Source organism: Diaporthe citri (genome assembly GCF_014595645.1).
Source record: "Diaporthe citri strain NFHF-8-4 chromosome Unknown scaffold_2, whole genome shotgun sequence".
NCBI lineage: Eukaryota > Fungi > Ascomycota > Sordariomycetes > Diaporthales > Diaporthaceae > Diaporthe > Diaporthe citri.
In genome coordinates, this window is record NW_025064847.1 from 280,625 (window position 1) to 502,099 (window position 221,475).

Here is a 221,475-nt window from a genome sequence, read left to right on the forward strand (position 1 = left end):
TAAAGCCTTAATTATTAATAATAAATATAGGGAATTTATAATAGCGCTATTATAAAGTAATAAAGCATTATATATAATCCTTTATAATTATAAAATGCATTACTTTTAAGAAAACTTATTTTAAAAGGCAATTTATAATAACTATTAAGTAATGCAAGCTGCCTTTATAAGCTAGTAAGTTTATTATAAAGTTAATAAATATTTAAAACTAATAGTAATTTAAAGGAGAAATAAAGCAAAATAGGCCTTATTATAGCTATTAATTAAGTTAAGTTTAATAATATATATTGCAATTTTAAATAAAATGCTAAATTACTTATAATATATTATTTTAATAAAAGTTATATAAAAGGACTTAAAAAGTTTCTTTTTATTTTAAATGCTTTATTATAAAAAAGTTATAAGCTTATTATAGCATTAATATAATAAGCAATTCTTAATTTAAAAGTTATAACTAGCCCTAAAACTAAAGCATGCTATATGCATTAAAAATATAATTAGTAATTTAAATTACTATCTTAGCCTTTTTAGGAAACCATTATTAGCTAAATGTAATTACCTTATAATAAATTTTATATTACAAATCTTATTAAACTCCCTTATTTTAAAGTATAATTAATATTAATTTATTAAATAATTATAGCTTTATAAGTATAATAATATAAGCATTAAAGGTTATTATTAAAATTAATTAAAGCATTTTAATTATATAATTCTTTTTTAAGATTATTTTATTTTATTTTTATTATAATAATGCATTAAGACGCTATGCTTATATCCTTAGGTAATATTAAAGATTATAATAAAAAAGGGATAAAGTTTTAGCTTATTAAGCTTATTTTTTTAAAAAGAGTTAAGGGTTAATAAAATACTTAAAGCCCTTATAATTTATAAATATTATAAATAAGTAAAATATATTTTAAAGCATAAATAATTATACTTTTAAGGCCTTAATTATTATTAATAGCTTTTTATTATAAATAATATTATTTTATTATGCTAAAAAAAGCTTTATAAAATAATAAGTAATTAAGTAAAGAGCCCTTTTTTTTTAAATTAATAAATATATATTAAAAGCTATTTTTAAGCAATTTACCTTTATAATTACGCTTAAGTTTAAATCTTATTTAGCTAAAATTAATATTTTTATAAATATTATCTTAAGATAGTAAAAAACCTTATCCTTTTTACTTCTTTATTAAAAAAAAGTTTCTTTAATAATAAAATAAAAGAAAGAATTAATAATTTTAAAAAAGTTCTTAATAAAGTTATAATAAAAATTTATAAACTTTATAAAGCTTTAAATACTATAAATTATTTATAATGCCTTTTATTCTTAAATTACCTTAACCTTTTTTAAGTTTATTTAAATACTTACTTTAATTATAATAATAAAGCTTAAATACTTTACCTTCTTTATTATAAACTTATATTTATTTTAATTTAAATTTAATTTAATATTTTATAAGCAATATAAAACCTTTTATACCTTCCTTATATAATTTCTTTTTAAATTTAAAAAAAATATTAATATATTATTTAAATATATTATTATATAATTTTTTAAGATATTAATTAAGATTAAGTTAATATATTATTAAAATATAATAAATGCATTAAATAAATTAAAAGAGTAAATTAGCTATTTAAATAATTTAAATTAAGTTTAAAATATTATTAAATGCTCTTATTTTTTTATTATTTATATTTAATAAAAGGCTATGTAAATATTTAACTTTATAAATCATTAAGCATTAAAAAGAAAATATAATATCTCCTTAATAAAAAGGAAGGGGTAATAATTTTATTAAATTATCTTATTAAGAATATAATAATTTATATAAAATCATTACCCTTTATTTATCTTATATATTAAAAGGATTAAGGCTATTATAAGTAAAAAACTAACCCTTACTTAACTTTTATTATAAAGTTTTATAATTTACTTTTATAGCTTAAATAGCTAATCCCAAGATATATTATATAATAAGCCTTATAATAATGTTAATGCAAATTTATCCTTTATTAATAATAAATAAATATAATAATTAAATTAATCTTAATGCAATAAAAAGATAAAAGCTTAATCCTTATTAAAAAGGTTAATAAAGTTTTATATTTCTTTTAATAAGGGCTTAGCCTTGCATTACTTTATATTATTATTATTTCTTTTTTAAAAAGCTATAACTTAAAGGATTTATATAATGTTACTTAAGCTTATTCCTATTAAGGTAATATTTACTATTTTATTATAAAATAAGCAATTTATTTACACCCTTATAATTACTTTAAAGATTAACTAAGCTAAATTATTTATATCTTATTAACCCTTCTTCTTTATAATCATCCCTTAAGCTATATTAATTACTATATAACTATAAGCTAAATCTAATAAAATATTATAATAATATAATTAAAGCAAGCTTAATAAAAAGAAATAAGCTATATTTAAAACTATATAAGCTAAAATAAAAGCTTACTATATATTAATATTTAAAAAAAGCCATATTATATATATAATATATTAACTTTATAATAAGTTAATAATTATTTTTAAATCTTTTAAGATAAATAAAGTTATTAGCTTTAATTTTACCTTTTATATTTATTATTTATTTATAATAATATAATAATTATACTTATTATTTACTTAAGTAATAATAATATATTTATAATTTATAATAATAAAAACTAAAAAAGAAAGCTTACTTAATTTATTTTATATTTATTAATATTATTTTTATATAAATTAAGCTTATAAAAAAAGTCTATGCTTTTAAGCAAAACTTTATTTAAAAGCTAATCTTTTCTTTTAAAGCTAATAAAATCCTTTTTATAAAGTATAGCTAATTTTATAACCTAAACTTAAATTAATATAGCCATAAAAAAAAGTTTATAATTTATTATAAAATATCCTTATTAACTATAATATAAGCATGCTTTATGCTTTTATTAAGCCTCCCTTTTAAACTTAAAAATTTAAAGCACCTTAGCTTAGCTATTAGCTAATTAAAAGAAAGAAGCGCCTTAATGCCCTTATAATGCCTTATTTTTAATGCCTTAGCCCCTTATTATATTTACTATAATTATATTTATTATTATTATATCTTAATTTATTACTTATTGCCCTTAAGCTAAGAACTTTAAAAGGCATAAGGTTAAGCCTATATATTATTAATGCTTAAGATTTTATATTTTTAACTTATAAGTAATTTAATAATATATATTTATTACCTTATTATAATTTATATATAAAATTAATGCTTTAATAACCTTATTATAAAGCTATAAAAAAAGCTAATTATAAAAATAATTTAACTTTACTTTACTTAATTACTTAAAACCCTTAACTTATATTATTAATTATTTAAATTAAATATAAAACTAAGCAAAGCCATTATAATTTTGCATTTAAAATATTTTAAGCTTAATTAAAGTAATTATTTATTAATATAAGTTTTTATAATAATGCTTTAAATATTTAAAGAACTTATTTATATTAAAGCTATTTTAAGGTTTATCTTGCTTATAAAATATTATAATATATAATTATACCTTAGTAAATAGCTAGCTTTATAAAAAGATTTAATACTTTTAAAAACCCTTAATAAAGTTTATATTAATTTATAACTTATATTATATTATAATTTTTTAAGCTAAAAAGCTATCTTAGCTATTATTAAATAAAGGCTTAATTAAAAGCAGCTTATATTAAATTAAGGATAAGTTAAAAAAATTTATATATATTTTAAGCTTTATAAGTTAATAAAATATTATTATAAGAAGAAATATAATGGTATTATTATTAATATTAATAAATATTATTATAAATAGTTAAAAGGGCTAAGGTGCTTTTTAAGCATTTTTATAGCTTAATATTAAAGTAAATTAGAAAATTCTTAGCTATATATCTTATAAAAAAATTAATATCTTAAGTATAAGGTTGTTTATCTTTATAATATAAGTATTCTTCTTAATATAATTTAAAGATTATAATTTAATATTATAAGTTGGCCTTAAGTATTTATTAAAAGATACTTAAAAAGAGTTATAAATTGCAATATTTAAGAAATAAGTTAGGCCTTAAAAGGGCCTAACTTTAAATCTATCTTTTAAATATATGCCTCATTATATAAAAAGGTTAGGTGCAATGTAGGCCCAATATAGGCATGCATTACGGCTTGGGCAATAACTTAAGCCCATTACATAATTATAATAAATTTTAAATACTTTATTTTTTTTAAAAAAAAAATAAAAAATATAATTTATATTTTATTATTATTAAAATTATTTTAATTAAATTTTATTAAAGGCTATTAAATAAAATTTATAACTTTTAATTTAATTATCTTAAAATTACTTTATTATTTATTAAAAAAAAAGCTTTAATATTTTATTAAAATACTTTAAATTTATTTTTAAATTTAATTAAATTAAGCTTTAATTTTATAAATTTTTTAATAAATTTATTTATATTTTATAAATTTTAATTATATTTTTTAATAATATTAATATAATTAAATTTAAATAAAAATTATTAAGCTTATAAATTTTTATTTTAAAGTTAATTTAAAAAATTAAAATTATTTTAATTTTTTTAAAGAAAATTTAATCTTTTTATATTAAATATATTTTAATTAAAATTATTATATATAAATAAATATTTATTTTATTTAAAATATTTAAACTTTTAATTAATAACTTTTAATAAAGCATATTTAAAGTTTAATTAAAAAATATTCCTTATTAACTTATAAATAATTATTTTTTTATTAATTACTTTTTTAAATATAATAAAAGCATTTTATAAAAAAGTTAAATTATAAGAAAAAGAATATTATTTATATTATTAAATTTTTAATTATATTTTATAATATTTCCTTTTTATATTTTTAAATTATTATAAAGATTATTATAAATAATATTTTTAATAATTATTATTAAGTTTATATAATAAATTTAATTATGTAATTTATAAAAAATAAAAAGCTTTTTTTTTAATATTTTTAAATATATTATTTAATAATAATACTTTTAATTACTTTTATTAAATTTAAACTAATATAATATTATTTAAGTAATTTTAAAATTTAATTATTTAAATAAAAAAATTAATAAATAATAATTTTAAAGTTATTTAAAATCTTAATAATATTTAATTTTATTAAATTTAAAGATATTTAAATTATAAATTATAAATAAAATTATTTATAATAAAATTATTATATTAATAAAAAATAAATTTTTTAAAATATTAATTTAAATTTTTAATTTATTATTAATAATAAATTATAAGATTTAAATAAAATAAAGTTAATACTTTAGCTAATAATAAATAAAATTAAGTTTTTCTTTTTTCTTAATAAGTTTTTTAAAATTCTTTTTTTAGCTTTAAATAAAGAAAATAAATAATTTTTAAAATAAAAATAAGTTTAAAAAAGCTTTAAACTTAAAAATATAATATATATATTATAATAATTCTTATTAAAATAATAATAAAAAAAAAAAAACTTAAAATTAATAATATTTTTAATTAAAATAATTATTTTTAAAAGGTTTATTTATAATATTATTATAAAATATTTAAATTAAAATTTAAAAAATAAAAATATTAATAAATATAATAAATAAAATAAATTTAATAAAAAAATATTTTATTAAAAAATAAGTTTTATAAAATTATAATAAAAAAAGTTTTTAAATTTATATTTAATGCCTTGCTTATTAATATTATATTAAATCCTTAATAATTTAAATTTAAATTTATAAATAAATAAAATAAATACTTTAATTTTATATTATAATCTTTTTTATTTTAAATTTAAAATTATAATAATAATAATAAATATTAATTAAGAATTTAAAGTAACTTTAATTAATATTAAGTAATATTTATAAAGTTTAAATTTATTATTTTAATTTTAAATTTATATTATTATTATATTTAAATATAATTCTTAATAAAAAACTTAAAATAAATTTAAAATTAAATAATATATAAATATAAAATTAAGGTAATATTTTATTTAAATATTAAAAGTATAAAAGGTATTTTAAGATTAAAAAATAATTTTAAAATACTTATAATATTATTATAAATTTAATTATATTTAATTCTTTTTTATAATAAATTAAAAATAAATATAAGCTTTAATTAAAGCTTTAAATTAAAATATAAAATAATTTAATAATATTTAATATAAAAATAAGAAAAAAAATAAAATTAATAAATAATTACCTTATAATTAACTTTTTATTTTTCTTATTATTAATTAAAAATATATTAAATTAAAATTAAGCTTAAGCTAAATTATTAATATAAATAAGCTATTTAAATAAATAAGGAATAAGTTTTATTAAACCCTTTTAAAAATAACTTAAGGAAAACCTTTAATATAATAAAGAGGAAAGATAAAAATAAAAAGAAGCTAAAAAAAAAAAGGTAAGTATTTTAAAAATTCTTAAAAATAAAAAAAGCTTAATTAAAGTATTAAATATATAAGAAAAGAAAAAAATTAATTTCTTAAAAAAATATTTAAAATAAGTATAAAAGCTAACTTTTTATAGCTAATTAAAATTTAATGCAATATTATTTCTTATATATTTCCCTACCCCCATTAATAATAATAATTAAATTAACTTTTTTATTTAAGCATTTATTAATTATATTATTAAGTTTAAGTTCTTTCTTATATTTATAATAGCTTATAATAAAACCTTTATAAAGAATAATATTAAAATAATATTTAAAAAAGCTAAAACTTTATCTTAAAATTTAAATTTTATTATTTTTAAACTTAATATATACTTATAAACTTTTATATAAATCCTTCTTATTTCTCCTTAATATTAAAAGTTTTAAATATTATTTAATACTTAATAAATTATTAAGTAATTAAGCTTTATTAAAGATAAAATCTTTACTTATTAAGATAGCTTCTTTATATTAATTATAAAGGTTATTAATTAAATAATAAAAAGTATATAAGTAATAATGCATAAATTTATTATTTTAAAGGATTAAGTTTATATTTTTAAGGATATTAATATAATATTTATTAAATATTAAAAGGCTAAAAAAACCTTAATATAATTTAAAAAAATATTTATTATTAAGGAATTTTAAGCTTTTACTTAAAAGAAATAAAAAGAAAAGCAGCTAGTTAATAAAATAAATAGTAATACTAAAAAGGCAATTTATAATAAACTAATTAAATAATAATATAATAATTGCAGTAAGATTAAGCATAATATAAAAATTTATAAAAAAGATAAAAAAGGGTTAAGTTAATTAAATTTTAATTATATTATAATAAATTTAGCTTAATTAATATTAAATAATATAAATATATTTATTTTAATAATTTATAATAAATTGCGTTTTTAATAATATAATTAGCATTATTAAATATAAAATGCAAGTTTCTTATTAAAAGTTACTTATCTTAAACTTATATTAATTACTTTAAATTAATTAAATTAATTAAAAATAAAAAATTAAAAGTAATTAATATTAATTAATGCTAACTTTTTATTTATTTATTAGCTTTAAGGTAATATTAATATTAATTAAAGTTAAATAAAGTTATGAAAATTTGCTATTTATTAATATTTGCTACTTATTAATAAATTATATTATTTTATTAATTATTTATAAGTAAAATTTAACATTTTATTAATTCTTTCTTAATTATTTTATATAATTATAATTATATTTAAAGTTATATTTTATATTTTAAATTTTATATTTCATATTTTATATTTTATATTTTATATTTTATATTTTATATTTTATATTTTATATTTTATATTTTATATTTTATATTTTATATTTTATATTTTATATTTTATATTTTATATTTTATATTTTATATTTTATATTTTATATTTTATATTTTATATTTTATATTTTATTATAAGCTTGCCTTAAGCTATTTGCTATAAGGTGCTTAAATAAGGTTTATATTTAAAGTATAAAGGAAAAGGTTTACTTCCTATTTATATTTGCGTTAAAGCTTATTTTTATAACGCCAAAGCTCATTAATTAATTATAATAAGCAAAGCCTAAATCATAATATATCCTCTTTTTTTAAGTTTTTATAGTAAGCCTTAAAGAATAATTATATAATAAAAAATAAAGAATATTATAATTTAATTATAAATTAAACATTACTCTTTATTTAGCTATTTAATTATACCTTAATGCTTTTTAATTATATTAAAAGCCTAGCTTATTATTTATAATTAATACACCCTAGCCCTTATACTTTAATATATTAATTAAAGTAAGCTAATAATTAAATTAATAGCATTTTTATAATTCTTTAATATAAGCTTTTTATATAAGCTTTCTTACTTAAAACTTTAAAACCATAAATATATTATATAATTTATAATTAATTAATACTTAATTATAAGTAATTTGCTTTATTAATAAGAATTTCTTAAATTTTAAGCATTTTTATAGCATTAAATTAACTAATATATAGCTAACCCGCTTTAAGCCTAAGTTAATATTAAGCCAGCAATACTTTTAAGCCTTACCTTATAGAAAAAATTTTACGCTCCCTTAAATAAACTCCTCCCCCTTATTAACCATAATTAATAAAAGCTATACCCTTATTTCTTTATAATAATTAAAATAATTATACTTATAATAGCTAAGTTAGCTATATATAAAATACTTAACTTTGCTTATTAAAATTATTATAATATTAATATTTATTACTTTGCTATTTTAAGGTTAAGTATTATCCTCCCTTATTATAACGTTAAAAACGCCCTTATATTACCATAAGGCAAAGTAAAAAGCTTTAAATATATCTAGCTATTCCTTATAATTAAGCTAAGCTTTTATTATAAAAGTTAAGCTATTAGCTATTAATAATATTTTATATTTATTTAGCTAACTTTAAGCTTTTATTATATAAGCTAATTAATTAAATTAAGTAAGAAATTTTATTATCCCCTTTTTATAATATTATCATAATATAATTAAGCTAAGCTTAATATATCTTTGCTTAAAAGAGTTCCTAAATATAAGGCAAACCTTTTTTAAAAAGCTTTTTAGCTATTCCTTAAATATCTTTATAAAATTAATATAAAGTAAAAATTAATTATAAAAAATTGCTAGTTAATTAAATATATAAAAAATTAAGCCCCTTTAATATTAATTACTTCTTTATTTATTATAAACTTAGCCTTTATCTTTACTAGCTAAGTTGCTAAGTATTTTTAAGATAAGAGTTTCTTAAAATAAAAAAGGGCTTAACGGGCTGCCATTATTCTTTTTAAGTTTTATTATATTAAGTTTTATATAATTATATTATAAATTTATAATATAAGAGGACTTTAAATATATATTATGGGCTTGCCTTGAGTTATTTACCATAAGGTGCCTAAATAAGGTTTATATTTAAAGTGCAAAGGAAAAGATTCGCTTTCCATTTATATTTACGTTAAAGCCTATTCTTATAAGGCCAAAGCCCACTAACTAATTACAATGGGTAAAGCCTAAACCGTAACATATTTTATATTTTATATTTATATTTATATTTATATTTATATTTATACTTATATATATACTTATATTTAATTCTTTACGTTTTTTTTATTTCTTTAATTTTTTATATATTATATTATATATTATATATAATTATATATTTATAAACTTTTTATATATATATTTATATATAATATTATATATAGCTATATATAATATATTTTATTAAAAAAGGTTATAAAAAGCTTTAATAAAGAAAACTTATAATTAATTATAATAAATAAAAAGCCTTAAATTAAAAAAACAAGGTTAAATTAAACTTAAATAAAAAGTTTGCTTTAATTAAGAATATATATAAGTTATAAATTATATTTAATATAATTAAGGTTGTTAATAATAAAATAAATAATGTGAAATTATTTATTAATAAAGGTGATTATATTATAGTAATTATGTAGAAAAAGAAAACAAGGTTTAAAATTAATGGTCCTCCTTTGGGCTTTATTCTGGGGGGTGGCGGGAACTGGGGGGTGGCGGAAAGTAGACCCCCCAACTTAGTTTAAGCTTGTTTTGGGTTGAACTGTCGTGTGACTCCTCGCGCACCCTGCTCCCTGGCTTTACTTCACGGAAATAAAACCCACTGCTTATCTCATAAACAAGCAGCACCTTCTCCTTTCGTCCTTCGGTGGGTTCCGAGACTGACATCTGGCCAGTATTCATGCGTGCGGAATAATCGGGCCCACCGGCATGCAAACTAATACGAACCTCCGACCGTCGGCACACGCTGTCAGGCTGTGGCAAAGATGAACACGCCAATCTTTTCGTAACAGAAACGGCTATTCTACGGTCGTGTAGGCTAGTTTAGCTTTAGTGAGCATTCAGGAGCCTTCGCAAGGCGACATACACTCTGTCGAGGACTTACTTCGATGGACACTGTGAAAGACCCGAATCTAAGAACAATAGTACTTTCTCGTTCTTCCATCTCACTTTCTAAACATCTAGAGTTCAAGCGAGTAATATACTGAAGCACAATCCTTAGATGCTGCTAAGTAAAGATCAAGTTAAAGGTTCAAACGGTTTTCCAGGCTCTGTTCTTGTAATACCTGTGGGACGCGGTCCGCGATACCGCTTTTGTGATTAGCAATGACAGCCGCGCCGCATGAGCGGCCTCGTAGGTCCTGAGAAATACGTAATTAGCAAGCCTCGCGGTACGTAGCTAAACCAAACAGGAATTCCTGAGCGCCGCTGAAGCGGCTCAGAAATAGGGCTTGAAGAATTTACCTGAGCAAACAATATTATGATACCTATCTAGAGGCTTCAGGCTTGTATAAGGCCCGGAGGGAGTTCGCGGGAGTAAGCGAGCGGAGGCCCTCTTGTAGGGCAGGGCAGGGCAGGGCAGGGCAGGGTATTGTCGGCTGGCGCCGGTCAAGTGCCAAGACCTGAAGATTTGATAATTGGGACAGGACCGCCCTCGGCGAGGTTAAGTTCGCGTTATCAACAAGAGCTTGGATTCTTCAAGCCACTAGTAGAAACATCGAGAGGTGATAGCTCGATCTCACAGGCGTGCGTCTGTAGAAGCTCGGTCGGTTCCCGCAGTTGTCCCTAGAGTGAGATTGGTGGTTTGACCTCATCAGCGCCTCGAGTGCGTCACTTGAACCTACCCGTATAGATGATGATGCGGTAAAGTCCGAGTCTTATTGCTGACAATAGCTACTTGCCGACAGCGGGACGTAACCTATACGCTTATACGCCTGTCCGCTCATCCGCAACCTCACGCCTCACTTGACAGCCACGACCAGAATTTTGGATAATCACAGTTTTATTGAACTCGAGTCAAAGCTGATGGAGTCATGGCATGGGTCTTTGTGAGATTATAAACGCGCCGTCCTGCTCTTCATCTTGGCCATCGTGGTCTCGAGACACTCCAGAGCAGTATCCAAGTTACGACGGGCATTATATCACACACTTTCACAAGGCAAACGAAGAAAGACCACCATGAAATATTCGTCTATCATTCTCGCCGTGGCAGAGCTCATGACCCTAGCACGAGCCGCGGCAGCCACATCTGCCAGGTCCGCAGCTGCCAAGCAATGCGTCCAGCTCCAGGTGCCTGTCCCGGTCATCGCCAATAACTCTCGTCAGTCATGACCATTTTCTTGTGTCTCACCTCTTGGCTATTAATGTCGCGCAAAACTAGACTACGAGATGCCGCGCGTCGACAGTAGCATCGACGCCATCGGCTGGGAGCTCAACGTCACGGCGTGGTCCGCGCCCAGCTTCCTGGACCGCAACACCGGGCCAGTGTCTGTGGACCAGACCTTCAACATCAGCGCGCAGCTCTGTGTGCCCTCGGCGGAGGGAGGGCCTAAGGCGGGTTTCCTGCAGATAGCGACGCAGGGTCTGGGGTGGGACAAGAGGTATGTCTGTCCGTGAATTTGGGGAATGAATCCCACAGAGACAGAAAAGGAGAGAGCCGGTAATGTTCCCTTCCAGAAGATGTCAACTGTCTAACTCTTTCATGTGCTTTCGGTCAAAAAGATACTGGGACGTTGACGTCAACCCACGAGAGAACTCTTACCTCGACGCTGCAATCACCCAAGGCTATTCCCTCCTAACCTACGACCGCCTAGGAGCAGGCCAGTCCGACGTCCCAGACGACGCCTACGACGTTGTGCAGATCCCGACAGAAGTCGAGATCCTCACCGTGCTGACCCAGCTGGCGCGCAGCGGCCAGCTACTCAGCTCATCCACCATCGTCGCCACCAACGCCGCCACCAACACCACCGCCGACAGTTTCACCGCGGCGAACCCACCGTCCAAGATCATCCACATAGGCCACTCCCTGGGCTCCTCCATAACCAGCGGCCTCCTCGCCCGCCACGGCGACCTCTCCGACGGCTCCGTGCTGACTGGGTACTACCTCAACTCCCATCTGGGCCTCGTCAACGTGTCCTTCTTTGACCACGGCTTCGCGGCCGAGAGCGCGCCCGCGAGGTTCTCGCACTATCCTTCGGGATACCTCTTGTCCACTGGGCCGGAGAATATGCAAAAGTTGTTCCTAAGGGCGGGCGCATTCGCGCCTGAGATGCTGGATTATGTGGACGAGGTTAAGCAGCCTGAGGCAGTGGGGACGTATGCTTCCGAGAGCGTTGTTTTCGGGCCTGCTATGGACTTTAAGGGGCCGCTTCAGGTACGTACGATTAGTAGTTACTTCTCTCGCCCCTTTCCCCATCCTCCACTCTGGGAGTTTTTCGTCGGTGGTTCATGACGTTGCTGATTGTGGTGGTGATGGTCTCCTGCAAAGCGCTGACAAACTAACCCCTCGCAACAGTTCATCACCGGCGAGTACGACTTCCCGACCTGCGGCGGCGACTGCAACGGCGTCGGGAGCCCAGAGCTCATCGAGGTACTCTTCCCGGGCGCGGTCAACCCGTCCTTTTACCTTCAGCCCAATACTGGCCACGCGCTCACGCTGCACTACAACGCGTCTGCCGGCTTCCATGTCATCTTTGACTACTTGACTGCGAATGGGCTATGAGATCACGCGGATGCCATTCCTGGCTTGGTGAGTGTTCGTAGCCCAAATTGGATCTGACAGAGCTTATTTAACATCTGGCCTAACTTAGACGGACCTGTTTTTAATTCTCTTTGTTTTTCTTTCTCTTTGGCTATGATTGACGGTTACACTGCCCATGTGTGGAGAGGTCCGTAGTTGAGTAACGCTTGATTAGTCACAATTACGGAAAACACATTTGGAATGCGTATTCTACCCATCCACGCACCCCAGTGCTGTTGGTTCTGACATGGCATCCTGTCTGGGTTGGCTGGGTCACCCAAACGGGTCCCCTGGGTGGCATATACGTGGGTTTATAAAATGTGTCTACTTCGCTGTGGTCATTGTGCTATAGTTATTTTGCTTTGGTCGTTTCGGCGTGGTTTTGCCGTGGTGAGTCATTTCGATGTAGCTGCTTGAATATAGTGGAGAACTCTGTTATCAAAGACTAAAGTTATAGGGAAGCAAGGGTATTGAGTCAATTAATAAGCTATTACTTTTATAATATAAGGAGCTAATACCCGTTGAAATTTCTCTCTGCCTTGTAGTATCTAGTAGCCTAGCTGCTATAAGGTGCCTCGTTCCAGGCCTGAATGACAGGTAGGATATGAAAGAAGCTGTGCAAAGGTACTTTGGGCCCATTCATGCGGCCATTTCCGGCTGCAAGTTCCTTCAGAGGCTTACCCATCGAAAAACGCACCCAAAACTCGCTCACGGGTCTTAGATGTGTAAGTGAAGTGCAGCCAGCACTGAAGGATGGCTGAGGGACCTTGGTTATTGAGGGTGCCGTCAGCCAGCACTTGAGCCGCTCGTCGTTACACAGCCACAACTTATGTACGTCACATGGTTTGATTTTTGAAATCCATTATTCCTTATCGATGTCTTCAAAGCACTTGATATCAATCCATATTGGCATTTTCATGTATGTATCCATCATGCAGAGTCAGGAGAAGTAACCTGAACAAAGAGAATAGTAAAAGCTTCGGCGCTTCATGGAACTTGATCATTACAACATTAGACCCGTATATGACTATTTCGAAAGCCCAGAGTAGGCAATGGGGAACATCCGCACGCCAGTACCTTTTCTTCTCACACCATTCTCACTGGTAGCGTGTTCGAACGGGAAGAGTTGTCGTCCACGTGCCTGAACGGGATGCCGACAATTCTTCTTGCATCCTTGCCATAGTTCTTGTAGAACCGCATCTGTACGGCATTGGGAATAGTCTCCTCCATTTTTCGCGGCTTCCAGATCCGCTCGCGGTCTTGGTTGCTAAAGTAATCCCTGATGCCAGACATGACCAGCCTGAGGCGGGCGTGCTCCATCACGACGGTCCAGGCCGGGTAGATCCCCAGAGGCACGAGGGCCACGCGGTCGCCGGGCCTCAGAGACCCGAGGTACGCCCTGTCTGAAGCATTATCGGCAGAGAAGGTGGCAGAGTCGTCCGCGTATCCCCATTTGCCCCGGTGGAAGAGGCGGCGGTCAAGCCACGGCACCACGCGCCCGCCGCCGCCCTCGAACTTTTCCGCCTTGAGCCACGCCCACTCGCCGAGGCCCGACCGCGCCTCGACGACCAGCCCCTCGACCGGCCGGCTGCTGCTGCTCGGTGTGACGGGCGGGCTCTGAAGGTACAGGATTCCCGGGGTGCGTTCTTCGAACCTGTACTCGTCGCGCCGCTCCACCTCGACGACCTCGAAGATGCCGCAGTCCCGGAGGATGCGGGCCACGATCGGCAGGGGGAAGCCTGGTCGGCCCTGCCGCCTCGTATATGACCTTATGCAAGCTGCGTAGAACAGCCACTCAGGCCTCTGTGCCTCGATCTTGACATCGTGGGCGGCGTCGTCGCGGAGGACGCTGAACTGGTGGCGGACGTCGTCTGAGACTTTGTCAAGACTCGCGCCTCTGCTGAGGAGGGTCTTGGCCACTTCGAGGTGGCGGAGTTGTAGAGCTATGGCCAGCGGTGTTTTGCCCTCGTTGTTGACCCTATCCCATTCATTATGACATTGTGACAGCCGCGAGACAGTTGCCTCACATCCGTGATACGCAGAAAGGTGGATGGGAAGGTTTCCAGCCCGGTCCGCGAGGTCGGGATCCGATGAGAGCTCGAGAAGCGCGCTGACGCCGTGGTCTTCCGCATGGATGCTCCTCACCGTCGTGAGCCATTCGTTGTGGTGACCTTTCTTCTGCCTGAAGACCTCGAGTCCTCTCTGCGCTGCACAATGCAAGGGAGTCCATCCATTGAATCCGACATGGTTGGTCAGGTGCCGAGCATAAAATTCGGACGGGCAAAGCAGACGGATCGAGCGCGAGTCGTTGTTGAGACCCGCGAGCTGCATCGCGCTGATCCCTCGCTCGAGGCGGCCCGGCACGCCGGCCAGCATGGCTACCAAGAAATCCGACTTTTCTCGCAGCTCGGGATTCTTAATCTCGGCTACGTGGTCTTGCAGCGATGGGTTTCTTGCGGCCAGATTTTCCAGGAGCCTCTTGTCCTGGACGAAGGCTGCCAGGATCTGTGACTGGCCCGCAAAGACGGCGTAGTTGATGATGCCGCCGAGCGAGTCTTGGTGGAAAGTGAAGGCGTTTGGAATCTTCAGCACGCGTTCAGCGAGCTCCCTTGCCCCAGGTGAGTCAGGAGGAGAACTGAGGAGCGTGATCTCGAAGCCGTCTGAGATCCGGCAGCCGTGGTCTAGGAGCATAATAGCCGTGGGGTATGTGCCAGGGCGTGACTCCATATGCTCGCGCAGCCGGACGGCTTCAAGCAGAGGGGAGGGGTGGTGCGCCGCCTGATCAGTTGGGTTCCGAAACGAAGGGAACTTGTCGATGTAATCCTTGCTGAGCAGCAGTGCCATCGAGTCGGTGGCGTCACCATAGGCCGCCCAGAACACTGCACTAGGCCTCGTCACGCGCCCGTAATGTAGCGTCTCGCCCTCCGCTGCCAACGACTCGACTGCGCCGGGGAAGTTGAAGAAGGACGCGAGCAGCGTCGCGCTGAAGCACGGCGGAACGGGGTTTGCGAGGATTTGCTGCCAGCGGAGAAAACGGCCGCCGTCCGAGAACCCGAGATGGCCCCTGATGTCTGGATACTTGTCGTCGAGAAGCCTCCGGAGCGGGCTATGAGCGGCTGAATCTGCGTCCCGCAACGCCTCAAACACAGCCGAGTATGCCTCGTTTGCTCCTCTGCGGTTCGTGAAGCGGAGGTAGCAGAACATCTGGAGCCACCTCAGCAGGTTCTGGTGCTCGTCAAGGCGGAAGAAGCAGTCCAATGCACTTTCAAGTTCTTCTGGGAACAGCTGTGCCTCGGCGACTTGGGATAGGTGATGGACCAGGCCGATGCACGAGTATTCCATTGCATCGTATCCCCGGAGAACCTCCTCAAACCGTTCTTCGGTTTCGCGCGAAACTGGAGTTGCATCCAAGAACTGGCGATCAGAGTCATTCCAGAACGAAAGGCAAGCCAGGAGCATGTCTAGGTCGATCTCAGCCAGCTGGTCGGGAATCAGTTGGAACCCATCTGCGCACCGGTAGCGGGTGCTGGCGGTGAGAAACTCGGTCGCGGTGTGGTGCGTCATTGTGATTATGTCGGTCTCGAAGTCAACGTAGACAAGGTCGCTGAGATGCCTGTCCAGCAAGTCGCGCAGGTCACTCGAGGGATCTTCGGCCTCGCTGGCCAGAGCCGCCGAGATCTCCTTCACCCGCAGTGGGCGATAGTTGCGGAGGATCCACTGTAGAATGCGAGACACTTGGCGCTTCTCCTCGTCGTCCTCGATCCTGCCTATATTCTCGAGTGCCCGCTGGTAGATCTCCTTCAGTCCGCGCGGCACGCGATCGAGCGTTGCCCGTGCGAAGCCCATATCGCTTTTCGCCTTGCGAGTGCTGAGGTCTTTGACGACCAGTTCTGTCCACTTGAACATGCCCTCGGAGCGTTTGATGATTTCGCCCTCGAGATCGTCTCGGAAATCGTCTTGCCACTTGCACATCTTATCTTCCGTGACTTCGTCCAAGGAGCTCAGGACGTACGCAGATATGTCCGGCGAGATGTCATCCTTTGTGAGGAACTTCGGGACCGGGAGCTCTGCCATCACGTCCCCGATTCCTCAAACCATGGATGTGGCCGTGACACAAGGAGGATCTTGCAGGTGGACGGGAGGCCCGTGATGGCTGATAAGAGCTCCTCAAGCTGATACTGGGTGGTTTCGTTGCTGGGGCACTGATCCAGCGCATCGATAATGATCGCCGTCGGCTTGCTCTGCTCCCTCAGTGTCTCTTTGAGCACGGAGAGGTAGGAAACGATGTCAGCGGGACGGAAGGCTCCTGCATTGCGGATTGTCGAAGGTTTGATCTCAAAGTGTGGCTCATTGGTGATGGGATCGACAGCGAACAGCTGGTCAAGGATTGTCCGCAGCAACGCAGGTACAATCGAGGTGTCCGTCTCGTTGCTCGTGGTGTCGACGGAGAAATAGGCAACGCCGGTTGTGACTGTGCGCCCGAGATGGTTGGCGAGAAATGCCGCCAGGGACGATTTACCGAAGCCAGGACCTGCTGTCAACCAAAGCACCGAGCGGGTCTTCACTTCGTTTGAGGACTCGCCATCCAGCCAAGAACGAAAGGACTTGTTCTGAAAGATCCAACTGCCTGTGCCGGGGGTTCTCTTCTTGAGCAGCGTCTTCATCTTCTCGTTCATGTCGACAGGTGCAACCCAGTCCTTGAACCGGAGACAATCCTGACGGAAATACCTCTGCTCCTGTTTCGACATTTCTGCCAGTATTCTCTCGATCCCTTCCTGTAGTGTGGCATTATCGTCATCCCTCTTCTGCTCAGATGCCAGTTGTATCTCTTTATTCGCCGTGGCGCACAGTTCTTGAAAGCCATTGATGTGAGACTCGACCTCGGCAACGTGTCCTGTTACAAAATCCTTCAAATGCGAACCCAGGCCCTTCGACCTATGGCGCTTTGTGGAGTAGAGCAGCCCGTACACATCTTCGAAGAAGGCCCAGTATGCCTTGAAAACCTTATACAAGACGTTGTTGAGGCGTTTCGAGGGTTTTGCCTTGAATCTGTTTTCGTGGGCAAGCAACCTACCCAACTCATCGTGGATGTATGCGAAAGACGAGCTGATCTTCTCGAAGGCCGACATGTAGCCACCCGCAAGCTGAGGACCAAAAGGCAAATCAGCACTGGGCGGGATCTCTGGTTGTCATTATTCTCACCTTGATGACTATTCTGAAGCTGCCAATGACGATCGAGGCAATGCCATGCGGGTCAAGAGAAGCGAGGGTGCCCGCAAACCCGGCAAACCCGTCGAGAACATTCAGGAGCGGTTTCACTTTCTGCAGGGCCTTCCAACTCGTACTTTCGCGAGAATGCTGAGACTCAACCTGAGTGAGCTCGCGGGCCGCAACGTCGAGGGTGGCATCCTGGAGGAGGTTGCGGTGGTCCTTGAATCTGGACTCGGGGTCGTTGCGCAGGTCAGATATGACGCGAGACCACTGTGGTGATATTTCCGACATCTTTGGGAGCTGAATTCTGGATTACGTCTGTTCTCGAGCAGGACTTTGGGGCTTCTTCAGGGCGTCTACTTAGGAAGCCGCCTCTCAAGGTGCTGATCATGGAGAACGCAGCTATGTGCGAATTGAGAAGCTCATCGAGAGCCTCAGCCCCTTCCCTCTCCGGGGCAGCCTGCATTTATCAAGTGCGGTACTGTGATGGCATGGATCCATAAGCACTCGGCCCGATGGGATTTTGGACTTCCCCATCACTGGCACCGACTGCCGTAGTGTCATAGGGTGGGGATGTGGCATTTTGATCTAAAGTACGTAGGATCAAGGGTGCCAGATAGCCGGGCGGACTTTTTAAAAAGAAAAGCAATCTCTCAGATATTCACCGTCAGCACTTGGCTGCAATCCGGCCCCCATACTCATATTGAACTTGCGCGTCGTTGCGGACCTCGGGGCACGATGAGGTCATGGCCATTAGCCCGTGGCTGGCTTCACCAATGAAAGGATCGGCATAAGCCGTTGTGTCAGGGATGTATTTCAGCTCGACCGATCCTGCGGACCTAGATGCCCAGTTGCAAGCGTATCACATGTGTCCGGTGGGTGATTTTGACGAGGCTCCGATACACTGCCCACTGCAGGTGGTGTCGGGATCGCGATGCACAGCGGTAATACAATCCTACCATAACACTTACCACGGTCGAAATTCGGACAATTTGTGAAGACCATCTTGCACATTAACATGAGGGCTAATCTGGATGCATGTAAGATTGATAGACCTAATACTGGCAGCCTCGCAGATAGGGTACGAGTCTTCATGCAAAACAGAGGCCATGGAAAATGAGGGCAGCAATATAAGATGGGAGGATGTCTCTCCTTACGTACACAAGTAAATACACTACTGGTACTCCAAGGTAAATAGTAGTCAAGGCTCCCCCCTAAGGGTAAGACATAGGCAGAGTTTCAGACCTTCACTTGAGGCAAGAGTTCCCACCGGGGAAGAGTTGGCGGATCTTGGTGTACAAACCACGTAATTAAGTCTAGCCACAAATAATAATAAAGAAAACATTGCCTACCAGTTGAGACAGTGCAAAGGAGTCTACCCATTTCATCGATAATCGGGAGGCCGTACCTGCATTAGATCCAATTGACGAGATGGAAGACGAGCTGCTGTTGCAGCTTCTAGAGACCAGGAGCGGCGTCCAAGACTCGGACTGCCTGGGCTCCAGCCTGCGGGCGAAGGGGAGAACTGGAGGATGGCCGAGGGACGGCCGAGTTGGAGAAGCAACTAACATCTACGGCGTGGGGGGGGGGCACTTGGTTGTGCATATCGCCCCAAGGTTTGGGTGGCGCAGAATTTTCTCCGACCACCTTTCAAGTGGGCGATTGGTTATAGATCGAGGATGGGCTGGACACGATTAATTGACCGAACGCTTGCAGAGTAGGATTTTGTCTACTTCAGCCCTCAACGTCGCCGTTTCCGGCCACCGGTCAGGAAAATCGCTCGATGCGCTGTGCACTACCCACTGTGTTCTAAATTGCATCTGGCGGCACTGGATGCCTCTGATCCAGGAAAACAAGACCTTTTGATATCTATGGTTGATGCTTCCCCAAAGGACCTTTGTAATAACATAGTCTTAAATCACTTAGCCATTGCCTCAGAATCACTCCCACACAGTCTCACCTCAAAGGCCCAACGCCCTTAAACGACGGAGAAGGAATAAAAAGCTCAACAAAGGCAGAGAGAGTGCTGGAGACTGACTTTCTGCCGACTCAATGTGCAAGTATCATTGAGACGCAGGCTACCCGGAAAGAAAGTTTTGACATGCCAGTCAGCTGGTGTTGTTCCTCGCACAACATGCCGTGTGCATGACAACTCACCAGCACTCCCTCCCCTCTTTTGTATTGGTGCCTCGCACCGCATATCCACGTCCCGTTGCATTTTCCATTCAGCTACAGAATCGGGTGCCCGCGCATGAGGATGCACAAGTGATCAATCAACTTCCTGGCCGTTCCCGCCCCTGCTTTCCAGGCGATACAACAGACGAACACGAGGGCGCAGTTCTCCGTAAAGCGTACCGAATGCACCTGGGTACATAGACCCGTAGGACGGAAGAGATTGTGGTTAAAATGAACATCAATTTTGTTCTCCCTCCATAACATTGAGGTAGAGATGGTTACAATATGATTATATCTTCTTGTTATTGTTTTAAACTCCCAAACTTCAATCTCGAGATGCGTAGAACAGGGCATAGGTGGTCTTCATGTCGACAAAAGCCGTCGAAAGCCATGTTTAAATTAGCGCGAAGTTCAGAAGCGGCTAGCGTATCTTCCTTGTGAATAAGGCTGAGAAGATGTCGTTTCTCCAGGCAGCTTGCTACAGGGAGCTACTTACCTGAGTGAGCAGATCTAGCCCCCACCAGAGTGACTACATGGTATCTGTACGCCATGTAATAAGCCTAAAGTTTGCGGGGTGACATGGAGGATGCAGTCGCCCTGTTTTACCTGGATTTTCCATGCGGTGAAACAACCAGCCATTCATTGAGTGGAATTGGTCCACTGATCACGGCGGGAAAGGGGTCGGTGCTGGCATGTGCCCAGGCGTGGATAAAAGCAGGCCACATTGTGTCAAGCTTTTTTTTTTCCGGTACTCTTGAGTTTCTTTTACTGTCCGTTTCCGATTTCATTCCAGGTTCTGCGAAAGTAAATTGTAATTCAGCATGACATGGACATCAATTCTCGGCTTGATATTCGTTGCGTCCCTGGCTAAGGCCACCGGCCTGGATCCAATCAACAATTACTGCAAGTAAGTTAGATTGTGTTCGAAGCCGAATCTGCCCTTTTTGTTCACTCAGGGCGATGTTCCCTGTCTTGATCCGAGCTGAAGTTGCAGTGTAGCCGTTGGTACCATCAGAGTCAAGTCAAGGATGGAGTTCTTTTCATTGACGGAGGAATCGAAACCTTCTCCAACCGATCATCCAACCCTACCGTGAGCAGATTGAATCCGAGCCCACCCTCTGATGCACACCTCGATGGATCTAGTATGCACAACGCAGTCACCAACATCAAACTACTTTATAACAGGGACCTGTCAACGACAACTTGAATTACACTGATACAGTAATTGCTGGCCCGAGCAAGTCACATGAGTCTCAGTCAGGGTGAACATTCACTGACGGTACTCAAGATCAATATGTCATCGCGGTGAACCTAAGCACCTCATGGGATTGGAAGACCAACATCACCGAGACTGCAATCAGCAAGACTGTAGCGCTGGGGACCTCGAACAATGTACCCATTGTGCAATCTGGTGCTCTTTTCCACGGAATGCCGAATGACAAACAAATATATTTGTTTGGGGGCGTCACACCTGACATCAATACCTCTTTCCCGCGGTTTCAAATGCCCACGACATCCCAATACATCCTGTAAGTGCCCAGTTGCCGGCAGCTTCTCGCGGACGTGTTGAAATACTGATTTCGAAGTTTGTAGCTGGGGCTTCGATACTGACACATACGGATGGACTCAATATGATGTCTTGATGAATGTGTCCAACAGACCGAGCTGGGGAGCATACGCCGAAATACCGGAGCATGGTCTAGGCTTCTATCTCAACGGTGCAATTGACAGTATGTCCAGTTGGCAAGACTACTCCGGTGATACTGCACCACGGACCTTGCAAGGAATGGTGGTTCTTGATTTACTGCACCACAAGGCAAGTCTGTCACCCAATTCAACCACCTAAACGCCGTTAACATCTGAAGTTTTAGGCCAAAAACATATCAACTGACATCTTCAACGACGGCGATCCGATCTTGCGAGGTGGTATGGCTTCGATAGCCCGGTTTGGCGGTATGGGCACCTTGATCTCCTTTGGTGGAGCGACAGGGCTTGATCAGAATTCGAGACTCAGTAAGTAGAGACTGATGCACTTATCTCCGACTTTTTGCTCTCTTGTGGCTGATACATTGCAATACCAGTCAGCATGAGACAAGTCCATGTCTTTGATGTCGAGTCCGCCTTCAACTCCACTTCCACGAACTCAGACAATGGGTGGTACACTCAAACAATCATCGGGGCGGCCCCGGATCCTCGCGTCGATTTCTGCGTTACCATGGTCTCGGCCCCTGACGAGTCCAGCTTCAACATTCACATGTATGGAGGTAAATGAGGTTCCCTCATTAGCACTCATGGCTCAAGAAGCGTATCAGACACTGAACAGGGACAGGATGGAATCCAACAACAAATGAATACTACGACGAAATCTGGGTTCTGAGTATCCCATCATTCAAATGGGTTAAGGTGAGTCAACCCCCACCGACGACAATTGAGAGCAAGAGATGAGCCTGGCCTCATACCCAGTAAATGCAGGTTTTCAAGGGCACCGCAAATCGATATGGGCATACGTGCCACATTGTCGGCAACCGCCAAATGATTACAGTGGGGGGTATCGCAAGCTCAAAAGTCACAGCAACGTGCGACTGGGAATCCATGGGGGTGGCGGTCCTCGACCTGACCACGATGAGCTGGGGAAGTGTCTTCGATAGCAATGCAGCCCCCTACCAGGTTAACACGATAATATCAGATGTGATTGGGGGAGGGCCGACTGGCAACGCGACGACGCTGCTCCCCGATGGGGGGTGGACGAGCACCGGCCTCGCGAGATTATTCACTGGGACGACAAACCAAACAGAACCGTACGCTCCCCCAGGAAGCTCGACTGCGACGACTGGGTCAGACAGCACACGCGCAACCAGGACAGGAGCTATTGTCGGGGGTGTTATCGGGGGCGTTGTTCTTTTGGCCTTGGTCGGTCTGCTCGCCTGGAGAGTCAAAAAGAAGCGATTCAGCCGGCTGGACAGTGCAAAGGAGGCCAACGGCCAAGCGAGAGTCGACAAGCCTGAACTGCAGTCGACCCCTGCAATCTCAAGTGCGATGCCAGCTGCGTTGACCCGTGAAGCCTCGGGGATGACGTCCGAGATTGCTGGAACGCCTGTGGGCGAGCTGAGTGGGCGCGGGCTGGTTGAGCTGGAAGGCCACTGGGGGACGCGCTGAAGTTGGAGAACCATCGAAAGTACCCACGGAGTCGAGAAAACAGGGGGGACGCTCGGGCTGGAAATTGCCGTAGAACGAGGTGGTATCACGGGTTCTGGGCAAAGTTAGCGAAGTTGTACAGTATTCCAAAAGTGACCAATGACGCGTTGTTAAGCATGCGCGTTGATGGTGTGGTTCGTAATGCAATTGAGTTGGTGGGGGGCGAAGGTGCAGAATTGATTCCGTGGCTTGTGAATTGTCCATATAATTTAATGCTACCCCTCCGCAATTCTAACTTGGCTTGCCTTGTGTTCCGCTCAATCCACTTGCACTACACGACTTTCGTACCTACGACGTGACAAATTCGATATGACGTCCGAACTCATCAATAACGTTATTATGCAGGGCCGGCTGCTGGCATCGCACAGCTGGGAATACGGCGCACTCTCTGAGGCATTGCTCGAGTGGTACAACCCCGAGTTCTCTGTCTTCGGCAAGGCTGCATTCCCCGACGGGGGAATCCCGGTTCTGCAGGTCGGCGACATTCAGTCGCTATCATACGCCAAGCCGAACATTCGGACAAACTCTACGACCCTCATCGACGGCGACGGTAAGCGACTGGTGCATGTGCATATTCGGCACCAGGCAATGGAAATTGACAACCCCAATAGGTGCCGCAGGTGATCCGGCCTCTCTCGGGGTGTCGGCAATCCTCATCGGGCAGACGGAGCCCGAGTACTTGTCGGCGGCGGAGCGTCAAGCAACTCATCTGCTCGATAATGTTCCACGATGGGACAACGGCGCCATCAGCCACCGTGAGTCCAACGTGGAGCTCTGGGCTGACTTTATCTACATGGTTCCACCGACGCTAGCGTACTGGGCTGTTCAGACCAACAATGTTACCCTGCTCGATGTAGCCATTCAGCAGTGCAACTTATATCATGATGTCCTGGGCGTTGCGGCCAACGAGAGCGGAGATAATGCTCCATGGAACGCAGCAGGGCTCTGGCACCACATCATCGGACCCCCGGATGGGAACAACGACAAGGGCATATGGAGCACGGGAAATGCCTGGGCGGCCGCAGGCATGAGCCGTGTCCTGGCAACGGCTAAGAATTCGAAACTTGAGGCTAACGACTTGCTGCTCGAGAGGCTGGTAGATAGTATCAAGGGTATTCTAGACGGCGCCATCGCCCTGGACAGTGCTGAGCCGGATCAGCCGCTTCTTCGCAACTACCTCAACGACACCACCTGGTTTGCTGAACTGGCGGGGACGACGCTGCTCGCGGCCACAGCTTACCGGGTCGTCCAGCTCGAGCCAGCGAGGTTCGGGTTGAAGTATACAGCTTGGGCAGACGAAAAGAGAGAGGCAGTCACAACCATGATTGGAAGTGACGGGCTGCTGGCTCCTGTGGTGAACCCACTGAACTGGAACGACAGGACACCGGCGACTAAGTCACCCGAAGCACAGAGCTTTGCGATACTCATGTTCTCAGCTTACCGCGATTTTCAGAGCTCTTGACGTGGTAGGAATTGGGACGAAATATCGCTGGCCGGTTCCCTGATAGATACGAATACTACGGCGTCACTGGTTTGCATCAATCGACCTGATCCGCTCAAGCTACATAATGGAAGAATCACGGATACGTGCAAAGAGTATGTATCCGGAGATATTCGCTGGTGTGGTTGAGGAGTCTGCCGGCGATCTCCAAAGCCCAGCGGACTTCGGGTCGAGAAGGGGGGAAATGCCGCCTCGTGGGGAAGTAGTGAGAACTTGTCCCAACGATTCGTTTTGTGCAAGTCCATCAATGGACATACGGGACAAATTTAACCCGTCATGGAAGCCTCGGTCCAGGTGATTGCCCATCCCATTTGCTTTGTCCAGAAGGTTGAACTCTTTGCGGCCCGGCATCCGCTGAGGCATCGATCAAGTTCCATAGTCATGATCCTGCATGGTTATTTTCTAGACTCCTCTGGATAGATACACAGCAACTTGAGTGAATTTTTGAATACACGAATGATCCTTCCTCTCACGAAGATTGATGCGCTGGCTGAGGTTGCTGCTTGCGCGGCCAGGTTGAGTAATAGAATGCTCGCTGGGGCTCGACGTTCCGCCCTCCAACATGGTGCTATGTCTTGGCATCCATTCTGAGGGGGTCAATGAGGGCGATGATTGAGAGGATTTGGTCGGTCTCGCGGTCCGGCGCACCTCTCACAGCGTGGTGTATGCAATCCTTCGTTCCTTCGCTCCTCCAAGACTAGGCTGGTTGCGCACACTCGGTCGATCAGCACGTAAAATCCGCTGTAGCAGACTCGGCGGCTTTACTAGTTGGGTTGAGCGGTCCGATAACCGATATACTTGATCCGTGTCCGATTGTTCTGTGAACGATATAAAGTCAGTTGTCAACTGCCATGTTCGACAAATAGAAGGGTCCATCAGGGGCGGTAAGCAATTTGTGGATTCCTCACTCAGGCTCTTTCTAAGAACAAAGCAAAGCCTCAGTTATTTCCAACTCAACTTGATAAAATCAGAGATTCAGTCCGAATCGCCGTCGTCAACATGGAGTTCACCAGGATCGCCATCGCCCTCGCCCTGCAGACCGCAGCTGTCTTGGCAGCCCCTCCCGTGTCCCCAGAGGACGCTGCAGTTAATGCCGCGGTTCCCCAAGGAGTAAGCCTTCCCATCTGAAACATGTAATCGAGGACATCTCGCTGATGCACGGTGGTGTAGTGCTACGTCTGCTGCCTGGGACCACCCGCCGGTTGCGTGACTTGCTGCAACTAGGCTATACTTCGTTCAAGGACACTGCAAAAATCGCATTGAGAGTTTGCAGTTTAAGGATGAAAATTCAGAGGCGACCCGAATCAGATGGCCTGAGTGATGGTTCTAGTGTGGACGCAATGCTCAAAACACCGGTGCCACATCGGGAGGCTTTTGAACTACTTGCTTGTGTACCTACCCAAGTAGTTTGATATTGGGAAACATCAAGACGTGCCTCAGAATTGTCTCCACTTCGGAACAAAAGTGGTTCAATTGCCTCAAGTACCGAGCAGAATATGTCATGTGCAGCATACACAGTGCTTTAACGGAGGCAGATATGCGTTCGGAGACGAGAGAGCTCCGTCTACGTAGTGAAGACCAAACCAACGTGGTCCAGGGCTAATAAACTTCCCTTGCACTCGATATAGTACAAGAGCCATCAGTCAGATTGCAGAGAAGGTGGCAACGCGATTTGAGAATTTGGCTACAGACTCGATGATGTTCTCTTTTAGCGTTTACCCGCGTTCCGAGCATGGCGGGTATTGGTCTTTGCCTCAATATGGAGTTCCAGCTGAACACCCTTCTAGGATACCGGTGTGGGCCACGCCGTGCCGCTTCAAGCCCTCTTCTTCAGAGTACATATAAGCCCCTTCTGCCTCGGGAACCAGCTGCCGGTCACCTCCCACTCCCTCCGCGGATCAACCAGCTGGATCTCATAACGGCCCACCAACGTCGCCACGATCTTGTACACCTCCATGTTCGCCAGGTTCCTCCCTATGCAAACCCTAGAACCTCCCCCGAAAGTCAGGTCGCAGGCGTTGAACAGCCTGAGCCGCTTCTGGAAGTCCTCGTCCGACTCGGCCGGGCGCCGCAGCCACCTCTCCGGCCGGAACTCGTCCGCGTCCTCGCCCCAGACGGACTTGTTGCGGCCGGCGACGTATGGGTTGATACCGACTGCCGTGTTGGGCGGGACGAATGACCCGTCGGGGAGAGTAAGCCCGGAGGAGGGGACGTAGCGCTCCAGGAGCATGCACACGCCGGGGTGCATCCTCATTGCCTCGCGGGCAACTGCCTCGAGATCTTGGTTGTTTCACCCTGGGTCAGTATGTTTCACTTAGTCATGAGCGTGGCGCTGGACATGATCGTCAATTTGACCTACAGGGTAGTGCACGAGCGGCATTGTACGGAGCAATCTTGCCGAGATCGGCGGCGACTATCTCTGCCTCCAGCTTCTTGTACACCTCCGGGTGGCCCAGGGCGTAGTAGAATATCGCGCGGATAGTAATAGCCGTGGTGTCGGCTCCAGCGAGCAAGTTCACCAGTAGGTATCCCATGATGACGCCGTCATCGACCATGTCCGGGTGGGTGTTCTTGGCATTGAGGAAGTGCTGCAGGAAGTCTGGGACCCTTGGGTTGAAATTGAGATCCGTGCCAGAGGACCGGGCGATGAGATGTTCAACTGAAGCAAGCAAGGATTAGTGATACTCTCGCTATCTCGCTTGTTTCCGGCGCGGTGTCGAGGGTATCAATGTACCTGCAATCCGCGTGATGTTACCCAGGTTTGGCGGGCCGATGCGCATCACTGGATTCTTGTCCATGAGGAAGTCCAGGAATGGCATCTGCCCGACTGCTGCAAAGTAGTCCAATGCCTTGTCCGCGATCTCGATCGTCTTGTCATGGTCCCGGCCAGTGTCCATGTAGCCGAAACGCTCGCTGAAGGAAGCAGCGCCGTTCATGTCCCATGAGTCTGTGGTTACGCAGAATTGGTCAGTGAAGTTCTCTTGCTTGATTACGGTAAGTCTAAGCTACTCACAGAATCCAATCCACTGGCCCAAGTCGCACTCCGGGTTTTGCTTGCCATTCATGAACCTGGTTTCAAGATGATCACAGAAGTCGCCGATGACGGTATCCATCAAAGGTTCCAGAGTTAAGACACTTCCTTGTGAATAATACTTGACTATCGCTCTCTTCATGCGGGCGTGTTCTTCCTGGTCCGTGGTACTGAAGAGATGGTAGGTAATTTTACCCTGTGGCGTATTCTCCCGTCAGCACTGCCAAGATTTTATCGGCAACATAGAGCCTGAAGCTTCAGAGTCTCGATCACTGTCGCCGCGAGTTTGCGACGACAGCGAATTCGACATACATTGATCACTGTGCTGTTGTTGTGGTAGAACTCTGTCTGCTCACCCGATTCCGGCATCAGCATGGGGTCTACACACGCTTGCTAATGACAATCTCGTACCTTGCGCCACTTGCCGTCAGTGCTGTAGAGCACTTTGGCCAACTCGGGAATGTCAAGGTCCAATGTGTTAGGGCCAATGCGTAGGATAGGGCCGTACATCTCATGAAGCTTTTTGATCTGGATGTGATAATCTCCTCTTCGGACGAGAAGAAGACGCCACAAATTCGTGTACCCTGTCCAAGTCAGTTCGAGATGACAATGTCACCCTTGAACTCGTTTAGGTGCATTGAAGTGGTCAGATACAGAGTAAAGCACTAGACTTACGAGCCAGCCATGGTCCAGGATATTGACGTATAGAGGATCCCAAGTCGGACAGTAAACACCACGTCAGGAAAACGAATATTGGCAAGGCGACCAGAAAGAATCCCAGCGCTGGCAACGGCTTCCGTATTAGCAAGCCCGTGCCTATTTCAAGGTAACCCGTCTTTGCGTCCATTTTGAGGGGGTGACACTTAATTCAACGCTGTGTGATGTCGCTATTGAATTCCATGAACGCCAACCTGGGTGCTCAGGTGGTCTATCCCAAGCAAAGAATTGAATTCGGGGGAATGGCAATATTACGGAAGGGAGTGTAATGGCTGCCTTCCCAGTGGTAGGCTGCACGGAGTAACTATGGGACGATACCACGCTGGATCCACCCGCACGATGGGCCTCATAGGGCAAATCGCCTGGGCTACTGGGGTCAGACTGCACAGAAAAATGGCAACACTAGACATCGTATGATCGTACACTACATAGGGCTCCTGACGATCTTCTTGTGCTATCCCTTACACTGCTGTTTGTTCGGATGAAATTGGACTACTAACATAGAGGCTCTGATCAGAAAACCATTGGAATGCACCATTTTTTTTCACCCTGTTCATGGATAAGTGCATTGTTTTGGCGCTTATTGACGGCCAAATCCCCTACTCCTTAATATCAAGATGGCGAGGATCAATCCGTATGTGATGGTTAATTGTCGGGTGTAGGGACTGGTTCCCCGGAAGGCATCTAAACTCGCTGGGACTCCAGGGACCCCGACGGCGATGCAACCCTAAGGCATCAAAATACGGCCACTGGGCCCACTTACGGATCCGGGTAACCCACAGGCGTCGCTTTACATTCCAAACGGGGCGACCGGTCTGGAAACCATGGAGAATATGGTATGCAGGCGTTGAGACGCGAGGACGCAGGTTGAGATTTTCCCGGGATGCTACTAGTCTATAGGCCTTCCACAGCACGCATTTGTCCATGTTTAAGATCCACCAGAGCCCACACGTGCCTCAAACTTACATAAAGGCTGACTACATAGTGGTCGCTACCAGCTCGACTGGGGTCCGAGAAAAATACCATCGCTTGAGGCGGTCGAAGCACGTAGATGTCCCCTGAGTGCCGCTGAACATTAGGGGTCCGTCATCGATTTTGCATAGAAAGGTCGGGTCGGCATATGAACGCATGAATGTAACTATAAACCAGCAACTAGATATATCAGTGATACTGGCGAGCTTGTTTGTCCTTTTATGTCGGCAACATCAAACTACTGTAAGACCCCCCACATCGGCAAATATCAGGCCTTCGGTTGGCTGCTTGGGCGGAGATTTGGAAACGCGAACGACTTCCCAGCGTCCCCCTTCCAAATTAAGCCTGTCATTGGGAGTGGCTCCCCTTGCATTAAGACATGAGTAAGTAATGCATTCAGCGGCAACAGTTTTACGATAGACTGCATAATCGAGTGTCCTCAGGAGTGGGCATCTTCTGTGACCGTGACTGCGACCGCAGTACTTTCCTCGTTGTGCACAACAACGTAACGTGTACGGATGACACATGGGAATACCTGCCTTAATCCCCCGATCTGGGTAGATCCCCCCCCCCCCCCCTGATTGACCGGTGCGTTGATCGACGAGTGCTTGACTGGAGAAATTTGCCTCTGACTGAGGCGGCCCCCAGAACTTCTTTCCACACCACGTAGCTTCAATAGACTCGCGCCATCGCCAGCGACAGAGACGGGGGATTGACTTGTCGACGATGGCGATGGGTGGGCAAGGCCCTATGGCCGTCCTGGTCATGTGGATCATGGTGGTCCCAACGTTGGTGTGCGTGGTTCTGCGGTCTTACACTCGAGTAGTCGTGATCCAATCCCACGGCGCCGACGACCACGTCTACAATCTCGCTTTTGTGAGTCCCCGACAAGAATTTTCCCAAATCCCTCGTTTTTGCTGTCCCTTGCTGACTATAGAGTGGTGTCGGCGCAGATCTGCCTGCTCTGCTACACCATTTTCATCACCATCGCCGCCGATTATGGCTTTGGCCAGAGCGCCTCAACGTTGGAGCCAAGCGACCTCTCTAACGCGATCCTTTTCGAGGCCATCGGGCAGACATTCGCGGTCGTAGGAATGGCTGTTGCAAAATGGTCACTGGGCCTGTTCCTGTTGCGCATCATCCACCTGAGGATGCACAAGGTTCTGATCTGGGTCGTCATGGCCGCGCTTATGGGGGCCAGCATCTCTACCTGCTTTGTCTTCTGGCTGCAGTGCACGCCGCCGAAATATCTTTGGGACCGCAGCATTCCAGGAGGATACTGCCAGGTTGATTCAACACCGGTGTCTATGTTGTTGTGCAGTAAGTCGGCGGGTAAGGGACGGCCGCTAGAAAATCCTGGTGCTAAATCGGTTTAGTCCTTTGTGTCCTGGCGGATTTCTTCTTCGCCATTTCTCCGTGGTTCTTTATTTGGAACCTCCAGATGGGTCGCCGGGAAAAGATGGTGACTCTAATTAGTCTGAGTCTTGGAGTCATGTAAGGTTTCCCTTCTGGAAAGTCTTCGAAACGAGCTTTTCCACAGCGGCTGACGATCTGGTAACAGAGCTGGAGCATTTGGCATCAAAAGAACGATTGACGTGCCTCAACTGTCAAGCCCTAATTACACAAGTTCGTCGAAACCAACTATCGGAAGGACTGGAGATTATTCACCCGCTGACAATCTTTACATTCTCCAGAAGACACAGTCGGCCTCATAATCTGGTCAGCCGCCGAAATCGCCGTCACGATGATCTGCATAGCCGTGCCCGTCTGCCGGCCGCTGTACAACCGCTTCCTCGACAAGTTCACATCCCGAGGCACGGGCAGCTACGAGAGGCAGGACAATTCCGGCCAGACCCCCGGGTTCGCACTCCACACCTTCGGCGGGAGCACCTTGTTGCCGCGGGGCGGGGCCGGGCAGCGGATCGCGGGCAAGAGGCGGACGTCTCCGGGCGGGGACAGCAGCGAGCAGCCCAGCCTTGGGGAGCAGAAGATGGGGAGTACCTCGACGTATGCCATCGCCATTGGGACCAGGCAGGACGAGAATCACAGCGACGAGGAGATTCTGGGCGTTGAGGAGAGGGATTCCGAGCGGCTGGGTCAGCCCGGGGCGAATGCGATCCGTGTCACGGAGGAGGTCAAGGTGACCAGAAGCTAGTTCCCTGATGGGAAATGATACGGAATTCATGGATTGATTGGGAGGCCATCATCCTTGTGCATTCGACCAGGTGTGTGGGAAGAGAGCTTCATATATCCGTGCCACTATATTTTGGAAATCACCTCGTCGACCCCACCTCGAGGCCAGGAGAAGCGATTGCGGCAGCAACAACGTCGGAATGATTGCAGGTCTCCGACCCCGATACGCCGTCTTTCTGCCAAGGGCCTGATGAGCAGTGGCCGATAATTCGGACCAACTTCAGCCTTTCTTGGCCCTATCGGCCTCTGTCCCACGGCCACCCATGCCCACCCCGGAGATGAAGGCAGCCCTCATGCTGGCGCCCAGATACACAAAGGGAATATTGCCCCAGTCGATAGCATTCCACCGGGCAAAGTTCCACGGCAGGTAGACGTCCAGCCCCAGCTGCCTGACGGTCCAGAGGTGGCCCAGGTCGGCGACCAGGAGCCCGAACAGCACCGTCTTCCAGACGTGCGGGTCCGAGGTGGAGCGGAGGACAAGGGCCTCGTTGAGGGTGAAGAGCAGGTACAGGTTCGCCAGCTGGGACAGGACCATGGAGGTGCCGGTCGGGATCTGGCCCGGGGCCGGGGCGGAGGCGGCGTGGGTTAGGAGGAGGTAGTCATCCTGGCGGAAGTGGGCGAAGAAGGCGCCCACGAGGGCCGAGACGGGCTCTATATAGAGGAAGAACAGGCGGTACGCCATCGGGAACCGGCTGAGGCCTGCTCGTTGATGCTGCTGTTGAGGGGCCATGGCGGCCGACTTGGACAAGAGGCACTGTTGGTTGTACGAACCTTCCCTCGGCGTGATCTAGCCCTCTTCGAATAAGGTGGTGCCCGCGAGAAGATCTCCGGGTATATCTGATTCGATGTTGGAAAACAGGACTGCAGCACTGCGATGAGGTGAGGTTGAGGCTCTCCACAATGACGGCACCAACTCCTTCTGGAAACGGCCAAACGGCCCCGAGTTCAGGCCCCCTGCTTCAGGGCAGGGGTATCCTGGAGGCGATCCACCCCCTCACGCTGGACCCTGAAGACCAACTGTCCAAACATCAACAACAACTTGAAATTTGCTCACGGCTACAAGTACGGACGCAACAATTTTCACGTGCAGTGCAGACACAAGTATGACCAAGTAGCCCTGAGGAGATGTCCTTGCGCGGTATCGATCCCTTGGGTTTGATTCTTGGCCGGCATGAATCGGCCTCGGGAGTCGGACCCATGCCAAGTCAAGCGTGTGTGAGATGTCTTGGGGGTGGATTTACAGCAAATGGCACACATCACACAACGTTCAGCCCTTCAGCCAAGATCTCCAAGACATCAACAGTGCCAGCAGAATGGATGAGCTACGATGCTGCTGCTTTAATAGCAAGGGCTATTGAGGCTCTGCTAATGGAAACAAAACGTTCCTCGACTCGAGATGATCTCTGTGGCCCCCTGGAAACCTCAAACACCAAGACGCCCCCTAAACATGGTCGTGGCCAGGGGGAACCGCACTAGCCTCCCGTCTGATCGACGTCCCAAAACACCGGCCCAGAGACGACATTGGCGTTTGAGCCTGGCTCCAACGACACCTTGACATTTGCTCTGTGCTTAACCTAACATCATCATCATCCTGTTGTGCTTCGTCTCGAATTTTCTGAAAGCCACTTTGAACAAATCCAAACCGAGAGGCTAGAATAACCCGCCGGTACGCGGAACACACGTACTTCCTCAAGGCACTGTTCGAAGAGTACAGCTAGTGTGCGGGAACGGGCTGTGGTGTGAGAAAAGGTCGCCATATCCATCCGAGCTCCGGCAGACGGAAACCTCTGGCTCTACTACTCGGACAGAACCCGACGTTGTATCGTCGGTACGAATCATACGGGAGCGTAGTGCGCTGCACATCATTCCTGCCGGCATCGTCCCATCACACCCGAGCCCGGCATGCCTAAACGTCCGCGTCCGCTCATCGAGTACTGGCCGGGGTACGGGAGGCTCCCATTCTACTACTCTGTGAGTACATGCCGTCTCATGCCCGCGGACACCTTGAGAGGGTCGGTACTGACTGTATGGCTTGAAGCGTCCTGATCTCAGGCCACCACGCCTGAACATCCTCACTGTTGACCCCGAGCGGGCCACGCCGGGCTATATTTTCGTCTCGCCGTCTTTCGACAGCCCATATCGACCGGACTCTGGCCCTTATATCTTTGATACTGATGGTGTAAGCTTGATCTTCCTGGCTCCGATTTGTTTCCCGTCCAGATTCTCTTCATCCGCTGCACACGTTTATTTATACACTGACACTCTTCTCAGAATTTGGTATGGTCGGGCATCACCGCCTCTGGAGGTGCAGGTAGCACAGATGTGCATGGCCTGTACGTCTGCCAGTACCGTAATGCACCACATCTATGCTTCTGGCGAGGCCAACAGCGAGGAACCCATGGCGGCGGCATGGGCGTCATCATGGACACATCCTACAACATCGTGCGCACCGTCGCCGCCTCTAATGAAGCCCCCGTCGACTTCCACGAGTTCCTGTTGACATCCGACAACACAGCGCTGATCACAACATACCCACCGAGGTTTCTCGATGCGCTGTGGGTCCTGGACTCGTGCTTTGAAGACATTCCCCTCTATTCTGACGACGGCCGCGTCCCCTTTCAGTGGTGTGCGTCCGACCACTTGGACATCAACGAGAACCCCAGCCGCAAGGAGTTCATTGCAGCTCACAAGGGCCAGACACCCGACCGCGCATGGGACCCCGTGCACCTGAACAGCGTGGACAAGACCCCTGCAGGTGACTACTTGATCTCGGTGCGCCACCTGGACTCCATCATGCTTGTCTCGCACCTTGACGGGAGCATCATCTGGCGGCTCGGGGGAGCAAAGTCGTCATTCAAGATGGAAGGCTTTAACCTCACCCGGCAGCACGATGCCAGGTTCCTCTCATACATAAACAGTTCAGGCATGATCATCTCGCTGTTCAACAACAACAATGACGGCGCAGCCCTCAAGGGCAACCCGTCGAGAGCGCTGGTGGTGGAGCTCGACACACAAGGCATGTCAGCCAAGCAAATATCCGAATACGGTCGGGTCCCCGAAGGAGCAGCTGGATTCAACGGGACAGAGTTGGACAATAGGCGATACATCGACTCCAACGGCATGGGAAATGTCCAGCTCCTCCCCAACGGCCACATCCTGACTCACTTTGGCCGCCATGGTGCCATTGCCCAGTACCCACCCGAAGGCGACAGCGAGCCCGTCTTTTTCGCGAACTTGCTGCCGGCACAACAGACACCCTCGCCGCCGTCGGAGGCCCTGTCATGGAGCGCAAACAACTACCGTGCCTTCCTCTACCCGCATACCAACAACACCAACACGACCGACACAGGCACAAACATCAACTCAACGACCGCCGCCGCCCTCCCAACCCAATGGGAGGGCAAGCCCACCTCCCGCCCCGACCTCTGGGCCTACTCCCGCACCCCAGCCACCCTGATGACCATGTACGTCTCGTGGAACGGCGACACCCGCGCGGCGACCTACCGCTTCCACGTCTCCATCCTCGAGTCGGCCGCCGCGCAGTCCGGGTCGCTCGAGCCCCCGCCCGACGAGGACTTCCAGTGGGCCGGCGACTGGCCGCGGACTGGGTTCGAGACCAACATGACCGTCGGCGGGGCGCGGCCCTGGTCCTTTGCCGAGGCGCTCGACGCCGAGGGCAGGTCGCTCGCCAACAGCTCCAAGGTGCGCACGTACGTCCCCGCCAAGGAGGACTGGAAGACTTGTGGGAGGTGGCACTGCTTCCCTGAGATCACTGGGGATGCGGACGTCCTTCCGCTGTTGGAGGGCCTTGGCGATTCGGATGGTCCTGTTGGTGAGAGTGGGAGTGGCCAGACGCCCGGTGTGGTGGGTGTGGGCCAGGTCGGGGTCGGGGTGCTTGGGCTTGTGGAGCACGTTTTTGCTCTGCTTGGGCTGGGGTTCTGTGCCTGGTTGGTTTGGAACCGCATTGCTTGTGGTGGGAGGGGGTGGCGCCCTTCCGCAAGGGGGTATAGACGTGTTGGGAAGGACGAGAGCGAGGTGGTTGTTTAGAAGGTTCTAATTGTTGTGGCGTCTGTGGGATATCGGAGCCTCGGGCCCAATCAGGCATTCAGCGGCTCTCTATACATATCTGATGGGATTTTATCAGCGTCATGATTGTCGCTATCCCAAATATGAACGTTGGATGTGTGCTGTCCTACCTTCTATGCCACTTTTATTGTCCGCGCTGTCTTCCGCATACACAACTATACCTCGATAGCCTGTTCACTGGTCTTATACTAGGCTAGAAGTACCGCTTCTAGGTGTTAGTTTTCAGTCGCATGTCTCATTCATCGGCGGCAGCAGATATTAGTGAGTCCCTTTCATCATGGTTGACCCGACGTTGTAGTTCTCGGCGCTTCCACAAATATTGTTTCATATTGCCTTTCCCCTTGATTTCAAACTCGTTTGCCTCTTGTGCGATCTGTTGGGCGATTTTACCGACATTTGCCCAGGATGCTAGTCGCTGTTGGCTCGATGGCTGTGACCATGTTTTCCTAAGCGCGCAAATCAACTCGTTCGCATAAGTCAGGCAAACACCTCTGGGCAATCCGGCCGTAATATTACAACGGAACACCTAGTTAGAACGAATTGATACACACAGCAGCCCCGCTCGAGTTCCAAGCTTCGAGGTTGACACACGATCACTCGAGTGGCAATTTGCAATTCTCGCCTTGCTGAGTTGTAACGACGTACCTAGGTACTCATAGTATGGATGTGTCGGCATAGTATCAGATATCACTTGTTGAGCTGCTGTGCCGCAATGCGACGGAGGCGAAGTGAGATGCCATGTTCCAATCAGACCCCACCGTTTCGACCTCATGGAATTGGCAACCTTGCTTGCCAACCCACTACTCATGCACGAGACATTGCATCTTATGCCTGTCTCCCGGAAGAAATTGCCGCACCCTCTCTAGAACAACTACTGCGGTAATCCTTTCGGGAGGAAAGGACAAAAGTTCAAAGTCTTGATTGATGCACTGTGCAGGACACGGCGCTCCACTCATGCCCACTTGAAGGCAGGTGCTATCCAGCTTTTGTGGTGCATGTACACTGTGGACCCTACCCCTGGCGTTTAGCGCCGAGTTACCAGACCCAGAGGCAACCGCGCGGCTAGAGCGAGACTCGGCCCTGATCGCACCATTCCCATGCGAGGCTCCTGTGCCTGCGCGGCGTGGATCAGGCAGTTGTGGTCATGTTTTGGTGCCGCCTTGTTGGTATACAATCTCTCCACAAGAATGTCGTCGGTCACATATATCTACCGTAGAGAGGAGCTCAGGACCGGTGTCATTTTGAAATCGTTTCGACCGCAGCACCCTTTCGCTTTCCAGAGTGGCTTTACCTTCCTATACTTTATCTTTATACGCAAAAGATTTCCAGATGGATCGCAACGTTCAAAATGGAGTTCCTTCGGCCAGAAGTGATGCACTCATCGTCAAACGCAATATCCGCAACCAGGACATAATAGCCAGCACTCACGTCGAGATCAATTCTCAAAGTCTCTCTCGTGTCCTCCAGGATGTCTTTCCGGATTCCCAGTCCCTAGGACTCGATAAGGAGAAGCCCGAGGTCACATGCGAGATTCTTTGGCATGCGAGTCCGGCTCTCCGTCAACGACTAGACCAAGAACGTGCCAAGAAAGGCCAAACACGGGACGACGTGATCATCAGCGATATCGAAGGGGCGCTGGCCTTGGTGCAGAAGGAGTACGCGACAACGACGTCCCAATTGACAGCACTTTCGGAAAAGGGGCTGATCAGCTACGACCTGCTATGGTGTCTCTTCCCGCCACGCGTCGAGGTCTACACGGATGTGAACGCCCTACATGAGCCACAGATCCTACGATGCAAGTCGTTTGGCTACCATGAGGACCAACAAACAGGCGAGAAGTGGTTCGCGATTCAGTCTGAATGCCTCAACCACGACAGCCAGGGCTTCGGCTGGTCCGAGCAACTCCTCAAAATCTCATCCTTCAAGGGCACTGCGCACATTACGTCCCTGCTCGCGCATCCCCTAGCGTACCACCCAAAAGAGAAGGACCTACGTGGCAGACTACACGCCCGGGGGAAGACCTTCGTTGGCCTGCTGGCGCAGCCAACGTGTCGACAGCACGGGGCCATGGCGCTCATCTCACGCCGCGCGGGTAGCGAGTGGGATCAAGAGACTTTACACATCTCTGGGCGGGTCATGGTCGACCCCAGTCGCTTTCCCAAATTGGATTCTTCGTCAGACCCGCTTCGCAAGCCGTCCTGTCCGCGCTCCAAGGCCTTTTCACCGGCAGAGACGCCGGACAAGGACCTCATGTTCTGCCACTACCGCATCATCGGCTTCAGCTTCGACCAAAAGAAATGGAGTGCGCTGGCCGTCAGCCAGCTGCGCGATCCGGAGTGGAACGACAAGGCCCTCGACAGGGTCATGATGCCGCCCGGAAAGCGCGAGCTGCTGCGCAGCCTCGTGTCTGCGCACCGGGCGGAGGACGAAAGGCACGGCGGTCCCGATGATGTCTCCAAGGACAAGGGCCGCGGCCTGGCCGGGCTGCTGAGCGGCCCCCCTGGCGTCGGCAAGACGCTGACGGCCGAGGCTGTTGCTGAGATATCGCGCCGCCCGCTGTACGCTGTCAGCGCGGGCGAGCTGGGGGCTGAGGGCTCAGACGTTGAGAGGCGGCTCGGCAAAGTCTTCGCCGCCGCGAGCTCGTGGAAGTGCGTGCTGCTAGTCGAAGATTGCGACGTGTTTCTCCGGCGGCGGGACCACGTCAGCCTAATCAATAGTGCGCTTGTGAGCATTTTCTTGAGACGCTTAGAGTAAGTTCTTTCTTAGGCTTGGCGCCATCCTACGTCTCTCTGGGCTGGACTGATAATTCTGCAGGTCCTTTCAGGGGCTCGCTATCCTTACGACGAATCGAATAGAGGATATCGACAAGGCCTTGCTGACCCGTCTTCATTTCAAGATCCACTACGGAGACCTAGGAAGTAAGCAGCGTCTGGCACTCTGGAAGTCTTTCCTGGGCCTTGTGAAAAGTCTGGACGAGGGGAAGCTCCAGAAAATCGCTACAGATCATGAGGTGAACGGACACGAGGTAGGCCATATAATTCCACAGATGCTACATAAGACGCGTGAAGCAGCTAACAACCATCTCGCAAAGATCAAAAATGCCGTTTCCTGTGCTAAGCTCATTGCTCAAAGCCGAGGCTGTACATTCACGGCTGATCTGCTTGAAGAGATTTTGGATGAGCTATCGCCACGATCCAATAACATCAAGAACATGCAGGACCTCCCCGCCACCTTCCAGGAGGTCAGCTGCAATAAGAAGGATGGCTCAGACAACCGGAATGAGGCCTTGACGCGCCGCATCCTGGACAATGACAAGAGTTTCGGTGCGAACCAGGCCCTCCGCCTCGCCACCCCGGACCAGGTCGCCAAGGCCAATCAGGCGCTCGATTCGCTGGCGGGTAAGGTCACACTTGTCTACTCGGGGAGCGGTGATCTCAACATTCAGTTTGGTAATGGCGACATGTTCCATGTAAATAGCGGCGGCACCGTGAATAAGGCCGAACACATGGCTGTTGGACACAAGCCGACTTCTACTAGATAGACCATAGTATTTATAAGCTTTGAGGGTTTTCACGCAGATAGCGATGGATATGTTCTTTATGCCTAGGATAAATATCTCGGCGATAATAACCAGACTCAATTTGCCCTAGCTGTTGTAGTCGACATCCTGCTGCCCGGCGCCGATAGAGATGCCTCGCGTGCAATGCCTCCCGTGGCAACATGACGATCTTGGCTACTTGTCTGTGGTGGAATGTGAGTGAAGACTGCAGCTGCCAATGAGGGGAACGGTGCTGAAGAGTCTACCTCATCATCTGAATGGCGGGTGGTTATGTTTTGAGACGGGCCAGAGCACTCCCTTATGCCGCTGGAGTTCTCTAAGCGCTGATAGTCTGGGTCATCGGTACTGTTACCCTCCTCATGGCCAGCGGTCTGGTTCTCTAAGCAATCTTCCGCCCGTTCAGATCCATCATTCTCACCGCCCAACTCTTTTCCTACCATTATTTCGTCGTGTTGGTTTTTGTCTTCTTCATTTGCATGAGAGCTACCTACCAGGGGGAGGGGGGGTTTTCGTTTGGGTGCTGCAAGCAAGTTAATGGAATAGTGACATGATAGTGACATGCTATCAAGGTTCTAATAGTATGTTTTTTTGTGTGCCTTGCATTATTTACACGTCACTAATATGTACTCATTCCTAACATACTTTTAGTCTTGATATAATGTGATATGACGCGACATGATATTAGCATTTAACATAGCCCCCTTTAAAAAAAAATCCCTTTTTTTTCGTCCCTAACCCAACTATTTATTTGCTCTTTACTAGCTTAACTATTTATTATAAAAGGATCTTTGGAATTATAAAAATATTTAAAAATAAAAATAAATTTAAAGTTATTAAGGTTTAAATTAATAATTTAAATATATATTAATATAAAATTAATCTTAATATAATATTATATAATATTTATTTTTTAATATATTTTATTTTTTAATATATTTTATTTTTAATAGCATTTTAATAGCTTTTTATTAACATTTCGTTATAATATTTAAATTTTAATTAAACATAAAATTATAATTATATTACATAACCCATTTAAAAACCCCCCTTCCCCAAGCCAAAGTACGCCCACCCAGCTTTTATAATACGCCCACCCAGCTTTTAGCGTTGGCCCACCTAGTATGAGGAAATTAGCTGCATGTATTAATAAAATATAGGTATACTTTGGATTTTACCCCTCCGCCTTTTTACCCCTTTACCCCTTTACTTCTTTACCCCTTTACCCTTTTACCCCTTTATCCTTTTACCCCTTTGCCTTTTTATACCTTTTATGCCCTTTTATACCCTTTATATCCCTTAAGGCCCTTTTTATTACTTAAGGCTCTTTATGCCTTTAAGGCCTTCTTTATTTTTAAAAGCTCTTTATCTTTTAAGGGCCTTTTTTACCCTTAAGGGCCCTTTTTATCCTTAAGGGCCTTCTTTACCTTAGCCAGGGTAGCTTTTTAAGGATATGGGGTAGCTTTTTGCTTATTAAGAAAGTACTTAGTTTTATTAGTGCATATAGCCAATTTCCTTATACTGGGTGGGCCAACGCTGGAAGCTAGGTGGGCGTACTGTAGAAGCTAGGTGGGCGTACTCTGCCTCCCCTTCCCCCTGGTAGGTAGCTTTGTGCTTTAGATCGTACTTTGGATCATACTTAGCGCGGACTGCCTGGACATCGTAATGGGTCAAGAAAGGTCTTGCAGGGGCTTTAGTAACCACCGCAGAGCCCTTTCGAGTTGTCTTGGTCTGCTTCCTAATCCTCATGTCAACTGCTTCTATCAGGGCTTGGGAAACGCAGGCTGCCGCCAGGAACTTGTCAGGAGCTGGATTTGGTTGGGCTTTGTATCGGTATAATTCAAAATTATCGACAAGAACACTCAGGGAGTTTAGAGTTTGTATCGACCATCCAGGCGGCTCCAGGTCCTGCCTGGGGGCAAGGAGGAATGATGACGTCGACGATGATGATGACTTGTCCAAGTGAGTCAGCGAAAATCTTCCCGCTTTTGATCCTCAGCATGACTTAGTATCAATAAAACACATAGGCCCATCCTCCTTCAGAGATTGGTGATCTACGTGTGGCCGACGTCATCAGATGCTTGTTACCCGTGTTACAGGGAGGTCACCCATCAAGGGGTCTTTTTGGGGGTGACTCAATTATTGCTTGCGGCCTGGAATTCCTCTGCCTCAAAATGATTGATAGACGTAAAGGTTTGAGTTCCCGGGGTTCACTATGACGGCAGTGAGGCACTGCAGCTGCCGGAGGCCGACCACCCAACATTCCAGCAGATATGGCCCGGCCATCGCGAGCAAATTGACGTCAGACAGCCTCCCTCGCAAGCTGTCGCTGTCTGTCTCAAACGAAGTGATGCCCCCCCCTGTCGTTTTGATCACGCTCCCCCCTCTGCACAGAAAAAAACAGCCCTCCGCGCGCGCGCCCACGCAGCGTATGCACCCCTTCCTTAATTTTTAATTATCTTAATTTCTTTAATTATTTCTTTTATAATTACTTTTATAAGCTATTTTAATACTTAATAATAAAATAAATACTTATAAAAGAGGTAACGTTTGAGACAGACAGCGATTGAGTTGAACCAGGTGCAGCAAGATACTGAATGATGTAAAATTGGCTTTGGTACCCGCAGATAGCTCACCAACATCATATTTCTCCTGACAACAACACCTTTGTCGGACTTCACGCAGTTCATTACACGTTTCACCCTGTCAAACAAAACGCTGACACCCAAGCAATATGAATCTCTCAATTCTTCCTTTACTTTCAATCTTCTTGGCAGCAGCACCTCCTGTCAATGCTGGCCCCTTAGGCTACGGCATATGCCAAGCTGGATGCGCAGGCGTTGTGACGGCCTGCTACGCCGCTGCTGGAGCAGCCTGGGGGGCCACAGCGGGTGCTGCAGCAGGCCCAGCTGTTGTTGCATGCAACTTGGCGTTCGGGAAGTGTCAAGCTGCCTGTGCTGTGGTGGCTTTGGCTCCAACTCCGTAGGGCAAGTACTCATACTGCATTTTTGTGAGCCTCACTGAGAATAATATCTCCAAGCAGTATTCCACGTTTATGGAAAGGCCTTCCATGCGTTGCTAGAAACTTTTGAGATAGGAGGTGTTATCCGGGCGGCGGGTGGTTAGGAGCGGGAATTTGATAATGACAGTTGAGAAGAATGACTTTGTTCTCACAATATCAAAGGCGCCAATTGTGCATGAAATCGTCTATATGCATTATCTTGTACATTGAAGAGGTCAGAAAGAATTCTGCTATCAGGGACTGATATCTTGGTCACCCGCGTTTTCCACCCTGAACGCACGTTCTAATTCCATGTGACGAGGGCGGAAGTAAATATCAGCTGCAGGAGGCCGACTGAGACCTTTCGCGGATACCTGCGCCACCCGGGCGGATTCCGCGGCCGGGCGCAACTGAAGCGGACCCAGCTCGGGGGCTGGACGCGGCTCAGGTACTCTGAGATGGAGAGAGGTAGCCAGTCGATCAACAGAGCGCCGATGAGGATGGAAACGTGGCGTGGTCAGCTGCTGTCAAAGTATGAGAAGCTTGACAGGACGAATGACTGTGATATGGACTACTGAGCCTTTTAAAGAGTGGTCTACTAAGTCCCACTGTTGACGTGACCAACGTCTGGAGGTCTGAGTCTTCGGAGTGTGCCCCGAAGCGTGTCCGTGAGGTGCTGGGTGCTGTTCTCGCCGCGTGGGAGGGCAGGCCCCGGTACCTCAAGTTACCTTGCAATTCTGCGCAGCCGGTGGTACCTACACCTGTCTGCTCACTAGGGAAAAACTGGGAAAGCCACGGCCCGAGAAAAGAATGAATGACTGTGATATTGTGCCATTTATTCGGTAGAGGTCGTGGCATGGTGGTTCACCGTCCTCGGTGAAGAATTTGCAATTGAAAAACAGAATAGCGCAACTTTTTAGCTGTGTCTGGACAATGGTTGGGTAAAGGCACGGAGAAAGAAATTCATTTATGCCTGTTGCTATTGACAAGAGATATGGCTGAAAGCTAACGCCTTGAAGGGTGTCGTCCTGGCAGCCATGTGGATCCCTAAGGCACCCAATTTAGGCAGTACTTAAGCCTTCTGCAGACCCCCCCGAGGTAGCAGCAATTTAAGCAACCTACGCACTACATAAGGATATATAAAAAATCGATTTTTTGTGCTAAACTGATATATCCTTGCCCTTCGAGATAGCTATAAAGCGAGTTGCCCATTAGATCGTCGGCGCAAAACATCCCTAGCTGAAAAGCAAGTCGCCTACTAGATCGTCGGCGCAAACGGCAACCTTAAGGAACTTTTTACTAAGTTAATCTTTAAGATAAAGGATATCGCTAAAGCTATTATCAACCTATAAGCAGAGCTTATTATTATTAATAAGAAGCATAATTTAGAAATTGCCCGCCTTTAAGAAAGCTTTTCTTAAATAAACACTTACGAACTTACTTAACACTCTTAATATACCTGTGATAAGTGCAATAAATGGGTTAAGTTAAGAAATAAGCTCTTTAAGCATATCTTCTTAGATATTTATGGTAAGAAGGGTGATTAACTAAGGATAGTTAATGTGGGAAAGAGGCATATATGGATCCTTGAGGCACTCAATTTAGGCAGTACTTAAGCCTTCTGCAGAACCCCCCCCCCCCCAGATAGCAGCAATTCAAGCAACCTACGCACCACATAAGGATACACAGCCAGATGGGCAGTATTATCCTTTTACCGTGTGACCCGTTTTCTCCCCCCTACTTATACGCCCAGTTGTTTGGCATACTCAGCTGTTTGTGCGTGGTTCACGCTTTTGCTTTAGAGTGAATTTTGGCTGTCCTAATACCAGCCTCGAGCCTCTAACATATAATGACTGAATTGTGAGGGCCATTGCGGACTTCCCAGACCGAAGAAACCAAAGGTCCAACAACACCGGACTTCATCGGTGGTTGCAAATGGTGTCGTCGGAGGTTGCGTCACCATATTGAAATCGCACAACTTGAGAGTGTCTTCTTTGCACCACTTAGCTTTGTACGGAGCAGTCAAAGGAGCGCCGCAGGATCAGGCTCTTCACAAGTCTTGTTCCACGAAACAAGGCATCAGCGCAAACACAAAATGGCGGCGCATCACGACCCTAATAAACCAAATAGGGGCTATTTCAAGCAATCAAGAGTGTCAACGCCCCTTACACCCCTCCCGCCTGGGTACAATTGGAACAAACAGATAGAGAAATACTGCTCAAAGGACTTGCTATTCAGACTCTACGGCGCGCCGCTACCGAGAGGTGTAGATGACTTTCCCACGAAACGTTCCGAATTGAATAAACTTCGACAACCCGCATCCTACTCCCACAAATTCGGCGGCGTGTTTTGCCATCGCGGGTTCTATGATCAGGCCATGAAGGTCCCCGAGAATTCGGTCCTCGCTGTCGACTACGGATTCCAAGAGTACGGCTTGCGTCTCCATGAGCTCGACATCAAATTGCACACCAACGCGGACAAGTCGCTGAGCCCACGCAAGGCGTTCTTATCCCACGATGCCACCGGGGCCCGCACAACAGCCCAGGCCGGGAGGTGGAGTCAGAATGACGGCCGTGATACCATAGGAACCATGCTCGTTACGAAGGGCATCAATCTCGAGAAGAATGACTACGCGAGCACCTTCCAGGCGACGCGGACAAACGTGCCCGGTCTCGAGAGCTTGCTGTTCGACTATGACAGGTCAACCTGGGTCGGGAAAGATGGGTCTGCGACGACCCCTCAGCTAAGGCCAGAAGTCTACGAGGGCAGCACCTTTCAACTCGACGTGAGCCAGCCGGGCGACGCCTTCGCCAGGATGCTTGCGTGGCTTCGTTATAACGACTTCAATGACCTGCAAGTCATCATCAAAGGATACAACCGCTCCTATTCCGACGATCCGGCCCTTGTGAAGGCGGTCAACAGCTCGTTCTCCTTCCGAACCGGTGCGCTGATTGACACATTCCGAGCTCACAACGGAGCGGTATTGTCGGCCGCGTGCAGCCTATCGCATATGAAAATAGCGACAGGCTCGCGAGACAAAACGGTGCGCATATGGAATCTTCATACAAGCACGCTGGAAGGAACGCTGGTGGGCCATACTAGTGGCGCGGTCAACTCGGTCGCATTCTCGTACGACAATCCGTGGGTGGTATCGGGCTCTGAGGATAACACGGCCCGGGTCTGGAACTTTCGTACGGGAAAGTTGTTACAAGTGCTCAAAAGCCATAAGGGGGCAGTGACCTCGGTTGTGTTCTCGGATAGGAATTCGATGGTGGCATCCGCGTCGGATGATGGAAAGGTTATCCTCTGGAGTGTCGCAGTGGGTAAGCCGCAATATGTGCTGAAAGGCCACAAGACGCCAGTAGTTTCTGTCGCCTTCACGACCCCACGAAGGCGATGCCCGGTTGGTGTCGGCATCCTATGATGGCACGATCCGGTTCTGGGAGCCGAAAACGGGAACGTTGCTACAGACACTCAGCGGCCACACAGATCGAATCACCTCAATGGCACTCGGCGGCGATCGCATGGCAACGGGCTCCTTCGATCGGACGGCACGGATCTGGAGTATGAAGACGGGGAAGCTGCTGCACACGCTCGGCTGCCATGATGCTCCCGTCCACCTCGGTTGGTTTTGACGGAGAAGACATGCACGTAGTGTCGACGTCGGACGAAACGATCCGTATATGGCAGGCCGAAACGGGCAAGCTGCAGCGAACCGTCCAGGGCCACACGGCTGCCGTCACGTCTACCACATTCGGGGAGGTTGGGGGCAAAAGGGCCATCATAACGACGTCGAGCGACGGAGAGGTGCGTATCCGGGCGCATCGGAACCTGATGGACGAGCTCAGAGGGGGTCGTGCACCCAAAAAGAACACACATATGAGTGTTATTATGGTGTTCTACCGCAACCAATATTGGATATTGCGCTGAGGCGAAAGGGACTGGCCTTGAAAACAACCAACCCGAAACAGCGGCTCCAGGTGCTGGACTACGGATGCCTTGAAAACGCCGCCATGGATCAAATCAAGTCGTTTATTGACAACCCCATCCCGGAGTTTGGCCAGATCATACCCGAGATTGTCCACTGCGGCCTGGGTCTGCACTATGATACGCGTCGGGGAACAGCAGTAAACCCCAAGGACGGGTCTCCTATATCGGATCCGGAACTACTCTTAGCGAGCCGTCTCGACCGCGCCATGATCGAGGTCAGCCTGGAGCTGAAGAAGCTCTATCCACGAATGATCTTCTCGTCCTGCACCCGACTTTCCGACGTCTACTACGGGCACTCTGATGCCGAATACACGGCAGATCTTCTGACCGGTAGTTTGAAGCCGAAGCCGACCGGCCAGCAAGGCATTCCAGCACGGCTACGCGCTATACACGGGGGGATGCACCCGCAGTCAGATCTCGTCGTGGCGGATGACCCCATGGCAGAGATTGCGGCGCGGACGTGGATCGACGAGTACGCACGGCTGGATCGAACTCAGCTGATGAATATGACGTACGATGCCTGGATTGCCCAGAATCCCAAAGTCAAGGAGGTTGTTGACGGGCTGAACGTTAAGTTTTGGCCGAACACAGTAGGGGGGACGCCGGGCGGTGCTCAGAAGCAACAAGGTTTTGTGCCGGCTGCTAAGTCTCAGAAGCCAAGCAGTGCTCAGAAGCTAGGCGGCGCTCAGAAGCAAGAGGGTATTGTGCCGGCTGCTGAGTCTCAGGGGTACAGGAAGCCACGTATTGTTACGGAAGACGAGGTAAACAGGGGTCTGCAACGTGCGCTGAAGGAGACGGAGGGAAAGCGAAAGTGGTGGAAGAAATCTTAGGTGTTGGCGAAGTTAGTGGCCGTTGAGGTTTCTTGAATGTTGCCCTGCTTGTCGACGGTATTAGCAATGGTAGACTTGTTAAGATCACTTACATCTTCTTAATTACTGTATTATTAGACTTGTGCAAAATTCCTACATACAATTTAATCATTGCGTTAATGACTTCAGGGCGTTCTTCAAGGTAGTTCACAATCCGGCCCAAGTAGCAATGCTGTTATTACCTCGGTCCTGCTTAGCCTGGATGGTGAACATGATGCAGTTAAAGTTAAGGCTGGTGGCGAGTGATGCAGCTCGTGGAAGGGAAGCCGATGAGAAGCAGGGAAGTGATTCCGGGCACAAGTTGAAGATTCAACCAAGAAAATTTGCTGACCTAAAGCGGGTGATTTCAGAACACTAGAAAAATGACCAACTCAAACGTATTCAGGGGGAGGGTGTCTCTGCTCCACTATCGTACCGATACTATCATCATGCAAGTCCAGACCAAAAGTAACTTCTCTCACACTATCTCATTTCTTCATTACAAGTACCACAAAGCATTAGAATAATATCTATCACTATTATCCATGTTACGACGTACCATTATTACTACCAGGCTCGTATTTGACCAATCTTGGAATGCTTGTTAGTAGCATTTGGGTAGGTTCTCAGAGTCAGGCTCCACATCATGATCGCTGTGTCTGTATTGAGAAGTTCTGTGTCACTGCGGATTAACAAGCCAGCCGGTGCTGGTACGAATTGGCAGACAGGCCGGTGGGGCCGTCCGCTATAGCGCACATTTCCTGATGCTACATCGGTGAATCAGAAGTCAAAATTGATATGTCGTCCTGGTCGTCGCACACGCAGAAGGTGATCCGGCCGATGATGAGGCCCACCTCGTTCCTTGGCCGCTTGTGTGCATTGTAGAATTAATGACTCTACCTAGACTTGACCACATACGCTCGACGTCTAAAAGATTAGATTGCTGAGAATTAAATAAGAATAACGATTTTGTCGTGTCTCCCGTCGTATTGTTCCAACATTTTCTACGCGCTTTTCTATGGCTTGTCTGGCTATAGCATGGTGTGCCAAACAGAGCAGAGCAGAGCCGACCTTGTTATGGTGTGCCCAGTACAGTGGATGGAACTCTCAACACCCGGCAAATTTCCAAATGATGTATCAGTTTCCTGGCGTCTCGCTTCTACACTTGACCAGCATTAATTTTATTAGCTCGGCATTGCTGTGGGCTGGGATTCACGCGTTTATAGGCCTTATAAAAGGAACCTTATATTTATATTGTCTCTGCAGCTATTTTTAAGGTCCTTATTACCTCATCAATAATCAATCAGCCTTCCGTTAGCATTTAAGCACTTTTGGTACCAATCAAGGAAGCTAGCATAGATATTCTTAAATACCTTTTTAAGATAAGCTTTCTAAGTAGCTATTATAGCATTTTATAATGCTTCTCCCTTAAGGGATTATAAATTATATATTATATTTAATTAATTCTTTATTTATACCTAAATATTTTTAATAAAGTTAAGATTAAAGTTATATAATGGCTATTTAATTAATATAATAAGCAATGCTTATAGCTATTTTTATATAATTATTATTTAATATATTAAGGCATTATCTTATATAAAATACTTATACCCTTATAAGGGATTTATAATACCCTTAATTATAAGGATAATTTTAATAATATACTTCTTAGCATTAATTTTTATTTCTTGGTTTTAAATATAATAAAGCATTTTCTCCTTATTTATAAATGCTTCTTAAAATATTTATTTATTATTTTTTTATTAATAAGCTAAAGCATATATATTAAGATCTTTAGCTTAATAAATTATAAGAAATTAAGTGCTATAGGGTAAATTGCGCCTAAGGGTTTTATTAAAGAAAATAATAAGCTTATAATATAGCTATTAAGCTTAATTATAACAATCCTTAAGAAATATATATAAAACCTATTAATAAAAAGCCTTATATTTATTATAAATAGCTTAATTATGCTATAAAAATACTTACTTAGCAATTCTTTAATAGCCTATTTTCTTTATAATAATTTTTATAACCTTATCGCTATAGCAATTTAAATTAAATATAAGGAAGTAAAGGTTTGCCTAGGGAATCTTTAAATAGTTGCAATTAGCAAGGAGGAAGTTATAAATAAGGTGTTATTATTAATTACTTAATAAGTAAATATTATAATAATAATACTTTTAAGGAGTTAATAGCCTTAAGCAAGCTATTTAAACTTAATGGCGGGTATGGTAAGTAATAATAGCGATATAGGTATATATTTACTTAGCATATTTTTAAAGGGCTTAAATCTTAAGCTTTTAATTTCTTATAAGATTATAAGCCTTTATCTTAAAGAAAAAGCAGCTAATATTACGGTTTTTAAAAAAATAAAGCTTAAAATAATATATAATTTGCTTAGGGCTATTAATAGCGTGAAAGCAACCTAATTATAATATTTTAAAGCTAAGCAGCATAATGCTTGCAATAAGCAATATAGGTATTAAGCAATAAAGATTAACGTTAATTAATAGTAAATAGTAATAATAAAAGCTTAATAGTTATTGCAAAGCTATTATAAATGAGAAAAGTTAGTATGTTAAGTGGTTGTTAAGTATAATAATGATTGCGTTTATAGCTATAGGGAAAATCACGGTTTCTGTCAAATCCAACCAACAGTAAATGTATCGTGGTTAAATGATCCTATAATAAATTTACCATGAATTTACTAGGGAACGGTAATTTATTGGTAATTTATTGTAAATTTATGATAAATGCCTAAGGTATTAAGATTTATGGATAAAAACTAGCCCTTACCATTTATTAGCTTAAAAATAGAATAATAATTAAGTAATTATTATGTTAATCATTAAAATTAATTATATTTATAAGGATTTTATTATAAAATATATATATAATTTAATAATTAAAAGTTTTATTATCTTTATTAATTAAGAATTATAGCTAATAACTTAAATATTAAAACTCTTACGTCCTTTTTAATAAAAGCAGTTAATTAAAATAATTAAAATTATGAATTTAAATTATAAGTTATTATATATTAACTTAAATTGCATATTTATAAAAAGATATTACTTCTTTTTATATTTAAAATGCTAAATATATGTTATAAGAAATATATAAAGAAATTATATATATAGTGAAATATTTAATTATAAATAATATAGGGTAAGAAAGAAGATAAAGAAATTATTTAAGAAAAAGGATAAGGTGCTTAAATAATAAGTAATTTAATTAAAAACGGAGTTAAACTTTTTAATTAAAACTTAGTTTGGTTTAAATAACTTAAAGTAATTTAAGAGAAATAATAGAAAAGAGTGAATAAGTTTACTTAATAAATATTTTAAATAATATTAAAAACTTATAAGGTAATATATTATTAACTTAAGGATTTATTATAAAAGTAGCATAAAAATCTTTAAAAACGGTATATTTAAATTATAAAAAATAAAATAAAATAATTTCATTAAGTATATAAGAAAGTACTTTATTTATTAAGATTAATTAAGAATGCTTATATATAAATTAATTAATAGGAAAAGATAATGTTTAAGGGGATTAAAAATTTTTTTAAAAACTTAAGATATTATAATATAGTTCTTAAACTTTTTATAAATAATTAAAGGAATTATACTTATATAGGTAACTTTTTATAAATAAGCATAAAAATAAGCAAAAGTAAATAAAAGCTTTAAATATTATAAAATAAGATAAAACTTTTGCTAAGAGTTAAAGAATTATTATAATTTATAAAAGGGTAAAATTATAAAAAGAGCCTTTATAATTACTTATAATAGCTTAAATAGCTATGGTAATAAAAATGGGGATACTTATATTATTAAAGATTTAAAAGCTTTGCAATAAGGTGTAAATAAATCTTATAGGAAGAAGCATGGATAAGCTTCTTTAAGAAAATCCTTAAAGGTAAAGCAATATATTATATATAAATATCTTTATGCCTTTATTAAATGCTTTTATATATTTTTTAAAAAGGCTTATAAAAATTAAAAGTTAAATAAAAGAATTTAATAAATAATATAATATATATTTAATAATAAAGCTAATCTTTAAGCTAAGATTTAAGCCTTTTATAAGTTAAAATTTAAATTTAAGTTTTAAATTTTAAAGCTAATTAAGAAAGAACTAGTATAAAAAGTTAATAATTAATTATTAAGGTATTATATAATTAATATTAAGGCTAAAAAAGCTTTTATTATAAATATTATAAGAAAATACCCTTTAAAGTACTTAATAATACTAAACTTAATAAGTATAAACTTAATTATTAATAATAATTAATAATTAATAAATTTATAGCTAGCTATTTATAATAATTATATTTTTATAAGTAATTATTAATTATTAATTATTATATATAAAATAATATTAATAGAAATTAATAGTTTTATCTTATATTTTAAAAATATTGCTTTATATTTATAAATTTTAATTACCCTTATCTTCTTAAGGTAACTTAAAAAAAAGGGTATATTTTAAGATAATAAGCATAAATTAATTACTTTTTAATAATATAATAAGATAATTCTTTATTAATTTATAAATATTTATAATTAATATATTATTAAATATTATTTTAATAAAACCTTAAGCTTTTTTAATATATAAAAAAAGAAATATATAATTTATATTTAAAGAAAACCACTTATAAATAAAGCTATTTTTTAGCATAAAAAACTTAATTATTTAAGATTAAAAGCATTTAAATACTTAATAAATTTATCTTAAAGAATATATATTTATAAATTAATTATAGTAAAATATAAATAATATACTTTTATTAAGATTATATAATAAATTCATTAAGAATTAAGAAAGATTTATAAATAAAAAGGCAAAAGAATTGCATTAAACTTTTATAACTATAAAAAAGGAATTCATGATTATATATTATAACTTTTATTTATATATAAAGTTTTTAATTATATATAGAATTATTACCTTATAAGTTAAAATAATAATAACTTACTTTATATTTTTAAGTCTTTTTATAGGATAATAAAATAATAATATAAAATTAAGATTAAGATTATTAAATATAATGGGGAAATTTTTAGCTATAAATAAATTATTAAAGACTTCCTTAAATTTAAGTATATTAAATTAAAGCCCTTAATATTAAATACTTAAATATAAAATAATGTTATGGGCTAGCCTTGGGTTATCTGCCGTAAGGTATCCAAATAGGGTTTATATTTAAAGTGCAAAGGAGAAGGTTTACTCCCCGTTTATACCCGCGCCGAAGCTTATTCTTATAAGGTCAAAGCCCATTAACTAATTATAATGAGCAAAGCCCAAATCATAACATATCCTCCTTTTCTAGGTCCTTATAACGGGCCTTAAAGGGTAGCTATATAATAAAAAATAAAAAATATCATAATTTAATTGTGAATTAAATATCACTCTTTGCTTAGCTATTTAATTATATTTTAATGCCTCTTAATTGCGTTAAAGGCCCAGCTTATTATCCGTAATTAACACGCCTTAGCCCTTATAATTCAATATGCTAGCTAAAGCAAGCTAATGGAAAATAATTATTTAAGCGCAAGTTAGCAGCTAAATTAACGGCATTTCTATAATCCTTTAATGCAAGCCTTTTACATAAGCTCCCTTACTTAAAATTTTAAAATCACAGATTTATTATATAATTTATAATTAATTGGCGCTTAATTATAAGCAATTTGCTTTATTAATGGGAATTTCTTAAATTCTAAGCGTTTTTATAGCGCTAAATTAATTAGCATATAGCTAATCCACTTTAAGCCCGGGCTGGCGCTAAGCCGGCATTGCTTTTAAGCCTTACCTTATAAAAAAAAATTTTACGCCCCCTTAAATAAACTCCTCCCCCTTATTAGCCTTAATTAATAAAAACTATACTCTTATTTTCTCGCAATAATTAAGGTAGTTATGCTTATAATGACTAAATTAGCTATATGCAAAATACTTAACTTTGCTTATTAAAATTACTGCGATATTAATATTTATTGCTTTGCTATTTTAAGGTTAAGTATTATCCTCCCTTGCTATAGCATTGAAAACGCCCTTATATTGCTGCAAAGCAAAGCAAAAGGCCTTAAATATATTTAACTACTCCTTGCAATTAAGCTAGGTTTTCATTATAAAAATTAAGCCGTTAATTATTAATAATATTTTATACTTATTTAGTTAACTTTAAGCCTTTGCCATATAAGCTAATTAATTAAATTAAGCAAGAAATTCTGCCATCCCCTCCTTATAATGCTATTACAATGCAACCAAACTAAGCCTAGCATATCTTCGCTTAAAAGGGTCCCTAAGCGCAAGGCAAACCTTTTCCAGGAAGCTTTTTAACTGCCCCTTAAATATCTTTATAAAATTAATATAAAGTAAAAATTAATTGCAAAAAGTTCCTAGCTAATTAAATATATAAAAGAATTAAGCCCCTTTAACGCTAATTACCTCCTTATTTATTATAAACTTAGCCCTTATTTTTATTAGCTAAGTTGCTAAGTATTCTTAAGATAAAAATTCCTTTAAATAGGAAAGGGCTTAGCGGGCTATCATTATTCTTTCTAAGTTTCGCTATACCAGGTTTTATATAATTACATTATAAGTTTATAATGTAAAAAGATTTTAAATATATATTATAAACTAGCTTTAGGTTATTTACCATAAGGTATTCAAATAGGGTTTATATTTAAAGTGCAAAGGAAAAGATTCACTCCCCATCTATACCCGCGCCAAAGCTTATTCTTATAAGGCCAAAGCCCACTAACTCATTACAATAGGCAAAGCCCAAACCGTAACAAATAATAATATTAAGCGCTTAAAGGGTATAATTAAAAAGAAAATATATATAATATAAATAAGTTTAAGGTTATTATATTTATTATAGCTAAAAATTAAAAAAGTAATAATATATCTTAATAATTAAATATTAATATATAATTTATAATAAAAAATACCTTACTTTAAATTTTATAAAGTAATTATAATTTATATAAGGATTTTATAATTAAACTTAAAATTAAATTAAGCTTACTTATATATCTTTAAATATAAGACTTATATTATAATATTTAATGCTTAATTAAGAAAGAATAAATATTAATAATTAAAATTATAAGTATAAATAAGCTACTTAATTAACTATTCTTTATTAAATATTTATTAAATATAAATTCTCTTTATTAAAAAGATTATTAATATAAGAAATATAATCTTTAATAAATATACATAATTTAATAAAAATTAAAAAGGATTTAAAAATAAACTTTTTATTATAAATATTAAATATTTTATAAAGTAAATAAAAAATTATATTGTTTATAAATAAGATAAAATATTAAACTTTAAAAAAAAGGATTTCTTTAAGGATAATTCTTTAAAAAATACCTTAAAAAGGATTAATTTATAGTAAATTATAAAGAAAGCATTAATAGAAAGGTAAAGGCCTTAAAAGGAAATATAAAGAATACTTAAGAAAGGCAGTTTATAGCAAATTAATAAAACAATGTTTATATAAATATAAAATTTAAATTACTCCTTATGCCTTTGCAAACTTCCTTATTAATACTTTTAATTTATATCATTTAAATAAAATTAATAAAAGAAATCTTATCTTATAGTAAATTTATTATAAATATATTATAATAAGCTATATTTATAATTAATATTAAAGCTACCTTAATAATAATATTTAATAAAAAGATATTAAATAAGGCATAAATTAAAAAATGCTTATATTAAAAGATAAAATTATAAAGAAGTAGCCTTTTAAAATTATTATAATAATATAAAGATTTTAAAAACTACCCTTTTAAATATTTATTTAAATAAGTAAAAGCTAATTATTTATAAAGTTATAAAGAAATAAAATTATAAATTAAAATTAAGAAGAAAAATCCTTAAGTAATTAAAAAATAAATTCTTAATTATATATAAGTTTATATTTATAAGTTTAATAAATATAAATAGTTTAAGAAATATAAAGCTTAGTTAATTATTTAAAGAAATTAATAAATAAAAAGGTAAATATAAGATATTTATATAGCTACTTTAATAAAATAATTTTTTTATATATTTATAATAATTATAATAAAGTTTAACTTAAAGCTTATATAATATAATATTATAAATATTTTTATATATGCTTTTATTAATTAAGATATATTTATATAAATATTATATAAATATTAATAAAGAGGAATTATTTTATTATTAAATAAAGCGTTTTGTTGGCTGGGTCACGTATTGCAATACAACGTTTAGTTGGTGTAATAGTTAATTATTGTTAATTATGGAAGGAAGGAAGGCAGAAGGCTTGATTATGCTAGCTATTTTGTATATAGCGCTAAGGCTGCTGCCTACTGGGCATCCTAATGGGCTAAAGCTGCTTAATCTTAAACAATCCTTTATATAAATAATACCTATTATTCCTATATTAGCAGTTTTTATTTTATAGGTATATATTATTTTTAAAAAGTATAAAAGAAAAGAAAGTATTAAGTTAAATTAAACTTAAGGTTAAAAGGTAATTAATTAATTATATATATAAGTTAAATTATAAGTACGCTATTATTTCGCTATGCTATATTATTATAAAAGGCAAGTATATAAAAAGGCCTAAGTTATTATTAAGGGGTTAAAGGTTAATTAATTTATTAAAGTATGTAATTAATAAAAAGAAGTTAATTAAGTATATATATATATTAAAACGTTTTAATTATATAAAGTTAAAAAGCTTAAAAGGTTGTAATTGCTATATAAATGTTTTATTTACAATGCATTTTATAAACTTATGCTTTTATTACCTATAATATTTAAGTTAAATAAGGACTAAACTAAACCTTTAAATTATTAATATAATTATTTAATTTTTAAATAATTAAAATTTCTTAATTTAGCTTAGCTTAAGCTTTGCTATGCTTAATGCTGCTTATTAAATAAAGAAATTAAGGAGTATAATTAAAGGATGGGTTAAAATAAAGATTAATAAGTTATAAGGATTAGTAAATAAGGTATTTAAATAAAGAGAAAGTAAAATATAAGATAAAGAATGTTAATTAAGTTAATAAACAGCAATATTCTTAATTTTAATATATAAATATTAAATTGCAAAATTTAATTAAGGATGCTTATTAAATATAAGCTAGTAACTTAAATGCTTATAAGATAATAGTAACTCTTATTATTTAAACTCTTAATATATAAGCATTATTATAAAAATCTTAAATATAAGGTTTGCCCTTAAAAGGAATATAATTTAAAGTTAGCTAATTATATTATATTATAAGGTAATTTATAAGTAATTAATAAATATAAATTAAACTTTTATATTTTTATTATATATTACCTTTAATTAAAGAAGTTATCTTATTATCCTTTATTAAAAACCTTTAATAATTTTTTATTTTTATAATTATATAATATATATACTTAAGTTAATTATATTAATATTAATATAATAACCTTATAATATATAATATAATAATAATATTTAAAGTTATATTAATATAGTTTGCTAATAAGTTATTAAACTATGCTTTAATAATTTAAGTTTAAGCCTTAATATATTATAATTTTCTTAACTTTTTATTGCATTTAAATAATTACCTTATTTTCTTAACTATAATTTACATAGCCTTATATCTTAATTATAATATTATTTATATTTATAAAGCGCTAAAAAGTATTATTAAAGATACTTTTTATAAAGGCATTAGCTAAGTTATAATTTTTAATAATTTAATAAATCTTAAAGATCTTACATTTTTTATATAATTATTAAAAAGTTATAATGTTAATTATAAGGCGCTTTTTTTTTATTATGCTAAGCTTAATTAAGTACTTATATAAAAAGTATAAGTTAATATATATTATAAAAAGAATTATTATAATATTTAAATATATAGTAATTTAGCATAAAGTAGCCGCTAGTATTATAGCTATATTAAAGCTATTAACTATATTATAAATCTTTAAAGCTAAAATGCTTTAAATTATTCTTTAGTATTTTATTAAAAATTAATAAATAATATTACCTTTAATGTTTTACTTAAAAGCTTATAAGGTTTATATTTTATTTATAAGTATAATAATAAAGCTAATTTATAAGCTAAGATTTTTATTATTAGCAAATAAGCTATTAATAAAGATTATTAATTTAGCTTAGGATAAATTTAAGGGTATATATTAAAGTTTATATTTTAAGTTATTAGCTTATTATTATAGCTAGCGATTTAGCTTATTATAATTCTTATAAAAAGGTTTTTAAATTTAAACTACCATTAATAAGTTAAATATTACCTTAAGTTAATAAATAAAAGCAAGGTATGCTCTTTATATATATTGCTTTATATATTATTAAGCATAATTATTAACCTTATTATTAATAAGTATAATCTTTTTATTTTAGCTTTTTTAATAAAAATATAAAGTATCTTTATTAAAAATACTTATAATTATATTATTAAAAATAAGTAACTTATTAAGGGTAAGTATTTTTTTTAGCTTGCATTAAATATTTACCTCCTTAATTTTTTATTCTTTTAGCTTTAAAAATGCCGGAATATTAAGGGATAATATATTATTAATTTATATAATAATAATAATAAAAATATTCTTTCCTTAATTTATAATTAAAAGGCATAGATTATATATTAAAATAATTATATTTAAATCATTATAATAAAACTTATAATAGGTTGCTTATTAATATATATTAAATTTAATAATGCTATAAAGCGGTTTAATAATTTATATAATAATCTTAAAAGGGTATTTATCTTAAATCTTAAGGGGTAAGTAATATAAAATAAATTGCTTAAGCTTAAACTTTAATTAAGAATATACCTAAATAATATCTTAAAGCTTTAATTAAAAGCTTTATATTAAAAAAAATAAAGCTAAAATAATTAAAAGCCTTTAGCTAGCTCTTTAAATAATTAAAAATTATATAAAGATATTATGCTTATCCTTATTACTATATTTAGCAATAATAAGCCGTAATTTCTTATATAGCTTTTTAGTTTTGCCCTTAATTTTATAAATAATATATAACTTAAAAAGCTAAATACCTTTATGCATCTTAAAATTAAAGTATTTAAAGTGGAAAACATCATTATTAATTAACTTTATAATCTTTTTATAATTAAACTCTTTAAATAAATTACCTAAGGTATTAATCACATCATTATATTAAAGCTTTAAAGAAAAATTATAATTTTTAACCTCTTGCTAAGTAAAATATATCTTTTTTAATTTATTCTTTAATCCCTTAAGCCATTTATATTATTAAGATTATAACGGTTTTAATATTGCTAGGATTGAATTTAATTTAAATTAAATAAGCTTATTAAAAGCATTATTTAAATTAAAAACCAATTAAATATTATCTTTACTATTTTTATTTTAATAATATAGCTAAATTAATATTAATTAAAAGACTATTAAGCTATTTAAAAGGTTTAATATAAGATTATATTTATTAATGCTAAGTAACTTATATAATTCTTGCTACTTATGCTTTTCTTACTATACTTATATATTACTTTATAATGAAAGACTTAATATTTCTATAATATTTAAGCTATTATAAGTATTTAAAGCTATATTAACTTGCTATTTAGCATAAACCTTATATAATTCCTTTATAGCTTTTTAAATAGCCACTACTTTTTTAAAAGTTAAGGGAGTTAATATAAAGTTTTTTATAAGTTTTAAATATATATTAAAAATAAGAAGTATTAAAATAATGCTATTAAAGCTAATTATATTATTTATTACCTTAATAGCTATTTATAAGATAACTTCCTTAATATAAATCCCTAAGAGTTTAATATAAAAAATATTAAAAGCTTATTAAAGCAAAGCATAATACCTCTTAATCTTGCTAATAAATTAATATACTTTTATTAACATTTACTTATAAATAATGCCTATGATTTATGCAATGCTTTAAAATTTTATTAAGGCAAAGTTAATTTTAACATTATAAATAATATAGTTTAAAGGTCTTAAATAGGTATTTATTTAGTATTATTAAATAGCCTTTTATATATTCTTTATAAAAAAGAAACTAAAAAACATTTAGCTTAAAAAGAAATTGCTAAATTAATAACTTATAAAATAAATAAAGTAAGTAAATATATAATATTTATAATAATTTTATAATTAAAGTTAATATTGTTTTAAAGGTTAAACTTAAAATATTATAATATTATGAAATAAAGTTAATAATAATAATAAAACTTAAAAATTGCTTTTAAAATAAAAGGATTAACATTACTATAATTAGCATTAATAAAAAGGCATAAAAGATAATTAATTAAAGAGTATTTAAACTTATAATAAAGTTATTAAAACTTTATTTTTATTAAGAATATTGCTAATATACTATTGCTTTTTATATTAAGGAAAATTTATAAATATCCTTACTTTTAAGTAATTAAGAAAGTTTTCTTTAAGTAATTATCTTTTTATTAAACTACCTTATTAATAATATTTTAAAGAAAAAGAAAGTTATTATTTATATTTTAAATATAAAGAAAGAAGAAAATAAGCTTATTTATAATATAAAATATTAATAATCTTATTAAAGTATTAACTTATATTATATTAAGTAACTTAATAAATAAGCTTAAGCTAAATTATACTTATGCTTTATTAGCTTATATAATGTTTAAGTATATAAAAGATATTTAACATTATAAAGCTTAGAATTACTTATATTTAATTATTAAAAATATTACTATATTTATATTTAATATAATGCCTTAATATTATTAATAAAAGTATTAATTTTAAATAATAAATATTTTTGCCATTAAGTAATCTTTAAAGTTAATATAAATATTAAAGCTACTTATATTATTAAAGAAGTTATAAAGAAAGGCTTAATTTATTAAAAAGGTATAATAAGTATGCCCCTTTTTATTATTATTAATAACTAAAGTTATTATAATGCTAATAGCTTTAAAGTTAAAATCTTTAAAGCTAATAAAAAATATATTAAACTTATTATTATTAACTTATTATTTAATATTTTTATATATATAAATATATATAACTTTGGCATGCTATTAATCTTTAAATAAGTAATTTATTAACTAATATCCCTCTTTATAATATATAAAATACTTTTTCTTTCTACATTATATATCGTTATTATTACCTTTATTAAGCTAATATTTACTATTATAACTACCTTTATAAGGTTCTTTATTATAGCTATTGCCTTTAAACTAATAAAGCTGGCTTAAGCAAAAGTTAAATTAAAAGCTATTACCCTTAAAAAAAAGTTAAGGATACCTTAAGCATTAATTATTATTATTATATTGCTTATTAAGATAATATTACTTTTTAATATTTATAATAGTTAAATTATTATTATCCTAATTATTATAACTATTAGCATAGCCTTATTTATAAGCTTATTAATTATCTTTTGCAATTATATATTATAATATAAGGTTTTAAGCCTTTAATGCCTTAATATATTATTATAAAATAAAGTAAAGTTGCTTAATATTTATTAGCGCTATTAAAATAATATAATAAAATTTAAAAATACCTTATATTGCTTATAAAATTATATTTTATAAAGAGCTATTCTTATAAATAATATACTTAAATGCTTTATAATAAAGTTGCATTTTATTAATAAGCATTTAAAGAATATCTACATAGCTTTTATTTAAGTTTCTTTATTAAAAAGTAAAGAAAATTAAAGTATTTTAATTTATAAAATAGTTATAATAATTATTATTTATATTAAATTAATTCTTAAATTTCTTATATACTTAAGTAAATAAGTCCTCTTAATTAATAACTTAAATATAATATATCTTTATTAATCCTTTAAGCATATATAAAAAAGCTACCTTAAACTATTAAGGCTAAATTTATAGGTTGCTATAAGCCTTATAAAAAAGGAGGATTTTATTATTAAGAATATTATATAGTTTTTTAATAAATATTTTATTTTTATAATAATATTTATTTAAGTTAATTATTATATTTAAGTTAAGTAGAAAGTTCTTTATTTTTATTAAAGGTAAAAGGGTATAATAATTATATGCTATATAAAAGTTATTAACTAAAGGAAGGTTATTGCCTTCCCTTAATAAATTAAAAGGTCTTAAAAGGCTATTATTACCTTTATTATTATCGTTAAGTAAGCTAGGTAATTTAAGTAATTTAGGATTAAGAAAATTATTATTAATAAATAGTTTCTTATCTTTTATTAAGGTATAATTAAAGTTAGGAATAATATAAATACTTAAATTATAGTTTTAAATTTAATTAATCTTAAATATAATGCAATATTCTTACTTTTAATTTACTAGCTATTTAAAATAATTTAATACTTTAAGGATATATATAAGTTCCCTTAAAGTATTTACTTTTTAAATATAAATGCCCTTAACTTAAAAAGTTTTTTTAATAATGCATAGCAAGTTTTTATTAACTTATATAAATATTAGCTTAGTTTAACCATAAAAGTCCTTAATAAACGCTTTATATACCTTATTACTTAATATATATACTATAGCTTAGATTTAGCCTTAAATATAAGTATTTAAGTATTATTTATTGCTAAGAAATCTTAGGGGATTTATCTATACTAAGAAATTAAGTATCTTAATAATGCTTTTAGGTATAAAAATATAATTCATTATAATTAATATTAATAAACCATTTTAGCTAATAATATTACTTATTATATCTATTATTTTATTGCTTTAATAAAGTAATAATAAAAGTATATTTAATTTAAAAAAGAAAGTAATAAAAAGGGAAAATAAGTAGTATTAAGGGAAAATAAAAAAGTTAAAAATTACTTTTATAACTTAGCCATTAAAAGGCAAATTAATTCCTTTTTTTATATTTATTTATATAATAAAATATAAGTAAATATATTATTAATAAAAATAAATATTAATTTAATTCTTTTAATTATAACCATTAAATTTAAAAGTTATTATTAAGGTTATTTAAGGCATAATAAATGCATATACATTAAGGGTAAGGGAGTTTGCTATAATTTCTTATTATAATAATTACTTCTTTATATATTAAGTATTATTATTATTATAAATTACGCTATATAAATTTATAATATTAATAATGTTAATTAATATAACTAAAAGGTTATTTCTTTAAGCCTTATTAATTTATAATTATCCTTATAATTATTAATTAATATTAACTAAATTATATATTATAATATAATGTTTAATTAGTATAGTGGTTAATCATTATTAATTATAAAAGGAAGGAAGGCAAAAGGCCTAACTATGCTAGCTATTTTATATGCAGCGCTAAAGCTGCTGCCTGCCAGGCATCCTAACGGGCCAAAGCTGCCTAGTCCCAAACAGTCCTCCATACAAACGACACTCATTATTCCCATACGTTTTATAATTTTTAAATTTTATTATTATTATAATAAAAAGAATTTATAAAGATATTAGCTTAATATAAATATAGTTAAGTATTATATAAGTTATATTATTATATTAAAAATAGCATTTTAATTTTCTTTTATATAAATAATATTATTATTATATATTAAAAGAATTATTAAAATTAAGTAAATAAGTTAATAAAGTAATTTTAAGAAAAGTATAAGATTATTAAAGGATATTTTATTTAATAATTTCTTAAAATATAAATTATTTAAGATTATATAAATTAATAAATTTAGCTAACTTAAATTATATATATTAAGAAAATTATTAAATTAGCTAATAAAATAAATATTTCTTATAAGGTTTTTATAACTTTTAAAGAATTATTATTATATATTATTATTATTATAAAAGCTAAAGTTTACTTTTATTAAAAGAAAATTAAGTTACTTTTATTTATTATAATTTTTATATAATTAAATATTATCTTTGCTATATTATAGCTTATTTAATTCTTAATTAATTTAAGCTAAAAATATTATAATATAGTTAATAAAGTATTATTATATTTTTTTTATATTAAGCATTTTGCCTTATGCTTTTAAAATTTAAAGGAATTTATAATTATTAATAATGCATTTTTTATTAATAATTCTTTAAATTAAAAGAGCTTATAAGCATTTATTATAAAGTTATTTAATAAACTTATTAAATAAAAAGTAAATAAGTAAGATATAGTTATAATTTTTATTATAAAAGCAAAGTTATTAGCTTTAATTTAAGTTATAAAAAAAATATTTTTTATAAACTAGCCTTTTATTAAGCTATTTATAAAATTAAATAATAAAATTATTAAAATTAAGTATAATAATATTTAAATAATTAATTTAATAATCTTTAAAATTATTATACTTAAGATTAAGTTATAATATATAAATATTTATAATTATTAATTAAGATAAGAAGTTTAAAATAATAAAATTATAATAAAATATATATTATTAACATAAATAATAATAAATAAATTAATAAAAGCGCTGCTTATTAAAAAATGAAATTAGTTTTTACATTAGCTTAAATTAAAAAGCATTAAAAATAACTTATATAAGGGAATTTTAATAAAAAATATAATAATTTAATAATAGTTAATAATAAAAGATAAGTAAGGGTTTAGTCTTTTAATTTCTGCTAGTTTAAGGGGATGTATTAAATTTAATTAATAATAAATATATTATGATTAAATGGTTTTATGATAAATTTATTATAAATTTATTAAAGAATGGTAATTTATTAATAATTTATTATAAATTTATAGTAAATGCTTAAGGCATTAAGATTTATAAATAAAAACTAGCCCTTATTATTTATTAGCTTAAAAATAAAATAATAATTAAGTAATTATTATATTAACCATTAGAATTAATTATATTTACAAGGATTCCACTATAAGATATGTGTAGAATTTAACAGTTTCTTTTAAGTGCTAAAATGCATCTCCCCTGGCAGTAAGTACCTGTTGGGTGTGTTAGTGGTGTAAAGGTACCTGCGGGTCGGAGAGCTATATTAAACCCACTTTGCTGCCGAGCTAACAAAATTAATGCTGGTCGAGTGTAGTCGGCAGGTTGCGAGTCTCTGTTCACTGCAGTGGCTTACCTACGCCACCTGTGGTGACCAATGATGGTGCCCAATACCACCGTGTGTGCAGTGGGGGTGGAGCTCCTTGGTCCACAAAGGCCTCGCAAAGGAACGGTGGGGCCACTTCAGATTTCACCACTGAACTTTACCCCAGGGCCATGGCACAGTGCGCATGCAGTTCCGAGAGTGATTGTTACCCTGAGCCACCACTACTGGCACCGTACCCCTACGATATCCCTGCACCAACTGCAGCTCGACCCCTGGCGGTTCCTTTACCCAGCATCTCTTCTGGACCGTTTTTTCCAACCCCTGACCGGGGGAAGCCCATCCGGTCTCCCCACAACTGCGAGCTCAGACATCACCACACTTTGAACTTCTTGCTCGCCTCGGGAGCTCGAGTGAGAGTCTCGGACTCCGCTTCTTCCTGTTGTGCATCGAATCCATCATCTTTCAATGTCATTGCACCAACGGAGAGACTGATTGCCCATGTAGCCCCTTTCCCGAGCGCGCCGCAGTCACTTGCCGGAGATCACGACACGTGGAGACACAGCCACAGAGATAGTCTCATCGCATGCCGGAACGGGCTCGAGATCGTTGAAACTCAAGACTCGGACTACGCCGCGCCTGGCCAGCATCTTGTTCTACTGCCAACTCCAGACCTAACAGCTCGCAAGCCGGTTGATCGCCCAGAATGACCGGTTCTGACACACGAGGGACACCGGTCCTGGTGCGGGACGGCACAAACATCGACAGGCGGCAATGCAGACGTGTCGTCCCGATGAAGGTATTAGTGCTGGGTCTCTGCCGGACAGGAACAATGTGTGAGTTTCCCGATCATAATCGACGTCCAAGCCGACCTGTCACCGCTGAACAACTGACACAATTCCACCATCAGCCGTCCGAACGGCCCTCAGGTCACTGGGATACCTCGAGACCTACCACATGCGCGCAGCCAGCACGGAGACGCCCCGCGACTGCGAGCTGTGGATGCAGGCCATCAAGGCCAAGTGGGACGGCGAGGGCAAGTTCGAGAAGGAGGACTGGGACCAGCTGCTCGGCCACTGCCAGGCCGTGTGCGACCTGCCCGCCGCCGCCTTCGCGCCAGAGCTGATCGCCGCTTACCCCAAGGCCAAGGTCATCCTCACGATACGCGACCCCGAGTCGTGGCACAAGTAAGGCCCCCCCCCCCGCCCCAAGGCTCGCCTGACTTGGCCCTATTGTCGCTGACAACTTCTCCCAGGTCCACTGCCAAAACCATCTACCAGGGCATCACGGACCCCGCCTCCCAGGTCGTCTCGCACTTCGACTGGGCCTTCTCGCTCTACCGCCCCATGCTGGTGGCGCTCTGGGACAGGCTGTTCGAGGGCGACTTTGAGAACCGCGGCGTCGAGGTCTTCAAGAGGCACTACGACCAAGTTCGGGAGCTCGTGCCGCCGGAGCGGTTGCTCGAGTACGACGTGAGCCAGGGCTGGGGCCCCCTCTGCGACTTCCTGGGCGAGGATGCCCCCGCGGCTCCGTTCCCCTTCACGAACACCATCAGTGATTTCCAGAGGGGGTTCCGGGGCCACAACACCCGGAAGATCCGGGGCGCGGTAATCAAGGCTGTCTTGCTGGTCCTCGCCATGGCGACTATCTGGATGAGCTTTGGTTATATCGCGAAATGGACTGAAGGTATATGAGGGTTTGTCGTCGATATCACTGCTTCGCGCGGAGTGGAGATAGGCGGAATGCTGTCAGCGGACGACGATCACGAGAGGGATTTAAGGCCGTCCAGGAGGGCAGCAATAAACGAAAGTCATAAGATTTCAGCAACGAGCGAGGGTTCGTCCAAGAATCTGTTGAGAGCTGGAGAGTGCCGCCGATACCTGATGAGCAGTAGGCGAGCTTCATGGTTCGTCTTCAAGCTGATTCGCGGCTGGGAAGGTGCAGGGGCGTATTGGGTCAACTGGGACAAATTACTATCTGGACAGCGTTGTTTTTCGGGATTCAGTTCTTAACGATGGAAGGTATGTGCAAGTATAGTTAATGCAATTTTACAGTTCAGAAGGATGAATATACTTATCCTTTTGGAACGAGTGTGGAAAGCTTCAATGTTCCCTTGCTCGAGCCGGGGCAGCTGACTACGCCGCACTCCCGGCACATGGAACCTCACCGACAGACGAGGTAACCAAGACAGATCTGGTGGGCGCAAGAGACGGGACCATTGACCACAGAGATTATTCGGAAGATTGCGCTGCACCCGCACGCTGTCGCTTCCAGCTTAGCGCGACGACAGCCACGCCGCAGCAAATGGCCCACGCCCCAATGGAGATCGTCCAAGCCGCGTCACGCGCCCAGGCCTGTCCTGCTGCGTCCCACCCGCTCCGGGCCGCGCCCTCCAGGTCGTCCACGTTCAGGACGCCCACCCCTTCACGCTCTAGAACGCCCCACACGTAGTCGCGGTAGCCCACGGGCCAGTCTGGGGTGTCCCAGTACCGGCTCTTCAGACCGAGCCTCCTTGCGGTGGCGATTTGGCTGCGAAGGGTGGACAGTTGTGACGGGGAGAAGCCTGTGATCACGGACCCGATGGTGGCCTTGAAGGAGGCCGAGGCGTAGTAGGCTGTCTTGTTGGACCACTCTTGGTTTAGTCCATCTGGGCTGTCCTGGGAGGTGCTGATGGCTTGCGGGAGGGAGGCTAGTGGCGCGTCGAGGAGTGTGTCGTGGTATTCGTCAAACAGTCGATTTGGGTCAGCGTTTATGCTGGTGAACACACTGCGTTCGGAGACGATGTTTCCCGAGCCCACGACGGTGATGGGGCCGGGCACCAGGCCGCCGTCTTCGCACCGCGTGAGGTACCGCTTGTCGCGCAGGGCGGACAGCTGTTCCACCACCAGCGGCCAGGTGTCGATGCTTTGAGTCTTGACGTCGATGAGCAGCACGAGCGTCGCGTTTGGATCCGTCCTAAAGACTCCCCTGGGCTGGGTAGTCTTGGTACCAGTGGTGCCTTGCGGCTTCGCGTTGATGCTATCGAGAATGCTCAGAAGCGGGTCGAGGTACATATTTGTCAGTGCGCGGTTTGGGGTGAGTGAAGCCTCGTCGTGCCCCACCAGGAGGTCTGTTCCGTCCTCTGTGAGCCACACGTCTGCCTCGACGCTCGAGCAGCCGGCCGCGAGGGCTGAGAAGAGAGGGTACGACCGCAGGTAGTCGTTGTGCGAGTGACATGCTCTGGGCTTGACGGAGTGGGAAAAGTCGTCCAGCCACTTCTGCTCCCCGCCGATGGGGTGACTGTTGGTCGTGATGGGGTTGGTGGAGATGAAGTCGTGAGGGACAGCGCCCATGGACGAGGGCTTGGTGAGGAACGTGAGGACGAAAATGAAGCTGCTGTTGTGGCTCTCGTTAGCGAGTTTTACTAAAGATCTGCTGGGCGAGCGGCGACGGGAGCAGACACCGGGCACCAACATGACGACAAGGGACCAGACTGTCCAAGCTGCACAGGCTTGGATTGTGTCCCTGCTCATGGCTGCAAACAATTTGCTTGCGAATGAGAACTGCCCGTGTCTGTCATTTGCGACTTCAACACTCGACTTTATAACACCATGCGATGTCTTGGCCGCACCATCGTGGAGGGAGCTCGAGAGCGTCTCGTTGTCCCCCGGTTGACCACAGCTCGAACCCCCGGTGGTTGGAAGCCTCCAAATTGTAGACGAAATTGCTGACTGCTCAGTTTGGGCCGTTTTCGAATGGATTGGTGCTGCGACATCCCGAAATTTGACTAGATTTGGCATGAGTGGAACTTGTGTCATGGCCCACCACTGAGGTGAAGACAGTTGACCGTTGACAAGCCAAATCCACCAGGTTACCTACTTATGATGACGCATGGCAGTCTGGAATCATGGCATTCGTCTAGTGATTCACTGATAATTCTCATTCACTACCAAAGCAGCTGCGTTGGTCACATTGACATGCCTCTCGACGGATCATGCAGACCCCGCCCTCGAAAGCAAGTGACCAGTGCATTGAAAAACAACACGTCCCATGCTTGGGAGGAACTCATCATAGATATGAGTTCAATCACAAGATCATGCGACCAAGGGAGTGGACGCCACAGCTTGAAAAACAGAGGCGTGATATTCAAGCTGACTGGATGCGCTTGGTCAACGGAGTTTGAAATGGAAGCGCGAGTGCCAAATGTAACTTCCTGTGAACAAAGATATGCGGTTTTGACAGGCCTTGGTGAAGAACCGACACAGGACCAAGATTATGCGTCCCCTGGAACGCTCTGATCATACTGATCGGAACTCTCATTTTCACAATGCTGGTTAAAGTATTTTCATGAACAACAGGTTACGTCCCTGCGAATCATGAAATCCGCATCACACTCGACATTTTTTGCCAAGATCTGGATTTCCTGCATTGGAATATGTTGGGCTTGGATGCGACCGCCTCGTTAGCGTATAAATTTGTAATCTCTTACAACACTAGCATAATCACGGGTAGTACATCTCCCGATCTCTGTCTTTCTGAAGATAAGAAGGCCTCTATCATATCGAGGCTCACGAATTCACAAGCTCGCATTGAGCTCTACCACCCGTCTCTGGCAGAGCACAAAGCACAAAGCGAGTCGTTGAACCAACACAGTGTTTCAGTGTTCTCTTACTTCGAAAATTATATGAAATAAACCATTTCCGGGCTATTTCTGATCCTTTGAGCATTATCCTCTGTTGCCTGGTGTTGTGCTTTCATAGGGAATAGCTGGACCTCGGTCATGCAGCACCCAATGGACTATTTCGTGCTTCGCTTCAACAAACAGTTCGCAGTTCAAATTTCACTCGGCATTGAAGGATATCCACAACATGTCTAACGCTCGGTCCGACTCTCGTTCAGGCTCTTTTGTGAGCGCCCGCTCAAGACCTTTGACAGCTCGCTCCAGCGTTCACTCCAGCGCCTTTGCAAGCGCTCGCTCAAACTTTCGGAGCGCTGGCACTCGTTCAGCCTCGGGAGGCTCGGGTGCAAGTGCGTCAAGAGCTGCACGGCTAGCTAATAAAAACGAATTAATTAAGAAAGAATTACGGAGGAGGCATATATGCCATGGAGAAAACAAGCAATTTACTTGCTTGCTCAGAAATGATTTGCAGTTATATGTATTATGAAGCCTTTTACCAGGGCGCGGTTCCAAGCTTCCAAATGATAGAAGCTGCATTCCCAGAAGATATCGTAGATGCCTGTGCCAGGTTCCCTGTCCCGAGGACAAGCGCGCCCCCGGATTGCGATAGATGCCAGCGGAGACGAAGCGGGGACCGTTCCACGAGAACCCGCCCCGAGATGTTGATCCTGAGATCGCCCGCCAACTCAATTCAGAGCTGCAAGATGGCACGCGCCCGACGACTGAGGCGCTGGCTCCCTTGGGGCTGCGGTATCTGAAAATCCTCGGCGCGGGGAGTCAAGGGACAGCCGTTCTCTTTGAGATGGACGCTTATGATGGCACAAAGCGAAAGCTTGTTGCTGAATATGAAACGGCGCAAGAGGATGACGACGATAGCATAGCCTGGGAGAAAGAATGGATGAGGGTGAGTGAGAGCGGAGAGGACATGCAGTACATTGTCGCCCTGCTATTCCCATCTTGCATCATTGATGTGGTCAGTCCCGATGGCTAATCCGGCTCATCCCTTTCTAGGCCACGGTTGGTGCGAGACATATCATTCAACGGCAACTCATCCACGGCTTCGATATTGTGGAGGATGAGGACGAATATGAAGACGATTCAAAAATGTATTTGATGGAGTTCATGTTAGTAAGATGTTCCCATCTACTGCACAAAACTCCACCAGGTTTACTCGTGAATCTCAATGATGGCGGTGGTAACTGGGAGGTACTAGGAAACACGGTCCTGTCGACAGGCTCTTACGCAAGATTTCGAAGAGTGAAACTAGGGTACGGTTAAAGAGCGGCGATTTGTGGAGAATATTTCTTTGCCGCAAGTGAAAAGTGGTAGCCCCATCCACTGAATCACACTGAACGGAATGATAAGTCTTTCGAGCTTGTATCGCTATGTCCTACCCAGATCGGTGGTCATTCGGTCTCAGTGCCATTCAGTAAAGAGCTGGTCCCTACGAGGGCCAACGGCCGTGTACTTCCGCCGCAAGATAATGCCTTGATAAATTTGGATATCAACTACAATAACGGTAAGTTATCCTCAAGGTGAAATGGAAAGTACATGCTAAAGAATCCTAGTTATGATCGGCGACTATGATGTTGATCCTGGAGTACATCCTCATGATGAGGTACCCATCTTCAAGGTATTCATACGTTTTCATTAAGTTGTCGTTCATCTCACCTGAACCACGGGTTACATGTGATTTGACAGAAGGACGTCTTGTCACACCACAATGTCCGTTCTGCAACAGAAACCCCAATTAATACGCCGCCGTCTTTTATGTGTTATTTAAATCCGTGTCTCCGGGTTCATGCAACATAACATGCTTTGGTAAATGTCAACAACTCTATCAGTGCTTGATCGGACCTGAAAAACATCATTTAGACCAATACGTTGCCCTCGGATATCTAATAGCAGTGAGACCGGTCTGATTCTTAGAATGCAAGCACCACATGCATAAGTGATATCAGATGGGAACGGTAAGAAATGACTGACGTTGCCGTTTTTCTACCGTTGACATACAGGGCTGACTGGGACTCACTGCGCCTTAGATTATGGTCAGCCTAATCACACAAAATAACTACGACAGACCGCCAATAGGCAGTACACAAACGATTTCCGGGTTACTGGGTAACGATTTCGACGTCTTTACAGTTAGTAAAGCCATCTGAATTAATTGCTCGCGGTTCATGTCGCGAGTTCCGAGCCCGAGACACTACCGTGAAGTTACTGCGCAAGATACTGAATTTTTTCGGTCATAGTATGGAGGCTATGTCCTCAATGAAGCGTTCGACCACTACGATAAGGGCCTGCGCATGACAATTGCGTGGATTATGGCGCATTCTCCTGGCAAGCGGCCTGAGATGCTGGAATTACAAGAGATCTTGATGAAAGCAGTCCGTAGGGACTATGATGAAGGCGACAGGATCTCGATCGCGGAGCTTCTCGAGAGTCCCCCGCCGCCGCCGCCGTGAGTTTCCTGAGTCGAGCCCTGTGCAGAGCTGAAGCAGTCTTGCATGACTTGTATATCATTTCGAAGTCCAAATCGTAACCCAATGCCACACCAAAATCGGTCTCAAATAGACACGAGTACTGAAGGGAGACTACTGATCAGATACTAGGCGTGATCCCATGAGTGGTGCTGGTGCCCCAGTCACAGCAGAAGACATTGCGAATGTTACGTGGCGTGCGACGCCGCCAGAGAGTCATTGGAACGACGGCCGCAGACATATTACTGGGATCAGGGCAGCAAGGCAACCGTGTCACCAGGGGCCAAAGGCGGAAAGCTCAGGGAGGCGCTGCAAGAAGAGGAACAGCCGCCTGGCTCGGCATATTTAACGGGCTAACGCGGTTGAGATTTGGGCCTCAGAGAGGCGCTTTAAATAGGGGGCTGGTCGCCCGACTCGGAATGCCTAGCATGCCAGTACGCATAGCGGGATTTCAGCGCGCGATCAGAACGCTGATCCCGCCGTTCGTGAGAGGCGATGCTGGGGATACTAGTAGCAGCGGGGATACCAGTAGCAGCGGGAATACTACTAGTAGCAGCAGCGGGGGCAGCGCTGACGACAGTGACGACGACCAATTGGCGCACATGATGGCGGATTTGGACGTGTGACTGCTTGATTCACATCTTGAAATACTTATTTTGGGTTTCCTTTGTAAGCTATCGCCTATAGCCTGAGTCTGGTGCGTATGTGATGAAAAGTCCAGCGAGACAAACTTCACATCGGGCACTCCGATCTCCGCCCCCGTCCCGGAAGCGCGTGGTCTATCGACCCGTTCAGAAAGTCGCCGACGTCCACATGTGAGAGCGCCCCACTCAGGCGATCCGGCAGGTTTTGACTGGTGCGGTCCCGCAGAGGTTTCATGGGCAGGGGTGTTTGTGCGACATGGAACGTCCGATTTGTAATTTTGCCGAGGCACCTCGACAGCGACGGGGCAACATGGGACAGGAAATGGATCACAGCTTATCTAGCAAAACGTGATTCCTAATGTTCTCGAAGAGTCTGATGTTGTTGAAAGTCGAAAATTGGTGTCTATAACTTCCTTGTGCCCCCTCGCTTAAGCCATAGCGGCTAAATATATCGAATGTGGCTGGCTGCAGTTCACTTTCCCATTTTGAAGAGCCTTGTCTTTCTACCGTGATTTTTCCCCGTCGAAATATAACCCTGAGACCGAAGCCAGCATCATAGAATTTTCAACCCACGAGCGCAGTACATCATGACTCTACAGATCTCAAAACCCATCACCCTTCCGTCGGGCCTCGTTCTGCCAAACAGGCTCGTCAAAGCAGCCATGGCGGAGGCAATGGCCGGTTCCGCCACGGACTACCTGCCAAGCGAAGCCATGAACCGCTCCTATACGGCCTGGGCAGATGCAGGCTGGGGCATGGTCCTCACGGGCAACGTGCAGGTCGACACAAAGTACCTCGGCCAGCCAACAGACACATCCATCATCGACAACGAGGCCAAGCAGCTCGAGTCATGGAAGACATGGGCAAAGACGATCAAGGGCCCCACCGGCTCGACGCCGGCGATCGTGCAGCTCAACCACCCGGGCCGGCAGTCCCCACTGGGCGCGGGTACCAAGGGATTCTTCACCAAGAACGTGGCGCCGTCGCCCGTGCCGCTGGACCTGGGCCCGGGCCTGCTGGCGAAGCTGGCGTCGGCCCTGGTCATGGGCACGCCGCGCGAGATGAGCCACGCCGACATCGAGGAGGTGGTGGCCCAGTTCGCGCGGGCGGCCAAGCTGAGCGCCGACGCGGGCTTTGACGGGATTGAGCTCCACGCAGCCCACGGGTACCTGCTTGCCCAGTTTCTCAGCCCCAAGTCCAACAAGAGGACAGACGAATATGGCGGGACCCCGCAGAAGGCGGCCAAGATCGTCGCTGATATCATCCGGGCCGCGCGCGCTGTGACACCCGAGGGGTTCACCATCGGGATCAAGCTGAACAGCGTCGACCACCAGTCTGACTCAGCACTCAAGGACTGTATCGAGCAGTTGCGGGTGATCACCGAGGCTGGGATCGACTTCTTGGAGGTCTCGGGCGGGACATACGAGGACCCTGTGGTGAGTGATGCAGTCCCCTTTAGTTTCGTAACGGAACCTTCCCTGAGGTCTTCGAGCTCGCTCGGTCTTTAATCATGTCCTGTCTTGCTCCTTGTTGCGATCTGTCAAGTTTGATGGAATACATGATGCATCAAAATGGGGACCGTAAAATCTGATTTCAAGTCATTAGATGATCAGCGGCGGCAAGGGATTCGCAGAAAAGTCCGAAAGGACCAAGGCCCGGGAGGCCTTCTTCCTGGAATTCGCAAAGGCCATCCGCCACAAGTTTGCCGACCTCCCACTCATGGTCACTGGCGGCTTCCGGACACGTCCAGGCATGGAGGCCGCGGTGGCAGAGGGTGGCTGCGACATGGTTGGCATCGGCCGCCCAGCGATTACCAACCCCAGCCTACCCACTAACATAATCTTTAACAAGGAGGTTAGTGACGACGACGCTAGGCTTTATCTGAAGAAGGTCCAGGTGCCCTGGATTGCGAAGATGATTTCGCCTGCCGTTGGTGCTGGCGCCGAGAGTGTGAGTTTATGACCTGTGATATTCTAAGTTAGGGTCTAACGTGACCTTTGCCCGATCCTGGATGCTGACATTCGTTAACTGCTGTAGGCTTACTATTGCGCTCAAATACCCAAGATGGCTCAGCTGTAGATTCTTAGGCTTATAGGTGTGGTGTGGAAAGCAGTATAGATCAGAGGTCTTGTGCGGCATTTTCGGGTTGCAAATGAAACCAGTTAGACTTATAGTTACTCTGTGGTGGTTCTGTGTGTTTATAATTATGGCCAAACTGGCCGTAGGGGGATTTAGAGGATCAAATTGATGCTATTTGAACAATACATACGTAAACTGAAATCGCAACGGCGATACCATTTATCTTACTCGTATCATGGGGAACCAAGTATGACCATTCAAGTGAATTGTCACGATGAATGAGGCAATACAGGCATTGCCACCCGAAGTGATGCAATACTCTATCAAAGTGCTCACCGAGGTTCTCACCGCTGCACCGGCGAACTGCAGGTTGTTTGCAGGAGAGACTTGCCACCATAACACGACCTCTCGAAACAGAATCGAAATGAAGGAGAGGACCACATCAATTATACGGATAGGAGGTATTCATCTGGACGGGGAAATCCAAACGAGACGATCCCACAGCATAATGCACACCGGACTATTGGCAGCTGCTACCAGTGGGAGTGTACATCAGAATTTGATGTCTCGTCATTGCCAACGCCTTACATGACGCTGGAAAGAATATACGCACTGACTCTCATGAGATCACTAAGTTTTATTTTGAACTTCACTTGGGTGACTTTAAGCCGTCACAGATAATTTTCAGGGCGGTGTAGCCCACTACTAGGCATACCTAGTGCAGAAAATGACCAGGATGGGCAAGCAATGTCACTTGAGGAATTGCGTTAGTTGCAACAATTCCTTGCGCCTCTCTCTCTCACTCACTGACTCAGCGGAGTTCTTGACAGGGAAAGCGATGGCGGCCGCGGCGTCTGTGTAATGAGGAGCTTCGGGCGTGGTTAAGGTGCACGGTGAAAAGAAAATTGGTTCAGTGTTCATTGTTGCTGCATGAGACAGACATCTAGAAGAGTTCGATGTACGTGCAGCACAAGCTTGGAGACGGTGAAGTTAGCGTTACAAGATATAATAATCGCAACACTCTCAGAGACAACATCTTTCAGAAATCTCAGCTTATCTTCAGAAGCATTCTGTCCATGGCGAAGCAGAGTGGTTGTTGAGTTGAGGGTGTCTGCCGTCGTTCCCATGCCAAGAGCTGCCAGCTGGCGCGCAGCTGTGCACGTAGAATGTCGACGCTCGGACCAAGTCCACAAATCCACTCCCGAAAAACTTCTGGGCAGCCCTGACCACTTTTTTACATCTGCGACAATTCGCATCCCGTTCCATCCATCGACCAACCTCTATCCCATCCACCAGACCGACATACTTGACTGCCAATTCCTCCACGGAAGTCATATCGTCACCTGCAGTCAAAATGTCTTCTCCCCAGCTCAACAAGATCGCGGCGAACTCGCCCTCCCGCCAGAACCCCTCTGAGCTCGAGACCAGCATCGCTGGTGCCCTCTACGACCTCGAGACCGGCACCGCCGACCTGAAGGCTGCCCTCCGACCTCTGCAGTTCGTCTCTGCCAAGGAGGTATGAATCAAACCTGGAAACATTCCTGAAGAGAAAGCATCTTGGGCTCGGAGAACATGAATCTCGCGACCGACCATCTACCTGTTCCACCGAGTGCGACACCGTTTGTCTGCCTGCAACGAATCGCTCCGACTTCGAGAGATGCAGCACAGAACATCTCGCTGCAAACACACAAACAGAGAAACACTCGGGTCGAACGTGGAATAGGACGGGAAGCGGTCCACGGGGTTCTGTTCTGGACACAGACAGATCATCCGGGAGCTCGCAGGCTAACTTTGTGATCTTGAATAGATCGAGGTTGGTCACGGCAAGAAGGCTATTGTCATCTTTGTCCCCGTCCCTCTCCTGCAGGGCTTCCACCGTGTCCAGCAGCGGTAAGTTTCCATCCTAGCATGACAGTTCCATGGCTCCTCGTCACTGACATCTTCTGTTGTAGCCTCACCCGTGAGCTGGAGAAGAAGTTCTCCGACCGCCACGTCCTGGTCCTCGCCTCGCGCCGCATCCTGCCCCGCCCCAAGCGATCCACCCGCTCGCGCAACACCCAGAAGCAGAAGCGTCCCCGCTCCCGCACTCTGACCGCCGTCCACGACGCCATCCTGACCGACCTCGTCTACCCCGTCGAGATCGTCGGCAAGCGCCTCCGCACCAAGGAGGACGGCGCCAAGACCCTCAAGGTCATCCTCGACGAGAAGCGCGGTGGCGTCGACTACCGCCTGGACACCTACTCCGAGGTCTACCGCAAGCTGACCGGCCGCGGTGTCACCTTCGAGTTCCCCCAGTCCACCGGCACCGAGTACTAGACGCGCCCTCCTACCCTTGATGAGCTGTAAGCTTGAGGACCTGGCCGGCTCAAACAGCCGCCTCACCCCCAAGCGACCATTAAAACAAAATGGACGGATACCCAAGGGGGCCTCAAGGTCTTTGGTGGACAACCCACTAGAGGCTTTCAATTGGTTGATTGATGCATGGGAAGTACGGTTGGCAATGGCAAAAAGTCTTTTTTGGGAGGCATGACGGCGTTTGTTGCGTTGGTCGGAGCACGGGATAGCTTGGATCGAATAGAACAAGCATGGTTCTGAAATAACTGCCAATGAATCGCCAAAAATGCCCCAACGACATGTCTGCAATGCAGTGACAATCAATGCCAATGTGCAACAATGAATATCATCGTAAAAAGGTCTTCCTGCAAAACATGTCTTTCCATTCGGGGTATCGTGCCTTTTGTCTTTCAGCTACATTCGCGCAAACCGGCGCTCTATGTCTTTTTTTTCTTGGTGTCCACACGTCGCTCAATCCTGGCTGATCCTCCCAAGCCCCATCACACACCAATACGCAAGCTCCCTCTTCTCCCTCCCGTCGCCCTTGCTGTCCCCGGCCCGGCCCTCATCGCCTGCCGCGTCCGTCTCCCACTCGAGACGCACAAACATCGGTATCTCCAGCACGTCCTCGTCGGGACGCAGCGGGCCCATGTCCAGCTCGCGCTTGGTGCCCAGCCCCCAGCCGCCGCTGCCGGTGCGCACGAGGCTGGCGTTTGTCCTCGCGCGCTCCAGGCTCGCGGGGACAACCTCCACCACGATGGTGACCCAGTTGCGGCCGCGCTCCCACACCTTGCCCGGCTCCACGGACGGCTGGCCCGTGCCCCCGCCGGGCGTGTCCTCGCGCTGCTGCTGCTGCTGCATCTGCTGCTGGAGCAGCGACCGCCTGTCTTTCAGGGCCTCGTCCCAGACGTCCGTGTTGGCGTCGATCTCGAACTCCGGGCACAGCACGGTGACCTTGCTGGCGAATCGGCCCGGCGTGACGGACGGCGTGGCCAGCGTGACGCGGACGGGCTCGAAGATGGGGTTCTTGAAGGTGAGCAGGTACTGCACGGGCCGGAGGGGCGCGAGAAGCGCGGGAGGGCCCGCGGGCGCAGAGGTCGACGTGCCCGCGAACGGGTTGCCCAAGATGCTCTGCGACAGCGACGTCGCCTGCAGCGGCCGCATCGAGATGCTGGGGATGTAGCTCCCCGCCACGAGGCGGATGCGGAACCGTGTGTTGGTCACCTTGGCCTCGGGCTTGGACACGATGTGACGGCAGACGGGGCACCGCTTGGAGCGCTTCGTGCGCAGAAGGTAGGCGACCGGTCGCAGCTCGTCGACGAACCGCGAGCGGCCGTGCAGGCTCGGCTCGCACACGTTGACGGGCGGCTGGGAGGTCGTCTGGTTGTGTGATGCGGTCTCGTCCCAGGCGGACTTGTGCAGGCGCTCGATGGCCTTTGTCTCATCTAGATCCGCGACTTGCAGCCCTTCGTCTGGCTCCAGTGACTCTCGCATCACGTTGGACCGCGACTTGGCTTTCTTGTCGCCCAGCAGCCCTGTTCCCGTGTACAAGCTCATTATGCGTGATAGGGAACCCGGCGAGCCAATCCCCAGCTCCCCGAGGGACGACAGGCCGCCTTTGTCAGAAGCATCTGCGAGTTGCGACTGGTAGAAGGCCCTCAGGTTTGCGAACTGGGTCTCGACGTCGAGGTCCTCGGCTGCTCCAGCTGGAGCCTGCTGTCTCGCCGCCGGTGCCTCCTCCCCTATTGGTGGCAGAGCAGATGACCCCAGCGCCGTCGAGCTCACGCCGCTGCTGGCTGTGACGGCCTCCTTGCGCCTGTCCTTGCGCTCCTTTGGGGTCAGCCGTGTCTTGCCGCCGTTGCGTATTTTCTGAAGCTGCGCGTAGATGCCGTTTGGCTTGTCGAACTTGATGCCGATCTCACTGGAGGTCCACTGGCAGTAGGAGCAGGTGAGGATGTAGGACGGGAGAGCGGAGGAGTATGCCTCTTTGCTCTCGGAGTCGGAGGGGGGTGGGGGGTCGACCGCGGTGGCAGATAGAGGCCCTACACAGACGGGGCATTGGAAGCAACTGCGGGTGCACCTACGAGACAGTCAGCGATCGAATTCGCGTAGACATAAGCACTTTGTACTCGGACAGATATATGAGATTGACAGCGCGACTTGGGCATATGAGTTGGCCGTACCTGTTGCCATCGCTCTTGATGTTGCTCCCTGGCACCTCGAACAGACAGTTGGGGCAGTAATATGTAACAATTTCCTCGGCAATACACCTGGGGCAGCGGATCTGGTGGCAGTCCTCGCAGTAGAGCAGGTACTCGAGGGGGTAAAGGCTGTAGGCCGCGCGAGGGGCTCGCGGGTCGAAGGGCCGCTCGAAGGCGTCGAGCTCCTCGGTGGCGCTCGGGGTGGTCGGATCGCTGTGGCTGTGGCGGGAGAGGTTGGCAGGGTCGGAGCAGGGACATTGAATATAGGTGTATGGAGTCAATGCAGCCATCGTGAAGGCGCGCAGCGGCTTGGGCGTTGCCCAACCTGCGGGCAGATTGTCGTGTCGAGCGTGTCGAGACGCGTCCTCGGACAGACAGCACGAAGCAGGCGCTGGCTGGAAAAGGCGTGGGCAAGATCACAGGCCCATTCTGTGACGCAATAGAATCGGCTGCTATTCAATGTGTGGGCTGATTCAATATGTCGCCCTCCGAGGGAGACATGCACGCATCGTTCAAACGGCCGGTCACGTCGGTGAGCTTCAAGGTGAGCGCGCAGAGGTACCCAGGTACCTCAATGCTGGAATGCTTGCGCAATGTAGGGGCTCTCATCGGAGCTTGGGGCACTTGCGCCGATGATCTTATCTGCCATCCCTGCTATCTGATACGTACTGATTCTACGTACTGTTCTCCGCATGGGAAAACCCAAAAAGTTGAACTGCCTGCAGCAGAGCAGAGAGGCAGCCACAGATGCACCACGCTTGCACCATGCAACATACTGAATCTGGTCCTCAAAATTTGTCTGAGTCCTGACCAACCGGGGCAGTGCCAACTGTCAGACGACAGTTGCAATGCATGGACCTACACGCATGTCTCGCCCTCGCGAGAGCTCACCTCCTCCATCACCACAATGCAGCGACAAATTCAGCGTCGTCGCTGGGCGTCGAAGCTGGGCATGTGACGAGCTGACCCGCAGCGAGCCAGACTCAGAACAACCTCAACAACACGGGAGCCACGAGAGTTTATTCTGTAGACTAATATCTCAACCTCCGGCTACAGTGTTCCCGAGGACTCAGGGGAATGTTCATACGAGGTTCTTATATTGCAGCACGGGTCGGCACTACTGGCTTTTTGCACGCCAATCAATCGACGCTTGTGATCCCTGCGAGCTGTAGCCGAGCTCACGATGGCCTCGCCAGGTCGGGTACCTCAGTCCGACCTCTTTACCTGCTTCCACTCGTCCACGAGCTGCAGCTCCAGCTTCTCCTGTCGATGACACTGCCATCAATTTGATGACTCATTGCCGGCGACACATGGCATGGCATGCAATGGAGAGACGTCGCGCACCATATGCTGTCGAGTGGCATGGCACTTCGCCACTCCTGTGGCAAGCGTCATTCGTCAGTAACAAAGGACGCGCCATCATGGGAAACAAAGGCCCCGTCTAGTAGATCACAGACTGGCGGGCCGAGAGATGCGTTTCATCGAGCACACGGTCCGTAACCTTGGCCTGGCGCCGTATTCAACAAGGTCTGAGCCCTTCCCATCTCGGCTGCTGGCCATGCCGTCCGCCATGCCACCAGTTCCCCTAGCAAACCGTACTATCGGCGAAGCCACATCCCTCAGCCCTGGGCTCTCTCCCATGGCCATCATCTATTTCCATGCTGTCGGCAGGGAGCCACCTCGTCATGATGGGATCGGCGAGGTCTGTTTGAGAGACCCGGAGCTGCCTGGAAGAAACGGGACATCCCCGGCAAAAGGGCTGGTGATACCGACACTTCGGAAGCACTCCAGACGATACGACCGAACTCAATCAAGATCATCATCAGCGTCTGGAAGGGCAATACGATAGCACCTCGCATGCTTTGTTAGCCCTCACAGCTTGTCGATCATTCACCAGCAACTTTTCCTGGCGGCTATGACCAAGGCCTCCCGCCAGCGAATGAGGTCGTACTTCGTACGACCCTGTCTCTGGCGTTGCTGGGGCTCCGGACCTGCCGCCATCATTGGAGGCACTAGGAGCCGACTACGGCAGAGCATAATAAAGAGGAAAGCCGAGCCAAGCTGCGTGGTTGTCTCTGGAGCTGCGCCTGGCCGCGCACAGCTTGCGGGTGGCTGCTGCAAGGTTGTCCCTCACTGGCCTCGTAGCGGTAGTCCCTTGGAATGTTGATCCATACGGGACTCCGGCCCAAAACATGGCGTCTGAGCTACGACAGGAACCCGTCCACCGCCGTCCGCCCAGGCACTGGCCACCCATCAACAATCGGTATTGCTTGCAGTTCACCTCTTTATTGCCTGATTGCCTAGCGATGCTCGGGCCATGATGTTGCACCTCCGCCTCTGCGCTACCGCCCTTGCGGATGCTCAGCTCTGAGACACGCAATCCATCTTATTACTAGTGGGCTACCTGCTGCAATCCTCCCTCACCCTCTCGCTGCTGTGACCTTGCTGGAAACTTGTTTCAAGGAGATGTCGCCATCTGCGCGCATTCCGCACCTCAACGTTGCCACCCTCCGGTTTTATGGTCGGCAGATTCCCCTCATCGACAACGCAGCAGCAACGGCCTGTGTGTACTCCTTTGCCTTGTTGATCTGATCCCCTCACTGAACACGAGGTGCTCCTCATGCAGTGTGCAAGAAACAGGGTATGCGTTTTACACACCTCGCTCTGCCGCCGACTGGTCCATTGTCCTCTTCCATCCCAGTAGCTACAAAACTTTAACACCATTAATTGGAGGCTGGCTTGCCTTGCCTATCGCTAGCCGCTACCACCAAGCCTGGCCCCCGCCCAAACATACCAGGGATCTCAGCTTTACCGCGACCAGCCGGGGCTTGGGCGAGGCGCAACAAGGACCAACCCAGCTTCGTCGCTTGCGTCTGGATAAGCTGACGGACATACAAAGAACGCATCATGGCCACGCTGGACCCAGGCCCTCTGGACTTGCGTTGTTTTTCTCCGGAGTCGAGGCCTGCAGATGTCGCCAGCATGCTCTATAATGGTATCTCGGATCGGTCACGAGGCTGGAAGTCGAGCAGGTCAAGGGAACTGCTTGGAGCTGAGGCGAGGATGCAGCGAGGCCTGAGTGTCATGAGATGGGATGGCAGCGCCAGGATTATGTCTGGCTGGGACAGTCTTAGAAAGGTGAGCCACCGACAGTCATGTTGGTGTTCTTGAGCATCCAAACCAAGACAAGCACGCTGACAGAAGCAGGACCCGGAACTGTGGTACAAGAACGGCGACTGTTTTGTACACTTGTATGAGAAGGGCCGGTCGCAGAGGGGAGCCGCCTTCAATGTTCCCTTCGCATGTCTTCTTTCTGCCCAATGCACGCCTTTGATAGAAAGATTTGTGGATCGATCCGTATCAGAGGAAGAAGCCCATCAAAACGGCCGAGTCGACCTCTATATCCCCGCGCCACCGACAGCGAGTCGCTCCCAGGCCCTGCAATATCACATCGCGACAAGGAATTTCTTTGCCTGGATTTTTCGACGATCAATGGTTGGAAACCACCTTGGAAATGCACTCGTCGCCCTACAGGGCAGCATGCAAGAGTTTCGCGACGCGGGGGTGGACAACAAACGAGATCTGCTGAGCTACCTTGACGAAGAGGGATATTTGGACACGCGACACCAGCCCAATCATGCCCTTGCTATTCTGCATGTGGCCGAGAACTTTGAGCTGCGAGACTTGTACATTGACGCGTTTGCGCACTGCGTCGGGATGAGCGAGCAACTTTACAGAAGCCCAGAGTATTCGGTAAGCTCAAGCTCCCATCCCTGTCCGTCGAGGCCGCCAACCCCAGGCTACCTGCGACTTGGCACCGCGTGTGCTGACATCTATGGCTCAGCGCATCAGTGTCGTATCGCGGAAGCTTATCCGGCTGGCCAGAGTAGATCTGGACAATCGGCTCAGCCGCGCCGGTGCAATGTTGGGTGATCTTCTCGAAACGGAACTTTCTGAAGCCCACCTCGGTTTGTCAACTGGCGCCCGTGCCCATCTTGACCGATTCAGGAACTACATTCAAGGCTTTTACACGACCAAGTTCGGGTATTTCCCGCCTCCGCCTGCCCAAGGAGGGCACAGTACTGTGTTCAAACCTGAGCTTTATAACACTCTGAAGGCGGACTTTGAAGCGCTCTACGAATACCTTGTCGATGAAAGGTTCACGACGGCTGGCAACAGCCCCTTTGAGGCGCAAGGGGGGCTATGTACGCTTCAAAGTGTGCAGGCCTTTGACTCGAGAAACAAGTTCTCGCCTCTGGAACACCCACTACCGCTTCTGCCAGAGACACCCAGGAGCAAGGAGTCTCGAAGAATGTCAATGCCTTGGCAACTTGTCGCCGCAGCAAGGGCTGGCGACGGCAAGCTGCGCCCCGACCAGCGACTCGTTGTACACGCTGCACTCATGAAAGCGACCAATCACACCAAAGTGCACCTTATGGAGAACAGACTGGTCCTGGCGTACCGCCAATTCGAAGAGAGTTCGGTTCTCACATCGCATAAAGCCAACCGGTCCGTCTCCCAGGTTGATGCCCGCAAGGTGCGGTGGCTGTTCGTCTACGCAATGCACCAGGTTCTTCGGACCTGTGCAGACGTGCCGAGGGAGGTCAAATTCACAGAGAGGGTAGAATATCACCTTGGCGTCTCAACAAAAGGATTGCCGCCGTGGGAGGGACGCGGCCAAAGTGTTACTCGCCCGTCTTTACGATCTGTCAGTGACAGCGCGGCCATCAACAAAGCCAAGCCTCCCCCACTGGCGTTTGCAGCACGTGGCCGATCCATCAGTGATCCCACTGGTAACCTCTTTCGTCCTGCCGCCGGTGAAGACGCCCCTGTTGGACACTTACAGCACGGAGATACAGCCTGATATCGACTATTTCGCGCTGACACACCGAGATGAAAGTCCATCAAGCGGGAGAGGGAAACATGGTGACCCCACCACGCCCTCTTCCCACTCCCGATCTCGATCTCGCAGTCTCACGAGAGCCATGTCTCTTCGACGGTCATTGAGTATATTTCGCACACCGCCTAGCCAGAGAATCAAACCTCTGGAGCAGGAGCCGTCAACACCGACCCGTCGTCCATCTAGCCGGAACTCTGCATACCATGAGATTGTTGTTCAGCGGTACGGAAACGGCACGAACGGTGCTACTAATACCACGAGCTCCAAGGAGGACCTTGACGTGCTGCCAGACATAAAGGAGGCATCCAAACCGACGCCTTCCCTGAAGGTCGTCACGACACCCTCCACAACCACATGCCGATCCGCTTCTACAAGTTCGACAAGCAGCTATGTGTCAGCGCTATCGTCAGCCTCGACGAGCCATACCAACAGCAGTGCTTCCACGACTCCCACCACCATGGATGGGAGCCCAAGTTCTACACGATTCTCTAGACAAAAATGGGACACCACGCTCCCAGATATTGCCGGGTCGCCTGAAGCTCCCGCCACTGTCCCTGCAGACATCAGCACGCAGCAGCGGCAGCAGCCATCACCACCACAGTACGACAGCCTGACCTTCCCCATCCGCCGCCACCGCACCCGCAAGTCAATCCGCGCGATGCACTCGAGCGACGACATGCTCGCGTCCACACCCAAGGCCGAGCCCCCACCGCCACTGCCCCGGCGCAGCAGTAAGCGCTTCAGGAAGCCGTCTGGGGGCCCGTCGAAGCGCTGGAGCCTGGCCGAAGTGGTTTCGTCGCTGCGCGAGAGGAGCTCCGCGGCCGACAGCGACGCCGAGGACTCGGACGACGCGTGGGGGCTCGCGCCGTCGCCGCTGCGGATCACCAAGACGATCAGGCGGCCGGGCACGTCCTCCTCCCGCCAAGCCGTTGCCGCGGCAACCAAGAACGGCGGCGGCGGAGGCGACGGTGAGGACGGTGATGCTGTCTTTGCTGAGCAGCGCCGGGACTCGAGCGACGAGTGGGAGAAGTCGGTGGTGCATAGCCCCGTGGACGGGGATGTCAGCCCGCCTTGGGCCTGGGAGCAGTTTGCTGATTTGGGTGGGCTGCAGGATGTTTCGGGGCTGAAGTAAATTTTGTTTCCGGTACACTCTTTGTTGTTTTCTTTTCGTCTTCATTCCTTGGCGTCTTCGCATCACATCACGTATGAACGTGCTGGTATTCTTATCGGGTCTTCCTTTCCGTCGGTGTGTCCAATTACCATTACGCATGCCCGGCGCGCAGGCAAGGTCATTTTTGAGCTCGGGAGACGTGGGCTGGGGGGTGGTTCGGTCGGGGATGGGAAAAGCTGTCACTCCTTTGTGGTGTTTCTTTGAGTCTCCTATGTCTTTTTCCAGGTCGGTTCGTAGGAGATACCCATACTGTCCTTTCGGAAGTGAAGCTGAGTCTTTGCGTGGTCTCTGGCAAGAGGGGGACGAATACACGTTAATGATTGCAATGACGGTCAATGAAACATGGCTAAACAGACCCCTCACTGTTCTTTTGCCGATCTTCGAGTATTCATGTGTGCTTGTGATGACTGACTTCAAGGGATAGGATGTGGTGCTAGACGGACAAATACTCTTGGGAGTAGAGGTCATTTCTGTGTCATGAAGGAAACTGCGCGACTGGGTTAAATAACCGGGTGTTTGGATTTTCTTGTACTTAGAGCTCGGCCGAGAAGCACGTCTCTCTTATTATCTGGTGTATCGAGATGCGAACGGCAAGCAATACAATGACGACCTGGAAAGGTATATTTCGATACTTAAATGTGTCCAGATCTGCTACCTGTTGCGCGAGCTTCAGCGGTACCAACGGATGTGCTTTGAAACCACCCTTCGACGCCCTTGGAGTTGTTCCGCGACTGCAGCTTGAGATCTCGATTATAAAAGTGTCTCATGACGAGAGCGGTTATCGCCGCGGCGGCGCCGAACCCAGCCGTGATGTAGTCGCCGGTCACAATGTACGGCTGCAGATTGGCTGGGAAGGTGAAGATCGGAACCCAGGCGATGAAGACGTAAGCGAACGCGTTCATCTGGGATTCGCGTTGAGTAATCAGCTAACGGTTCTGTGAAGAATACCAAGAATGATAGCACTTACCAACGCAGAGGTATACGCGCGCTTCTCGGGATCATCTCGGTTCGTCCCGTTGACCCACGTCCAAGTAATGCCGGCACAGGTTCCAGACAGAGCGGTGAGGTCTGGTGGGAGAAAGGTGGTCAGAAGTTATCTCAAAATCCAGTTCTCAATGTTCGGGAGGATCTCACAGTAAAGCGCCCAACGGGTTGCAATGTTGGCCGGATGGACGGGCGTGGCAGCTAGTGCAATGGGGAAGATGATGGCCATCACACTCGCAAACACCATGCCCGGCCATCTGGCCGCGCCTGGCAAGCTATCTGACACCCACGAGTTTATCAGGATACAGATGATTGAGATAATGTTGATCTGCCTATGTGAGCTTGGCTTTGTTACCTCTGGGTTTTAGGGCGACTTACACCAAGGGGGATGATGTTAATCTCGGCAACGGAAAATGCGGCTGGTTTACCGGGGATGTTGTAATTCTTAACCCAGAAGATCACTGTGGCTTATTAGGTCGCTATTATGACTCGGAGTGAGGATTTTAAAGCTTACTCGAGCCTCCGGACTGGCCCACATGGGTCAGGAAGGCGAAGAACAAGGGAACTTGGACCTGTCAGCGTCTGAAGTCCGTAAGCTTTGCTTGAAGTTCCTCACACAGATAGACAGGCCACGTGGTGTGCCAGCGTTTGATATCTTCCCACTTAAACAGCCCGGTCAGGAATTTGCGCTCGCTTGGCATCCTGGAACGGGCCAACTGGATTTCCTCCTCGCTGAAGATCCTGGCCGGCGGAAGAATTATGCCAGATGCGTAGCTTCGCCTGGGTGGGTGGGGGAAACCAACCAATTGGGCTTCGCTCTGGAAGGCAACTGTGGCATCACGAATGCCGTCCAGATAGCACAAGGGAGTGATATACAACCACAGACTCTATGCTCTCGTTGATAAAGCTCGACAGGGTATCCATGATCAGGAGCACCCACATGTACATCCAGCGCCACCCGGCGAGTCCGTTAGAGCCGTTCAATCCGGCATGGACGGCGGCCATGAGAAAACCGGAGAAAAGAGGGCCGACAGAGGTGAAGACTTGGATCAACGTGTTGCGTCGTGCTAGCTCGTGGGGCTTGTAGTAGCTCGAGCACACGTACATGACTGCAGGGAAATGGCCGGCCTCGAACAGGCCAACGCTGTGAGGAAGTCAGAGGTCAGTGGATTCGAGGGAAACGACAAGGCACAGCAGCGAGACTTACAAGAAACGAAAGACGTGGAGCTGGTTGACGTCCTTGACACCGGCGTGGGCGAATGTAAAGACGGTCCAGGCGAACTCCAGAAATGCAATGTACAGGGGCGCGTTGACCTGTCTCCTTCATCAGTACACGATTCAACTCGGGATGGATCCTGACTACCTACCCGTATAAGAAGTAAATTCGAGGGAATCTGTCCAAAGACATAGGCGGCGCTCCAGATGGCGGTGGCGTAGTTGAGCTCTTTCCCGTATAGCGCGAGATCCTCCTTCATACCACTGTCTGCAGGGAGTCTTAGCAAGAGCAGTCGATTCTATATTGATCACTCCCGCTACGTACTGACTGCATTGGTGATGTTGACCTGGTCGAGGTAGCGGCACATTACACCCAGGGCCGACGAAGAGATGAGCGTCAGATCGAGCTTGGTGAGAAATCGGGCCTCGTCCTCTGGCACATCGAGTGCTATATCGGTCAGTGCGTCGTCGTTATGTGTCTGGCTATTAATATTTGGATGCTCACTCGACCAGAAAAATGACCTCCATGTCTTCTTCGTCTCAGTGTACGGCTGTCCATCTGATACGATCTGGGACGGCTTTCTCGATCTCACGGGGGATCCCCCTCCGCTCTCAGCGACGACAATGTCATTTTTGGAGTCTTTCTCTCGGGACTGGGACATGTTGGCTGAGGCAGAGCTGATGCACGTACATCTGCGTACTCTGGGAGCACTTTCATCCCTACGTGGGATATAGTTGGGTCTTATCTATCGCATGCAGCTTTAATATATCCCAACCCCTACCCCCCAGCAAATAGCATATTTATCATAGCTATTATCTTAATAAATCTTATAATAATATCCTAAATATAAGCAGCAAAAAAATTATAATTACTTATAATAAAATTAATTAAGACTTATATTTTATATTTTAATTTATATATAATTTTTAAGCTAATAAGAAGTTAAATAATCAACCAATAATAAGTATAAATATTGGGAGTTGCCAGAGGCAGAGCTGATGCACATACATCTGCATACTCTAAGAGTACTTTCATCCCTACGTGGAATATAGTTAGGTCTTATTTATTGCATATAGCTTTAATATATCCTAACCCCTACCTTTTAATAAATAGCGTATTTATTATAGCTATTATCTTAATAAATTTCATGGTAATATTTTAAATATAAGCAATATAAAAGGCATAACTACTTATAACAAGATTAATTAAGACTTATATTTTACATTTTAATCCATATATAGTTTTTAGGCTGATGATAAGTTGAATAACCAACCGATAACAAGTGCAGATATTAGGAGTTGCCGGAGACAGGGGCCCGATGTTGGTGGTGTTGACGATTTCTGCAGACGCCAACGTTGCCTAGTCGAGGCTTACAGGAATATGAGTAAATCAGCAGCTTGATGACGTGCTTTGCAGCCCCGGTCGATATCAATATTGCTCAGTCCTCAACGCATACAGACAAATATTAAGCCTTATCTCACTCTTGGACAGGATGGACTTTGACCATGGCCAACGTGGCTAGCACAGACACGAAAGACCTGCATTCACCATTTACTCCTTTGTTCATAATTGTCGACCCGCCCAGTTCATGTTAATCCTGCCAGGAATACATGGGAGCTCCATTGATGATCATAGTGGAGATTTGTAAACAGATAGCAACTGGTACTGCTAATACACAGTGGAAAGCTACACTAACGGAAAGAGAAGGGCTCAACGAGTATATTCGGTGCGGTGCTCTGCTCATCCAAGTGACGACAAAATACCTGGCTAAGCCTCTTTCCCCTGACATATGCATTATAATAGTAAAATAACATTGGACAAAGGCAGGTCTTATCACAGTTGAAAACCTTCACTTTCCGAACTCATCGTATTTCAATGCCACATAACAATCTTTACGGTGTCATGTTCTGCTGACTGATGTGTTCAAATTGTTGGATTTTGAAACCCGTGCTCCGGGTGCAGCCCCCTCTCCCAGCTATTAGACATCGGTTCGGCGGGCTGACAGGCTGCCGGAGCCTTTGTCTCATGCCCGAGCAAGTCAATAGAGGATAAAGAGGGCAAGCGCTGCGCCACATAATCGCACTATCCCAAACCCGTGGACCTGTTGTACGCCTTAACACCGATCGCGTGAGCTCCTCCCAGTGGCGCTAGACCGTTGATGGTTCAGCTAGGCGCTTTCCAGGGCTGAAATATGCCGCGCTTCGGACACGGCATAGCCACAGCAGGTAATTATAAGACCAGGTGACCCTCAGAGCCCCTAAAGTTAGCCTAAGCTGAGCTCTTATTGCCAAATCCATCACCTAGACGAGACGGTTGTACTCCAGCTTTCCTCGGACAACTACAGCAAGCACAAGCACGCACATCAAGCCTAAAAGATGGATTCCAAGTCTTCCCCCACCTCCACCGCCTCCCTTGTCGAACCCAAGTCCCCGGAGGCGGCCCCGAAGAAATCCCTCTACCAGCGCTACCAGGACGCCAAGACCGGCCGCAACAGGCCGCCAGTCTCGGACGCGGAGCTGAAGAAGTACACGGGCAAGACGCGCGACGAGATCGTCGACTGGGCCCGCGACAGGCCTCATGTGGCTGGGAACCGGCTTGCCGGCAGCATCGACGTCGGGCCTGCGTCTGGGCTCGGCGGCACGGCTGCCGGTGATGGATTTGGCGGGTGGGGGCCGGGTGCTTCTGCGGAACTGAAGTTTCCCCCTCAGCAGAAAAAGGAGGGTGAGAAGGAGCTATAGTCGGTTTTTCTATGAGATCATGATATCCTGAGAGTGCTTTGGTATCGGCATGAGATTTCTTCCTTGAGATATGGGTAGTTCTGCTGATTTAGGGCTGTGCCTGGTGCTGTAAGGGGCTAGGTGTATTCAAAGCTCTCTACTGTGGAGTCCAGGCTCGGGAGGAGGGGTGGGGCGTTGGATTCATGCAATTGTTGATACTTTGATTCTAGTATGAAACTTGAGATGCACCCGCATTGGTGCAACTTGGACCTATAGCCAATCAATAAGGGGAGGACGTAATTCCAACAAGACGCCGTGTGTGTATCGGACACCTTGTTTAAGACATGTGATGATCGAACGCACCACGTTTTTTTTAGAATGACACTGGACAAAACTTCACATCCCACACACTCGAGCTTGATGATAAAAACAAAGCATAGGAGTATTACTGAAAGTCTAAATCATTATAATTCATAGGGAATACTTCGAGTCAATATCGAAGCTCGTATATAAAATTCGTCCGGATCATCCTTCATCCCTCCAAAACGCTACAGCGCGGCGACCCCGAAGCGAGTGGTCGGTGTTCAACCTCACGCTGTAACATTACCCGCAGCCTGCTGGTAACAGTAGCCCCTCGTGGCCACCATCCTCATCGCCTTCCACCCCTCCGCACACTCCGCGCCCCCGTCCATGATCCACTTCGCGATCGACCCAGCGTCCACCGTCACGTTCACCTTGGCCCCGTTGGTGGCCACCACGTTCAGGTTCAAGTCTCCGAGATCCAGCGAGTCTAGTCATTCGATGTTCACGTTGACCTCACCGTCGTCCAGTGCTACTGCGTTCACGTTGGCGTTGTTGTCGTCCGACTTGCTGCCGTCGACCTTCACGTCTGCCTTGCCACCGTCTGCGGCGACCGCCTTCACGGCGGCGTTCTGGTCGCCCTCATTGTTGTTGTTGTTGTTGTTGTCATTGTTGTTCTGCTGCTGATCCTGCTGCTGCTGATCCTGTTGAGCCTTCTCAGCTGCTGCTTGGTCGGCCGCATCTTTCTGCGCAGCCTGTTGGGCAGCGGCATCCTGCTCTTGAGCGGCAGCATCTTGTTCTTGCTGCGCAGCATCCTGAGCGGCGGCATCCTGGGCAGCGGCATCCTGGGCAGCGGCATCCTGGGCAGCGGCGTCTTTCCCTGCAGCTGCTTGGTCGGCCGCAGCCTGTCCATTGGCCTGAGTGACTTGACTGAGGACTTCGGCTTGCTGGGCCTCACTCAGGGCCTGGAATGAAGCGACGACATCCTCGACGGCGCTGGCGTTCTTGTCCTGTCGGGGGAGAAGAGATGGGCGTGCTGCGGCAGCTGCAACCAGGACTGCAAGGACTGTGGAGTACTTCATCTTGATTATTGGGTTTTGGGAATGACTGGGAGGGATAAAGTCTTCGTCGTTGGTCAGAAACTATTATTGTAAAAAAAAGAGTGTACAGCGCAGCTGTCTCTGGAATCGAAAATGAAGGAATGTGTACGTGAGTTCTGAATCCAAACAAGTGACCAAAACCAAATGCAGCTGAGAAACGCAGGAAGGAGATCGGCCCTTATACCATGGCTACCTGTCTTGCCAAACAGATGAAGCCTCGCGGCGATGATCTATGCCATGGACCCCTTTGCTGTTCAGCCTCCGTCCCAAGGCTTCTCCCTCATCCGTCTTGGCGTGGTGACCAAACACCCTGTTTCCTTATATCAGACTGGATGAACATTAGTCGGAAGTTGTCCTGTGTGGAATGCCCCGAGGCTTGAGAAGTGGGAATCCGTCTCAAGCTTGGTCTGATCTCCACAATCAAACATCAGTTGACGTATGCTCCACCTTGGCACTCTGCCAACCACGCCCAACAGCTCCAGTAGCGGTATGCAGCTCGGCAAGAATGCGCTAAAGCTCGGCAGGAATTATAAGGATAACATTAGCCTAAAGAGGTTAAGTGCAAAAAAGACAGGGATCCATATATAAAACAAGATATATAAAAAGTATACTTAGGAAATGAAAATTATAGCTTAATAATGTATTTTATAATAAGTTAATAGGAATTAAGTAAGCATTTAAATAAAAGATTAATTTATTTAAAATAAGTTTTAAAGGCTTTTAAAAAGTAATAAAAGTGCATTATAAATGCATTTTAAATGCAGCTTAAATAAATCTTAAATGCAATTAAGGTAAATATTATATAAGGTTTTATAGGCTATTATTTAGGATTATAAAATAGCCTTTACGGCATAATAAAAAATATTTATTAAGAATTAAGCAATATAAAATAAGAATTAGGCATTTAAATAAAATATATTTAAAAATAGTTTTAAAAAAAATATATAAAATAAATTTAATATAAAAAGGAAATTATTAAGAAATAGCTAAGAAGATTATAAGGAAATATATTTATAATATAATATATTTAAAATAATGCTTTTAATGCATTTTATATATATATTATAAAATAAATATTATAAGGTAAAATATATTATATAATATAATATTTATATTATTATAAATAATACTTAATATATAAAGATATATTAATATTGCTTAAATTAATAATTATTATAATAATAATAGCTAAGAATGATATATTAATAAAATAAGGGGTAATTAAGGGTTAAAAGGAGATAGCTAAAAGAGTTATAAAGAGCATTTTTAAAACTATTTAAAAGGAATTGCAATATAAACCTTAAAGATTATTTATATTATATAAGATTTAAAGATTAGCTTTTTAAAATATTTTTATAAATATACTTATATATTATTTATATTAGCTTTTTATTATTATTTTATTATGCTTTTTACTTATTTATTATTATTAATTTAAGTAAAAGATAATTACTTTATTTTATTTAATATAAAAGGTTTACTTTAATAAAATAAGGATTAATAAAAAGCAACTTAAGGAGTTAATAATATAAATTTAAATAAGGATTAAAATAAGAAGTAAGAAATAATAAAAATAGGCAATAAGGTATATATTTAGTATTTAAGTAAACTCTTAAGCATACCTTAAATTAATATATATATAATTTAAAAAGGATATAAGAAATGGCTTAAAGCTAAATTTCATTTTATTAAAGCTAATATATTATATTATTAAAAGCAATAATAATAATAATATTTTAATTACTATAAGTAAAGTTAAATATACTTTATTAATACTTAATTATTTAAATAATAATAAGTAAGGAATTGCTATGCTTATTAATATATAATATTATATAAGAAATAAAGCATTATAGCTTTTTAATAATATAAGTTTTATTTATTATATAAGAAGGACTTAAGTATTAATATATAAATTAAATATAATTTAGCTTTAAGTATAAATATAATATTAAATATAAGTATAGCCTTTTAACAGGGACTATTTATATAATATAAGAATTTATATATATTAAGAGTAGAATTTATCCTTATTTATATAAAGACTTAAGGGGCATCTTTATATATATTATAAAAAAGATAAGGGAAAAGTAAAAGTTAATTTAATATTAAGCAAAAAAGCTAATAATGCATATAATAATTATAAAGTATAATACTTAAGGGCTTAATAAGAGGTATTTTGCTAATGCTATTTAATTAATATTATATAACCCATTAAGCATTTAAAATTAGCAAAGCATATAAGCAATATTATAATAAAAATTATAATAACCTATATTATTTAATTTTTATTATTATAAAAAGCAAAGTAAGTATAAATTCCTTTAATTATATATAAAAACATTATTAATATTATTTATAAATTAAATATAGTATATATAAAAATAAAATATTATTTAATATATTAATTAAAGGATAAATTTATTAAAATAATATTTTTTTAAAACCTTAGATATAAGTTAGGATATAAATATTGCCTTTCTTTAAGAATAATTAAGGCGCTAAGATAAGATTAATATATATGCTATATTAAGCTTTTGCAGCTAAGTTAGGAAGAAGAAAGGATGCATTATTAAGTATAATAAGTTAATATTAAAAGTAATTTAAGGGCATTATAATTAATAATTATAATTAAGTATTAATTATCCTTAAGGCTAAGATTAAATAATTTTAAGAAATTATTTAAGTATATTTTTTTAATTCTTTATACTTAAAGATTAAAATTATGCTATTAAAATAATAATAATAATATATAAAATGCATTAAGGGCATTAATTTAGCCTTATTAATAAAATACTTAAATTAAAAGAAACGTAATTATAAAATATTATATTAATAATAAATAACTTAATAATAAATCTTAATATGCTTTTTTAATAAATTTATAATATTTTTTAAGTATTAATTAAGGGTCCTTTTAAGGAAGCTTTATTAATACCTTATAATATAGGAACTGCTATATTAATATAACGGCATAATATTTATAAATATTTATAAGAGCTAGAATAATATAAATAAGCTATATAGTTTAATGCATAAAATATATTAAATTTACTTTTTAAAGGGAATGAATATTAATGCTATATTATAATAATATAAGCACTTTAATTTAAAGTCCTTAAGTTAAGTATATATATTATATTATATTATTTTGCTTTTTAAGTGCTAACTAAGGGCTTTTTTAATATTTATAAGAAATTGTTTTTAATAAAATTAATTACTTTTTTATTACCTTTTTCTTAAAATAGCTAAATATATTAAAAAAACATTATATATTTAAGATAAATTTATCTTTTAAATATATTGCTAAAATAAAATGAAATAAATTAATATTTAAGTTATTTAATTTAATTATTAATAAAGGTATATATATTCCCTTTATTTTATCTTAATATATTATTAATATTTTTATATAGTTATTATTGCAATTTATATATATATTAATAATTTTAATATATCTTATTCTTATTATCTTTTTTTTAAATATATCTTTTAAGCTTAAAGTTTTTATAATCTTTCTTTAAATTAATCTTTTCATTATAATACTTTTTCTTAATTTTAAAAAGTAATTATTATAAATATAAATTTAAAATAGGTTGCTAATATATTTTATTTATTAACTCTTTATTTACTTAATATTAACCTAAAAGCAAGTTTTAGGAAATATTTTATAAAGCTTAACCCTTAAAGTAAATTATAATAAATATAAATATTATATATTATTATCTTTTGCTAAGTTTACTTTAAGCAAGGTATTAAGAAACTTATTAAACCTTATATATTTTTTTATAAAGAAATAATTGCATTATTCTTAATTAAAATTAAGGATTTATATTATAATTAATGCTATTTAATTACTTATAAATTTACCTTTATAATTTATTATTTATATATTTATATTGCATTATAAATATATTTATATTATTTTTATTATATATATTAATACTTTATTTTAGTTTACTTAAACTACACTTTATTTATTTATAATTAAGTTAAATATAAGAATATTAAGCTTATTATGCATAGTATTAATTATTATTTATCTTATATTTTACTTAGTATTTAGGATATAATCATTTTATATATAAATGTTATTAAGTCCTTATATTTCTTAAAGAATACTTATAATAAATGCATTTTATTACTAGAGGGATTTTTAATATAAGTTTTCCTTATATACTATTAAGATATCTTATTAAATATTTATAAGGATTATAAATTAAATATATAATACTTTTAATAATATTAATATATTAAAAAAGGTAGTTAGCATAATTATTATTAATGCGCTTAAAGCATGCATTTCTTTTAGCAAATAAGATATTAAGTAATTATATTTAGCTAATTAATTAAAATACTTAAAAGATGCCTAAAAATAGCCCTTAATATAAATAATAAGGATCCTTTTTTTAAAGAGTTTAAATATTACTTTTCTTTTAGCTTATTATTAGCTAAAGATAATATATAAGCTAATAAAGCTAAATGATAAATATATCCTTAGGATTTACTTATATTATATTTATTAAGTTTTCTATAAGCATTAAGTAAATTTAAAGAAAGTATTAAGATCGCTATTAAAAAATGCTAATAAAGGTAAAGGTTAAGTTATTAAATCTTTTAACATTTTTAATAAGTAATACTTAAACTTAATAGCAATATTTAATAAATAGCTAGCCCTTAAAAAGCTCTTAATAAGCCCTTATAGTTTAAGTATATTAAGTTCATCTTATTTAAGGGCAACCCTAGTAAATAATAAGAAAGCTGATTATGTTAATGTTATTAACCTTATATAAATAAATAATAATGCTTTTAATATAGCACTTAAGAAATACTTAAAGTTTCTTAATATAATAAATTAATAGTATAAGGAATGTATTTAAAGCCTAAAGATAAAATATAAGCATTTTATATAGCTATCACCTTATTCCTCTTCTTTATCTCTTCCTTATATGCAATTATTTTATATAAGCACTTATTAACTTATTTATAATAAGCCTTAGCACCTTTTAAATACAATACTTAACTTATAAGTTTATAAATAAATAATATCTTAATTTATATTAATTATAGCTTTTATAAAATAAATTTTAATTTATACCTTTTATTTTAAGTATAATAATTATATTTAAAAGTTATAGGTAAGTATAATAGCTTTTTGCATAAATGGAATTTAACTTAATAGCTTAGTATTATTTTATTTTTAGGTTGCTCTTAAAATATACTTATTTAGCTCTTAAAGGCCATAAGCAGCTCTTTTAAAAGCTCCTTTAAAAGCTAAGTCAATGCCTTATTTTAATTTCCATTCTTTAATACATTAATATTTATAATAATATATAATTATATAATGTTATTATTTATATATTTTTACTTTTCCTTATTACTTTCTTTAATATTTATATTTCTATCTTTTAAGTTATTTAATGTATTATAAGGTGGAAGAAAAAGGTTATAAGTTTTTTATAAAGCTAGTATAAAATTGCCTTTAAGTAATTTAATTAACTTTTAAGGTAAAGCTTTAAATGCATTAAATAAGGCTATTAATTATAATAAGTATTATTAAGAGTATAATATAAGGTATATTAAGGAAGTTAAAAATAAGTCTTTATACTTATTAAAAAAAAGAATATTAATTATTAAAATAATGCTAAATATACTTAGGTTATAAAGAAAATAAGGATAGAATTTTGCTTAAGCAAGTTATTAGCAACTCTTAAGGAAAGCATAAAAGGAGCATAAATAGTACTTATATTGCAAGCTTTAAGCAATGCATTATAGGAGGAATAGCCTCTTAAGCGCATTATATAGCATTTATATATGCAATATATATAAGTAAGTAAAGCGGTTGCTATAATAAAGAAAGCTTTTTTATTATAAATAATTAAAGCATTAAAAGGATTAATATTAAATTAATAAAAGATTTCTTTATATTAAATTTAAATAAAGCTATTAACTTATATATTATAGGTTAAAATAAAGTAAAATAAAGAGTAAGGCATAATATATATTAAAATCCTAAATAAGTTATAAGGATAGTTAGCATATAAAGCTTATATAACGATAATAGGCAGCCTATAAATATTAAAATAATAGGTATAAGTAAATAAAGGACTTATAAATATTAATTAAGTAATTATGTTTTAAACATTTTATTAAGATATAATAAGTAGCTTGCAATATTATAATGAAAATAAAGGGAATGAAAGGAAAAGTAATAGGGAATATATTAAATAGGGGTGTGCATATTTAAAAAGCTATGCATTAATATTTTAAATATTAAGTTATAGCATTATATAAAGATTCTTAAAGGTATATAAGAATAGGCATAGTTTAATATATTTTTAATGCATTCTTATTATATTTTTTATGCATTTTTATTATATAGCAATTACATTTTTATTATATAATAACTATATTTTAAATGCATTTAAAAGTAAATTAAATTAATTTAATAAATAAAATTAATTTAATAATTTAATAATTTAATAATTTAATAATTTAATAATTTAATAATTTAATAATTTAATAATTTAATAATTTAATAATTTAATAATTTAATAATTTAATAATTTAATAATTTAATAATTTAATAATTTAATAATTTAATAATTTAATAAAAAAATTTAAAAAATATAAATAATTTATAATTATTATTATAATAATTATAAAATTTTAATTTTTTTAAAATAAATTTTATATTTTTTAAATATAATTATTAATATATTAATTTTTTTAAATAATAATAAATTTAAATTAAATTATTTATTATATTTAATATTTATTTTTATAATTATTTTTAATTTTATTAATTTAATTTATTTATAATAATTTAAAATAATAAAATATATTTAATAATTAATAATTATATATAATAAATTAAATTATTTTTATTTAAATTTTTATTAAATAATTATATATATAAAAAATAAAATTTTAATATTATATATTTAAAATAAAAATAATTTTTTTTTAAAAAATAATAATTTTATATTATTTATTTTAAATAATTTATATTTAAAAATTTAAATTATATAATAAAAATATTTAAATATAATATTTAATAATATTAAATTAAAAATAATTTTATTTATTATAATTTAATAAATATAATTTAATATTAAAATTTTTAATATAAATTAATATTTTTAATATAATATTAATTTATAAAAATAAATTAAATAATTATTATTTAAAATTTTATATAATAAATTTAATTATAATTAATAAAAATTTATATTATTTTTTTTATTTTTAAAATAATTATTATTATTTTAATTTAATAAAAAATTAAAAAATATAAATAATTTATAAATTAAATTAATATATATTATTATAAAAATATATATTAATAATTATAAATTTAATTTAATTATAAAAATATTTATTTAATATATAATATTTATAAAAAAATATTATTAATTTATTTTATAAATTATTTATATTATTAAATTTATAAATAAATATTAAATTTTATATTTTATAAATATTAAATTAAATTTAAAAATTATATTTAATTATTTTTATAATTATTAAAATATATTATAAATTATTTTATAATATATTAATAAAATTATAAAAATATAAATAATAATTTATATAATTTTAATAAAATTATTTTATAATAAAAATATAATAATTATATTAATAATATTTATATATATTAATAAATATAAAATAATTAATTTTATTTAATTTAAAAATTATTAATATATAATAATAAATATAAAGATTATATTTTTTTTTTAAAAAAATATATATATATTATAATTTTTATTAAATTATTTAATTTAAAAATATTTATTTTAAAATTAAATTTATAATTTTAAATAATAATAAAAACTAAAATTAAATTAAAAAATATTTTTATTTATATAAACTTTTAAATTAATTTTTTTAAAAATAAAAATATAATTAAATATAATAATATATTAAAATATAATAATAATTAAAATATATATAAAAATAATTAAAAAATAATTATATTAATTAATTAATTATTAATTAATATTATTTAATTTAAATATAAATATATTTAATTTTATAATTATTTTTATAATTAATAATTATAATAATATTATAATATAATATATTTATAAAATAAATATTTTTTAATATAATAATTAATTTAATATTTTTTAATAAAATTAATTAAATAAAAAATAATATATTAATTAATTATTATTATAAAATATATTTAATTATATTTATTAAAAAATTTTAATAAAAATATATTTTAAATAATAAATTTTTTTATATATAAATATTATAAAATAAATTTAATAAAATAAAATGTTTTTATTAATTTAATTTTATATATATTTTAAAATATATTTATTAAAAAATATTTAAATTATTAAATAAAAATAAATAAATAATAAATATTTTAATATATAAATATTATATAATAAATTTTAAAAAAATATTTAAAATTAATTAAAAATAATAAATAATAAAAATATTATATTTTTTTTTATTATTTAATATTTATAATAATATATTAAAAAAATATAATAATAAAAAATATATAAAAAAATAATTAAAAAATAATTATATTAATTAATTAATTATTAATTAATATTAATTATTTTTATATATTTAAAAAATTTTAAAAATTTTAAATTTTTTAAATAATTTTTTATAATATTTAATTTTAAATTTTTAAAAAAAATTTTTATATAATTTAAATATAAATATATTTAATTTTATAATTATTTTATCATTAAATAATAAATATATTTATTTTTTTTATAAAATTAATTAAAAAATATATATAAATAAAAATATTTTTTTAATTTAATTTTATTTAAATTTATAATTTAAAATATTAAAATTATATTAATATATAATATAATTTAAATTAATAATATTAATTATTAATTTAAAAAAATAAATAATTAAAATTAAAAATATAATAAATATTTAAATAATTTTATTATTTATTATATAAATTAAAAAAATATATATATTTTTTTTTTTAATATTATATTATTATAAATTTAATAAAAGTATTTTTTAATTATTTTATTTTTAAATTATATTATTTTATTAATATTTATATATATATAATATTAATATTTTAATTTTAAATTTTAAATTTAATTTTTTTATATTATTAAAATAAATATATAAATTTATTAAATATATTTATATATTTTATTTTAATATTATTCTTTAAAAATAAAAAAAAAATTATAATTATAAAAATATTAAAATTAAATAAATATTAAAATTAAATAAATATATATAATAAATATAAATATTTATAAATAAATTTAATAATTTTTAATTTTTAATATTTATTTTAAATATAATATAAAATAATAATTAAAATTATTTTATAATATTAAATATTATTTAAAATTATAATAATTATAAAAAATAATATATTAATAATAATATAATTTTAAAATTATATTATTTATAATAATAAAATAATTATAAAAAATTTATTATAATATTAAAAATATTTTATTAAATTTTTATATAAAAAAATTAAAAAAAAATAATTTTTTTTTTTTTAAATATAATAATTAAAAAATAAAATAATATTATTTAAAAAAATATATAATTATATATTTTTTATATAATTATTTATTTTATTATAAAAATTAAATAATTTTTTTTATAATATAATATATATATATATTATTATTATTTTTATAAAATTTAAAATATAAATATTTAAAAAAAAAATATAAAATTATAAATTTTTTAAATTAAATAAAAATAATAAAATTTAATAATTTTAAAATTATATATATTTATAAATAATATTTATTTTTAATTAAATAAAAAAAATAAATTAATTTTAAAAAATATATTAATTTTATTTATTATTATTTATTTAAATAATAATAAATTTAAAAATTAAATTATATAATTATAAATTAATTAAATATTATAAAATTATAAATTATTAAATATATAATAAATATTTTAAAATAATATTAATATTATTAATATTTATAAAATATTTATATTAAAAAAAATAATAAAAAATAAAATTTAAATTATTTTTAATTATATTTTATTTTTTAATAAAAATTTTTATATATTAAATAAAATATTAAATTATTTTTATAATTATAAATTAAATATAAAATTAAAATTTATAATAATTTTTATAATAATATTTAAAATATTATTAATTTTATAAATAATAATATTAATAAAAATAATAATTTTAATATTTAAAATATAATTTTTAATATAATTTATATTATAAAAAAAAAATTTATTAAATTTATTTAATTTTAAAATTTATTTTTAATTATTTAAAAATATAAAAAAAAATTAAATTAAATTCTTTTTTAATATTTAAAATATAATTATTTAAAAATTATAATTCTTTATAAATATAATATAAATATTAATAAAAATAATTTAATTATATAAATAATTATTAAAAATAAATTATTATTTAATTATATTTTTATAAAACTTTTAAATATTTTATAATTTATATAAAATTTTTATTATTTATTATATAATTAATTATTATTTTTTATAATATAATAATAATAATAATAAAATTAAAATATTTATTTATTATTTATATATATTAATTAATAAAAATAATAAAAAATTATAATTATTATTAAAGAATAATTTTAATTAAAAAAACTTAAATTTTTTTATATTTTTTAAATATATAAAATTTTATTTAATATAAATATTTAATTTTATAAATTTATTAAAATTATTTTTAATAATTAAAAAAATAAAAATTTATAAAAATTAAATATAATTTAAAATAATATTTTATATAATTTTAAAATAATATTATAATTTTTAAAATTATTATTTTAATTATTTAATATTTAAAATTATTTATATATTATTTTTATTAAAATAATTTAAAAAATATTTAAAATAAATAATATAAAATTTTATTTTTAATATAATTATAAAATTTTATTATATTTTATTATAAATTAATTATAATTATATTTTTATATTTTAATAATATTTTTCTTTATAAAAAATTTTATTTTAATATTAAATAAATTAATATAAAATTTATTAACTTTAATAAATTTATATTTATATAAATTAATAATAATAATATTAAAATATTTTTATTTAAATTTTTTTAATTATTTTTTAAAATATAATTTAAAAAAATAAATATTTTAAAATAATATAATAATTTTAATTAAATAAATAATATATTTTATTATTATAAAATAAATAAAATAATATATAATAAATATAAAATAATTAAAATAAAAATAAAATATTAATTTTTTTTATATAAATAAAATAATAAAATATAATTATAATATATTTATATTAAATATATAATATTTATTATTTAAATATAATTTTTATATATATATATATATTATTATTAATAATTATATAAATTAAATATTTTAAATATATAAATTAATTTTATAAATTAAATATAAATATTATTAAAAAATTAAAAAATTAATTTATATTTATTTATTTATTATTAATTAATTATTATTATTATTTATTTATATTTAACTTAATTAATATTAAATAATAATTATTATAAATAAAATTAATTTATTAATTTTTAAAATTTTATAAATTTTATATATTAAATAAAAAATAAAAAATAAATAAATTATATATATATATTATAAATAATATAATTAAAATATTTATTAATTTATATTTTATATTATATTTTATATTATATTTTATATTATATTTTATATTATATATAAAATAATTAATATAAATTAATAAATATTTTAATTATATTATTTAATTTTTAATAATAATAAATAAATTATTAAAAGAATTCTTTAATATATTACTTATTATATATTTATTATACTCTTCTTATACCCTTAATAATATTAAAAAAGTTTAATTAATTTAAATATTAACTTATTAAAATTTTATAGCAAATATATTATTAATTTACTCTTAAAAAGACCCTTAAACGCCCCTTAAACTCTTTATAAAAGTCCTAAAACTACTTATCCTTATCCTTATCGCTATTTTTAAACTTCTTCTTAAACTTCTTCTTAATATTATTAATAAAGGGATTAAGGTTTTTATTAATAGCCTTTAAAATATTATGCTACTTATTAACTATAACCTTTAAATAGGGGTTAATTTTAAAATTTTACTTCTTATTCTTAGCTACCTATCCTTAAGAAATAATATATAAAGCATTAATAATAATATTTGCATTATTATAAGCTTTATAAAACTTATATAAAATGTTAATATTATTGCAGCTCTTAGCTAATATATAAGTATTAATAAATTTACCCTTAAATACCCCTTAAATACCCTAAATATATTATTAAAATACTTTTTATAATAAATTAAGGCCTTTTTAATATAGCTAACTTAATAAAACTTATTATATGTTATAATTATATTAATAACCTTATAAAGGAGTTCTTTAATATATTTAATAATATACTTATTTTACTCCTTATAGCTTAAGTAGTTCTTAATTTAAATTAAGTATTTAATTATATAAGGGCTAAAGTGCTTTTAATTAAAAGCATAGCGCTAACCCTTTTCATTTAAAATAAAGTCCTATTTATTATTAATATTAATTATTTTTTATATTATAACCTTGCTAAAAAAAAGCTTATAAAGGTTTATTAAATATTTCTTAATTAACCCTTAGCCTTTTCTTAAATCCTTTTTATTTAATTACTTACTTAGCTTTAAAATAATTATAATGCTATTAACCTTAATAGGTAATTTGCAAGGAATAATAAAGAACTTAGGTATATAAATTAAAATAACCTTTTTACTTATAAGCTTATTTTTAATAATCTTTATAATAATAAAATAAGCCTTAATAGCTTACTTATAAAAGGCTATTGCATTGCCCTTAATTAGCCCTTATTACTCCTTTAAAATGCCCTTAAATACTTATTAATAAAGTTAAACTTTTTCTTAGTAAAGGAAGGGCTATTACCATTATTATTATTATTAATAATTTTATAAGCTTTCTTAATATATTAATAAAAGCTAAGTAGTTTGCTTAAACTTAATTTATTAAATATTAATTAATCACTCCTTAAAAACCTCTTAAAAACCCATACCTTAATTATACATTTCTTAAAAGGGTAAAAAACTATACTTTTAATAATATAAATAATCTCTTATCTACTAAGTTTAATAATAGGTAAAATAATGTTTAAGCCATATAATTTCTCCTTAAAGGCTAGGTATTAAGCAACCTATAGCTATTTATATAAATTGTTAATAAACGCCCTTTAGGCTCCTCTTAATTATTACTTAAAACTTATATTAAAGATAATTCTAGCCATTATTATAATAATTATAAATATATACTTAAATGCTACTTAAATTATACTTAAGGGGTTAAATAAAGAGCCTTAAAAGGGTACTTATTTAATAATTATTATATAAAAAAGTTATAAGTTTAAGTAGTTAAATATATAATAATAGCTAATTAATATAATAAGCAAGCTATTTTTTAATTACTTTTTAAAGGTAATATAAGTATAATATAATTATATTTTAAATACATTATAAATATAATATAAATACAATTTAAAAGTTATTAAATTGCAATTTATTAAGTAAAATATTTTAACTTTAATTTAAGCTTAATTTAAATATATTAATAGCTAATTAGCATAATAGGTAAGTAATTATATAATAATATATTAAGGGTAATTTAAGGGGGGAGTAAGTAAAATACAAGTAACTTTGCTATATAAGTTAAAGGTATGCATAATATATATTTTATATTCCCAACCTTATCAACTTAATAAGGGGTTTCTATTAATTATATAAAAGCTGCGTAAGGGTATTTAATAAAATATATATTTAGTTATACCTGTAAAAAACCTCCCAACTAGTTTAAGCCTAATTGGGTGGTAACGCCAGGCCGAGCTTTAGCGCATTCTTGCCGAGCTAACAGCCCGCTCCAGTAGCTTTAAGCATTCGACAATTGCCAGTCGTACGGGACGCTGAAACAGGGACATCGGGCCCGGACTCAGCTGGCAAGGATGGATAATACTTGTCGTCGGGTCTCCGCATCGGTATTTTGCATCACGTCGTCAACCAATTCGTGCTTCGCATCTCTTAGCGACGCACGGCTGTTCTAGAATCCTGCCCTCGCGAGAGTACTCGGGCCCCCCATCATCCGAGCATTCTCCACGACTCGATCCCGGGATGCCTCAACATCAGATAACCTTTCTCCAGGATGCACACACTTCTCTCCAAGCTTACCGCTTTTGGACGCCTGGTCCAATGACACTTCCTCACCGTTGCCACACAGGAGAGCTGCCCTTGCGCACTGACATGGAGAGCTGGTCTCGTGTATATTAAACGTGTCAATTGGCTAGATGGCAATTTGTGGGTCTGTCTAAACATCGTGCCGTGTAAGCACGAAACACAGATCGTCGTCCGGCGTCGTGACCTCCCGCGCCACATCACGATATTCCCCTCGCCGCTCGGTAGGAGAGGTTGAATAGCTAAGAACGGGCCCACAAAATCTTGTTCTTCGTATGGGCACGTCACTGAAGAAGGAAAATCTTTTGTCTGAGAACTGTGCCGGCACACCCAGCCTACTATTGGAAGTAATTGTGCCATCTAACTAACATTCTATGGGGCCAAGAGGATTGTATTTGAATTATCAAAATGTGATCAAATCCGCTGAGCTTATTTCACTTGGCAGCCGTCGTCTTATTCTGAAGTCAAACCTAATCGGCAAAATACACACAGATTTATCATGTCTGGCGGTCAAAAGTAGCCAATGCCTGGAGCAGCCCTCCGTACGAGGTCGAAGCTGCCAAATTGGTCGACTTTCAGGCCTACACACCAGGAATCAAAGTACCACGACTGACAGCCACTGCAACGCTCAAATGTAGGGATAGATGTCGGGAGGGTCCTGCCTCCGCCTCCACCAAGGCCCCATCCCACAGAGCTCATCGTACAACACCACATACGACTGACACGAGGCCAGCACCCAAGTCTCATCGTCATCATCATCCTCCTCAAGCAAACCCTCATCCCCAGTTTCTCTGAGCTCCTCCAACTCCTCCTCAGTGGGAGGCCTTGGTGCCCGATCACCACAAAATACGGCTCAAACCGATTGGCCTTGCCCTTATTCTTCTCCATCGAGTCCAGGCACTCCTCATCAACCATGATGCACGCCTCGAACCGCGCCACCAGCCCGATCAACCCGATCAACTCGTGGTCCGCCCCAGGCCCGTCCCGCTGCACCGAGCGAGCCTCTCTCCACCGCCGAAATCGCGAGCGCACCTCCCCCTTCGCCGCCCCGTCCAGGGCCTCGCGGTCCTCCACGATGGTCCACTCGTGGTACGGCGCGAGCATGTAGTCGGACCCCGTCGCCTTGAGGCCCTTCTGGAGCCTGTGCTCTAGGTTGCCCACGTAGCGGTCCCAGGCGTCGTCGTCGTCGTCGTCGTATGTGCAGCGGTAGATGCGGAAGCCCCACCTGCGGAAGCCCGTCTTTTGTATCGACCGGATGGTGGAGGGCAGGCCGTATCCGCCCAGGCCGTCGTTGGGATCGGGCAGTCTGGGGAGGGCGGTGGTGCTCAGCTCATGCCGGAGGCGTCGCAGGGTGGCAGCGAAGGAGCGGCCAGGGCTTGAGAGTCACGGTACCCACTACGGTGGCCCGCCATATAAACGCCGTAGCTGTGCCTACAGCTTATGAATTGGCTATGGGCAGTATGCTCTGATTAGCTGCAGCTGCTTAGTCAGCAGACCGCGCACCTAAGGCTACATGCATGGATGTACCATCCGTTTCTGTGGATGCGAATATCCGTTCTCATAAGATAAGGTCTAAGCGAGCTAAGTAACTAATAGTGTTATCTACAGGTACAGGTCAAGTAAGAGAGTGGGGGCAAGGAGGTGGGTTTATAATCGTTGGCTTCCTCATCGAATTTTAACACGCTGCTCTCCTCATAGGTACGGAATCCCAGGCTGAACTAACCTTTACCCTCTGCTAGGGTTTGGCAGCGTCTTGAGACTTCGGGACGAGTCCAAGCTGGTCCTTGGCATATGGTCAGGCGGCGTTGGTTTTCGGTGTTGCACAACCGGATGCACCTAATTAAACAACCCATTAGGTCCGGATTGCAGTCGTAGATGGAGCCATACTCTTCCCTCGAAGACAAGCGATTCCTTTCGGCTTGGCCGACTGCCCAATTCAGAGTTTGGGATCCACTTCCACACAAAAGGATCACAAGTCGTACCATTTCCGTACTGCGAGGACCTATAACCTGCTATACCACATCCGACATCGCTTAGGTCGTCGTATCTTGTCGTGTACTTGGGAAGGAGTGTCCTCAGCAGCCGAAATTCCCAAGGGACTGAGGGGACTGGTCTACCGAGGGCTATGTCTCCTGACTCGTCGCATCCATCTCTTGCGTGCCACCAGCTCAAGTCTCCAGGCTTCAGGCGCCAGGCTAAGCATGTTCAATGCGTTTGTCTGGATCCGGAACACGCGAAATACGCCGAGCTACACTGAAGCGTTCACCTCATCCGACAGTGGATCACGCAGGATCTCAAGTCCCTTGTCGGACACAGGCGTGAGGCACCGGCTATCCGCAAGATTTCCGGGACAGTCAGCTTGGTGCTCTAGTATAAAACCAGACCAAATTCCTCTCAACTTGCTAGAGGTTGAAGGCTTCTCGCTAGATTCCCTCCTATCAACTCCCGTCACATCGCAGGCGCCAAGATGAAGTCTTCCATACTCTTTGCCGTCGTGGCATCCCTCTTCACCATCACCGAGGCTGCCTCGGGCTTCAAGGACTCCTGTCAGGGGTTTCCTGGAGGGCCCTTGAGTAAATGAAAATATTCCCGCATCAACCTTCTATTGACATCATTTTAGTACCGCCTGTGCGGCACCGGCGACAATACCGGTGGTCTCCAATTTCCCGTCTCTTTGTGTGCCGATTGCAAAAAGACAGATGGCAGTTGGCAGAAGTCCCGCCTCGACCTGAACAATTGCATCATCAACCGGGACCAGATACTCTACGCGCAGCAGGATGGTGGCTTTGGCAGCTCCGCCGGTATCTGTACCATCACCTTCGCCGGGCTAACCACCATGGAATGCTTCTTGTACGGCAGTTCCCCGAACCCCGGGCCTTTGGGATATAGTAATGTTCTCGACCTCAGTACGTCCCCGTTTGTGAGATGATTGGGGAGAAGCTGACAGACATGACAGATGACTTCATCGGAAACGATAACGGTGTGCTCCGTTGCTTCGACCGCTGGGGAACCAAAGTCTAGGATAGCGACCAGGACTGAAGAGTGGCCGAGAGTCACGACGACGGTGTTCCTTTCTTGTAGTCTATTTTCTGAATTCAAAAGCGCCCAATGAACACATGAGAACAGCATGAATGTTCACTGTCACACACTCATCCTTCGATTCTGCAGCGGCTGCATCCTGAGTATATGCAGGTATTGTCTAGATCGTTAGGAGTGAAAACTCTTCATCCCTGAAGGAATTTCTCTCCACACACCTCAAAGTCACAAGCCGTTTGAGGTGTTATTATGTGTGATCCTGCCCGTTTTGAGCGCTTCTAGGATCGCCTGATGGTCTCATGTCCGCCTCCTGACTCGGCAGTCCGCCGCTTACATTTTGAGAATTGTCATTGCCATCCTAGCACAGCTTTCGCTTGAGAAATTAGTGATTGGGGTTGGCGCTTGAGGCCCTCCTTCAGCCAGTTCTTGGCAACAAGGGATATGATCCTTTTGGTGCACTCACAGGTGGAGTTTAATGATGTGTCTGCTTTTCCGCAGTATCGAATTTTAGGCAGTTATGCCTGGAAGAATTCAAAGTTTTTTTTTCAGGGTCTAACGTTCTGATCAGGCTTAGCAGGCTTGGCATGCCTCGCGGTCTATGTCTACTTTGATATATCCGACTGAGGGACGTGGGCCACGATCGCTACCCTGATGAATTTCTCAATGTGGGTTTGCGAGCTGCTCTAGCAGTGCTGAGAAATTCCTGTTTAATAATATTACCTAAGGCTGACCATACGTAGGAGTGGAAACAGCAGATGACAAGAATAGTTAGTGTAAACAACTGATATAAAGTTTAAAGGATAGTATTATTCAGAGCGGTGAATAACATTTGAACAATCCCAGCCTTGGTCTAAGCCGTCGTCCCGATGGCCACTGCTGACGAGGCTATAGGAAATTTGGCTATCTTATAGCTACCTCTAATTGTTGAACCGTATACTGCAAGCAAGTTTTAGCAACCACAACAGCTTAACTGAGGTTCCAGCTCCACCTTGGCCATTATCGGCGGATTCCAACCAGCGGTGATATTTTTGATGCCGCCGTGATCACACATTCTATGAAGCTGATGACCAGAAAATCAGCATTTTGCACTTCAGCGAGGCATGATGAAAACCCCGAGACTAACAAGGAAGGAGGGAGGACAAGAATTCTGAGCTAGTAGCTCTTTTAGCCACGGGAACTTATGGTTTCACTTACTTCACCTGCGAGGAGAAGGCACGTGTCCACGGAGAGATCGTATTCGCCTTTGGCGTAAGGCTCAATCGACAAGAAATAACTGCCGCCCTCGACGCTATTGCTGTCGCCGTTCGCGGGATCGCAAGTACTGACTCGGCGTGAATGTTTGCCCTGAATCCTTTCACAGCTTCTGCGGAAGGCCTTGAAGACTTGTTCCTCGGTCGCTAGATCGGTCCAAGCCGGTTTGCCTAAGTAGCATCCGGCTAGGGAAACGGTGGGGAGTATTGGCAGGATAGCCAGCACTGTCTTGAACTGCATCTTGTGTTTCGTTACAACTTATATTTTATCGGGTACTCGATGAAACGGGGAGGTGGTGATACACCGAGTCTATTCTCTTTTGCAAGGAAATGTGGACGGTGCTTGGATTTAACTCGAAATACTACAAAGACGTCGGTAATAGTGCAGGTTGGATCAAGGAACTCAGATGTGCAGAGGTATTGGAAACTCTTTGTTCTCTTCCGTCTCTGCGAGATGTCCCTGAGGATTGTCGGGGAAGCCAACGCATATGGTGCAGGACGGCACATATCATGCCGGCATCCCGATGTTGACTATTGCGCACAAGGGAACACAACAATTCAAGAAAAATTGAGTGTCACTTCATGATGCAGGTGCTTTGATAGTTTATAGACTTTGGATTTAATTTTCGGTCGGATATCGTGGATAGTTAGACGCCATTCACCAAACGGACTCGATCGAGCCTTGTGACAGTCGTTGTAACCGCTCTTCCGTAACATTAAAGCACTCCGGTAACCCGGTATCAGACCACTTCGCACCTTGAATGATCTTGACTACAGCAGGGGCACAGTTGAAAATCCGTGCCATTCCTAGTTTTGTGGCTTAGCGTGACTGGCAATGACAAAGATGGGGACAGGGATCTTACCATGCCCATTAAAGCCCGCACACACATATTGTCCAGGAAGACCATTCAGACTGCCCACAAACGGCACTGAGTCCGTCGTCATGCCTAGAATCCCAGTCCATGTATGCTGAGCGCCTTCGCCATGGTTCAATCTTCCCTTCTCGCACGAGGGGAAACATTTCTCGAAGTTTACAACGATGTCTTGCCTGATCTCATCGTTGAAACTGGTGTCATCCGGTATCGCCATGCCTTCGATTGTGACCTGACTGAGATTTGGGCTTTTCCTCGAGGCCCCCAGGATGATGATCCCATCGGCTTTGCGCTGCATTACGGAGTAGAAATTGTGGAGGCTGTATCGCAATGACATCGTGCTGGCTAAGATGCTCCTCCCAGCCAAAGCCATCGGCGGGACGAATGAAAGTGCCTGAGCCCTCGTTGGTGTTACGTATGGCGTCAGCTGAGCAATGAGGTGGCCGGCGAACCCGTTGGTGCAGTGGACTACTGTTTTCGCAGTTATGATGCCCTTGGGAGTCTCGACATCCCACCATGACTCCACAGCTGAGCTCTTGGAAATCTTCAGAGCCGGGCATTTCGTGAACAACGTTGCGCCCTTGGCAATGCTCTGGGCCAGCAGCCACTGGGCTAGCTTTGCAGGATGACTGGATCCAGCAGGCCACTCGTACGCGCTCACGGTGTCCTTTATGCCCGTCCTTGTTTTGGCATCCTCCCCCTCGTAGAGCTTCACATGGCTCAAATCACCACCAGCCTCCTGGTACTCTTTGAAGCTTCGAGCATTAAACTCGGCAAACTCGGGAGTCAGACACACGTCGAGCGTGGTTGCGAGGTTGAAGTCGCAAGGGACATCATGCTTGTTCACAAACGTATTGATCTTGTCGAGAACATCTTTCTCGTTTGCGATTATCTTCAACGCTTGTTCTGTGCCGTGTACCCTCCGGTAGACTTGAAACCCGCGAAAGGCATCGGGTCGGACGTGCCCTGCGTTGCGCGAGCTAGCTCCGGAGGCAGCTTCTCGCGCTTCCAGAATGGCGACATCGCTCCCGGGCACGCCAGCTGAGTGTACAAGTTCGAAGGCGGTCAGAGCTCCAGAAAGCCCGGAGCCTATGACTAGATATTTTGTAGTTTGTGGGAGGGGGCCCTCAGAGTTTGCCAGAAGATGTGGGAATGATCGGGTGGTCTGTTGCCAGAAAGAAAGACATGGGTTCTCGACCGGGAGCCCATTGACGCCGCCGATGGTAGCTGGTGGTTTATGATTGGCCGTCGCAGCAGACATGGTGAAGGAAGTGGAACAATGTAATTAAGACACTGGGCGAATCGTGCTAAACGTGCTAAACATGCCTGAAATAAGTATCAGCCGTAAGACCACACCTGCACACGCACACACGCACGCACCTTCCCGTGAGACTCCAGCAATCCAGGTGAGCCATCCCGAGGCTCAAAGGCATCGTGAGATCGTCTACATCTGCAAAAGAAAAGACAACAATGCAATGTGCACTCCGAGTCTCGGAGGGTCTCTGCTCCGGCGATCATTTATCTTGCCCGGGCAGTGTCTCATGCCGCTAAGCCAAGAGCGATTAGGTGCCCGTATCCACGTGCGAGTCATCCGCTTGGACCCCTCGGCTTATTGTAACTGTGAAGTACAACGTAGCCGCGAGCCGACGCCTGGCCGTCAACAGCCTGTTGGGGGTGCTGCGAGTGATGTTACACTGCAGTGAGGCGGGATGTCACAATGTCTTATAACGAACGGCCCCGAGCCGGTGCCAGCAGCCCCCGTGATCACATTGACACCCAAGAAACCCGACCCCTCCTACACAACGCTCGAGAATCAGGAGACATCGCAGAGCCGGCAAGCCTGAGGATATCCAGCGCCATGGGCTTCAAGGCCCTTCTCAGCCGCACCGCGTTCTTTCGCCATCATGAGGAGCGGAGTCCTCTGGAGCGGGATCTTGTCCGGCGGCTTGACATCTTTCTGATGACTTTTGGCTGTGTCTCTCAGGTCATCAAGTATCTTGATCAGACAAATATCAGCTCCGCCTATGTGTCAGGGATGAAGGAAGACCTCGGTCTATATGGAAATGAGCTCAACTACTTCACCACCTGGTTCAGTGTCTCCTATTGTATTATGCTGATCCCTTCTCAGGTCATCATGACTTGGGTCAGGCCAAGCTGGTGGCTGCCGGGCTTGGAGATCGCATGGGGCATCGTCACAGGGCTGATCGCGCTATGTCATAACGCAAAGCAGGTTTATGTATTGCGCGTCTTCCTGGGGCTGTTTGAGAGCAGTGCCTGGCCTGGAATGATGACACTGTTTAGTGGGTGGCTTTCCCACGTTTTTGGACACACACGTGCTGATAAAGACCAGTGTATTGGTACACGCCTACCGAGCTGGCCAAGCGTATGGGCTTCTACCACTCCTGCCAGTCGATCGGGTCGATGATGAGCGGCGCCCTGCAGACGGCCGTTCTTAACACACTTGATGGACACCATGGAATTGCTGGCTGGCGTTGGCTCTTTGTCATAAACGCCATCATGACCGTCGCCGTTGGCCTTGCTGGCTTCTTCATGCTACCCGACTACCCCTCTCGCCCAAACCCCCGTGCTGTCTGGTTCACCGCAGAGCACAGCCAAATGGCGCAGGAACGGCTGGAGCGGCACGGCCGGGCCGGAGTCAAGAAGATTACTTGGAGCGCGGCCAAGCGGACAGCGACCATGTGGCTCGCCTACTTTATCCCGGTGCTGTACATTGGCACCGTTTTGGCACAGTACGGAATGAACTACTTCAACCTATTCTTGAAGTCTCTGCGGAACCCAGATGGCTCCCGCACATGGTCGACCTCACAGGTAAACACGATACCCATTGCCGGTGGCGCAATAAATGTGGCGTTCGTGTGGATCTGGGCAATCATGTCCGATGTTTTTCAAACCAGATGGACGTTGCTGGTGGCCCAGGCTTTTATTGGCCTGATCGTCTCGATCATTATGAGTGTCTGGACACAGCATCCAGACACTACCCCGCTGTCGGCCGCTTACGCGAGCTATTTCATCCTCTACATGTGCCAGGGAACGGCACCGCTGATTTTCTCATGGTTGGCTGATCTTCTGCCGCAAGATCCGGAGGCGAGGACTTTAGTCGTTGGATATGCCATTGCGGGCGTATACTCCATCATTGCGTGGTCTCAAGTACTTGTCTGGCCTGCCAGTGAAGCACCGCATTGTAAGTCTATGTTTTACTAATTTTCACCGTGATAATGAGCTGATCATTTATCGCCAGATAAATATGCTTGGCAGGTTTCAGTAGCACTGTGGGTGCTTGTGGCCACGATGGTCGTTATTTTGAGGATCATAGATCTGAGATATCTGCTGTAAGTGGACAACTCTATGGTCCCATGGCCAATCTATTGACATTAACGTGATGTTTCTTCAGACCGAAGCGTTCGATTGCTACCATTCCTACAATTGATGCAGCAAAGGTGGATGGTGAGGAGACCGTGGCTACAGACGCAGGCGGAAAGCAGTCAAAGTCGAAGACTACAGATGTTGAAAATGTGGCATAAATGGGAATCTTGTTAGGGACAGTTGCTGAACAATGGATTAGAGCAGATGTTCTGATACCGTGCTTCTAGAGCTAAATTAAGCTGGCTAATTGATAACCTTGGAGCGCCTCACATCAAATTCCCTAGGTCCCTGGTCGATTTCCATACACATGAGCATTTTCCAAATAGTGTCTTGACGTGTGGAAGTTTGCTGGAGCGTGCTGAAAGGCAGAACGCCTGATACATCCTCAAGCCGAGCCTCACTGTATATGTGAGAGCAGAAGAGATTTAGGTTATCCGCGGGCACCACAACCGCCCCACCCCCCCGGGTCATGCACTTCACATTCAAAAAATACTCTAAGCCCGCCCCCACCCGACCAGGCGTGTTGCTTCCGCGTGTGTACTGTATCTCATTTACAAAGGCGTCCTGGCTCTTCCACTATGACTGTAGCTCTTCCCGAGACCCTGGGCTCGTAACCGTGTTTTTCCCAACTTGAATGGTAGCCCTGACACTCAATGTATCTATCAACGCCAGCTTTTACTCGACATCCATCAGTGACCGTTCCACAGAAATTTGCAGTGTCCTCGCTTATTTTCTGAACTCAAATTGAATGTTCTGACACGTCCAAAATTGCGAACCCGTGATCGAAGCCATTGGAAATGACTGGTCCGGATCTACCGGGCTGAGCCCACTGTGTTGCGAGTCATCACTGGTGAAGTGGATACGATCGGTAATATAGTTTCTATCCAATTTTGTGGATTATATTAGTCTAGGAGTCTCCAAAGTATTCAAGTCAGCATCTCGAGAATTGTGTCCATCGATCTCTGACTTGTACTCCAGTCAGTCCCAAAAAGAACTCTTTCAGCACTTCTCGTTCCTCACCACCTCAGTAAGGCTGTGCTGAACCCCTTTGCAACGCCAAAAATGCATTTAGCTTCACTCATCTTTGGGTTCCTCACGGCAGGGTACGACAGTCTCCAAGTCAATCTTGACACATGAATACTGAAAGCCAGCACAGCGCTCTCGCGGGAACACCAGCCAATTGCTGCGCAGGAAACGCCGAGGCGCAGGTCAACTACAACTCAGGCCACACCTCGTCCTGCTGCAACGGTCGAGGCTCGATCACCAATGGGGTATGTCGGATGGATGGAGGGTCGTTCGAGTGGGCGAGGATCTTTGCAAGTGCTGATTTGACCAATGTCTGATTTCTAGGAATGCGACGCAACCGACTTCGGTGGTTTCACTAGCTGCTGCAACGGCCTGGGAGACAAAGTGTGCACATTCTAGGCTGGCAGTTGTTTGAAGAGGACGGGGTCCATCATGAAATGAATCCGAAGCAAGGCCGGTGACGGCCAGTATGCATCGCGATGAGAGGCCCAGGGTGGATTCTATGAGTTGAATTGTAAAGATATAGTAGCGCTACTTTCTATGTGATGGATAATCCTCTCCTCGGCATCCTGCACCTCATCCTTGACGAAGTCTTCCAGCCGGAGACGAACTCCATAGTACTCGTCCTCTATCTTGTCGCTAATTTCATCTGTGGTCTCACCTCGTACCTCTAGAAGCTGCTGATCAACATTTTCCTCGATGCGTGCTGACTCCTCGGCCAGGCGCTGCTCTAGACGCTCCATGACTCTTGTCTCCAACTGCTGCAGCTGATTGCTCATGTCCTGCTTTAGCTCGGCTTTCATTTCACCCATGATCTTCCTACACATGGCCTCCATAGCTGAGAGGTCTGCGGTTTGGGCATCTGAGTTCCCACTTTCGCGCCGCCGCTTCTTAGATGGACCCTGCATACCCGAGTCTGTGACATCGTAAGAATATTACAAAGTACAAGGGGGCGATACACATAGCTTACCATGCGCTGTTGGCGGCAATGGTGGCCCTGGCTCCAGCTCATTGTACGATGGCGGATTTGCGGACGGATCCTCAGGCACGTCGTTGATGAGCCGGCCACCTTTGCCGCCATAGAGACAGGTCATGTCAGCCTGCCAGGCGACGGACTTCAATCCATCGCCGGAAGCCGCTTCGCAGAGCGACAGCAGCCGAGCCTTGGTAACCACCTTGGCTGGCAAGTATACGGCGAACGCGGTTTCTCGCGCCAGCGACCGCAGGTGATTCAGTGTCTCGCCCGAGCTCCTGTTCTTTGGAGCCATGTGCTCGGAGCCGGCCGGGCCGATGAGGGCAGCTGGCCTTTCTAGCGTGAACCGCAGGCAATATGTGTGCTGGCCTACTTTCTTCAAAATTTCCTGTGACGTTGGTTCGGGGGATTCGTCTAGGACTACTGCTCGTATGCGCTCGGGGTGGACGAATAGAAACATGCTGGTCTTCGCAGGGGCAGGCGCCTTGAGTGCAACAGTGGCGCGCAGCTTGATGAAGGCTGTGTTGGACGAAGCATAGCGGCGGATGTCGCATGTCACATCGCTCAAAGCTTGGGCACAGCCGTTCCACGTCACGGCAGCCTGTGCGCCGGAGACATTGATATCGTCTGGGGAAGCTGTGCCCTGCTTCGGGGTGGTCGTGTCTGGTTCGGAGGCTGTCGACACATCATCGGCCATGGCCGTGGGACCGCTTGAACCTGTGACAGATCAGTACATAGAACAGCCGCATAGAGCTTTACCGAAGCGTGACCCCTGCGGTGAGCAGGATTCCCTCCCTCCCAGGCTTCTGGACGGCAGAGCAGCCTTGACTCTTCAGATACGGCCGCGGACGGCAGGATCGACAATGACGCGACGACAGAAGACTGGTGGAATGGCACGACGTCCCCGCACGCCCGGCAAAACCACGCCGCCCACAAAAGAGCCGTGTCGCTGGCAGGAAGCTCCAAACCCTCATAAAGAGGGACATGGCAGCCCCTTCCCAAGACCCCGGTCCCCTCTCCACGGCCCGCGGGTCGTTGATCGAGAAGTCGGCATTTCCAGGTCTTGGGCGCGGTGGACAACTCCTCGAGGCGGCGCTGGTTCCGCAGGCGTGCGCGGCTACCCGCCGATGCGAGCACCTTTGAACTGACCCTCTAGAAAATGAATGTGGCTCCGTGGGGAGCGTTCGCAACATGCGATGGGTGCTGTGGCGGTGGTGGGTACTGGTGATGGATGACGATGTTCCCGGGTAGGTTGGGATTGTAGTCGGGGGAGCAGCTATGAAATGAGCTTCACGAGGTCACGTGGTGGTCCGTGCACGACACTAGCCAGAGAAAGCGGTGGCTGGTCTCTCGGGGAACAGGGAGCCAGAGCCTGCACCCCTAACCCTGATCCCAGCAAAACACCTGCTGGCAGCGACATGACGGAACCACCCTTCCGTTGGCAAATCCATTCTGGCACGACATGCACTTGTCTTCTTTCAAGTCACTGATGTTGACGTAGTTCCGACTTCAATGAGAATGGTCGATTCTGAGGCTATCAGGTCTGTTATGGTCGTTAGACGATGGTTTCATCCATCAGAAAGTCAGTCCTAACTGAGAGATTGACAACGACCGAGGTAGCCCAGTACACCAGTTCCAGAGCTCATTCGTCAGCACAAATCCCCCCAGCAAGCATGGCGCCACATGCTTCTGGTCTAAAAGATATTTCAAAATAACGCAGCCACACCGGAAAGATTAACATCTGTGTCTCTCATCACAAGATGCTTGTGCCAGAAGTGACAGGCTTCGAGGCACCAAAACAATGTCCACCGTTTCCTTCCCTGCCCTTCCACACCCCGTGATGATCTTGTGCTGGTTGACATGCCGCAAGCTTTCCAGTAATGCCTCCTCATGCAGTCGCAACAGTAGTAGGATTTTGCGGGCTCGCAGCTGGTTCCTTGACACGAACAGGCAGACCATCATCCTCCGACTTGAGAGTGTCTCCGGCCGGCGTGTTGAGCATCCACCGCATCAACAGCCAGGCATCCTCAGTCGGCTTGGGGCCACGGAGATCGAGCTGTCGGGATTGACGAATGATGATCTTGCCCATGTCGGGGTCGTAGTACGCCTGCGTGATGCGGGCGTAATCGTCGCCCTGGAAAGTGTACAACATGACCTGCAAGCCGTCAGCTCGGGTTGCAGGAGCAGGAAAGGGTAGGTTTGGGAGCGTGAGCACGGACAGAACTCACAGGCTTGATACGGTGGTTGCAGAAACGCTTGATGACCATCTGGTACGTGACAAGGTAATAGGCTCCATGGATCTCGCTCCGGAGGATCGAGTCCGGGGAAATCAAAGTGTCGCTGATGATGCAAGCAAGGTGAGGCTTCTTCTCATCCTTGGGGAAGAAGGCGTAGTCAGAAGAGTACTCGTGCGTATGCCAGATGAATCCCGCGGGCAATACCAGACCGGTGGCATCTCGGACGTAACACCGGTCTCTTGAAGCAAAAGATGTCAGCAGGTTTGATTCGATTGTTATGGTCGTCTGGGAAGCGGTGGCGGTGAGACTTACTCAAGGCATCGCCACGCGCTTCCTCCGAAACGGTCAATCTCCAGCTCGCCTCTCTTTCGCAACTTGGCCTCATCCCATGGTCCCGTGAACCAGTTTCCCTTGCATTCGGGGTATAATCGCGGCGCTTGTCCTGGGTAACCCAAGTCCCACTGGTGTCGGGAGAGGCGCTGCTTCAACTCTTCGTCAATGGGTCGTGAGGGTTGGAAGTATGTCGTAGCGGTTGTGCACTCGCTGAGATCGATGTCAACATCAATTTTGTCGAGCTGGACGCAGCAAAGTGACTCGAGGAGCTCCTCCGCTACATAAGAGTAGCGTGAGCCTTTGAGCTTCTCCTTAACGTCGACGGCACACAGTTTCCTGAGGTGTTCTCGGTCGGCGGGCCAGCCTCCCTGTTTGTCAGGTTGGATGTTGTTTGTGTCATCCATGTTAACAGTGGCGGCACCTGGGCTCGATTGACAGCTTTCCGACGTTAGCAGGTCTCTTGACTTTCGCAACGGATGGGTAGCTTGACTTGACCCATTTACATACCAAATGGCCGGACTGAGTGGATTGGTGTTCCTTGGTGTCGAAAGCGGAAGGAACTCGAGGCGATTCTGCAGGCTTTTTAAGGTGTCGTTGCTCTGTAATTGGACGGTGGTCCTAGCTTGTTACCCAAACCGTAATCTTGACAACAATCAATATGAAGTAGGTACCTGCTCCCAGGTACCTACTTATTTCCATGCCTAGGGTGATGGCCCTCAGGGAATGGATACTTAACGGACAGCAGCCCCACCCATTGACCAATTCAGACTGACGATATCACATCATGTGACGCTGTACGGTAATGCCTTCGAGCGCGATGGTGCAGACATACACCCAATAAAGCCCAGGATCACAGCGTCCTTAATTCCAAGGGTCACGTACAAAATACATTTGACACCATCAATTGTTATGTATCCAGCGTGGTAATATCTTTGGCCCGCTTACATCTATGGTGTGAAAGGAGGCGTGTTGACGATTACAGGTCAACCAAGTCAGCATATAGGCAAGCACACTCTTCATCTATAGGTGAATGGTGACTCCTGTACAGTCACAACCGACATTGACTGGAGATCAATATGAACTATAATGCTACAAGACAAAAAGATTCGCTGTTCTCCCTCTTACAGCTTTTTCTTCATCTTCCATACGTGTCCTATCCATCCTAGGATGGGATAGCATCCTCTGGGATTCCCTTCTATACGAGAGCCTCCTATAGGGATAAGAGTTTTCGACAGCTATCATCCTCTCGACTACTTTTACAGTCCGTTTATGACGATGGCGGATAAAACATCACCGCCTATCAGCCTTGAGTCATGGCTCGAGCAAGTCGACGAAGATCCAGATATCCCCCTGGAGTTCAAGAATGGTGCACAAGCTCAGCTAAAGTTGTCCAGTACATCATTCAGCTCCGGCTCGGGGCTAAACTCGACAGAGAGCCTACATCTGCGAGTCATCTGGTCCAGGTACTTGCGGATTGAGCATCTCAGAAACCTGATGAGGGACGATCCCAAAACAGGGTACACAGGATACGTTTCCGCTGAAAACCATGTCACAGCAAGCCTGATCTTCAATGCCAAGAGATCCCTGTGGCAGTCCTATTTCAAGGAACTCGGAATACGAAAAGCTGAAATGGAGAAGTCTTTCGGAACACAAGCTGCTGATGTTTCACACGGCCTTGCAGTACCATCACAGCCCTTGGCGCCGCCGAGACAGTGTGGGAATTTCTTGTTGGTACTTTATTGGCAGCTTCTTTCGTTGGCAACAGACAAGAGGACCCCAACCGACGACGAACTTCGGAGGACATCTTCCATCAGCAAACCTGGACCCCAGCCCGATCATGAACCGACTGCACTTCTCACTCCCTCTGCTTTCAATCGACTAGTGACGCCACACAAGACTATACTTCATGGTCAAACGGAACAAGGCACACCCACACCTGGTTTCCAAAACACACCACAAGCGTCCTCTTACCACCCAGCTAGAGGTGGGAAGTTTAACGAACCAGCCACTGACGAGTATTATGTCAACACGGCACTTCTAGAGCTCCTCCACAGTATCAAATTGGACGTCGGGACTGACTTCAGCAGCCTGGATTGGCTTGCAAAACGTCTGCCCCTGAAACTGAGGGAGGTGGTTCCTACGAAGAATCCCGAAACGGGAGAGATTGACGTGCTGATGCGAGAGCTCATGGAAGCTCGTTTGGATGGTTACCTTTGCCGAAGGTCCAGCCCTTTCGAGAAGGGGCTCAACACCGAGCCACTTGCCATCTTGGAGGCGAAACCGCACACACGCTTAAGTGCTCTAGCCTCCATCAGGCGCCAAGAGGGTGCGGAAATGGCTTGCTGGATTTCACAAGCTGGTAATTCGAAGACAGGACTTCTGCAATCATCCACGAGTGGGAGAAATCGGTAAGCCTCTCACATCACACCATGATACGGAGTTCAACTGACCCCAGCCTCTCATTCCAGACGTCTGATGATCAGCCAAGATCGCCATGAAATTTACCTCATCGTGGCTGAGTACGGAGCTGGGTACGAAGAGTATATTCGTCCATCAAGCTCTTCTGTACGAGAGTCAATCAAATCTCAGCGAAAACTTCACCAAACGGGTAGCTCCACCACGGGAAATTATGCACAAAAAGACAGCCTCTCCGCGGGCATTGACTCAACACCGACTCGACGCGATCCCAGCCTTCTTGCGGGTTCCCCTTCGTATATCGGACGAGTGGAGAGAAAGTCGATAGGGGTGGCAGCCGGACCCAGGAGTCGCCAGACACAACCGACGCAAGCAGCGCCTGCAGAGATGAATTCATCGCGCACAGACGAGGAATGGGTTCCGCACGCTGGCGACTTCCTCATCATGCACGAATTCGGACCCTTCATCACTACAGATCCTATCCACATGGAGATACTCATCAAGCGGCTCATCGCTTTCATGCTGCAGTTGAGGGGCCCCCAGGACCGCTTCGTCCCTGAGCGACCCGGCCCGGAATTTCTTGCCCAGCCTGGCCATGCTGGACCGTCGACGCCCAACGCGACATCATCAAGTCCTAGACGGACTCTCCGGAAATCACGCTCCTGGCCAGGCGAGGTTGAGAAATCGGTAGCAGACGGGGTGGTGAGCTCTGCGAAGGCTAAGTGGGAGGGCTAGATGTTGGGTAAGGAAAAAAGCAACCTACCTTAGCAGGGTCACGGCGAAGGAGGTCACCTCAAGGAACATCAACATGGCAAACTAACTCACAAGCGGCTCGATATCCTCGTATCGGAACCTGATGAGGTACCCGGAATATCGCAAGAATCGACAGTGTGATAGCCCGATCACGGGAAACATGGCCATGGGTTCGCCTATACACGTGGCAAGGATGACACCACTTGCAGATGCACTGCAAGACCTTCAAGCCATACCACGAGTCTCTAGGCTGTAAAGCAAAAGGCTAGCCCCAGATGCCGATCACGCTGCAGAGGCTCCCTAAGCATGTTTAAAGCTCAGATAGTCGACGTGGTGACAGGGCTTGATGGAGGGGGTTTCTTTGGCAATTTTGGAATCGGTTCCATTGAGGGATCGAATGGAAGGCGGGTACTGCTGGATGATGGCAGTTGTACATTGGCTTACCTGTTGAACATATTTAGAAGCGACATGAGTCATAAAATTAAGAGCTCGTCATGCATGCTATTGCACAGAATTCCATTGCCATCTATTTGTGCTTCAGGATGCAATGTCGTATTGGACCTTCGCGTCTCATCACGTTACCGTATCTGGATACAAGCGCATTTAAGTCCCTTGAAGACCTCAAAAGAAAATACTTCTTGTCAAGAGTCGAAGAAGTATGGTGTTCTCCCTTGCTTTTCCGGGTCAGGCTGGAGCCTCGACTGCTCCTCGCCGTCCCACCAATAGCACCTGGAGGTGGGGGTAGCTGTTCGCTTCAACCTTTCTCGAGCGGCGGCTACCAGAGCCTCATCATAGGCCTCCCCATCTACCTCTTTGATCAGCTCCGTTTCGATGGTGTCTTGGTCACGCCACTCGGGCCAGTCCGTCGTGGTCATCACGCATTGCTCACGGGGCCGCCTCCGCGGAATCTCATGGCGAAACATAAAGATGTGGTGCTCAACCATTCCATCATACGCATGCCAACGCCATTTGTTTTCCTCGGTGATACGGATCGGGAGAGGGCAGCGGTTGGCGGCCGTGTCTGGGTTTGGCGACAGCAGGAAATCCACAAGGTTGTTGAACTGCTTTTCGGTAGGTGGTGCGATATTAGCCGTGGATTTCGGGCGGTGTATGTATATGCCGTTGCACTGTGAAACAAATTAGACCATGGTACCCGTTTAATGAGGAGATCCTGCCTCGAAATCATTTCGCTCACCTCCTCTTCACTTTCTCCGCGGTCAAAGAGGACAACACCTCCGAAGATATGATGCTCCGCCCAGTATCCAGCGACGTCTGCCCAGCCATTAGGATACCTATCTGATGCCGCATAGCCTCCCACGAAGAATGGCGTAGGCGATCCGTACATAGAGCGTGTGCACTGAGATTCCTTTTCCGGAAGCGAGGCAAGCTTTCCGGTGAGCCAGGTCTCCCATTCGGCGTGTTTTTGAGGACCGTCATCCAATTCGTAGAAAAAACAGCAATGTCATGACAGGCAATCACAACTAGCTCTAGGAGCCGAAGTTTGAAAGCAACAGAGCCCGGAGACATGTCTTGATAGGCCTGTATGATCTATAACGTAAGGGTTAGTAGCTATTTACAATGCTGGTGCTATGTCGCCAGTTTGTAATAAACTTGGGCTCAAATTTGAGGGGAAGAATATTGAATTGCGAGCGGAAAGCCCGGGTCTTGTCCATAGTGCCAGGGCATAATTCTTGATGATCCAGTACAGGAAGCTTTTCATAATACCAGTGGTCGGTCAAATAGGTGTCACTGGTCGGCATGCCGTCAACAATTTGTGCGTAGGTAAACTCGGCGGTGGGTGTAGAAAAGAGCTTGGTCAGGGCTTGTTTGAAGGAAGCTAGATGTTCCCCATCCAGGCTTGCGATCTGTATAAGGTGTTATTACAAACAACGCAGATCTCTGAGATGTCTCAAGACTCGTGTCCACAGCCGTGTCAGTCTGCTGCGAAATGTGCGCCCCGAGCTCTTGTGATGGAGGTATTCGACGTATGTCAGCTTTGATCAAGCCAATATACAAATATTCAAGGATGCTGATTGTGTGATGGTTAGAGGAAACGAGCCGAAGAACTGTCACATCGCCTAGTCGCCTTTAGAAACCTTCTAGATTCTGCTAGGAAACCAGTGAAGGGGCGTTGGCTAGACCCCTAAAAGTTTGAGGCTGATGAGACTCATTTTTCCGAGGGTAGGGTACCTGTCTGTGTCAGCTTTATCATATGTAGCACACTCCGGGTCCAGATGGCCGCAAAATTCAGGTGTGTGTGGGTGGGTGTGTGTGTGGCTGGCAGCCTGGGCATGAAGATATGCGCCTTGCATTTTCCATTAAGTAGGGTCCTGAAGAAATGTTCATCCGCAACTGGCCACATTGACAGGTCTAGAGTACATTTGCACCGCTTCTTTTATGTCTAATCTATCATTCAAGTACATTAAAATGGGGTAACTTACAGCAGCTAGGCTGCTGGACAGTGCAAAGTACAAAAAGTCTTCTTTGGTACAGCCGTTGGTAATCACTTGACCAATTACAACCGCGGCCTAGCGACAGGACACAGCTGCGGGCCGCCCGGATAGATGCCCAAAACGTGGTACGACGAGATGTGTCCTGCTTGAGTGTGCGTTCACTTAACCCTCGAGTTATATATACACCGCTGTCAATTTCATTCATACCCTCGGTTGCTCGTCTGGTTCCTTCCACTCTCTCAGCACTAGGCACAGAGCAGTCACCTTTGGCCTGATCGCCCACCTGCCAACAAGAATAGTCTTTTTTATTGAGACCGCTGAAAATTACTTTCTTAGCAACAAAATACAGCATGACCGAGGGCAGAGACAAGAGGCGCAAGAAACCGATCGGGTCCAGTGCAAACAAAAGACCATGCAGTCCGACATTCAGCCTCGGAGCCCACAAGGCTCCAGCCTGTTCTTGAAGCTGCCCACTGAGATCCGCTTGGAGATATACACTCGCGTCTTCTATTCCACTCGCCTGTCCTTCGGGGGAAGAGTGAGAACCGCTACCCCCGTGTCACTATCCCGTCGATTGACGGATTCTGCGAACCTCGAAAATGTCCAGCTGCGTTCAGCGCCGAACAGCCTCAGCTTACTCCGCGTCTGCCGCCGAGTCAACAGCGAGATCGGCCACAGCTGGATAGGCCAGGTACTCTTCAGCTTCGAAGGTGCACAGACAACATTCCGGAAGCTTACCGCGCTGGAGCCGTCAGTACTGGCGAAGCTGCGCCTTATGCGCATGTCGGGGCAACAGCCCAGGCTCAAGATCGGGGGCGATTACCGAACTACACAACGTGGATGGGACAACATGCTCAAGGTGCTGACCGGCTTGTGTCTGGACAGGCTGATAATTCTCGGTGACCGCAGTCTTCGAGATGACCTACCGACTGTGGCTGAGCTCATTAAGCACAGCGATGGGTGGAAGGAGCTCTACTACCTGCTTCACAGCTCCGCCATCCTCGAATTTACTGACCTATTCTGGTCGCTAGGCGACGTGTACGGGGCACGAGGGCCGTCAATTTTCAACTCATCACTTGTAAGCCGTGACGGGCCAACGGCGTCCGTCAGCATTTACCGTTCGATCCATGCGGCTGAGTACGGCTTGATGATATCCAAACAAGCCTCTCGCGAGGTCGTTTCTGGCCCGCCCCAAGCCTATCGAAGAATGCGGTGCTGAACTGAACGCCGCTCTGACTCGGCAAAGAGAGGAGAACAAGAAGAAGGAGTTGCTGTTCGTCGCGCACAAAGGAAAGGGCGTAGACTACGCCGTGAAGCCGGGGTCCACGTTGCTGCCAAATGACACCCGGGAGGTTACATTACGGAAGGGCAGGATAAGGGGAGGGATCAGGTCCGGCTTCGTCAAGGTGGACACCTACGAGCACGTGGATGACTACGAGTGGACCCCTATGCATTTGCACTCCGGCTTTTTATAAACTACTAGTGCTTGGTATCTGGACGGACCAAGGATGAGCCATGGCTTGCGGAGACGGCATGGGGAGTATTGCTTGACGTACCCCGAACCCCAGCGTGTGGCAAGTCCTTGTAAGAGAAAAGGTCGATTGCTTCTTGGTTTACGTCTAAATGAAGGACGACTTAGCTACGTAATTAGGACAACTGAACATTGAAGCTGTCCAAGCACTGCATCACGAGGTGTTTTCTCATCTTTCCACTCGGTACCAGTCTTTTCTCCTGTGACTCGCCCGAGTTCCTGTATGCCTACCTTTCAAAACTCCCTGTCTCACTTGGAATATTTTGCTCAACATGGCTGCTCACCCTACGGAAGCCGACCAAGTCATCCTTCAACTCCTCGCAGCCCTTGACTTAACTATCGGTAGTCACACAGCCGGTCTAGAATCAGGCACAGCAGATAACATTGCCGATCAGCTATCTTCCACAGCTCCGATCTTTCCGCACATCGCTTTAGCTTTTGCTCTATTGCACGCAGACTTACAATACATAAGCCTCAATCCTTGCGTCTGTAGTCGGAATGGATAAATTAGAAGTGACCATTACACTCAAATTGGCTTTCGTACAGCCTGTGGAAACTTTGGGGACAGAACCGATTCGTCGAGTCTATTCACTGCCAGCCGCCGGGGGACTGGCAGCATATAACGTTCAAGGAATGAGCGTACCTAGGAGGTGTGCTGTGGCAAAATAGAAGGATTAACGACGAGGCAGAGCGTTCTCTAGAGCTACGAGCTGCTCCTTCCTCAACCACCAACACCAAAACCAACATAAAAACACATCGTCGTAATGTTGATGACATTCCTTCCTAGGTACGTAGAGTACATGAAAAAGCACATTGATTAACCATCCCCATTTGAGCAACATATTGCCGGGTTGTACAGTAGTAGAGATTGGAAGCTCCGCTCGTCGTTGCCCTTTCCCTTTGTTCGAGGGGCCACAGACCCTTACCCTTAAACCTAGCCACGCGTCGATGTGACTGCAATGGAAGACGCGACCCAACGCGAAACCCACAACAACCCCATGTGCTTGTGTTTTTGGTCTTCACCTTTGGTCAGCATTCGGCTTTCTCATTGGGTCCAACGTCAGCGGCGTCGTTAGCTCAGCTCTTTTGTCGTCAGACCCACCCAAGACCTGTTTCTAGACTGATCCAGATTGGCCCCTAAAGAGCCTTGGAAGATGGAGGGCGCCGTCCATGTCAAGTCCGAGCCGTCGGATGCCAACGAAGTGCTCACATGCACGCCTCAGCGGACCAAGACTGAGGTCAAGCAAGAGCCGTCTGCCGGCAGTCTGGAAGATGCTGCTTCTTTCCCCGACCCCGACCCGGTCCAGCCCCTCCACGACCAGCAGCAGCAGCAGCAACAACAACAACAACCCGATGCCCTCGAGCAGTGGGCCAAGCAGACGTCGCCCAAGATTCTCGAGCATGGAGTTCACCTGGGCATGGACGTCCTCGAGACCATCAAGTTTCCTCTGACTGCTGCTGCATCCATTCCCGGCACCCAGGCTTCTACATGGCTCGATGCCATCACCCAACTCGAATCTCGTGCTCAGCCTTTCAAAACTATCGTCGGCGTCGTCGGCAACACCGGCGCCGGGAAGAGCTCCGTCATCAATGCACTGCTTGACGAGGAGAGGCTGCTTCCGACAAATTGTCTCCGAGCTTGCACTGCTTCTCCGACCGAGATCTCGTACAACCGCAGTGACGACCCGGACGAGCTCTACCGAGCCGACATTGAGTTCATCGCCGCCGAGGACTGGATCAAGGAGCTGAAAACCCTCTTCACAGACTTGTTCGACGACAATGGCAATGTGTCTCGTGAATGCAATAACCCTGACACAGAGGCGGGCATCGCCTATGCCAAGATTAAGTCCGTCTACCCCTCCAAGTCGAATCAGATGATCGCTGAGAGCAGCCCCGAGAGACTCGCCTTCGAGCCCGCCGTCAGAGGCGTCCTGGGCAGTGTCAAGAAGCTGAGGTCATCCACAGCCAAGGAGCTTTACCACGGCATGCAACGCTATGTCGACAGCAAGGAGAAGGACCATCATCTCAAAAAGAACGTCGCCATGGAGTACTGGCCCTTGATCAAGGTTGTCCGTATCTACACCAAGGCGGATGCCTTGTCCACTGGCGCTGTCATTGTCGACTTGCCCGGTGTTCAGGATTCCAACGCTGCTCGAGCAGCTGTTGCCCAGCAGTACATGAAGGCATGCACTGGTCTTTGGATTGTCGCCCCTATCAACCGTGCAGTTGATGACAAGACCGCCAAGTCCCTTCTTGGAGATTCATTCAAGCGTCAGCTCAAGTATGATGGTATCTACTCGGCCGTGACCTTTATCTGCTCCAAGACGGACGATATCTCGGTGACTGAGGCCGCCGAGAGTCTCAACATGGAGTCTGACGTATCCGAGTCTTGGGCCAAGATCGACGATCTACGTCGCCAGATCAGCGCTCTCAAGAGACAACTCACAAGCGGCAGGGAAGAGAAGGCGGACTTGGTCGATCGGCTTGACCAGCTCGACGGCAAATGGGAAATCTGGGATGAGCTTTCGCAGAAGCATACCGACGGCAAGACCGTCTACCCTCCTTCAAAGAATGCAAAGAAGCGAAAGAGAGGAGCCACCTCTGCCAAGAGCCGCAAGAACCGTGTTTCGTCTGATTTTGACGACAGCGACTCCGACTCGGCCTTTGAATCCGCTAGTGATAAGGAGAACCAGCCTGAAGATGAGGACCGAGAGCCTTTGTCGGGGGATCAGATCCGGGAAGTGCTGGCTGATCTTAAAGCCGAGAGAAAGGAAATTCGGCAGATGAGGAAAGAACTCGACGCCAAGCTGTCGGGGATCCGAGATGACTTGAAGCCCCTTCAGCACGAGGAGGGTCGCCTGCTTGGGGCTGTCAAGGCCGTCTGCATCCAGGGAAGAAATGGCTACTCGAAGGGCGCCATTCAACGAGACTTTGCAATGGGGATCAAGGAGTGAGATGCCCACAACAGAATGTAAACCTTGGCTTGTCTACTAATCATACTTACAGGTTGGACCAGGAGACTGCGATGGACGAGGACGAGGATGCCTTTGATCCTGAAGAGGAGATCAGAGACTATGACGAGGTCGCACGCAACCTGCCCGTGTTCTGTGTTAGCAGCCGTGCTTACCAGAAGATGAGAGGGCGGCTGCAAAAGGACGACTTCAACAATGACGGATTCCGGAACGTCGACGAGACTGAAGTCCCCCAGCTTCAGCGGCATGCGAAGAAGCTCACCGAAGCTGGCCGTGCCGCCACCAGCCGTCAATTCCTCAATGGCCTCAGCCAACTTCTCAACTCCATGAAGATGTGGGCTTCTAATGGAGAGCCTCAGTCTCATATGAGCCACAGCGACAAGAAGAACGAGGAGACCCATCTTCAAGGGGAGTTGTCAATTCTGGAGAGGGTATGTTCGTCCTCTTAGTTGTCTGCATGCTTCATGTCCCAACCCAGTTCGCTGACCCATGAAAGACCCTTGCCAAGGCTGTTGACGACTGTCTTGCCTCGATGAAGACGGTCCTTTCCGAGTGTATCTACGATCACTTTTGGTCTGCAATTTCCGCTGCCGACAATGCAGCTGTCCCCACCGCCAGTTCGTGGGGCGCACATCGCAGTGCAGGCGGCATGCTTTGGGCGACCTACAAAGCGACGTGCCGTCGTTCTGGCGTGTATTCTGGTGCCTCTGGCCCTCGAGACTTCAATGCCGAGCTGTTGGAGCCTATCAGCAAGCAGCTAGCCAACGGTTGGGAGAGGGCCTTTCTCCGTCGTCTTCCCCAAGTGCTCGAGAATTTCGCTGTGGTCGCCCGGCTGCCGCTGGAGAACTTCCACCGTCGTATTGTTGAGTACTTCGAGCAACGTGGTACCGGTACAAACCACGCCGGCATTAGCATGCTCAGCCAGCAACTCCGGACGCACGTAACACGGCTCAAAGAGATCCCGGGCACGCTCCGCACCGTCATCCAGGATCTGCAGCGGGAGGCCAGCAGAGGGTTCCAACCTGTGGTCACAAGGGACATGGAGCCGGGATATGACGCGTGTGTCAAAGAGAGAGGCATGCTCATCCTCCTTCCCCTTGTTTTCATACCCGAGCTAACCTTCTGAACAGGCCCTGGCTCCTACGCGCGCATGAAAGCCCATATGATCAACCACGTTGAGACTCAACGCCACGGGATGTTTGTACGCTCCACCGAGAGCGTCAAGACGGAGCTCCAGGCGCTCTGTGAGCGAGTCGAGCAGGAAATGAGGGCGCAGGTCCTCGACATCTACAACCTGCTCGCCCGCGACTACTTGGCCGTCCTCGTGGGCGTCGAGTCTAGTACTGTCCAGGCGCCCGGCCCGCGCAGCCCCGAGCGCCTCCTCCGGGCCGAGATGCTCCCGATCCTGCGTGACGCAGCGCGGTGGTTCATCGATACCTCGGGCGGCGATGATGATGGCCCTTTCAAAGATGAGTCCCCCGGCCGAGCGCCGAGCCCTTGCGCCGGCGATGACGATGACTTGGACAACCTTGCGGCGACGCAACTCCACGAGGAGTCCGAGGTATGGGCTCGCGGCCGAGACGGCGTAGGCATCAAGAGTGAGCCGGCCGTGTCGTAATACCTCATGCCTTTGCCCATTTTCTTTTTCTTAATCGGGTCGTGAAAGTAAAAGGAACTTTGCACAAATAAATTACCGAGTCTGCGTTCTAGCGTTAGGGGGGTCCTTCTAAGTCTGACTGGCGTTGAAAAATGGTCCGATGGTTGCTCACGCGGTGGGAAATGGTATAATTCTAACATGATAGTGATTCTAGCGGCTAAGAAACGCGTAATCAAGATACATTTGCACAATGTAATAAGTACAGGCACAGTTGCGTCTGAGCCACATGGCAGTGTGCACCAACACCTGCATATTCTCATCTTGCGCGATCCTTCCACGGGTCATAACATGGATTAGGAACGAAGGTGCCGAAAACGACCTCAATTGTGTCACCAAGCGCTTTTCAAGTCACTGTTGGTGAGGACTATTTATTTCCACGACATCCCGGACGAGGATATCAATGCTCCCTGATCCGCCATGGGATCATGGAAGTCTCGACCGAAGACGAGTACGCCTTTCGAGACGAAGAGCATTTACGACGGATTGGCTCTTTCACAAATAATTATGGTCTCGTATGTTTCTGCCCTTTTCCAGCAGCCGGGGCTTTTCTAAGTCGATCCAGTTTCCGCATAGGGGAATGAGGCCAACGGAACCAGAGTAGCATCAGGATGCTCGGCTCTTTTTTAGGTGCCAGCAGTCATTTTATTGACCAAGGAAGCTATGGTGTGCAGGTCAGCATCAAGACACGCACGAACGAGACTCCAGCTGTAGTCCCATAATGGCTTGTATCGGCTTGGTGAAGAATTATTTTTATCTTAGTATTTCATCCATCAATCGGTATCAAGTCCTCGCCGCTGCCACAGGGGCGTTTCTCAGGCTGCAACGTGTCAGACCTCTCCCGGGCCAAGCAAGTGATCATTCACTACCAACTCCGGACAGCCCCTGACTTGCGATGCTGCCATGCCACCGAATCCTTGTTTGCACGTACACTTCCCAAGTCGCCCCGAACCGCTGCCCGCCAAGAGGGGACGTTGTTCAAACTCCGTCGATGCCCGCGAACATCCCCGCTGTCTCTGCTACTGCTGGAGACTCCCCAAGTAGTACGGATTATCAGCCAAGCGCTGGCCTGGAGTCCATCACACCGGCAGGTTGGTCAAATGGCCTGCAGCACCAATCCATTCATCCTGACTGGGGGCCCATAGATGTTACCCTGGACGTAAGTGTTTTCTTCACATTTCGCCTTTTCGTGCTTCTCTGGCTAATTCTGTTTCTTGTATCTGCAGGGTCCAGCGCTCATGCCTGCGGCTCACTCCGGCCCAGCGGGCAATGACACGCCGCAGCCTCTAGCTGATTCCATACCCCATACCTCGCCCGAAAACAGCTCTAATCCACTGTGTTGTGACAACACCCAGGGCGTGAGTTCTGCTGCGTCTGAATCTTTCACCTCATTTGGCTTCCAGAGTCATCAAGGCACGCCGTCTAATTGTCTGTGCCGGCCGAACCTGATGCTTTGCCTGCCAAAGATCACAGACGCAATGCAGGACGAACGCCTGGATGAAGTCTTCAAAGTCACAGGCGAGTTGATCAAGCACTGCCAGGACGTGATGGGCTGCAAGACCAGCCACGGCAGTTGCACCGGTTTACTTCTGGTCGTGACAGCCCTGCAGGAGATACACCCCTGCTTTGACTACATAGCCAAGTCCGACCTAGACAGCGCTGTTAAGGTGAGCTTCGGCGGCTACGAGGTCTCATTGAGCGACGCGAACTTGAGGGCTGTAACAGTCATGGATCTGGTCGAGAGAATCAATACCCTCTTGACGTCGATTAGCTCCAAGGGCCAGGGCATGATCAACCAACTGAGCGAGCCATCATCTCTTGCCACGGCGAACATTGCCTATCTCGAGGCGATGATCAGCCATTTCAAGACTATCTTTCGATGTGTTACGGTCTATATGGAAGAGGCCGTGCAAAATGGCGGTTCAGTGTCCGAGGTGCTACTGAATTCATCTGCCTCGGCGTCTACGTTTACACCGACTTAGGATTATTCTGGCCAGCCTGGGCTTTGGGCATACGTATATGGGTATGGTCCATGAACAGAATCAGGTATTGCAGGTCAACCAGATCACCCAAAGCCTTGCCCCATACTCGGGAAACTACTTGCCTAATGCGGGCATCATTTTGCCGCGCCGGGATTCTGCTTCCCCTTTTGGAATGCCACGCTTATTCAGCGCTGAAGAGTAGCCTGAGTATTTCAGCAATGCATTTGTAGTTGCTGACCGTGTAAAAGCCGCCATGACTATAGAAGACGAGACCTCAGAGAGCACAGCAATCAAATCATCGACTCTCTCCCCTCCCCAATGAGTCCAAGGCCTCAAATACCAAGAAACAAGAGCAGAAGAAGGCTGCAGATCCTCCCCGGCACATCACAGGATGGAAGTGGGCCGTAGCCTCCAGCGCCATGCTCTTCCCCATCTTCCTCTACGCCCTCGACGGCAGCATCGTGGCCGTCATCCAGGCCGCCATAGTCGACGAGTTCGACGCCCTGGGCGACCTGTCCTGGAACAACGTCGGCCTCCTGATGGGCGCGACGGCGACCGTCATGTTCTGGGGACAGGTGTACGCGCAGTTCGGCGCCAAGTGGGTCTACCTCTTCAACGTCGTCGTCTTCGAGCCCGGGTCCGCCGTCTGCGGCGCCGCACCAAACATGGACGCCCTGATCTTGGGCAGCTGCATCTGCGGCGTGGGGGGCGCGGGCCTGTACGTCGGCGTGTTCACCCTCGTCGCCGCCACGACGACCATGGCGGAGCGCCCGCTCTACGTCTCGGGCACGGGGCTCGCCTGGGGCTTGGGGACGGTCCTGGGCCCTGTCGTCGGGGGCGTGCTCGAGCAGTCTGCTGTTGGGTGGAGGTGGGCCTTCTATATCAACCTGTTCATCGGAGCCGCATGCGCTCCTGCGTGGTTGTTTCTGCTGCGCAGCAAGGATCCCCGCCTGGGCGTCCCCTTCATGAACCGCGTCAGGGAATTAGACGATGCCGGCATTATCCTGCTCGTGGGCTGCCTGGTGAGCCTCATCATGGCCATTAACTTCGGTGGGGTTACCTACGCCTGGAGCTCGGGCCAGATCATTGGTCTCTTTGTGTGTGCCGGCGTGCTGTTCACCTTGTTGGCCGTCCAGCAGAGCCGGACACTATTTGTCGACTTACCTCGCCGCCTGATTCCGGTCCAATTCTTCCGAAAGTATACTGTCATCATTCTATTCATCTGCACCAGTGCTTCTGCCGCCGGTGTGTTGTCCCTATATTCTTCGTCCCTCTCTTCTTTCAATCCACCCGCGGAGACGGGGCGCTAGACGCAGGAGTGCGCCTACTACCTCTGATCATCGTCTTGGTTGTCACCATATCCATCAATGGGGCTCTCATGGCCAAGTTCGGTTACTATATGCCGTGGTAACTCTTCGGTGGCCTCCTGTGCGTCGCCGGTGGCGCCCTGATGTACACGGTCCACCAGGACACCAGCCAAAGCCGCGTGTACGGCTGCACGGTAGGCATCGGAGTAGGGGTGGGGATGTGGATCCAGGCCTCCTTCTCCGTGGCGCAGGCCATCGTGGATCCGGAGGACGTGCCGGCTGCCATAGGCTTCATCACGCTCGCACAGTTCCTCGGCAACACGACGGCGCTGGCCATCGCGGATGCGGTGTTCCTGAACGAGGCCGAGACCAAGGTGCAGCAGCTTCTTCCGGGCCTCTCCGCGTCCGGTATACAGGCAGCAATCAGCGGCGTGACCAGTGGGTTTGCGCGGAATCTTAGTTCGGATGTGAGGGCAAAGGTGGTGGATGCTATTGTGGCCTCCATTGGCAAGACCTACGTCCTGGTCATGACCTCGGGTGCGCTGGTCGCTGTGCTGAGCTTGGCTATGAAACGGGAGAAGTTGTTCATTACTGCTGCTGTCGCTGGAATTTAGACGAACGACGCCTTTAAGAGCGGCTAAACGGAGAATCACTCTCATGACGTCCATTATGTGGAAGAAATTGCTTGCTTGAAACAAGACTTGGAGAGCTCTATTGTGGTTAAAAATTGCTGTATATTTTCGATTCCATGGTTAGGCTGGCTCGTTTTGATTGTTACGTAGGTGAGAGCTGGTTGCCGAGTTTCGTCTATGGTGTTTAATAAAACCTGCCGTCCCAAACTGTTGGTTTTGTAGTTAGTACCTGTCTTATTCGTTGTCAGGGCCCAAGGCGATAATCTCTACAATATAGTGCCTGTACCATAACCCCATATGAATAGAAGTGGCCAAGGATGTCGATTTATTTGTCTTAAAAATCAAGAGGGATGGTATCTACCTGCTACAGTCCCGACTTCCAGCCACCTTCTTCCTCGAAGATCTTCCCGATCGATCTGCTGGCTGCCAGCAGCTTCCGGTCGTGGTATCTTGGTGCCACAAGCGAGATTCCGACGGGTAAACCGTTTTCTCCTTGGAATCCAGGGAGGTTGATGATTGGAACGTGGAGGGCCTGTTGAGGTGTCAGCTTCTGTACTAGAAAGGACAGCATTGTAGACTTACAGTCCAAATCAACTGGAAGATCGCGGACCCGGTGCTCTTAAGGCCCACGGGTGCTTCGCCAGGGACAGATGGAGCCAAGACTGCGTCATACTTGGACAGCAGGGCATCCGCTTTTGGCCTGGCGGCGGCTATGCGGTCGAATGCTTCCAGCTGCTCGGCGTGCGTGTGTCTGTTCTCGACATGCTCATGCAGCTGTTCGTGGAGCTGGTCCTTTGCCACAAGGTAATCCGGAAGGAAAGCAGTCCGACCATCAGTCTTGAAAACAACCGTGTGCCACTTGGGCAACTCCTTCAAGTCGTCCGGAAACTCGATCTCATCCACCTCAGCGCCATGGTCCTTCAGGAGTTGAACGGCCTTGGCCATCGCCGCTTTAGTGCCCGGCTCCACGTGAGCGTCCCATACCACGGTCTTTATGAACGCGAGCCTGGCCCCCTTGACAGAAAATTGCCCTCCCGATTCTGGGAACGGTGGCACGTCATCCCGCAGTTCAAACACATCGGCCAGCAACTCCAAGTCCTCCACGGAGCGAGCATACACCCCAAAAGTGTCAAGTATGAGCGAGAACACCTTCTGCCCCTCCCGCGTGATCGAGTTCCACGTCGGCTTGAACGCATACACGCCATTAAACGACCCCGGCCGGATGGTGCTCCCCCCAGTCTGCGTGCCCAGCGCCACCGCGGCCTGGAAGTCCGCCACGGCGGCGCCGGACCCGGAGCTCGACCCGCCGGGCGTGCGTCCCGTGTCGTGCGGGTTGCATGTCGCGGGCCCCTCTGTGGTGGCGGCGAACTCGGTCGTGGCCGTCTCCCCAGGATGAGCGCGCCGGCGTTGCGCAGGATCATGACGGAGCCCGCGTCCACGCCGGCGGTGCTGTCCTTGTAGATCGGGGAGTTGTGCTGCGTCGGCATGTCCTTTGTGTAGATGACGTCCTTGACTGCGACGGACACGCCGTGCAGGGGGCCGCGCTTCTCGGGCGGGATGTGGTCCAGCTGTCTTGCTTGGTCGAGGACCTGTTCTGGGTGCAGGTATGCCCATGCTTTCACCGTGTCGTCTCTCTCCTTGATCCGCGAGAGCAGGGACTGTGCATATTGCTCGACTGTGAATGAGCCGGAGCGTATGCCTGCGGCGGCTTGGGAAGCTGTTAGCCGGTATAACTCGGTGCTGGCCATTTTCTAGTTTTGCAGTATCAAGAGCGTTCTGATCTGATAGGTCGAAGTCTGCGGTATTGTCTTTGAAGAATCTGGCAGACGACGTAGTCTTCTGGGCATAAGATGTTCTGTGGGCTTCAAGGGCCCTGATGAGCTGCCAGGTCACCTGGAAGTGAGACTGCCGTGGACCATAGCACAGCCGTCTTCTTGGCGAGGTCTCGATCTGACCCGTACAGTGGTTGAGCGAGGGCCTGTCCTCATCTGCACCATGCACGGCGCGCACGCGTGGGAGGGGTTGCCGGTCTCGGTGTCGGTGGCTCCACTCCAACGGCGCCGGCGGGCCGCAGATAAGCCTCGGGAGGTCCAAGGTCCTCGGAAGGTGACGCTGTCTGGACTCTGGACCACTGCTTCCTCTCGAAAAGCAATATTATCTGACTTATCACACTCCATATCAGCAGCCCAAACTACTCTTGAGTACAATGCTGACAGTTCTCGCCTCGTGTGGGTCCTCGCTTGACCTGCCTGCAGGAGAATGCACGGGGCGACGTCGTATCCTGCGGTCATGTAAGCACATGGCTCGGACTCAAGCCTCGACGAGCATTATTCGTGCGTACCGGTAAATGGTTATCGTCCTCACCATTGGCCCCCGATGCGGGTCCCCGCTCCGTTGATAAGACGGAACCTGCACTCCGGGATATTCGTGCACCCGTGCCCGACGTCGACAGAGATTGTCTTCGGCCGGCTGTGATTTGCATGTGGCCTGGCAGGCAATGGGAGCCATTGGGCTACGATTTGGTGTTATCCGGCGATCTCAGGTCGGCGAAGACAAGTGGCCCTCGGCAATTATATACTGCAGTGGCCAGCACTTGGGATCGTCATTGTCCCTGTGGGCCCTTCTGTTTTGAACCTTGATCGAACGTTCACAATCAGATTTTCTTCCAAACTCCCATCATCTAGTCTTGTCCAACTTCTGGTGATGAACAATGGCTGAAGCATACAACCCCGACCCGCAGTATGAATTCACCCGTAACTTCAAGGGTTACGGTGAGGCTGGTCTGAACGTCAAGTGGCCAAACGACGCCAAGATCGCCGTCTCGTTCGTCATCAACTACGAAGAGGGCGGCGAGCGCAGCGTCCTCGCCGGAGACGGCCAGGCAGAGACCAACTTGAGAGAGAACCCCCTTGGGGCTGCCAAAGTCAACGAGCGCGACTACAGCGCCGAGTCGGAATACGAGTACGGCAGCCGCTCAGGCTGGTGGCGTCTGTTCCGGCTGTTCATCAAGTACAAGATGAAGTTCACCCTGTACGCAGTTGCCCAAGCCGTGGAGAAGCAGCCCGAGGTCGTCCAGAGATGTGTGGAGGAGGGACACGACATCGCGTCACAGTAGGTTGCCCGCCAACAGAGATAAGATACCTAGTGTCCTGGTTCTGATGTCGCATATCCAGCGCCTATCGATGGATCGACTATCACGGTCTCACTGCCGAACAGGAAAAGGACTACATCCGCAAGGGCATCGCGTCTCTTAAGTCCTTGTCCGGCTACGCACCGCGAGGGTGGTACTACGGGCGTCCAAGCCCACGCTCCAGGGCCCTCGTCCCCCAAGTCTACGAAGAGCTGGGCGAGGAGCTCTTGTGGGCCTCGGACACGTACGCCGACGACGTGCCGTACTGGATCGACCTCCCGGCGGAGCAAGACTCGCCGGACCCCAAGGGCTGCCTCATGGTGCCGTACTCCTACGACTGCAACGACTTCAAGTTCCATGTCGTTGGGTCGGGGTTCCGTGACCCCCAAGGGTTCTATGACCACATCAAGAACGCTTTCGATATTCTGTATGCGGAAGGGGAAGAGGGCAAGCCCAAGATGATGACTGTTGGTCTGCACTGCCGTATCATTGGGAGGCCTGGTCGCTTCAAGGCCCTGCAGGACTTTGTGGACTACATTAGCAAGAAAGAGGGCGTGTGGGTAGCGACGAGGAGCGAAATTGCCGAGGCGTTCAAGCAGCAATTCCCGTACAAGAAGGGTCAGCTTGCTTGAGGCTCCAGCGAAAGTGGCGGTGGTCCTGATTCAGCGGTAATACTGGTGCGAAGCTTTTCCTGCACAGTGGTGGGCTAACGATCATTGGAATTTCTGTGAGTCGTGTTATTGAGACTGATGCTCATTCAATTTAGGGGACATAATTAATTCGTCTTTGACCAAACAGTGAAAATAGTCTAGGTGTTACTTGCTGTTTGACCGTTGACCAATTTCAACAGAGCGCCCAGGCTTCAGGCAGCCACGCAAGAGAGAGAGAAAGTGCGTGAGAGCTTGATGTGAGAATTTTTCCAGATGCCATGATCTTGTCGAGTCGTGCAGGTTGCGATTATGTGTATAATGTGGTGTTGAAGAGGCTTAGGCAGATTTGGAGCTCCGTCCGGGGATAAGCCGTGATGGAGATTTCCGGACCTTTACTGTCTAGTAGATAGTCACTAACTAGTAGCCCATAGACGCACCTCGCAGGTATGTAAAAAGCCTGAGTATAATTGGACCTGCAGTAGGAGGATGCTCGTTAGCATGGAATACTACACCATTGTTATACGAGACAGTCCAGTAATCACGGCGTTTGTATGTGGTTCTCTCCATCCATTTCCACACAAATAGGTTGGTTACCTAGGTACAGAGAGGCACATGAGACACTTGGGACCCTTGTGAGGAAATAATCTCTTGCTTTTATCGGCTTCTAGGTGACCTCTTCACTGACCTCGTTCACTGTTGTCCAGTCTATGGTCGTGCTTGTGGCACATTTCGAATGAGCCTCGGCATGACGCAGCACATCTATACGAGTGGGTACCTGTAAGGGCAACATTGGGCCAACATTCGAGACCTCGAACCCGCCGACTGACTGGTGTGAGTTGGCACGCATAGTGCGCCTCTGAGGGGAGCCAGTGGAGTTAACATGGATTGCAGCTTGTGTTCAAGCCCACAGCACGAACATTGTCGACGTCACATTTCTTGTACGAGGTGCTGCATACGCGCCGGACCGAGGGTCCACATTCCCAGGGTTAAGCATCCGCGTGATCGCTGACCGCCCTGGGAACACCCCGAGCGCGGGGACGCCAAGGTCGCCTGCTACTGGTCCGCATAAAGGACTTGACTCTAGACACGCTCACAAGAAAACAAACGGTATCCATATACGAAGAACCGTGCGGCGGCTTCCTGTGGTTTTCGGGAGATCGTCCGACGAAAATCTCTTGGAACTCAGGTGCCAAGCTCACCATGTCGGATATTCGATGAGGCTAACAATGGGACTACGTTGGATTCTTGACCTCGTGAAGACCCACGGTAGCATGAGGGATTCGTGTTTCCAAAGATTCATATAAAATGTGTCACCAGGCCGTGATCCCAATTTCGAGGACGTGGCATTTGCCCGACAACGCATCATCTAAAAGTTGTTAAAATGAAGACCTGGAGTGCTTTCCTGACGGCCTCGTGCCTGGCCACCGGACTCCAAGCAGCCAATTTCACAAATCCTCTGAAGAGGCCTCTGGGCAGTGACCCACACATCGTCTATGTAGATGGCTTCTACTACTTGACCACCACGACATATGAGAATATCCAGATCACCAGGGCCACCACCCTCGAGGGCCTCAAGACGGGCGAGAACAAGGTTATCTGGACCCCGGACGATCCATCGCGAAGCTGTGACTTGTGGGCTCCGGAAATGCACCAGGTGGACGGAGTGTAAGTTCATGTGTGGCCTAGTCGTATGCGAACACCTTGCTGACAGACGTGCAGGTGGCATCTCTACTTCACAGCCGGGACATGTGGTAATTGTTGCGACAACCAGAAGGCCCAAGTCCTCGAGGGTAGGCTCAACTATCAAAATACTTACACCCCAATATAACTGACACTGTCACAGGCGGCGCGTCACCATGGGATGACTACCAATTCCTCGCAACCCTCACGCCAAACGAATTCGGCATAGACGGCACGGTTCTCACCCTGAACAACCAGAACTACTTTGTCTGGTCATGCATCACCAGCGACCTGCAAGGTCTCTGCATCGCCACGCTCGACACCCCCGGCAGCATAGGCCCTCGGCATGAACTTTCCATCCCGTTGGAGTCCTGGGAGGTCGACGGGTTCGGCGTGAACGAGGGCCCAGCACCCCTGTACCACGATGGCAAGACGTTCCTTGCCTTCTCGGCCAGCTACTGCGGCACGGCTAGCTACCAGCTCGGTCTTCTCACGTACGAGGGCGGTGATCCCCTCGAGAAGTCGTCCTGGACCAAGACGGGCCCTCTGTTCAGCTCTGCGAATGGGAACTACGGCACTGCACACAACGGGTGGGTTATGTCTCTTCAACCTTCAAGACACTTTGTGCTAATACTTTCTTGCAGTTTCTTCAACAGCCCTGACGGCACAGAGATTTGGAACGTCTACCATGCTACAAGCATTAGCTCCGGGCACTGCGGTCGGGAGAGGTACACGATGGCTCGTCCCGTCGCGTGGGATGCTGATGGTCAACCCATTTTTGGCCAGGCGGAGACATTAGGAACTCAGCTTGTCGGGCCTTCAGGAGAGCCTGCATAGTAGTGCAAGACCTTTTTGCGCCCTGTCAGCTCTGGAAGATACTGCGTAAATAAAGAAAGAGAATATGATCACATTGCAACTTGGCTCGTGCCTCCTATACTATCTTATTGCCTACATGTCCTAGCTGGCATTTCATTACAGGGGTTCACAGCTTCGAACGAGAAAGGGCAAAAGGATTGCTCCACGATGGATGCCCCGCGGCCTTCGTTGGTTTGTAACGGACACCACTGAGAAGAACGCGTCTTTTCGAGAAAGTCCGCAGCATCAACATAGAAAGTAGCAGAATAGCATTGTCGCAGCGGATTTGAATTCGGAAAGCCACGCTGCTCGAGGATCAATTTCATTTGTTCAGGCTGGTTTGAGAGACATATACCAAGATCCACCTTCAAATTCCATGGCGGCATTTGTTTCACATCAGTAAGCATACTTGGTCCCACCGGAACCCATCTTCTTATTGATCTGGATCAACCACACGCGTAACGGCCCAAGTGCCAGCAATGGAAGCGAAAGCAAACGCGGCGTTGCTTGCCATGACGTGGTCCGTCACTATTTGGATAGACTTGAGGACTTGTCAGTATTTTGCTGTGAAGATTCGAGCGGGTATCTACTTACGATAGGCCGTGTAGATGTATGAAGCATTCGCTACAACATTAACGATAGAAAGGCTGACCGCCTTCTTCTTCGGCGTGGAGCCAAGGGTAGCTGAGACCCAGCCCAATATCTAGTTTGTACTTGTTAGAACTCGGTCTTATTAAGCGGTTGATTTATCGGGATCGCCTACCATCGAGTTCACTGCATTAGCGCCACTTGCGAACAAGAAGCAGGCGATATAGCGAGTCGTCAGCGGGTTTTCGGCCAGCGTGAATATGCCGATGATCGCGATACCAAACGTGAGGCAGCCCTCGATGATGAATAACCATTGCCAGCCATTTAGGACTTGGTTGCCGTCGATTGTGTTGAATACGGCAGCCGCAATGAGGCCTGAGAAGGACATGGCGATCTCCTTGCGGGTGTAGAAGATGGACAACATGTAGATGGCGCCGGGGTAGAATGGTGCTTCAGTCACGCCGAGGAAGAAGCGCACGACGACGAGGTCGGTGTAGTTTCTATCCAAGGCGGCGCAGGCGGACACGCCGGCCCAGGCCATCATGCACACAGCCATATAGAGAGAAGGTCGGACATGTTTCGAGGACATAAGCATGTTGGATGGGATCTGCATAAGGAGGTAGCTGGAACGGAAGAGTGTCAGCTGGAATTTGGAAAGACTTTTGGTCACGGATTGTTGACTGCGGCACACATACCCCACGAATAGAATCGAGATGCAAGTATTGTACTGGGATCCTTCGAGCTTGAGATCATCTTCGAGACCGTCGAGACGAGCCTGGGCAATTGCATTTCGGTCGAGCTAGATTCAAGGTCAGCCTTATCACTGCAACACTGTGTAAGTCGGAGTTAGGGTTGCACATCACGCACATAATTCAGAAAGTACACGCACCTAGTGTGCGGTTTAGCTCTGTCAACCTTCAAACAGCACGCCGCAGAGACTCACCAGAGCTTGGGCATGATCCTCATGTCGAGCTTGCGGACGAGGGCAATCACCTCAGCTGACGTCTTCTTGACGACACCAGAGAAATCAGCTCCTGGCTGTGGGCCGCCACCCTTTTCATCGTCACCTAACACCTCGATGAAGTTCTCAGCAGGCTTTGACTCGAGGTCATGTTGCGGCTGCTTCGTAGAAGCCATGGAGAGAGGTATGAAGGACGAGAAGAAATGGGTTCAAGGAGGAAAGGGAATGTAGTGATCTGGAAGATGAGAACAAGATAAGACTGAAAGAACTTGTACCAATGTCTTCAGCTCAGCCTGGTGTTACTCCTCCCACGGGGGTGGTTGGCTTCTCGTCCGGTCTTGAACCATCCGACCAGGACCAGCCTGTCTTGCCCCAGAAAATCAGTTTCTCACAGTCCGGGGTAAGCCCACGGGGTTGTACTACCCCATGTTTCCCTCCCCTGATCCCACCATGCCAAGTTGCCAACCCATAACCTCGGATCTATCGTCATATCAGCACCTTCAGCCCTTGCTAAACCTACTCTTCACCATAACGTATTTATTGTCCACAAAAAGTCCAATACACCCTGGGATCAATCTTATCAATGGTAGTTTTTGCTGTTCAATTACTACGTGGCTATCCATCTTCTTTCGAGTAATTGCAGCCTGGCTCAGGCCGGACACCATAACTGCCCTTTTCATCTGGGCATCACCTGATTACCCCGGACCCAGTTCCCCGGACTCGGTTCTGCAGTTTGCTCTCAAGTCCCCATATTTGGAACATTTCCTTGGGCCGGGTGACCTAGCCTCGGGAAAACAGCTCAAACGGTGGTGAAGGCGGACAAAGACAATGCCGGTCCTAGTTTGCTGTCTGGGGGGGGGGGTGCGCGGAGATGGCGTGGTTTTTATCTTGGCAGACATCTTTCCCCTTCCTCTTAGGGACGGGGTCTTGGTGGTCCGACTCGTGGGCTGGCACTTGTTCATATCCAGTGTGATATCGCATTCCTACCTAGGTACCAAGCTGGTTATAAGCTTCCATCACCCGGTCTAACGCAATGCCGGGTTGCGGCGAACACCCAAGACTCCGAGGCACTCAGTCGTGCTAGTTGCCACAATGACTGCTCAACATCGATTAAATGACTAGAAGAAATAGTCTTGGATTGGGTATAGAACATGCACATCAATGATAACCCCAACGTCCCACGAGCGAACGACTTCCCAAGTGCAACCAGTTATCTGCAACTTTATGCGCTGATCTCCTGAACGCCACGAGACAAAGGATCGGATGTCTTCCCAACGCTACCATCCTCGTTGTTCTCCTCGGCCTCTCGTAATATCTGCACGAGTCGTCGCAGCGGATTCACAACGTCGCGCAGCAGCTTGAGGATCTCTTTCGGGGCGCCAGCATTCAACGCGGCCAGCACAACCGCCACGCCCCGCCTCCCCTTCCAGCTCCCCGACATGCGCGAAGCCGTCGCGATCCTCCGAACGACCGCGACTCCGACCTTGGAAAGGTTGACGTCGTCCCAGTTGATGGCCCTGTGCCGCAGCTGCCCCGGAAGGAGCCTGACGTTGACGCTGTCGTCGTAGACCTCGTCCCTGCTGACGCGGTTCTCCTCCAGGTGCTCCCGCTCCCGCAGGTACCTCATGTGCATCTTCCTGACGTCGTACCCCTCGAGCAGCGACTGCATGTCGTCGTCCCCCAGCTCCTCGGCCAGGTCCCGGATCTCGCGCCACTCCCTGCACAGCCAGGCGCCGTGGTCGAGGAACATCTCCGCCAGGGCGTAGTCCCCGTGCGCGACCGCCTGGTACAGCGCGTTGACGTGCACCCCGTCGCCTTCGTACATGTCGGCGCCGCACTGGATGAGCAGCTTGGAGATGCTCTTCCTGCCGCTGTACGCCGCGGCGATCAGCGGCGATCCGTACTGTCCGCCATCCGAGACCCCGGTCACTTGTGCTCCGTTGTCCAACAGAAGGCGAACCATATCTTCTCGGCCTTTTACGATTGCGGCATTGAGAGGTTGTCCGTAGATACGGCAGCTGGCGTTGGCGTCGAAGCCATTCCGGAGAAGAATCGCGAGTTCTTGGATGTTGCCGGCGAGGATCGGGCCACATAGGTAGTCCCCCACACGGGCGAAGGAGATGTTCATGATCGACGCCAGTGTCTGCTCCTGAGCGATCCACGATGTCAGAGAGGTTGTCGAGGCCTGTCCCAGCGTCGTCTGCATGTGTTTGCTACGGAGGAACCGCTCCTCTTCCCAGACGTTGTGGAGACCGTGGACCCCATGGCTCCACACGTAAGTTTGTGCTTGGACTTTCTCGATGCTGCCACCGTGAGCCTCCACTTCCACTTCGACTGTTTGTCTTTGTAACAGCTCCCGACGTCGACTCCCATGGCGACTGTTACCAGCCCGACCATGAGGGTGGAGAGCATCATCGTCAGAAAAGTCTGAGTCCGAGTGTGAGTCCTGATCCCGTGGCTTCATGCTTCTCAGGGACTGTTTGTCCCCGCCGAAGATGGCGTCGCAAAAGCGCAAGGCCTCGGACCTGACCCCCAGGATCAAGAAGCCAACAACTTCCCCGGCAGGTACACTAGGAAGGTCCTTATACCCTCGGTCCTCCCGACGCCTGAGGATCTTCCTTGTCAGCCGGCCATCCTGTATGACGGCGCAGTTGAGTCCTCGAGGCCGCCAGCGGTCGTACCCTCGAAGAACAGCTGGTGTCATCGCTTCGCTTGCGTGCTTGATGGACAGGTCGGCTTTCGCCCAGTCAGCCGTGGTGGGATGCAGTCGCCGCCTCAGCTCGGGGGAGTAGACACCCTTGGTGGATGCGATGGCTATGGCATTAAGGATGCTAGGGAACATGAGCCGGCCATATACAAAGAGATTTGATTCGACACTGCGAGCCCGGTTGGCCACCGACAGCTCCGTCTTGGTGAAGTGGTTTGTTCCAGCGAGAATGTAGGAAGGCACAAGAGTGGCCCCTGGGAGAGGGAGACTGTCCTGTTGTCTGAATGGAGGCGGAACGACAGGCCCCGGACAGACAAAAGTGGCGGATTCATCTGGGCTTGGTTGTGTTGGGTCAGTTGGCATGGGCCGCAGCTCCTCAGGCAGACCAGCAAACCGCACTTTGCGTCCGAGTGATTTAGTAGCCACCGGCAGGACGATGGTATTTTGGGCGGTGATTCCAGTTGCAGAGGGATTCTCAGTGTCGGGCGTGTCCTCAATGGCCACTGGCTTGGCTTTTTCCTCACGTTCTGGTAGGTTCAACGTCGATGCGGAAACAGAGTCTGTGTTCTCCACATCAGGTAACTTGAGGTCCTGGTCCTTGTGAAGACTCTTCTTTCTCGCTTCCTCGAGGGTCAGTGGACTCTGAGTCGGAGACAGGCCATCCGGAGACGCGCAGTAAGGGCAGATGTAGCCGTTTGAGTTGCATTCATCAATCAGCCGGCCCCTGACTTGAGCAGCCGTAGGTCGCTCTCCCGGTTCAGGCTGCAGCATGTATAAAATCAGCTTCAAAAAGCTAGGATCAGCGTCCACCCGGTCCTCGGCCAGCTGGGATATCCAGAGTCTAGCTGCGGCTTGGTTCGCCCAGATAGCATCGGTCCTCATGGTACCGTTATCCTCAAAGAATGCCCACATGTCTGAAGTGGAATGTCTTTGCAGAACAGTGGCCATTTCCAGGAAGACACAGCCAAGCGACCAAACATCAGCAGCGCTGTTGCGAGCCTGTGCTTTTGGGTTAGAGCCGAACAATCAGGAAAGACACGTTTCATCGAGATGATGACTTACGCCTGTTTCATGTGTCTCCGGTGCAGAATAGCGTGGGGTGTAGCCTTCATGCTTTCCTTGTGTCGTGCTCCGGCCCTCGGTGCCCCACGCCCTGGAAGTGCCAAAGTCGGAAAGGTAGATGTTCGAGTTTGCGACCAGGATGTTCTGCGGTTTGATATCGTTGTGGCGGATATTCCGCTGATGCAGGTATGCTAGAGCTGTTGCAAGGCAGCCGGAGAATGACCTCAAGCGTCGTCTCCGCAGATTCTCATCTATGCTTGCTTCCTTCAAATACTCATCGAGATTCAACTCCGCGACTGGTATCATGATGATTCCAAGGAACCTCTGATCCGTGTAAGACCCTTTGAGTTTGACGATATGAGGGTGCCACAATCGCTTTAGCGCCTGGATTTCGCTTTCGAATTGCTTCAAGAGACGTTCATCGACCAAAGGAGAGTGTCCCCTGACAATTCTCTTCCGAGCATAGACCCGTCCAGTATTTGCGCTGAAGACCTGGTCAACAGTACCATAGCGACCCATCCCCAACGGTTTGATGGACCGGAAGTAGTCGTCTCCACTGCCCGCAAGATGCAAGTGTGTACCGCCATCTTCCAGTGCCTCTAGGCCCTTTTCTTTGTATAGAACCGCGTGCTGTAGCTTTAGAAACTTTTTGCGAATCTCAAATCCGTTGATGAACGCCGGCAATGTGCTATCAGTAAAGGGCAGCGCTGAGTCCATTAGACCCTCCCGAGCAAAGCAGTCGAGCAGGTTTGCACAGCCAAGAATCCTGAGAACGGAAAAGATTCGAGGTCTCAAGCTCCATTCTCCTTTGCCGTACATCACGAGCAGCTCGCTGATGGGCTGGAAGACGGAATCTCTCAGCACTGTTCTCGCAGCGCAGGGATGATTAGGCCTCGGAAGCCATTTGTTCAGGCCTTGGTTCAATTCGGCTTCCGAGATGAATTTCGAGATTTTGACATCTGGGATCTGCTTCACGCCTTGGGCGTAGTCTTTGGCTGTGAGTTCAGAGACATATTCAGGCTCCTCATCCGAGTCATTAAAAGATGTCTCCAAATATGGGGATTTGTAATTTGAATGCATGTTGCTGTCGCCTTTGTACAGGAATATTAGAATGGGTGAACAGGCCCAAAACGTCTCTGGTTGATTTTGGGAGCAGCATAGGCGGTATAAATTTGCGGCGCCGACCGGAGAAACTTGATGCTGGCCAAGACAGCAGTGGCAACACATGACCGTGTCTATCAGCCTCCGCCATCTTGTCTGCAGATCTTGCTTTGCGCATAGCCACCCACAGGTGATTGGAGGCCTTGTCTGAAGCTGATGGCAGTGCGGGAGCAATGTACTGAGCTCGGGCGGATGTAGCAGTTGTGGCTGCAGCAGGACCGAATAAGCCACGGGCGCAGCGGTCTAGTTCGCCTTACATTACTACAAGCCAAGCGATGATCAGTAAGATCAGGCATCTCAAGCGGTGAGCTGCCAAGCTACCTTCCTCAGTAGTACTAGTAATCAAAGACGATTGCAACTACAATGCTTGCTGCCAAATTTAGACGGCGTTCATTACTCTTATAAGATGAAAAGCGCAGCTGTTCACATTTGAAGCTGCAGTACCCCGTAATAGAAAACCATACACCACTCTTTGAAACCCTCGCCCAGACCTGAACAGAAGATACTATGGACCCTGGAACTGCACTTGGAGCAGTGTCTCTCCTCTTCCAGGTATTTTCCGGCTGCGTCGCAGGTACGTTAAGTCAATCTTTGCAAGTCTCCACAAAGGAATTACCTCAGTGGTCGACTGAAACAAAACCCGTAGCCTATCACTTAGCCTCTGAAGCAAGAGGATTAGAAAAGGACCATGGCTTTATCCGGGTCAGGTTCAAGACGGAACAGCACCGCTTGCTGGATTGGGCCCGTGTTGCAGGGATAGCAGAGAGTGATGGCATTTTCCTGACGAACAGGCCCAACCGCACACTCGCTATGGACGTGCTCGATCAGCAGTACCAGATGATCATGCATTTCAAGGGCCTGGATGACCGCTTTCAGCCGTTTGCGAGAGAGGCTCTGTTCCAGGAGAAGACCATTGAAACCCTCGACGACGAATCGCAGAGGAATACTGCAACCAGCTCGGATAGCGCGGTGGCTAGGTTTCCGGAAAGCAGCGATCTGCTCAGAATGGCATTAGACTTCACGGAAAAGACCAGAAAATTCCCCAAACGACTTCGCTGGGTCGTCTCGGACCGCGCAAAAATGGAGAACCTCCTTTCACGTCTCGCTGGAATGAATGACTTTCTTCGGGACATGCTTGACAGTTACAGGGGAGAAATGTTGCGGACCCAGCAAATACGGACAAATTACGACATCATCCAGTTAAACACCAAGATGGACCAGCTCATCGAAATCATTAAAGCTGGCTCGAGCCCTGCCGTTAATACCACTCTAAGCCCAAGGGCCTCTCTAGGTCTCGGCGTTTCGGTTGCCGAGAACGAGGTCAAGAGGCTTGAACCAAGCCCAAATAGCGACTCCATGCACCACCTTGTTAAGCTGGCCCAGTTCAAGGCCGTCGCATGCGCGGTTCAGGGACACAATCTCGACGGCTCCGTGAGAAGCAAGATCGGAATTGCAGGCTTGACAGCTGCCTCCCAAAACAAGATCACGGTTGAGACCGGCGCTCTTGACCTCGATGTGCCAGAGACCATGCTATCAGCCCAAGAAACAGTCGCAAGACGTGTTACCGGATGGTACAACCCACTGATCTCCAACCAAGCGCGACGCAGGATCTGGGTCGAGTGGATTGTGGCATCGCGAGATCCACGGACTTCTGCCAACGGGCCTGAGCCGCGTATGCTCAGGCGCTTTGAAGCCCTCGTCTCGCTCCTCCGCGAGAACGAAGTCACAGCCCAGTTCCGAGCCCCCAAATGCCTCGGCTACTACCAACAGCGCGCGACCGTATCGAAAATACGTTACGGCCTCGTTTTCGAGATCCCATCCAATGTGCACTCCGACTCAAGTCCAGTGTCCCTACGCGACCTCATTGCCGACAAGGACCGTCCCACGCCCAGTCTGACATCACGAGTGCGCCTCATGCGGACGTTGGTGGAGTGTGTCGAGAAGCTCCACGCCGTCGACTGGCTGCACAAGGGGCTGCGGAGCGACAACATCATTTTCTTCCATGGCGGACTCGCCGGTGGCGACAGCAACAAAGGCGTGGACCTCAGTGAGCCATACCTCACCGGCTTCGACTACTCGAGGCCAGCCGGATCATCTTCCATGTCAGAAGGTCCTGGGATCTCACTCGCCGACGATCTGTACCGCCACCCCAACGTGCAGGGCTTCAATGCCGAGGGAGCTGCTGGCCGGGGCTTTCGGAAGCGTCATGACGTCTATAGCCTCGGTCTGGTATTGACAGAGGTAGCGTACTGGAAGCCTTTGGAGTCCATACTTGGTTTCGGTAGCCTCCAGGACCTGAAGGCCAAGGACGTCCTGAAAGCACGAGAGGTGCTCTCAAGTCAGAGCCACACGGAGAGCTTGCAGAGCAGGGTCGGAGATGCCATAGCCCGGGCCTCTCGGGCATGCCTGGAAGGCTTGAACACATCTGGGCAGCGACACAAGGACGGTGATGACACGGTCGGCGCAGAGCACCTTCAGGTGAGGTTTTACGAAGCTGTGGTGCGGCCTCTCTCTGCTCTCGTAATCTAATCAGGCTTTGACATCACGGATCATGAATGCCTCTTTGAAAATATCAGGGCCTGTGTGATCACTCGGGCTTGATATTTCTACAGTTTCAATGGGGGGAAGGGGGGGGGGGGAGGGCGGCGGCGTACAACTCATGTAGATAAAAGATGGTGGGCCTATCAAGCAAGATCTCAACCATTGGGTTGAGAGTGTCTGCTGGAGTCTCACTGATGTCTGATGAGCAATTATAGTGTATCCAAATGATGCTTAGCTGATGTGAGGCACATATTGCGACCACCGCACAACGTCATACGCAGAAGGCGGCAGATGCGACAGATTCGCGAGGCACTCAACAAAGATGAAAAACCTCAGCCCAAGGTAAATGCAACCAACCACAACAATCCCCACGACCTTGATGACGCGGATGACCTCGATCATCCAGAGGAAACACCACTTATAAATCTTCCACCAGTACCGCCTCCACCCGTGCTTCCACCTCCCCATCTTGGCCGCCTTCTCAGCAAGGTGCTCCGCCTCCTCGGCGTCCCGGTCCTCCTCGTCCATCATGAGCCACGGCTTCACAGCATTCAGGATGACGCCCTCGGCGTGCGCGACAGGGACGAGCAGGCCGCTGCACGCAAGGCTGATGGACGCAAGCTTCCAGATCGCCGCCTCGGCGCCGCTCGTGAACGAGGCGTCCCACGCGAGCATGTGCAGCCCCCCGTACATGAACCCCGTCAGGCTGATCCCCAGGTGCGTCTTGAAGGCGTGCTGCTCCTGCGGGGTGCTGTCGTGCCGCCGCCGCGGGAAGTTGGTCACGCGGTCCACGAGGGTGTTGCGCATGGTTCGCTTCAGCCGGCGCTGCAGCCGCTGCCTGTTCTCCCCGCTCAGGGGCTGCGCTGCTGCCACCGAGGGCGGCGCGGCGCCGCTGGTCGTCGATGCGTCGTTGGCGGGCTCCTCGTGCGGGTGCCGGTCGAGGATGTAGTGGTCCCACCCCTTCTGGGCGAGCTGCATGCGGATCCGGAAGCGGCGCTCCTGGTCTGCGGCTGCTTGGACGAGCTCGCTTAGGCTTTGCGCGCCGGCTGTGGTCGACTGGTCCTGGTCCTGGCTCGGCGGGGATAGGTGTGTCTGTGGGCTTGCTGGTGTTGGGCGCGACGTAGTTGGTCGGCTGGGAACGGCTGTCACCGGACGGCCCATGCTGACAGCTGATGATTGTGGACGGCCTCCGTGCAGGTTCAAGTCGCTGAAGGTGATTGGATCCTGGTTGATAGTTGCGTCCAAGTAAGTGGACATCCGTGGGCCCTCTCCAGCATCCTGAACAGCATCCTGAACAGCATCCTGAACAGCATCCTGCTCGGCTTGTCCCAGCTTCGTGTACCTCTCCTCATCAGACTCGTTGTGGTCGAAGCTAGTCAGTGAGTACAGAACCGCCATGAGCCAGTGGGGCTGGCTGACCGTGTCGGGCATATCAAGAGGGTCTGGTTTCGAGATATCCACAGGTTTCCGTAGCCAGAGCCAGCCAATGATGAGGGCCACAATACAGTGTGCAAAGGTTGTCAGCTCCAGAAGAGAGATGGACAGGCCCTGAGCCATGCGAACAACGCACTGGAGGCTGAACCACAAGGCCTGGAACAGGGTGATGATCTTGACGAAGGTGCTCGAGCTGCTTTTGTCCAAGATATCAAGAACGGACAGGTTTGGTATCACAGACGGCTCATGCTCCGCCACGAAGCGCAGAGCTTCGTCTCGCAAGATAAGCTGATCCCGGTTGTGGTCATCGGGGAGGAACACTTTGGGCCCTTCACGCAGCTTGTAACTGTAGCCTCCCATAACTGCGTACCAACTGTGTGTCATCGTCCACACGGCTTTGGTACTACTGTCCTCGGCGTCTTGACGGGGGACCTGCTCGCAAAGTGTCAGTTGAGCGGCATGACTGAGGCTGGCATTATACAGGCGCTTACCCGGTGGTTGTTCAGCAGTGCCGGCCACCATCTTCGCGGCTGGACTGGTTGCAAGAAGACGCGTTCCATGAAAGCTTGCAGAGACTTGACATCCCAGTACTGTCTAAAGGCAGCGTACGCAATCTACGCAGATATGGTGGTCAGTTCGCTGCTGACAGGATGTGATTGCGCCTCCGGTGATGACCTACCAACTCTGGGGCGAACAGTCCGATGAGCAGCCATCCGATCTGTCTACTGATCTGGTGGCCGCCAAAGATGTGTACGAGACGGTGCCTCATGCTGTGGGTCGTCCCCTTTTTGAACCATGCGGACCATGGCAGGCCCTCATCCGGGCACATACCAGGCAGGTTAAGGTGCACAATCTTCCATGTACACAGGGCAAGCGTCACGAAGCATGATGAGATGATGCCGAAGGTGCCCCTGCGCTCCGGCTGGGGCTCCCAGGTGAATCCGCTCGTGATATTTCCCTCAGACCCAGCAACGATGTCCCACATCGTGGCGGTGCTCTGAGCTGCCGGCGATGGCCAGCAGTGTACGTGTGGGTATATGCGCCGCGTGCTAGAGTATCGATAGATCAGGTAGTGGCAGGGTCGACGGGGGCACACGGGGGGATATGTAATGGCTGTCTTGGTTAAGCTTAAAATGAGGTTCTAGGAGATCCCTACGAAACGAGATGTCGTTGTCTTGCCAGGGTCGGTGGATCCTCATGGCCTATCCGACATGAGGCCCCGTAGTTTTTCCGGCTTGGCGACGATTGTTGACCGCAATTCGAGTTGAACAGGGGCGAGTAGAGGATTGACTAGGGTCTTGACAGAATGTCGACTAGGGGTTAGAAGCAATGACCATCTCAGGCAATGATCGAGAGTTCGGTGTGGGTCCGGCTTTCTCAAACGGGGCCTGCCGATACAGCATGTACACGCCACCTTAATGAGACAAAAGTAGGATTGACTCGAACAAAACTTGACTGACGAGAAAACATCCTCTCCTAAAGCAAGAATTCTTTGCCCTGCATCAACAAGGCGAAGAAGAAAATTAGCAGAAGCCTTCGACAGGACGCTGAAGAGTGATGGCATTCCACGTCCATGTAACCTATGCGCGTCAAAAGAGCGAACCTTGGAATAAGAGGTAAAGTTTACGGTGCAACGTGACCAGGGAAATACAATTATTTGGCAAGAACAGCTCAGGTTCGGCAATCATCACAATCTCGCTCACCGGCAGCCTTTACTACACACATCATCAGTACCTCCGCACGGACACACGTCCATACTCGTCCTGAACAATGGTCTCGTCAGCACGGGCCCAGTATCTGTCCAGGATTAGCAAGTTGCCTTCACCAAAAGACCTCACGCACAACTTACCCATGACGGCCATCCCTCTCACGTTCAGCACCTCGCGGGTAGATCTTCTCCATCTCGAGCCTATGCTTGCTCTTCGGCTTGCCCTCGGTGATCCTCAGCTTCTCAAAGTAGACGTAGGCCGCGTAGTAGACAGAGCTGGTGCAGCCCGCGACCGGGCCCTTCTTGCCCCTGAAGTCGCTGAGCATCTTGGACTGGATGGACTTGCAGCCCGGCATCTTGAGCTGCGCGTGGAGGTCGCGGCAGAGCTGAGCCTGGGTCATGCCCGGGGTCTTGAGGTGCGCTGTGATCTTCCTCCGGATCACGTCGCAGGTTTCAAACACGGGGACGGAGTCGGTCTCTTCCCCATCGAGATGGATGCTGTTGAGGTCTGCAGTCGAGGGGCGCGTCGCCGTGATCTTTGCCTTCTTCTGCGAGGCAGTGGCGGTGGCAGCAGGCATGGCCAGACCGGCGAGCTCTCGTTTCTTGAACCAAGCCCAAGCGGCGTCGTACACGTCGCTGTCGATTCCTCCAGTCGAGCCTGTCTTCTCCAGGAATCTGTTGACAGCAGTGGGGCTGCAACGGATGGTATTGCAGAATTCGCCCTTCTTGAAAATGCCCCTTTCGATGACCTTTTGAATGAGGGACCTGACAGCATTGCAGTTGAGGTCAAGCCCCATGTTATCGACGTTGATATGATCAAGGTTCTGCTTGTAGGCAGCGATGGCCTCATCCGACGAGACCTCAGACTTGCGCTTCCTGCCGGCAGAAGCACGCGGTGCGGCTGCAGCAGTTTGCTCGGCGGCTAGAGCTTGCTGGATCCTCGCGAGGGAACCGTCACTCGACAAGTTTCCACGAGCGGGAGGCACAGGTTGGGAGAAAGGGTTCCGGCTGGCCACTGGGGCCGGCGCACGTCTCCCTACGTTGACGGCGGACTGCTGGTACGCATGGCGGAGAGACTCGGCTTCGTCCCTCGCTCTGCCCTGCTGTCTCTCCCAGTAATCATTTCCCATGGGTGGTTTCCCCCAAGACGCATTTTTGGTGAGAGGGGGAAGCGTCACTGGGGACTGATTGGCTCTAGCAGTGACATCCTGAAGAGCTGGACGCGGTGGTGGCTAGGGAGCGGGTCAGCAGGTGGCCTGGGTGGGAGAGGAAGAGTCATGCCTACCAATCGAGGTGGAGGAATTGGAGTGTGGCTCTGCATATTGCCCGATGCGTTCAAGTACGGGTAGATGATAATGTCCACGCGGATGATGAAGGCTGCACGCTTGATGCAGCACCCGAAGACGCGTTGCTCAACACTGTGGCGCAGCTATCTGCCGCTGTGGAACTTGAGCCTGGCTCCTGGTGATCAATCTAGCGAGCACGTATCTCGATGATGAGACCCTTGATTCCACACTTGCGACGGATCTTGATTGACTCGTGGTCCAAGCTGTGATGACTTTGGTGGAGTTTGTTTACTTTGCACGAGACGCGTCAAGAATTATGTCGTCATTGGGAGGGACCGCGGTGGCACGTGCGTTCGACGTCAAACTTTATTAAGATGTATCCGCCCCTCGGAGTCACCACAACAGTCCGAGGAATGTAACTGTGATTTTCTCCCAAAATGTGCAGTGACCTGTTGATGCAAATACAAGTCTAATAAGTGGGCGCGACCATGCTGACGGCTCACTCTCCAATATCTACAGCGCAAGTTTGACAACTCCATAGATCTAGGCCATTCCTGTCTTGTTTTGCTCACTGCTCTGCTCAAATTTGCCCGTCACTTTTTGTCTTCCTTTTTTTTTTTAAAAAAAAAGAAAAGAAAAAAGCATAGACCCGGATTGCCAGCAGGTGCGGTGGGTTCAGGACGGACAAAGGATCCCTCCTCCTCGAGCCTGGGTGCCAAGCGACTGACATCGCCGGAAATGTTCCTACGGCAGAGCGCACTCTTGGCACTGTCATGGCCGCCCCTTTCTGACGGAAGCCCTTGTGCTTCGGGTGACAACCCAACATTTGTGGCAGCACCTTTTGGTGCGGTCCTCTCATCCTACGAACATTGAATCACTTCCAGTGGAAACTTGGTTGAGCAGACAGCGGGTGTCATAGATGGACATAGCTACATGCTCTTGGGCTCAGTCGAGAAGCGAAAAGTTAATTCACCTTGAAAGTCCCACCGCCATTTCCCGAGAATCAACGAGACCACACTTCGGGCAGAATTATGAATAATATGAAGTCACAATACGTAGCGTCACGGGTTGCATGGCAGCGTCACAAAAGTTCCAACCACTGAGGCAGGTTATTCGATATGACAGGGCTGCCCTGGAAGCTTTACTGGCCGCCCTCATGAGAGAACTGGCTTGGACTCCGCAAGTATTTCCGCTTTGTTTGTTGGCGAGCCCTTTGAGACGCCCGCGAGTTGCCTTCAGTCCCGCACCTGAGCCGAGCATTCGTATTTTGACTTTTAAGCAACTCCCGAGGTCTAGATAATGACTTAAGAATGGCCTTTGCTCTGAGAGGCTATTTTCCTCAACAGTAAACTCCACTCAACAAGATGAGGTTTGCGCTTTTGATCGTTTCTACGTTATTAAGCAGTGTCTCTGCTACCATTACATCGTCGAGCGACCATCCCCTTCCTCCCCTCCAACTGCGGTCCCCGCGTTACCTTAGACCCACCAAAGGACACGGCGACAAAGTCTACCATGTCCCCATACAGAGAAGCGCCGACGCCCTGCCGAAGCACCACGCGCTGCGGAGCGTACTGGGACTCAGTCAGGATCACATCAGAAGACGCGAAGATGGGGAATCGGCGGCATCGGTCCAACTGACTGGGCACTCCTATATAACCAATGTGACCATTGGCGAGCAGGAGATCCCTGTGCTAATTGATACTGGCTCGGCCGATCTCTGGGTGGCTCCAGACAGCTTTGTCTGTCTCGACGAGAACCACAATGAGGTGCCGCGTGAAAATTGCAACATTCCCGTCTATTTCGAGGGAACATTCAGCGGTGGTGCGGTGGACGACGAATATTTCTCGATCAGTTGTGCGTATAGGCTCGCGCCTTTCTACTGTTCACCCTTGCCATCTTGAAACAACCCGTGTCAGAATATGTAGCTGATAACTAGCAGACGCGGGTGGACAGTACATGTATGGCGAATACGGGTATGAGTCTGTTACGTTGGGAGGGATCACGGTGGCCGACCAACAGATTGCATTGCCGTCTACCGGATACTTGCACGCCACCTCGGGAGACTTCTCGGGCATCATGGGCCTAGGCTTCCCGGGCATGACTGCGGCGAGAAGCGGCGGAAAGCCTCAAGAGACTGCCAACAATGATGACGATCTCACAACATATGACCCCTGGTTCACAAGCGCTGTCAAGCAGAACCTGACGCAGCCAGTTTTCAGCTTGGCACTGGATATCCACGGTGGCGGGATCTTGGCCCTTGGAGGTGCTGCCGACGTGCCTATCAAGGGAGAATACGCCCCTACTCCAATTCTGATGGTGAGTACTGGAACAACTCTCTCCTAAAAAGCCGGGCATGATTACTGAAACTCAGCAGCTCAATCTGAACCAGGAGGAGCGTGCAGACGAGGAGTTCACGTACTACACCATCATCGCGGAGGACTACCTCATCGCCGGGCAAAGCTACGCAAATGAAACCACCGCAGCGGGCCCGTCAAACGACACTTCGGGTCAAGGAAAGGGCTTCCCCGTCATCGTGGATAGCGGCTATGCGACCAACATCCTGCCCCCGTCGCTGATCAAGGTGCTCTATGAATCCTTTAAGGCCCCGCCCGAGCTGATCGACATCCAGGGCGCCGCCTTGTTTGCCGCCCCGTGCGACGCCGAGGTGCCCTCGTTCGGCATCCAGATCGGTGGCCACGTCTTTGAGCAGTCCGCCCAGGAGGTGTTGATTCCCAACGCGAATGTTACGGTGAATGGCACTTCCTTCTGTGCCCTGGGATCTCAGCCGGGCATCGAGGAGGCTGGGGCGCTGGGTGTCACGTTTCTGAGCAGTGTGGTTGCCGTCTTCGACATTGGCGCGTCGGAGATGCGGTTTGCACAGAGGGAGGTAGAGAGTCATGGGGATGGTGATGGAGGAAGCTCTATGCATGGGAAAACTTCTTTCGGAAATAGCTCGACTGGAGGAAACTCATCCGGAGTCTCATCTGGAGTGACGATGATCCCTCCGGCCAGTTCTGGTCTTGCTAACACCAATGCTGGGGCAAGGCTGCTTCCGTTGTGGGGATTTAGGTTTTGAGCTGTATTGCGCATGGGGTGCCATTAAACACCGGGTACCTCCGGGGCAGGTCAGACCATTGATTTGCGATGCTCAGGCCTACTGCAAAAGGGTGACTTGATAAGCAGTGAAGAGATTTATCAGATTTTAAAATTCCTAGGGTGAATTCGACAGTTATTCTCACGATCTCTTTATCGCGGAGGAACGTCGAATCCAATACGTCATTTGTCAGCTGCGGCTCGCTACGGACCTAACGTTATTCCAACGTCCGATAGGTCCGACTACGCGACTTCAGGCTCCCTTTTGACTTCCACGGGTCTTAAAAGACTGACTGCAGGTAACTTTGTAGAACACTGACAATCGCGCAATTCATTGAATCGGAATTAACATCAGCATTGAGAACCTGGAAAATGGTGACACTCGCAGCAAAGACTGTCGTGGCTACAGGCGCCTCTTCCGGTCTGGTGCGTTTATCCTGTTTGGCCTGCACAAGTGCAGCACTTTAATGGCTCAAGACTCGCCTACAGGATCATTCATTGACTTTTCATACAGGGATTCGAGCTTGTAAAACAGCTGTTGGCCAAGCCTGAGCCGTACAGGTTCATCCTCGGCGCGCGAGACACGGAGAGGACGAAAAAGGCCTACGATGACCTCAAGTTCGACAGCACTACCCATAGCCTCACGGTGCTTCCACTGGAGCTCTCCAACCTCAACACAGTCAAGCACTTTGCGCAGCAGACCCTGGAGAAGCTCGGGCGGGACAGGCTGGACTGCTTTCTGCTCAATGCCGGCATGGCCAAGGGTGCCAATGGTCCTGGCCCGCATGGTTCCAAGTGGTGCGAGGCATATGTTGTCAATCATCTCTGTGAGTTCCCCAGCTGGACGGGGATGTGGCCCGTTTTGGATCAGAGATTATTTACTGACGGTGGTTGAAGCTCAACATTACTTGACGCATCTTTTCCGCGAAAAGCTGGTAGAGTCCAAGTCCCGCGTAGTAGTGGTCTCTTCGGGTGCAATCCGGCGCGTCTCCGACCCTTGTACGATGTCTCACAACCATCTTCGTGCGTTTCTGAAGTCTGGAGCTAATCTCATTGCTAGCTGTACTCGACAAGAGCCTCCTGGCCGACTCTGGGACAGAAGACCAGGTCACCTACCCCGAGAGCAAGTTTGTGCAGCTTCTGGGAGCTCATTGGTGGCGCCGCCAGCTACCGGAGTGCCGCGTCGTCGCTGTCTCTCCCGGCCTCATCCCCCAGACCGGCATCGCCCGCCACGGAACCTTGAAGCTGACCATGGACATGCCTGATGCGAAGACCGTGCCAGAAGGTAAGTTTCATTAGCGGAATATGCGTGTAGGTCTTTTTTTGTTGTCAAAATGGCTAACGAAGTCAACATTCAGGCGCTCAAAGCATTCTGCGGGCGTTCACGCGGGACGACTTCCCGGCTGATCCGGAGCAGATCTTCCTCACCAGCTGGGGCGAGTGGTGGGGCAAGGATGTCTACGAGAAATCACTTGACAAGGCCCTACAGGACAAGTGGTGCCCGACTCAGGAAGCTATCGAGCGGGGAGAAGGTATCAACGCATGAAGGAAAAGCTGACGGTGCATGTGATGATACGAGATATCCTCGACTGAGATTTTTAAAACAATTAAATGACCTGAGAATCGTTTGTGATGCTGCAAAGGTCAGCCTTCTAAACTCATAAACCGATGGCTTGTGATCAAGGTTGCCTGGGCACATCGCGATTTTGGTCTTGAACGCATGCAAATGGGTCGTGCCTACACCTGAAACGTTGCCAGCAATTGAACCCGATCACAGGGCTCGTCTCACAGCCGTCAACGATTCCGTTTGTAGTAAAAGTAGTAAAAGTGTGTTGCTTGGATTTGTTTACTTTGCAAGACGCGTCGGAGAAACGCGCCTTTCTTTGCAGGGTGACGCGGTGGGTGGAACGTGCGGTCTGATGTCATGTTCAGGGGTGGAGAAGGGTTGTTCGCACTGCAAAGCCTCCTTGCTCAGGGTCAACAGATCTCGGCATCAATTTTCCATTCAATCATATATTTTAAATTGATAAATCTCTTTCCTCCCCGTACAATTGCCTTGTATTCATCACCGACACCCCAAGGGACACATCCAACCATGCCAGCAGCTGCAAAAAGGAACGAAAAAAGGCGGTTCGACTTCCAAGAAGGCGAGAGTGGACCTGAATGAGAGCCAGTACTACCAGGGCGTTAGCCATTCGGGCACCGCATCTAGTTTTGGGTGTGGGAGCTACCTCCTCGGAACTCCTAACTTCACTTTCCAGTCGCCAGTGGACTGGCCCATGTTCTTCGAGGTCGACTCCGGTATGGAAGGGCCAGGCACCGGAGGGTTTCGCCTCTGTGTGCCTTGCGAAGATACGAAGGATATTGTCAATTCGCCAACCTTTTTCGTACCTTTTCAGCATGTTGGTCAGTATCATTGTCTCTAACTGCACCTGTTACGTAAATACCAACGCAGTCTTGACCAGCACCGCCTCGGGCATTTCGCTGAACGACCATCCACAGAGCAATTCATCATGATCGACGAACCGAGCCCCAAGAGGTCTACGCCATCTACCAAGCAGGCCATCCGAGGAATCATTATCCCAACCGCCGCTGTTGGTGCATCGGCTCTGCGAAAGCCGTATCCCAAGGTCATATCCTTCACGCTGCCTGCCCAAAAGGCAGGCACTGACTTCAAAGGAAAATTTGGGGAAGCTGCTGATGACCCGGGTGAGACTTATCGTGCTTTAGTCACGCGAGTCTTCAATGAGCAGCTTGAGCCCCTCGAAAAGTCGGTTATTGATATTAGCTCTGCTGCTGCCACCAAGGAAGCAGGTGCCAGATTGATGTGTGATGCGGTTTTGAAGCACGAGAGCAACCCGCCCGAGAAGCCCATCAAAGGTGAAACCATTCTTTTTCTTGTATCTCCCATGTTGTGGAAAGTGCGCCGGTCTTGTGGTAAACTCGTTCACCGCCACGTTTCTGACTTGGCTTGCTCTTGCAGGAAAGCTTTTCTTCCTAGAGACGGGCATCCTGTTCCAGTCCGAGACAACTGTTCTGTTCTTGACGGCTGAGTCCACCCCGGCCACCTTTCTCGTCTCCAATTACGAGCCTTCATCCAAACGGCCTGGGCCGGTCAATCTCACACTTGTCTGCCCTACCTCAGAGCCATACTACGACAAAGCGCATGAAAGTGAGCAGAGTGCTTCTAAACAGCACGAAACGGCCGAGCCCCTGTTTATCAGCTTCCACGACATCAGCCTTGATATGTCCGATAGAATTGCTCAGTACGCGAAGCGTCACGGCATCAAACTAGATGAGGTCGAGCAACACTGGTACAGCCTCAAACAGGACCAGCCGATGTCTAGCTGGATGCCACGGGGAATGATGCCCAGGTCATGATGATGGTTGCTGAAGGGGGAGGGGGGGCATCACGGAGTGACCTTGCTGCATACATATGGTCAAGGTGTATTCAAGTCCTCACGTATACATGAATGAAAAAGCATCGGAGACTCATAGTACAGGGGATAATTCGGTACTGTTGGAATGATGTTACACAGCCGCTGGTACTTCATCACTGATCCTGAACTTGGTGCACAGGCTTCTAAAATTGACATAGCTCGGTGACAGAGCTTCGTACTCATGTGTACATTGTGCTTGATTTCCATAATCCAAGATATATACATCAGAAGTTTCTTTTGCCTTCGTAAACTATTTGAAACGGCCCCGTACTTGAATGTAAGTTCCGCCTACTACTCAGTCTGACTTGAGAGGTAGAGTGTGCTGCTTATCAAGCATCGATGAAACGACCAGACTCACTCAACCAGGTGTCCATGTAGTCGAAAGCAGTTTTGACGGTGTTCCCATACTCGCCAGGGTAGCTCTCGCACTCAGTGCACGTATCGATGGTGTGCTGGGTCCCCCTCGACGAAAGCGATGCTCTTGTCGCTGGTAGTGGCGGCCAGGTAGATTTTCTCGGCGTTGAGATACTCGTAGTGCCCGGTGTTCCCCATCGCCAGGAGTGGCACCTTAATGCCGGGTACGCTACCGACAGGGGCGGTCTGCGACGGCGCCCACTCGACACCCAAAACATCTGCGGCGTTGTAGCCAAAGTTGTCCTCGTCAATACGGACGGCGAAGGTCTCGAGGAAACGGGTGATGGTGGTCTTCAGGGCGCCGTCGTATAAGCTATTGGCCATGCTGGGCACGCCGGCAGAGGCGACGCGGACGGACGGTACGGTCTGGGTGGGGGCCGTGCCATTCTTGTGGAGGAGGGGCCACTCCTGGCGGGTATGAGACAGGCATAAGCCATTTCAACTCCACAAATAATTCTCCCGACTTGTAGATTGAGTTACGTCTGGCGTTCTTATCTGAGTTCCCATGCGGACTGGTCACGGTCAGAGACGTCGTAATAACAAGGCTTTTGTCCATTGGTGGGCTGGTCAAGTGAAGCAGACAATAGCTAAGGACTGTCCTTCGTGATCTAGAATAATAGTAGAACGAATAAAATGTAATTCTCAGGGACACAATAGCCGATTTATTTAGTGAGACTGTGGAAAACTCACCACTTGAGGCAATGCCATCCTTTCATTCGCTCGCGCTCTGAAGATCTCGACTGTTGATGGATATTGACGAAGCTATACCAAAATACCTTCTTCCCGTATTGAGGGATGTCGTAGTCTGGCTTTCGGCGCGTGGGAAACTCGGATGGAAGTGGAGGGTCCTCTTCATCCGCTGCGCAAATCTTTTCGGCAGTCGTTCTTGGAGATGGTTGTCTTAGAGCTAGAGGCAATATTCTGATACCCTCTTTGACATTGCAACTGACGAACAACAAAACGAAGAATATCAAGTAAACTTCCTTGAGATAGAAAATTCTAATTAGAAATGAGGTTGATATGAAAAGATTTGAATTGTTGGAATGTTTATATCAAATACAGTATCTTGTTTCGTATCGACAAGTACATAAGGCTGTTACACAGGTTTTAGAATGGATAAGATCAGCGCATTGAGCCACGTCACTATGAACTCACATTATTACCGCACCCCAACGTGTGATTACAATAGAAGACTGACTTTGCCTTCTCCTCCTTGTCACCCAATTACCGCGTTGCGTTGATCAACCTATATCGCTAGGTGCAACTGATTTGATATGCAAAACTATACGATGTCTTCCTCCCTTTTGAACTCTTTCCGCATATCAGCTGGCACGCAGACACCATCCGGGGTCTGGCGGGACACCGCCAGGTCCGAGGACTACAACAAGGCTCGCACCAGTAGACTATTCAATGGAATCGTCCCCAATAGATATCCCACCGGTATAATCTTTGCCAAGGCAGAGCATGATATCGTGTACGCGGTGAAAGTAGCTCTCGAGAGAAAACTGCGCGTCTCAATCCGTGCAGGGGGCCAGAGTTATCCGGCATGGAGTCTTCGGGATAACGCTCTGCTTGTGGATCTGGGCCAGTACTCTGAGCTGGTCCTTGATCAGAAGACGCATGTCGTACGACTATCACCAAGTTCCACGGGAATAGAGCTTGACAAGTACTTGATAGCAAGCGGCCGAGCATTTCCTGGTGGACATTGCCCTGATGTGGCCGTGGGAGGGTATCTTCTTGGAGGAGGCATGGGTTGGAACACGAATGTGAGTGCCTTTCTCGTGTTCAGTGACGAAGAGTGTGAACTGACCAAGGTGCAGAATTGGGGTTGGGCGTGTGAGAGCGTGGTCGCCATTGACGTGGCGACGGCAAACGGCGAGCTTGTTCGAGCGGACGCAAACACTAATGAAGACCTTTTCTGGGCAGCCAGGGGTGGTGGTCCGGCGTTCCCTGGCGTCGTGACGAGATTCTATCTTCAAACTCAGCCAGCGCCCGAAGTGATACGCTCATCCGCATACGTCTATCCGCTTGAACATTACAAGACGGCGATGAACTGGGCCCTTGAGGTATTTTTTGGAAGCTATCATGACTTAGGCTTTGCTGACCTGCCCAGATCGCCTCCACACTCGAAAACACCATTGAGCTCACTGCTGTTGGGAGTTACCGTGAGGGCATTCCAGACCCTTGTACCACGATAGTTCTGCAGGCTTTGAGCGACGACGAAAATCTTGTCGAGAAGCTGCTACGATACGCAGAAGAGTCGCGCCCCAATGGAGCCTTGTCTGCATCCGTCTGCCAAGAAACCAGCATACAGCGTGAGTATGACAACAAGGCCAAGGCGTATCCCATTGGCAAGCGGTACAAAGTAGACAACGTCTTCCTTCGCAACGATGTGGATATCGTCTCTCTTATGGAGCCGGCTTTCACCACACTTCCAACGAGGCAATCTTTGTCACTCTGGTCATCCATGAGACCACGTAGCAGTCGACCGTTGACCGGCATGGCCCTCAGCGTGCAGTCGGATCACTACCTTGCCGTCTACGCTATTTGGGAGAACGAGGCCGACGACTCTCAGTGCGGGTCATGGCTCTCCAGTGTTATGGAGCAACTGGGGCCACAGTCAGTCGGCTCCTACTTGGGTGAGTATGATTTTCAGGCTCGTCCCTCCAAGTGCTGGGGAACCGAGGAATATCAGAAACTGATGGAGATTAAACGCAAATGGGACCCTGACAACCGAATCTGTGGATGTCTTGGGTTGGAAGATCACCCAACGGCAAACAATAGCACAATGACAACTGCTAGTACCACAGCAACTACATAGTGATTCAGTCGGCAAGCCAGTCGGCAAGCTAGCCGTGCAACTTTACGATAGATAATCTATATATCCATGGTCTGGTATAACAACTTATGATAGCTTATTTCCATCTTAGTATGAAGATTTCATACCTTTAGCACCATCACAAAATTAATTTACGCAGTATGAACTGACTAGCCACCTTGAGTGCTCCCTGGCGAGACAGCTGGACGGCGGCGGGCGTGGCAGATCACGAAAGCGGCAGCGCGTACAGTGTCGTAGGCATCGTTGCACTCCCTCACAGTTCTAGGCAGCCACATGTGCGGGATATATGCCTTCGTATAAGCGTGTCAGCATACGCCCCAACATAGCTTCAATGTTCACGAGAGAGCTGGTAGACTACTCGTGCCCACCAACCAGCACCATCCGAATGCAGTATAGTGCCAAGCCTGTCGCTGATCACCTGCATTTAGCTCTCTCCATCAGACCTGCGACTCATCCCCAGGTTCCATTCTTAATACCGCATGACATGCATAAGACTCTGGGTTAAATCCATCACCCTCGCCTCTTTTCTGCTCCCGGCCCACAGTCCTTGCTATTTCAAGGCACAGAACTGCATCGAGCCACCTGCTTGCTGCATATCAAATCCTCGAAATGGCCGCTCCAGCCACTGCAGCCCCCAGCTTTGACACGCCACCTTCATATGACGAAGTCATCGACGTCTGCCAGCCTACGATTCTCATCCTGGCCGGACAGTCCATCCATGCGGAATCCGCAGACTCTGCACCGCTCTACCAACTCAACCGGGGCATCGCATCCCTGACGCACGCAACCCAGAGCGTAGAGTTCCAGCGGGTCCAGTACAGCGTCAAGACGACGTCAGATGGAGAGCCCGCCGTCAAGCACCGCGAGCGGCACGTCTACAACCTCAAGCACAACCACAAGGTCCCGGGCGGCTATGACTCTTGGCCCTCAGAATCCCCAAACTACCACATCGAGTCGGTTTCCAGCACTACCAAGGAGGCAGGCACACTAGGCCTGAAGAAGTCGCGCTTTCCCGGCCGTAAACAGTGGAGGGTCCTGCCCGTCGACAGGTCGGGGAAGAACAGCAAGAAAGGGTTCGGCCTTCCGACTTTCGTCAAGGATGCAAAGCCGGTGTTTGAGATCAACCACAAGGCGGTCGGCTACGAGTGGACGGACGGTGAGGGCAAGGCTGTTGCCGTTGAGGACGAGGGAGAAGACACCCACCGGTTGATCGTCACGGCATCGCTACCCCGGAAGACCCTGGACGCGCTGGTGGCCCTGTGGTGCTGTCGCATGTGGCAGTACTCGGCAGATAATACAGAACCCATTCACGAGGGCATGCAAGGAGGTCAGTGCGCCCACGGGAATGCACACGATATCGCGAGTCTCGCTAATGAAATGGAACGCAGTACGGAGAAAGCTGAATCTGTCGAGGGACTTCATGAATTCCTAAGACAAGCCGAACGCCAGCCCACGAAGCCCTTGGACATCGTCCGCAGTACATGCACCGCCATGCAATACTATGTGCCCTGGAACCAAGCCGTCGCTCGTCGGAATCTGAAGAATTACCGTCTCCGTGTTACCAGGGTACTGCGTGCGATGGCCCTCGGCGCTCACGGCCGCGGTATCGGCGGCAAATACCAGCCCAAACTCCCCGCCGGTGATATATACACCAGCGGTATTGTCTGTCGGTAATGTGACATAGGCCAGTCCTGAGAGAAACACTACCCATCTATTTGCGCGTCAGCCAGTGCACACTCCTTTCTGGGACGAACAATGAGACTCTCGAGCCGACGTGGTCTTCTTACTGATTAAAGGGCGCCCTGTGCAAACCGCCGTCGAACCCAGCGGGTACCACGGTGAACGTGATATTGGCCGCGTTTCCTATCAGCGCTGCTGCACTGCCTTTGATACCCGGTGTTGCTGAAGATGCGAACGGGGTGTCCATCTGCCAGCACTCTATGGTTGATGCATTGTTTGCCGCTGCAGTGACACTGATGTTCAGGCTCAGTGCTTGCACTGCTCTAGCACCGGCTATTGCGAAGGACAGAAAGGAAAAAATCTGCATGTTGACAGTGGTTTTTACTCTAAAGTGGTGCGATGGAACTGGGGAAGTGGAAGAGGACTCGTGAAGGGAGTGGGTTCATCCCAGGTAGAAAGAATAGGGAGGACGTATCATTATCGTAGGCTTCAATCTTACGTGAGCAATTAGGCGATGCAGCCGACCAATGATCTGCAAAGTCACTGTGCAGCAGGTTGTATATCTCAGCTCTGCTTCTCTTTCATGGTCTACGGTAGGATTAGTGACACAGAAACACCTCTAGTCGAAAAGGCGTGCGGGGAACGAAAAGCACCTATTCCGAGGGGGTGAGGGGTCCGTGGACTTCAAGGAGCTGAAGAGGAGGCGTTGGGAACACAAGTGACGAACACAAAATGCACTGTCATCAGAGGCTGCGAATTGAATCCATACAACCTGCGGGTGCCTCAACAGTAGATCGTAAGTCTGTGCGAATTTTCCCGATCCCTTGTCCCCGTCACTTAGACGGCGCAAACAGCATTCGACTGAACTTTAAGCTGCGAGCTGGTATACAACCTCATAAAGCAAGTGTATCTGTTGAGTCTCTCGTGAATTGTGACCTTTCTAAGTTTGAGTTTTTATATATTTTCACTAACTCAGTTACTATTCTCTCTTTGACGTACTGCATTAAGTGCAAATACAGGAAAATACAGTACTAAGAGTTGTGAGAGTTTTTGCCTAGGTGCATTTTACTATAGCAACGCGCAATGGATACACCATTACATTGGGATTATTTATGGCAGGAATACCAGAGGAAGAAAAAGGAATCTTGATTACGGAGTCGACTATGAAGAGGACATGAATTATCAGCCCTCAATGAGAAACGGCTGAGTCTTGGTGGACAATGGCTAAACATAATTTGTAGGCGGAATAGTGTGAAGGCAGATGGGATTGCTGGTAGCGTGGCGTGTACACGGTAACATCCAGGGCATCTGCATTGTATCTGAGTCGCTGTGTTGCGTGTTATAGATAGATTAAGAACAAGGGAGAGACGAAGTAAGCAGCAAGCATGGGGAATCAGCTGGCCTCAGAGATCTTCATTCAACTAACTACGGCAACGGATGGACGGAGGTGAACTTGCATATCGGAATGCGCTGCCAAGGAAAAGATAGCACGGGCAAGCAGGATTACGCAAGGACGGACTTCCCCATACGCCTCTTTTTACTGTCGTGTAACATATGTGATCGAGTGAAATAGGAAGGCAGATATGAGCAGTGAGGGGGAGCCATTGCGGAGAATAGTCCTCGTCGACGGTGTCGCGGTACCTATTGACTACAGGGGTCCACTATATAAACGCCTTGGCTTCGCGTACGGCTTGTAAATTCTAGTCTTCCTCCCTTTGCGCACCAACAAGTTCCTGACCATGAACTATCTCCCAGCACTGTGACAGACGGTCTTCATTTCTCGACTTTTGCCTCTAAACAAAGCTGGCAGCTTGGTCAACCGGATAGTCTTCCAACGATACTGGTCCCGGTGGTTTCGTTCTCAATTCGTTGACGTCCTCTTAAAGAGCGATAGGGTGTCCCTTCACACAGTAGAAAGGCCCAGCGTTAAATAACATGCCTTTGTCCTCAAAGCTGCTCGACAACGCCCGCGGGTTTGATGTGATTATCGCCGGAGGTAAGACCTATCAAGAGACACATTCAAGGATAACACTTCCATTCTATCAATGCTGACCACCGTGTTGAACTCTCCAGGCGGTACGGCGGGCTGCATCGTAGCCTCACGGCTGGCTGACGCCAGCCCGGAGCTCTCAATTCTCGTGGTCGAGTCCGGGCCAAACAACCGCAATGACCCGGATATTGTGCACCCGCCATTTTTCCACACAAATCTCAAACCATGCAAGCACAAGCTTCTGTACTACAAGGGGAGAATGTCACCCCAGATGGCGGGTAGGGAGCCCATCGTGTCCACCGGCGGCCTGCTAGGCGGCGGCTCCTCGGTCAACGCTATGATGTATACCCGTGCCCAAGGCTGCGACTTCGATTCCTGGGACACGCCCGGGTGGTTTGCTGACGATATGTGGCCGTTTCTAAAGAAAGTGAGGTGATGTCATGTTTCCCATCTACCAATATACGAACACTCCCAGTGCTCTGAAGAATAAGTACTGATGGCGAACATAGCTCGAAACATACCACGGCCCCGGAGCCAGGCAACACCACGGATGCGACGGGCCTATGGACGTGTCTGATGGCACCTACCGCTGCAAGAGATTCGAAGACGACATTCTTTCCGCGGCCGAGAAGGTCGGCTACCCCGAGTTGACAGATCTCCAGGACCTGGACACCAATAACGGATTCAGTCGCTGGCTGCGCTACGTAAGTCCAGACGGCAGGCGACAGGATACCGCTCACACATACCTGCACCCGAAACTTGAAGGGGGGAAGCACCCGAACCTGCACGTGCTCGTCGAGTCGCAGGTCCTACGCGTCCTCTTCGAGGGGACGACAGCCGTCGGCATCGAGTACCGGCCTAACCCCGACTTTCAAGCCCTGATGCCCCTAACGATGACGCCTGTGAGGACGGCCAGGGCACGGCGGATGGTCATCCTGTCCTGCGGCGCCCTCGCGACGCCGCTGCTCCTCGAGCGGTCCGGAGTGGGCGATGCGCGCATCCTGGAACGGGCCGGCGTGTCGGTGGTAGCAGACCTCCCTGGTGTTGGGCACGACTATCAGGACCATCAGCTGGTGTACTACCCGTACAAGACCGACCTGGAGCCTGACGAGACACTCCATGGGATCCTTGCGGGGCGCGAGGACCGGCAGGCGCTGATCGATAGCAACTCGAGGATGATGGGCTGGAACGGCACGGACATCGGCTCGAAGCTGCGCCCTACGGTGGCTGATGTTACCGCCATGGGGCCCGCCTTCGGCGAGGCTTGGGAGCGAGACTTCAAGGACGTTCCGAGCAAGCCGCTGATGCTCACTGCTGCCTTTTCTTACTATTTTGGGGACCCGTCTGCTGTGCCCCCGGGGCAGTATATGTCCATACTGAATTATACGGCGTAAGTTAGCTATCTCCGTTGTGAATAGTGGCCAGACCACAGGGAATATCAGGATTTAGAGACTACTCCAGGAGGTGGCTGACTGACATGCCCCCATCTCACAGATACCCATACTCGCGTGGCCATGTCCACATCACCGGACCAAGCATCACCGACCCAATCGATTTTGACGTCGGCATCTTCTCAGACAAGGGCGACATCGACCTGAAGAAGCACGTGTGGGCGTACAAGAAGCAGCGCGAGATCGTGCGCCGCACGAAGATGTACCGCGGCGAGATCGCGTCCGGCCACCCGCGGTTCGCCCCGGACTCGGGGGCCGCGTGTGCCGAAGAAGTCGGTGGTGATGGCGCTGGGGCCCACGATGTGGAAGACGATATCAGATACTCCGCCGAGGACGACGCCGCGATCCAGGACTTCCTGCGCGGGAATGTGGCGACCACGTGGCACTCGCTGGGGACTGCCAAGATGGCGCCGGCCGGGCGCCTCGGCGTCGTTGATGGGGCTCTTGGTGTGCATGGTCTGCGAGGCCTGAAGCTGGCTGATTTGTAGGTATCCATTATTGGCTTTGCCCCTGCCACTGTATCCCGGATATTTCGTTTCAGGGGTCGACTTGGACACTTCTTCAATGATTGTTAACAATTCTGTGTTTTGTAGGAGCATCGTCCCCAAGAACGTCGGCGCCAATACGGCGAACACGGCCATGGTTATTGGCGAGAAGGCTGCGGACATCTTTATTAGGGAATTGGGACTCGCAGGTGCTTAAAAAGCACAGATCTGGAAGTCATAAGCCAGTGTGGGGGATATTGTTCTGGCTTTTCGCTACATCGTCTTCGTCAAGGTGAGGCGTTGGGCCATCGTCGGCTTGACCTTAGTATTAAGCTTCATGAGTCACCACTTCAGTTATTGTGCTGTCTGTATCGTTTCATCTTCGTTAGTTCTGAATTGTTCACTTTCTGGTTGAGGCTACGAACCAAGATTGTTTGTACCGGCATGACGCATTATACTGGGCGGTGTTCATTGATATGACCCGCGACGGTGGATGCTTGACAATTAGTTAAAGAGAAGCATAGTTCCCTTCAGGATGCGCTGAGACGTGATGCTATATTTGATGCTTGCTGTGATGCAGAAAAATGGCCAGTCCCATTGTCATCGTTCACATTCCGTTGCACTTCATATTTCTCCACTATTTAAATTTCTTGATGACGGTCATTTGGTCGGAAAGAGCTACATTCTTCTACTGTGGTTGTGGACTCTGAGTATTGATACCGTTTACCCTGCTTTCTTCTAGGTATTCTGGGTGCAGCCAAGAGACTCTGCTGTATACCGAAGGAAGGTAGTCATGCATAAGCACGTGAGTGCTGCATAAAACCCAGACATGGGATGGGTACCGTCGGAAGCCAGAACAACACAGACTCTTGTAATGCCTCCTCATCTCTGAGTGGACCTACAGTGTCATAACGCCTGCTAAACAAACTATCTCACGGATTTAAACTCAGAGTAGGACTTGACACCACATTATAATCAGCCTACAATAAACCCCATGGCCATCATTCCTCACGCCGGACTGACAGATGCGGAGCTCGAGGAAACGAGGCCGGAAAGGACCCAGGCCGCTGATCGAGTCCGGGAACTCTATGCAAGCGGCATCCCTTTCTTCACGAAACGTGCTATTGCTGACCTGGAGGACCAATTAGACCGCGCGAGGAAGCATTTTCAACATGTAGGTACGTCCGAGTGCAACGACGAGGGTCAGAGCCGCGGACAGATGTTCTTTCTGCAAGGACTAGAGGGCAAGACGATGGAGATTGAGAATGAGACGGGCACCGTCTGGCCAACGGCCGGCACAACAGAACACGTTGTGTGAGTATGAGAAAACCCTTGAGACAGAAGCTTGCTCACCACAATCGTCTGGACAGGGCTGGTCCCACGATCGACTACGTAACATATCAGGACTTGATCGCCGCCAAAACGGATCCTGGTCAATACTGTCCCTTAAGGCTAGCTTATTGCCCATTGCGAATAAACTATCATGAACGCGAACGCGACAAAACTACAAAACAATTCCTGTCTCAGAATAGAGGCCAGACTATGAAGGCTACCAGAGAAGCCTTGGATGCTGGTGTCAAGGCCTGGATAAACAGCGAGGAGTGCAAAAGGATTACTGCTGCTTTGATGGCCAGCACGATTCCCGGCAAGATCACCAAGGTCATTGCATTTGCCTGCTGCACCTTGTCAGGTTGCGAAGCTGTTCAGGCACGCAGCATCAAACAACATGCCTTGATACTTACAATCAAGAATGTCCTGCAGAGTCTCACTGTGGATGGGGATATCAAGTGCTACGCCCAGGACCCCGTCTGCACGGATGCGGATCGAGCTGTCCTAGAGGGCGAAGGAATTCACGTCCTCGAGGACCCGCACGGTTTCTTGGAGATCGACGACTCGAGCGTCGTCATCTCCTTCTCATCTAATGTCCCGGTCAGGCAGATTGTGGCAGATGTTGCCCGGCCTGCTATCATGCTATGGAATAGGGTGAAGTCTGAGGGGGAGATGGCCAGCGCTTGGTCGAAATGGTGGCAAGAGCAGAGATTCAAGAGTATTGAAGAGCTTGAAGGAAACATGTAAGTGGTATTCTTATTGAGTTGTCCTCTGGTGAGTCTTTGTTAACAACTTGAATTTGGGCAGATGTGATCCAGAGTCGTCTCGCGTGCGAGAAATGGTGGGGAATGAGTACGTTGAGATACAGAAACTCAGCGAGGATACGTTTGGTGACTCTTGTATCTATGTCAGACGGTGCTAGATTCCTAAACACATCTCCCGGATTTCCTCGTCGTAATCATAAAAACCCTGTACGGTCGAAGAAGCACACCCGAGGAGGACTCATATGCTTCCAGACAGGATGGAGAAGTATGTATGCTGAGGAGGGTTCCTTGTATTTCCTTTCAAGTAATCCAGTTCGCATATTGTTGTGTCCTTGCACATTTCAAGGGGTAGATCGCACGGTATACTGCGATTTGTATTCCTTGCTGAACATGTACTCTGTTATGGGGTGTCTCATGTTGGTATCTGTCTGACGGATGTTCCTGTCTTCCTTCGACTTGACTCGCTGCAATCCTTCCTGGTCGAAGGATAGCTTTGGCTTTTCGATTCCACAGCAGTATTACCATGGCAGCACTCGCCTGATTATGAAGGCGGGCCATCCCGACGCATTCAACAGCCAATTGCCTCCGCATCTAGACCCAGTTCTTCTGTGTACGCGGTATGCTGTTGCATACCTCAAATACATCCTCTCTCTCCTACTTGTCTTCCTGGGCGTTGCTGGCAATTCGATTCGACGAGAGTTGTTGCGTTTTGAATTCCATGATCTGGCACTTCACGGTAGCTAACAAGAGATAATTTTTGGTGCCTCACAATCTTTCAGCACCCCTCTCCACTAGACTCAACTCGTGGAGCATCGCATATGAAGAACGCAACCCAGGAAAGAATCATCGTCCAACGACGCTCCCGTAATTGAGCCACTACTCAAGAATTCCGTGATATGAGTGTACGAAAGTACCCAGTCAGCTCAAATTCGTCCCCGAATGGCACCGTCTCATGGACAAATACGAAAGTTGCACATGCAATCAGCAGCGGTCGACCTCGTCCAAAATTGCCTGCACGAATTCCACTCAGCATTCCCAGCGTGACTATCTCGATGTTATCCGTGACTCGTTACCTTGGTTATTCACGACTCACCAAATGAAATCGGGGCGTCGCTCGGCCCTGCTATGCCAGTCACGATTTACGAGGGTGACCAACTCTCTCTTTCCTGGCACCTCGCTGAATTGGGAAGATTTTCCAAGCTGCAGCCCAACTGAACTGTAGACCTTTTCAGTAACGACCGTCTGTCACCAATTGTCCGCACTCACACTGAACGCTCTGTCAAGATCACCATTTTTGATCTTACCCCCACCCAGCTCGTATAAAAACCCGCGCCTGGCCTCTCCACCAGCGACCTTGGGACAGACAGGAATACTTCCTGCAACGAGCCTTTCCTACAACGCAGAATAACCTGCTATAGGAGTCTCAACCATCAAGAAATCCAAAGCATCAAGAGCGAAGAATCCGTCATCACGACTTATCCAACATGTCTCGCGAATTCTTAGACGAGAACCAGCGTCGAAATATCCCTCTCTACGATTATTACGAGGAAGAAGTCGTAGCTGACAACGCTAATGTTCCCTCCGTCGCCGCAGGCGCAGCGCCGCCCCCGTCCACGCCCGGTTTCCTCGCACCGACCTCAACAGCCCCAGATGCAGGAAAATTCATGTGCTGCGTGAGCACCGATGACCTTGTCAGCTGGGTCGACATCCCTGACATCCTCTCCCAAGACTTGCAAACCCTCTCCCACAGGGGCATGTACGCGGTGTCGATGCGGGACCGGGCGCGTATCGAAGAGTTCGCCATAATCAGAGAGTTCGTCGACTGGCTGACGAGCCCTCGATCGTCGCAGCTCCTCATCGAGGGTGATTATAGCCCGTTGGCTTACATGTCCGGCCTGTCGCACTTCTGTGTGTCCCTCGAGCGCGTGCTCGCGCGGCGCGCACCTCGTTCCATCCCGCTGGTCTTTTTCTGCGGGCTGCACACCGAGCTGTTGGGCGACGCCCACACTGGCGGCCGCGCACTGGTCCAAAGCTTCATCCGCCAGCTGCTGGACTACATCAAACGCTATCAGCTGAGCTCCTTCAACGGCGGCGGAATTCCCTTGCCCTCTTGGGCGATTCCCAGCATCCGGGCCGGCGACCTGAGCGCTCTATGTGTGCTATTCGAGTCCCTCGTGCGCTTCTTGCCCAGTGGCGTTGCCTTGTATTGTCTGGTGGATGGCGTGGCGTTCTTTGAGGGGGACGGATTTCTGGAGGACCTGACGCGTGTGTTAGAGCCAATCCTGCAGCTTTCGCGTCAAAGAGAAACGGATGCCTCTCTCAAGTTGCTGCTTACGAGTCCGACATTCACGCTGGAGATGCACCGGTGGTTCCCATTACAATCGAGATTGTCGATGGGTGGGATGAGGGGAGGAGGGCCGATTGCTAACAGCGAGAGACTTGAGCAAGAACTGGCCTCTGCACTTCAAGTTGAGGATGGGGAGCAATAACCAAGCTCTCCAAGCTTTGCTTTCCATTATTGATTTCGCATTTTCTTTTGGTTTCGGCGTTGGTTCTGAGATGGTGGATGACAGGCTACGTGGGATCGTAGTGCAGGGTGAATTGTGATTTTGGAAGGTGGTTAATGGAAACGTGGCTCTAGGAGGAAGGAGAAGTTCTCCCAATGTATTCATACATATCCAGTAATGAGGTTTGAAATGACTGACGTCTGATCATTCCCACTCCACCCCTCCATGGGTCCACCAACCCGGGTTGGCTGTGCCGCGGGCGTGCGCTACTTGTAGCTATTGGAGGTTGATCAATTCGAGACCAACAAGATATTTCACTCTTGTTATATTGGCGAGCTGAAGCCGAGGGCGGAGCCTCGGTGTCAGACCAACCGGCTCCGCATCACCCAACAGTCACAGTCTAGGGCGAGTTGGTGCTGACGGGACTGGATACAATGCCCAGACCTGACATCAGCTCATTTTCTTTTCCTGCTAAACTTTCACTGTCCTTTCTGAACTCACTCTAGAGCTTGGAATGAGATCTACGTTGATATCACAATGGCGATCCACCTCTCCGGTCCCGTCCCTTCTGCCACCCTCACTGCCCAGCCGGACACCACATCTCTGAAAGACAACACTATTCTGGTGACCGGCGGGGCCCAAGGACTCGGCAAAGAGATCGCCATAAAGTGCGCCGCAGCCGGTGCGCGCGTCACCATCGCAGACATCGACGTCACCAAAGGCAAGGATCTGGCATCCACTCTCGGCGAAAATGTTCAATTCATCCACTGCGACGTGAGGCAGTGGTCCGACCAGGTCAGCGCCTTCAAGGCCGCCATCCGCTTCGCGCCAAGCAGCGAGACCCCGCCCACCACCCTCGACCACGTCGTCATCAACGCCGGCATCATGGACAAGCCCTTCTTCATCGGCAACGACCCCGGAATGACGAACCTGGACGAGGACCCGCCCGAGCCGGACACCAGGCCCATCGACGTCAACACCAAGGGCGCCATGTTCAGCCTGAAGCTGGCCCAGCTGTACATGAGCTCCCCCTCCGCGCCAAAGGCCTCCCCGAGCAGCGTCGTGTTCATCCTCAGCCCGCAGTCCTACGTCACGCTGCCGGGGAGCGTCATCTACGGCGGGTCCAAGTTCGGTGCCCGGGGGCTGTTCCGGGCCTCGCGGGTGCCCTTTGCCAGCAAGAGCGTGCGCGTCAACGCGCTTGTGCCGTGGCTGATGGAGACGGGTATGAACGAAGGGCCCGACGGGGTCTCGGAGGTGCTGACGGGCCTCGGGGTGCAGTTCGTCTCGGTCGAGGCCCACGCGCGGATGGTCATGCGCTTGCTGGCGGACGATGGTATCGTGGGTCGGGCTGTGGCTTTGTTGCAGCCCGAGGGGGAGGCGATCGCGGATGTCGAGGATGATGACTCTGGTGGTGATGGGATTAGGAAGTATTGGGAGTTGTTTCACGGAGGGTGGCCTGGAACGCGGGAAGCTCGTCAAAAGATGTATGGCATGATGGGCTTCCAGGATGACAAGGACAGGTTCTGATATCGGAGGGACAAGGAGCGTATCTGAAGAGGGCGGGGGAAGTAAGGCACAGATTTTGGTACCCACAGCGGCCAAGAATGGATCGGACGATCAGCAAATATATCATTATCCTGGATTTGTTCTCATTTCGTGCTTGAAAGCCCAGTCAAACAAGGCCAAGGCATTGGGGGGTACAATTTTCAGTCGTCTAAACCAAATTGGGATATTTTCAAAAAGTGGCCATCCACCACAGTCGCCGCGCCCTTGTGGATTGCTCTCGCGAAAGTTTGGGGTAGCAGAACTTATCAAGCTATCTTGGATTTTCAAGAGTTCAGCTACCTAGGTAGCCGATTCCCTCCTGACATTACAATATTGACATTGTCCAACCGGCCCTTCACTTGATACTTATCAGTACCGTCCTTGAACAAGAAGCAACTGTGCGACTCCTCCACATAGAGCCGTCATTCCGGCCAGACGACTTCGATTTTTTGTATGAGCCCCAATGAAGCCGATTTTCCCTGCCTAGAACTGTCGGAAGACGGTGTACGCTTTCATCCTTCCTGCCTGCTGTCTCAATTGGGTCCGTGTGACAGCGGTTGAGTCTCTTCAAGTAATATGGTGATGGCACCAGAGTTGCGCTTCGGAACCTTGCTGCAATACCGATGGTCCGCTTCCAGATTGGGGAAACTGCCATGCGCTCAGGTTTTGTCACTCCACTTTCAATCATTTCCATGTTTGCAACCGTCTGAAGCTCTCCTTCCACCGTCCTACTCAGCCATCATTCTCCTGGGCTTCAATTGAAGCATCTCCCTCATGGTGGCAACGCAAGGTGGAGACAACGTCGGAAAAGCTACCGGATTTCAGGTTTGCTATTGACTTGAACAGACCCTTGATGTCCTTGAGCTGGCTTTCGGATAAAGAAGGACCAAATAAGCGGACGACGCGTTCCCATTCCTCCGGTTCGACAGACTTTTCCAGCAAATGGGGTCGGCCTTGGAGCCTCAGGTGGGGGCGGAGTGCATATGAAGACGCGTAAGCCTCGTCCACAAGGCCCTCAGCCAAACTCATGAGCCAAAGTCGGTCCGGGTTCTCCCAGAAGATCCAGCCCACGGCTCTCAATCGGAGCTGGATGTTGACATCGACGTTTCGAGACACATAAAAAGAGTAATCAATGTCATTTGATGCCCATCCGAATTCTTTGGCCGTTAAATCATCCACATTAATGTCGGAACTCAGGAAGGCCTCAATGGGGCATTCCTCCCAGTTGCTCAAGAAGGGATAGGTGAAGCGGATGAATTCAAGCCGGGTGGATTCGTCCCAAGAAAGGAATCTCTGCAAGAAACTAACGCCGAGCACCGCCATGTTGATTGACCACATGTTGGACTTGTTACAAGGTGGCTCGATGAGGTGTTGTACTGGGACTCCCAAGGTTTCCCAATCCAGGTCCACGATTGGCACGGTGCTCTCCGCGGGAGGCGTTGAAGTGTCTAGAGCTTGTCGGCCAATTTCACCGACAGCGAGCTCAAAACTCTCAACGAGCGCATTGAATGCCAAGTCGTATTGTTCTTGAACGTATTGTTGAATGCACATGATCTCCTCGCGCATGTATGTCGGGGTCTCTCGGAAGGATTTGCTCATCTCCAGCGCCACGTCCGAGGCATAGTGGCGCCGGCTCGAAGCGGCATCCGTGATCTGGGGCACACCGTGTATGATGCAAACTAACTCATACAACAGGAAACCCCTCCAAATTCTGGAAGTCTCTTCCTCGTCTGGAGTCCGTAAGCCACACCCGGTAAACTGGTAGCGCCACCTGGATGCCTCAGGGGTAGATAGCTTCGGCACTCGATGCTGTGACCTTGCGAGTGTGAATAGGTTGTAGGCTGTGATAGCCTTTCCCACCACTTCGTAGAGCCTGATGGAACGATGGACGGTGTCTAGGGTCAGAGGGCGCAGGTCGCTGTTTTGAATGTAGGCGTTGACTGCTTGATTGAAGTCAAGAGCTTTGAAGCCGTCAGGCCGTCTGTGTGAAAAAGTTTAGTTTCTTGTCCACGAGGTCAGTAAGGTGAGGGCGGCTGTGGTGGCGGTTCGAAGGATACGGGCATTACTGATGCTACTTACCCATGATGGCAGATGTGGCGAGCTGCCATGACCAGATTCATCAGATGCTGGTTCTCCGGCGATAGGAAGTTCTTCAGTGCAGACAGAAGGATGCTGCGACTCCCAGTCACGAACGCATGAAGGGAACCTGGGCTGGCGCGGATGGTGTTGGCGACATCTTGCGGGGATGGCAGGGAGCGGAGGATGCGATCGTGGACAATCAGCGGCAAGCCGTCAAAGCTCATGAATTGAGACATTTTGGCGGGCAGATACAGGACCTGTAAACGGGCAGTCTGACTGTAGATGCTGTCGGGGGAATCGTAGAAGTGGTGACGGTGCGGTTGAGGGTCTTTGCTGGTGTAAATCCCTAGCTCGGGAGGGAAAAGGGGAGGCGCGGTTGCTGACGATGTGCGAGGGACGCTTTTGCACCGATTCCAGTGTGGAAAGTTTAAGTAGGCGTACCAGTGAAATGGGAAATGTGGGAGCTGGTGCGTTCTGCTTCACTTTCTGGTGTGTTTTACCCGGACGCGGCCTGCTGTCAAAATTCGAACGCCTCTCTTAACCTTGTGCTCTCTGTTACTTACAGGCCGCCTGTCACCCAATTTGAGAATTCAACTGGCTGCACCACACTTTCTTTCTACATGTGGGTCCTGGGGCAGCTTTGACCACCGGTATCTCTCTGACTGAAGCTCATAGTGGGCATCGCACAAGCAGCATCTACGTTTTCGACGGTACTGGGTTTTGCAGGCAAGAGAGACTTGCTGCCACCCACCCGCTGGTTCTCTCCTGGCCGTTTGACTCTCCTTATGAGTGCCTGCTATGCTCGTACTTACCAGGTATCTGCCTAATCGACGAAGAGACAGCTACAAGCTCCGTTTGTCTGTGTTTGTTCGTCATTTACGAACCGGGTCTGTTCCTCACACCCACGAACCATCCGTTCCCACCTCAAAATCAACGCACAAGTGTTGGCCCACTAAAGGTTTTCCACCCTTCTCACTGCCACCACTTCGACAGACCTCACCCCCGACCGTCACCCCCTCCTCGTATCAACGCCCGTTGGCCGGCCCCAGCGACCATGGCGCACAAGACCAGCCCTTTCGAGGCCATGCCTCTTGAGCTCCTTGTCAACGTCCTCAGCAACATGTCTACGCCAGAAGATGTTCTGGCAACCATCAAAGCCAGTCCAGCCGCTTTGAGAGCATTCATGACTGGACCAGAGCGAATCTACGCGGCCGCACTTGAGGCCTGCCTTGCTCCTGAAATCTTTCGCGAGCTACTTGCGATTGTGAATGCGCCAGATCACAACAACTGGTTAGTCACGACTCCTCCGTCTGCATCGCAAATGTGTCATTTCGGACACAACACTAATTTGTCAAACTAGCCCAAATGTAGCAGCTCCTCAGCCAGCCGATGAATGGGAGGAAGCTCGCGATTCAGTCGTGGACGAGTGGAATGCCTGGGCGCAGAATGCATATGACTTCCTAAAGAGCCACGCCCGCGGCGCCGTCTACCCGATTCCAGACCCCACCATGAACGTCACGAAGTTCAACGGCCTGATCAGGTTCATGGTCCAACTTTACTTCTGTGTCTCCAAATTCGTCAATTTCTACCCGACCTTCGCCCGAAGCAACGCCGCAGGCACCCGGCTCGTTTTCCCACCCACAAACGGAACGGGCCAGCTGGTCCAGGAAGGTCGAGAATGGCCACCGCTTACCTTCACAGAGCGGCTACGTCTTCAGCGAGGGCTCCTGCGCTACGAGATGTTCTGTCGTCTGATTGGACTGCCTTCAGTTGCTGCCAGTTGCAACCCTGATGTCTGTGACGCGGCAATCACCAATCCATCCGGCTCAGCCATTTCCAAAATTTGGGTGCTGAATCCATTTTCCGAAATACTGCCCATGGACGAGGTCGAGGAGATAGTTTGCGCCTCTATCTATGTCAGGGACCTCTATGACAGTCTTCGCTGGAACTCATTTGAGGAATTTCACAATCATGTCCTGGGCGTGAACCAGGGCCGTGGCGACGGCGTGCGTGAGCAGAACGGCAGTGATGCGAGAATGACCGCTGAATATTGGCTATCACGGAAGGGGAGTAAAATACTTGGCTTCGGCTCCTTGGATCCGGGCCGGATTTTCGATTGGAGAGAAAGCATGATTCGACTGGGCTTGGTCTTTCTTGACAGACTGACCAGATCCGGCCTCGCAGAACGCAGGGAACTCATGCGAACTGCGTTCAACAAGCTCCTGAGGCCAGGTAATTCCAGTTTACTGTCGCTAAACTGGGGTGACATCGCGTACAAGCGAGGTACGGCCGCGGGACTTTCCCTCGGAGTTGGCCCGCATTGCAACTCTATGATGCAAGTTTCGAGCAGCAGTTGCGCAATTGTCGAAAGCATCAGCGGATACCGGCAAGATCATCGTGTTCGCCGTCTGGGCTGGGTCTTTTTTGACGACAGGCCCAAGCTCCATTCTTTGGGCCTTCCGCATCACGACGGATCCTTGACCATGCGTATATGGCTCAACAAAGCTATGTGGCTCAACAAAGCAGAGAACAGAGGCCTCAGCCCATCCCGGCTCAAGCCAAAGATACCCGACTCAGTACTGGCGGCACGCTTCACAGAGCAGGAGTTGAAAGAGCTGGTCATGGACAAGTATTCGCCCAAGGATCGCCGCGGCGATTATCAAGCAATGTCGCAGTTTGTCGCAGGTGCCAGAGCCGTGGTGGACTTTACTTCAACCCAGCTCCCACTAATTGACTAGAGCGCGGCTGAGCAAGAAGATGAGGGCTTTGAAACAATCTCAACCCTGGATCTGCATACAAGACACACAGCGGATTTCTGTTCGCACCTCCTGAGGCTGACACGAAAGCTGGGGTTGGGGCCCAAAAAGTGTGCATCCTCAGACATGAGGTATGAAATTGGGAAGAGTCACCGGAGGAAAATGTAGCTAGCACACCGTCGGAAGCAGATAGTGGCGTGTGTAATCGCAACAGGCAGGTAGACAGGGACACGATGTCCAGGTTCGGTTGAGGAGGATCGCTGGATTTTTGGAGGCCTGGAATATCTTAGCCGACTCTGAGCCAGTCACACCAGCCAATGATAGTATTATTGGCCCATGATTCTTTGGAAGGGTTGAGACCGTAATCTGACCAGCCATGCTGGAAGGAGCCTCATGTAGCTAGGTACGCTCTACAATTGAAACCATTTATGGCTCAGTGGCTTTTCAGCACTCACTCGCTCCTCAGCCTTCCATCTCAGTAGCTGACCCAGTAGATCCGCGAAGAGCTTCGCCTCGACCGGCGGAATGTCTCTGTGCGCAGCCTCGGGCGCATCATCAGACATATACCACACGCCAGCCGTCAGCTTCTCCTGGAGTGAATGCGCACCTTGAGCCGCAGACGGATGATAGGTTGCGTTTGCCCCCTTACCACGCTGCTCCTCTTCTCGCACAAGCACCGCACGCCCCAGCTCATCCGGCTCGTCCACGTACACCTGCGCCCGGCCCTCCCATATGGTCGACCACCACGGCTCCGGCATGATGCCTAAAGTCTCAACCATCGCGTCAAGGTATGAGTCATCATCGTCATCGAATGGGGAGAAAGCTCGGATTTCAAATAGCGTGCAGCCCAGCGCCCAGCGGTCGGTGCATTTGAAGGCCTCGCCGAAATCCGTGACACAGGGTGTGTTGCTGAAATAGTGCTTGTCGACTGAGCGCCATGAAACGGGATAGACGAGATACGGAGGTGCCGTCGAAAGTTGGTGCGGTTGACGAGTGTTTTCCACTGCGGCGGTGGTTTGCGGTTTCCCAAGAACTTCGAGTACCTTCTCCTCGGGCAAGTCTTCCAGACCTGAAAGATGTTATAGGATATTGGTTGGTGTAAAGTCTGCTCGGAGTAATTAATACGCCGCAGGTCCTCCACGTATAACAGAACATTTTAGGGATGACTGACCTCCATGGCATATGCCCAGCGCGTGTAACAACGCCATAGCCTTTGCAATTTCGTGGCAAACTCCCCTCAAGGCTGTGTCGAGATCCTTGGAGAAGCCCAACAAGCCAGAGAACACCTTAGGTCCCAAGACAGGGTACACAAAACATAAGTGTGAACCGTTCGGCCTATCCGTTCCAAATTGCCGCAGAGGTGCACAAATGGGTCGTGTCTCTTCGGCAACCATAGTACTCTTGAGCTGTTCTGCGCACATGAGCTCACGACAGTCTTCCGTAGAAGCCTCGGCCATAAGAATCTTCAATGCAACATATTTCGGCGTCGGGGCGGCAAGGTCACGGCACAGCCAGACCTTGGCGTATCCGCCCATCCCCAACTCATGAAACACACGATAACGCCCATTGCCGAGGAAATCGCCTAGCTATACGGGGTGGTGACTTCTAGGCTCGTAGTCAGAGACATGTTCCATGGAAAAGGGAGATCCCTCGATTTGAAGATCGTTTGTGGGGTTGTCGTCGAGTTCGGCCGCTGTTTCATGCAGATCTGATCCTGTAGTATCTGCTCGCCGAGAACCCGGCGCGGAAATGGACAGCTCGGATTCCGCTATTTCGTCTCCTTGGATCACAAGGTTTAGGGTCCAACTGTCTGGCTCTAGAAGTGACTCGCGCCGTTTGCTATCACAGATGTCAGAAAGTGGGGCGCTGAAAGGTTCCTCAGATGAAAGTCTCCCACAAGGCACCTCCGTTTGCTTTTATTGGCTTGCGAGTAGTTCTGCCAACAAGCTAATTAGGCCAAACAATGGAAGTCACGACTTTTTGATTCGATTGTTACGTGCAAGCTTCTGTCCCTTGCAGTCACCCACCCTTCTTCCCAGCTTCGACAACACACAAACCTATCAATGGGACTCTCATTCCCTGTGGATTAACTCCCAGCTACCTTCACCAATGCTCCATCCACAGCGCGCATTAAAAGCCCAAAGTCTCGGATTTCAGCATATCGCACCTGACTACGAAAAAGTCGACCTTACTCAGCAGTCAACCCCTACCATCAACGCTCAAGCGTCTGCTGCACAAAAAGCACCTGCAAAAGAACCCGTTGAATTTCAAGTCGGTCCACGATCGTTCCCCAGTCTGGAATCAAAATACTTCACCACTATCGGACTGTCCATCGCCAGACACGCCATGTCGCCAAATACCTCACCGGTCTTCGAGGCCTTACCTGCGGAGGTTTTGGCCAACATCCTGCGGCACATGGCTTCACCTGAAGACGTTTACTCCACGATCCGAGCCAGCCCGAGAGCACTTGGCAGTTTTGGCTGCTTTAGAGAAGCCATACTCATTGAGGTGCTTCAGGCGCACCTGCCAGCGGAGATTTTTGCAGAGTATCTGGGCCTGCTGCACATCCCCAAATATGAGGACTTCAATCATGTCCCCGAGAAAGAGTACGTTTTTTGAGATCCACGTACGATGGAACATTGAAGTCAATCCTAGAACTTATTACTAAGTATTCTTGACACGCATCTAGTCCGTTCGACACTTTTCATCGAAATGACTCGGGGGTGGTGTGCAGAAACGGAGCGTCTGCTTGGGAACGCTGCAGATATGAAACCTGGTTGTTCACCGTCCTTGACGATTTCTTCAAAACTCATTTCAGAAACGTCAGAGCAGCTAAGTTCAGGGAGGTACAGAGATACGGTGTACCGCAACCAGCTGACAAGTACCAAATCAACTACATTATGTCATTGTATGGCACACTGAAACGATTCATCCGAGATTACCAGACTTTCGCACGAAGCTTTCTAATCGGAGAACCTCCCCCTCTTTCCGAACTCGACCATTCCTTTCGACGACAGGAAGCCAACCTGCGGCATGATTGGCCGGCCCTCACTGAGGATGAGGCAATACGCTTGCAGCGAGGATTTCGTCGCTATGAATTCTGCTCTCGCTCCAGCGCGATTACAATGTGGAACACGCACATAACGCAATGGGATGAACTTCACATTGAGGGATATTTTCGTCCTATTTCCCAATTCCTTCAGCGTTGGGAAGAGGAAGAAATAAGGTGTGTGTGGGCCTACGTTCACCGACAGTACCGGTTACTCGTTCGAGAGCTTGTGGCCGACTTTCGTTGTGATGTACGGCGACTCAGCAGGAGGGCTCGACATGCGCTGGACAGCGAAGTCATCCTTGCGCCAGACATCTCTAACAAGGACCACTGTGACTTCTTCGAGCGTTGGACATACAATATGTCATGTCTCGGTCTTCCCATTCTTCAGCAACTCCTACGGTCTAGCTTCAACGACCAGCGGCTCTTTCTCAAGAATACCACGTTTGACCTAATGCCATGTTTAGAGGAAACCTTGCTTCTGTACCACGAGAATTACCTGGGAAAGCAATGGTGCGATGACCAGGACCCGAACACCAACCCTTTCTGCAACCGTCGTTTGACTAGGGGCGCAAGTCTCATTTACACACCTGCTGTCATGGAATTGGCGAGCTGGCCCATACCTGACAACCGCTTCCCCCGGCGCAGTCTCGACGCTGTAGAAGCAGGGCTCAAAGAGGTTGGATGGGCATTTTGGGAGGACCGTGAGAGATTGAAGTATTTGGGCTGGTCTGAATCGGGCATGGATGCAGCCGACTCGGATGGCATCGAGGACTACGTGCGGTGCTTGAGCTTCCGAAGCCTGCCGAAGGGTTTTGAGGAGGATGAAAAGTGCCCCGAGCAGAGCATGTATGTCACGAAGGAAGACCTCCAAGGGGAACTGTCAGCCAAGTACGCAGTCGGTCCACCTACACCGAGCGGGGAATTATTCTTCCTCAATAGACTCAGGGACATCAGCGACTGGCCGTCCAAAGAGGCCTCACCGGCGTTCCAAGAGATCTGCCAGGGTCCTCCGACAAGTGGATAGTCTCCTGGTCCGGCGGCGATCATGAGGTAAGGGATGGCATTGGGGGAGGCAGACAGACTGTTTGGGTCGCAGAAAATGAACAACTTGGGGGAAGTGAGACGTGCGTGGCAGACTGTCGGCAGACACAAGAGTGTCGAGTTTGCCGTACGCAAATCCAGCAGGATCGCAGGAAAAGGTGCTTTTGACACATTCCGCTGTCGATTAATGAATAGAACGGATATTCGCACCCATAAAACCGGAGGGTACACCCGTACATCACTCGCGCCCCAGCTGCAATATAACACCCAGGCCTATTTGCACAGCCACACACAGTACACACCCAACACCCACACACCCAACACCTACACACCCACATACCTAACACCCATACACCCATACACCTAATATCTATATAAAGGAGGTATATAGGAGTTAGGTGTATGAATTGAGTGTGCGAATTAGGTGTGTGAATTGGGCGTGGGTGTTGGTTTAGTGCTAGTGATGTACGGGTATACCCGCCATTTCTGCGGGTGTAAATATCCGTTATCTTGATGAAATGCAGTCTGGAAAAGAGATTATAGTCGGAGTCACGTTGTGTGTCAAATTTTGCGTGTACTCATCACAGCTCGGAAATGTTACCGGTACGTTTTTGGTTGCCCCTTGACTGGTATACACTGGCAATGAAAGAGCTGCTGGAAATTTTGTACATGTATGCCAAACACCATTTTGCACTGTCCTTCAAGTAGGGTTTCATAAGCCTGTGAGGGAAGACCCCAACACCAGCGCGAGGATTCACACCTACGAAATGTAGCGTAGAGAAAGACGTAGGCGTAAGGACCCCTGAGACGTTTTACCACCGCCCAGAAGCTCATGGCTCCATGGCTTTCCGCCAGAAGCTTTGATCCATCTAGTTGCCGGCAGAATGACGGTGCGCAATTCTGTACGTGTACCTGATTGAATACTCAAGTCTGGAATGGCCGACAAGAACCGCCGCGAGTCATCCAATCCCGTCTGCTCGGGATGCCGAGACGGCTATACTATTAACGAAAGCTAATTCTGCAGTGCGAGATGCCATGCCGGCGATGACGCGATGCTGGCCTAGTGTTGTGATCACGACGTTCTAGCCTATAGTCGGGACGAGCTCCAATATCGCCAAGTCGCCAATACCTTGACTGCCAATCGCAAGGTTACGCTAAGCCTCTTGTTTCCTTCCTCATTGAGCCCTGTCCAAGATAACGGTCGGTGCACCGATAGCTGGGCGCTGCCAGATTGCTAGGCATAACGGAAGAGTTTGCTGGCCGATATGCATTGACTGGTTCCACTGCAGATGCCCAGAGATAGACTGTCCGGCAGGTCGGTTCGGGTGCTCATATTGACGGTGACATCGTCGATGAGGGGATGCCTGGGTGAGGCGATCTCGGGTTCCCTATAAAATGGGGGAGAGCTCCTCGTCCGCTGGGTAAGTAGTCTTCCAGCTTGTTGCTCCAAGACAGCAGCGAGTCCATTTTTGTCGTGACAATGGTTCGGACACCGTCATACGCAGCGGCTTTTGTCGCGGCCGCATCCTTGCGCGCGGCAGCTGGCGCAGAAATCGACATGACCCATGTCGCGTCGTCCGAGGAGTACCTGTCGGGCAAGGTTCACGCCCAGAGCATGGCAGCCAAAACCGTGAGTTTGTCCTGCGAGCTTGTTCCGCTGCAGGCACATCTGACATGCGGTAGGCACAATGGAACTCTGAGCTCGCTGCAGGCCTGTTGGACAGTGCTCAGTACCCTGAGCTGAGTTATACGCCTTGCGTCGATGGTCTTGCCACGGCCATCCCGGGAGATGCGAACAACACCTTTCAGTGCAACAATGTGAGGATAGTCATGAGCCTGGCGAGAAGCCTTTACGTGACTGGAGATCCCCTGACAAATCTCAGATCGACCTGTACCATTTCCTTTCCCATGCAGACCTCGGAAGCACTCAGGGGTTTGGGTCCTCCTCGTGGGGATGGACATCCGAGGACGGGCGCGAGTTCGTCGCCATCGGTCAGTACGACGGGACAGCCTTCGCGGAGATCACCTCCGAGGGCAAGTTGGTCTACCTCGGCAGGCTCCCCCAATACGACTCCATCGGCTCGAGGTGGCGAGAGATCAGGACCCTTGGCGACCTGATCATCATTGGCTCCGAGGCTATCAAGCACGGCGTGCAGATCTTCGACATGAAGAAGCTACTCGACCTGGACCCAGACAGCCCAACCGTCTTCACCCAAGATGACCTCACTGGCCATTTCAACAAGCTGCCTGTCGGTAGGACGCACAACATCGTAGTGAACGAGGAGCTCGGCTATGCCATCGCTGCTGGGTCTGTTGGTGGCAACGAGACCGTGCGCAACCGGGACAACCTGCCTTGCCGGGGAGGGCTGATCTTCATCAATATGACTGATCCCACTAATCCCACCACTCCCGGGTGTGCTGCTGGAGATGGTTATGTGCATGATGCGCAATGCCTTGTCTACCGTGGACCGGACACACGTTACCAGGGTCGTGATATCTGCTACGGCTACAACGAAGGTAGGACATCTTACATTTTACTCTGAAACCCTGCACACACTGGATCCATCTATTGACATAAAACTGGACTTTTTCAGACACTATCACCATATACGATGTCACGAATAAGATTGGCAATACCACCAAGCTGATCTCTCGCACCTCTTACACCGGTGCGAAGTATATCCACCAAGGCGCCGTTCTCGATATATCAAACCAGGAATTCCTTGCGCTTGACGACGAGCTGGACGAGCGTGACGGAACGGAGGGCCCAGCAAGCAGCAAGCTTCCCATCACCTACATCTTTGACATCCGGGATCTCGAGTCACCCAAGTTGACGGGGTACTACGAAGGCAAGACCCGTTCCATTGATCACAACCAGTACATCGTCGATGGATATAACTACCAGTGTAAGTCCAAGCCACCGGTGCATTGCAGAACTGATCCACACGAATACTGAACATTCATCCCCAGCCAACTACGGCGCAGGGCTCCGCGTGCTCGACATCAGCTCGATCCCATCCGACCCGACCGGCGCTGGGGTATGCGAGGCTGGATTCTTTGACATCCACCCCGAGGACGATGGGGCTGAGGGAGGCGGAATCGTCGCCTTCACTGGCACCTGGTCCTCGTACGCGTACTTCAAGTCTGGGTTCATTTATATCAATACCATTGAGCGAGGCTCATTCGTTGTCAAGATGACGAGCAAGGCGTGTGCGGAGGCCTAGAAACCAAAAGCACCTCATAGAATTGAATATTAATACCGCCCAATGCGTGGATCACAATTCATGATGACATTTTCTATGCCTTGGTGAGAAGTGTTGCGTACGCCATGAGGATTTCAGCTGGTCGGTATCAAAAGGAAACCCAGGAGCCTCCAGAGAGATATTAGGACAAGATGGAACAGATGCAGGCGAGCTGGCCCGGTTTGCGGTTAAAGGCGGATACCAGAGCCACCTGTCGTGCCGTCTTGCCGAAGCATCTGGGTGAACCAATAACGTGCGCTGCTGTCATGACCATAGGAATACGTATTTCCTGCGATGGATTAGAGAAATCGTACCCTGTGCGGATTATCCCAGCTACCGTGATCAGTTTGTTGACCCATCTTGCCGCCGGTGAGGATGTCCTGAACAGATCCATTTTCTTTGTTCAGGAGAAGCTCTTGAATGAACCACTTTTTGCTTCCCAGATCTTGACCGGAGAAAAAGACGCGTTTTCCAATCGTCAAGGGAAATGGTACCGTGTAAAAGCTGTTCCAGGCGTCTTGTGCTGTTTCCATGCCCATGGGCACCAGCACGGTCTGTCATTTGGCGCGCACTCCGTGCGGCCTTATCGAGTTCCGAAAGCTCAGACTAGCTGTTGAGGCCGAGATGATGGGCTTTCAAGCGCATCATCCAGGTCTCTTGGTTGGGTGGATCGCCCTGCCACCCTTTAGCAGGCGCAGGATAATGCATGACGGAAGCTGCATCGTAGGCGGTCAGATTCTTTGCTGCAGGGACCAATCTTGAACTCCGAATTACGCCTCCAGCTCTGGGAATTCTGTCATTGAGCTTCCAAATGCACATCTTGGACAGTGCGGCAATGCTTATGGACCAGGCTCAGCGCATGGCCCAGTTCATGCAGTAACTTGTATCCGATATCAATGAGGATATTCGGCGCACCGCCCTTCACCCCAATGGCACTCCTGCTGGGGCCGTCTCGTGGATTGCTGATAGGCAGCTAATACTTCTCGATGCGACGGCAGACAAAGATTACGCCACACGCGCTCTCCCACATGTTCATCGCCTGCCGCACCTCGTCGGCATAGGGGTAACTAGAATCGAACTCGTGTGGAATGCACCGACATTTCCAAGGAAATTGCGGTGAGCAGAAAAGCAAACACGACCGGCGGAATTTGGAGGGAATGACTCAACTACTTGCAATGAAATCAAAAGTACGACACATTAAACAACGAAAACTGCGTGCGGTTGTAGATCGTCCTTGTGTTGTCATGGTACTTCACTGCACCGCAAATTGCGTCACATCGCTATGCCGGCAACTTAGTGCACCGTGAATTCAGGCCCAGAATCTTGCGCCACCTCCACTATTCATGTGCTGTTGTGCTTCATTATGAATATTTTGGACCACACATCCGGCACAAGCTCCTTTTGCTGAAACTAATCGGGACACTAGGATGTACTTCATGTAACACATTGCTGCAACATCCCGGCAGCAGGATGCGGCTGGAAAAAGACCGCCGCAACTTTCCTGGAAACTCCAAGACATTGTGTCAGCCACCCGAAAGTGATACTGCTCACTGTGTGTTTGCCCGCTACCTCGGGCTCTACGTTCTTGCGAGCGTCCTATGTTACTGGATCATGCCAATGATGATCGAACAAATCAATTAAATTTGCCGCAAGGACTGAACTCGGTGAGAATCGTTTGGTCCATCTATTCCGGGTAAAAAGCATCCTCACGCTAGCACATGACCAATTGTGAAGCAAAACCCGATGCAAGTTGGTCGTTTTACGTCACTTAAACACCGGACAAACTTTCCGTGGGAAACATAACGCGAAGCCAATGATATGACGAATCATATGCTTGAAACGGAGAAGAGAGTGTTGTATATCTGCCTGAGAATGCCGATGAGAATGTTCCGGGGAACCAAGCAGCTTTTCATCTATCTATGTTTCTTCCTAAGCCCTCGGCCTGATTTACCTTCCCAAATATTTGTAATCTTGAGTCTCATTGAAAATTTGCGGCAACATTCAGGCATCCGAAAGACCTGAGGAATCCAAAGTATGAGTGACTCGTCTCTGTTTATTGGGGCAGCTCTGCCATGGCTCAGGAACGTCAACGAAGTGGAAGCCCGTGAGGTTTTCGACACGCTGGATCGATTGATCACCACCAGTACAGGCAACAGGACGCTTACGATGCGTCCTCGAGTCGTCAACAACGCTGATGGGATGCCTGTCTCAGCAGCTGCGGAGCCCCTCTCTCGCTGGGACTATCGTCCACCGGGGGTCATTTTCCGCGAGGGATTCCGACCCCGTGTTGTGCCAGTGAGCATGCAAGGCTTTCGGGACCCTGAACAAACGGACCGCATTAGTCTCAACCTGCACAGATTCATCAACGATCATGTGCGGTCTGTCTTTGTCTCTACGACTAGGCCGGTCATGAGCGACGGCACTAACAGGCAGGTAGAGATCTGGCGCCCGCCCAACATCAACGGACGCTATCGCTATGAAGTATTCGCTTACGGCGGTGTTGATATCCTTGCCACCTTCGAACGCCAGATAGAAGTTATGTACGCCGAGCAGCAGGAGATCACGTTTGTCGGAGGAATCAGGCCCGGGCTGATCCGCACAGCCACCGAATATGACACGGCAGGCCGCGTTGTAGCTATCTGGCACAACGTGCACTTCGACCCTCTGTTGAACGGAGATCACGCCCCTCGAGCCAATGAGCTCCCAGAGATCCCTGAGGGCTCATATAGAATCCGATTCTCGGATCCTGCCGACCACGATGCGCAGGGTCACCCGCCCAAAGACGAGCTCAGTCATCGTCTTGAGGCAAAAAAAAATCACGATGTGGATGAAAACAACGGTAACCTAGAAGGTTATCTAAAAGTGCCAGACCCAGCAGCATCCAAGTTCTTGCCGCCATCTCGTGTACGGCGAGCATGCATGCTTCTACCAGGCGGAGAGGAAGCCATCTTCTTTGCCGACACTCGCTTCGTGACCTTGAAGCTTGACCGCAAGAACAACTTGGCCGATACCATAGCATCGGGTGGAGTTCAAAGTATCGCCACATCCTGGCCAGCACTACACGAGGCCCAATTCTTGTCGGTCGACGCCGTGCTGCCAAATCCAGCCAACAAGGATGAGGCCTACTTCTTCTACCGGGAAAAGTACATTCTAGTCACCATCTCCACAAGGAAGAAGGTGTTCAACGCCATCAGCATCGTTGACAATTGGCCCTCGCTGAAGCAAGTTGGTTTTCCCACAGTCGACGCGGCCGTGCTGCTATATGATGGGACTGCATACTTTTTCCGTGGTGACCAATACGTACGTGTCGACGTTCAGCCCGGCACCAACAACGACAAGGTGGTGGGAAGTGGCCCCCTAGACATCAGAGACAATTGGGCCGTACTGGACCAAGCTGGATTCAGAACTGTCGATGCGATATTGCAAAGCCCACTCGGTGGCAACACATACTTCTTCTGTGGCGACGAATACGCAAGAATGATAATTAGACCAGGTGAGTAGTAGGGGCTCGAACGCGGCACAAATTCTGTGTTGTTCTGACAATTCTTTCGCGATAGGCGGCGTCGACGAAGCAACCCAAGATGTGCAACCTATCAGCAAAGGGTGGTCATCGCTTGTGGAAGCGAAGTTTTATTGAGGATGCCTTGAAGTATGGAGCATTGGGACCGGGCTGGTGACTCTCAACGTCACCCAGGGATATGGAATTCGCTTGTGTACACACTCATTCTTAAGTAGTATGGTCAGACAGATACATCACAATGCATGCAATTGGTCCACGGCACGTAACCTCACCATGGTGCCAGAGATCTCATTAAGCCCGAATCAGAAGCTTCTTGTTCCGGTCCAAAGTCACAGGAAGTCCATAGCGCAGCCCGTCCATCAGTCCAGCTTCTCACAAGCCTGTCGCACCTCCTGCCCAAAGTCGTACGCTCCTCCCATCATGAGCGCCGCCTTCCGATCCGTCCCGTTCTCCAGGATGGCCTTCTTGGCCATGAAGCCCCTGAAGAACAAATCTCCGATCATCTCCTTCGCCTTGGCGTCAGAGAAGCGCGGGAACTCCACAGCCGCGCCGTCCGCGGTCTTCATGGACCCAGCGGTGGCGTCCCACTCCCACTCCCAGCGGTAGTCGGGGTCGGCAAAGGCCCAGGGGTTGCCGAGGATCTTGCACTTCCGCGTGGCGCCGGCGGGGAGCCAGGGGATCACGTACTCGACGTACGTTTTCTGGACGAAGTCTGACGCGTAGATAAGTTGTGCTGGGGTGGATTTGGCATCCATTTTGCACATGGCAGCGGTCGGTGGCTCGAGGTACCTGAACTGCGGATGGTTGAACAGGGATCTCAGAAGCTCCGCGTAGGCGGCTGCGAACTCCATGACCTGGGAGGCAGAAGGATGCGAGAGATCTTCGGGGATAGGCATCTTGATGTTTTTACTCTGGTTCCTCGATGGCTCTTGAAAAAACCTGCAGAGAAGTACAGAAAGCTTTTGATTGACATGAGTTTTTGAACGTGGGGACGCGTTTCTTAGTCACATCCGACCCCATGTTCACCGCTCTAAAAACAAGCCAGGACAGCCGCGGCCCGGCCCGCTGCTCCACACCATTTTCCGAATCGCGCCTTTAGATGCAGTGGTGGCAGTCATCATGAAAGGGAAGGATGGTAGCCTTGGCTGGACCCAAAAATAATAATTCTATTCATGGAATTGTAAAAATTCTCTTCTTCGTTTTGCTTTTTCAATCCGAGAAACGAATCTCTACGCAGAGGCCAGACAGAGGAAGGGTGTATAGCTGATTGTTAACACCGCTCATTCGCTACGGCCAAATGTGCAGTCCAACAAGGCTGGGAGTAATCTTCTTATGAAAGCTATCGCTGCTCAATTTGCTGCAGATTTTCCGTCTGTATCACTTGTTGCCCCTTTTCTATGGATAAAATCACTCCTACACTATATACCTTATTCCACAACGAGACGACTTTCATCCTCCGCTGCCAGTGCCATCATGCAACAGAAACGGCGTAGATGTGGATCAGCAAGAAGCAAAAGTTTCAATCACTTTCTCTTCGCAGGTGACGCGGCCGAATGTCCGGTGCTCGCAAGTTGTCGAAGCCCGAATCGCCCGTCTCTGCATAACCTACTGTGCGGTGTTCGCAAGTTGTAGAAACCCGAATTGTCCATCTGCGCATAACGGGCTAAGATGCCAAAACACCACGACTCTCGGGTGACAAGTCGATCCTTGCATTAATTCGCGGCGCATCCACACAGATCGGCATGTTTCAAGACCAGAATGTCATTAATTAACATTTTATTCAAGTCTCGCCTTGTAATCACCATCTCCAAAGTTTTGATTGGAAGAGTTAAAGTTCAATTATAGTAAACCATGTCGTCGCGGCCGGGCTTCCGGGTCTCCCGCAATTGGTGTCACACACCTTTTCCGACCTCCTCTCCGGCGCACCGGGGCCGCTGGGTTCCGAGCTCCGAGCCTCGTTATTCATTGACTACATTTCGACATTTTGATATTGTCCTCAGCAACAAATCTCCATTGCCCAGATAGTGCAGTTGTATGCCGCCAGAACAAAATCCCGCCGTCGTTTTCTGCACTCGAAAATCATCCATAAAGTCAAGATGGCCAAGTCCAAGACCGGTATCAAGGAAGCCTTCGACAAGCTGGAGTATAACAATTCCGAGGATCAATATCCTCAGAATTCGTTCTGCAAGGGCCTGGGGGCCCCAAGCAGGTAGGTCTTAGACACACACTGGACTACGTGCAAACAACACATTTTACCAATCGCTGACACCAGGAAATAGATTCGAAGCTGTAGTATACAATTGCATGATCAGAGGAACCATCCCCCCACAGATCGACGGGACGTTCTATCGAGTCATGCCCGACACCGTCTGGGCTCCACGCTGTGAAGACGACATCTTCATCAACGGTGATGGAGCCATCGACGCTGTGCGTATCAGGGATGGTCATGCAGACTTCAAGCAGAGATACGTGCGATCGCAGAAGTTCTTGGTTGAGAGGGCGGCTAGAAAAGCTTTGTTTGGCCAGTGGCGGAATATTTGGACTGATGACCCAAGGGTCAGACACATTGACCACGCTACGGGGAACACGCACGTCGTCCTCTACGACAAACAGCTGTCGGCGATGGAAGAGGACGGCCTTCCCTATGCAATGGACCCAGACACGCTGGAGACTTAGGGTGAGAGAAGACACACGAACCCGTGAATGCAGCGGGGACAAAATTCGGGTAACGTAATCTCATTATCGTGTGTGCAGGCTCCTATGATTTCAACGGTCAATACAAATGTCCTACGCATACAGCCCATCCCAAGATCGACCCCTCCACAGGAGAGTTGATTACGATGGGCTACGCAGCCAGGGGCGAAGGCTCTCCCGACGTCGCCTACTACTTGTTCGACAAGCATGGCAAAAAGCTTGAAGAGTACTGGTTCCAGGCCCCATTCGTGGGAGTCATGCACGACATCGCCGCGACCGACAAGTGGATTATCTTCACCCTGAATCCGCTAGCTAACGTGCCGGAAGACTTGCTGAAGGCAGGCCACAAGGTATAGGGTTGGGACGAGACCAAGTCTCTATGCTTGGGAATCTTACCGCGACGTAACCCCAAGCCTGAGATGGTGAAGTGGTTCGAGTACAAGAATGCCTTTGTGGGGCATACTAGCAATGCCTTTGATGGCGAGGACGGGTGTGTCTATTTTGACGCGCCCGTGACCAACTACAATCTGGTACGTTTGGACCTTCCAAGCGTTTTCCTTATGAAGCTTTGAGTCTGGCACCATAGGTGGCATCTTCTTCCTTGGCTAGGTTGATAGTTACCGCGAAACTAATGCTTTTCCTACGACAGTTCTGGTTCTTCCCGCCTGTTGGCCAGGATATGGCCTCCGCTCCGTCTTCCAAGCCGCCCAAAGATGGTGCTTCAAGCCACTTGATGCGATTCAAACTGGACCCGAATTCGACCGAGAAGACACTGAGGCCGAGTGTGCTCGTGGACGTCGACGGCGAGTTGCCCCGAATCGACTCCCGGTACGAGACTAAGCCGTACAAGTACGTCTTCATCGCCATGCACGACCCGGCGACAGACGACGCACCCGTCGGGGGAGCCTTCAACTCCCTTTCCAAGGCCAATGTCGAGGACGGCACGTACGAGTACTGGTCCGCCGGGAAGGACGTGGCACTCGGGGAGGTCGCATTCGTGGCGAGATCTAAGGATGGTAAGTCTAACTGTCCTGGCATTGCTTTTCAAGGCGCAGAGTGACCCGTGTCTTGAATTTGGTATGAAAGCTGACGTGGATATTAATCCCAGCCCCCGAGGGTGATGGATACGCTCTGTCGGTGGTTAATAGGAGGGACGATGCTTTCCCAGGTCGTCGTTGTGGACAGGCCAACATAGCCAAGGGGCCGGTTGCCATCATTGAGCTACCTTTCCGACTCCGATCGGGCATTCACGGGACCTGGGTGATGGCTGACGAACTGGCGACGGATAAGGACCTATGTGACATGACCGGTGTTACAAACGAGATGAGAAAAGAGTTTGGGACGCCGTCTCTAAACAGAATGGTTGGCACTGACGGCACCAATGGCACCAACGGAAATAAGCACTAAAATGGTGCGGCCTTAGGCGTGGAATTGGTTTGAAGAACTCTGAGGTGACGCGATGTTTTTTGTGGAACTTAAGTCAAATCAATTGTAGTAACAAATTCATAGATTGGTGACGCCTTCGGCAAGGGAACCCGCAAGTGCACATGAACACAACTCGAGCTTACCAGGGTGGAAGGCATCGGCTACCCGCTGCCTTAGGTACCTGCGTCAAACAGCTGTCGGTGACTCAAGCCCCCCGACATAATCAGAACTGGACGGACAGTTCATGGAAAAGCTGTAGTTGTACGGCATGAGGATTTTGAGCAGCTTATGCTGAGACGCATTGTAATTGCCATCAAATTGTTAACTTGTTATAATTTGAGAGTCTTGGAGTGTCTCGCGGCTTGCATAACTTAATAAACCCCTTGGACTACACCAGCGGAATTCGGAACGCTCGGGTAGTCCATGATAGTGGACGTTGCTCACATTTTTCTCTTCTCCTCACTGGTCAACCCAAGGCTCCCTGGGCTCTTGCAGCGTCAGGTATCATTTGGGATGACTACTTCGTATCTCCGTCCCCAAGAAAGGTACATAGCTCTTCAGCCCGAACTGAGTAGGTGTGTTTATAGTCGGAAACAAAACGGCCTGCCCTCAACGTACGCGTTTTCCATTGCAAAGATGTGTGCACTTTGTATCTACTGCCATTCTACGTCTGGAAACATTCGGGAACCCTTGCACTGGCTGACTTACGTATTCACCGGAACACCAATTGTCCAGGTTAGCCCTGATGCTGACAACGTTATACAACACAACCGTGCGCTTGCAAAGACCTAGATGGTATGACAGGCTTGGGGCGGCAAGTTGAGCTCTATTGTTGAAAGGCCACAAACCCGCCGTTATCCCAGTCTGCAGTAGTTAATTACCGGCAAAAGTAGCTGTCGACGTCGTAGGCTTTCGTAGCTGACAGATAGCCACGTCATACTCGCCTGTATTTCTTTGTTCTAATTAAAGCGAAGCCAAGGCCCACGGCCAGTTCGACCCCTTGCCAGCCTTCTTTCAGCTCCGAGCTTGGTCTTCGTATAAACTTGTGTGCGGCCACACTGAAACAAGGAGCTTCGCTCTGACTTGATCATTTTATTTCCCAAGAACTAACATTCATTTGGCACAAATATACCATCTGCTCTTCAGCATAAATATCTGCATACCTGCAAAATTATAATCGCAATCATGCCAAGGCCGACCACAAGGTCAATGACGAGATTGATGGGAAAGAAGACAAAGCACTTTGGACTATCACATGCCGCATCAGAAGAAAACAACCAGGTATGTCAGGAACCGCACTCCTTAGTAGGATCGTTGTACTTATTTATGTTCTGCCAGACCTTCTCGTTTCTCTTGCTCCCAGGGGAGATACGAAATATGGTTTATCGAGATCTCCTGGGACCGAAATTCAAGCACGACGAGATCATCAGTGTCCCCCTTCAAAGGGCCCAGCCCGCCATAACACGAGTCAACAAGCAGCTTCGGGCGGAGTCACTCTCCATCTACTACGCGGAGAATAGTTTCTGGTTGGAGATAAACCTCCAGGAAGATTATACTTCGTACATGGGCACCACAGGCTACTTCAACTTCTGCCACTACGTGGAGAGATTTGCGCCCGCTCAAGCACAGAGCCGCGGCATTCAAAACCCCTTGCACCATGTACGTGACGTGGACGCAGGAATTAGGGTCGGCCCCTACACGGCATTCGCACGTTGTGCAAGGTTTGAGAAGAAACCGGACAGAGATTTCAGAGGGAATACAGGCTGGTGGGGTCTGACGGTCGGCAGGCTGGGAGGGGATGAAATAGACTGGGCGGACCGCACAAGCGTCGATGCACTTGTCAAACAGTGGATGGATGCATTACCCGGCTCTGAAGAGCAAGATGCGCAAGAACGCCTGATCCATGTCCTGTGCCAATTAGGCGTGAATCTTAGGCCTGACTCAACGACGTTGGTCTCATTTGGCTATTGATGAAATTGTCTTCTATTTCACGAATGGCTCATACTATTAGCGAGGTCCGTGCATGGTTTACTATTCGTAATGATATAATATTGACAAAGGTGTTGCTATTTCTTGGAGAAAATATCATCGATGTGCGGCTGAAAGTGTTCTCACGCGTTGATGAGCAGCCGCTCCTCGGCTGTACTATATGTAGAGGATATCACACCCCCGCACCGGTTGTGGATATATCGGTAAACACACGTGTAAATAGCTAAGAGCTAAATATATGCTTTAGCACGCACCTCTGGCTACCCTAACCCTAAGAGCTATAAAGTTTAGTTTTTAATTAAAGATTAAAATACTTTAAATTTTTTATTTCTTAAAAATAAATAAGAAAGAAAATAAAAAAATAAAGCCTTATAAAAAGCTTTCTTTTTATATTATATAAATAAATTCCTAAGAAAAGATATTTAATATTTAATTTAAAGTTAAATAAATATTTAATTAAAAGCTAAATAAATATTTAAAAGTATTCTTAAGAAATATATAATTATTATTTATAATTAAAGTTAATAAATTATTTATTTATTTATAAAAAGTATTAATATAATTTATTAATAAGTAATGCATATTAATAAGTAGCGTACTTTTGCAACTTTCGCTAACTTTAATTAACCTTAATACTTACTTAATATAAATAATTTAATTAAATTTAATATTAATTAATATTAATTATAATTAAATTTTTATTTTTTATTAATTTTATTAATTTAAAGATATTAATATAATTATAATATTAATTTAAATTAATTAACTTTTAATAAAAAATATATATTTAATATTAATTAATGCCAATTATATTATTAAAAATATAATTTATTATAAATTAATAAAATAGCTATATTTATATTAATTAATGCTAATTAAGTTAAATTTATTATAATATAATTAAAATTTAATTAATTAAACTTTTTTTTATCTTTTTTATAAATTTTTATATTATACTTAATCTTATTATAATTACTATATTATCTTTTAATTAATTTATTATAAATTAACTCTTTTATTTTATTATTTATTTTATTAATTAATTACTTTGCTTTTTATTTCTCTTAAATAAAAGCTTAAGATTCCTTAATTATAAGTGCTTTTTTAAGCTATACTTAAATTCTTTTAACCCTTTAATATTTAATAAATATTATATTAATATCTTAAAGCATATAAATTTGCTTGCTTATTATAATAAGTAAGTATATTATTATTTATGCATCTTTTGCTAATTAATTAATAGCCTTTATAATTAATATAAGGAAGCTCCCTTAATAGGTGGAAATCTTGCTCTTAATAAAACTTAATTATTAAATAATTTATTAAGTATTTAATAATATTTAAAACTTTTATTTTTAAAAAGAAATAAGAAGGGATTATATTAAAGTTTATAAGTAAATATTAAGCTTAAAAATTATAAAATTAAAGTTTTAAAAAGAAATTTTAGCTTTTTTAAATATAAATTTAATATTTTTTATTATAAAAGTTTTATTATAAGCTGCCTTAAATGTAAAAAAGAATTTAAACTTAATAATATAGTTAATTAAAGCTTAAATAAAAAGGTTAATTTTATTATTATATATATATTTTAAAAGTAAATATAATGCAATATTTAATAGCTAAAGTAAATAAGATAAATATAATAATATATTAATAATAATAATCTTATTATTCTTATAATATTAATTAAACTTAGCTAATATATAGCTTTTATAATTATTTATAATTAATATTTAATAATTAATATTTTTCTTTAACTTAATATGCTTATTAAAATGTTAAATTTATTTTAAATTAATCTTATTATTTATTTATTTATTAAAAATAAGCTTAATAACTTAATTATTTAATTTATAAAATAATAAATACCTTAAATAATTATAAATAAAGAAATTTATAATTTATTTATATTAATATATTTAATAATAATTACTTATTTTTAATTATGCAGCTAAATTAATTTAATCTTTTTATATTTATTAATATATATAATAATTATTAATATAGTAATTATACTTATTATAAAGTTAATTTTATTAAAATTATAAAGATTATTATTAATAATTTAATACTTAATTATTATATTATAAAATAATTTAAATTAATTTTTAATAATCTTTAAATCTTTATAAAAAGCTCTTTAATAATTATAAGGATAATTAAACTTAATTTTAAAGCTAAGTTATTAATTTATAAAGCGTTAAACTTAATGCTTATTAATAAGTTTAATATTTCGCAATATTAATAAAAAGTTAGCTATATCCTTTATATTAAAAAATTATAAGGGAAATCCTTAAATATCTTAATTAATAATATATTAAATAAGCATTTATTCTTTAATTTAATTAAGTTTATATATATTATTAGCGGGGGTAAGGAAATACGTAAGAAATGGTATTACGCTAAATTCCGGCTAGTTATAAAAAGCTAGCTTTTATACTTATTTTAAATATTTTTAAAGAAATTAACTTTTCTTTTTTTTTATATATTATTAGCGGGTGCAGGGAAATGCAGGGAAAAATGATATTGCGTTAAATTCCGGCTGGCTATAAAAAAAGCTAGCTCTTTCGCTCTTTTAAACACTCTTTTAAAGAAATCAACTCTTCTCTTTTCTTATATATTTAATGCTTTAATTAAGCTTTTCTTATTTTTAAGAATTTTTAAAATACTTACCTTTTCTCTTTTTTAACTCCCTTTTATTCCTATCTTTTCTTTTTATTGCATTAAAGCTTTTCTTTAAGTTACCTTTAAAAGGGTTTAGCAAAACTTATTCCTTATTTATTTAAGTAGCTTATTTTTATTAATAATTTAACTTAAGTATAATTTTAATTTTATATATTTTTAATTAATAATAAGAAAAATAAAAAGTTAGCTATAAACTAATTATCTTTTAATTCTATTTCTTTTTTTATTTTTATATTAAATATTACTAAATTATTTTATATTTTAACTTAAAGCTTTAATTAAAGCCTATATTTATCTTTAACTTATTATAAAAAAAAATTAAATATAATTAAACTTATAATAATATTATAAATATTTTAAAATTATTTTTTAATCTTAAAATATTTCTTATACTTTTAATATTTAAATAAAATATTACCTTAATTTTATATTTATATATTATTAAGCTTTAAATTTATTTTAAGTTTCTTATTAAAAATTATATTTAAATATAATAATAATATAAATATAAAACTTAAAATAATAAATTTAAATTTATAAATATTACTTAATATTAATTAAAAATACTTTTAAACTCTTAATTAATATTTATTATTATTATTATAACTTTAAGTTTAAAGTAAAGAAAGCCATAATATAAAATTAAGGCGCTTATTTTACTTATTTATAAGTTTAATAAATAGCATTATATTATATATTTTATATTAATTAAATTATATAAAAGGCTTAAACTTAAAATATAACCTTACTTAAGCTTTAATTAAACTTAAATTTAAATTATTAAGGATTTAATATAATATTAATAAATAAAATATTAAATATAAATTTAAAAGGCTTTCTTTATTATAATTTTATAATATTTATTTTTTAATAAAATATTCTTTTATTAAGTTTATTTTATTTATTATATTTATTAATATTTTTATTTTTTAAGCTTTAATTTAAATATTTTATAATAATATTAAAAATAAATTTTTTAAGAATAACTACTTTAATTAAAGATATTATTACTTTTAAGTTTCTTTATTTTATTATTATTTTAATAAAAATTATTATAATATATATATTATATTTTTTAACTTAAAATCTTTTTAAACTTATTTTTATTTTAAAAGTACTTTTAAACTTTAAAAATTATTTATTTTTTTTTACTTAAAGCTAAGAAAAAAATCTTAAGAAACTTATTAAAAAAAAAAGGAAATTTAATTTTATTTATTATTAACTAAAGTATTAACCTTGCTTTAATTAAACCCTATAATTTATTATTAATAATAAGTTAAGGATTTAAATTAATATTTTAAAAGTTTTACTTTTTATTAATATAATAATTTTGCTATAAATAGCTTTATTTATAATTTATAATTTAAATACCTTAAAGTTTAATAAAATTAATATTATTAAGGTTTTAAATAGCCTTAAAATTATTATTTATTAATTTTCTTATTTAAATAATTAAATCTTAAAATTATTTAAATAATATTACATTATTTTAAACTTAATTAAAATAATTAAAAGCATTATTATTAAATAATATATTTAAAAAGATTAAAAGAAAGAGCTTTTTACTTTTTATAAATTAAATAATTAAACTTATTATATAAATTTAATAGCAATTATTAAAGATATTATTTATAATAACTTTTATAATAACTTAAAAGTATAAAAAAAGAAAATTATAAAATATAATTAAAAACTTAATAATATAAATAATATTTCTCTCTTTATAACTTAACTTTTTTATAAAATGCTTTTATTATATTTAAAAAAATAGCTAATAAAGAAAGGAATTACTTATAAGTTAATAAGGAATATTCTTTAGCTAAACTTTAAGTATGCTTTATTAAAAATTATTAATTAAAAGCTTAAATATTTTAAGTAAAATAATTACTTATTTATATAAAATAATTTTAATTAAAATTTACTTAATATAAAAAGGTTAAATTTTCTTTAAAAAAGTTAAAATAATTTTAATTTTTTAAATTATTTTTAAAATAAAAACTTATAAGCTTAATAGCCTTTATTTAAATTTAATTATATTAATATTATTAAAAAATATAATTAAAATTTATAAAATATAAATAAATTTATTAAAAAGTTTATAAAATTAAAGCTTAACTTAATTAAATTTAAAAATAAATTTAAAGCATTTTAATAAAATATTAAAGCTTTTTTTTATAATAAATAATAAAGTAATCTTAAGATAATTAAATTAAAAGTTATAAATTTTATTTAATAATTTTTAATAAAACTTAATTAAAGTAATTTTAATAATAATAAGGTATAAGTTATAATTTTAATATTTTTTTTTAAAAAAATAAGTTACTTAAAATTTATTATAATTATACTTTTTAAGATTATAATATATATTAATATAATAAGCTTAAATAGCTTTTATTAAATAGCTTATTAATAATTTTAAAATTAAAAAAATTATTAATATTCCTTAGCTTATTTAAAAATGCTTAAGCTAGCTTTTTAAAATATTTAAACTTTACTTATATTTAATTATATTATAATTAAAATAATTATAATTTAAAAAAATATATTTATAATTAATTAAAATTCTTATTTAAAAAGGAAAGGTTTAATTTACCTTATATAATTAAATATTATAAGCTTATTAAAATAAATTCTTTATTTAAAAAAAAAGCCTTATTAAAAGCCTTAAAAGTAATTTAAAAGCTTAATAATTAAAAAAAAGTTAACTTAATTTTAATATTTATAAATTTTATAAATTATATAATTTATATTAAAAAAGAATTTATAATTATAAATAATAATAAGCTTTCTTAAATAAATATTATTATAATTAAAAAAAAGTATATAGCTAAGGATATTAAAAATTAAAATAAAGTTATAAAAATTATAAAAATTAAATAAGCTTAACTTAAAAACTTTAAAAAAGCAAAAAATAATTAATTTTAAATTATTAATAATAAATTATAATTAAAAAATAAAAAAAAAATAAAAAAAAGAAAAAACTTATTTATTAATTAAAATTAAATTTAAAATAAAAATATTAAATCTTTTATATTAAAAGTAAGCTTAATAAGTATAATAAATTTAAAATTAAAAAAATATACTTAATAACCCTTATTACTTAAGAAAAAAGTAATTTAAATAATTTTAATTATAATTATTAAAATAAATATTATAAATATCTTAATGCTTAATAATATTAATTTAATCTTAATTAAATACTTATTAATAATATAATTTAAAGTATATATTTTATTAAAAATACTTTTTAAGCTAATATATTTTAAAAAGTAAGCTAAAAACTTATTTTTTAAAGTTAATATAATTATACTTTTAAGAAATAATATTAAAATTAATACTTTAATTATTTTATTATAAATTATTTAATATTAAATTAACTTTATTATTATATTTATTATAAATATAATTAATTAAAAATATTTTAATTTAACTTATTTAATAATTTATATAAAAATAAATAATTACTTTCCTTAACTTATTTTTTTAAATATTAAAATTAAAATAAATTTTTTATCCTTATTATATTATAAATATAATAAACTTTTATATACTTTATTTAATAATATAAACTTAATAATATATAATAAGAATTTTTTATTTTTAATTAAAGTTATAAAAAAATAAATTTATATTAATTTAAATAAAATTAAAATAATATTCTTTATTATTAATAATAAAGCCTTTAATACTTTATATTATATTTTTTTAAAAATACCCTTTTTTTTAAATATAAACTTAATATTTAAATAATTTAAGGAATATCTTTATATTTATTTTATTTTTAATAATATTAAAATAATATATAATTTAAAATATAAAAGAATTAAAAGCCCTTTAAAGTAGCTTTACTTAAGAAAGCTTAAGTTTTTTAAAAGTATTTATTAACTTTTAAAAATATTTCTTTACTTTCTTTAAATTTTAATTAAAGCTTAATATTAATTAATATATTAATTATATTAATATATCTTAATATATTTTTAAAAAAAAAATAAAAAGATTTTAAGTATTCTTTTAAATAAGAATATAAAAAGTTTAATTCTTATATTTATAAAAAACTTTTAAATTAAAGTTTAAAAGATTTATTAAGCTAAAGGAGAAGATTAATAAATATTAACTTATATTTATAATACTTATTTATAAAAAAAAGCTATATATATTAAAGAATAGGTTAATAAAATTCCTTTTATTTTAATTATTATTAAATTAATTAATAAAATAATTTAACCTTTAATTAAAACTCTTTATAAATAAATAAATATTAAAATCCATTTTATAAATAATTATTTTTTTAATAATATTATTCCTAAGAGTATAATTAATTAAAAACCTATTTATAAAAAAAAAATTAAATAAGTTATAAATAAAAATTATAAAAGTAAATATAATGCTTAAATTTAACTTAAGTTTTCTTTAATTAATAAAAAATTAAAATTAATACTTAATTAACTAAATACTTTTTTATAAAAAAATTATAACTTCTTTTTAAAGTAAAAAAAAAAATATTTATTTATTTACTCCTTAATTAAGAGAAATCTTTAATATAAAATTAATCTTATATTGCTTAAATTATAATTAATATAGCGTTATTATAATTTATTTAAATAATTCCTTATAAAGCATATTAAGCAAAAATAATTTAGCTTTTAAAAGCTTTAAAAAAAATAATTATTAAAATGCTTAAGAATTAATAAGTTAATAAAGTTATTAAGAAATCCTATATTATATATAAGAATTAATAGTTTCTTATAAAAAAAAGAATTTTAATTATTAACTTATTAATAATATCTTAAAAATTAATAAAGTTATAATTAAAAATGCCTTTATTTTGCTATTAATAAATAAATTTACTAAAAAGTTTACAATATATAAAATATTATCCTTTCTTAACTTTTTCTTAAAATATAATTAAATTAAGTTAAATAAAAAAAGTTAAAATATTATAACCTTTTTTACTTTAATTAAATTATTTTAATAATATAATTTACTTATAAAAGCTATAAATTTTATTACTTAATTTATATAATATATAATTTAAATCTTTTATAACTTAATTCTTATAATATATAAACTCTTTCTTAATAATATTATAATTAAAAATTTAAAAATAAGCTATAAAAATAAAAAAGTATTTATCTTATTAAGAATTTAAAAATATATAATTAAATATATTAAAAATCTTAATAATATTCTTTATAATTTTAAGCTAATTAAAGAAGTAATTAATGCTATTAAATTAAAATAATATAAGTAATAAACTAATATTATTAATTATATTTATAAAATACTTAATTATTTTTTATTAAATAAGAAAATTATTAAAATTAATAAATAAAATACTTATAAAAATATAATTAAGCTTAAATCCTTTTTAAGTTTAATAAACTTTTATAAAGTATAAATACCTTTTTATAAAATTATTATTAAGCTATTATTTAACCTTTTAAAAAAGAAAGTTTCTTATTAATAAACTTTAAAGTATTAAAAAATTATAAATATTTTTAAAGTTATAATTACTTTAAAGCTATACTTAATTAATATTAATTATTTTAATAATAAAATTATTTTTATAATAAATATAAATTTTAAAAAATAAAGTATATACCTTATATAAATTAAAAATAAAATATAATACTTAATTTAATATAAAAATAATATTTAAATAAAAATTAAAAAACTATATAATATAATAAAGTAAAAATATAAAGCTATTTTATATATAATTAAATGCTTATACTTTTATATTTATAATATTTACTTTACTTTAAAAATAAATTTAAATATCTTAATTTAGCAACTTAAGAAATTTACTTTAAATATATTAAGCGCTTATATTATAAGATAGCTAATAATAATTAAAATATATAATTTTATTATTTATTATATTAAAGGCTTTAAGAATATTATTATAAATATACTTTTTAAAAAGCTATTAAAATTATTAAATAAAGTAAATTATAAATTTAAAGGAAATATTAAGAATTAATATAATACCTTTCTTAATTAATTATTTTAATCTTAATTATTTAATTAAAAATTATTATTACTTAATAATTATTTTTTTATAAAAAGGCTTATTATTTCTTTATTTATAAAAAAACTTTTTAAAAATATCTTAAAAAGAATTTATTATAATAATAAGTTATAAATAACTTTAATTAAAGGTAGGAAATTATTAAAAATTACTATATTCCTTTTAAGCATTATAAAAAAAACATTATTTATTTTTAAATCCAAGTTATATATTATTAAAAAGAAATATATATTAATATTAAAAAGGTTATTATAAGTTGCCCTTATTATAATAAGTAAAATACTTAAATTTATAATAATAAAATTATTTTAATTATATTAAATTAATTATTTATTAAAATTTATATTAATATTTAATATTTACCTTTTAATTAAAAATATAATAAGTTAATTAAAAAATAATATAATTTAATAAAATAAGTTAAAGCTATACCTTTTAAAATAGCTAACTTAAAAAGCATTAAAAAGTTCTTTATTTAAAAATTCCTTTTTAAATAAAGGCTTTTAATAAAAATAATAATAAATAAAAAATAAAAAAATATAAATTAATTTACTTAATATTTTTTAATAATTAAAGTTAAAAAGATTATAATCTTAATATATAACCCTTATGCTAATAATATTATTAAATATAAATACTTTATTATTATAATTATTATTAAAAAGATACTTAATAAAGAAATTAAAAGCTAAATATAAATCTTATCTTATGCTTTTTTTGTTAATTAAACTTTATTTAAAAAATTTTATAAAAAAAGTTCCTTTTATTTTTTTTATAACTTTAAATTAATTATTTTAATTAAAATTATTATTCTTATATAATATATTTAAGCTTAAACTTTAAATATATTTACTTAAAATGCTCTTAATTCCCAGCTTTAATTACTCTTTAATTTCTTATAAAATATAAAGATAGCAATTAAATTAATTTTTAATTATAAAAAAAAAGCTATATAATAAAATATATATTATAATTTCCCTTAACTTATTCCCTTAAAAAAGGATAACTTAATTTTACTTATTAATAAATAAAAAAAGATTAATTATTTCTTATTTTAAAAATTAACTTATTATTAATTTAATCCTTTTATTATTTATAATATTTATTATAATAATATTTATAAACTTTAAATACTTAATAATATTTACCTTTTAAGTATATTTTTATTAAAATAATTAAAAAGATTTATTAATTATTTTAAAATATAAAAACTTAAACCTTATTTACTTTAAAAAACTAACCTTATAAATATTATAAATAATAATTCCTTTTTAAATATTTTAATAAATTTTACTTTATTTAATTTTAACTTAAATAATTTTAACTTTAATTATTATTAATATTAATTAAATATATCTTTATTAATTATTTAAGCATATTAATTATTTATAAGCTTAAATTTATTAAATTTTTTAAACTTTAATACTTAAAATATTAAACTTATAATATATTTATATATAAAATAAAAAAGTTTAATAAATAACTTTATATAATTTATTAATATTCCTTTACTTTAATTAAATAACCCTTAATATTCTTAATATAATTAACTTAGCAATATTTTAAAATCTTAGCTTAAGTATTTATTTAATAAAAAAGGGGGTTTTCCTTTTTTATATAATTATATATATATTTATTATATTATAATATTATATTTCTTTTTTATATATTATACTTATTTATTTTTAATTAAATCTTACTTAATTTTTAAAATAAAAATATTAAATTTTTAAAAAATATATTATAAAAAGTTATTATATATTTATTTATTATTTTACTTTATTTATTTTAAAATCTTTTTATAATTAAAAATATTTAATTATTTAATTTATTTAAATTTTTCTTCCTTTTAACCTTAATTACTTCTTATATCCTTATTAAAAACCTATTTTTATAATTAATATAATAAAAATTTTATATTATAAGGTTATAATTATTAACTTTAAATAATATTAATCTTTTTATTTTAAATAATATTAAAGCTAATTATTTCTTTAAGCTATGCTATTTTATTAATAATAATCTTAAAATTAAGCATATCTTTAAACTTTACTTATTTAATTATCATTACCTTTTATACCTTCTTTATATTACTATATTTATTAAAAGTATAATTAAATTCCTTAATATAATAAATATAATTAATATAAGCATTATTATAAAAACTATATAAAAAGCGGTAATTAAAAAAGGGAATTATAATAAAAATATTTCTATTTATAATTAAAAAAAAGTTATAGCCTATATATTTTAAGCAATATTTATAAAGAAAAGCATTTTAATAGCTATAAAAAGCTATAAGCAAAGCTACTTAATAATAATAATTAAAATAATTATATATTACTATTATATACTTTTTATAAAAAGCCTTATTACTTTCCTTAATAATAATAATATTTATATAACTTTTAATTAAATTCTTAATATTATTTAAAAATTACTTTTTTTATAACTTATTAAGAAATTTATTAAATAATTCTTTAATTACCTTTTAAAAGGTAAAATTAATAAATTATTAAGTAAAATATTAATTTTATTTAATATTAATAATTTTATATATATAAATGCCTTTTATAAAAGTATTATAAAGAATAATTTTAATAAATTAATTTTTATTAAAAATGCCTTTTAATTTAAAAAAAGTATAAATACCCTTAATTAAAATTAGCTTAGCTTATAAGTTATAATAAATAACTTAGGAAAAAAAAGGGAAATCCTTTTATATTAAATTCTTTATTCTTAATTAAAAAGGGTTTATTAATAAAAATATTATTATAAAAAGATATTTAAGAATAAAAAGATTATAATATTTTACTTTAATTTTAGCTTAACTTAAAGGCTAATTAAAATTAAAAAGGTATTAAGAAAAGAAAAGAAAAAGAAAAAACTTAAAAAAGAAAAGGAAATTTATATATATAAAGTTATTATAATAAGAAAAGGTAAGCAATATTAATAATAAGCTACCTTATTATTAAAAAAAGTAATTTACTACCTTATTTTTAATTAAGGTTAATTTATTATTTAAAAAGAGTTACTTACCTTTAATTCCTTACTTATAAAGAAATTATTTATCTTTTTATTATAAAGGAATTTTAGCTAAGTAATCTATTTTAATTTATGCTTAATAAATTTATAAATTAAAAAAAATATACTTTATAATTAGCTATTATTTAAAAAAAATAAAAAATTATATACCTTATTTACTTTAATTATTAATAAAATAATAAATTAATAGCTTTTAATAATAACTTATAAGCCTTTTTATTATTCTTTCCTTTTAATTAATGTAATTATTTAACTTAAAAGTAATAAGTTATTAGCTTTTATTACTTTAAACCTATATATATTACTATACTTATTTATTTATAATTAAACTTTCTTTTTACCTTTTTTTTTTTTTTCTTCTTTTTACCTTTATATTACTATTAATTAAAAATTAAAGATTAGCTATTACTTAATTATCTTAATAAAAAGTATATTTTTAATATATTAATCTTTTCCTTTATTTAATTCTTATTTAAAAATAAGTAATAATTATTTATAAAAACTACCTTAAGCTATAATTAAATATTAATTATATCTTTTCCTTATTTCCAATTCTTTTTATCTTAATTACTTATATAGCAATCCTTAAAAATATAAGGCTTTTCCCATTATTATACCTCCCCTTTTTATTATTTAAAATTTTATTATCCTTTTTTACTTTACCTTTTATTTTCTTTACTTCCTTTCCTTATAATTAAAAGCTAAAATATCTTTTAATTAAAAAAAAAAGTAAAAAAGTAATTTTAATTACCCTTATGTTATAAGGTATTTTAAGACCTTAACGCTTTAATTTTAATAATTAAATTTATTACTTTAAAAAAAAATAATTCTATATTAATAATTATAAAACTTCCTTATTTTAATAACTTTAAAAACTTACTTAGCAAAGTATTATAATTTTTAAATATTATAAATATATAAAATTAATAAAACTTTACTTAAAAAGTAAATATTAACTTTTTTAAAAATCCTTTTAAAATAAAAATTATTATAAATAAGGTTTACTTAAATAATATTTAATAAACTTAAATCTTTAATTATTTATTATTCTTTAATATAAAATAAATAATATTTAATAATAAGCTTATAAAGATAATATAAAAATATTTTTTAAGTATTAATTTTTATCTTAAGTTAAGAAAATTAATTAAGTTAATAAATTTAATAAAATAATATTAAGCTTTTTTTGCTTTTAATCTTTTTAATATAAAAAAAATGCTTTATAAATATAAGGAGCTAAGAACTTAATATATTATAACCCTTATAACTTAATAACTTTTTAATTTTTAAGATATTATATTTTTACTTAAAAAGCCTTTGCATTATAATTAATTCTTGCTTATAAAATATTAATAATATAAATTAATAAAGAATTATAAATTTATTATTATGCTTATTTATATGCTTAATTATTAAATAATAGCAATTTTTAATAAAATTAATAATTATTACTTATTATAAAATAATCTTATATTAAGAAATAAGAATAATAAAATAAATAAAGATATTAAAGCGCTTATTTATAAATATTTAATAGCTACCTTAAAAAATAAAATATAAGATTTTAGCAAAAAGTTTGTACTTAAATTAAAATAAATTAATAAAATATTTTATAAATAATACGCTATTAAGTTTATTAAAAACTACTTTAAGAAAAATTAAAGAAAAAATAATTAAAAGGTATAAAACTAAGCTAAGGCTACTTTAATTAAAATTGCATACCTTAAAATACTTAAAGCTATTATTAGCATTATTACTTAAATATTTATTATTTAATTAAAGCTTAATAAAATTAATAAAGCCATTTAAATATTTATATTAATTTCCCTTATTAAAATTAATAGCATAAAAGTAATTAAAATAAAAAATAAGCTTTTATTATAAAGAAAAATTATTTAATAATAATTATTTAAATTATAATATATTAAGATTATTATTAATTAAAAAAAAGATATAAAGAAAATAATACCTTTAATATAAATTAATTTAATAATTTAATTTTAAATATTTAATATATAATAAAGCATAAACTTTTATATAATTTAAAATTAGCTAAGCATAACTTTAATTAAATAAGCCTTTAATTTAAGCATTATGCTATAAAATATTTTAAAATTAATAAAAAATGCTTATTTTAATATATATAAAGATCTTTTTTATTTACCTTTCTTAATAATAAATATAAATAAAACTTAAAGTATATTAATTAACCCTAAGTAATTAAAGTAATAATAAAGTTTAAAGTAATAATAAAGTTTGCTTAAAAATAATTTAATAAGTTTATTAATAAGCTAACTAAGTAATAAAATATAAAGTATAAAACTTAAAAGCAAAGGCTTTATAAAAAGTAAAAGCAAAAGTTAATAAAGCTAATATACTATACTTAATATAATAATTAAAAGAAAAAATAAGTTTACTTTTTATTTTATAAAGGTATTTAAATTTTTAATAATTATATTTATGCTAACTATTAAAGCAAACTTTAATAGTTAAAAAAATATAATTAATAAGTATATTATTAAGTAAATCTTAGGAATATTTAAAGCTTTTATAAAAAAGCAAAAGCTATAATAAAATAAGTAAGCAAGGAATTAAAAATAATAATAATAATTTAAACTATAATAAGGTAAATTTTAAAACTTAAGGGCTTAATTAAAGGTAGCAAAGTCTTATTTTAGCAATCTTTATAATACTTATTGCAAAGTACTTAAAGAAGGGTATATTAATAAATATAGGGAAATGCAAGGAAAAATAGTATTATGTTAAATTTTAGCTAGCTATAAAAAAAGCTAGCTTTTTTGCTTTTTTAAATACTTTTTTAAAGAAATTAACTCTTTTCTTTTCTTATATATTTAATGCTTTAATTAAGCTTTTCTTATTTTTAAAATTTTTTAAAATACTTGCCTTTTTCCTTCTTTAACTCCCTTTTATTCTTATCTTCCCTCTTTATTACATTAAAGCTCCTCCTTAAGTTACCCTTAAGAGGGTTTAGCAAAACCTATTCCTTATTTATTTAGGTAGCTCGTTTTTAATATTTAATGCTTTAATTAAGCTTTTCTTATTTTTAAGAATTTTTAAAATATTTACTTTTTCCCTTTTTTAACTTCTTTTTATTTTTATCTTTCCTCTTTATTATATTAAAGCTCTTTCTTAAGTTATCCTTAAAAGAGTTTAATAAAATTTATTCCTTATTTATTTAAATACCTTATTTTTATTAATAATTTAGCTTAAGTATAATTTTAATTTTATATATTTTTAATTAATAATAAAAGAAATAAAAAGTTAATTATAAGTTAATTATTTTTTAATTTTATTTCTTTTTTTATTTTTATATTAAATATTATTAAATTATTTTATATTTTAACTTAAAGCTTTAATTAAAGCTTATATTTATTTTTAACTTATTATAAAAAAGAATTAAGTATAATTAAACTTATAATAATATTATAAGTATTTTAAAATTATATTTTTAATTTTAAAATATTTTTTATACTTTTAATATTTAAATAAAATATTATCTTAATTTTATATTTATATATTATTAAGCTTTAAACTTATTTTAGTTTTTATTAAAAATTATATTTAAATATATAATAATAATATAAATATAAAATTTAAAATAATAAATTTAAACTTATAAATATTACTTAATATTAATTAAAAATGCTTTTAAACTTTTAATTAATATTTATTATTATTATTATAATTTTAAATTTAAAATAAAAAAGGTTATAATATAAAATTAAAGCGCTTATTTTATTTATTTATAAATTTAATAAATAGCATTATATTATATATTTTATATTAATTAAATTATATAAAAGGCTTAAACTTAAAATATAACTTTACTTAAGCTTTAATTAAACTTAAATTTAAATTATTAAGGATTTAATATATATATTAATAAATAAAATATTAAATATAAATTTAAAAGGGCTTTTTTTATTATAATTTTATAATATTTATTTTTTAATAAAATATTTTTTTTTATTAAGTTTATTTTATTTATTATATTTATTAATACCTTTATTTTTTAAGCTTTAATTTAAGTATTTTATAATAATATTAAAAATAAATTTCTTAAAAATAGCTATTTTAATTAAAAATATTATTATTTTTAAATTTCTTTATTTTATTATTATTTTAATAAAAATTATTATAATATATATATTATACTTTTTAGCTTAAAATTCTTTTAAACTTACTTTTATTTTAAAAATACTTTTAAATTTTAAAAATTATTTATTTTTTTTTATTTAAACTTAAGAAAGAAATCTTAAAAAACTTATTAAAAAAAAAAAAAAATTTAATTTTACTTATTATTAATTAAAGTATTAATTTTATTTTAATTAAACCTTATAATTTATTATTAATAATAAGTTAAGAATTTAAATTAATATTTTAAAAGTTTTATTTTTTATTAATATAATAATTTTATTATAAATAGCTTTATTTATAATTTATAATTTAAATATTTTAAAGTTTAATAAAATTAATATTATTAAGGTTTTAAATAGCTTTAAAATTATTATTTATTAATTTTCTTATTTAAATAATTAAATTTTAAAATTACTTAAATAACGTTATATTACTTTAAACTTAATTAAAATAATTAAAAATATTATTATTAAATAATATATTTAAAAAAATTAAAAAAAAAAGCTTTTTACTTTTTATAAGTTAAATAATTAAACTTATTATATAAATTTAATAATAATTATTAAAGATATTATTTATAATAACCTTTATAATAACTTAAAAGTATAAAAAGAAAAGATTATAAAATATAATTAAAAACTTAATAATATAAATAATATTTCTTTCTTTATAATTTAACCTTTTTATAAAATACTTTTATTATATTTAAAAAAATAGCTAATAAAAAAAGAAATTATTTATAAATTAATAAAAAATATTTTTTAATTAAACTTTAAATATATTTTATTAAAAGTTATTAATTAAAAGCTTAAATATTTTAAATAAGATAATTACCTATTTATATAAAATAATTTTAATTAAAATTTACTTAATATAAAAAAATTAAATTTTCTTTAAAAAAATTAAAATAATTTTAATTCTTTAAATTACCTTTAAAATAAAAACTTATAAGCTTAATAATTTTTATTTAAATTTAATTATATTAATATTATTAAAAAATATAATTAAGATTTATAAAATATAAATAAACTTATTAAAAGATTTATAAAATTAAAACTTAATTTAATTAAATTTAAAAATAAATTTAAATTATTTTAATATAATATTAAAGCTTTCTTTTATAATAAATAATAAAGTAATTTTAAAATAATTAAATTATAAATTATAAATTTTATTTAATAGCTTTTAATAAAACTTAATTAAAGTAATTTTAATAATAATAAGGTATAAGTTATAATTTTAATATTTTTTTTAAAAAAAATAAATTATTTAAAGTTTATTATAGCTATATTTCTTAAAATTATAATATATATTAATATAATAAGCTTAAATAACTTTCTTTAAATAATTTATTAATAATTTTAAAGCTAAAGAAATTATTAATATTTCTTAATTTATTTAAAAATACTTAAGCTAGCTTTTTAAAATATTTAAACCTTATTTATATTTAATTATATTATAATTAAAGTAATTATAATTTAAAAAAATATATTTATAATTAATTAAAGTTCTTATTTAAAAAAAAAAGGTTTAATTTACTTTATATAATTAAATATTATAAGCTTATTAAAGTAAATTCTTTATTTAAAGAAAAAGCTTTATTAAAAGCCTTAAAAGTAATTTAAAAGCTTAATAATTAAAAGAAAATTAGCTTAATCTTAATATTTATAAATCTTATAAATTATATAATTTATATTAAGAAAAAGCTTATAATTATAAGTAATAATAAGCTTTTTTAAATAAATATTATTATAATTAAAAAAAAATATATAATTTAAGATATTAAAAACTAAAATAAAATTATAAAAATTATAAAAATTAATTAAGCTTAATTTAAAAACTTTAAAAAAATAAAAAATAATTAATTTTAAATTATTAATAATAAATTATAATTAAAAAATAATAAAAAAATAAAGAAAAGGAAAGATTTATTTATTAATTAAAATTAAACTTAAAAGAAAAATATTAAGTTTTTTATATTAAAAGTAAGCTTAATAAATATAATAAACTTAAAATTAAAAAAGTATGCTTAATAACTTTTATTATTTAAGAAAAAAGTAACTTAAGTAATTTTAATTATAATTATTAAAATAAATATTATAAATATTTTAATGCTTAATAATATTAATTTAATCTTAATTAAGTATTTATTAATAATATAATTTAAAATATATATTTTATTAAAAATACCTTTTAAGTTAATATATTTTAAAAAGTATATTAAAGATTTATTTTTTAAAATTAATATAATTATATTTTTAAAAAAAAATATTAAAATTAATATTTTAATTAATTTATTATAAATTATTTAATATTAAATTAACTTTATTATTATATTTATTATAAATATAATTAATTAAGAATATTTTAATTTAACTTATTTAATAATTTATATAAAAATAAATAATTATTTTCCTTAACTTATTTTTTTAAATATTAAAATTAAAATAAATTTTTTACTTTTATTATATTATAAATATAATAAACTTTTATATACTTTATTTAATAATATAAACTTAATAATATATAATAAAAATTCTTTATTATTAATTAAAGTTATAAAGAAATAAATTTATATTAATTTAAATAAAATTAAAGTAATATTCTTTATTATTAATAATAAAGCTTTTAATACCTTATATTATATTTTTTTAAAAATATTCTTTTTCTTAAATATAAACTTAATATTTAAATAATTTAAGAAATATCTTTATACTTATTTTATTCTTAATAATATTAAAATAATATATAATTTAAAATAAAAAAATTAAAAGCCTTTTAAAATAGCTTTACTTAAAAAAGCTTAAGTTTCTTAAAAATACTTATTAACTTTTAAAAGCATTTTTTTATTTTTTTTAAATTTTAATTAAAGTTTAATATTAATTAATATATTAATTATATTAATATATCTTAATATAATTATAAAAGAAGATAAAAAAATTTTAAGCATTTTTTTAAATAAAAATATAAAAAGTTTAATTCTTATATTTATAAAAAACTTTTAAATTAAAATTTAAAAGATTTATTAAGCTAAAAAGAAAGATTAATAAATATTAACTTATATTTATAATGCTTATTTATAAAAAAAAGCTATATATATTAAAAAATAAGTTAATAAAATTCTTTTTACTTTAATTATTATTAAATTAATTAATAAAATAATTTAACCTTTAATTAAAACTCTTTATAAATAAATAAGCATTAAAATTTATTTTATAAATAATTATCTTTTTAATAATATTATTTTTAAAGGCATAATTAATTAAAAACTTATTTATAAAAAAGGAATAAAATTAATTATAAATAAGAATTATAAAAGTAAATATAATATTTAAATTTAGCTTAAGTTTTCTTTAATTAATAAAGAATTAAAATTAATGCTTAATTAATTAAATGCTTTTTTATAAAAAAATTATAACTCCTTTTTAAAATAAAAAAAAAAGATATTTACTTATTTACTTTTTAATTAAAAGAAATCTTTAATATAAGATTAATTGTGATGGGCTTGGGCTATTGCCCAAGCCTTATATAATGTGGCTAGATAATCCAAGAGAGCTTGGATTATTACGTACCTTTTGGCTTAATGGTTAAAAGGTTGCTGCTTTGCAGCTTATGGAAGAAGGCGCTAGCCAGCCTGCAGCCCCTTTAGGGCCAGCCTATAACATTAATCTTATATTATTTAAATTAATATTAATATAACGCTATTATAATTTATTTAAATAATTTTTTATAAAATATATTAAGTAAAAATAATTTAATTATTAAAAGCCTTAAGAGAAATAATTATTAAAATGCTTAAGGATTAATAAGTTAATAAAGTTATTAAGAAATCTTATGCTATATATAAAAATTAATAATTTCTTATTAAAAAGAAGAATTTTAATTATTAACTTATTAATAATATTTTAAAAGCTAATAAAGTTATAATTAAAAATACCTTTATTTTATTATTAATTAATAAGTTTATTAAGAAATTTATAATATATAAAATATTATTTTTCTTTAATATTTTTTTAAAATATAATTAAATTAAGCTAAATAAAAAAAGTTAAAATATTATAATTTTTTTTATTTTAATTAAATTATTTTAATAATGCAGCTTATTTATAAAAGCTATAAATTTTATTATTTAATTTATATAATATATAATTTAAATTTTTTATAATTTAATTTTTATAATATATAAATTCTTTTTAAATAATATTATAATTAAGGGCTTAAAGATAAGCTATAAAAATAAAAAAATATTTATTTTATTAAGAATTTAAAAATATATAATTAAGTATATTAAGAATTTTAATAATATTCTTTATAATTTTAAGTTAATTAAAAAGGTAATTAATATTATTAAATTAAAATAATATAAATAATAAGCTAATATTATTAATTATATTTATAAAATATTTAATTAATTTTTATTAAATAAGAGAATTATTAAAATTAATAAATAAAATATTTATAAAAATATAATTAAGCTTAAATCTTTTTTAAGCTTAATAAACTTTTATAAAGTATAAATACCTTTTTATAAAATTATTATTAAGCTATTATTTAACTTTTTAAAAAAAAGTTTTTTTTTATTAATAAATTTTAAATTATTAAAAAGTTATAAATATTCTTAAAGCTATAATTATTTTAAAATTATACTTAATTAATATTAATTATTTTAAAAATAAAATTATTTTTATAATAAATATAAGTTTTAAAAAATAAAGCATATATCTTATATAAATTAAAAATAAAATATAATACTTAATTTAATATAAAAATAATACTTAAATAAAGGTTAAAAAATTATATAATATAATAAAGTAAAAATATAAAGTTATTTTATATATAATTAAGCGCTTATGCTTTTATATTTATAATATTTATTTTATTTTAAAAATAAATTTAAATATTTTAATTTAATAACTTAAGGGATTTATCTTAAATATATTAAATATTTATATTATAAAGTAATTAATAATAATTAAAATATATAATTTTATTATTTATTATATTAAAGGCTTTAAGAATATTATTATAAATATACTTTTTAAAAAGTTATTAAGGCTATTAAATAAGGTTAATTAAAAATTTAAAGAAAATATTAAAAATTAATATAATGCCTTTTTTAATTAATTATTTTAACCTTAATTATTTAATTAAGAATTATTATTACTTAATAATTATTTTTAATTAAAGAAATTACTTAAAATTACTTAATATCTTTATTATAAAATTTATTTTAAAAACTTAATATTATAATAATAATTAATTTTTTATAAAAAGGCTTATTATTTTTTTATTTATAAAAAAACTTTTTAAAAATAACTTAAAAAAAATTTATTATAATAATAAATTATAAATAACCTTAATTAAAAATAAGAAATTATTAAGAATTATTATGCTTTTCTTAAGCATTATAAAAAAATGCTACTTATTTTTAAATTTAAGCTATATATTATTAAAAAGGAATATATATTAATATTAAAAAGGTTATTATTAATTACTTTTATTATAATAAATAAAATACTTAAATTTATAATAATAAAATTATTTTAATTATGCTAAATTAATTATTTATTAAAATTTATATTAATATTTAATATTTACTTTTTAATTAAAAATATAATAAGCTAATTAAAAAATAATATAACTTAATAAAATAAATTAAAGCTATACCTTTTAAAATAGCTAATTTAAAAAATATTAAGAAGTTTATTATTTAAAAAAAATTTTTTAAATAAGGGCTTTTAATAAAGATAATAATAAATAAAAAATAAAAAAAAATAAGTTAATTTACTTAATATTTCTTAATAATTAAAGTTAAAAAAATTATAATCTTAATATATAACTCTTATATTAATAATATTATTAAATATAAATACTTTATTATTATAATTATTATTAAAAAAATACTTAATAAAAAAATTAAAAGTTAAATATAAATCTTACTTTATACTTTTTTTATTAATTAAACTTTACTTAAAAAATCTTATAAAAAAAGTTTTTTTTATTTTTTTTATAACTTTAAATTAATTATTTTAATTAAAATTATTATTTTTATATAATATATTTAAGCATAAACTTTAAATATATTTACTTAAAATATTTTTAATTTTTAGCTTTAATTTTTTTTTAATTTTTTATAAAATATAAAAATAATAATTAAATTAATCTTTAATTATAAAAAAAAAGCTATATAATAAGATATATATTATAATTTTTCTTAACTTATTTTCTTAAAAAAAATAATTTAATTTTACTTATTAATAAGTAAAAAAAGGTTAATTATTCTTTATTTAAAAAACTAACTTATTATTAATTTAATTCTTTTATTATTTATAAAATTTATTATAATAATATTTATAAACTTTAAATACTTAATAATATTTACCTTTTAAGTATATTTTTATTAAAATAATTAAAAAGATTTATTAATTATTTTAAAATATAAGAACTTAAATCTTATTTACTTTAAAAAACTAACTTTATTAATATTATAAATAATAATTCCTTTTTAAAAATTTTAATAAATTTTATTTTATTTAATTTTAATTTAAATAATTTTAACTTTAATTATTATTAATATTAATTAAATATATTTTTATTAATTACTTAAGCATATTAATTATTTATAAACTTAAATTTATTAAATTCTTTAAACTTTAATGCTTAAAATGCTAAATTTATAATATATTTATATATAAAATAAAGAAGTTTAATAAATAACTTTATATAATTTATTAATATTTCTTTATTTTAATTAAATAACCCTTAATATTCTTAATATAATTAACTTAATAATATTTTAAAATCTTAACTTAAATATTTATTTAATAAAAAAAAGGGTTTTCCTTTTTTATATAATTATATATATATTTATTATATTATAATATTGCATTTCTTTTTTATATATTATATTTATTTATTTTTAATTAAACCTTATTTAATTTTTAAAATAAGGATATTAAATTTTTAAAAAATGCATTATAAAGGATTATTATATATTTATTTATTATTTTACTTTATTTATTTTAAAACCTTTTTATAATTAAAAATATTTAATTATTTAATTTATTTAAGTTTTCCTTTTTTTTAGCCTTTATTATCCTTTATGCCCTTATTAAAAACTTATTTTTATAATTAATATAATAAAAATTTTATATTATAAAATTATAATTATTAATTTTAAATAATGCTAGCCTTTTTATTTTAAATAATATTAAAGCTAATTATTCCTTTAAATTATATTATTTTATTAATAATAATTTTAAAGCTAAATATACTTTTAAACTTTACTTACTTAATTATTATTACTTTTTATACTTTTTTTATATTATTATATTTATTAAAGATATAATTAAATTTCTTAATATAATAAATATAATTAATATAATCATTATTATAAAAACTATATAAAAAATAGTAATTAAAAAGGAAATTATAATAAGAATATTTTTATTTATAATTAAGAAAAAGTTATAATTTATATATTTTAAGCAATACTTATAAGAAAAAGCATTTTAATAGTTATAAAAAGCTATAAGCAAAGCTGCTTAATAATAATAATTAAAATAATTATATATTATTATTATATACTTTTTATAAAAAGCCTTATTACTTCCCTTAATAATAATAATATTTATATAGCTTTTAATTAAATTCTTAATATTATTTAAAAACTATTTTTTTTATAGCTTATTAAGAAATTTATTAAATAATTCTTTAATTACCTTTTAAAAAATAAGATTAATAAATTGTTAAATAAAATATTAATTTTATTTAATATTAATAATCTTATATATATAAATATCTTTTATAAAAGCATTATAAAAGATAATCTTAATAAACTAACCTTTATTAAGGATATTTTTTAGCTTAAAGAAAGTATAAATACCTTTAATTAAGATTTACTTAACTTAAGGGTTATAGTAAATAGCTTAAAAAGAAAAAGAAAAATCCTTTTATATTAAATTTTCTAACCTTAATTAAAAAGAATTTATTAATAAAAATATTATTATAAAAAGATATTTAAGGATAAGAGGATTATAATATTTTGCTTTAATTTTAGCTTAATTTAAAGGCTAATTAAAATTAAAAAA

At 41.9% G+C, this 221,475-nt stretch overlaps 59 protein-coding genes across 59 annotated transcripts; 38 read left to right on the forward strand and 21 right to left on the reverse strand.

Moving 5' to 3' along the window:
* Positions 1 to 11,497: 11,497 nt before the first annotated feature.
* Positions 11,498 to 13,040, forward strand: INS49_005742 (uncharacterized protein; the record flags this gene model as incomplete). Its single annotated transcript, XM_043166520.1, has 4 exons — positions 11,498 to 11,639; positions 11,700 to 11,919; positions 12,041 to 12,692; positions 12,834 to 13,040. 4 exons carry the CDS (start codon positions 11,498 to 11,500, stop codon positions 13,038 to 13,040), a joined length of 1,221 nt encoding a protein of 406 aa, XP_043027664.1.
* A 1,104-nt stretch (positions 13,041 to 14,144) lies between these two features.
* INS49_005743 (uncharacterized protein) lies at positions 14,145 to 18,560 on the reverse strand (the record flags this gene model as incomplete). Its single annotated transcript, XM_043166521.1, has 3 exons — positions 14,145 to 17,123; positions 17,174 to 18,202; positions 18,261 to 18,560. 3 exons carry the CDS (start codon positions 18,558 to 18,560, stop codon positions 14,145 to 14,147), a joined length of 4,308 nt encoding a protein of 1,435 aa, XP_043027665.1.
* Positions 18,561 to 21,947: 3,387 nt separating this feature from the next.
* Positions 21,948 to 25,101, forward strand: INS49_005744 (uncharacterized protein; the record flags this gene model as incomplete). Its single annotated transcript, XM_043166522.1, has 7 exons — positions 21,948 to 21,973; positions 22,038 to 22,174; positions 22,386 to 22,457; positions 22,526 to 22,708; positions 22,774 to 22,847; positions 23,985 to 24,189; positions 24,251 to 25,101. 7 exons carry the CDS (start codon positions 21,948 to 21,950, stop codon positions 25,099 to 25,101), a joined length of 1,548 nt encoding a protein of 515 aa, XP_043027666.1.
* Positions 25,102 to 26,139: 1,038 nt separating this feature from the next.
* Positions 26,140 to 26,364, forward strand: INS49_005745 (uncharacterized protein; the record flags this gene model as incomplete). Its single annotated transcript, XM_043166523.1, has 2 exons — positions 26,140 to 26,250; positions 26,311 to 26,364. The coding sequence occupies 2 exons, from the start codon at positions 26,140 to 26,142 to the stop codon at positions 26,362 to 26,364; spliced, it is 165 nt and encodes a 54-aa protein (XP_043027667.1).
* A 592-nt stretch (positions 26,365 to 26,956) lies between these two features.
* INS49_005746 (uncharacterized protein) lies at positions 26,957 to 29,018 on the reverse strand (the record flags this gene model as incomplete). The annotated part of the gene is made up of 7 exons (XM_043166524.1): positions 26,957 to 27,420; positions 27,500 to 27,799; positions 27,875 to 28,087; positions 28,154 to 28,367; positions 28,484 to 28,522; positions 28,583 to 28,755; positions 28,847 to 29,018. 7 exons carry the CDS (start codon positions 29,016 to 29,018, stop codon positions 26,957 to 26,959), a joined length of 1,575 nt encoding a protein of 524 aa, XP_043027668.1.
* A 1,616-nt stretch (positions 29,019 to 30,634) lies between these two features.
* On the forward strand, positions 30,635 to 32,015 carry INS49_005747 (uncharacterized protein; the record flags this gene model as incomplete). The annotated part of the gene is made up of 5 exons (XM_043166525.1): positions 30,635 to 30,736; positions 30,814 to 31,180; positions 31,237 to 31,354; positions 31,422 to 31,486; positions 31,555 to 32,015. 5 exons carry the CDS (start codon positions 30,635 to 30,637, stop codon positions 32,013 to 32,015), a joined length of 1,113 nt encoding a protein of 370 aa, XP_043027669.1.
* Positions 32,016 to 32,273: 258 nt separating this feature from the next.
* On the reverse strand, positions 32,274 to 32,783 carry INS49_005748 (uncharacterized protein; the record flags this gene model as incomplete). The annotated part of the gene is made up of 1 exon (XM_043166526.1): positions 32,274 to 32,783. The coding sequence occupies one exon, from the start codon at positions 32,781 to 32,783 to the stop codon at positions 32,274 to 32,276; it is 510 nt and encodes a 169-aa protein (XP_043027670.1).
* A 1,172-nt stretch (positions 32,784 to 33,955) lies between these two features.
* INS49_005749 (uncharacterized protein) lies at positions 33,956 to 36,100 on the forward strand (the record flags this gene model as incomplete). Its single annotated transcript, XM_043166527.1, has 3 exons — positions 33,956 to 34,024; positions 34,092 to 34,232; positions 34,325 to 36,100. The coding sequence occupies 3 exons, from the start codon at positions 33,956 to 33,958 to the stop codon at positions 36,098 to 36,100; spliced, it is 1,986 nt and encodes a 661-aa protein (XP_043027671.1).
* Positions 36,101 to 37,468: 1,368 nt separating this feature from the next.
* Positions 37,469 to 39,680, forward strand: INS49_005750 (uncharacterized protein; the record flags this gene model as incomplete). Its single annotated transcript, XM_043166528.1, has 3 exons — positions 37,469 to 38,889; positions 38,954 to 39,164; positions 39,231 to 39,680. The coding sequence occupies 3 exons, from the start codon at positions 37,469 to 37,471 to the stop codon at positions 39,678 to 39,680; spliced, it is 2,082 nt and encodes a 693-aa protein (XP_043027672.1).
* Positions 39,681 to 45,073: 5,393 nt separating this feature from the next.
* Positions 45,074 to 47,516, forward strand: INS49_005751 (uncharacterized protein; the record flags this gene model as incomplete). The annotated part of the gene is made up of 3 exons (XM_043166529.1): positions 45,074 to 46,019; positions 46,352 to 46,503; positions 46,668 to 47,516. 3 exons carry the CDS (start codon positions 45,074 to 45,076, stop codon positions 47,514 to 47,516), a joined length of 1,947 nt encoding a protein of 648 aa, XP_043027673.1.
* Positions 47,517 to 65,341: 17,825 nt separating this feature from the next.
* On the forward strand, positions 65,342 to 66,261 carry INS49_005752 (uncharacterized protein; the record flags this gene model as incomplete). Its single annotated transcript, XM_043166530.1, has 3 exons — positions 65,342 to 65,366; positions 65,478 to 65,754; positions 65,823 to 66,261. 3 exons carry the CDS (start codon positions 65,342 to 65,344, stop codon positions 66,259 to 66,261), a joined length of 741 nt encoding a protein of 246 aa, XP_043027674.1.
* A 537-nt stretch (positions 66,262 to 66,798) lies between these two features.
* Positions 66,799 to 68,079, reverse strand: INS49_005753 (uncharacterized protein; the record flags this gene model as incomplete). The annotated part of the gene is made up of 1 exon (XM_043166531.1): positions 66,799 to 68,079. One exon carries the CDS (start codon positions 68,077 to 68,079, stop codon positions 66,799 to 66,801), a length of 1,281 nt encoding a protein of 426 aa, XP_043027675.1.
* Positions 68,080 to 69,834: 1,755 nt separating this feature from the next.
* On the forward strand, positions 69,835 to 71,689 carry INS49_005754 (uncharacterized protein; the record flags this gene model as incomplete). The annotated part of the gene is made up of 5 exons (XM_043166532.1): positions 69,835 to 70,128; positions 70,236 to 70,352; positions 70,590 to 70,743; positions 70,793 to 70,857; positions 71,477 to 71,689. The coding sequence occupies 5 exons, from the start codon at positions 69,835 to 69,837 to the stop codon at positions 71,687 to 71,689; spliced, it is 843 nt and encodes a 280-aa protein (XP_043027676.1).
* Positions 71,690 to 72,935: 1,246 nt separating this feature from the next.
* INS49_005755 (uncharacterized protein) lies at positions 72,936 to 73,856 on the forward strand (the record flags this gene model as incomplete). Its single annotated transcript, XM_043166533.1, has 1 exon — positions 72,936 to 73,856. One exon carries the CDS (start codon positions 72,936 to 72,938, stop codon positions 73,854 to 73,856), a length of 921 nt encoding a protein of 306 aa, XP_043027677.1.
* A 97-nt stretch (positions 73,857 to 73,953) lies between these two features.
* On the forward strand, positions 73,954 to 74,427 carry INS49_005756 (uncharacterized protein; the record flags this gene model as incomplete). The annotated part of the gene is made up of 2 exons (XM_043166534.1): positions 73,954 to 74,298; positions 74,386 to 74,427. 2 exons carry the CDS (start codon positions 73,954 to 73,956, stop codon positions 74,425 to 74,427), a joined length of 387 nt encoding a protein of 128 aa, XP_043027678.1.
* A 1,354-nt stretch (positions 74,428 to 75,781) lies between these two features.
* Positions 75,782 to 76,743, forward strand: INS49_005757 (uncharacterized protein; the record flags this gene model as incomplete). Its single annotated transcript, XM_043166535.1, has 3 exons — positions 75,782 to 75,943; positions 76,235 to 76,317; positions 76,380 to 76,743. 3 exons carry the CDS (start codon positions 75,782 to 75,784, stop codon positions 76,741 to 76,743), a joined length of 609 nt encoding a protein of 202 aa, XP_043027679.1.
* Positions 76,744 to 77,232: 489 nt separating this feature from the next.
* INS49_005758 (uncharacterized protein) lies at positions 77,233 to 79,252 on the reverse strand (the record flags this gene model as incomplete). The annotated part of the gene is made up of 2 exons (XM_043166536.1): positions 77,233 to 78,841; positions 78,945 to 79,252. The coding sequence occupies 2 exons, from the start codon at positions 79,250 to 79,252 to the stop codon at positions 77,233 to 77,235; spliced, it is 1,917 nt and encodes a 638-aa protein (XP_043027680.1).
* A 3,202-nt stretch (positions 79,253 to 82,454) lies between these two features.
* Positions 82,455 to 84,994, forward strand: INS49_005759 (uncharacterized protein; the record flags this gene model as incomplete). The annotated part of the gene is made up of 3 exons (XM_043166537.1): positions 82,455 to 82,715; positions 82,807 to 83,499; positions 84,131 to 84,994. 3 exons carry the CDS (start codon positions 82,455 to 82,457, stop codon positions 84,992 to 84,994), a joined length of 1,818 nt encoding a protein of 605 aa, XP_043027681.1.
* A 671-nt stretch (positions 84,995 to 85,665) lies between these two features.
* On the reverse strand, positions 85,666 to 87,894 carry INS49_005760 (uncharacterized protein; the record flags this gene model as incomplete). The annotated part of the gene is made up of 9 exons (XM_043166538.1): positions 85,666 to 85,935; positions 86,001 to 86,101; positions 86,168 to 86,345; positions 86,396 to 86,478; positions 86,532 to 86,589; positions 86,894 to 87,161; positions 87,225 to 87,331; positions 87,385 to 87,500; positions 87,558 to 87,894. 9 exons carry the CDS (start codon positions 87,892 to 87,894, stop codon positions 85,666 to 85,668), a joined length of 1,518 nt encoding a protein of 505 aa, XP_043027682.1.
* A 1,714-nt stretch (positions 87,895 to 89,608) lies between these two features.
* INS49_005761 (uncharacterized protein) lies at positions 89,609 to 89,971 on the forward strand (the record flags this gene model as incomplete). The annotated part of the gene is made up of 1 exon (XM_043166539.1): positions 89,609 to 89,971. One exon carries the CDS (start codon positions 89,609 to 89,611, stop codon positions 89,969 to 89,971), a length of 363 nt encoding a protein of 120 aa, XP_043027683.1.
* Positions 89,972 to 90,540: 569 nt separating this feature from the next.
* On the reverse strand, positions 90,541 to 91,332 carry INS49_005762 (uncharacterized protein; the record flags this gene model as incomplete). Its single annotated transcript, XM_043166540.1, has 2 exons — positions 90,541 to 90,740; positions 90,771 to 91,332. 2 exons carry the CDS (start codon positions 91,330 to 91,332, stop codon positions 90,541 to 90,543), a joined length of 762 nt encoding a protein of 253 aa, XP_043027684.1.
* A 14,854-nt stretch (positions 91,333 to 106,186) lies between these two features.
* On the reverse strand, positions 106,187 to 107,349 carry INS49_005763 (uncharacterized protein; the record flags this gene model as incomplete). Its single annotated transcript, XM_043166541.1, has 3 exons — positions 106,187 to 106,276; positions 106,333 to 106,864; positions 107,288 to 107,349. 3 exons carry the CDS (start codon positions 107,347 to 107,349, stop codon positions 106,187 to 106,189), a joined length of 684 nt encoding a protein of 227 aa, XP_043027685.1.
* A 676-nt stretch (positions 107,350 to 108,025) lies between these two features.
* INS49_005764 (uncharacterized protein) lies at positions 108,026 to 108,579 on the forward strand (the record flags this gene model as incomplete). Its single annotated transcript, XM_043166542.1, has 3 exons — positions 108,026 to 108,104; positions 108,258 to 108,464; positions 108,515 to 108,579. The coding sequence occupies 3 exons, from the start codon at positions 108,026 to 108,028 to the stop codon at positions 108,577 to 108,579; spliced, it is 351 nt and encodes a 116-aa protein (XP_043027686.1).
* Positions 108,580 to 110,651: 2,072 nt separating this feature from the next.
* INS49_005765 (uncharacterized protein) lies at positions 110,652 to 111,977 on the reverse strand (the record flags this gene model as incomplete). Its single annotated transcript, XM_043166543.1, has 1 exon — positions 110,652 to 111,977. One exon carries the CDS (start codon positions 111,975 to 111,977, stop codon positions 110,652 to 110,654), a length of 1,326 nt encoding a protein of 441 aa, XP_043027687.1.
* Positions 111,978 to 112,433: 456 nt separating this feature from the next.
* INS49_005766 (uncharacterized protein) lies at positions 112,434 to 114,258 on the forward strand (the record flags this gene model as incomplete). Its single annotated transcript, XM_043166544.1, has 4 exons — positions 112,434 to 113,016; positions 113,067 to 113,918; positions 113,976 to 114,066; positions 114,129 to 114,258. 4 exons carry the CDS (start codon positions 112,434 to 112,436, stop codon positions 114,256 to 114,258), a joined length of 1,656 nt encoding a protein of 551 aa, XP_043027688.1.
* Positions 114,259 to 115,162: 904 nt separating this feature from the next.
* INS49_005767 (uncharacterized protein) lies at positions 115,163 to 115,525 on the forward strand (the record flags this gene model as incomplete). Its single annotated transcript, XM_043166545.1, has 3 exons — positions 115,163 to 115,203; positions 115,257 to 115,371; positions 115,451 to 115,525. 3 exons carry the CDS (start codon positions 115,163 to 115,165, stop codon positions 115,523 to 115,525), a joined length of 231 nt encoding a protein of 76 aa, XP_043027689.1.
* Positions 115,526 to 115,626: 101 nt separating this feature from the next.
* On the reverse strand, positions 115,627 to 116,796 carry INS49_005768 (uncharacterized protein; the record flags this gene model as incomplete). Its single annotated transcript, XM_043166546.1, has 2 exons — positions 115,627 to 116,042; positions 116,097 to 116,796. The coding sequence occupies 2 exons, from the start codon at positions 116,794 to 116,796 to the stop codon at positions 115,627 to 115,629; spliced, it is 1,116 nt and encodes a 371-aa protein (XP_043027690.1).
* Positions 116,797 to 117,987: 1,191 nt separating this feature from the next.
* Positions 117,988 to 119,073, reverse strand: INS49_005769 (uncharacterized protein; the record flags this gene model as incomplete). Its single annotated transcript, XM_043166547.1, has 3 exons — positions 117,988 to 118,254; positions 118,328 to 118,574; positions 118,649 to 119,073. The coding sequence occupies 3 exons, from the start codon at positions 119,071 to 119,073 to the stop codon at positions 117,988 to 117,990; spliced, it is 939 nt and encodes a 312-aa protein (XP_043027691.1).
* Positions 119,074 to 119,944: 871 nt separating this feature from the next.
* Positions 119,945 to 121,819, forward strand: INS49_005770 (uncharacterized protein; the record flags this gene model as incomplete). The annotated part of the gene is made up of 2 exons (XM_043166548.1): positions 119,945 to 121,077; positions 121,138 to 121,819. 2 exons carry the CDS (start codon positions 119,945 to 119,947, stop codon positions 121,817 to 121,819), a joined length of 1,815 nt encoding a protein of 604 aa, XP_043027692.1.
* A 659-nt stretch (positions 121,820 to 122,478) lies between these two features.
* INS49_005771 (uncharacterized protein) lies at positions 122,479 to 123,182 on the reverse strand (the record flags this gene model as incomplete). Its single annotated transcript, XM_043166549.1, has 2 exons — positions 122,479 to 122,964; positions 123,033 to 123,182. 2 exons carry the CDS (start codon positions 123,180 to 123,182, stop codon positions 122,479 to 122,481), a joined length of 636 nt encoding a protein of 211 aa, XP_043027693.1.
* Positions 123,183 to 124,702: 1,520 nt separating this feature from the next.
* On the forward strand, positions 124,703 to 125,765 carry INS49_005772 (uncharacterized protein; the record flags this gene model as incomplete). Its single annotated transcript, XM_043166550.1, has 2 exons — positions 124,703 to 125,368; positions 125,454 to 125,765. The coding sequence occupies 2 exons, from the start codon at positions 124,703 to 124,705 to the stop codon at positions 125,763 to 125,765; spliced, it is 978 nt and encodes a 325-aa protein (XP_043027694.1).
* Positions 125,766 to 126,975: 1,210 nt separating this feature from the next.
* INS49_005773 (uncharacterized protein) lies at positions 126,976 to 130,411 on the forward strand (the record flags this gene model as incomplete). The annotated part of the gene is made up of 4 exons (XM_043166551.1): positions 126,976 to 128,771; positions 128,828 to 129,224; positions 129,290 to 129,854; positions 129,924 to 130,411. 4 exons carry the CDS (start codon positions 126,976 to 126,978, stop codon positions 130,409 to 130,411), a joined length of 3,246 nt encoding a protein of 1,081 aa, XP_043027695.1.
* Positions 130,412 to 131,925: 1,514 nt separating this feature from the next.
* On the forward strand, positions 131,926 to 134,350 carry INS49_005774 (uncharacterized protein; the record flags this gene model as incomplete). Its single annotated transcript, XM_043166552.1, has 4 exons — positions 131,926 to 132,336; positions 132,693 to 133,674; positions 133,746 to 133,836; positions 133,912 to 134,350. 4 exons carry the CDS (start codon positions 131,926 to 131,928, stop codon positions 134,348 to 134,350), a joined length of 1,923 nt encoding a protein of 640 aa, XP_043027696.1.
* A 382-nt stretch (positions 134,351 to 134,732) lies between these two features.
* Positions 134,733 to 136,116, reverse strand: INS49_005775 (uncharacterized protein; the record flags this gene model as incomplete). The annotated part of the gene is made up of 3 exons (XM_043166553.1): positions 134,733 to 134,900; positions 134,951 to 135,751; positions 135,808 to 136,116. The coding sequence occupies 3 exons, from the start codon at positions 136,114 to 136,116 to the stop codon at positions 134,733 to 134,735; spliced, it is 1,278 nt and encodes a 425-aa protein (XP_043027697.1).
* A 962-nt stretch (positions 136,117 to 137,078) lies between these two features.
* On the forward strand, positions 137,079 to 138,130 carry INS49_005776 (uncharacterized protein; the record flags this gene model as incomplete). Its single annotated transcript, XM_043166554.1, has 2 exons — positions 137,079 to 137,479; positions 137,542 to 138,130. The coding sequence occupies 2 exons, from the start codon at positions 137,079 to 137,081 to the stop codon at positions 138,128 to 138,130; spliced, it is 990 nt and encodes a 329-aa protein (XP_043027698.1).
* Positions 138,131 to 139,529: 1,399 nt separating this feature from the next.
* INS49_005777 (uncharacterized protein) lies at positions 139,530 to 140,665 on the forward strand (the record flags this gene model as incomplete). Its single annotated transcript, XM_043166555.1, has 4 exons — positions 139,530 to 139,813; positions 139,868 to 139,899; positions 139,992 to 140,418; positions 140,473 to 140,665. The coding sequence occupies 4 exons, from the start codon at positions 139,530 to 139,532 to the stop codon at positions 140,663 to 140,665; spliced, it is 936 nt and encodes a 311-aa protein (XP_043027699.1).
* A 451-nt stretch (positions 140,666 to 141,116) lies between these two features.
* INS49_005778 (uncharacterized protein) lies at positions 141,117 to 142,408 on the reverse strand (the record flags this gene model as incomplete). Its single annotated transcript, XM_043166556.1, has 6 exons — positions 141,117 to 141,211; positions 141,278 to 141,386; positions 141,447 to 141,894; positions 141,967 to 142,070; positions 142,139 to 142,160; positions 142,215 to 142,408. 6 exons carry the CDS (start codon positions 142,406 to 142,408, stop codon positions 141,117 to 141,119), a joined length of 972 nt encoding a protein of 323 aa, XP_043027700.1.
* A 1,046-nt stretch (positions 142,409 to 143,454) lies between these two features.
* Positions 143,455 to 147,081, reverse strand: INS49_005779 (uncharacterized protein; the record flags this gene model as incomplete). The annotated part of the gene is made up of 2 exons (XM_043166557.1): positions 143,455 to 145,938; positions 146,002 to 147,081. 2 exons carry the CDS (start codon positions 147,079 to 147,081, stop codon positions 143,455 to 143,457), a joined length of 3,564 nt encoding a protein of 1,187 aa, XP_043027701.1.
* Positions 147,082 to 147,972: 891 nt separating this feature from the next.
* Positions 147,973 to 149,691, forward strand: INS49_005780 (uncharacterized protein; the record flags this gene model as incomplete). Its single annotated transcript, XM_043166558.1, has 1 exon — positions 147,973 to 149,691. The coding sequence occupies one exon, from the start codon at positions 147,973 to 147,975 to the stop codon at positions 149,689 to 149,691; it is 1,719 nt and encodes a 572-aa protein (XP_043027702.1).
* A 243-nt stretch (positions 149,692 to 149,934) lies between these two features.
* On the reverse strand, positions 149,935 to 152,122 carry INS49_005781 (uncharacterized protein; the record flags this gene model as incomplete). The annotated part of the gene is made up of 3 exons (XM_043166559.1): positions 149,935 to 151,569; positions 151,629 to 151,751; positions 151,817 to 152,122. The coding sequence occupies 3 exons, from the start codon at positions 152,120 to 152,122 to the stop codon at positions 149,935 to 149,937; spliced, it is 2,064 nt and encodes a 687-aa protein (XP_043027703.1).
* A 742-nt stretch (positions 152,123 to 152,864) lies between these two features.
* INS49_005782 (uncharacterized protein) lies at positions 152,865 to 154,166 on the reverse strand (the record flags this gene model as incomplete). Its single annotated transcript, XM_043166560.1, has 3 exons — positions 152,865 to 152,934; positions 152,987 to 154,077; positions 154,131 to 154,166. The coding sequence occupies 3 exons, from the start codon at positions 154,164 to 154,166 to the stop codon at positions 152,865 to 152,867; spliced, it is 1,197 nt and encodes a 398-aa protein (XP_043027704.1).
* Positions 154,167 to 156,087: 1,921 nt separating this feature from the next.
* INS49_005783 (uncharacterized protein) lies at positions 156,088 to 158,770 on the forward strand (the record flags this gene model as incomplete). The annotated part of the gene is made up of 6 exons (XM_043166561.1): positions 156,088 to 156,447; positions 156,506 to 157,018; positions 157,739 to 158,051; positions 158,122 to 158,223; positions 158,285 to 158,509; positions 158,583 to 158,770. 6 exons carry the CDS (start codon positions 156,088 to 156,090, stop codon positions 158,768 to 158,770), a joined length of 1,701 nt encoding a protein of 566 aa, XP_043027705.1.
* Positions 158,771 to 159,737: 967 nt separating this feature from the next.
* Positions 159,738 to 160,605, forward strand: INS49_005784 (uncharacterized protein; the record flags this gene model as incomplete). The annotated part of the gene is made up of 2 exons (XM_043166562.1): positions 159,738 to 160,104; positions 160,208 to 160,605. 2 exons carry the CDS (start codon positions 159,738 to 159,740, stop codon positions 160,603 to 160,605), a joined length of 765 nt encoding a protein of 254 aa, XP_043027706.1.
* A 488-nt stretch (positions 160,606 to 161,093) lies between these two features.
* On the reverse strand, positions 161,094 to 161,402 carry INS49_005785 (uncharacterized protein; the record flags this gene model as incomplete). Its single annotated transcript, XM_043166563.1, has 1 exon — positions 161,094 to 161,402. One exon carries the CDS (start codon positions 161,400 to 161,402, stop codon positions 161,094 to 161,096), a length of 309 nt encoding a protein of 102 aa, XP_043027707.1.
* Positions 161,403 to 162,983: 1,581 nt separating this feature from the next.
* On the forward strand, positions 162,984 to 165,591 carry INS49_005786 (uncharacterized protein; the record flags this gene model as incomplete). The annotated part of the gene is made up of 3 exons (XM_043166564.1): positions 162,984 to 163,010; positions 163,192 to 163,717; positions 164,549 to 165,591. 3 exons carry the CDS (start codon positions 162,984 to 162,986, stop codon positions 165,589 to 165,591), a joined length of 1,596 nt encoding a protein of 531 aa, XP_043027708.1.
* Positions 165,592 to 167,532: 1,941 nt separating this feature from the next.
* Positions 167,533 to 169,740, forward strand: INS49_005787 (uncharacterized protein; the record flags this gene model as incomplete). Its single annotated transcript, XM_043166565.1, has 5 exons — positions 167,533 to 167,593; positions 167,671 to 168,014; positions 168,097 to 168,977; positions 169,082 to 169,522; positions 169,632 to 169,740. 5 exons carry the CDS (start codon positions 167,533 to 167,535, stop codon positions 169,738 to 169,740), a joined length of 1,836 nt encoding a protein of 611 aa, XP_043027709.1.
* A 1,325-nt stretch (positions 169,741 to 171,065) lies between these two features.
* Positions 171,066 to 171,599, forward strand: INS49_005788 (uncharacterized protein; the record flags this gene model as incomplete). Its single annotated transcript, XM_043166566.1, has 1 exon — positions 171,066 to 171,599. One exon carries the CDS (start codon positions 171,066 to 171,068, stop codon positions 171,597 to 171,599), a length of 534 nt encoding a protein of 177 aa, XP_043027710.1.
* Positions 171,600 to 173,100: 1,501 nt separating this feature from the next.
* Positions 173,101 to 174,105, forward strand: INS49_005789 (uncharacterized protein; the record flags this gene model as incomplete). Its single annotated transcript, XM_043166567.1, has 1 exon — positions 173,101 to 174,105. One exon carries the CDS (start codon positions 173,101 to 173,103, stop codon positions 174,103 to 174,105), a length of 1,005 nt encoding a protein of 334 aa, XP_043027711.1.
* A 555-nt stretch (positions 174,106 to 174,660) lies between these two features.
* Positions 174,661 to 175,650, forward strand: INS49_005790 (uncharacterized protein; the record flags this gene model as incomplete). Its single annotated transcript, XM_043166568.1, has 1 exon — positions 174,661 to 175,650. The coding sequence occupies one exon, from the start codon at positions 174,661 to 174,663 to the stop codon at positions 175,648 to 175,650; it is 990 nt and encodes a 329-aa protein (XP_043027712.1).
* A 750-nt stretch (positions 175,651 to 176,400) lies between these two features.
* INS49_005791 (uncharacterized protein) lies at positions 176,401 to 177,983 on the reverse strand (the record flags this gene model as incomplete). The annotated part of the gene is made up of 2 exons (XM_043166569.1): positions 176,401 to 177,649; positions 177,748 to 177,983. The coding sequence occupies 2 exons, from the start codon at positions 177,981 to 177,983 to the stop codon at positions 176,401 to 176,403; spliced, it is 1,485 nt and encodes a 494-aa protein (XP_043027713.1).
* Positions 177,984 to 178,801: 818 nt separating this feature from the next.
* On the forward strand, positions 178,802 to 180,485 carry INS49_005792 (uncharacterized protein; the record flags this gene model as incomplete). The annotated part of the gene is made up of 3 exons (XM_043166570.1): positions 178,802 to 179,037; positions 179,108 to 180,030; positions 180,253 to 180,485. The coding sequence occupies 3 exons, from the start codon at positions 178,802 to 178,804 to the stop codon at positions 180,483 to 180,485; spliced, it is 1,392 nt and encodes a 463-aa protein (XP_043027714.1).
* Positions 180,486 to 180,913: 428 nt separating this feature from the next.
* INS49_005793 (uncharacterized protein) lies at positions 180,914 to 182,038 on the reverse strand (the record flags this gene model as incomplete). Its single annotated transcript, XM_043166571.1, has 2 exons — positions 180,914 to 181,572; positions 181,675 to 182,038. 2 exons carry the CDS (start codon positions 182,036 to 182,038, stop codon positions 180,914 to 180,916), a joined length of 1,023 nt encoding a protein of 340 aa, XP_043027715.1.
* Positions 182,039 to 182,849: 811 nt separating this feature from the next.
* INS49_005794 (uncharacterized protein) lies at positions 182,850 to 184,579 on the forward strand (the record flags this gene model as incomplete). Its single annotated transcript, XM_043166572.1, has 2 exons — positions 182,850 to 183,109; positions 183,844 to 184,579. 2 exons carry the CDS (start codon positions 182,850 to 182,852, stop codon positions 184,577 to 184,579), a joined length of 996 nt encoding a protein of 331 aa, XP_043027716.1.
* A 1,497-nt stretch (positions 184,580 to 186,076) lies between these two features.
* INS49_005795 (uncharacterized protein) lies at positions 186,077 to 187,820 on the forward strand (the record flags this gene model as incomplete). The annotated part of the gene is made up of 5 exons (XM_043166573.1): positions 186,077 to 186,226; positions 186,280 to 186,414; positions 186,480 to 187,113; positions 187,191 to 187,502; positions 187,567 to 187,820. The coding sequence occupies 5 exons, from the start codon at positions 186,077 to 186,079 to the stop codon at positions 187,818 to 187,820; spliced, it is 1,485 nt and encodes a 494-aa protein (XP_043027717.1).
* Positions 187,821 to 189,872: 2,052 nt separating this feature from the next.
* INS49_005796 (uncharacterized protein) lies at positions 189,873 to 191,475 on the forward strand (the record flags this gene model as incomplete). Its single annotated transcript, XM_043166574.1, has 2 exons — positions 189,873 to 191,331; positions 191,396 to 191,475. The coding sequence occupies 2 exons, from the start codon at positions 189,873 to 189,875 to the stop codon at positions 191,473 to 191,475; spliced, it is 1,539 nt and encodes a 512-aa protein (XP_043027718.1).
* Positions 191,476 to 191,717: 242 nt separating this feature from the next.
* Positions 191,718 to 192,254, reverse strand: INS49_005797 (uncharacterized protein; the record flags this gene model as incomplete). Its single annotated transcript, XM_043166575.1, has 1 exon — positions 191,718 to 192,254. The coding sequence occupies one exon, from the start codon at positions 192,252 to 192,254 to the stop codon at positions 191,718 to 191,720; it is 537 nt and encodes a 178-aa protein (XP_043027719.1).
* Positions 192,255 to 193,454: 1,200 nt separating this feature from the next.
* INS49_005798 (uncharacterized protein) lies at positions 193,455 to 194,034 on the forward strand (the record flags this gene model as incomplete). Its single annotated transcript, XM_043166576.1, has 2 exons — positions 193,455 to 193,567; positions 193,638 to 194,034. The coding sequence occupies 2 exons, from the start codon at positions 193,455 to 193,457 to the stop codon at positions 194,032 to 194,034; spliced, it is 510 nt and encodes a 169-aa protein (XP_043027720.1).
* A 164-nt stretch (positions 194,035 to 194,198) lies between these two features.
* On the forward strand, positions 194,199 to 195,459 carry INS49_005799 (uncharacterized protein; the record flags this gene model as incomplete). Its single annotated transcript, XM_043166577.1, has 4 exons — positions 194,199 to 194,402; positions 194,466 to 194,582; positions 194,702 to 195,068; positions 195,161 to 195,459. The coding sequence occupies 4 exons, from the start codon at positions 194,199 to 194,201 to the stop codon at positions 195,457 to 195,459; spliced, it is 987 nt and encodes a 328-aa protein (XP_043027721.1).
* Positions 195,460 to 196,854: 1,395 nt separating this feature from the next.
* Positions 196,855 to 197,448, forward strand: INS49_005800 (uncharacterized protein; the record flags this gene model as incomplete). Its single annotated transcript, XM_043166578.1, has 1 exon — positions 196,855 to 197,448. The coding sequence occupies one exon, from the start codon at positions 196,855 to 196,857 to the stop codon at positions 197,446 to 197,448; it is 594 nt and encodes a 197-aa protein (XP_043027722.1).
* Between the last annotated feature and the right edge of the window lie 24,027 nt (positions 197,449 to 221,475).